This window comes from Tauraco erythrolophus, chromosome 4, assembly GCF_009769465.1.
Source record: "Tauraco erythrolophus isolate bTauEry1 chromosome 4, bTauEry1.pri, whole genome shotgun sequence".
NCBI classification, from domain to species: domain Eukaryota; kingdom Metazoa; phylum Chordata; class Aves; order Musophagiformes; family Musophagidae; genus Tauraco; species Tauraco erythrolophus.
This window is the reverse complement of record NC_141468.1, coordinates 70,283,057-70,557,633: the sequence shown is the minus strand read 5'-3', so window position 1 is coordinate 70,557,633 and position 274,577 is coordinate 70,283,057. Positions and strand designations below refer to the sequence as shown.

The 274,577-nt window shown below is 47.4% G+C and overlaps 4 protein-coding genes across 5 annotated transcripts; 3 read left to right on the top strand and 1 right to left on the bottom strand.

Moving 5' to 3' along the window:
• Window positions 1-6,224: 6,224 nt before the first annotated feature.
• LOC104373831 (sodium- and chloride-dependent GABA transporter 2) lies at window positions 6,225-39,114 on the top strand. Its single transcript, XM_009979810.2, has 16 exons — window positions 6,225-6,261; window positions 6,363-6,428; window positions 8,001-8,216; window positions 12,519-12,653; window positions 13,684-13,824; window positions 14,422-14,506; window positions 17,492-17,624; window positions 21,611-21,745; window positions 30,804-30,907; window positions 33,774-33,898; window positions 34,546-34,658; window positions 34,805-34,942; window positions 36,076-36,178; window positions 36,832-36,932; window positions 37,367-37,537; window positions 38,600-39,114. Exons 1-16 carry the CDS (start codon window positions 6,225-6,227, stop codon window positions 38,717-38,719), a joined length of 1,923 nt encoding a protein of 640 aa, XP_009978112.2. The 3' UTR covers window positions 38,720-39,114.
• A 17,610-nt stretch (window positions 39,115-56,724) lies between these two features.
• On the top strand, window positions 56,725-86,439 carry LOC104377487 (sodium- and chloride-dependent betaine transporter). The gene is made up of 14 exons (XM_009984284.2): window positions 56,725-56,917; window positions 60,433-60,567; window positions 61,755-61,895; window positions 63,501-63,588; window positions 65,207-65,339; window positions 68,223-68,357; window positions 70,595-70,698; window positions 72,233-72,357; window positions 72,649-72,761; window positions 74,080-74,217; window positions 75,490-75,592; window positions 81,655-81,755; window positions 82,863-83,033; window positions 86,296-86,439. Exons 1-14 carry the CDS (start codon window positions 56,725-56,727, stop codon window positions 86,437-86,439), a joined length of 1,824 nt encoding a protein of 607 aa, XP_009982586.2.
• A 13,014-nt stretch (window positions 86,440-99,453) lies between these two features.
• LOC104377488 (sodium- and chloride-dependent GABA transporter 1) lies at window positions 99,454-137,069 on the top strand. The gene is given in 23 exon segments (XM_086610752.1): window positions 99,454-99,616; window positions 100,668-100,745; window positions 101,999-102,061; window positions 109,401-109,613; window positions 109,616-109,656; window positions 109,659-109,695; window positions 114,891-114,899; window positions 114,902-115,000; window positions 115,003-115,020; window positions 115,703-115,761; window positions 115,763-115,804; window positions 118,439-118,548; window positions 118,936-119,068; window positions 120,278-120,412; window positions 122,128-122,240; window positions 122,580-122,665; window positions 124,064-124,135; window positions 124,138-124,175; window positions 130,674-130,805; window positions 132,678-132,780; window positions 133,181-133,281; window positions 134,072-134,239; window positions 136,965-137,069. Coding segments are annotated over 23 exon segments (2,118 nt in total).
• A 16,888-nt stretch (window positions 137,070-153,957) lies between these two features.
• IQSEC3 (IQ motif and Sec7 domain ArfGEF 3) lies at window positions 153,958-254,419 on the bottom strand. Of its 2 annotated transcripts, XM_086610434.1 has the most exons (14): window positions 253,941-254,419; window positions 208,602-208,682; window positions 188,744-189,032; window positions 181,324-182,417; window positions 176,712-176,873; window positions 165,757-165,879; window positions 164,932-165,098; window positions 162,714-162,853; window positions 161,734-161,859; window positions 160,471-160,570; window positions 158,222-158,383; window positions 157,337-157,429; window positions 156,635-156,678; window positions 153,958-154,395 (listed from the first exon to the last, which is right to left on the bottom strand). In XM_086610434.1, the coding sequence occupies exons 1-14, from the start codon at window positions 254,417-254,419 to the stop codon at window positions 153,958-153,960; spliced, it is 3,498 nt and encodes a 1,165-aa protein (XP_086466560.1). The 2 variants fall into 2 exon arrangements, with proteins under 2 accessions (XP_086466560.1, XP_009991018.1); XM_009992716.1 differs by lacking the exons at window positions 153,958-154,395; window positions 188,744-189,032; window positions 208,602-208,682; window positions 253,941-254,419 and adding an exon at window positions 156,477-156,551 and having other exon boundaries at window positions 181,324-182,411.
• Window positions 254,420-274,577: the final 20,158 nt, after the last annotated feature.

Genomic DNA, 274,577 nt, shown 5'->3' with positions numbered 1-274,577 from the left:
GCCGGGGCACTCCTTGTGCAGAGATGGGGGCTGCCTGGGATGTTTTGAAGAGGTAACGCCTCCTAGCAGTGCAGGGGCTTTCTAAAATCTGTCGTATTTCTGAGTTTTGGAAGCTGGGAAAACTGAACCTATGTTTTATTTCTTATTGACCTGTTTTGAAATGCCAAAGTTTTCACTGTGTCATCTCAAACTTATTTCTGAGAAACTTTTAAAACCATTCTTTCATTCTGTCCACCAATGACTGACTACTGGATTTTCTCCCAGAATGGAAACTTTGTATTCCGAGTAGTTACCAGCCCAGTAGGTCTCCGGAATTAAACAGTGTCCTTTTACATTTTTTTTAAGAGCGTGTAAATAAGTCCGAACAGATGCTCTGAGAACACAGCCCAAACGTCACCTGTTTAAAACCAGATTATGGGGTTTCTGGGGAAGCATCAGTTAAGCAGGTGCAACCCTGTCTCACTTCTGAGAAAAGCTTTTCCTTTTTCCTGCCAGAACATCCCCCTTGCAGGCAGGCAGGGTGCAGAGGCATGTAAATCCCAGCCCTATCAATGCTTTGATTTCATTCTTTCTGCAGGCAGTCTGTTTCAGATTTGTATCTTCACCTCAGAGGAGCAGGATGTGCAGAGCATAAGGAAAGCCCATAATCCCGATGGTCCCAATATACACCTCCTTCTCTACCACCCAATTTACCTGTACCTAATCAATCTGCTCATCTTATACAGCTCACTTCTGGGCCACTTAAGCAATACTGCTATCATCACTGAAAATAATAGCCTGAAATTAAGATTTCCTTTGGCATATGGTTCGTGATATGAAAATGCCCTCTAATCAGCTCCTTGGCTGCAAGAGTAAACTGGTGAGTTTTATTTTCTTGATGCAAATTATCAATTTTCACATCAGGAGGTAGATGACTAGTCTTTGGAAGAGCAATGATTCCTGCCCTCTCCCTAAAATGTGCTCAGGCTCTGTTCCTGCAGTTTCTCTGCAAGGGTTTGTTCAGGCTGCCCAGTTGCTGGCAAAGTGGAACTAGGGAAGAGCCCTGAAGAACTGGTGTTATCCAACGGAGCTGGGAGGAAAGTAGAAGGAGATGCTAAAAAGATTGAAGTCTCCAGGCTCAGGAGTCTTTGCTTGCTACTCAACTATTGTTTATATTACATTCTTATAACTGCATAACACTGCTTTCATTTTTGTCCATAAGTGCAGTGGGGATACTTTTGAATTCTGAGCAGAAGGAAACCTGTTCCTTGCTCGTGTGCAAAGGGCCGTAGTGTTTAACAGAGATACGCTACGAAGCAGAAGTCAAAGCGGAGGTGAGATGCGCAGCACTGCAGATCTGCCTGCCTGGGCACTCCTGCTGTGCTTGTGCGTGTGCAACCCAAATGCCAGTGTGTACCCACCTTAATCTTGGGTTTGCTGTTCCGGAAGGGCAAGTGCACACCCGAAGAGCACTGTTGTTTCCATCCTGTTCTGGAGGGGAAAAGCACCGGCACTGGGTGTAGCTGAGACAGTGGTGATGGGAATCAGCAGCTCTGTTGCTCCCGCTCTGTTCTGTGGCTAGAAGTTTGTGTTATGCCCAAAGCAGGTCTGGGGACACAGTCCTTTTGGTCTTGACTTATCTGGCCCTGTGCTTTACCACTTTTGATTAGAGGTGCTTAGAGAGGGACTCGCCAGCACGCTGTCAGCCTATGCACCGAGCGCAGTGCAAGCATCGCCCTTAGCTTCTGCGAGCAGAGCAGCGAGGGGTACGGCAGCGATATCTGCAGGAGAGGGTTCTCCAGCACTGTGCTCGCCGTGAGCCTGCCGTCCTGCCTTCAGGCTGGTCCCTGAGCTCTCGCTAGCATGGGAGTATCACCCGTTTATCTCCTGTGTGCAGAGCACGGTGTCCACAGACCGTCCTATCATGCACCACAAACAGCCTGGGCAAAAAGGTGAGGCCTCTGCCACTCTGCAGGCGTCTGGTGGGGATCGAGTTTCTGTTGCCTCGGGATTCTGGTCTTTCAGGTCGTTATTTGGAAGCAGGTTTTTGCTAGAGAGGCTGCGTCTGAGTGAGGCTGTCCAAATGGCTGCCGTAGGATCTTCTGTCACTGCAGGAACTGCAGGCTCTTGCAATGGCTTTTGGCTCCTGCCATTGTAGATTCAAAATATATGTGCCTTTCTGGGAGGGAGCTTAGTGGCTTGAGCAGGAGTCAATCCTTTGTGCTTACTTTGGCTTCAGTCTCCACTGAGCGGTCTGCAGGTTCCTGTAATGTGCCTGCCAGTATCAGCCTCTATTTATCTCCTTTCTGTGCATGTTTGTGACAACTTCGCTTGCTACAGCCCTGGTCATTTAAGATGAATACTTTTTCAGGCTGAAAAGGCCAGTCGCAGAGTGGTTAATCGGATAGAAGAAATGCATCGTATTTGCTTTGGCCTCTGGTTCCCAGATAATGTAACGGCAAATTGCGTTCCTGGAAGCTGGGAGGTGGCTTGCAAGATTACATGGCCTAGAAATGCATGGAGGCAGTTTGTCATGTGTGACAGAGGAACGGAGGAGGACGTTGAAGTGGGGAGCATAGCTGCTTTCAGAGCTCAGCAAAGGTCAGACGTGGCTGATGGCTTCATCATCTTGGGAACACTGAAGCAGCAGCAATTGTGCCCTGGCTGCTCTCCTAAAAGTGCTTTGGTGGGTTAGGAGTGTAAGTTCATTCGAAAGTTGCTACTACTTGCAGAGAAGTGAGAGATTGTGTATATCTCTCAGTAGTCATTTCCCTTTCCTTTTTTCCCCTCATTATCCCTCTAAGCGAGTGCCTTTGAATCCCTCCTTTTAGGTGTGAACCACCTCTCTAGGTGGCTGGGTGCTTTGGAGGAAAGAAGTCTAATTAACACTTATTCCCTGCTCAGCCGGATGTACATGTGAAGCCAGACTAGACCTTGGAGTAGGTCCTTTGGTTTCTCCTAGAGTGCACAGGGCCAGTGCTCGTGTGTGCCAGCTGTGCAGGATGGGGTGGGCTGGGGCCAGTCCTTGTGCATATCTGACCCAGAAAATGTCAAAGTACCTTGTTACCTCCAAAGGAAGCTTGTTCCAGGCTTGCTTTGTTCAGGCTATGAGCACTTCCCTGGGAGTGCAGCCTCAGCTGTTGGTGGAAGATTGGGATGAAGCTGAAGACAGAAATCTTGGCAAATGTTTTAAGGTAAAGAGAAAGATGAATGAAATACAACATACATTTCAAGAGAGGAATCAATAGCCTTTAGGATCAGGATTTTCCAGCCCTCGTCCTGTCTGAGGTGTGAGGTACATTGACAGAGGTCCCCCTGCCTGGTCCAGGGTTCTTGCTCTCGTGCCCCATGCACCAGCACCATGCTGCTCTGCGCCAGCAAAGGCAGCTTGGCAGCCTGCCTGCGCCTGGAAGCTGCTTCAGGACCTGCTCTGGGAGGCATCGCTCCAGCACAGGCTGTCCCAGCAAATGGTGGGTTATGATGTGGGACGGGGCTGGGAGGTGCGTGGCTGCTCTGGCTGGCACCGTCTGCAGCCCTGTGCTCTGGGGGGTTACTAGGTAGGCAGCCTCCCATTTTGTACCTCCAGCAGGGGAGACCGCCCACAAAATAACCCCCCTTGTGCCCTTCTGGGGGTGTCATGAGAGGGATGCACACGGGACAGGAGCCAGCACTTGTAGCGTAGGGAGGAAGATGCTCTGCAGCCACCCGGTGAGATTCAGCTTGCACAGCTCTGGGTGGCAAATGCTACTGCAAAAGCCCTTCCCTAGTGTTCTCCTTATTCATATAAAGAAAATATATGTATGTGCATCTATCCAAATATTTTTGAATGGCATTGTCTCATTAGATCTCAGGATGAAATTGTTTTCCTGTTACTACAGCGTGCATGTTACCTAGGCTTGTTCCTTTTTTTTTTTAAGAAGAAAGACTCACATTCTTCTATCATCTCTTATTTGTTTCTTGCAAATCTGTTTCTGACTGTCCTCATTCTTCCACTTGGCTTAGACATGGTTACAGACTCAAAATCTTAGACGTTAAGATTTTATCCTTTGCATTTTTCCCTTTAGATTTTCATTGCCTCTGACGGGCCAATTGAAGTCCCTCCCAGTTTCTTCGCCTTCTGCAATTTCAAAACTGTGTATTCAAAACATCTTTTTCTCTAGTCTTAACTGATCCTTTCTGACATTTGTTGGTTCTTTTCTCTTCCTATCTTCATTAAAAAGATTGATTTTTAATTTTTTTTTTAATCTCTCAAGTAACATCTCCCAAAACCACATGGACTTTTTCTTGTTTCACCCCAGAAGATGTGTAAAGTGATGTTTTACTTTAAATATGCTTTGCTTGGGATTTTCTAGCTGGCTTTTGCACTTGTAGATTTAATATTTCCCCTTGCTGCTTATGTTTACACTGAACATTTGTTTTCATTTTCAACTTGGGTTCAGCACAGTCTTATCTCCCTGGGCGGAAGTCAAATAGTTTGTTATTGATTACACGGTTTCCTATCATAATCTATTAGTTCCTGCCAATTAGCTTGTTGTCTTGTTGATAAGATTATTGTCATTGGTGCACTGTAGTGATTGTGGTTATCCAGGGATATTCAAGCAGCGATGCTGGTGCACACGATAGTTTTGAGAATCTCTAGAAATGTTTCCTTATTCCATCTCCTCTCTCTTTACACTAATCTTTTGCACAGGACAAGGTATTATATTTGACTTTGCCGCTGCTTTTTAATCCCTATATCCTTACCCTAACTATTTAACAACTACACTATTCACCGTGAGATGCTTTCTGCACAGGGATGTTCCCTGTTTTTCACCACCTCGCGTAATTCTTCCTCTAGAACATCTTCCCTGGTTTCCAGTGATCACTGATTTGAGGACTGGAGCTGACTGTGCTATTTGGACCACCCTGTTTAATCGCTGCTGCAGGGGAGCAGCCCTTTGTGAATTTGCCTAGTTCCTTTCCAAAAGATATTCTGCGACAATGGCGACAGGTACCACGTTTAGTTAATTATGCCCAGTGGGAGGAAAAAGTGTTTCCTTTGCTTTAAATCTAAATATTTCATCAGATGCCGTTAGTTGTTGCACTATGAGATGTAGTGAATGATACATTCATCTCCTCTGTCTTTTCCTTGTTTCCTAGACCTCTGTTATCACCCTCTTTTTATCCTAGGCATCTCTTCCTGAGACAAGGCGTTGTTGTGTATTTGATCACTCCTTGTTTGAATCTGTTCCTTACTTCTACCTATCCCTCTTCTCTTTCCCTGTTTCTTCTGTAGATTAACATGGTGACACCACAGCGTTTGCTGCTTCATTCCTGATGTTCTAATACCTTCTCAAACTGGCTTTAAACAGCTTAGGTTTTGCTGCTGCTTTGCAGGCCTGATACACTGAACCCAAAAGCGTGATTATTTTTTTCCTGTTCTCTCTTGCCCCAGATATTCATCAACAGATGTAATAAAAATATTTTAAAACCTTGCCTCACTTACATCCTTGGACCATCACAGCTGTAACACATTTACCATGAACAATATTCCATCCTGTTTGCCTTTTTTATGGCCTTGAAACACAGAGCTAATGTAATCAGGTAACTACCTGCAGTAATCCCAAGATCTCCTTCCTGAGGAGCCACAGCTAATTTTGCAGCTCGCTGTTTGGTATGCACAACTGGGGCTGTCTTTTCCTCCCTGCTGCATGATTTTTATTTTTTTTTCATCTGTTGCTTGATTGCCTGCTCCTATTGCAGCTTCTGGTGTGATGGGGCAGTGCTGCTCCTGGGAAAGACCAGTGGCAAAGATCCCTGCGTGTGAGGGAGGAGAGTTGGCACCTGCCAAATTTCTAAATGAGGCTGTTTTGGGCCCGTAGTAAGCAGCAGCAGAGAGTTTAGCAGAGTTTATTTCCAGCTCAGAGCTCTGCTGCTCCCAGACATAGCACAGCCCGGCTGCCCCCCTGGGCATTGCAGGTTGGGCTGCAATGCAGGACCTTGCCTTGTGCCCATGTCCTCCCTGCCGAGGAGAGACCCCGTAATGGGAATTCACTGTGAATTCCTATTTTGCCTCTTACCTCTTCCCAGCAGGTCTCGGGGCTTCGCTCCCTCGGGCAGTGCTCCGGGGGCACCTGTGTGGGGTGGTCTCCCCTTTCTCCCATGCCTCCAGCGACAGTGTTTGGCAGGGAGATGAAGGACAGCGGGAGCCAAGGGAGAGAGAGCAGTGGCAGAGGTGGTGTGAGCCCTTCTTGCAGGCAGGGGGAATGAGCCCCTTTGCACTGGCCATGAAATCAGTCATGTGTAGGTTTTTGTCCAGCCCTGGGGGGTGGGGGAAGGAATGTGGGTTGGGCAAAGTCTAGGATTACACCACCACTGAATTTTTCTTTCCACACTTTCAATAGCCAGCACCTTTCAGTCCTGCCTTCACGTCTCCCGTCGGCTCGCGTCCCGACAGTGCCGTCCGCAAGGTAACACCTCTGCCCCTGTCTTCCTCCGCCCTGCTCCCCCCACGCCCCGCACCCACCCGGGTCTGCCGTGGATGAGAGGTCACCCTGCGCTTTCCGCTCGTTTAATCGTTTCCTAGCGTGGAGGGGTCCTCCCCGTCCTGCCTTGCGGCCGCTGTCAAACGCCTGCCAGTGTTTCTTGCTCCTCTTCACGTCGCAAAGTGTTTTAGAGAGGACTATGTAGGGGGAGGGAAGAGGTTGAAAGTGTTGCTTTGCCTTTTTTTTTTTTTCCCTCCCTTCTCCCCGGATGGAGGAGTGTGTCGTTTACTGCCAGTGCCTTTTCCTGCTCTCCTGGCAAGAGAGTTGCAGGCGGGAATGAATGGCAGCGTTTTGCTGGGGCTGGGAGAACTGCCTCTGCGGGGCACGAGTGGGCTGGAGGGCTGGCACAGCACGGGGGAAGTTGCCTTCTTTGGCACCAGGTACTCGGCGATCCCGGCTTTGGCACCAGGCGTCAGTGGGAACTGCAGTCCTCGCTTTTTGCCCTATGGGGCTCAGTGGCCAGGAGGGCATCCTCCTGCCCATGAGAAACAGGCTCAAACACCCCCTGAGCCTCCTAAATGGCTGCAGCAGAGCTGATGCTGCCTGTGCAGCCCATATCTATCTCCTGGCTGTGCTCTGGGGCACCAGCGGTGCACCAACAGTCACAGATGCTATGCTCTGGCTTTCCTGGAAGGAGAGGTGTCCTCTCGGGGGTTTTTGAGGGAAGATGGGACAGCAGGAGAGGTGCCCGCCTTCTCTGTGCTGCTTTTAGCAGAGATCTGTTTAGAGATGGGAGAAGCTCTTGCGGTGCCAAAGCTTCCTGAGAACAGTAGTGTGGGGAGCCTCTGCAGGCAGCGGGTGTTTGGAGGGGCAGACCCTGGGAGTGGAGAGATCCCAGATGGCCATGGCATCTGCACCCTTTCTTTTTCTGTAATTACAAGGATAGCATGATCCTGAAAAATCACCTTTTCTTGCAGCCTAGTAGATTGCCAGCAACAGTTGCCACCACCGAAAGCAGAAAATAGTTTCCCTCTTATTTCAGTTTGTCCTCTTCCCACATCTAAGGCTTCTGTGTGCTTTGTGGCTTTCACGACATGGTCTGCAAAACCAAACCTTGGTAAGCAGCAACAGGGGAGAAGAGAAACCCTTATAAAATATCTTACCAAGTATTTGATCCCACTCTCACCCCTCTCCAGTCCGAAGTCTCTTCCTTGTACCTGCCGCAGTGGGAGCTCCAGCCTGGCTGAGTCTCTGGGTCTTCTGTGTAACGCTGTGATTAGAGGATGGGCTTCCTGAGGCAGGAGTGTTTTGAGATGAATTAATTAAAAATAATTAAACTGACAGTGGCTTTTAAGGAACAGTTTTGGAATAAGCAATGAAAATGCACGTATGCTCTTAGTGCCTTGCTGCCAGCAGGAATTGGTATAAGAAGCAAGAGAGGAACGGTTCGGCATCTGTGCGTGTGCATGTCCTCTCTTCCCTCTTGCCTCCCTAGCCCAAATTTCTGCCTTGTTACATGGCTTGTGCTGAACATAACGAAGGAAAATCCTTCTGAAGGTGGGATGGATTACAGAGTCCCTGGCGCCGTCAGCAATGGTGAAACGGTGCCTGCACACTCCGGCATGGAAAAGGAGGAGGAGGAGGAGGATGACCAGACCCTGGAGCGAGGGCAGTGGAACAACAAGCTGGAGTACGTCCTGTCTGTGGCTGGGGAGATCATTGGCCTGGGAAATGTCTGGCGCTTCCCCTACCTCTGCTACAAGAATGGCGGAGGTAAGTGCAGCTGCGGCCCTGGCCAGCCCCAGGGGTGCCTGCTCACCGGTGTCCCTCCGCAGTCCCTCCTGCCTCTGCGACATCCGTGTCTGGCCCTGCTCGCCCCTGGCAGCAGCTTCTCAGTAATGCCAGAGCCATAAGTTGGAAGAGAGGATGCTAATCTGCCAGCATGGTGCCATCATATGAGCCATGTGCAGGGGCTGTTTTGACCTGGTGGGATGTGGGTGACCCAGCAGTGACGTCCCAAGATTTCTGGTGGCACTTTTCCCCTGAGGTGTGTGGAGCCCTCGTCCTGCTGGTGAGGTGAGCAGCCATCAGCAAGGGGAGGCAGGAGGACCCGGGTGAGGGGCTTGGCTCCTTGAGCAGTGTGCCTCAACCTAGGCACCTCTTCCTTGAGGAGCACCGGGCGCCCTGTGCAAATGAGGTAGCAGGTCCCAGCAATGCAGCAGGAAGCCGTGCAGGAGGCTGCAGGGCACTGCAGCCCTCGTGGGTGCTGCAAGGAGCTGCAGCATTTCCTGGAGGCTCAAGGAACCTCTGAGGGGCTCTTGACCATAGGTCCAGTGTCCAATCATGGAGGAGTGTCCCTCAGGGACTGATGCTGAAAACAGGTGACAGGGACAGGGCAAAGCACGAGGGTTTTCCTTGTCTTGGTGGAGAAGCGCAGCACCCCATGATGCCCTCACAGCATCCACTGGAGCTGCGAGCACACGGAGCAGAGGACATGTGCCTCTGAGCTACACAGCCAGGCTGTCAGGTGTGCAGAAGGATGTGCTCAAGGGATAGAGAGGGAACAGGGTGCTGCTGTTACCGCCGAGGTGCTGGCACATGGATGCTGCTCAGGCTCTGCCCGGCAGTGACCGTGGCTGATCCCTCTCAAGGCTGGGCTGCCTGGTGGCTTGGTGGCAGAGCTGGGCTCACTTTTACAGGTATTGGTGCCTGCTTTTAGTGTGTTGTTGCCTTTTAAGGGAGAAAACTATTTAAAAAAACAAAAGTCCAAAGCTCTTCTTGAGTTTGGCTCAGTGGCACATAGAGAAGAGGGAGTTGCTCTCCCTGTCTGCTGATTAATTGCTAATTGGGCTCTCCGGAAGGGCAGGGGAGAGGGCAAATGGCACTCGGCTGGGAACTGGCAGGGAGCGAGTGCTGAGGACTCGGGGCTGAAATCCCCTGGCTGGAGCTTGGGGCAGTCTCATGGGCCTCACTAAACTGCTTTCATCCCAGTGGCGTAAAAGAGGATTAACCGCTGTTTAGCTACTTTCACGCCGTGCTTCGCTCAGTGCTTGTTTCTTTTCACCAGGTGGTCAGGCATTTAAAGGAAGGAAAAGGAGGATTTTTCATGTTTTCTTTTTCCATGGGGAACATTTCTTGGCTGCCTGCTGAGCTGTGTCTGCTCCTGCTGCTGCACCTTCCCCTGTGCCATTTGGTCAGGGGGAGCGGGACCCTGTCCTGGCACCCCTTGCCTTGGGTGCCAGGGAAAGCTCAGGGAGGGCTCTGGGGAAAGGGGAGCTGCCATGCATGGTTGGACAGCAGAGGCAAGACACAAAAGGATTTATTTCTCAGCCTTCTCCTCCCCCTCAAAACAGTCCTGAAGCAAAGCCCCATGAAGCGGCAGAGGCTGTGAGGAGTTTGAAGTCTCAGGCAAATTTTTCACCTCCGGCCCCCTTCCCATGGGGTTGGAGCAAGAATGGGGCATGAGGCTCTCATGCAGAGAGGAAAGCGTTTCCCTTAGGACTCCTACTGGGGCAGGGTAGGACACGGGGCTCCCTCCTGCCTCTAGGAGCCCAGCAGCCCCGGCTGCTGCTGTGTCACATCCCCTGTAACACCTCAGGATTAGTTTTAAAAGCTGCCAGAGGTTTTGTCCTGTACTCCCTTGGGAAGGCTGGTCCAGGCACTTGCTTCTTTGGTACTTCAATACAGGTGAGGGACCTTTATTGAATTTCCAGCTCCAGGTTGGTCATGGCCAGCCTACAACCATTTGCTCTTGTGCCAGCATTGCCATCCAGCTGGAGTGGCTCTGCCCCACTGGCTGACTTCCCCCCCCCACTGAATCGTGTGTGGGCAGAGGCGATAACCACTCTCAGCTCTTGCTTTGCTGCACTAAGTCAGTCAGGCCCTTTGCAAAAAATGTATCTGCAAAATCTGAGCTATGCACAGAGGGATAGCCAGTTGCTTTTCCTTTCTTTAGAGGTATTTCCACATAAGTCATCCCTTACATATTTAGTGCTCAGTGTTTGATACCAAGGTCCTATATAGTGGGGAGGAACAAAAAATGTTCTTTTTGCTCTTGTTGGCTCTTGCTTTCACCTCTCTTGGCGGGATCAGGCATGAGGCTGGGGCATGAGGCCGTCCCTGGGCAGGCTGGCCCCTCCAATGGGGAAATACTGGGGAAGTCTGTCTGGTGGTGTGGCTGCCGGTGCTGCGTTCCCTCCCAAGTGCTCCCCAAGCTGGCCGGTCCCGAGGGCCCACCACTGTCCCTGCACGTGCGGAGGAAGAAGCTGCCATGGTGGAGGACATGTGTGGCAGAGTTCCCCCTTCCTCTTTCTCCTGAAACAAGATGGGGAGTGATGGTGGGGCTGGTATGGGAGTTGTCCCAGCCTGCCTGTCCCTTGACCTGGGGGGTGAGGGGAGTGGGGCCGATCACAGCCCCTGGCCCAAACTTGTCTCTGCAAATCCTTCCTTCACCCCACCGTAACTTTGCGTTATGCCAATGTCAGGGCCCTCCAGTCAGACTTCCGAAGCTGAAACCTGCCTGAAATGCGAGATAGCCAGAGGTGCTGAGGGAGGCGACAGGCCAAACTGCAGGTGGCACATAAGGGAAACCCAGGCTGGAGAGCTCGACCTGTCACCTTGGGGACCTTCCCTGAGATCCCCCAGCTGCGGTTTAGTTAAACACAAACTTTCATATGAGAATAATCTCTCTTGGAAATAGGCTCTAGCTTTATGATGATATGATCGCACGCAATTCGCAGTTGAGGGGATGGTGTTGACACAAACATTTCCTCTGCCCTTTGCCCTCACCAACTTCTGTTTGCTGGTAGAGGGAGAGTATGTGGGTAGACACTTGACATTCCAGGGGCTGCCAGGTATCAGCATCCCTTCATCTGCTGTTTGTCCGCAAGGAGGTGCCGAGATGCTCTCTGTGCCTATTTTGTTAATTGCACTTTTTTTACAAGAAGGGGAAGACTGTGGCTCTGTACCCTGCTGGGAGGAGTGTGGGGTGGGACTTCTGGCCAGTCCCCAAAGCCCCCTTTCCCTCTCCATGCCCTTGCATGCTAGCTAAGCTGCTTAATGAAATCTCCTGGTTGTTGGGTTTACTTGTGCACTGGGATTGTTGTTTTCTATATACCCCCACCGACCCGACCCTGGAGCCAGTTAGCACCTCACAGGCACAGAAAAGGCCTATGCAGGGAAAACATGGTTAGTGGTCAGCTGGATTGTCACCTCCGACCCCATGTGCCCCTCCGAGCCCATCGCAGCCCAGCTGTCGCTCTCCTCTTGGGGCTACCCCTCTCCACGCCAGGTTCCTGCCCTGCCCCGCATCCCTGTCTTTGCAGCAGGGCTTGAATGGCTTCGGTGGCACATGAGTGCAGCAGGGAGTGCGGACCATCGTCCAGGGCTGTCAGCTGTGCTCTGTGCGGTGAAAGCCATCACTGTATTAACGTTAGCCTGGGGTAATTAAAAGCCTGATGTGTTTTATCTCTCCCTGCCTGGTTTCATGACAGGACTTGAACAGGAGGGCTGCTGGCGTGAGGTACATACTTTCTTGCACTACTTGCTTTTTGTCTGGGTGTCTGCTGCTTTTCGGTGAGCAAATGACTGAGCAAACCCACGGACTGGGCAAAGGTGTCAGTCTCTATGTGCTCCCTGGTGCCTTGGTGTTGTCATCCATGGGCTTGTCAGCTTATTCAGTCAGAATAATCAATGTGAAAGGAGTCACCAACTTGATTAAAAGTCACAATGGTTTGACAGCAGGATGTTCTCCTGTATTTCTATAGAGCTATTGAGAACTTGTTCCACTCCTTCCAGCACAAAAATCAGTCCTAGAAACTTTCCTTTCCTCTCCTCTCTGTCTTTTCTAAATGTTGAGTTTCTCATGCAATCGCATCACTCTGGGAGATGAAATGTGAGGAAAAGCCCTCTTTCCTGGCACCTGTCCATGTCTGTGGCCTTCCTGCCCCGCAACCCCCATTCCTCTTAGGCTGTCCCTCCCACCAGGAGGGACCTGCTTGGTGCCAGGTTGGAGATGGCCTGACCCTGGTCACCCCACGGGGCTTATTTTTCCTGTTCGCCGCTTGAATCTGCCAGGTGCCTTCTTCATCCCCTACCTCATCTTCCTCTTCACCTGTGGGATCCCCGTCTTCTTCCTGGAGACGGCGCTGGGGCAGTACACCAGCCAGGGAGGGGTGACAGCCTGGCGCAGGATCTGTCCCCTCTTCGAAGGTGAGTGAGGTGAGCCTGGGAGGGCACAGCAAGGTGGGGGGACCGCGGGGTCCTGGGGGGACAAACGGTGAAGCGTTTTCCCACAGCCCAGCTCACTACATACCTCTACGCATCTTCTGCCCACCCCTGGGGATCCCAGCCTGGGGAGGGCCACTGGCTGCCCCCTTTCCAAAAATCATGCTGAAAAATTGATCGTGTTTCTCACTAAACAGTTCCCATTGTTATGTTGCATGCTGACTTCCTTCTTCATGGCCACGGCCCTGGCCGGGAGCTTGTACCCAACCAAGGTTGTCCTCCAAGAGCTAAATGATGAAAAGGCTTCTAGAGGTGTTGAGGAACCTAAAACATACTACTATTTTTTTAAGTTAATGCTATGTCATTTTCCTGAGTTTGTAGATGGCTTAAAACCTTAGTGGTGAAAAATGTCAGGTGTCTTAAGTTGTTAGCAGACAGATTCACTTCTAGCACTATTTTAGGATGGTCATCCAGCCTCAAGCCACTTTCCATGATTTCTCTGGAAGTCTCAGTTACCTCCTCTCCATGTGCTAAAACCTTCAGATGTGGCTGTGGCTCCCAGAGAAGGTGTGTGTTGTTAATACAAAAGCTTCCCAAACAGTGAAAAGGAATGGGTGAACAAAATAAAAAGTGAATTTTGGTAGAAGAGGTGCTATTCAGCAGGTGGAGCACTGTGATATGTTTCTGTCCCTTTGGGTGGCTTTCCAACCGTAATGTACCTATCCCCTGCCCGGACTCCTTCCCCTTGCCACCCTTTCACCAGGGAAGGCTGCTGTGGGGTCATAGGAAGAGGAGGTCCCTAAGGCCCCTTGCTTGGACCCCACCGATGAGGCATGGTGGTCTTCAGTGGGGGGGGATGGTGGCTCTGGCAGCCTCTCTGCCGGCATTCATCCGGCAGCATGGTCAAAATGTGGAGCAGCAGATTGAAAACATTGGGTGAGCACCTCCCTAAGGGGAGTCCTGTTCCTGTCCCCTGGCACGTGGGTCATCTGCCTTCGGGGCTCGCTTTCTACAGGAATTGGCTACGCCTCACAGGTCATCGTTGTACTGCTGAACTTCTACTACATCGTTGTCCTGGCCTGGGCCTTGTTTTATCTCTTCAGTTCATTCACCATCAACCTCCCTTGGGGCAGCTGTGACCACGAGTGGAACACAGGTGGGTGTGGAGCCCTCTCGCAATCCTCCACCAGCTCCTGGCTGAGGGAATGCTCTGCTGCCCAGAGCCAAACCTCAGGAGAGTGGCTTGACCCTGCTTGGGTGGGACTGCTGGTCATAGGGGTGGGGAGTGCTGGGTCACTGCAGTGATGCTGGCACTTCTGGGGAAGAGGCTCTGTAGATCTGGGTCTTTGCTAGAGAGCACCAGTGCTAGTGCTGCCCAACCACTTGCAGCAGCTGGTCATGGCCGTGCAGTCGTGACCTCACTGGCTGCTCGTACTGTGGGCTTCAGCCAGCATGGGCACCTTCCTTCTGGGCATCTTCCAGTCATCCTGTGCTGTGTGTTAGCCACAGGCCCAGTGGTGGTCACGGCTGCTCACTGTGCCCACTGGAAGGAAAAATTAAATGCTGTTGTGTTAATTGTTCTAGGTTTCTTGCCAGCCTTACCCTGTGCATTTTTTTGAACTGTACGAAATTTGTCCCAGAGTCAATGTCAATGAGTTGACACTGTTGATGGAAAGGAAGGGATTTTTCAGATCCTCCGGTACTCCAGTCACTGCTACTTTACGCTCTGTGTCTCTCTGGGCTTCTCTCACAGGGAGCTGCATGGAGCTCCAGAAGGCAAACTCAACGCTCAACGTGACCAGTGAAAATGCCACCTCCCCTGTCATTGAGTTCTGGGAGTAAGTAAAGGAGAGGCCTGTACCCCCTTTTCCTTTGGGACATACCTCCTCTGAGCAAGGAATAAACCCTGCAGCAGCACTTCCCATTAGCTCATCCTTGCCAGAGGACACAAGAGAGAAAGCTGGGCAGGTCAGGGTGAAGGCTCTCAGGGGCAGTGCTGCCAGAGAGGGTAACACCGTTGGGCTCATGATGTTTGTCTGGAGCTGTGCTGGCATGCCTCAGAGCCACCTGACTTTGTCCTTCTCTGATGTCACATTCCTGTCCCTCTGGACCTTTTGGACTTCCCAGTCTCGCTGACCTCAGCGACGGCTAGCTGACTGTGCAAGACCTTACCTCACCAATGCTTTGCCTCCTCTGATCTTTGATGTTTCACTTAGTCTTTTTCTCCCTTATTCTTCCTCTGCTGTTGAACTCCTTTTTTCTCCAACTGTGCTGCTCCTCTCCCTGCCTCCTCCCTTGTTCTTCATTGCTAGTTGTGAACTTCCTTATATAGTTGTTTCCTCCTGCAGCCTGGGTGAATTGCCTGCATGTTCCCCATCTCCTGAAGCTTTGGTTCAGACTTACCCAGGGTGAAAACCTCAACAAAATTAGCGACGCTCCCTCAGGGTATAGTGGCCATTACCCTATGGTTTGGATTACAATTTATAGATCTGATGGACAACAAACTGCTCTTGTTCTCTTCGGAGCAGTCTGCCCTGTGTAGCCCTTGACATGCCTGGTGGCTGCATCCAGTGTAACCATGCTCAGGACACGGACACCAAGACTATAGGTGAGACTATGGGGTGAGATCTGTGGTGATCCACAAAGCAGCTGCTCTGTGATGGGCTTTTGCCTGCATGTTTCGCAAGATGCAGCATGTTCAACTGTTGAAGAGGAGACCTTAAAATCCCTGTGGTGGAGTGTATGAGCTCACGCTGGTGATGCAGTAGGTGAAAGAAAGGTATTCTTTCCTTTGAATATATGCTACCAGCATTTTCCCAGAAGGCTCTGGCATGGTGGGTGGTGACTTTTGTGTGTGGGCTAGTCTTCATCTTAAAAATAGAGAAAGAGGTGTTGTTTTCACTTTAGAGTGACTAATATGCAAGCTATCCTGAGGAGAGAAGCTCTCCAAAATAAAAACGAAGTGCTAGGGCCAACCTATTTTACACTGAAATTTTCTCCCTCATTTTCATTGTTTTCTCCCTTTGTGTTAGTTACCCTGAGGTACAGAGTAGCTTTATTTCTGTCATGAAGGCATGGGCCTGTTGACTTGGGATCTCTGATGATCCTCAGCATCTCCTGGGAGAACAGGCACAGTTAAGCGCTGAGCCCTGGCTAACAGACTGAGTGAGCAGCCCCTCTGCTGCCACCCTGAATTTCCCTTGTGTGTTTAGATGGATGGAGGGCTCTGCCCTTGGCAGCGCTGCCGGGCGCTGTCACCGTGTGGAGCACGCAGCACCTCTGGGGCATCCCTGGCTCAGCACAGGGATGCTGTTTTTAAATTCCAAAGTTTTAAAATTTTCTTTGTCTCCTGTGTGCTCCCTGAGCCTGCATTCTCCCTCTGCCTGCTGCCCATGTGTGATTAGATGGTGGCCTGCCTTGGACTGCTTTTCCTGAGGCTGGCTGCTGGAAAAGCTGATGTACCCATCGCTGCTGTGACCATTCCTGTCTTGTTGGGGAATCAGCACACAGGACTGGAAATTTCCACTGTCCTTTGCTTCCAGTGCAGCACCTGTCTCTACCCTCCCTGGGTGGGGAGGTAGGAGGCCACCATTTCCTCGAGAAGCACTGACCTGTTGGTAGGCTGATGGCTTCTGAGGCCTCTTCTGGCTGCGGTACAGTGCCCAGTTAGTTATGGTCCACTGGTACCCTTTCCCCACTGGTTAGAGTCCATGTCCTTGGAAGCAGGGAAAGAGCAACATGGCAAAAGTATCTGGTGGAGCCGAGTAATCTTTCTGACCTCTCTCTCATTGTCTCAATCTGCCATGAGTCCGTGGGGCAGGAAAGGAGGCAGTGTGTCTTAGGTTGCGGTTCTCCAGGAGCACGACTTTTGTTTTGGGATAATCGTTGTCTTTTGCAGCAAGGCAGGCATTGCTGCTGGGCTCCAGGGTAGTGCATGTCCCTCTCTGCTTGTCTCAAGCTTGGGGTTTTGGGACTGCACTGTGATGTTTCATGCTCAGATCCATCTGCGCAGTGTAAGAGTTGGAGGAAGGCAGTCCATTCTTCTGTAAGTGATGAGGAAGATTTGACATACTCACAACACGGAAAGCTGCTGTAAGGCTAGGGTGAGATCATAAGACCTTAGCTGAACCAAGGTCTATCTAGCCCAGGATCCGATCTCCACACTGGCTGAAAAAGGATGCCCAAGGTCGCCTCTTCTAACTGTGCAATGGAGATTATTGCGATCTTGGTGGAGTCTTGGTCATGGTATGGGATGCTGTGCTGCTCTGGGTTCTGAAGTGAAATATGTAGCTGCTCCTAAAGACAGAAGAAGTGTGCTACGGAGAAGGGGTTGGACAGCACAGCTTCTTGTGTGGTCCTGATGGATTCTGCATGGTAAGTGCAATGTATTATTCACTTTAAGGTTTGAAGCATGTCAGAAAGGTAGGTGAATTTTGTCAAGTGCATGAACACAGCCTGGGCAGAGCTTGCGTGTGAGAAGTGTTGCATGTTCTTGCAGAGAGAGAACTCTTACCATAGAGGACAAGACAGATGAAGAGTGGGAGGAGGACAGGAGATGACATGTCTTGGCCCAACAGGCCAGTACTGAAGTGAGCATAGAACCAAGTGTCCATTCGTGATCTACCAGGCTGGTAGTACCTTTAAAAGGGGAGCTTGGTTCCTCTGAGTCTTGCAGCTCAAACCTGGGCCTTGTTTGTGAGACAGCTCTTCTCCCCAAAGCCATCAAGTGCTGTGGAGGTGTAATGAGAACCAGCGTGGTGGTGGGAATGTCAGTGGCCAACATCAGTGACATCTAGATGTTCCTTTCCTTCCCCCCAATGCAGGAGGAGGGTGCTAAAGATTTCCGATGGCATCCAGCACCTGGGCAGCCTGCGCTGGGAGCTGGCTCTGTGTCTCTTGCTGGCATGGATCATCTGTTATTTCTGCATTTGGAAAGGAGTCAAGTCCACAGGCAAGGTGAGTCCTTAGTTCAGATCAAGCCTCTTCTCTTGATCACAGCTGGAGCGCTTGATCTAAACACCTTTTGTACGTTCAGAGAGGTCCTAGGGATCCCCAGGGAACCACCCTCTGAATAAGCCGACAGGAGCCTGTGAGGCTCAGCTTGCAGCAGGAGTGCGAGCCAGGATCTGTGTTTTGGGTAGGAAAGGATGGGAGAGCTGAGACATGTCAGAGCGCTAACTGCCAAGACGTATATCCCCATCTGGTCTCTCTCCATCCATAGGCCCGGGAGACCCTGCAGTCTTCCTGCTTACAGGGTGCTTGCACGTTCCTTTCCCTCCCACCACAGTGTGAGCACGCAGCATGTTTTTGCCTTTGCTGGCAAGTGCAGCTGGAAAATCTTCAAATTCATTAGACAGTGCAAAGGTAACTCTGATGGCCTCAACGCTCTCTGCCTCATCACCAGGGGGAGCTTCTTTTTTTTTTTTCTTTTTCTTTGTCCCGACTCTTCCTACAGTTGCTCATATTTCCCAGCAATAAAAGTGATCTTTTTTTCCTCCCCACACTGGTCACCACACAGGTATTTCTTTGAATGCTTCTGAGAAGGGTTTGTGTGACCGTCCAGCTCCATCTCATGCTCCCTCTGTTGCAGAGTGTGCCACTGTCATTTGCACTGACCCCATTACTTAGTTTCTGCTACTGCCTCCTGACCCATTCCCAGCCAGCTTTGTCTGGAGCCAGCAAGAACAGATGGAAATGAAAAGGTTTAGTATGTTATCTAAATGGTGTCTTCTCAGCATGCTTTGAACAAGACATCATGTGTGATGGGTGTAAATTTTAGCTGCATCGTTTCTATCAAGTTGATGGCATGGATGTTAGCAGTTACTCCTGCTTCCAGAATGGTCGGGGATTATGAAACATGACGGGGAAATCAAGCAGCTTGCAGAGATGATGTTTTCTGGTTTCCATGGAGTAAAATTAGAAGAAAAGAGCAACTGCTTGCTGTGTTGGCCTGGTAAAAGAAAGCAGAGGCAGTATAATAACAGCAAATATGATACTAAGATACACCAAATGTAGTGTGGGAAGTGCTGAGAACAAATTCAGTCTATTTTAGATACAAGTTCTAGGTTAAATGCAAGTGCTTTTTAACAAAAAGGACTATCGATGGTGAGATCTTATCTCCTTGAAAACAGAAACATTCTTTCAGTAAAGCAACAGTGTCCATAGGTTTATCAGCCCTCTGTTTATTTAATAATCCAGCTAAAATGATGTCTGTGGCAATACAATCCCGTTGGGGGAGAGATATACCTTAGTTCTGGGAATTTGCCTGTGGAGCGGTAAACACCATGAGCTGAAATCACCCTACTCAGAACAGCAGCAGCAGTTTGCATCCCCCAACGTGGGGACTGCCTGTCCCTGAGGAGAGCTCACAGATGCAGGAGGTTGTCACAGATGGAACCACTTTGCCGAGGCATGTGGATCAGATTCAAATAAAACCCTGGATGTTGTTGACCAGCATGTGACAGAACGATCACACTGATCCCGGCAAGGTTCCTAGTGATGTAGTTAGTGCTAACAATGCCCAAGAAATAAAAAGATTGGGTCTGAGCCAAGTACTGAGTAATATCTCATTGGATCCAGATGTTCCTGTTGTTAGATGGAAGTTTGGCACTCTTAATCCAGCAAAACGCTCTCCAAATTCAGACCTCTGGTCTCAGTGCAGATGTGAGTGACTGTTGAGTGAAAAGCTTAACATGTGAGTTCGTGCAGGCTGTAAAGCACATAGGACATTACTAAAAGGTGAATCCAAAGCATATGCCAGACAACTACCAGTTTGTATTCTGAGCTCCTAAAACTGATGCTATTTAGAGATCCAGCCAAGAACGTGTAACCTGGCATCCTGGAAGAACATGCACTAAAGCTCAAAGGCAATGCGTTGTTTTTATGATTTTTGTTTCTAATCTTGCTTTCATGAGCTGAGAAAGATTAGACTTGCATCCTGTCATCTCCTGAAGGAAGAAATTGGTTGTGTGGTAAATACAGGGATGATTGTTAAACTCGCCGGACCTTCAGATTTGATTAACTGTCATAGGAAAGCTCTAAATCAGAGACTCCTTGATGATTTGAGAATGATATGAATGATGGTGTTTGCTTGTGCTGAAGGACACTGTCCCTGGGTTCCTTCAATGTTCGGGATGCAGATTCAGAGGGACAGGGATAGATCTGCTCACACAGACATCTCAGGCAATCATGAGCCCCAGCAAGGAGGTGTTTTTCACCCACCTCTGCCATGATATATAGAGCCGGGCACATGAAATGCATAGAAAACGTGGAGCTGCAGACAGAGATCATAATCTAGTAGTGTGGTTTTTCGAGGACAAGATATCTCGCAAATCCTTCTGTCCCTCTGCGTTACAAAACTGAATCACTGAAGAGTGTTTGTCTTGACTTAGAGGAGGACTCGCATTGCAGGGTCAGGTGCTTTGGACGTTGCTTTATTCAGATGGAGTACATCGGAATGGGTCCAGAAAAAAATCCCTTTTTGAATCACTACTCAGATTGTAAGGATTACCCAGAGACAAAGCAAAAGTGGTCATACTGTCCAGGGAAATCATACGCTTGTTCTTAGTAGGACCTCCTCTAAGGCAGAAACTGCTATAGCAGTGGCAGATCCTGTGACCCCTGCTCAGGGATGGTGGGCTTTAGGTGGATGTTGAAACAACTAATTCTGGATGGATGGGCAGGTGTGAGAAATAGATCATTTCACATCATTATGTTTTGTGGTTCCTCTAGAGAAGAGCTTTAGCTCTCTAGTGGGTAACTGCCAAAGTTGAGAAAAGAACTGTAGGGCAGCGTTCAGGTGAAGCGTGCTGATGCGAATCCTCACTCAGCACATCCACACAGGAAAACCTGAAGGACCAACGTTTCTTTTTCTGTCTAGCATGATACAACAGACTGACAACATTTTTTCAAGATGGTCAATAAGTCTTGAAGGTGTGGGAGCAATGCAAAAGGATTAATGATGCTACTTGAGTTGCTGAGGAGGCTGCATGAGCCCTTGATATCAGCTTGTTTGTGTGGGAAACAGACTACAACGCGTTGTTGTCGTGGCACGTTACAGCAATTGGCCTGAACAGTCCTGAAAGTACCCTGATAATCCCCAAATTGAATGTTACATTTGCCAGACGTGGAGTCCCTGAAAGGATTAGCTGATACTGGTCTGCAGCATTCCCCCAAGGGACGTGGCTCCTTTGCTAGAGGAAGGGATTTCAACCCTGCCTGAGTATGTCTGCATTGCTCAAGGGGTTAGGGGCATAAAAAGCAAGAGGACACAGGTTAAAGGTTCTGTTTGGGTCTGCGTCCTTGGTGGCAAGGGTGAGACGTGCTGCCCTGCTCTACCTGAAATGCCTGTGTTGGGTATTTGAACAGGGGCCAGTCAGAGGCAGTGGCTGTGAGTCACTGTGGTGGGGAGCGGTGGGCACAAGCCAGTTGCCAGTGCCAGCCCTGCGTGGGGAACCCCCAGTGTTGTCCCTGGTGGTTCTTTGGTAGCAATCACGTTTCAGGGTGTATGTCTCATCTGCACACCCCTTCACCCTCGCAACTAAATGCTGCAGAGAAGAGACTCTCTGTGTGTGACTCAGGCTCTATTCAGGGTAGGGATGTGCGAATGGATACTGGGGGCAGCTCCTTCCCTGATGCACGTAGATGTTGCATCGCCGGCTTCAGTAGAGCTACTCTGACTCCAGCCTGGTGACAGCCTGGCTCAGGGTCTGGATTACTCTTCAGACTAGAAAGATTTTTCTCTGGTTCCAGACACGCCATGGCACATCAAAAGTTCCCTGGGCACATTTTAAAATGTGTTTCCTTCTACCGCAGGCAGCCTGACCCGTCCCCTGCCGCTGCCCATCTCCCTCAGCCCGGGGGTCGGTGCTGTGCTGCCAGCTGGCACTGCTTGCTCTGGCCTGCACTGCTCACTCACTCTTGTCCCCTCATTCTCCTCCCAGGTGGTGTATTTCACAGCCACGTTCCCATACGTCATGCTGATTGTTCTGCTGATCAGGGGAGTCTCCCTGCCCGGGGCATCCCAGGGAATCCTGTTTTACCTTTATCCAGACCTCAGCCGCCTCGGGGACCCACAGGTAAGGTGGAATCAGATGGCTGAGCTGTGCTTACATGAATGCCTGTGGCTGTCTTCTTTCCCTCTTTCCCTCTTTTTTCTCACCCTCTTTCTTCTAATTTCTACTTTCTGTGTTCTCTTTTCCCCTCTGTAGGCATAAGGCAGGACTGTTATATCAGTGCATATCCTGGCGGTTCCATGATCTCTCTCACCCTCACGTGTGCTGTTACTGTATTTTCTAGGCTGAGTTGGGACTGAACTGCCTGAGGCTATGGGCAGTGGGATCTAACCCTTCATCATGAGCTGCACCAGCCGTCTCCCAGTTCGTTGGGGAGACTCCTGTGCTGCAGAGGCAGCCTGTGCGTGGGGGGCTGCTCTGCACCGTGCCAGCAGCCCTGCTCCCAACATGCTTGCTCTGGCTTCATTGAGAAGCATGCTGGGTGCATGGATGGCAGAAGCCGTGGCATGCTGCAGCAGTTCTCCGGGACCCAACCACCCTCCTCTCCTCCCTGTCCCCAGTGAGATATTCTCATACATCTGACTGGAGGGTCAGTGCCTGACTGCTGCTTTTAATCTCTTTGGGACAAGTTCTTCCATGTTAAATCCTGGCTCCAGCTGAGCTACTGTACCAGCCTTTGTGTGAAGGTGTTTCCAAAGGAGATTAAAGGGTGCCTGCCTGGAAAATAGGCCAGCAAAACCCTTCTTAACCCCATTAACTCTTTCAGGTCTAGCCCCAGTGCTGCCTTGGTTATTGATTTTGCAAACAGGGGCATAAGTGTTGGGGGAGGAACGGCTCCGGCTGATCCTGCCCTCCATGATAGAGGAGAGATGATCCCTGTGCATGGCAGTAGCAGCATGTCAGGGGCCACTGAGTGGCATCCCCGGGTCCCACCTGTGCCACTGGTGCTGTGTGGCCCTATGCGAGTCAATTTGACTTACAGCTTCCAGTCTGGGAAGCTAAACACAAGTGTCTGGTTTCCAGCTCCAGACGGTCTGGTTTTTATCATGAGAAGGACTCGAGTTCCTGCTCAGTTTTTTGGAAGTTGCTCTCTGGTCAAGGCTGTGCCTGAGGCGGGGGGGGGTGTGAAAACCCTCATTTTACAGTGCCAGCTGCTCTCTCGGTTTGCCTATGGACAGGAGGTGGGTAGGACAGCTGCTCCTAGGTGCCAAGGTGCAGCAAGGCTTGGAATGGGGTGAGGACAGGTCTGTGTTGCAATGTTTGTAACTCCATTCATGCCAATGAGGTGTGAGAGACCTCTGAAATAAAATGTTTTCAAGTGGTGCTCATTCACTTATGAAAAGTCCTGTTGTTACTGTGGCTATGTCGCCCAGGGAACTGAATCAAACCACTCCAAGCATGGCATGCTTTTGCTGGTACTAGCTGTGTCCTCATTAGGCCCATCCTGGCAAACTTTTCCAATTACAGCCTGAGCTTTAGAAGCACAGCTTCCTTCCAGCCTGGAAAATGCTAATGTGCTGGTGGAAAGGCAGAGTAACCCTTCAGAGCATGAGGATGGCTTATCCTCGACCGGGGGAGGAAAACTTGCTCCTCCCTCCCTGCCTCCATCATTCTCTGATGAATGTTTCACTTCTGTGGGAGAAAAGCAGGAGTTGACAGCAGTGGTTGCCTTCCTCTGGCATGTTTTAAGCATCCTATCGAACCAAGCAGCAGGGCTCAGTGTTTCTCTTGCATTTTCCCATCAGAGTGGGAAGGGAAGGGTTAGTGCCCCAAGCCCCACACGTGTGTGGCTGTGCCCCCCTCTCTCTGTGCGGGGACAGCACAGTCCTGCCAGCCCATCGGGGCCAAGTCGATTATAATTGATTGGTGCTCAGAGGACGGCGAGCTGTTACTGTTCACCCGCAATCCTGCACCGCCCGGAAAAACGGAAGATTGTTTAGTGCCTGGGAAGGGATTCTAGAAATTAAAAACCCAAAATATAATTAAAAATACCCTCTCCAGTCTGAGCCTTATGATAAGGCATCTCAAGGGGAAGTTTAACAAAGGGTAAACAATATATAAAGGGACAAAATCAAAACTCCTTTAAAGTATATGAAAAACTAGGTGAAAAGAAGGGATGAATTATTGAACAAATTCTACCAGGGGAGCAGCAGAAGCTGAGATGTGATTAAGTGTCAGAATATCAGACTGGTGTGTGGAAATCATTGCTTTTCACCTGCCAAATGACCTTGGGCAGAACTGGGAAATCCTGCTGACGAGAGCTCAGGCTAGCTGATTGATGGGGGTCTCTTCTGGCTGTGAAGTCCACCATGCCCTAAATCTTCCTGCACCTTTATTTTCTGAATCTATGAAATGCTTATAATTAAAATGGTAAATAAAATGCAGTTGATAGGTAGATCAGACTATGCAGAGAAACTGATAAACAAGAGTTTTGAATAATGAAGTCCAGTTCTGCTCAAATACAACCAGGTGACAGCAAAACTGCCAAAAGGATCATTTATTTCGAGCTGTATGCCCTTGAATTAAAAAATCAAAAAAAGAAACCCCATAGTTTGCTTTTTATTTGTATAATATTTATGGTGTTAGCATGCCCGCGTTTTCCCCCCTATTCTTGATTGCATTTTCTGTGCTTCAGAAGGTTCCTACTTATTTCGTAGCATGAGATGTGTTTTAACGGAAAGAGGGTCTTGGGGTTGTTCAGTAAATAACTCTGGCGATTTACGGATGTGATTAAGCAGAGGGATACACAGTGTGATCCACTAGCTGGAAGTTGAAACGAGAGGAATTCAGAGTAGAAATAAGGTTTCATTGCGGGAAACTTGTCATTAGAACTTTTCTCAGGCACTGGCAGGCTCTCCATTGCTTGATGCTTTCGTACCATGACCAGACATCATTTTAACAGATAGACCTAAAGAGAGGACTGATGGGCTTGGTGCAGAAAATGCTGGCAGTATGTGTGGGTTTGCTCTAAAGAGAAGAAAAGTAATTATCTCCTTTCACTCTGGTATCGAGTTTCAAGCAATTTTAGCTAAATTTCATTAGGTTTAATAAGTAAGAATGGAGGAGGAGTAAATTCAGCAGCCTCTGACCATTTCCCTCTCTGAAAAAGCAGCAAACGTTTCTTAAAACCTCCCACTCTTATTTTCCTCTTGAAATTTCCAGAAAACCCACCACTTTGCTGTACATGCTTGTACTTTATCTAGTCTTTATGTAAAGGAAGAAATTTCTATGACGAACTGATTTCCATCTGTCCTGAAGGCCCCGACAGGGGTTGTGCCCCTGGTCCTGGGGCAGAGAAGCTCCAGCGGTGCCGAGGACCTGCAGAGGACCCACAGCTCTGCAGACACCCCATAAGCAGTCCCTGCCACCACACCAAACACCCCGCCCTGCACAGCACCATGCTGGGATGCCCTGACTAAGCTAAATTCAAAGCATTAACTTCATCCAACCTCCACTTCTCATTGTCTCCCTCTCTCATTTGCACTAGTTTTCAAATAACCTTCCCTATGTGTGTCTCATTTTTTTTTTTCACTCATTTCCCTGGTGTTTGCTTTTTGGAGCAACATTTGCCCCTGCAGAATCCCTACAGCCTCCTGCTTCCTGATGGATGTGGCAGGAAGGGGAGGCAAGAGATGAAGATGCCCCCAGCTCTTTGGGGGGCTGCTCGCTGTGCCTGTGGCCAGAGAGGGAGGTTGCCAGGGTCTGGGTCACGGTTTGCACTGGAGCAATTCTTGCTGCCAAGGCAGCAAGCCCCTTGGGCCACGGAGGGAGGACGGAAGGTGCAAGCATCTTGCAGGGCTGTGACCTGCTGGGTTAACCATGGGCCCCCATAGCCACGTTGGGGAAAGAGTCAGAACCCCCAGATCCTCTCCGAATTTAGACTCCTCCTGCTGCTGCTCCACGGTCAGCGAGAGCTGCTGCTTCCCAGCAAGAGGGGAGGGTGTCTGCGGGTCTGCTAAATGTTATTTGTTCCCCTTATTTATTTTTTTTTCCCAACAAGCCTTTAACTTGACCTCATGGGCTCTGTTTGTGCTGTTGCCGGCCCCCTGCTTCCCCCTTCTGAAGGCAAGCGTGTTTGTTTCCGTGCTGGACGGTGACCCGCTGTGCCCGTGCGCGGCCGCTGTTGGCACGCTGCCGTCCTCCTGCCGTGCGCCCTCGTGCCCTGGCCCCTCCAGTTTGGCCTGGGGGGTCTGCAGAGGGTCTGCAAACCCAGGCACTGCTGCTCTCCTTGCCCTGGGGGCTGAGGGCAGGTGCAGGGCAGCAGGGAGGGAGCGCTGGCAGCTCACGCAGCATGCTGGTGGGGCTCAGGGTCGTCATCCTCTCCACCGCCTTGCTGGAGCAATGCATCCGCATGGGGTCAACCACAGCTGTATTTACCTTGTGGGGCTTCCTTCTCCTCCTCCTCCTCCTCCTCCCGTGCCTCACGCCAGCCCTGCTGACATAGCAGGAAGAAATAAAGGCAACTTTCTCTCCGTCCACAAGCAGCGGGGCAGGGAGGACCATAAAGTCCAGCTCCCCGGGCAGCAAGGAGCATATCTTGGAGCATCCCTCACCCCTCTGCAATGCCCTGGGGCAAGCAGCTGTGCTCTTTGGGATGAACCACAAACCTGTTTGTTTTCTTGCAGTGTTTAAAGAAACCCCAGCAGCCGGAGGGCCCCCGGTGCCCCGAGGTGTGGGGGTTACATGAGGTCGGTGCTCGCTGGTGGGGCATTGTGGGGCCTTGAGTGCGGCGTAGGGAGCTTAATTGGGGAACAAAGCCCCTGTCTCCCACTCCCAAGGAGCCCACGGATGTATTTTCTGAGCAGCTGGGGCTTGGGGCTGGAAATGTGATGCTTGGCTGGATGTAGAGTGGGCAGGAGGACCGCAAACAGTTTACAGAAGTGGCAGTAACTTGTTCCCTCCCTCATCTCTCGTGGGGTGAATGGGGAAGAGGGAAAGCAGTGGCCTGGGCTGTGCAGCACAGCGATGGGCTCTTTGTGGCAAGGCCCCAGGGCTGTGCAGCTCCTGTCGCTGCAGTGCTGCTGGAGGTGGACTGGGTCTTTGGGCAGGGGCTCCATTGGCCACTCCTGAATGAGGGGGGAAAGGCAATAATCTGGAAATAGTGTGCTGGGTGTCTGGAGGTGAAACCTTAGGAAGTATAATTTCCCCTTTAAGGTTGGGCTGAAGCAATGGGTTTGCGTGAAGCAGCAGGTGGCTGGTGGGAAGTGCCGGTGCCACAGGCTGAGACATGAGCCATGATACTGGGAGTGAAGGAAATGCTGCTTGAACTGCAGCTCAAGACACAGGTGGTTTTTGCTCTCTGCTCTGCATTAGGCCGAGTGTGACCCTCCACGCAGCATGTACCCACTCTGTGCTCCATCATCCATCTGCTTGCTGATGGGGACACCTCGGTGCTTCTCAGCAAGGCACCTGTATTTGATGTATGACATACACCGGGGTTCAATAACATTTTGCTTGAAAATGGTCTTTACTGTTATTTGTAAGTGCTTTGAGATCTTCCTAAGGAAGGATCTGTTTCAGTACAGGGGCTATTAAATTCCAGTACATGTAATAAAGTGAATATTGCTGAGAAAATTAAGGGGCAAAGGAATATGTTCTCTTATAGGCCATAACCGTCTTGGATAATTGCAGCTCAGGTGTGAAGGCCTTGGCTAAAAACAGAGAGTAGGAGGTTATTACAAGTTGGAGTAAACAACATGTTCAAGGAAATTGAGTTATGAATTATGAATTAAATAAACTGGATGGCTTAGAAAACTGCAGACAACAATCAAATCAAAATACCCATGCTGCCAATGTGCCAGCAAAATCTGAACAGGATAAATTTTACCAGTCTCTTTGGGAGCAGCAGCCAGAGAACAGCAGCATGCTCTTACCACCAGGGGAAAGTAAGCCCTGCCTGACCCTGGCAAGCCCCATTACTCAGAGTGGAAATATTAAAATAATGGGAGGCTGTTCATCAGCAGCACAGGAGGAAAAGAGGGGAGTTTGGAAGGGCTGAAAAAAAAAAAACATTTCTCTGAGTCACTGCAGGGAGAGAAATGAGCACAGGCAGCAGGTTGGAGAGGGAAGATTTGGGTTGCCATTTTCTGAAGCAAGTGGTCTATGTAGTTCCTGTGAGCCCACAGGGCTGGGTGAGCAGAGATGCTTCTTGTGAGGGGCTTGAGGAGGAGGAGGTTGGACCACAGACTGACTGAGGCCCCTTCCAACCCCAGTGATCCTGCAGTCGTGGGACTTGCTGTCACTGCTTGGCTCCATCACTAGTGAGTCTGGAGCACTCATGGCATCTTTCCTGTTGCAGTCCATTAACCCTCAAGCAATTTGGGAACTGCCAGGGGACTGGGAAGAACACAAAGGTGGCTTGGTCTTTGGCCCAAGGGCTGCAGTAACCTTTTAAAATGGGAAATAAAGTGCATACAGCCCAAGCGGGTGCTCACAGTCATGCTGACTAAGTAGGATCATAAGCTCTGCAAGCCAAGCTTAGCTTTATTTACGCTGTTTCAGCCACAGACTGCCTTGCTTTGAACGGAAGCATATGCTAAGGCAGGTCCTGTATTCCCTAAAGACATCCCTTTGGGGCTGGTCTCCCACACAACCCTATGTGCACCCCATGGTTGTCGAGTTAGGGAGAGTCAGCAGTGGAGCAGGGAGCCCACCGACACCATGCTGGTCCCTGCTACACAGTCAGGGATTTCCACTGGGTTTTAGAAATGAGCCATGGAGCTAATAAAGCTTTGTGTCTTGATATTTGGCTTCTACCATGCCTGGTAAAGCACCAGATCTTTTCCTGCCCTTGGGATATTTCTCATGTCTCTTGCCAATGTGATTTATCTGATGTGTAACACGGGTTGACTGTTCCTCCCTGTAGCTTGTGGGGGACGCTAAGTTCCTGTCTTTTTCCTGTTCCCCGGCTGAGTTCATAAATAGTTGGTATATTTTAGGCTTCTTCCAACTGTTAAATCTGGTTGAAACTTGTCAACTGGGTCCAAGGATATGGCAAGTGTAGGGTAGGCAGTTTGATGGCAAAAGTCTTGTCATCTTGAGAAACTGAAATACGAGGGCTCCAAAAACCGTAAAAAGGTGGGATTTGAACTTGAATTTGATGAAAAAACAGAGCTCTAGCAATGAACAGCAAAATAAAAAGCAACCCTAACAAAACCTTCCACCCTGATCTGTGCGAAGATGCTTAAATTATTGATGTGGAGGTGTCGGCTGGTCCAGCTCACCTCAGTGTCTTGCTGTGCCCAAAAAGCAGCTGAAAAGTGAAGGCTGTGTCCTGACTGCCCACAGGCACAGTGATGCTTTAGGAATCAATTCTAAAAAGGGCTTTGATTTCTTCCAGTCTTTTTGAAATGCAAAAATGGACTAAAACCCTTGGTCTCTAAACCCGCCTCCCCACTGCGCTCCTCCAAAAAGAGTAAAATAAACCAAGGTCAATTACTTTTTCAATTTCCAAGTGCCCAGAGCTAGCTGCCCCAGTCCCACCTCGTTGTCTGTCTCTTCCCATTCTACAAATCGGAGCTTTGATCTGACTCCCTGTGAAATTGTAAGCAGGGTTTCCACAGACCAAACAGAGGTGGCAGGGCTGAACATGAGTCGAGTTCCTTGCAGGAGAGTCAGGGAGAGCAGTTTCACCAAGTCTAGCCCTAGCAGCACTTTGCTTTCTCTCCCTGTAGACTGCACTGCTGAGTCTTGTGGCAGTGGGCAAGGAGAGGATTCATTCTATGCAGCTGTCCCTTGAACTAAAAATATAATTTCCTTCAGAAAATCACAGCTAACGAGATCGTAACATCCCTTTTTAAGGCACATCAGCCTACAAAGGAGAAGAGCTAAAGACTAAACAAAACCTCATGCCACATGATTGCTCTTTGGCCAGTATGGAAGAGGAAAGATAGAACCCTGCATTGGTGAGCCTGAGCAACAGGAGTCGTTGAGCAGGTGCTTCCCAGCTGACCATTGCCTCAGGACATGAGGTCTTAGCCGACAGGTGCAGGTGTGATTTGGAGTAATCAAAACAGCTGTAGTGCTTTCCATTGACTTCTGTTCTTCTCAGAGGGGATCCTAGGGCAAGGCTGGTGTTTGCCTGAGGGCTCATCTGCACTGCCACTTTGGGGAAGGAGGCTATAGCCAAATGGAGACTTTTCTCATTTAAGTTCTCAGTAATACTTTTCTTCTGCTTTTCTTTCCTGACTATCTTGTCTTTTGTCTCTAGAATGTGGCTGCCCTTCAGCATTGGTTGAATGATTGTCTTATCTCTATTTTCTAAACCCCTTAGGAAGAAAGATCTTGGAAAACAGAGGGTTTGATTAATAATCTTTGTCATTGTTTCATTCCTCACTGTTGGTTCCTGCATTTGCTGTTGTCTGCAGAAGGCAGTGGCGCTGGTTGCATTGGTGACTGCACACAGCTAGGCTTTCAGATCAAATTTGGCATTGACAAATGTCAGCCTTGGAGCACTGGGATATGTTATTGACAGTGAGAGCAAAGCAGAGTTCAAAGGCGCCTCGTGGGACTAATGGTGTTCCTGTATTTTCTTTTAGGAGCTGTCTTTTGCAAACAGCTACTGTTTACTTCTAGCACTTGTCTCCTCACCAGTTAATTTTCATTTAAGTTTTGGAGTCTTTAGATTAGGTATTGGAGAGAAGGAGCATCATCAGAAGCTCTATGTACCCATGCCAGCCAGTGAGGGACCAGGCTTCCCCAAATCAAGTCCCCCTCCTCTGCTAGCAGAAGGCTCCTTCAGGTCTTGTGGAAAGCATTCATCCGGTCTCTTGCTGCCAGGAGGCTCTAGAGAGTCACAGGGTTCTACAGGTTTGTCCAAAGAAGAAAGAGATGATGATGATGATGAAGAGCTATTCTTGCTGTGGGTTTGAAAGGCTTTGGTGCATTCCTTCCCTTTGGCACTCTTAGCACCCCCTGGGTGCTTCCCTGGGCAATGTAATTCCTGGCACCGGATAACCTGCCCCTAGAAGACTTGTCTAAACACTGGGTATTGCTGACCTCCAGATCACTGGCCTTTCTGCTGGTTATGACAGCCCCTGGGGCTTTGCCTCTTCACATCCATGCAGTATCTGTGCTCTGTGCTGGCCTTGTCTTCTCACCTGTGCTTGTATCTCCCTTGCAGGTCTGGATGGATGCAGGCACTCAAATCTTCTTTTCGTATGCAATTTGTCTGGGATGCCTGACAGCTCTGGGCAGCTATAACAAATACCATAACAACTGCTACAGGTAACTGGAGCACGGCTCTGCTGCCTAGAGCCTTCCTTTCCCTGAACATCAGTGCATGTAGCCTGGTGAACTGCTGGAGGCTACTGGCCTTTTGAAGTGTTGTGTTTTCTGTTTCTACTCAAGGTGTAAGAAAACTCTTTCCAGATGTTTTTTCCCCAGATTCAGCTCTCTGTGCTTTCTACCCAAGGGAACTTTCTGTCCATGCCATGGATGACAAATCCCCTCTTCCACACCAGCTGAGACCCAGCAAAGGCAGATCCTCTTCACTAGCTTTGTGAGCCCAGCCCAAACCACAAACTCCCCTATTACATGGGTGCATGAGTAGCCATAGGGGAAGCAGAGCTGTGAAATCTAATGGCTGTAGACCAGAGTCCTTTCACCTTGTGATTTATCCTTCCTAGGTTCGTTTGGACCTAATGTCTTGCACAGTTGTCAGTGCTCTGGGTTCCTATGTGCTATCTGTGGTCTACATATAAGACTGTAGATATGACTTCTGCTTCTTGCGTGCTCTCCTGGTGCTGGACTGCCTTTGAACAGAGATGGGTCAGGTTGCCAAATAGAATCAGACTGTCAAGTTGAAGCGGCCAGGTGAAAATAAACTCTTTTTGCTGTAGATGTATCCAGCATCTGGAGCTGCATCCCCAGGGGTAAAAGGCTAGTGTGAGTAGAAGGGGCCACCTCTAAGTAAAACTACCCATCTCCCTTCCCACCCTTTCTCTGCTGACTATGTTTCTCCTGGCACTGAGTTCTCCTCCTGTCCTTTAAACTCAAAATTGTGGTTGTTGCCATGGAAGGTCCAGACTACTGGCAACATGGTCCTCGTTTGACATCTTTCTCTCTCTTCACCTTAGGAGAAGTTCGCTCCTGCTGCAGGGATGCCTCTCCAACAGCAGCTGGGCTGGGACTCCTCTTGCTTTTCATGTTCCTTCTCCCAGATGCAGTTCTGAGAGAAAAAGCTGTAGGAAAAGAAGAGATAATGGATCTGTCCCTGGCCTGCCGCATGTCCTTGGGCATTAGCCCTTTGTATCTCCAGTCTGGATGTGTAGCATGGAGATGATGACAAGGGCTGCTTAGCAGCAAGATTGTAAAGACTTTCTGTAACTACAGCTGGGAGATGCTATAGAAAGGGGAGCGATGTCTGCTTGCACACAGATCCTTTATGCTGTTTGGCTTTGCTAGTGAAATTGTTCTTAGTTGTGGTGTCAAACCTCTGACCAGCCTGTTCCCAGGTATGGACCCAGTTTTAATGAGTTGGTCCTATGCTCTATAGCCTTGGTTTGCACAGGAAGACAGGACCAGACTTGAACAGGGCAGAGGGACACAAGCATGGTGCCCACCCAGTTATTGCAGGTCAGGTGTAACCTTTGGTGACCTGGAAGAGAAAAGAATGCGGGTAAGAGGGGCTGTTGTTCATATGGCAGCAGTCCAACATGGCACCAAACGGCATAGATTGTTTCTCGTTTTCTGGGACAGTAAGGGATATCATCAGGGCTCCCTTTTGAGTGAAGATCTGGAGAGACCTCTTTGCTCTGGCCATTCCCCACATGTTGCCCTCCACCATGACACCCCTTCCCACCTGCCAGGTGACTGGAGAGCACCTTCTAGCCTTTCCAAGGACGGCTAGACCTGTCATGCATACATCCAAGGGAAAGAGGGAGAAACACCGGGAAGGAAGGGCAACTTTTTGAAGTAAATGGGAATTTGTATAAAATGACTGAGAATGTAATTTGAGTGGAGAGCAGGCAGTTTATAGCAACTGGAGAAACAAGATTCTGGCATGGGCTTCCCATTGGGTTAGCTGAGCTTGCTGGAGTCTGATCCTCCTTGCCAGCTGGGAGATTCATGGGGACTCGCTCTATGGGCCTCCTCGGTCTCTCCTGCCTTAGAAACCAAGTGCAAAGGCAGAGCAGCGGTGTTAGGTGCTGTGCAGTCCTTGACAAAGCAGAGGGCTGCGCTTCAGAGGAATAGTCTGAATTTGTACGGCGTAGGGGCTCTGCGTGAACTGTGTTTTCTCTCTAGAAATCATTGCAGGCTGTGGATAGATCTAGTTAACGTTCAGGACCATGAAGCCCCCAAAATGCTAGATACCTAAAAATTGATAGAGAAAATCACACTGGATTTCCAAAGTAGCATTTAATAAAGTCAGAGCAGGCCATGAAATGCTAGAAGGGGTGTGTTCAGCTTGATTCAGAATATCTCGGAAAGATGCTGCAAATGTTACTGTTGTCCCCAGGGTTGCGGTCACAAGAGGACTAGGGAGACTGGAGCGTGAAAAGGAATTGGATAGATAAGAGATGTTTAGTTTAAAGAGTAGATGGATGAGAATGAGATGAAACAGAGACAAAAGAGAATAGATCAGAGAAAATAAATTGGATGGCTCTGTTCATCTTTCTTTCATAATGTGAGGACCTGTAGATATCTAGTAGTGCTGAGAACCAAGAAGATTGTAACTGATCTAAGAAATCTATTAAGGAAAACAAACATGTCCCCTTCTCAGACAAAAATAATCTCTGTTACTGTCTGCTACAGGAGGGACCAGGGGAGAGGGAGGGAAAAAGAAAAAAAAATCAGGCATTTAGATGTGCAGCAAGACTATCTCATGAGTGAGGAGCTTAGGTGAGGAATGCAGCTTTATGTCTGCCTTGGAGAGGGCTTTCCCTGGAGGAGATCCTGCTGGGTTGCCCACCCTGGGACATCCTCCCACAGCGCCTGATGCTGAGCTGACCTGTGGGAGTGCTGGGAGAGAAGCCCTGCTGTGGGCACAGTGGCTGGGGTGGAAGAGCGAGTGCTGCCCCGGTGGGGCTGCCATGGGGTCTGGGTCATACCTGGACCCTCACCTGGCTGATGCTGTGCCCCCTCCTCCCAGGGACTGCGTGGCCCTCTGCTTCCTCAACAGCGGCACCAGCTTTGTGGCCGGCTTTGCCATCTTCTCCATCCTGGGCTTCATGGCAAGGGAGCAGGGAGTACCCATTGCCGAGGTGGCCGAGTCGGGTAAGCAGGGGCTGCGGTGGGATGGGGCTGTGGGGTGCTGCTGCTTGACCCTCCAGTGTCGGGGCCATGCCTGCAAGGTACCCACCTTGGGGCCAGTCGTGTTCCAGCTGCAGGTTCCCATCCTGGTGGGAAGCTCAGCTCTCTGCCTCCTAAAACCAGGGAGAAATGAATGCACAGTCATGAGATATTAAGAAGCAATGGCTGTGTCTTGAGGTCAACATAAGCTGCCTCTAAGGGCAGGGGTTACGATTAGGCAGCTGCTGTCTCTTGGTGGGGGGGTGAGGTGCCTGCATGGCATACACCCAGGCTTCTGCTGTGCTCCCCTGGACTCAGAGGCTTTCCCTGGCCCCCAGCCCTCATGATAGAGATACAGCCGGAGCATGCTGTGTCTCCTTTCCCTCCCTTCCAGCTGGGCTCCTCCACCCGTCAAGGACCCTGGGTTTCACGCCCAGCGCTGGTATAACTGCAGCCCGAAATCCCCCTGCGTGGCTGCAGGCTGTGCCTTGGCTGGGCAGATGCCTCATGCAGGTCAGCACCAGCTGTGCCATGCTGCTGCCATGTGCCATGCTGCTGCCATGTGCCATGCTGCTGCCATGTGCCATGCTGCTGCCATGTGTTGCCTGCTCTGAAAGCCATTCTCCCTGCAGGGCCTGGCCTGGCATTCATCGCCTACCCTCGGGCTGTGGTCATGCTGCCCTTCTCCCCGCTCTGGGCGTGCTTCTTCTTCCTGATGGTTGTTTTGCTGGGACTGGACAGCCAGGTAAAGGTGCAGGTGCAGGGTGATTCCTTGCCAGGAAAAAGCCACCATTTCTTTGGGACAGGCTTGAACTTGGCTGAGGTGGAAGCAGCAGGGCTGAGGAGCTGATCAGGGTGTGCTGATAGAGATGGAATCTCTGCTCTTTGCAGTTTGTCTGCGTGGAGAGCCTGGTCACAGCTCTTGTGGACATGTACCCCACCATCTTCCGCAAGAAGAATCGCCGAGAGACCCTCATCCTGCTGGTCTCTGTCCTCTCCTATCTGGTTGGATTGGTGATGCTCACAGAGGTATTTTGGGCTCAGACCACCTGCGTGGTGCTTGCTGGGTCTGAGTGGCCCTCTGGCAGAGAGGGGCCTGGTGGCTGGTGGGGTCTGTGCTGGGACCGAGAGCTTGCTGGTGAGGCCAGTCCTGCTGCACAGTGCCTGGGGGAGGCTGCCCTTCCTTTCCCTCCCCATGGCATTTGCATTTTGCCTTCCAGCCCTCACTCCTTGTGCCAGTCACAGTCCTGACACTTCTCCTGCCAAGAGTGATAATTGGAGCTCGCGTTTTGATTATAGATTTATCTTTATGTAAGCCAAACCTTTACAGCTGTAGCCTGTTGCATGGGGAGGCAAGTGCCTTTGTCCTTTGCTTTCTTCTTGGATGGAGCTACGTGAACACTTGGTGTAAGGAAACTTGGTGGGCCTGATTGCACCCCATATCTATTACACTGATTTTTTTTTTTTTAATATATTCCTCTTGCTGCAATTAATTGCCTGGGAGTTAAACTGTTCTGGTTTAAAACCTTTAACTCCTCTTAGCAGTATGTGTGTGGAGATTGATGCTGCCATGATGCTCTTTGCATCTTCTCTTTTCATTTGGGCAGAATTTTGAAATAGCTGCCATCAGTGTCACCCCTGCAGCTTCGTGCCTGGGCTCACCTGCTGGCCTGTTTTGTCGGCAGCCTCACAGCCCTGGGTGGTGAAAGGGCTGGGCTGCCAGCCTCTGGGCCCGCAGCAACAGCTGCTTGCACAGCTGCATGCACAGCTATTTCCCTGTGCAAATTAGGAGGCTAAAGTAAATCAGATGCATTGTCTCTTAAGGGGGTTTCCACCCTCGCTACCAGCTACAAGACTTGCTTTGGTTTTGTCTTCTCCTAAAATATGCCCGTGGTCTCTGGCAGTCACTTGACCTCCCCTGATGAAGGGTTGCAGAGACTCCTGAGAGCGGGGTGGCTGCATGTCTCCATCAGGCCTTGAGCACAAGGGACGTGGACTTTGCTGTTGGCCAAAACCCTGCCCCAGAGAGAGGAAGGTACCTCCAGCTCTGGGGAAGATGTTGAGTTTGTTTCCTGCTCTGGCTGGAGCTCTCTGCCTGTGCCTGATTCCTCTCCCCTCTCTCCCTCCCCACCTTGCCTCGCTGCCCACTTGGCCCTTCCCAGGGTGGGATGTATGTCTTCCAGCTCTTTGATTACTATGCTGCCAGTGGCATGTGCCTGCTCTTTGTGGCCATCTTCGAGACTCTCTGCATCGCCTGGGTCTATGGTGAGTATGAACCAGGGGAGGTCCCCAGCTCTGATCTCCCAGGCTCTCGCTTGGTCCATCCTCAAAACACTGGTCTGTAGCTCATCTCGGCAATTGCTTCGCAGTGCAAGGCAGACCTCTAAACCCTTGCTTTGGTGCCCCTGGACTCAGCTGGCAGAGGCTTCCTCACAGCATTGCACTGGGGGTCTACTTGGCAGATATCCCCAGCATGTTCCTATGTGCCCCTGCTTTTGTGGTCCTCCTTCCCTGTGGACTTGGAGTTGTCTGGGAAATCTTTTCCCAACCTGTGTATAGAGGAGTCTGAGACCCTCAAACATTTTTGAGAGCCCTCTCTCAGCCTTGACATTCACAAGGGATGGATAAAACCTGGGTACAGGTCCCAGCCTGGGTTCAGGTCCTAGCCTAGGAGATGCTGAGGGGCTCGCCCTGCTGACCCACTGGGCTGTTCTGGGGCAAGAGGATGTTAGTCCAGGAGAAAGACCAAAGCTGGCTGTGCTGCTGGCGAGCTCCCTGACAGGGCTATTGGCTATGCTGAGGTTACTGCCTCATCTTCTCGGGAGCACCCAAACAGTGGTGAAGCAGGACCCCAGACATGCAGGCCCTGCTGTCCTCCTTCCCTAGTAACAGCAAGGCATCCTTCTCATCCTCCGCAGGCGCTGAGCGTTTCTACGATAACATTGAAGATATGATCGGCTACCGGCCATGGTCCATCATCAAATACTGCTGGCTTTTCATCACCCCGGCAGTTTGCATGGTGAGGGCCTATGGGAAGAGGAGCTATGGGGGGGGAAGATGGGCAGAGCTGGGTGCCTCTGAGATATAGATACCTACGTATATACAGAGGAATGTGCTTATGTAGAGGGGGTTATGTGGCCTTCACTATGGGAGCCTGTTGTTCCCTGTGTTTGTGGCTTTGGAGGCTAGGTGTGGGGCTAAACAACGGGGAGAGGGCCCTGGCTCAGCAGTGACAGAGGTGTCTGCTGGTGGGGTGAGCTCCTTGCTGCCAGCGCTGCACATGAGGGCTGTCCCAGCAAAGCTTGCTTGACTGCTGTCTCTTCTGTTGCTGTCCTGGGGAGCTCTTTGTTACCGTGAGACTCTGTGCAAGTATGGACTCACCAGGAAGATCTTTCTTGGCTAATGGTGTTGATTTCCTTGCTTTTTTTCTCTTGATCTCTTCCACCTTGCCAGGCAACCTTCCTGTTTTCTCTGATCAAATACACTCCGCTGACCTACAACAAGAAGTACGTGTACCCATGGTGGGGAGACACCCTGGGCTGGCTGCTGGCCCTCTCCTCCATGGTGTGCATCCCTCTCTGGATCGTTTACAAACTCTCCACCATCAAAGGCTCCCTCAGAGAGGTGAGGCTGGTGCTCTGGGATCAGGGCATGGACTGTGCTGCTGTGTTGAAGTCCACCCTTGCAGGGGGATCATTTATGCATTGCAGGTTAATTAGCAGGGAGCCTGTAATAAATCAATTGAATGAGTTCATTGCTATAACAAACTTTTTTTTTTTTAACTTCTGCCTGGCTAGGGGACTGCTCCAAGCTGGCTGTTGCCTCTTGGTGCCCTCTGTTTATTGCTTCTGCCTCTTTGCAAGCACTGTTAGGATAAAGTTCCTAAAAAAGTTAAAGATGATCCCCAGTGCCTCGAATTCAGGAGGTTGTCCTTGAATGAGGATTGAGGATTTGCTCTGAGAAAGCTCCAGGTTTATGAGCATCATGGGCAGCTGAGTTCATCAGTCTGTGCTGAGGCCATAGGTATGGAGTAGAGGAGATCACTGTGAGTCTGGAGTTTCCATTGCAGCCTCAGTGCCCTGGGCCTGCCCAGCTCCCAGAGCCGCCGTGATTCCTTGCTGGCTGCCCTAGATGTGCATCGGGAGGGCAACGAGCTGGCGAATTAGACCTTGCTCCAGACAGGCATCCCATCCCTGCCATGGCTCATGGTTTCAGGGAGAGGTTTCATAAACAGTTCTGAACAGGATCCCACCCATTCTCTGTCTCCTGCAAGTGCTCAAGAATGGGTTCTGACAGCAACAGGCCCCTGACCCCTGTGTCCAGCACGGACAGGAAGGAGTGGGCACAGCTGCAGGAGCATGGCAAGAACCACACTGCATGACGCAGAGGGTAGCCCCTTATGCCCTTGCTGTAAGCCAAGCCTGTGTGCACAGGCTCTACCTTTGCAGCCTGTCCTGATGGAGGAGATGACCTGAAGGTACTTGGGCACCAACCTTTCTTTGGACTGCTTTCCAGCATTGGCCTGGAGCAAATGGAGGACAGAGCTCTCCTACTGTGTCTCAGGTCTCTCGTGCTCAGGTCTGCAGCCCTGCCTGGCTGGCTGAATGGTACCTGTGACTGGAAGGGGAGAGCCCAGGTCACCTTTTGTCCTTGTGACTGTGTTCAATGCCTGCCTTTGCCTTTCAGAGGCTTCGCCAACTCACCTGCCCTCTTGAGGACTTGCCTTCCAGGCCGGGCACGGGACAGCCCCTTCCCTCCACCAGAGCTGGCTTCCTGATGCTGACAGAGCTTGAATCTCGTTGCTAGGACCAGCATGACTCTCCCTCCCTCTCCCCAGGACGGTTTCTATACAGCCTTTATCACCCACTGGATAACGCAAGGATTCTTCACTCACCAAGGAGAGAGGGGTTTCTGGGCTGAGGCCCCTTCTCTGGAAGATTTGAAGGGCTGAGGAAGAGACTGCTGTGGAGATGGCCTGTGTGGAGTTAGCAATGCACCTTAATTCTCTCCCTGGAGAGGGCTCTGAAGGGGCAGATCAAGCACTGGTGTTCCTGAGCATCCTCAGCCTTCTGGTGGGCAGAAAGGAAGGACTGATCCTGGAGAGGAGAGTGTCAGCGAGTCTCAGAGGTGTGGCTCCAGTGTGTACTTTGGGAGTTTCTCCATTCATTCCATTAAATCCTTGGTTTTTCCCTCTAGATCTGCTCTGTCTTGGTTTTGTCTCACCAGCATCCCTCACAGCATGTCAGGCAGGATGTGTGTCAGCAGAGCTGTGCTGGGCGTTCAGGTCTGGATCTCCATTGTGCTGGTGCATCGGTATGAGAGGGTGGCCAGAGGAGAATAAGCTCGGCTGGGTTAGGAAGGAAAATAGGGAACACCAGTTCGGAGGCCTCCATAAGTGGTAGGCCTGGCGTACCTAGGAGGAGAGTGTAGTGCCATCTTCTCCTGGAGCCATTGCCAGCTCCCAACCGAAAGAGTCATCTGGCTGCTGAGTCACTGGGCTATTTCTGGGGTCTGAGAGAAGCCATGTGGGTTTGCGTTTTCCTCATGCAAGTGAAGGATCACGGGAAACTCTCCCTTGTCTCTACAGGACTATGCCTTTTTCATGCTGACTGCCTTCCAGGTGCTCTAGAGCCGGTTATTTCGGTTTTCTTGCCTACGGAAGAAGGGCTGCCTGGTTGAAGCAGGATCCGCATGTTACGTCAACAAACAGGGCCCCTCGTTTCCAGGCTGTGTGGGTAAAAAAAAAAATAAAAATAAAAGTCAAAGAGCTTGTGTTCGCAGTGCTGTAGCCCCAGCATCCGAAGAGGGCAGCCAGAGGACACGTAACCCCGGGAAGCTGGATGGCTCCCAGGAAACCCGGAGGACGCTGGAGCCCGGGCAGAGCTGAGCTAGCGGCCGGAGGCGCTCGGCTTCCCGGGGCGCACATGGACACGGGTGGGCACCACGCTCCGGCCAAAGCCTCCGGTGCCGCGGGGAGAGGGAGGCGCAAATCGGAGCACTCGGCGCCGGTAGCCACCAGGTGGCCCCAGGGCTTCACCGACCGCCGCCGGGCCGGGGTCGCGACGGGGCGAGGCGGGCGGGGGGCAGCGGGAAGCCCCGCGGCGGGGCCGGGGTCCCCCGCCCGCCGCCTCCCCCGCTTCGGAAGGTCCTCTCGGCTGGGTGGCTGCTTGGCTCTGCCCGCAGGGTCGGTGGCTGCCCGTTCGCCACCGTAGGGCCAGGGAGGAATTTTCCCCTAGGTCACGATGACTCGGCCGTTTCCCACCCATCCCCCCCACCCTCTTTTGTCTGCCTCCCGCAAGGAACGGCGACCCCAGTTGTGACATACACTGGTTTAGACCTCTAGGCAATGGCAAGTTCTTGGGCTTGGTTTTCCTCACTTTGTGGGTCACCAGGCTCCAACAACCCTAATGAGGGACAGGAAAGGGGTCACAAACTTTCACTCGCAGAGACTGTGAAACTGTGATGACCACCAAGTACCGAGGGGATTGACCACCAAGTACTGGGAGGGTTTGAGATGGTGGGAGAGCTCACTGATCTGTGGTCTTCTGGGGCTTCCTTGTTCCAGAGTGGTTGTGGAAACCCCAGCTCATTTCCATCCTGTTTTCCCTTTTCCCAGCCTATTTTCCACAGGGACTGTGGGCCAAGTGGGTTCCTTTGCTAGACTGCATGTGCAACCATGGGTGAACCCACCGTGGTCAGCCCTGCACCTCTCCTATCAAAATCTAAGCCACTGGGTTTCTGCACACCTCCGTCCCTGCCTCTGGAGAACACTGGGGAGGCTGAAGACATAGGGCTGGGGAGCGGGACGTCAGGGCTGAAGTGGCTGTCACAGCTTTCCTGGGCAGCCTCAAAGTCTGAGCTCCAGATGCCCCAGCTGCCACAGTGCTTCATGGTGCTCGTGTGTGAGCTGAAGGTAGGAAAGAGCTTAGAAGCCCAAGGAAAGCCCCTTTTGGAAGAGACCCACAGTGTGATAGAGGATGGAGCCATCCAGCTGTCCTGCCACTTGGATACAGTGCTGGCTGGTAGAAATTGCTTCTAGAAATGAGTGAAAGGAGTTCAACAGAGAAGTTTTTTTCTTTTGGCTTTTTGTGTGAATCGTATTAGAAGATCCAGCAACAGATATTTTTATTAATGTAATTCTAATCTTAAACAGAATTATACTTTCATTTTCCAGTAATATCTATAAGAGGCTTGGCCCACTGGGAAGATTTTTTTAACCTAATAGGAAATAGTAATTGTCCACAGCTATCTTCAAAATATGGCTGATGTAAAAAGTTTGCTCAGCTGCATGTAGGCAAAGTGGGAGTCTGCTGAAAGGCTTGTGACTTGCTTTGTTTCAAAATCGTCTGGTGTTCAGTGAATTGGGCATGTGGTTTATTGATCTGGTTATATATGAGCCAGGAAACCTCCTAAGCCTGTGTTCCTACATGACCCAATTGCTGTAAAGCTTTGGCTGAGCTAGGCAGGTCAGATGAACAAGAAAACCAAAGGTTTTGTTGGCCATTCTTAAATAAATGTCTTATTTCTGATAGCGCTTTGAGACAAAGTATTGGAACTTGTGAAGCCTGGCTTGAAATACAAATTAAGTATATTCTATATTGCTCATTAAGAAGTTTGACGGACTACATCTGAAACTGATATATTTGAAACTTCCAGGCATGACATTTTTCACAGCACTTTTTAAGACCCCATGGTTAGAGGGAATTTTAGCAAAATTTGGAATATGGTGATTTTGGCATATGGTGACTGTTCGTGACGTGGAATATGGTAAAAAGGGATTTCTGTTGCATTCAAGATCAGCCCGGTACTCCTCTTGTTGGAGTCTGTGGAATTGCCCCTACTCACACCTGCTCCAGCTGGGGAGATGCTAATGTCCTTTTAGACAGGAGATGTGTGGTTGTTGAAAATTCCCCACCTTCAGAATCCAAATTCTGCAACTGAGCGTGAGAATTCCATCCATTATTTTCAGGAAAATGGGGATGAGATTAAAGACCCAGGTTTTTTCATGGGTTGAGGTTTTTTTTTTTTTTTTTTTGCCTTTTTTTTTTTTTTTTTTTTTAGTTTCAAATGGGAAGTCCACATAAAAATGAAGAAGTCCCTGAGATTCTGCCCCAGGTTGTTAGTGCTTGGAACGGATAACTGATATTTCTGTCCAATTTGTCTGTGAAAGCCAGGCTCTGATTTTTCCATAATGTGGTTCTTGTGTCAGTGGTGCCTGGGGAAGAGTCTCAGCCTGCTGATAAGGCAAAGAGAAACTGTTGACCCTGCCATCCTCCTCCATGGATGGAGATGCCCATGTAGGGCAGGGGAGAGACTTCAGATCTTGGGGAAGGACTTGTGGAGCAGGATGCACCTGCTCCTGTGGGGAGCATCCTGAACGCTGAGGTTCCCAGCGTGTTGAAACAGATGCCTTGAGAGGTCCCTCTCCTTTTGCCACTAGTCATACACAAGACAGTTTTCCATGACTATTGAAGAGCTGTATAGTGTGAGTTGTGTTGCATGTTTTGGTGACAAGAAAGGTGAATGTGTTGGGAGAAGAAATGGTGCATAAATGGAGAGAACAGAGTAAGAATAACTTTTTAACACGTGGATTATGTAATCCTGTGAAGCAGAGATCCCCGAATAATGTTAAGTGTGTCCTACAGGCCAGTGCAAATGAGCATATCCCTCAGAGCCAGGTGTTTGGCTGAGCTCTTGTCTGCTAATACAGTTAGTAGCCTGCAGGATGGGGATCTGCACGGTGCAGATAAGGGAAGCGCGAGTTGGGGAGCACAGAGACAGATTCAGGAGGAACTTCTGAGAAGTTACCAGTGACCCTCTTCTCCATCTGACCTGTCTAGAGTCGCATCACTTTGGGCAGCAAGATGCGCTTCTCTGTCCGTGCAGACTGACCTTGTCCTTTGCATCCCTGTGCCTTGTGCATCGGAGGTGTTTGCTGTCACATGTCCCATGGCAACAGGCTCAGCTGCCCTGAGGAAGCAGAAGCAAACAGGCATGAAGCCATGCGTCCTCTGCCTGCCTTTTTTTCTGTGGTCCTCCTTGGTCTCTGATCGACAGTGAGCATTTCTGTTAGGCTCAGAGACGCTGTTAGACCGTAGATGTCTCCCCAGCATCGCTAATCCTCCCTCCTGACCACTTTTATTGCAAGCACTGGGCTCCTAAGCCATTTGCCCTTCCCTCATCCTCTCTCCCACCAAGAATGCTGTGAAATAAGGGATATCTTACCCTGCTGCTTCTTCCAAAGGCTTCTGACAGCCTCCTCTTTTCTGGGAGCCCTGAGCAGGAGTGGTGCTGCGGCTGCCGGAGCCCATCAAGGTTCTGTGGGGTCTTGTTAGTGCTTGTTACTTTGGTTATGTTCACTTGTGACTAGTTGCAGTGAAACTGTTGTAGGAAGTCGCAGGCTTACTTAAGCAGAAATTAGCCATAAACATAAAAAATAAATTGTACAAATGCCTAAGGGAATCTCCTCTGCAAACAGCATTCCATCAGCTAGGCAAGTCCGGACCAAAGAAGCAGCATTGCTGCGCCCACGGGGGAATCAGCGCTTCTGCTGTTTTGTTAGCAAAGGTGTCAAAAGGTGGGATTAGTCTGGACAAGCGGGGACGGTGGTGGCTTGTCCCGCAGGTGGCTCAGCGAGGGGGGCAGCCAGGGCTGCAGGCTCCTCAGTGTCCAACACAAAACCCAGCGCCCGCCTCCCCCAGCCTCTAACATTTGGAAAGCAGGAGCACATTTTGGAAGCACCCATGGGGCGTCACGCTGACAGACTTCTCCTGACGGCTTGGCTGGGGGGAAACAGATTCATTTTGGCTTGAAGCCCCATGTCTCACTGGCTCGTGGAGCATTGTTGGGCCTGGGTCTCGCTGCTGCCAGGGAGCATGGCCCTGGTGTGGGCTGATGTTGGCAGCCTGCTGCTCTGGGCTGGCTCTTCAACAGGCAGGTCAGAGCCGGCTGAAAGGGAGGAAATGGTGGGGAAATCCAACTAATGACAAAAACCAACACTTTTTTGTTGAAAGAAAGGAAAGAAAAGGGAAGGTAAAATAGGAGGCAAGGGTGCACTGCCAGCTGGCAGATGGTGAGCAAGGTGGGTAGGAGAAGACCTTTGTGGAGGTGTGGGACATCTCTGAGGTTGGAGTTAGCCATCTGTCAGGGCAAAGGCAGGTGTGGCAGGCTGAGTCCTGGTCTCCAGCCAACCTGGACCTGGCCGGCTGAGGGAATCAGGTCATTTTGAGGGGAGTTTTCCCCCTCTGCTGATGGGAGAGGATGGAAACCCACGAGGCAGGATCTGGGCTGGCAGCTGCAGTGAAAGCAGGTCCCTCGGTGAGGTGGGACAGCGGTGCTTTCCCATTCCTCCTGTGCACCCTGTGTGTACTCGGGGCAGCCCCCTCCTGCAAGAAGTGCTTGGTCCTGCTGACCTGAGGTGGCTCCCAGGGCGCTCAGCCCATCATCATCAGTTAGATCCTTGGGGCAGCGGGTTCAAAATGTCTGAGAATGGTGAAGGTAGCCAGACTTCAGCCGCTGGGCAGAGTGGGACCAGCCATGTGGTGACCCCATAGACTCCAAGGTAGGGGGTATCCTACAGCTTGAGGCCATGTGCAGGACTTACTGGCAAGAAGGCGGCTGCCCCTCGAGCACAGCAATGGGGTTTCCTCTGGTCTTGGTTTTCCTGCCTGCAAAATTGGATGCTGTTGTCCCTTCCTTTGCAAAGCACCTCGGGATATGCTGTGGGGAGGGCTACAGAGAGCTGGGTGCTGCTGGGATCAGTCGCACATGGCGGGGGGAGGTACCAGCTCAGAGAGGTGTTCACGCTGCCTGGAGAGGAAGGTGCTTTGAACATTTCCAGGATTTATTGCAAACAGCACTTCCCTTTTGGGGATGGAGTGTTTAAAAGCAGCCTCACTCCCACTCTCCCCATCCCTGCTGCCAGCAGGGCTACTTCTTCCCCCTGCCAGCTCCCTCCATATCCCTCTGTCAAGACACCTTTCCTGGGGTCCGCATTTATCAGCTCACAGGGCTCATCACTGCCAGTGTCTGTGCCCTGTGCCAGCTGAGCCTGGGCTGTGTCTCCTCTCATTGGGCTTGCTTGCAAATGTGCATCCTACCACATCATCCCTCTGCCAGCTCCTGTGGGAAGCTGCCTCTGCCCACGGCAATGGTGGAGGAGGAACCCGTGCTTTGGGGAGACCCGCAGTCGGATTGTTGTGTCCTTTAGCAGCTCTGCCCTACCGACACAGCTGTGCAGCCCGGCGTGCCTGCTCAGGGGCTGTCTCTGCCAGTGAAGGTGGCACTTAGTGGTCAGGGAGCGCGTCGGTCCTTCCCTTGCCCTCTCCTGGGACAGGGCTGGGCACAGGCCGTACCCCTACAGCTGAGCTGGTCAGAAGGTGATTTCTGGGTTTTGGTCGGGGCCATCACACTAGTGCAATCTCTCGTGCAGCGCCTGCTGTGGTGAGATAAAGGAGTCCCATGCCCATAGCAGGATTTGAAAACACAGTGAATTACTGCCTGGTAGAAAACTCTAAAGCCTCAGTTTCGGGTACCTTCTGGTCTGGAAAGCAGAAATAGCAGCCTTTTTCCTGCTAGAGAATGATTTTCACATATTGCTGGATAAAGTTTTCATTTAGGTTGACTTTCTTCTTGTTTTACCTTAATGTCACGGGTCATTTCCCATCTACAGTTTTAAGAAACAAACCTGTGATGTTCCTGTTAAACGCTTCAGTGTGGATAAATCAAATTTTTAGGTCAGCTCTGCTTACCTAGGCTTATCTCAATCCCCTTTTTATATCTGGTAACCTCTATTGCACCTTTTCCCTAGCTGCGCTGGGTCACACCAGTCCCCTGTGGCAGGATGGGCAGCGGCACAGTTCTTCATTGGTAGGGATGGAGGCAGTGCAATGCCTGTGTTTGTGTAGCTGGCACATGATGTTCACCTTGCAGTCTTTCAGGACTTCAGAGACAGCCCCTAAAAGGCAGGAGATGGAGCCCAGCCCCTCTAACATTGATCCCAGCCCACACAAGGGAAGAATCAGCCTGTATTTCTTTGGGTATGGGACCAATCTACTTGACCAGCCCAAGGGATAGGTGAAAGCCAGGGCTTTGAAAACTGGCACACTTGGAAAGCTTAATCCTGCAAATAGGGTACTGCACGTTGCCTTTGGCTGCCTATGAAGAGACATCGCCTGCTCCAGCTGCCACCCATCATACCTCTGCCCTTACGGCCCCATTGCGCAACTGGGGCCTTTGGGACAGGACTGGGCTGGCTCAGATCTCCCCAGCCCCGGGGATGTCCCTCAGCGCTCACCTCGAGCTGCTGTGCCCCCTCTCTGCACTGCCCAGCTCAGATGGCTGCCCTGAATGCCAGCTGAGGGAGTAAATAAACACCCCCAAAGTAGAAGGAAGCATTTTCCACCACTGCCTCCAGTGCTGGCCTCTGTGGTTTATCCTGAGGATCCTGCCAGGCACAAGGATGACTCCCTCCACGCATGTCTCCAGCACTGCTTGTCCCCAGGGCAATCCGGCGTGCTCTGATGTGATCTGATTCACTGGCTTCTGGCACCCGTGGAGGATTTTTTTGAGACGACATTATGAACGACCTCTATAGAGCATGCAGGCACGTAAGCCTGCCGCTTCCCTGCTCTGTGGTGGTGGGGGCTTTTGTCAGCCTCCAGGTTTCTCACTGAGGGGTCCAGGAGATGTTCATCTGGCAAGCTCTGACACAGGCGAGCGGATTGGAGCATGTGCTGGATGTGCTTGAGATTCCATCCCACCTGCTGCTGTGCTTCGACCACGGGTACACGAAAAGGTCAATGGGAATTTGGCAGGCACACTAACAGACAAAGCAAAAGACAAAACAGTAATAGCATTAAACATAACATTAAAAAAAAAAAAAATCTGAGCTGAACTATCTTGAGAATTCTGGTTCCTATCTTGAACCAGAATGCCTGCTGCTTGGTGTTGGTCACGAGAAGCCCTGAAAAAGTGTATTGGGTCTGAGATGGATATGAAGAAAACTGCCCGGGCAGAGGTGCAGAGAGAGTGTTTGCTTCCAGTGAGCGCACAGACACTACAAAAATAAAGACTCCTGCAGTATCTCCCTGCTGACAGAGCGCTCTCCTATGAGCTGTTTGCAGTCGCAGTCTATGGCACAGGCATGGAGGGGTTTATGTGAGGCCGGGAAAAATGTCCTCCCTCCATCCCCTCTCTGCCTGATGTGTTGGTGAGCCTTGAGCTTGGATGCTGAAGCAGATTTAGTGCAGTGGTCCCATTCTGTGTAGCTGCAGAAGGATTTTAAGGGATGCCATTATCCCATTAAAGTGCCGGAGCCCCGGAGCAGCAGGGATGTGGCAGCAGCCAGCCTGGGCCATGCCGTGGGGTCTGCAAGGGGAGAACTCCCTCCTGCTGAGGTCGAGAGGACCTGCAGTCGCTCTGCTGACTGCTGTAGTTGAACCTTGCAAACTTTGGGCCTTTACCCTGCCTGACCACGGCTGCTTTCTTTTCTTGTTTTCCTGTCAGGGTCACAATTCAAGGTCTGGAGAGGTGTATGTTGTAAGGGAGCTGGGGAGAAAGTTCTCCCGCCCCGATGCACCTCCCTTTCTGCCATCCCACCACCCACATGTGAACTGGGTGGTAATTGGGTGGGAAGAGCTGGTGGAAGGGGAGGGCCAGGAGGAGGAGGAAAGGGAGTCCTCCCCTTAACATTTGTGTATCTCTTTGGCACTCAGTGGATTCCCTGCCTGGGCTCCGGTGGGACAGGACAGGACGGAACAGTCTTGCCTGGGGGAGACCTGTGCTGAGTTTAGGTGAGTTGAGCATTTGCTTGTTGAGCAGATCTGGCTGGATGTGTGTGCCATGCTGGGAGTACTGGTGTCTCCCATCCTCCCACAGCCAGCTGCTGCACTCCAGCTGCCTGCCGTGCTCTGGGGAGTGGGCCAGCAAATCTGCAAGAGGAAAAGCTTCTCATCGTTAAGCAAAGGAAGAAAGAGCTGGAGGATAGGGAGCAAATAATCAGTTTGGATCGACCCAGGGAAGAAGTTTTTCTTCCCATGGTTCCTATAGGAGAGGACATGTAGCAATGCTTCTGGGGGGCTACCAGGAATCTGCAGAGTAAAGGGATGCCTGGAGGGTGAGTAATTGGTACTGAAGGTTGTGATAGCGAAGAGAGAAAGAAAAGGACTCAGTCAGCAGAAAGATCGAGAAGAGAGGTGAAAGTGGGCCAGTCAGGGATGGGGATGAAGGGCAGGGATGACTAGATGATAATAGGTACAGGAGGAAAGGTGCTAGGAGTGAGATAGGCTGTAGTCATGTCAGCTCCTGCAAACATGAGGCAGTGACGACTCCTCCTGTGCTGCCCTGCAGAGGTGCTGGCCCCGGCACATTGACTTGGGGACTGCAGCTCTAAAAGATGTGCCTGGGAGTCTGCTCCATGTTCTTCTTGCTTCACAGGCTTCATCAAATTTGTTCCCATGTAGGGATGAGGCAGGGAGATGGCACAGTTTGTGCATGTGCTAAACTCTGGGGATCTGTGGGCATATTTGTGAACCAACTCAGGCAGAATACATGGGGGTTTCATAACACTTGATCTGTGTCTCCTTAAGTCAACAGCGCTTTTAAAGTAATCGCTACTAATCAGGGCCATTGGAAATGTCATTGCCCCAGTTTTTCCTCTTTGACAGCTGCTGATATGAGAGGCTGAACCTTGGACCTGCCCTTTGCAGCTCTGCAACAGCCAAACTTTGCTGGATTCATGCAGAGGGCAGGCTAACAAGCCCTGTGCCATATCTCTACCTGCCCGTGCTCCTGGGCAGTGCTATAGGAAAGTTTTGGTGCCCTGGGTTGGAGAACCAGATACCTTGCCTCTTGGAGGGTGCAGGTGGGATGCAGTCCCATCACATTGCAATGCGGCGTTACAGCAGGCACTGCTAGGAAGGGGTTATGGCACTGGTAGAGTTGTAGTCTGCACGTGCTGCCCCTGACATGCTTTGTCCTGTGCACCAACTGGAGATGGCTGAGCCTGCCCAGGATCAGCCAGGTAGAATCCCGACCTGCACCTGAGTAGATCAGAGGAACAGGGAGCCCATGCAGCTCCACTGCTCTGCGATGGCTGCGCGCGCATCTGTGCTGAGGTACTGGGCTCTGCCAAGTAAGCTGTTGGCTCCCCTCATCCTCCTTGCCGGGAGCCATAAGGTAGTGTGTCACGCCATAACCTCACCTGCCTTTTGGAAGAGTTTTGCTTGAGCTCTCTTCCCCCATGCGCCTCGTTTCTTATCACACTGATAGCGCGTGCCCTGAGGCTGTGCTTTTGGGAAGCTAGACAGGATGTGCCTGCCAGGGGGAGTTTAGCCAGAAGTGCCTAGAGCAGCGTGACGCCACATCCCATGCACTGTTCTCCTGCTTCCAAACCGCAGACTTTTGGAGACACTGGCTGCCAGTGGCACTAAGCTCCTCTGCTCTCCTGCCCCAAAGCAGCAGCCCCTGGGAGGTGACTGCAAAGTTCAGGTTTTAGGCACTGCAGAGGATTTTTGTGTGGGCCCATGTGCACCTGCCAAGGGTAGCAGCTTTGCTGCCCACCCTTCCCCAACCCATTGGCCGCCAGCCTTGGGCTGGGCTGGGTCAGCAGCAGGCGGCCACGCCGCGGTGCCAGGGGCTGGCAGCCTCCTTCTCTTCACTGGGCCTGCCCAGGACTGCCGGGGGACACGCCTCGCTCCATGAATTTGCCACCCTGGTGAGGTGGCAGCCCTGTAGCCACCGTGTCCCCTCCGATGGACTCTGTCGTGTCCCCGTGAGGCAGCTTGTGGGGCACCTCCAGGCTGCACCGCAGGTCGCTGCCCTACCGTGCCCCCGCCGTGCCTGTTTGCGGAGCGGGTGCTGGAGCAGCGTGGGGTTTGCCCTCCGTGCCGTTCACCTGCTCCGCTCCTCCAGCCAGCGACAGGAGCCGTGCTGTCCCCACGCGCCGGCCGTGCACAAGGACCTCCAAGCAAGCCTGACACAGCTGCAGGACTGTGGCCTGATGCCTCCGGCCACCAGGCAGGCGGCTGTTGGTGCCTCTGCGTCTGCGGACCTGTCATGGTGGTGGTCTGTAAGAAAGATGGATCCTGACGTGGTTGCGTGCTTCTGGGCCTCCTGCTACGTGGCAGTGGATACAACCAGACTATAGGCTGAGTGGAGGTCTTGAGAGTATCTGGTTTGATGCAAAGACTGATTCCTGATCATTTCTACACCCTGTTTATGGACTTCATCAGTTAGTCTTGATTTTTTTTTTTCTAGGCTGAGGTAAGAAACCACCTCCATGTCTCTGTAGGCCAGAGCAGGGATGGTGAGCCATGGACACTGACAGAGACTGAATCGGCATTGACAACAACAGCCTACCCTGCTTTTAGCAAGGGATTTGCCTCAGGAAAGTCCAGCCACCATCAGGTACTTGGGAGGCTCTCCTGTGGTGGCAGCAGGGGACAGGGCAGGAGCCATTTGGTCCCCTTCTGAGCTGGGGGTGTGTGCTCGGAAGGACGATGCTCTATGATCCTTGCAGCTTGTATCACAGATGTACATGTCATTAGTAAACTCACAGTTTCTTCTTATCTCACTCTTGTTGATGTCAGTAAGTAGCAAACTCACTGACTGCAGACGTGTTGCTCTTATTTCACGTTGGAGAAAATGTGAGCAGGATCTGATCCTTGTGACGACAGTCTCTTGTGCACCATGAACCTTGCTGAACAGATGCTTTGAGAATGCCCTGCAGCCCACACAACCTGGAAGTTAATTAGACGGTGTAAAGAAGCCAACTATCTTTCAACAGCTTGAAATGAAAGGCATTTTAATTTCACCTGCTGTCCTGGAGTTGATCAGTTTTTTCTCTTGCTACATCTTTCCTTGCCTTGCTCCTTTTTGCAGCTGGAGTGAGCCGTTCTCCAGCAGCATTCGGGTTTGGAAGCAGCCGTGGTTGAAGCAGCCGTCCCTGCTCACGTAGCTGCTCTTAGATTGGCTGGAAAGCACTTACTTCTACTGCTAATATTTTCATGTCCATCTTACAGATCCGACCTATTCCAGTAGCAGCCCCCACGCACTAATCTAAGCGGGTTTGTTCCTTAAGCTGTACCTTGGCACTGCTGTTCCTCACTGAGCCCTGATTTTCTGTCTCTGCTCCCACAGCCGCCCCCGCCTCCTGCCATCGAAATGCAAGGCAGCGTTTCGGCTGCCGACTAACTGCTGCCTCGTGTTGTGCAACCAGAGAATTTTCTGTGTCCTCCTGCCCCTCCTTTTGTAACACAGCCCAGCCTGCTTGCTTTCTGATTCCTCCCTCCCCACCTTAAATTGCAGTTTACGTGCTTGGTTGCTGCTTGTTTCAAAATGGAAACAAGAAATATAGATGCTGCACAGCTGTCTGCAGCATCACCTGCGATTCTGCCTTCTGCAGCTCAGTCAGCACCTACTCAGTGTCCAAAGGTGCTTTGAAACCACGTTTCCTCTAGGAAGTGTTAGCGGCTGCTTTTTAATGACATCTCTGTTCGCTGTTCACTCTGTTTCGCTGTTCGCTCTCGAGACTGTCCTCCTCTCATTTGCCTTAAGATGAAGCAGCAGAAGAGGTCAAATGGAGGATGTTAACTTCCCAGCAGCAGGAGCTCCTGTGTGATGGCAGTCAGAACAGGCAGTAAGTGTGCGGGAAGAAAAGCTTTAGGAGAATCTCTAACAGCTTTTTCCTCTGGTGCCAAAACCCCAGGCAGCTTCTCTCTCATCTCTTTCTTGTTCCTTGTCTCACCTGAGCAGCCTTGAATAAGCCCTTTTTGCCCTGGGAGAGGCTGAGGATACCACCACGTTTTGCTTTCGAAGGACACTTTCATTCTCCTCTTTTTCTGGTTCCTGCCTCCCCCCTTTATTTGCAGCTTGTTCCCAAATAAAGCAAATGAACGCTGTTCCCCTGCATCTCTGCATTGTGCCCTTCAGCACATTGGACCAAGTTGCGAGCGTCCACAGCACTTTAGAGGTGTCCTTGGCTTTCCCTGCCTTTTGTGGACATACTTGAAGGATCCCATGGTGACAGGTGTGGGACAAACACAGCCCCAAATTTGTGACCAAGGGGAGACTGGGCTACATCATTCAAATGTCGAAGAAGGGAACTTGTTAGTGTGGTCTCTGTTTATGGTTGCCTATGTGCTGCCTGCTCTCTTTCCAGTGCCTGGAGGAATCTAGGTGTATTGTTATTTTCTCAGCGATATATTTCATGGGGACATACGTGGCTGCCCGCATGCACCAAGGCCAGTACCAAGTCCAGTACCATTTCATACAGACCTGCCTGGTGCACTGAGCACAGAGGAAGCCCCCTCCTCTGTGGGAGGAGGACAGGCTGGGGATCAGGTCTGCAAAGGGCACTCCAGGCCTGGAAAAAGGCACCTCTTCAAAGTGCTGAGGGTTGAAAATACAACAGGGCACCTCTAGAAGAGACTGGTGAGATCAGGGGGAGCTGAGGAGGGAAGGTGGTGGTGGTGGTGGCTGAGTGGGTCCAGGAGAGGGGTGGACTGTGGGCTGTGTCAGGTGGCCTCTTAACAGTGGTAAAAATTTTATGGCAGAGAAAAAAAAGAGGCTGGGAACGAAAGAGTCAGAGGATTTTTCTCCAAACTTTGGTGAAGGAACAGCAGAAAAAGTTCTGGCAGGCAGCAAGGGGCAAAGTCTTTTATCCCAACTTGTGTATTAAGGAGAGGGGCATCCAACGGGAGAAGAAAATGTCTGCCTGTGGGGGAGGATGTAACGCAGTGGGTGGCTGTGGCTGCTGTGGGAGTGCCAAATTGTTCCTAGCTGGAAACAAGAAGTTAATTGAGTCCCCATCTGGCCTGAGAACATATAGGGCAGGGGCACAGTAGGATTAGATGTTCAGGAAGAGAGCCAGGAGGTGTGCGAATAGGCTTTCTTATAGAAACAGCAGGCAGAGGAAAGTAGCGGGGATGTGTAATGCTGTGTGTCGCTTTGGGAAGGGAGAAGCTGAAGCTTGTGGCACGAAGGGCCAAAACTTTGGGCACTGGTTTAATCTACCACCTGTTCCCAGTTGAAAAGTTTTGCCCCTTTTTAAAACAGGAAAATCGAGCCACAAGTGCTACATCTCCCCTGGTCTGTGTTTGTCCCAGCCCTGTTCCCCATTGCAGTGTCCCAGCTTCTGTTCTTCATGTTGGCCTATTCGGAAGACAGAGGACAGGTGCAGAGTCAACGCTGTGGTCCAGGTGTCCCTGAGGTTGAGGCTGGTGACAGGGTTGAGGCTGTGGGCTGGCACTGAGGGCAGTCCCTTCCTGGGGTTAGGTGAGAGGAGGTGACTCCCTCGTGGTGGTCTTCTCCTGCTGTGAAATAAGTCTAACGCAAAAACAGGTAAGACACATGTACTAGTGGAAATAGGCTGGTTCTTGGAGCCACCTTGCATTAAAAGAATAAAAGCAAAGAATTAGCTAAGTCCTCTCCCGTCAGCTTCTCATGACATCCTCAATAAGCCCAGACTTAAGCATCATTGTACTTGATAATGTGCCCTGGACTGCAGCAAATTGGAACGTGCCAAGGACTGTGACAGATCAAACACGTTTCATTAAGTACGTGCTATTTTTTCTCTCTCATTTGACAGTGCGTGGAGCTCTGCGCCTCTCAAAGATGAGGAGGCTGTGCTGCAGCATCTGAATGAACTGATTAGCCAGCTGGCAGCCCTCACTGTGAGCAGGTGGTGGGGAAGGGGCCTTGCCTGGCCATCAGAAGCTGAGAAAAGACTGGCGGGAGGACCTGATGTTTCCACCTCCTGACCCAACTCAGCAGGCGAGATAAGTGAAGGGGGCAAACTTGGGACCGGGAGGACCTCCATCCTGGTGAGCCATTGGTGAGCTGCAGAGGTGCTGGCTCTGTACCAGGCAGCACACAGGGCGCATGCCTCGCCTTCCAGGTTGCAAAACCTTCTTTAAATGTGCGATTAGAGGTTTGTATGAGCCTGTTAGAGGACTGATTCAGCTTCATGCTCAAGTGTAGGTCCACACGTGTTGTAGTACTTGGTGAGTTTGAGCCATACCAGCAAATAGGTGCTTTCCAGCATATGGACTGTAAAAGGCAAGGGCTGGGGAAAAAAAAGTGATGGCTTCTGTAGTGCCCTGGTGCATCTGCTTTTGAGACTGAAAATGGTTGTACCCGCTGCTGTACTACCTATATAAAAGCCTTTATTGGAAATATCTCTTAAAACTCTCAGATTTAATAGGGGACCAGAATCTTTCTGCAATGTTTTTGAAGAGGCAGGTATATAGCCTGGAGGATGGTCTTCACTGGCCCCTGACAGCCCTTCTTCTGTGGTGTATGCTCCCCTGTTCCTGCTGCAACCCCTATTACTGGGGGCAGGGTTAATGCTTTGCATGGGATTCAGTCCTCTGCATTCAGAGTTCCTGGAAATCCACTGCTGATTTCAAAGGGAGTAGGATGGGCACTTCAACACGAAGGCAGATGGGGGAACAAACACCGTTGTGGCCCTGAGAATTTAGAGAGCAATTGGTGTATTACACTGTGAGATCTGGTTTGCTTTCTTTACTTGAATGACAGAGGGAGGAAACGTGTGCCAAAACCTGTTTCCTTTGCTATGGACATTCAGTAAAAGTTGTCTTTTCATGTGCAATCATCTTTCTTTGCCCCAGGGCCTGATATATCCAGAGGGTTAGCATTTAGGAAATAATTTCATTTGCACTGGGCAACTTACAGAAGCAAATGAGACACAGTGGTGATTATGCTGTCTTGTGTGGAGTAAGCACAAGCATGGCCAACCAGTTCCTGCTCCTGCTTCTCCCTTTCCTCATTGAAAACTACACCAAAACAAGTGTCATGGTGTTTCTAGGATACTGGGACAGTTTGATGTTAGGACCACACTTGCTCTTCTTCCCAGTAATCTCAGACTCCCTGGTAGTCCCTGCTCCCCATGAGATGGCTCATACCCTGATGCTAGCCCAGTGGGAGATGACTGGAGAGAGACTAGGCACAGGATGGAGGGAATGCTTTGCCATCCTGGTGCAAAAGGTTGATGAATAGATTTGGTGGTCCTACCAGGTAGAGAGCATCAAGCATGGTGAGGTCTTGCACATTCTGCTGACTGGGAGAGGTCCCTGGACTGTGCCACCTCCAGAGCCGTGCTTGGACTTTGCCTGGGAGAGAGCAAGCCGATGTTGTCCAGAGCAGATCCAGGGGCAGAGGAAGAGTTAAGTAGCATGGATGATGCAGATTGCCGTCCCTGCTGCTCCTTGGAGATGGACATGTCCCCCTAGGAGGCACGAAAGGAATGATAGATGTGCCATTAAAAAACCTATCAAACCACTAGCAAACTTAGTCTGTAAGTTAATGTGAAGGGACAAACCCCTGATTTCTTGGCACTCGCAGCTGGTGGGAATGGAAGCCTTTAGCAGAGATGCTGCTGTTTTGGAGAGGCTTGTTTCCATTGTAGTTTCCTAATCCCAGCAAGGGAATGCATATCCCTTGCTGATGTCAATGACCCCTTCAAAGGCCAACTTCTGCTCAGTAATGCAGTCAGTGAGATGTAGCTACAGTTAGGACTTCCCTGTCGTAGTTCTTCAGCCACTCTGCTCGTGTTAGGTCTGTGCTTTCTACTGGTCTCACATGTGCATCCCTACCTCAGGTAACTCGTTAGCGCAAGCTTTTGAGGAGAAATTTTTTAGCTAAGTCAAAGGGAACTTTCTCTCTTCATGCAATCAAATTACTGTAAAAAAATACAAAAATGTTGTCAACAAGAAGATTCAGTCTGATCTGTGTGAATTTTGGCTAGATTTAAATCAACTAGCCAAAGGACAATTATGATGCTAAACATAATTCAGGATTTAGTACAGACTGGAGGACGTCTTCCTTGTACCACGCTACAGGCCCAGGGTCATTTAATGTGCCTTCTCCAACTGTGACTTCACTCTGTGTTTCCATGGCTGGGATTTTCCTAGTAATATTTTCACCACAATAATTGAGCTTGTCTAGTCTCAGTACTCCCTTGCCCAGACCTGAAACACCTCACAAGCATGCGGTCTTTTTGCTCATCCCAGGGGCTTTGTTTCCTTGCTCTGTATTCTTTGCAGGGTTGGGCATGGAGGTGGAGGTTTGGTGCTCATGTCTGTTTGCCATTGAAGGGACCCTAGGTCAAATAAGCGTGTGGGAGTTTTCCTCAGGTGGCAGTATGGTAGTGTAACCACCAAGACAGTGCTCCTGGCAATGCCTTGAAGTAAGATGATAGATCATCCATTCTTGTTCAGACTATTAGTCCATAACATTTCTATCCTGCCCTCTGAAACCACTCCAGAGGAGATAGTTGCTGTATAAAGCACACAGAGGAGGGAAACTCCTTCTGCTCCCATGCCTCGCTTCAGCTCCAGCTCCTTTTCTCTTCCTCTGAACTTCTGTTTCCAAAATCCTGGCTGAATTTCCAGCAACAATGGAGATGCGGAGCGTTTAGTCGGGGTGAGGAGGGGCAGATGAATGTGCACTAAGGCTAGTGGTCTGGGAAGGATGAAGGGGGCTGTGGTGGGCGAAGGGCGAATTCAGGGGTGAGTCCAGTGAAGGGGTGATGCAAACGAACCCGTCTCACCTGAACAGTGACCTTTCCTCTGTCCGTTCAGCACCAACTTTCTGTCCCACAGACATAACTTGGGGAAAATGCTTTATGCTGGTGATAAATAAGCCATTTTCCAGAGGAAGAGGGGAACCTCATGATGATAGTAGGAACAGCTGTCTTGTAGTGACTGGTCTTCTCCCGCCTCTTCCCACCAGCGTGTCCCCCAGTAGCTCCCTATGTCCCATGCTCTCTTTTTCCTCTGCCCCACAGAGCCATGACAAGAGCTGCAGCTAAGGAAGGAGAGCGCAATGGGGCCATCACATCTCCCGAAGAGATAAAAAAGGAGGGAATGGAGGAGAGAGGCCAGTGGAGCAGCAAAATGGAGTTCGTGCTGTCTGTGGCCGGGGAGATCATCGGTCTGGGTAATGTGTGGAGGTTCCCGTACCTCTGCTACAAGAATGGTGGTGGTAAGTTCATAGCACAGCATAAGGTATGGAGGCATGACAAGAGATACACACATGCCTGCATCCTTTTCTTCTATGCCTCATGTGCTCCTACATGCACTCCGTTATTCTCTTCTCCAGCAAGTTAGCTCCTGCCAAAACCAGCGAATCTGGCTCCCCAGCAGGTATTGTATCTCAAAGCAGCTCTCCCAGGTTTGGATGCTGAATTGAACTTTAGTAACTCTTTAAGGCTCTTAGGTATCTAGAGAGACAGATGGTCTTCTGAAACCATCACAAAGCTGTGGAGCGGCCAGAAGTCCAGCAGCAACCTTCTTCTACATAATTCCCTTTTCCCACCTTGTGTGTGACTCCCACCTCTCTCAAGCCCTTGTTACAGAGGAGGAAAGGCTTCGATGGTGCTGGTATCCTTGCCAAGGCCTGGTACCTCCTAGAAGGACATTGCTGCCTCTTCCCCAGAAACAGTTTTCCCAGTGGTCAACCCACTGCTAGGGAAATCCATCACCAGGAAGAGTCTATTCCCTTTGCCTTTTGTTTCTTTTTTTTGTAGCTCTCTTTTCCAATAACACTGCAATAAGATCATTACATGGTTAAAAATTGAACTTTCTCATAATAATAAAATGAAACTGGGAAAGAGGAAGGGAATAATTGGCTGTCACTAACTTCTCTTGGTGAATCAAAATCTAACTTTATAAAAGAAAAGGAGGAATAATAAATTACATGTCAAATACAGCAATAACTTCTCTTTTGTTCCTGTTCTCTAGAGACACCTTGAAATAATGCTTTGGGACTTGTATGTTCCCTCCACTTTAAACATCCTTTCTCTGCAGACCATTCCACAAAGGCCTTTCTTTGCCAAGGTGCTGTGAGCTTTCACCAATGGATGAGTGATTCAGCTGTAGTTCGTCCCAGGACTACCAAAATCCTGTTCCCTGTGCTGTTACTGGAGTTTATCCAAATCAAGCAGGAGTCAATACAATGTCTCCTCTGAACCAAATGGGGGGTTGAATAAGAAGACGGTTAAAGAAATGGACTTGAGTTTTTCTTGAACCTGGGATGGTTTTCAGCAGATCCTCCAGTCTCCTCCTTTCTGGTTTTGGTGGTAGGCACTGGAGGCACCAAAAGCAAGTCAGACTGGCACGGGTTAGTAAAGACTAGTGGTGCATCTGATTGAACAGCCCATTCCGCCGTCACACTTTGAGAGAGAAGTCATGGTTTTTGCACGGAAAATTCCTTCCTGAGCTCAGATGATATCTTTGCATAGTTTATGCCTATGTTATCTGGTTCTGTAGTCCCTGCAATTTGTATGCTAATTAGTGTAAGTGAAAAGGCTACTTTTGTTCATTTTAGATATCTATTGAATAACTTTTTTTTTTTTTTAATTAAACTACTCTGCAATATCTAAGGCTGTGATTCAGAGGCCAATAAGGCTAGGCTTGGGAAAGATCAGGATGGGAGAGTCCTTCCCTCGCAGCTCACACACTGCCTTTGCAGAAAGTATTCTACTCCTGTAGAAGGTACATTTCTCTCTCTAGTGCTCTAGGGAAGGAGATGGCCAACAAACTGGTATGGGACAAGGCACTGTCTTTCCCATGACACTCAGAGATAGACTCACTGTTGGAAAAGTCTTTGAAATTGAGAAAAAAAAGACATTTTCCACCTATAAATGTCTCATCCTGTCCCCCCCACCTCAAACTGGAGACTACTGTCCTGTTACCTTTCTCCTCCTTTGGATGTACTGAGATGGTTATAAAGCTGTAAAGTCAGATGTCATAAAAGCAATTGGGCTAACCTGCTCTAATCGTTGCAACTCATCTATGGTTGCACTTTCAAATTTGATCGAATTGCTGAACTTGTTATTGACTCGTAAGGAAAGAGGGTCTCTTTCTGGGGGCTCCTCTCAGGGCTGGGTAACTGGTCTGGAAAAGTTAAGAGAGACAAGACAATAGAGTTATAAGAAAGCCCTCATTGCTCAGAGACCAAAATGGATCAACCTCTGGGACAAATGATATCAGAGGAAAGGTTGTGGGACCTGCTGAAAGGCTCCTCTGTGTGAAAGATAACAAAGCTGTCTTGCAGGTTTGGCATACAGATAGGATGTCTTGCAGCGCTGAAAGCAGCAGCTGCCTCTACTTTAGCATGCGCAGTTCCCATTCCTTGCTCTGCAAGCCTGGACCTACGCTGTGAACCAACCTCCCTCCCTCTGGCCCCAGCCCCCCTGCAGCTACGGCACAGCTGCATTTAGGGGAAATGTGGATGTTGCTTGTTGTTATAACATTGTTGGCTTAGAAAGAAGGGGAAGCGTTCCTAATTGCTAATTGCCATGGGAAGGCGTTTCAGTGCGAACGAGAACGCCTGTGCTGGCAGGGGAGGAGAGGGCCTGGGGGACAACGTCTGGCTCTGCTGAGAAAGGGGCCCTCATCTTGGTTGCAAACTGCCAAGATGCTCTCCAGGCACTGGTGGTGGGAGACAAAAGTTTACTGTATGGAGTGGCAAAGCCTTGACAGTTGTTCCAGAGAGAAGGGTGGTCACCTCGGCCTGTTTGGACGGGAGTGAAAGTGCGAACACCTATACTAATGACGGGGAGAAAGACTGTGAGGTGGTAGAAGGGAGGTCAGCAATGAAACTGAGATCTCAGGAGCAGTTTTGAGCAGAAGAATAAAAGTATTGGGTGTTTTGCTTTGGCAGCAGAACTGAAAAGGAGGGGAAAATAGTTCCGATGGCTGAACAGAGCATAAACCTTTGGGTTTTTGTTTGTATGACTTTTCTGGTTTTGCTGGGCATTGTTTCTGGGAAAAAAACATGCTCTCTCTCCACTCCTTTTTCCTTTTCATCAAGGGTTAATCTGAGGGCTATTTTAGGCTGATTTCTCTTAAAACATTTCTCTATAATTTAATGAAAAAATGAATTTGAAGTAAGAAGTTAAACTTTTTAATTTCGAAAATGCTGGAAAGATACCCTAACCCTATTTCCATTCTTTTGGTGCAAACGGCTTTTCAAATGTGATGTGAAATATGTCTCAAGTAAATTTATATCCTGGCAAATTTATTACTTACCAAGAAATGTTACCAGCCTCCAGGTTTGTATCCTCTGGGCAAATGGGAGTTTTGCTGTGACTCCTGGGAAAGGCAGAACAAATGTGGTTATGTGAAACAAGAATTCCTTTTGCTTTGCCTGACTCCTGCTGAAAGCTAGAATGAGGTCAGGAGGATGAAGCAGGGAGAACTTCTCCAGTGCTGTCTTTTTTTTTTACCCCTTGCCCTGCTACTCCTTACTTCTAGATTTTGGCCGAGACCAAACTCAGAAGTACTGCGGTAGCACAAGAGAGACCACGCTTGTATTTTTTTTCCAAGAAATGATGGTGTTGGAGACCTTGGGTTTTTGGCAGAGGTTGCACAGTTAATTCAGAGAAATACTTACGTTTATTTCACCAAGTCCAGCTGTGGTGCCAGGTATCTGGCAAGGGATGATGAGAAGGTTTTAAAGAGGTTCCTGAGGCAGCATCTCGCCCTTCTCTGCAGGAGCCTTCCTCATCCCTTACCTCATCTTCCTCTTCACCTGTGGGATCCCCTTGTTCTTCCTGGAGACAGCACTGGGGCAGTACACCAGCCAGGGAGGGGTGACAGCCTGGGGGAAGATCTGTCCCATTTTTAAAGGTGAGTCAAGTTACGGGAATTGCTGGCAGCACTTTCCAACAATTAATGACTCAGAGCCTCTTTAGAAATGTTATTCCATTTTATTTTTCTTCCATCTCTACTATCCCTCCCTTCCTCTCTCTCTCAGCCTTGTTGCCTCTCCTGGTGACTGCTGTGTGTGCAGGGGCAGTGCCCCAACCCCTCTGTAGGTGACTGAGGCTGTGTGGTGATGGCTGGGGGCCGTGCTGGTCCAGCCCAGCCACCATCCCTGCTTCAAGATGCTCAGAGCCCAGGAGAGAGGAGAAGCAGGATGGCCAGCAAGCAGTAGGGGAAGGATGGAAGTTCCTAGGCACAAAGGGTTGCACATAGCCCAGGGCAAATACTGAAGAGGGAAGAGGATGAGGAAGACTGGCTGGCTTATGGTGTTTTCCCTGCCTGTTGCTGTGCCCAGGGCTGCTGTGGCAGCATCTGCAGGCTGACATCCTGAAAAGCGGGAGGAATCTCACTGCACGCACTGGTCCAACAGCCCTGAGATGGGCTGGGGTTGTGCTTAAGGCACAGATATAAGAACCGGGACTCCTGGAGCCCTGGGGAAGGATGTTTAATGGCATGAATATGTTAATGAAGGTAACATCGACAATTCGCTTGTCCAGAGGAGAGCTTATTACCCTCGTTTTGCAGACAGAGAAACCTGTGCTCAGGCAGATTAAAGGAGTCGTTGGTTTTGTCAAGCAGTGCTATTTGAAACTCGCTGGTGAGTCCAGGGCCTCCTTTGCTGGAGACCTCTGTGGTCTGACACAGAGCCTGGAGAAGGGCAGCTATGTCATTTCTTTTCTTTCAAGGCTAAAACTGGCTTTCCTACAGGACAGGCAGTGTAATGCTGTGGTGTGGTAGTGGTCAGAAAAAGTCTTCCCGTCAGCAAAAGGTTTTCTCTGTCTGTTCCACTGTAGACCTGTCTAGAACCAACAATGTTTGGTTGTGCACAGACTGTGCACGTAGACAGGAACCAACAATGTTTCATGTCTGCGTGCACAGTCACAAAATCCTTTCTCTTTCCCTGAGGTAGGTCTTGCCCTATTCTCTAGTGAGGCATGTGGTTGGCATTGCACCCTTCTTACCATGCCATGGTCTATGTCTTTGAGGTTAAGCCTGATGTGCTGGAAGCTGGTTGGTAGCCCCATTCTTACCATCTTTGCTTTCCTTCATAGGAGTTGGATATGCCTCACAAGTCATTGAGTGCTATCTGAATATCTACTACATCATCGTCCTGTCCTGGGCACTCTTCTACCTCTTCAGCTCCTTCACAGCAGTGCTACCATGGGCCAGCTGCAATAACCCCTGGAACTCAGGTACACGATCTCTTGGTCAGCTCCTAGCTCCTTCCCAATTCCCAGAAATTATTTGGGTTTTGTAGGAAATGTTTTTTATCCAGATATAAAGCATTAGTGAGCTGCAAAGTGGCTAGGGATTTCTGCAAAGTCGACTGCCTTCATTCACCATGGGCAAGTGCCAGGAAGGGTGCGTGGTATGACCTTACACCTAGCAATAGGGGACAGTAAATCTATTTCCACATGGAGATGTTCTGGCTTTCACTGAAAAACATGCATTTTCTGGAAAGTGGGAGAGGTAGGTGTGTTGGGAGAGTTTTCAATCCAATCTAGAGTCCTCCTCACGTGGCAGAATGGTACATTCTGCTCACATGTAGCTCTGGTACAACAATTTATCTTCCAGTTCCCTTACTCTACCCCACTCCTTCAGAGTTACTGGGACAGTTGCTGTCATGTACTGAACAGTTTTCTTTGTGCCCTCAACTTTTGGCTAAATCAGACCAAGCCTGCACTGGAGGATTTTGCCAATGCAGGTCTCCCAAAGCAGTAACCAGTAACACAAAACTCTAAAGGCACTTTTTTTCTGGTCTAATCACATCCATACAAACCTCTATACTATTACATTGGCCAAGGGTCTCATCTCCTCATGCCCACAATTCACATAACAGTGTCCCACCGAGAAGACCTGGCTTTGGTTTTATTCAAGGCACTTGGGCTCTGCCTGGGAAGATGAGGTAGATGTGAAATAATCCTCATGGATCTGATGTCCTTGACAGGCCTTTTTTACCATGTTGAACAGGTTTCGCTTTCAGTGGAAAGCCAGGCTGGAAAGAGCTTTGGCGGCAGCTTGATTCCCTCCCTTTTTCTCTTGGGTCAGATGATTAATTTCTGTGATGTGTTAAATTTCTCCACCCTATGGGCCATTCACTCACAGCTTCCTCTGCCCCTTCATCCCAGCAGAGTTAACCAGACTTTTAAGCAGTGGTTCTGATTCCTTCAGCTCCTGCAACATGGGTTTGTTCATGAGGCAAGCCACAGATGTTCTCTTGACAGGCACAAGCTCCCCAGCCAGAGCTGGGCTTTCTCGGTTTTCCAGTGGATTGTCTTTTGCTTGCCAAATGCAAGATGAGGTGCATTTCTTGGATGCACAGCATCTCCTGTGTTTTTAGTAATTTCATGCTATGTGACAGGGTTGTAGACGGTGGAGTGGAACATGAAGGCATCTATGTTGTGTGTGAACATATGTGTGCATGTATGGACAGGGAATGGTGTGTAGTGTGGGAGGAGAATAGGATTTCCTATCCTGGCTACTCACAGTGGCTATCCCTCAATAATCTATATTTTCCAGCCATCTGGTTTCCATTTGGCAGGGAATTGCTCTCTGCTTCGCCTCCCCCTTCCTGAAGCCCTCTGGCTACCACTGGATTGAGATTTGTAGCTGGGGAGAGACCAAGTTTAATGAGATGCTTAATGAGATGCAAGAGTTTAATGAGATGCTCTATAGCACGGGGTGAAGGGTCTGTGTGCTGCCAGAGTGAGGGTTACAATACAGAGGGGAAGGAGCTTTCCTCATGGAGGAGCCTTGGAGAATTTCTCTGGCTCATCGGCTTCCTTTTCTTTTGGTAGATCTCTGTGTGGACATTCTGAATAGCTCCAGCTTGGACAACAGGACCATGCCTGCGAACGCCACCTCCCCAATGATTGAGTTTTGGGAGTATGTGATCGCTTTCACCCTGTTCAGGCTCCTTTCTCATTCAAAGGCTGCAGCTGTAGGAGATTCCGGGCGGAGGGCTGTGCGGCTCTGTAGGACCAAGTGAGGTGCCACATGTCAGACCCGAAAATGGAGAGCACAGTACACGGAGCTGCCAAGGAGATTGGCAGAGTGCTCAGGAGCATGAGAACTAGATACACCCCGAAGGCTGCTTGCAGTGTGCCTGCCCAGGGGTGCTCATATGCACACACACACAGGCGTGTTCCCTTTCTGGCACTGAGGTTCTTGGGTGAGAGTGGCCATAGAAAGAGGCACCAAAAGAAGATGACGGCTTGCTGTAAACACGGGGTACTTGTATTGGGCGTTGCAGGCTACTGTTGGCAAGCAAGCATGAGACACCAGGGCAGACTGAACAGTCCTCTACAGTGAAACAGAAAGGGACAAAACTGCCTTTTCCGTTCTTCTGACCATATCTTGCTTGGTGCCTAAGGAAAGTGATCCATCAGGCTGCTCAGGCTCATCCCTGGAGAGCAGGGATCTGAGGTGCATGTGTGAGATGTCAGAGAGGAGTTCGGGGAAGTTTGGTCATGGGGCTGGAGGCAATAAAACATCTCTGAGGGAGGGGTCCTGCAGCAGGCCAGACAGTGTCCCAGAGAGGGTCATCACTGCAGCTTGGAGAGGCTGAAACAGCTGCCGAGGCCACACTAGCTCTCCACACTCAACTGAGGAAGGTCTCATAAAGGAGAGGAGTGCCATGGACTCAGCTTCAGCAGTAATTTTTTTTTCCTCATTTATGACCCCTAAAGTTCCTCCAAGAGGGTTGAGTGTCCTTTGTTCCTTGCAGCCACCACAGGGCACGTAGAAGGTGATATGCTCCCATGGATGCAGAAAGAGTCTGCACAGTGCTGGACTCATTCTCCTGCCCTATTCTTTGCACATACTGTTTAACGAGAGCTGTGATCCCTCTGAAATGATTGTTCAGGTTTTCTGCAGAGGCAAGACAAGGCAAGGGGCGAGGATGCTCTGAGGGGACTGGTTTTGAGGAGGGCGTGCAGAGGAATCTTAAGTGTGGGGTTGGACTTCTGGGGACTGCATGAGCTGCAGTGCTGAGCTCTCATGTGACCCACCTTCAAGATGGCAAGTCTTCAAGCAATGAGGCTGAAAGAAGGGCATGGGAATCATAAAGGCCATTTATGCTTATATATGGGTGTACATAATATACAGAGAGGCCAGAGGAAGAGTGGTGGCCATAGGGTGATGATGACATTGGTGGCCTGCTTTGGATTGGGTAGTGTCTGCTGGGCAGCTGCCAGGGTCAGGGAGCAATGGGGAGCAGGTGGTGATTTTGTGTTGCATGGGTCCGATGGGCATGGCGCCATGGGCTTGGAGAGTGGGAGGGCTCAGGCCAGCTACAGGGCTTGGTGAAACAGCAACAGCATCAGCAGGAACAACAGAGAGGGAGCCCTAGGCAGAGCTGGGGTGATTCGAATGGCTGGGAGCTCTGGGTAGATGTGTTGTGGATAGTCTGTTAAGTCTTTGGATGGGTAATATGGGAAAGGTCTGTACGGATGAGTGGGGTCTGGGTGTTAATGCTTCTCTCCCTGTCCCTGGACACCGGCAGGAAGCGAGTCCTGGGGCTCACGGATGGTATTGACAAACTGGGCACTGTGCGCTGGGAGCTGGCTCTGTGTCTCCTGCTGGCGTGGATCATCTGCTACTTCTGCATCTGGAAAGGGGTCAAGTCCACAGGCAAAGTAGGAACAGAGATCATCCTCCTGGTCCATAAGCCTCCTTGTACCCATCTAACATTTCTTTCCCAATCTCTTTTCTCTTTTCATGAAGTAGAGGCAGGAGACACAAAGCACAAAGTCAAACCTAAAAGCTGATGGGGCCGTAGTGATTTACACTGGTTGTTTTTGACCCACAAGAGGAAGAATAAAAGAGCAGGTCAAACAGAGAGAGGAGAACAGGGAAAGAGCTGGGAACTAAGGGGAGTCTTGAGTCGGCTTTTGCCTTGCAGATAACCACAGCAGCTAATGAATACTCTCCAGGTGCCCTTGGGAACCATCCACTCGCTAGTCATGTTGTGGCTTGCCGGCATTTTTAACAAGATCCTCTGCAGTGGCAAACTTCCTATCTCTGGCAATAATTTAACACTTGAGAAAAATAGACAAGCTGCTGCCTGTAACCAGCTCAGTGAATAGATAATGAAGCTCTCCTACTTCTTTATTCTACAAAATACTTGGAGTGGGAGACGTGTCCTTGTGCTCTCCTTTGTACGCTCTCTTGGCTCCGCGGTTTTTAGCTCAGCAGGTCGCTTTCTGCATTTTCCTAGTGAGGCTGGAGCCAATGCTCCCTGCTGAGGCTGGAGCCGATGCTCCCTGCTGACGTTGATCCCATAGATCAGGTGGACTGGTTATCCTTCTGGAGTCAATGAGTGTGTGTTGTCTTGAGGTGAGTGTTAGGGATGTTGCTATGGCCTTGACTTGCTCAGGACCTCCTTCCTTCCTGGAGCTGTGATGAGATGGGTGGATCATTAATGATGGTTGGGTCTTGGGGATGTCCCAATAGCAAAGGGAGGGAAACCAATTTCTGCAACAGACTTCTTCCTTCAAATCACTATCCCTAGTATTGGCAGATGCTCCCTGTAGTACTGGACACCCGTGTTTCATTGTCAAATCCCATCTCCCACCTGGGTATCCATCTTAACAGCGCAAGACAATAGCTTGCTCTGCTCCCTAGGTTTCTCCCAGTCTTTGCTGATGACTCTGGCTCTTGCTGGTGCTGACCTGCTGTCCACCATTTCTCAAGGAGGGAGGGCCAGATGCCACATCTGCAGGGAGAGGGGATGCTCTGCATTTTAAATCTTAAATCTCTGATGCTCTCTGGTTTAAGGACCACAGTGCTATCTTCACAAAAGGTATCACTCCGATCTCAGGAGATTGGGTCTGAGAGGCTGTTTGATCCACATGGAAGTGTAGTTAAGTCATCCCAGGTTGCCTTCAGCTCTCAGCCCTCTCCACTGAGTCTCTCCTTTGCTTGATACTGCCCCGGTGTGCAGAGCTTGCCTGCACAGGGAGAACACTAAAGAAGTTCAGTCAAGCTGGTTGGGCCAATTGGGTTTGACAAAGTCAGACCAGAAAGTAAGAGGAAACAGTGAGTGCAGACACTAGCTGGAATGGTTTTCCTGGGGCCACAGAAGATTTTTTTCCATCACAAGTTTTAGGATACAGGGCTTACTTTTTATCACCCAGATGTTATGGACATGGTGCAGTAACACAGGGTGGGTTTTTCTGTCCTGAGACATACCACAGGTCAGACAGGCCAGTTGTCGTCTCTGCAGGTAGTAATTTTGAGTTTTACAGGGGCACTGTCAAAAAAATCAGCTCCTTCCTTCTTTTCCCTAACCGACTACATATTAGGATAAGCAGTAGGGAGATCCCAGGAGTTCTGAGTAGGTGCATAATTTGGTTTAACAGCTGCAGAGTAAACAGGATGTTGTGCTTGACTGAGAGACTGCTCTAATCGGATAACCCTGCCAGACCCTTCTGTTTATGCTTCTGTGATTTAAGGAGTCCAAACTTAAAAGAAACAATAGCAACCTCAGGAAAATAATTTCAAATAACTCTGTGAAGACTCATTTTCTTTAAGAGCTTTTTTCTTTAATGCATTTTGCCGACTCTTGTGCTCTTTCCATGTTTCCTTTCCTTATGCGTTCAGCTGATGTGTATAAACGTTCCCCAGAAGTGATTTCTGAAGGTAGATTGTAGTACTTGTGCCAAAAGCGCTTGTGTTCTCATTCAATGGGGGAACAGCAAAAGTGCCACGTACTGTGACTTATTCGGCCAATTATCATGAAGCAGAAAAAACATCATTTTAGGCCCCTTGCTATGGATCCATAGAGTAAACAAGCCTTCGCATTACTTGGATGAATTTTAATAATGAATAAATGCTAGGAAGTTGTAACTTGCTCAGGGATATTTTGCAAATAGAAAAAAAAAGTTACGTTAGGCAATGGAGATGATTAATTCTACTGTAATATTTGTTTACGTCACACAGAAGAAAAAGTGAAAAGAAAGTTTTACAAAAATAATGGTCTACATTTTCTTTAAAGGCTTTGAGGTGCCTCCACTTTTTAGCTGTGAGCTCAGAGGCATTGAAGGGATGAGAGAGCTGCATGAGCACCCCTGGATATGAGACCCCTCAGAGGTGTCTCAAATTGGGCAGCAAAAGTTGCTATTTAATTTGGAAAACTCTTGCTGGGAATAGGACCATTTTAATAACTCCTCATTAAAACTCAGTGACAAGACGAAACCTGGGTTTCTTCTGCAGCTCTAGAAAGATGAAGAGAACAGCTTGAGAGCAGGGAAATTACACTGACTGGAAAGAGAAAATAAAGCAAAACAACCAGTGGTAGAGCCTTGAGTGAGGAGCAAAATGTAGATTAACTAAATCACCGGTGAGATGTAACCTTGATTAATTTCTTTCCCACCTCTCTTCTATGCTAGCAGTAGCAGCTATAGCCAACAGCAGAGTCCAGGGATGTTTGCCGGGGTGGGGACCTGCAGATGAGACAAGATGGTTCCTGCACCCTCTCCCCGCTGACCCTCTCTCCTCTTGTTTCTCCGTGCCCGCAGGTTGTTTACTTCACTGCTACCTTCCCGTACCTGATGCTTATCATCCTGCTTGTGCGAGGAGTCACACTGCCGGGTGCTGCCGAGGGGATCATCTTCTACCTGAAGCCAGACATTTCCAGGCTGGCAGACCCACAGGTGGGTGGGGGTCAGGCAAGTCCTGGCCACAGGAAGGTTTCCAGCGCCCTGGCCCTTGGGTCTGCTTCTAGCTGAGGATCTAGCTGTCTTCTCTGAAAGGAGACCAGTGAACCATTGAGATCTCCTTAAAAGAGCTGAGAGGGGTCTAGTCCCCCTGCACAGCACAGCCTTTTTGCTCGTGTATCTGCAACATATGGGCATATTAGGCCATTTCCACTCATGGGCTCAGCAAAATCAGGAGAGTATATGAGACGTTCAGCATGTAACAGATGGTTTTGCTGGGTCTTAAATGCAAATAATTAAGGAAGGGAGGGGAAATGATCTACCACTTTTCGTTTCTTCTGGCCTGGTTAGCACTTTGTTTGGCTCCAACAGGGCCCTCCCAGGGAGTGCAGGGCCCCTGTGCTTGAGGAGACACGGTACATGCAGGTAATGTCGACTGTGCAGCAGGTTTGCCTCACCTGTCCCAGGGTGTCCCCGGTCCTACTCACTTGTGTCAGGGTCTGGCCAAAGGGAGCACGTCAGCCCCTGCCACCACTTGCTGGAGCTCGTGGTAACACTGCCTGGCAGGGAGGATGCTGTGTACCCAGGGAGGGCAAGTCCAATTAAGGCAGGGATTGCAGCCAAACCCAGGACCTGCAAGGTAGCCCAAGTTGGCAGGAGGTGGGCAGCACCCTTGGGGGCTGCATAGGGCAGGTGGCAGGACCACCCTCCTTGAAGCATCACCCCGAGGTGTCTGCTCCGGCATCTTTCTGTAGCAGCAGGTTGCTTCCCTTCCTTCCCCACGTGGGCTCAGCAACACTGTGCAGGCTGCCTCCCTCATCCCAGGGAGGTGCTAATGCAGATACCACCCCCTGCCCCCCCGAAGACCATTTAAATGCACTGCTGCTAATTATTCCACCGCTGAATCTTTTAACGGAGGCAGCCAAGAAATCTGCTTAGCCCACAGTCTCAGCTTACCTCCCGCATCTTCCCAGATGGCCAAAGCCCCAACTGCTCCCAAACCAGCTGCCAAACACGCTGTCTTCCCCCACATGGCTTTCAGATGCAATTATGTGTTGTCAATACAAAATCTGTGGTGCGCTGAACGCAAAGAGCCAGCTGAACGTAAATGGCATTTTAATATCAAAATAAATAACGGGAGTGACTGGAGCTGACTGTGTTTTGTCCATGGTCAGAGCTTATTCACTGAAAACCTCCCTGCCTTCCATGGTTTACCTAAAGCCGACATGGTCTTTCCAGGCTGCTGCAACCCTGCGCAGCAGGAGTGAGAGATCCTGCCGCTGAGTTTAGGCAGACTGTGGGGCTTTGGTGTAAAGCAGGGTGCATGCCCGTGCCCATAGCGCTCCCACGTACGTGCGTATCTGTGAGATCTCCATGTGAATTTAAGCAGCAATGCCTGGGATGGGATTTTTTGAAGGCTCCCAAACTGCAGCTACCTGGATGTCTGCCACTGGGGGCTGCTTAGAGGAAAAAGAGGGTGGGAGGGACGGCACAGCCAAACAGAAAGGTGGGCTGTTTTCCTGCCTGCAGCTCAGGGCTCTCCCTGGAAGGGCAGGGAGCGGTGCTGCAGTTCAGCCCCCAACACACGGAGTGAACAAGGGACTCCTCCGTGGGGGAGAGGGCTGGGGCGGGGGTGAACAAGCCCACTCACTTCTTCCCATGCAATGCCAGAGCAAAGAGGAACCTGGGTCCATGACGCCCCACCGGCTTGAAATCCCTCAGTCTGACAATTTTTCTCCACTTTCATCTGTATTATGGCCTCAGAGCTGTGAAAACCAGATTTCGGAGCAGGTAGCTGCATGCACTGATCATGCAGAGGACTCACTGGTCCTCTCTTGGGAAGCCTCACCAGTGGTTCTGTGAACCCTGAGCCACTTAGGGACCACAGATGCCTGCAGTGCCAACTTCAGCCAGAGCCATGCTAGCAGAGATGCCATCTCCACCCAGAAAGCAAAGGTGGGGGATGGAGAAATGGTGTCAGGCATCAATCAGTGCCCTTTGTCACTTTAAGTGGGATGTGAAAACATGGTCCCCTCGGGAAACTTTTTCTGGAGGACTTTCTGTGCTGTAGCTCAGTTTTTACAGAGAGATATCCCAGTTTCTGCGCCCACTGAGCCCCTCTCTGTCTCATGGGCTTTGTTCTGCACTGAGGGGAGAGGTTGTTGCTAGGCAGGGCATAGCCATTTCTTTATCTTGTTGCCAGGTCTGGAGACCACTGACCTTCTCTGTTCCAGGTCTGGATGGATGCAGGCACTCAGATCCTCTTCTCTTATGCCATTTGCCAGGGATGCCTGACAGCTCTGGGCAGCTACAACAAATATAACAACGACTGTTACAGGTAAGAGGAGCCTGGACTCCACACATCCTTCTGGAAATGTGCTTGGAGACAATGAGCACAGAGCTTCATCTGAGGCAGCCTCCTCTCCCCAGGGGAGACCTTGGGTCATGCTGATTTGGCTAACGAGCTGCTCAGAGTGTGGAAGTTGCAGAGGACTCAGTGTAGTAATGGAGAGTGGCTAAGGGAACACAAGAGCTCCAGAAAATGGTTTTAGTAGTGCTCTCCCATGTGAGTCTACTTGGAAACAGGAGAGATTGCTAGAGGAGGAGAAGGAATGAAAATGTAGAGTGTCTCCAGCCACTGTGGAGGCACCACAGCCTATTTTGACAGAGTGAGCGAGCAGGGGTGGCACAGCTGACCCTGCTGTCACTTTCTAGGCAGGGGAGATGGTTCAAAGATCACGGCTGGCCCCCCTGTCTCCAGTGCTTCACTACCGTCAGGGTAACGTACTGCCAGTGGCATTCTGATCCTCTCAGGAAGATTAATCAAGTCTGTCTGGCCTCCTCCTTGCCCTTGGATTACAAATCTATTTTATCCATGTCTGACACAGAGCTCAGTGAAGTCATCAGGACCATTTCTGACACCTTCCACAGAGCCTGAAGGAGAGGGAGCTTTGTTATTCCTTCATATATTGCTCTGGCATGGATGGGAAAATGTAATGGTACTCTGGAGACATCAATCATCTCTCCTCTCCTTCCGTTCTCCAGTGGGTACTGCCACGGCTGTTGGTCAGGCAATTAATACTTTCCCCTGGCTCTCCTGAAATGTATCTGTCACCAGTAGAACGGTGTGCTGACGCCTTCCTCTAGCACCTTAGGTGCCTTGGACTGGCAGCTTAGCTCTGGATGGCTCTCCAGCCCAAATGAGTTGCCCCATAGCAGCTGATGCTGTGAGCCAGGTCTGGTGGCTGCCCAGGCAGGATTCCAGGGTGTGAGGTTTCCAGCCCAGCCAGCTCAGGCTCCCCATTTTTGCAGGCAGCAAGTGCACAAATGTTTCAGGACAAGTGGCATAGCTCACTCCAGCCTCCATCTGAGCACAGTTAATAAAGACCTTGTTGGGTGAGGATTTTTGTTAACCCATTAGTCCTTGTTTTACCAGACCTGCTGAACCTGTGTGTGTTCATGCCTCCAGATGCTCCTCTTTCTTGACTCTTTACTTTTGCAATCTCTTCCCTTTTCCAATTTACTTTTTTCCTCATTTTCTCTGTTGTTTTTCTTATTCTCTTGACTCCTGTCATTTTTTTTTTTTTGTTGCCATGTCCCTACAGTTACCATTGTGGTGTCCTATTCACCCATTTATCTCTTTTTGTGCCACCTATAGTCTTATAGCTCTTGAACAGTGAGGTACAAGGTAGGTAGGCTGATTTTTGTCTCTGTTCTGTTTTGAGCTTTTTAATTCTGAGGGAGTTCAAGAGCAGCATTGCTGTTCCTTGGTCTATGCTGTCTGACTGGAGCAACAGAGTACAGACATGATCCTGAGTGGACCCATTCTGCAGCTGGAAACGTTTGCTCTCTCTCTGGTCTCTCCCCTGCAGGGACTGCATCATGCTCTGCTTCCTGAACAGCGCCACCAGCTTCGTTGCTGGCTTTGCCATTTTCTCTGTGCTAGGCTTCATGGCTCGAGAGCAGGGTGTACCCATCGCAGATGTGGCTGAATCAGGTAGGTTTATTCCAGGAGACTTCAGAGCCGAGGCAAAACAGAAAACCTGAAGCAAGAGAGGACTTTTCTTACGTGAAGCCTGGGATATTATCTACATTCTCTGTCACTGTGGATGTCTGCAGTGGGGTCTGCAGGACCGGTGGTTCCTGATGTGGCTTTCAGCCCTGTGTGGGCAGGGAGCATGGTGGAGTGAGCTCTGAAGCAGTACATGAGTTCATTCTGTGCTGCAGGGTGGTGGTGGCAGGTGATGGTGTGGGGGACGCTCATGGCCATCCCGCGGTCTGTTGGCAGGTCCTGGCCTGGCTTTCATAGCGTATCCAACGGCGGTAACCATGATGCCTGTGTCTCAGCTCTGGTCCTGCCTCTTCTTCCTCATGCTGATCTTCTTGGGACTGGACAGCCAGGTACAGCAAACACACCCTCCTCATCTAATGCCCAGGTGCTTGTCCCCACTCTGAGCTCTCACCAAGACCATGGGAAAGGATAAGGTGGTTATGTGCTTTGCTGGTACTTCAGATACATTCTCCACATTGTCTGCAGCACTTTCACGGTGTGGGAGCTCAGAGCCAGGGCCGATGGGAGGCCAGTGATTACGTGTGCTGGCATCTCTCTTTGGCATCCTTCTCCCTGTGTGTACGTGAGGGTGTCCCAGCTGCATCCCCTCCCACCTCTGTGCCAGCACCGAAACCCTGCACACTGCGGAGTGAGGCCCGGCAAAGAGCACGGCAGGCTGCGAAGGGGAACAGGGCCATTTTCTCCCAGCTGCATCTCACCAGAGCAATCCCCATGTGCTCTTTTCTCTTTGCTGGTGTGCCCAATCTCTTACCCTCCCATACCCTTGTTACTCCAGGAGCAAAACCCAGCAGAGCACACTGCGGAGTGCAGTGTGCAACTGTGGCAAGCCAGCACGAAGGAGTGGAGGGTGTCCCAACATGGCTGCCAGGCAGCGTGCTCTGCTCAGGCTCTGCTTTGCAGCACCTCAGCCCCTGCACCTCGAGCATGAGGTCTCTTTCCTCTGTTTCTCTGGGTCAAGGTTCCCTCCTTCCTCACCTCGCTTTACAGCTCTGCTTCATGCTGGCTGGGCTGTCCGAGCAGTGGCTGATACTCTCTTATGTCTCCCACGGATGACGTATGCTGCAGGACCAAGAGCTATGGGGTGACAAGCGGGTGTCCTGCCCCACAGTCAGCCCCAAAAGCCAGCAGTTCACCTGCCCACTCCACTGGGTTATCCCATGCAGCCATGGTATATTTTGCATCCAGTCCTGCTGTATGGAGAGGTGTGCTTGATGTTAGGGCTGAGCTGTGCCCTCACAGTCACTTGGGTCCTCTTATCTTCACGGTGGCAGGGAGAGCTTCTCTCTGTCATGAGGGTTTCTTGTGCCATCTCAAGTGCTTCCTCTGCCTGCTTAAGGGGTGCAGTCTGTCCCTTAGCTCTCTATCCCTTGGCTGTTCCTGCTGTGCAGCAGCATGCTCTGTTGGGTTTGAGGCAATTCGTCACACATCTCACAGGTCATCCTTCCAACGTGAGACTGTACTTTTAACCTCTTTAGCCTGCATCTCCAGAGGAGATCTCACTGAGCTGTGTTTGGGTCCCTAGCAGCTGCAGCTAGCCCTTAGTGGAAGCAGACAGATAGAAAACAAAAAGATAAGAATTTGGGTGGCTGGAAGAAAAAGGCTTGGGGAAGGAGAGATGCTTTTTTTCTGACCTCTCTTCCTGTGCAGTTCGTCTGTGTGGAAAGCATGGTGACAGCTGTTATTGACATGTTCCCGGGAGTGTTTCTGAAGAAGGGGCGTCGGGAGCTGCTGATCCTGGCCATTGCAGTCACATGCTACCTGCTGGGCTTATTGCTGGTCACTGAGGTAAGAAAGGAGTAGCTGGGGTACACAGCTGAACACTTGAGACCCTGCCAGACTGCTCCGGAGGAGTGGGCGGAGGCAGCAAGCTCATCTTTGATGTTGTGAATTATCCTTCATTTCCAATGCATTAGCTGGTGTCTCTCACAGCTGGTGCTGCTTTTACCCTGCGTGAGGCTAGTGTGCTTGCTGCACAACTGAGCCTTCCAGAGGGACGGTCCTGCAGCCCATAGAGGCTGCCTGACATACAGCTTTGTGCAAATACCAGAGCTGGTGGCTAAAACAAGCTGAGCTGTACGAGTAGAAGCTCCTCCAAGGGCAGCGATCGTTTGCTGGCTGCTTTCCACAAGAAGCAGAGCAGCAGGAGGGGAGGCCGGGGCTTATGGCTGCACCGTTCTTAGCACTCCTCCGTGTTGGTGTCACGTGCTGTGTAGTGACAGCTAACTCCTGCTAAAACTCTTAGGCACTGACGAATGATCTTCCAACAGGATGCTGGCTAAGGGTTTGCTGAATGCAGCTCCTACAGCAACCAAGAGAGCTTTGAGTGAAACTGCATTAAAGGTTCCCATCACTTTTTTATGCCCCCTTGCATGGAGGCATCTACTCCCCTTGTTGCAGGATGTCACCTCATACGTGGTGGGATGAAGGGGTAACTGCTCTGCTACTCTGGCTGTGTCCAGAGCTCTTCAGCACTATTTGAAGGCATCTGCTTGACTTGTATTGGAGGGGCTTTCTCTTTGAGAAAACATGGGAAAGTGAGAGAGGAGTCATCCACTGACCTGGACAGGTAGTTGATGGCAATCATGCAGGGCTCAGCTCAAAGGTAGAGGCAGCAGGGGAGCCACACACCTCTGCCATTGCAGAGCTTGGACCTTGGGCAATACGTAAAGATGGACGCAGCTAAAATGAGGTATCTGCATGTCCTGATCCTCAGGATCCCAACTTCCTGGATGCAAAGTTCTGTACTGCTACATGGTATTTTGAAATGGTGCTGGAAACTTGCTAAATGATTTAAAACAAGCAAACAAACTGCCTCCTGCTCCTATGGACGTAGAATCAAGCCTATCCCAGCAGTGTCATAAAATGGGCATGAGCTGCTCTCCTGCCACTAGGCCTGACTGTCTTTTTGGGACAGAGTGGAGACAGCCCCAAGAGAAGGCTCTTCTCCCACCTGCTCTAGGTGCAGTGTTTCTGCTGCATTCTTCTACTTGCCTCAGTCATTTTTCCTTCACATGAAATAGTCCTGCCATCACTCTCTCTTCTCTACCTCTTCAACAGGGTGGGATGTACATCTTCCAGCTCTTTGACTACTATGCTGCCAGTGGTACATGCCTGCTCTTCCTGGCCATTTTTGAAGTCATCTGTGTAGGATGGGTATATGGTAAGTGGTGGACAGAAACTTACGTTGCTCTTTCACAAGGCAAGGATTGGATGTTGAAAAGTGGGAGTGGATAGAAGAGATCCTTAGGGGGCAAAGAAATCCTGTTATTAGCCTCTTTCTTGTCTGGTTTCCACTATGTTTCCTCACAACGTTTCTTAATTGCTTCACATTTAGAGTAGGAATGTTTTTTCCCCTCTCTGAATGTTCCTCATGTTGAACTACCTTGCTGCTTTTCCCATCTGTCCTTCGAATTCAAAAATCAGCCATAGAGGAGTCTCTGCTGTTCTTTGGTCTCTGTTACAGTCTACTTACATAGTGCCTTTAGTCCTATCAGTTAATTTAACACAAAATGTTGGGATGCAGACTTGCTATGCTTTACTTCTGTGACAATACATGCATCCTGTTGGCATGGGCTGTGATGGCACTCCTAAAAGAAATGGGAGGCACTGCTTTGGCTCTCGGTGAAGTCTAAACTACTCAGGAGCAGGATTAAACTGAGCTCCATGAACTATCAGAAGGAAACCGACTGTTTGTGCAGTAAGAAGAGTATCCTGTGACATCCTACGGGAGATCTGTTCCCTGCTGAACAGTGCCTGAGCACAGAGACTGCGGTTCATCTCCCTGAAGGTCATGTCGAGTCTGGTGGTTTTCAGGCAAAGGGTCTAGTTGTGTGTGATGCAGAGCAGCTGCTCTCTCTCCTTAGCTTCATGGAGCTACAAGAGCTCAGTACCTGTAGGGGTCATGCAAAGCTACAGTAGATGCCATCTTAGACTAGACCCTCAATATACTACAAAAAAACACCTGCTGGCTCCTAGCTGTGCCAAGCAGTGTGGCTACCTAACCTAAGGAAAAGATTGTGCAAGCATGAGCAATGCTCTTTCAATGGCCAGGAGTGGATGCTCAGGGAAGTGTATATTAGCAGAAAAGTCAGCAATTATACTCTTTTTGAATATTCTTCCAGCTTTTAACGACTTATTATAAAACCATAGGATGGTTTGGGTTGGAAGGGACCTCAAAGATCATCTAGTTCCAACCCCTCTGCCATGGGCAGAGACACCTTCCACTAAATCACATTGCTCAAAGCCCTATCCAACCTGGCCTAGAACACTTCCAGGGATGGAGCATCCATGACTTCTCTGGGCAACCTGTTCCAGTGTATCAGCACACTCACAGTAAAAAATGTCGTCTTTATATCCAATCTAAATCTAACCATTCTTCTGTCCCTACAAGTACTGGTAAAAACTCTCTGTCTTTCTTACAAGCACCCTTTACATATTGAAAGGCCGCAACAATCATAGAATGGTTAGGGTTGGAAGGGACCTCAAAGATCAACAAGGTCTCCCTGGAGCCTTCTCTTCTCCAGGCTGAACAATCCCAACTCTCTTAGCATTTCTTCATAGGAGAGGTGTTCCAGCACTCTGATCCTTTTTTGTGGCCTTTCTCTGGACCCACTCCAATAGGTCTATGTCTTTCTTGTGCTGGGGGTAATGGAGCCAGATGCAATACTCAGCTTGTTGCCTAGCGAGTTCCAGAACCAGAAGTAAAATCTTTTTATTTCTCTTCTGTTAATTTTTCCAGTTGGCTCAGGTAAGCAATTATCATCCACAAAATCTTGCAGCAAGATGCTCCATGACTTGGTCAGGTGTTGTGTGAGGAGTCATTCTCTTTTTCTTATTTTGAATTTGCCACCTGCTAATTTCATTTGGTGCCACCTGTGTCCAATACTAGAAAGGACAGTGAACAGTCAGTCGCTGTGTGCTCTCTTTGGTGCTTACAGTTTTATAGAGGTTGTGTTGGCTGTAGTGTAGTTGCTGATGAAGGGATTCTCAATTCCTCCAAACACTGTACATGTACAGGAGGAACCAATTGCTGGTCTGGATGGATTCCTCTCTTACTAAAATGGGAGCAGGTCCAGCTGCTTGCGCTTAATCTCCGGGGAATGCAAGAGAAGCAGATCTGTAAGACACATTTGTTCTAGAGAGATGTCCTCAAAGGGAAGCTCACCTGAGAGCTTGCAATACCAGACCCTGGCCAGATTTAAATTTAGAGTTACCTTCTACCCAGTCCCCATGGGATTTCCAGGGGGGTGGAGATTCTCATCCATCTGTGACAAGGCTTCATCATCACCATAGTCAGTTACATTAAACTGAATTATGCTACAATGTATAGAACCCCCCTGCCATTTTTCGGTCACACAGGCCACATACCTTTTCTGACAACGCATGGAGCAGCAGGAGAAGTGATGTCCTAGCAGCCTGGAAGTGGGGACAGAACAGCTGGGGACAGAGAAATGGCCCTTTCTCTCACCTCCATGAGTTCATTTGCCCCACTCTACACTGCAGGATTTTACTCACTTGATGTTCTGCAATGCATCCATTGGACTGATTCTGGTCCAAAATGTAGTCAGAGGGTCAAGATGGGACATCTTAGTGGAAAAAAAAGGTGCATGATGCCAATTAATGATTTTTTTTTTCCCCCAGCCTCAGAATTGGCAGGGCTGAGCCTCTTGCTTACACTGTGAAGAATTACAGCATTTTTGCTAACACAAATACGTGTTCTGAGCTTCCCCTCTCCCAGCACATACATCAACCACCCACCACTTGGCAGCTTGCCTCTGCTGCCAGGCAGCCGCTCTCACAAAGATCTGAGGATTTCCTCGCATACTGCGCTCTGCCTGTGAAAGGATCGCCCGGCATTGGACCTGCCAATCATGTTCCCTGGAGCAGAGCGCTGGAGGTTTTAGGGGCGATTTTTTCCCCCCCTTCTCCTTTCTCCCTTCCACGTTGGGACAGGCAGCCCTCATATAAGCAGTCATGGGGTTTTAAACACGGAATTCACAACATGATGCCACCAAAACGTGCTGCAGGGAGGATATTTTCCAAGCAGTCACAGCAAGCACGTTAGGATTAGCTGTTCCAGGAAAAAGCAAGTACCTCCATCGCCACAGGAGAGCCGGGGCTGAAACCATTAGGACTGTTTACAAAGCTAAAGCAAACTGATGCCAGCAGGTACCTGTGGGCGGCCCTAGGGTGAATCTGTGTTGTGCTGGTATAAATATTTCTCTCTCTTTCTCGCTCATGTGCAGCATGGCTACCAGAAACGACAGCCTCCTTCTGCCTGGATCCTCCCCATTGGGCTTGCACCGGCTGTGCGCAAGTGCCTTATCCTCTTGGATGCACTGGCTACAGGCAATCTTACAAGCTTATTTATGGACTAGGAGGGTCCTGGTCTGCACACCTGGTACCCAAAGGGCGTGCAGTTGTCACAGGACCACCTCACCTCTGCTGCTGGTGTTTTGCACAAGTTTGGAGCAGGTGTTGATGCTGCAGGTTTGAGGCAGAGAGGGAGCAGAGACAAGCTTAGTACTATGGCAGAGAGCCAGGGACATCACCTATTGAAATCCTGTGGATGAAATTTGACATAGATGGATGTAAAATAAATACAGCTTGGGAGAAAAGATTTAAAAGGGAGGGCTTTTTCATAGATTGCAAGCCAGTAGATCTGTGAAACTCACTGTTTCTGGATGTTGTTTAAAAAAAAAATATCTTCATCCCTTTCAGTTTGGGTATCAGTTGCAGTTGTTATAAGCTATGTAAAATGAGAAGGGCTCCATAAGGACAAGACATAAGATTGTAAGCAAATCTCTAGTTGGGTTAATGTGAAATTTATTCCCATGAATTTATGTAGCAAAGTTAAATAATTTGTCTGAAAAGCATGCAACAGCTTAGAAGGTATGTGGATTTGATCAACACAAGAGAAGTGGTACCAGCGTGCATGGATAACTGCCCTGTGCCTGCATACTTTCTTCCTTGTCTTGGGATATCAGGGATAACAGTGAACATCTCAGTTCATTCTAAAAAAAAAAATCTCTTTGGGGAAATATAGCTTTCTTTGCAGGAGCTTTATCTAATCCTTCTAACATGTTGAGAAGGAAGGGGGACTGCATGCATCCTCCAGCTTCTAATTTTCTCAAAATGCCAATGTTGAGTGATTGAACTGATGACTTCTTAAGCTTGATTACCTTTTCATCTGCCTGTAAAACATAGAACGTATAAAACCTCCTGTTCATATACTCTCTGAGGATGTTCATGTCAGGTCCCGTTGTGTTTTATCATATCACCTAATGACTGCCACAGTGGTTGTGGAGATGCAGGACCTGATGGTTGTACTACAGAGAATAGAGATAAGGACTGGTGAAGGTACACTGTAACTAGCAACATAAGCTTTGGGTTGTTTTCTTGGTGGAGGATGGATGTCTGTTGTGTCTTTCTTTTTGTTTGGCATCTTTGTATTTCTTTAATTGCTATGTCTCTTCCCCTAGATCCAAATTTGAGGTAAAACTTTGGCTTCTGCAAAGTTGTATTATGAATGAATTTATCTGTCATATATCTGACATCATGATATGTTTCCGTGGAAACATTGTGTGCTATAAGGGACTGCACGATGCTCATATTCTAAACTGCAAGACGTCTCATTTATATCTCTTCTTTTTTTTTCACCATGTGGAAGATTTTGGCTTCTTGGTAAAATAAATTTTTTATGCTATCTCCCTTTCATCCCCAGTATATTTGCAGAAATGCTATCTGAAGCCTCATGATATTTACAGCTTGGAAGTTTTAGGGTTCTGTTCTCTGGTGTAGGCTGGGATCCCACACAAAGCTGCGTGTCCCTTGATATGCCACAGTTTGTTGTCTTTGCTTGAGGCTACTTGTTAACTTGCCAAAGCAAGATGGGAACCATGAGGTATTCAAAGAACCTGCCCCCTGCCAGCCTAAATACTTCAAAAAGCTGGATTTAAAAGAGCTTTCCTGCAAACATTTGTCATGGGATATAGAAAATAATGCAAAGAATTACAAAAAAAAGAAAAGCACACATAATGTGCTTTTGTAGAATTCATATATTTAAAGGAAACATAATATGGGAATTTAATTCTAAGACATAAAAAACACAAACCAAAATTTGTCTAATATTGTTACTCTATTTTACCTGAGTCAGTAACTATATCAGTATAGTACCTCTGGTTAGCTCTAGTTAGGAAGAAGTTAGGGTATCTTATGAATGACTTTTTGATTCTTCTTCATTTTGCATCTCTCTTTGGCCAACATTAGGCTCTTGTTCCTTGAAGGCATCCTAGAGCTTACTACAAGATCTGCTGAAGTCCATCTGCATTATGCCATCTCCTCTGTGTACCATTGAACACATTTTCTCTTTGTACTTTGGGTTGGGAAGAGTCAATGGATAGGGTGTGGCCTATGGCAGGACTTTTAAATGTTCTTCAGAGGTATATCCCACTCTGGTGCATCATGAGATTCAGGTGGGTGCCGCATGCTGTGGACAACATAACCTAGTAAGTGAAACTAATGAGAGGAGAAGGAGATCAGGCACCTGAAGGACAGGTCCCATTGGACAGTACAGCAACACTTGCAGATGGAAGATTTGGTTTCCAGCAGAGTTTGGATGTGCAGATCTTCTGGGTTTATGCCAAAAAAAAACCAAAAAAACAAAACCCAAACGTGGAAAGCGAGCTCTTGATGATAGGGGAAATGGCCAGTTCCCTGGGGATTCTTGACCTGACTTCACTGGTGTGCAGATCTGGTTACAAAGAGACGGTTTTTTTTTGGTGTCTCCCACTCTCTTTGTTCCTTTTAGCACTCTAGGCTCACACAATCCCATGTGCTCAATCTGCAAGAGCTTTCCCTTGCTGACATGTAAACAAGGCACCCCTCCTTGCCTTGTGCTGGTCCTTACCATCTCTTAGTGGCCCAGAGGCTGCATTCTCTCACTTAACAGCTGCTGCTCTCTGAGAGATGGAATTTCTTCTATGTCAAGCTTTCTGATAACTTATGGCTGAAGTTAAAACCTCAGTCTGTATTTAGCCACAGATGGGCCTTTTCTATGCCAGGAAAGCCTGTTGCCTGCTGCTATATTATTAGGATAGCCATGTTTTTGCCAGGAGTAAAACGCTGAGGATAAAGAAGGTTGGGATCTGATGTGAGTAGAGGTTGAAGGAAACGACAATGATCTGACCTCTGACTTTGTCTCTGTGCTGGCGGGTGACCAAGGTGCCAACCGCTTCTACGACAACATTGAGGACATGATTGGTTTCCGGCCATGGCCCTTGATCAAGATCTGCTGGCTGGTGTTCACCCCGGGTCTCTGCTTGGTAAGTGCAATGATTACAACATGGCATATTATTCCGAGTCCCTGGTTTCCCAGTAGAAAATGTTGATTTGTCTTCAAGGTGCTGCTGTAGTTTTTTCAAACTGCTATAGAGAAGCAGAAGCTTGTCCATAGCTGATGCTGAAATTTATTTCCTTTGTAAAAACGTTATCTTTTGCCTGGAAAATTAATTGAGCCTGAAAAGCCACTTGCTTACTGTGAAGGCAAAGGGAAATGTATCCTCAAAGTCTGGAGATGTTTGGTCAAATTATTTTTGAATAGAAGACTGGTGAGAATTACCTTGTTCTGAAATACTTGCTTCAGCCTGTGTTCCTGTGACCTCCCATGGTTCAGAACTATCTTTCCATGGCCATTTGCTTTCTGTTATCAAATCTCTTTCAAAACTCCTTTGACAACTGTGTTTATAGAAAATGCATCCTAAGTCAGGCAAGCTCTTGCCTGTTTTGAGTTTATGTCCAGTCTTGCTCCACTGACTTCCACATGATTTCTGAGCCAAATTCTACTCCTGCATCTGATGTTGAGAGTAGTTTTCTTTGACCTCAGTGGAAACATAGTTGTGATCTATAACTACAGCTTACAAAAGGTTTCCTGTCCTTTGTCCTCGGGCTCTAGCAGGAGTTGAAATTTTCAAAGCAAGCCTGGTCCAGCCCAAATCATTTGAGAGCAATGTGGCTAGAGAGCCACAAGAGGGGTGAATCTATCTGTGCCTGGGTGGTACTTCTGGAGGCCTTCTGCCAGTGACAACAACTCCAACAGAGTTGTTGACAGAACTCCAAAGTTCCTGACTTTGATATGAATAAATTGCTCTCAGTGTTACTGGACTCTCAAAGCTACTGCTAGTGTTGCTTAGGTTGAACCCTTAGGAAGCCTGAAGGCTTTACACTGTGGAGAAGCCTGGCCCTGGCTCTGAGATAACTCCTTGCGCAGTCAGCATGCACCAAGCTCTGCCTTGCTGCAGCTAGCAAGGTCCGTGCCAGCTCATGCAAGACAGCACACTCATTGCCACCCAGCCGGTGCTTGCAGTGTGGCCAGGCTGCCCGGCTTGGCTGCTCCCTTTGCTCTGGCTATGTCTGTGTTTTCTGCTCCTCAGGCTGTCTTCCTGTTTTCCCTGATCAAGTACACACCCTTGAAATACAACAATTCCTACGTGTACCCGCCCTGGGGCTACGTGGTGGGCTGGATGATGGCACTCTCCTCTATGGTCTGCATTCCTCTCTATGCCGTCTTCGTCCTCCTGAAAACCAAAGGACCTCTGAAGCAGGTACTGGGATTGTGGTCACCAGGCGAGTTGCTGCTGCTTCCCCCAGACGGCTCATGAGAAGGGCCTCAGGGAAGATGCACATGGCACATTTCTTCTTTGAGAAGGCAAGGGAGGGTGAGGGTGGCCTTTCCCCAGAATGCTCTGTAGCTGTTGTTGACAATTTGGAGGGCCTGGAGAATCTCAGCACAGCTCCCATGATGGTCACCAAATGTCCAAAGTCTTCCATGAAACGTTGTACCACCGTGCTCGGTGCAACATGTAGACATATGCAGAGCGCCTCTAAAGCTGGCTCCACTGGATGGCAGGGGACACCCTCAGTGTCGGCTACCAAAGGCCACAGGCTGATTGGTTTGGTGTACGGTTTAGGAGATCCCACTGGTCATGTAAGAAAAGATGGCATGCCACCACCTTTGCCTTCTCTTCTGTTATTGACAGTGCAAACCAGGTGCCAAATCACAATTTGTTTTGCCTTTTCTTCTTGCCCCTTGCTCTTGTTTCTCTTTTAGTCCTGGATCAGGACCATGTTATTTTCTCTGAAGAAATTACACATGGTTACTAAAGTGGACATGCTCAGAAAGCTGTGAAGGTCTACCCTGTGCCATACCCAAGCCTGTCCTCTTTCACTGTAGACACCTTATCCTTGTCCTAGGAAGAACTGTGTCTAGGAAGATTTTGTCAGGGAGATGAAACCCCACCTGACCCATGAAGAAAGACCTGAGTGATGTACAGTGCATATAAATTTCTGAACAATTTAGCTTCTGGTCCTTCCCCTCCTTCCCCAGCCTCACTGACTATAGGCTCATCTGTGGCTGGTTGGGAGGGAGCAGGTAAACAGGTGACAGGAACATCCCTGTGGCTGTGGTGTAGGTGTGACTGTCACATTGTAGGGTCATGGGGAGGATTCTGCACTGCCAACACAGCCAGGGATGGCCTGAATGCAGGATGTCCTCATTGCCTCCATTGCCTCGGGGAAGGTGACTGTACCCACAGGGGCTCTTATTTGCCGACTGGGAGATGTGACTTAATAGGGAGTGATAGGAGTTGTGACAGAGCTGGCTAATGCCCATCTCAGGCTCAGGAGAAGATACAGTGCAATGCCCAGATGGGAACGGTAGCGATGAAAGTCTTCAATGACACAGTGAGAGAGGCACAAGCTATGCATGCAGGGAGGTGGAGAAGTACAATGCTATGAAATAGTTCCTATGTAGCTGCCTTCAGCCCTTGGGCCTCTTGGTTGCCGTTGATGACCATGAAGAGATGACAAGATTGGTCGGGAGCTGGGAGCTGGACACCTCCCAGTATGAGGAACTCCAGGTGAATCTTGTGCGAAGGTGCTGTGATATGATTTGCTCCAAGTTTAGATCTTGAGTCCTGCCTCTTACAGCCCTCTCCTGTCCTCCGGGCCATTTAGCAATAACGCATCTGTCCTTTCCCATGGTCGGTTTGAAGAGTTTGACTGAGTGGCTGACAATGTGTCGGACTGCCCACAGCTCAGAGGTTTCATATATTAAAATGAGACTTGGAGCTGTCAGTGAAATAATTGCCTGAATGTCCTGTGGGCTAAACAAGAAATATTTATCACCTGTTGTAAAGTGCTTTGAGCCCTTGGACCAAAAGGCTGCTGTGAGTAGTGTTAATGTCAGTTTCAGATTGAGGGTTTTTCCATTTGATATTCATTGTAATTTCCAGGGGCTTCTCAGTTATATTAGCATGAAGAAACTTTCTAGGATGTGGTCTAGGTGTGTTGGAAGGAACAGGCTCCTAAGCTGAGTTGATTCAGGAGACAATCAAAGCCAACCACACAATACCTCCTGGAATATTTGTTCCTGTTTTGAAAACAGGTTTTCTCAAACTGTATCTGATCCCTTTTTCCAGTCACACCCTAGAAATGTAGTGAATTAATTTCCTAATGCAGATGCTTCCAGGAACAGTGCCTTTCAACTGAATATTGCAAACCATTCACCGAAAGAAAGTTTGTGATTGGTAATTATGATCAGTTATCGCAACAAACCGATTCCTCTTGTTTCATTTGACTGATCAAGAAACACAAATGTCATTTCCTAATACGTCTGATTAAGACAGCTCGAGCTCCAAAGGCTTGCAATGAATTGCTCACAGAGCAGCTACAGGCCAAGGCCTACTTCAGAAATCATGGGGCAAATAGTTTTGAATAAATGAGCAAAATCTGGGATTCTGGCAGGGACTTCACAAGGAGTGGAAGCACTGAAATTAATCTGATGAGTCCTGGATGAATGGCCTGCTCTGCTTGTGCTGCACTCTGCAAGGGAGGAGCATATACTGGCCTGAACTGCTTGTGACGGAGAAAGTTACTAAACTCTGAAAGGAGTTTTTCAGCAGGGAAGTGATACCCTGGCCCATGAAGCTGGGCAGGTGGCTGCAGAACATCACATGTTAATTGGATTTGGGAGGAGATCAGGTGCTCAGGAAGGTGTGTGGCACCAGAGGGCCTTCAAAAATAGGATGAGAAAGACCAGAAAATTCACAGCAGCTGTCTCTGTGGGCCAGCACCTTTTGCCCAAGGAGCTCCAAGTTCTTTGCTTTTTTATAGAATGGACTCTCCAAAGCTGACACAACATTAGTGTATGCGTATGTGGAACACCCTGCAGCACCCCTGTGTTGCAGAGGACTGGGAGCTAAGGGCAGCCAGCTGCCTCACCAGCCTTGCCTGCACCGTCGCAGTCTGGCTGGCTGGAAGAGAGGAGCTGGGATGGCTTGGGGACAGGAATCAGTCTGTGGAGGGACTGTTTTGCCAGGGAAGTGCTGCTGAGATAGGTATCACCTGCCACCATGGTTTGGACCATAGCAGGAGATGCTCAGCACTTTCTGATGGTCAGACTGTTTGGAAGGCTCCACAACTCCCACCAAAGCCAACAGGAAGCATGGCTACTTGACATAGAGGGAAAAAAAAGGCTTTATGGTGTTTTTTCCATAGCCATAGAAAATGTCTGTGGGGCTAATCTCTAGCATCCTTCCTCCCAGAAACAAGTCTGTGAGGAGCCTTGTATGTTGGGTTGTCAGTCCATGGCACAGGTTGGAGCCCAGAGGTGGAATAATTGTCACTGAGAGTGGTTAAAGCAAGCCTGCTCTCCTTCCTCTCCCTCTCACAGCCGTTCGGCAGGAAAGGAGCAGGGAGCTGGGAGCATTAGCTCTCCGGATGCCTTTGCCCCCAGCAATGGTTGTGGATCACTATTGGGTGTCAGTTTATTTATCAGCTTAATTAACAGAGAATTCCTCTCCGCAGCGGCTGACACAGCTGATTTCCGCAGCAGAGGATCTGCCGCAGCCGAAGAAGCACGTGGCGGGGCTGTCTGAACTGAATCCCAAGGGATGGTCCCCTCCGGTCCAGGAGGTGCTCAGCATCATAGAGAGAGAAACCCACTTCTAAGGAACTGGGGATGTCTCCTCCATACTCCAGACCGATTCTCTCTCTCCTTGCCGAAGTGATTTCTTTTCTCTCCTGGGCTCTTCCCTTCTCTCCTTCGTGTCTGAGACAGAAGTGTCTGGGACACCGTTTCCTTCCAGCCAGCTGGTTGCACCCACAGGAGACAGCATTTCTTTTGGCACCTTGGGGACGACTCTCCCTGTCAGCAGCTGAGAAGAGAGCAACACGCTTTTGTCAGAAGCATCCTCCAGAACTGACACTGGTGGGGAAGAGAAAAAACAACCTATTAACAAAAAAAAGAAAGAAAGAAAAAGAAGTGGTCATGTTGGGAGGAGGAAAGGAAACCACAGTGCTGAGAGAGCAGAGAAGAAAGGTGTGCGGGAGCAAAGTTAGGGATGCAAAGGCACAAAACGATGTGCCTTTAGCACAGGGAATAAGTGAGTTGGTTCAGAAGTACATAAGAAGCTGGGGATGAGAAAGGAAAATGTATTGCTAGGTCACGTACATACGAGGGAGAGGGAGCCAGGAACACACCATAGGCAATGATAAAAGGAGGCTGCAGTGTTAGGAGTTACGGCTTCAGTTGTCACTGAAAGAGAAGCGCGTGACAGGGCGCTCAATGCAATCATCCTTATTGATGATGGATCTCAAGGCAGTCTCAGGATAGAAAGGGAGTGAGGGGTAAGTATCCAGGGGACTCAGTCTTGGTCAAAACTACACAGCCCAGTGAAAACACATCTGAGAGTGAAACAACTGAGTATTTGACAATTCTTTAAAAAAAATCCATAGAGTGCAGGAAAAGTCCCAGCGCAGTTGGTAAAAAAAAAAAAAAAAAAAAAAAAAAAAGCTGCAGCACAGCAGGGAGAAATGAGACCTTGGGGACTGCACGCCCACAAATTTAACTGCACTGCTGGGGCATTTTGTAGAGGAATTAATGAAGGAGTTGATGGGCCTGATTCTGTGCTCCAGAGTAGCTTTGAGGCAGGGGTGGGAGAAGGATTGCGCTCCCTCAGCTTTGCTGCAGATGAGCACTCAAGGGATAAGGAAGACATAATTGGGTGCAATAATCATAAGCTCAGGCAAGATAAAACGATAATTAATAGGTAAGATGGGTTCATTGGGAACAGATTGTGTTGAATTAAAGTTCTCTCGTTATCAGGGTAGTCATGAATGTGAGGCGATGGCCAGGAGGGATTGCTCTCGGATGCGGTGTTTGGTGCGGTGCCACATGGCTCTGTCCTGCAGAGGCTGGGGCTGTAAAACTTCCAGCCAAAACCTACTGGAATGCCTATCAGAATTTTACAGTTAAAACCACAGGAAAAGACAGAGGCAAGATCCCCGCAGAAGCTTTGCCACGATCAAGGACACACGCGCCGTCTCACGGCTGTGTTGCAATAGTGGTGCATCAAACCACGCCGGAGAATGGCCATTAAAAAGAATCAGAGAAGCCACAGGCTCCTTTCCCTTGTTCCTTGTTCCAAGTAATTGCTTTTCCCCGTGCTATGTGGAGATAAACCACCAGCACTGAAAGTAAGCGGGAAAATCGGGCCTCATCTGTGCAATGCGGTACCTATTCCAATTGCTACGGGAACCTTATCTTCCGCAGTTTCCTGTGAGTTTAACTGGTGAATTAGCATAGGGCAATCTTTTCCCCATTTAATTTCCTTTCCTTTAAAAACTAAAAACTGTTGGTGGAATGAACACTGAAAGTCAAGTATCAAAATTTGTACCTCTCTGGGACATTATCATTTGATTGGAGATGATTTACTGTGAAAGGCAGAGAGAGCTGGCAAACCTCATTCTTATTCCCCGCAAAGGGCTGCAGCACCACATAAGATACCATTTATTTTATTTTTATTTTTTAAAGAGCTGAATGTCACATTGCAGCAACAGTCACGGGAAGAGCCTAGCATCCAGAGGCTTGCAGTCAGGCCTCATGGTAAGTATTTTGGTGCTTTTTCCTCTCCCTCCCAGCACCGTTGCTCATGATTTGGTGGAGGGAGCAGCTCCCTGCGGCAAATCTCTACATGCACCCGGAGCAAAAGCCGGTGGCTGCCACCGAGGAGCAGCAGTGCCATCAGCTGAAGGAATCACTGGCCCCAGGAGGGTGCTGGGTGTCCACTGGGTGCTTGCTCTGGGACTGCGTCCCCACTCTCGGAGCAGTGGCAGGGCCATGCACAAGAGGTTTGGTTTCAGGCGTGGGCTGCAGCTGCCTTGGCAGTACCTGTGGTCAAAACGGTGCGTTGGTTTTGAGAAGGAAACCTGCCTTCCCTTCTTCAAGCAACAGAAAAGAAAGTTAAAGAACTGGGACTCACCTACAGACTCAGTCTTAGGCATTAGCACAGGTTTCTTGTACAACCCTTGCTAGGACATTTAACCCCTTTGGTGCTGCTGCTGTGCCTTTCAGATGTAAGGTCGTGTCGTACTGCCAGAGAAGTCATGGACGTGAGTTCACTCCGTGTTCTGCAGTAGTCGGATAACACTGCAAAAATCCTAGATAGAAATAAATCACTTTTCAGTTTTGAGCACAAACGTGGGACTGTGTTTTTGAAAATAACTACTACATGAACTTATTCCTCTGTTGCTTATGTATAATCTGATTGTAGCTTCCCACCTCTACCAGGAACCAGCATATTTAATAAAGTCAGAGAGGTATTACTGTCCTCATTGAAAGCAATCGCAAAACTCCCAGGGTCAGGAAATTAATCCAGATGCTTTGGATGGGACTGCCAGAGTCTCAGGAAGTTTAAGGGAAAGCTCAGTGACCCAGGTATACTCAGCCAGGAGAACAGGGGAAAATGCCACCAATGGCTCTTTCGCTATGAGACCCCAGCATGCAGGCTTAGTTAGAGACCAAATAAGGATTTGCTGAACTTATACAAACATCTCAGGCATTGCTGTGTGCATGCAAGAGATCTGACAGATCTCCGCCAGTCCGTGGAAGCCGGCGCCTCTGGAGACCTCTGAATCTGATGGGAAACTGCTCCCTTTCTGCGCAGCACCAGGGTGTAAATACACTATCGAAGGGATGGTACGCAGAGGGAGAGATTTTATTTTTTTTCCCCTGTAGCTATTGATAACATAACAAGACATATGATGCATTTGAAGCTGAAGTCCAAGGGAAGTTACGAGGTGGCCATACTGTGCTGCTTCTCCTGGTTGGAGGAAAAACACTATATATAGAAGAAAGGACAGACATCGTCAAGTGCCTAATTACCACATCTGGGTTTTCAGGATTTTTTCATTAAAAATGCCATTTTCACCCCTCTCTCCAGAAAGGAAAGCCAGGAAAATCATTCATTAAAAAAGAAATCAAGACAAAAGGTCTTGTATTTTCCTTCTCCTTTCTTCATTCTTGGCTTCTTTCCTTCCCGTTTTCCCCATTCCCTCCCCTTCAGCCTTGCCTCCCTTCTTCCTTTGACAGTGGCAGATGAAAAAAAAAAGAGAAGGAAATGATAGTTGAAAATTTGAACTGGACAAAATTTGAAGAAAGAAAGATAAAACAAATGGCAAACAAGCCAAAAAAGTTATTTACTTGCCATGATCCCCCCCACTGCTCATCCACCCTCCCAGCCAGAGGAGTTGTGTCCATCCCTGTGTGCACCCAACAAGACCCTTCCCATGCCCTTCTGGCAAGTTTCTTTTTCCCGAAGAGAAATGTGTCGTTCTTGAGCCTCTTCCCTTAGATCCTCATTTGAATGAAGGTGATTCCTGGTCTGGCTGGACTGCTTGGTCAGGTGGGGAGACACCTTAGTGCCCCTCACATGGCCCCGGGGCTGCAGCTGGCCAGGGAGCCCTTTCCATCCTGGCTCTGGAGGGTGCCTCCAGGCTCTGGAGGACTCTTGTAGCAATTCTTGCACTTCTACCTTTGTCCAGCATGAAGTAACATATATTTCTTCTCATTGTCAAGACATCTTCAATTTTCGTGACTCCAACCCTCAACACAGTGGTTTTTGGGCGAGAGAATAGCAGTGGCATTTCATCTTGGTTGGAGCTCAGCTCTCAAAATTTCTCCTGCCCAGGTGACCATGGTAGCCCTCAGGCAAAGGACAGTCATTTGCTGTACCTCCCGATGAGCTGGAGATGCAGCTGTGCCCTCCCTCCAGCCCTCATGTTAGCTTTTTGGGTGGAGAGAAGCTATGCCCACAATAGCCCCAGTGGAGGGATTAACTGTCAAGGATTGGAGCCACCGCTCCATTCTGAGCAGAGCTCTTGATTTTCCCTTGATCCTGTGCATATATTACACCTTGCCAAGGGGCAGGAGAGGACAAAGGGCAGCAGGGAGGAAATGGGGCATTTTTGTTTGTGAAAACCCTTAGAAAAGCAAGGGAGACTGATTCCTCAGATCTTAGGTCATGTTTTGCATTGTGTGAATTACAGGAACTCTGCAGCGGCTGTGTGGTTTGCACTTGCACCTGGGGACTTTCCTGAGCTTTTGCTTCCCATGTGTGTGGCAGGAGGGATTCGGTGAGGTACTTTCCCTGTCTTGAAAGGAGATGGGCCTTGCCCAGGTAGAAATAAGAGACAGTAGCCAAGTGACTTGGGTGCACAGCAAACAAGGGCCAGGAAAGAGGCAGTCTGCAGTCGTGAGGGTATAGAGAGTGTCAGGTTGTTTTGCTGTTCTTTGCTTCATTAGGTTACGTGCACTTAGTACGATAACCTCTTGCTAGTTAGCTAAGTGGGGTTTGAACGGGGTAAGAGGGGAGTAATGTTCATCAAAGGAGAGGAAAAAATAATCTAAGCTTTCAAAAAGTAAGGATTAAAATTTAAGACCTTAGAGGCTGAGGAGATTGCATACGCTGCTATCCAGTTCCCTCCGCAGGGCTGCAGGGAAGGGCTTAGGCATTAAAGGCAAAGACTTTATTCCTGAATCTCTCACTGGGGCCAAAGAAAGAGGAGAAAAGTGTCTAACAGCACTTGGGGTCATGGTGGGGAATTTGTTTCTCTTTGTTTTGTTTTTAAACCCCAAAAAAGCCCTGCCCCCCTCCACTGCTCTTGGAGCACTATACTGGCTCTGTTTTGAATCCCTGACCCATGACTGTCTCTGCAAAGGAGGACATGTATTTTCAGGGCTGTCTGTTCTGGTTTGTCAAGCCTGTGCTTGGAAAGCTATGTGGAAAGGAAAGGGATTCCCAGGGAGAAACACTTTGAATGGCTGTGCAAAGCCAGTTGCGGGCAGCTCCGTCCTGTCTTGCTTTTGATGACATGCCAAGACCATACTGCGAAATGGCCTCTTGTTTTTTTCTCTCCTTTTTTTTTTACAGGCTGTAGAATAGTTCCCTGCCCAACCTGGGTTACAGCCAGGACAGGGAGCTTTATCCTGCTAGCTGTCTAGGATGGCTGCTCTGGACCAGAGCTGTGCCCGCAGTCATTCATTATTTGCCACTGGCCACTAGACTTTTCCAAAATATGCTTTATTGAGTGTGAGGCTTTTGTTGTGCCATGGTGTAGATAGTGGTCTCTGGAGAAGTATGAGTGATGACAGACAGTTTGCTGCCTTTCTCAACCTTGTATTTCAGCAGGAGAAGAAATGAGCTGCTTTTTCTCAGGGAGGAATAAACTCACCCCCAAACAAAAGAGCGACCTGTCACTTTCCCATATTCTGGAGAAGGGACATCGCCATGTCATGCAACACGAACCTCCCTCCCCACGCACTAGCTTTGGAGTGGGGATGACCTGAGAATTGGATCCCAGTGTTTCTTGACCGGGTTCTCCATGAGCAGAGGACTTTGTGCTGGGATGCTGCAAGCAGTGCATGGGTGGGCCCAGGAGCTGCTGAAAAGAAATCCCACCTATGGCAAGGCACAGCAGTGTAAATCAGAAACCCTGGGTTAGCCTCTTCAGGATGGCGGGAGGCAGCCTGGCAATGGGAACTGGCCCAGTGCTGAGGCTTCATCTCAAAAATTTGGGAAAACATGTCCAGGCATTGTTAGTTTTCTGTATTACGCTATTGGGTGAGGTATGAATTCCCCAGATGGGCCGGGGGACTGTGGCTCCCATTGGCACTGGTGTGATGTGTACATCAGTCATGTAACAGGGAGATTGTGGCAGAGTCCCATCTCCCATGCCCCGTGCAGTCCTGTCCCATGGGTGCCTGTCCCATCACCAACACTGGGCTTTCCCATTCCCGGCTGCTTTTGTAGGGCTCAGCTTTACACCTGCTACTTAGCTAAAGCATAAGCTACCAGCTAAGCAAAACTGGAACCGGGTTAGTTTTTTTCAGAGCCTGTGAGTGGCAGATATTTGAATGCTTTAAGAACATATTGATTTCACAGTGACAAGTTGAGAAAATGCCAGGAATTAATTGCGTTCTTTTTTTTTTTTTTTTAAAATGAGTTACCTGCCCTAGCCAGCCCTTAAAAGATGCAACTTTTAAAAGTTATTTGGGGCCTAAAATTTTACCTAATGTAATTTACAATATGACCCCCACGCTGGCCTCTTTCGCAGTTCAAGAGAGGGGTGGCATTTCCCTTGCATTTGAGGGTGGTTGAGCTCAGTCCCACTTTCCTGCTTCCCTGGTCTCCAGGCAGTTGTAGTTGAGCTTTACTGGGGAGGGGTGAGGGGGGAATGCTGACCTGTGCAGTTACTTCTGGGGAGTCTCTCCAAGCAGCTGTCACAGCCCGTGGTCAGTGGAGGCAGCAGGAAAACCTTTGCTGTTTGGTCCTCAGGCTTCTGTGAGGCTTCAGGTGAAGAGGAGAAAGGCAAAAGAGGGCCAGTCCCTTTCAGAAAGTTAGAGATACTGATCTGAGATGTTGTGCTTCTCCATGTGAGTGCATGTGTGTCAGGATTTTGGTATTTTTTGTGTCTCAGTCACATCACTGTTGTCCAGAGACCAGTGAGTAAATACGTTACTGCCAACATTTCAAGTTTGTGAGCCTCCGGACCTTGACTGTAAGTAGAGGTAATTTGTAATCTTGGTAAAACTTTCCAAAATTTCTCCCCTCTGTACAAGAAAGGGAAGGCTGTTTCACTGACCCTGGGCAGAGGTGTCAGCAGCACCTTCTGGTTGTTCTGGCTAAAGTCCCTTGGATGGGCTGACGTACGGCACATCGAACGATGGCAAAGCAATTTCCCACCATCCGATTCTATTGATAGAAGCAAATCCCCCCCAGGGGGTGAAACACGATTGCTGCAAACAAGGGCTTGTTTTGGTTGTGTGTATCACATGAGCAAGCAGCAGCAAGGCTGTGTTTTCCCTCATGCTGCAGGCACCATCCCTTCCTACATGGTGATAAATGGGATTCCAATTGCGTGGCACTTCACAGAGGAGCAGGGCCTTTGCTCTTCCTCCTCCTCTCATCCCCAAGACCCACGTGCTTATCACTGCAGAGCACCTGTGGTGGGTAGCAGTTAAGCCGCCTCTGTTGTTACCTTGCCCTGGCTTGCATCTCATACCCAAGTCTGTCTCTTTTTTTCACGTTTTCCCCCAAACCCCTGTGCTTTTGAGGTCAAACTCAGCCGCGCAATAAAGTTTCTTCTCCCTGTAGGAGAGCGTTGCCATACAGTTGTACTGGGAGGTGGCATAAGCTCTATCAGTATAGCTGTACTTATGCTGATTTAAAGCATCTACCTCAGAGCTTTTATCAGCATAAGCCTCTTAATAAAGAGGGAAAAAATCATACACTCTCCTGGCAGAGATGTAACTAGACCGAAGGGCACATTTACTTTAAAGTTAGGTCGGTTTAACACAGTATGTGATTTCAGTTAAATCTTCGAAAGTGTGCGAGGACACTTCTATTTATGTTCCATTCACACTGACTTTAATTTATATTAAGTCCATCAGGATCAAGTTTGAGGTAAGTTGAACGCAGCATTACTTTTCACACTGCTTTGGATGGATTAGAAGCAATAGAGCTAAATCATCACAGTCCCCTGTGAAAGCAGTTTCACTGACAGAAATATGCTCAGGTTTTTTAACTACATTTATCAAAGCAACATGCAGACACAGGCACACTTTCACCACCATGACTATGTCCACCTGTCACCCAAATAGAGTGATTCCCTTTAAACTGGAATAATCATGCTCGCAAAGTGAGCTGCTTTAGTTTAATTTAGCCTAAGTGGTTTTGATTTAGATGAGCCACACTGGTTCCTTATGCATATATGAGACCTAAGAGAGGTCCCTGCGGTGGGTAAGTACTGCAACTCTGCTGTTACACAAGTCCTGCCAGAAGTCCTTCTCCCTGCAGAAATCCCACGGCTGGTGTCCATGGTAGCTCTCGCTTCTTGTTGCCCAGAGAAGTTGTGGATAAGTTGTGGATGCCCCATCCCTGGAAGTGTTCAAGGCCAGGCTGGATGAGGCTTTGAGCAACCTGGTGTAGTGGAGGGCACCCCTGCCCATGGCAGGGGAGTTGGAACTAGATGATCTTTGAGGTCCCTTCCAACCCTAACCATTCTATGATTCTATGATGCTGGTTCCCAGGGCCTCGTGCCCTTCATTGGTGTGCTGGCCAGGAGGTGCACATCTCAGGGATGTTGGACACCTGGTTTCACTCGGATACCTCTGTGGCAGATAGGGACTTAGCCAGGAAGATGGGGGCAAGGGGAGACTGCCGTGCTCAGAGTTTGCTCCTGAATCTCACCATGGACACCAGTGGTAGGTGGCCTTCTGGGCCACCCTGGGAACATAGCGTCCCTGTGTCACCTGGACCCAGGCATGCTTGCACTCTGGAGACTTTGGCCTTTGGAGCGTCTCTGGAAAAAGCTGAAAGCCCACAGGCAGGTGCCATATCCTTGCCAGTGGATCCTTAGAGATTAACCAGTGATCCACTCGAGAGCTTTCTGGCAGCTCCTGGGAGGCAGGCACTGGTAATTACATCTCACACTTTGGAAAGGCAGTGCAGGTCTGGCTCTGCCCTGCAGGAAACCGAATCCATATCACAGCAAGGCACTGCAGCTGTCAGCAGGACCAGATAAATGGGCTGGGCTACCCACAGGTATGGGCCATCCTCAAGCACCGCCGCCAGCTTTGCCGCAGCTGGGGAAGGAGATGCAATGGTGCAGAGGTCTCAGCTTTCACTGTGCTTTAGCTGTTAACAAAAGCCATAGGCATGCTACCTTGTGTGAAGCAGTGTGTTTCTCTCCTCTCAGAAACTTCCATATTTACAGCCCTATTTATATCAATCAAATGGCAAAATTGGTCACACACCTAGAAGTACTCTACCCAAACAAACTGGAGGTGAAGGCTCTTTGTTGAAAGAAAGGGTAGGGAAAATGCCACTGTGACCTTTCTGAACGCATGGATTTTATTTTAGTGTACTTTTCTTGCTCTTCTACCTAATATCCCCCCTTCCTACCATAACACATCTCAGGACTTGTCAGATTGATCTTCTTCATTTTGTGCTGGAGGACTCTTGGTCCTTTGGGTCTCACCTGCTGACCAAAAAGCTCAATGCTGATAAATCTTCAGCAGAGAAAGCTTTTCTCCCAGGTGTTTCTCAACCACATGAGTTAAGGTGAAGCACACGGTGCAAACAACAGAAAAAACACTGATTTTAACAGGACTTGGCTGTTTCACAGGTGGTGAAGTCTTACTGCCAGTATCTCCAGTGGCACTATCTCACTAGTTCTCCCTGTTGCCAGAGTATTCCAGAGGGAAAAAAATGACCAGGCAAGTCCTGAACAAGAGTGCTCCAAACCAATCTATTTTTCTTTTGCAGGTCACCTTTAATCTCCCTAGGGTGGAAATTCCTTTTCTTTTCTTGTACTTATTTTCAGTTTTGTTCTTAATATATTTCTATTACGTTTTTTGTTCCTCGACTGTGTTTTGCTTTGTTTGTGCTGCTGGCAGTGGAAGTGATTTAAAAATGCCCAGTCTTCGAAACAAGTGATCTCCAGATGAAATTTCTCCCAAGGGCTCCTAGCAGCTGCAGGGGCAAGTGGCATAAATGTAGATTTAAGACCAGTGGGTGAAGGCAACTGTAAATAAAAGTGCTAGCTGTGGAAAGTATTGGACAGGTTTCTGGGGAAAGCTGTGTGCCCTGGGAGAGTGGCTGGCAGCCTGTGAAGAGCTATAAACGTGTGGGGCAAAATCTGTCTCTATGTCGTAGGGCTGGCCGGTCCCACCTCGACAGGGAGTGATCACACAAGGTGCCCAAGATTGGGAAGAGCCCAGTTTCTGGCAGCTTTCCTGGGGAGAAGAGGCCAGTGAGGCTGGGAGGGGATTATGTTCGTGGGTGTTAACAGCCCAGCCACCACTGATGAAGAGACCCTAGACCCCACAAGGGGAATTTTCAAGAGGCCACCTGGGTTGGGGTCCTCTATAGCATCTGTGAGTGGAAGCTGAGACGATTGAGCACAGGAATTGTCCTGCCTTGCCTACCCTAGTCTTACACATTTTCCCTGACTATATCCTACTGACCATGGGTTGGGGGAGGATGACTTGGGTGGCAGGAGGCAGAACGGAGCTGAGCGCTGAGTCGGCTGGGAGAAGAAGGAGGCAAGACAACTTGGCCCTCACCACAGGCTGGCAGGATGGCTGAGGTTGCGGAGGAGAAGGCCGTGCCTTAGAGTGAGCTCAAAAAAGCTATGCCTACCAGACCTGCCGTGCTGGCCAGCTTCGCTTCCCTTTGGAGGTGGTAGACTTGGTGGGCTGAGTCAGAGCCAGGCCGCCTCACAGCTTGTAGCAGCTCTTTTCATTGAGCGCAGCCCTCTTCCTCTTTGCGAATTATCCTCGAGTGATTATACTTCTGCTTATTTTACAATGATTGTGCTAATGATTTTTGCAAATGAATTTTAAGCCGAGAGATGGCTAGCCTGATTATTTGGCTGCCTTTACTGCTATCATCGCATCCAATAGCTGTTATTCAGAAAACACTCACTGCACTTGTGTTTACTCACCCAGATTATACGGTGGGGTTGGGCTCTTTTGCTGGATACTTCCCAAGCCACCAAAAGCTTTGGAGGTGGCAGCCCAAACGCTTCAAATGCAAATACTCAAGCCAGCGAGTATTTGTCTGAGTATCTGCCAAGATCCTATTTTCTGGGAACACGCTGGTGAATCAAAATTTAGTCTCATGAATATTTATGGACAACAACCAAGAGAACAGCTCCAAACCCCACCCTTCCAAAGAAATTGCGCTTCTCTTCTAAGGCATGGTCCCAAATTAATTTGGGTTTACCAGTCCATGTCTAGTTCCAGCTGAATATGAAATATCCATATCCTCTCTTTTCTGCTTGGTCCCACTTTCCTTTCTTCTGGGAAAGAAAGGGGTTCCTCAGACTGATGCTGAGAGAAATTGTTGCTCCCCAGTGTCTTTGACACTCACTGCCTCCTTCTGCCTCTGACTCGCACAACAAATGTTGTAGAGAAAATACGTGTTGCTTTCAAATGTAGTTTTTATCCCTTCAGTGGAAACAACTGTTTTCTGGCCTGTTTTCTCTCCAGGCTAGTGGTGCATGAGGTGGGGAGATGGTTTGCTGTGCTTCCAGTGAAAGGAGGGAATGTCTTTGCCTACGGCACCTGGTGTTTCCAGACGACCTGCCGCAGTTCTCAGGTGTTTCTCAGCTGGGACTGTGCGGGGAGCTGTGAAAATGCAAATATCGGGCTGATCCCCTCAGGCCCGAGATCTGCACCTGCCCTGCAAGCAAACCGCTGCTGTCTCTCTCTGTCTTTTTATTTTAGGAGGTGTCACATCAGCAACTGGGCTTGAGGACAGATTGAAGACCAAGAGGGAACAGTGATGGATAAGCTAATGCCAGGCACGGCATGCTTGGGGAGAGGTGAGTTATGATGTCTCTGTAGCTGAATTTTCATTCCTTTTGACAAAAGGAGGCCGGGGGCTTTGCTGCTGGCTCCCTAATGAGATTACCATCTGCAGGTACCTGCTCTAATTTGGTTTATTTGGCTGAAGCAAACCTGACCCTGTAACGTGGCGTTACATTCAAAACACCCTCTCCTGGCTTGGGCCCCGCAGCAGCAGCCAAGCAAGCCTGGCAGACGAGCGAGACCTGAGCCTCCTAAATGGTCCAGCACACCCATGGCTGTGCCCGCGCACTCCCCGGCAGACGGGAGAAGCACCTCCGCCAGTCCTGCTCCCACCGAGAGCTGTGACCAAGCGCTGCGAGCCTTGGCTCACCGGGCAGGGGCTCTGCCTCGCTCCTGCGGGACTCAGCCGGCAGCAGTCCCAGCAGAGCTCCGTGGCACGACGGGCGATAGTGACTCCCCTGTTCTGCAACGCACCCTCCCTGCCCTCACCAGTCTGGCCAGGTCAGGCTGCGCTCGCTCGTGGAAGTGCCCAGTGGGTTTTCTGGGGAGTGAGGGCAGCACAAGGTTTTCAATGGCTGGTTTTAATCCCAGACAAGAGCCTAAGGGAAAGATTTCTGCAACAGATGTAGTTTACCTTTCTTTTAACTTCACTAGCTGCTAAATAAAAGATACCCAAGTTCACAGAGTGGCACGGGGAGCACAAGCTCCCCAGCAGAGAGGAACCAGGGTGCTCCATCAGACCCCACAGCTCATTTTCAAAAGAGATTCCTGCTCACAGCGTTTTCTCCAGCTCAGAGAGGATGTCTTTTTGTCAGGATGCCTCCAGCCTGCGTGCGATCCTCCTACTCAGCTCATAAACCCTCCTGGGTTTACCCAGCAAAAATAATTTTCTCTCTCCATTCTCCCTCTTGCCAGCCCGCCTGGAAACACTGTCTTTCTCCTTTGCCTGATGGCCAAAATAACCCAGTGGGAGTCTTGCTGTTTCCTTGACGTTCCTCTAGCACCCACTGAAACCCCATCTTTAAACAGCCCACTGGCAGGATGTGAGCGCAGACTTAGATGGGACCACGAGCAGCAACCTCAGCAAAGACATAAGGCAGCACTTTTTCCCTCCCATCCGTATGGGTTAAGGGCTTTGGCAGATGAGCTGTGTTAGGTTTAGCTGTGATGGGTTATGGGTGCGATTGCCCGCTCTAAGGAGACATGGGGGACCTTTAAAGAAGGGGAGTTTTGCCAACGAGGAATAAAATGTATGGGATCGCCGGGGTGCCCTCAGCCCGCTTGAGCACCTGAGGAGCTGGTGCGGGGTCATGGCTAGGGTGAAGCAAGCCCTTGTGTATAGGCTGGAGGTCACAGTGGGAATCCAGATCACCGGCTGCATTGTCTCTGCAGCGCTGGAAGCTGCTAAGTGTGCTTTTGTCACTGATTTAAGCATACCTAGCTCTGCTTTCATACAAAAAGAGGAGCTGGCAAGTGAGAAGATGTCACTTTTGCCAGTGATCTCTGGACAGAACTATACATTGACTTGCTTGGGCTCCTTCCTGTTTGCCTCTGAAAATGCTGCCACTAACAAGGTGATGCTTGCAGAACCAGCAGCTCCCGCATGCCGCCTTTGAGGGAGACTTCTCAGGGCTCCCCGTGGATGCAAATTGTCTTGTGCCCTCAAGAGAAAAAGAAAAGGGAAATAAAGGCTCCATGCAACTGCTTTTAGAGCCAACGACAGGATTTACCTGCTAAGCAACTGGCCACTCACATGTGGCTCCTTTCCTTGGCTGGTGGTGAGTACCTGACACCTCAAATGAGAAGCACTCCTCTTCCTCGGCCTTTCCCCTCCACCCCAAAAGCCTGACCCACAGCCAGTAGTGCACCTGACCAGTGACACCACAGTGTCCTTTGGGGCGATTCCTCCTGAGCCCTGCCTGTCCGTTCCCCCTTCGCAGGGCTGTGCCGTCGCAAGCCTGGCCCTGTGCAAGGGCTGTGTCGGGCAGGGCGGTGTGAAAGCAGGAGGGGGTCACAGACAGAGACCCAACCTCCCTGATACGCGTGGTGCACCGGACCTCTGCATCCTCTGTGCGGCTGCAGCCAGCCCTGCTTGTGGAGGAGATGTCTGACTGCAAACACGGAGGGTAGGTGATGCGCACAGCACCTTTAGCATGGCCTTTTAGGTACTGCTGCAGCCATCCTCGCAGGAACTGCTGCAGCAACATGGGTGCAGCCAACCCCATGCAACCCACTCACCTGCTGCCTCCCCCATTTTTCGGTGCCAGACCCTTGGCCCACGCTCCTGCCCTCCCTCCTGCCCATGCCCTTGGAACCTCTTCTCTCCCAGCGACGTATGTTTTTCCAGTGGCTCTGGGTACCCCCCCGCCCCACACCCGCGACATGCAGGGTGTTGATTTGACTGGACGTGAGCTCAAAGCTCATTAAGGACTCGTCGATACAGGCAATGAGGAGCTGTGTGGGGTGAGGCAGGGGGAGAGGAGCCCTGCGGCAGGAGGGTCTCATAGCTCCCCTCTGTGTGCAGGAGCAGGTCAGTATGTGCCTCCGCAGGATGGTGTCTCCGTGAGCAGCTCTGCGCACCTCAAGGACCCACAACTGAGAGGTAGGTGCATCCACTGGGACAACAGTGTCTGCTCTTGGGGACATGAGTGCTGGGGTTGGAGAAGGGACCATTGCAGTGGTGGTGTGGAAGAGCCACCTGCCCACATGAACATCCCTGGGGAAGGGCCGCTGCAGGTGATGAGATCTCCTCCATCCACGCTGGGTTGGATGTGAGGCTGAGGGGCTCAGCACCTTGAAGACAAGGTGGGATGACAGATGGTTTCTGTCTCCCAAAAGGTGCCGGAGAGGTGAGCAAATGGAGCAGACCAGCCTGCCTGACACTCCATTGAAGCAGTGTGAAGCAGGCATGCTGCCCAAAGCAGGTTGTCTGTGCTTTACCCTCAGCTGCACCACTGCCATGCCTAATTTTCTTCTTCTGGTTACCATTGCCATTGCCACTGAGATGTCCCCTTGGTCAAGAAAGACATCAGTTGCTGGGAAGGCAACATCTTTCCCATCTGTCACTGCCAGGCAGAAGCTAACTGGATTCCCCTTGGTGTTAACAGGCAGCTGCAGCAGCCAACCTCCACTTCAACACCCCCTCACCCTGAGCAAAAGCCTGGGCTGGGGAGGGTGTTTCTGCTGCAGTGGAGAAGCAGGGCGTGAGCCATCACGCCCTGCACGCTGCAGCAGGGGTGGCTGGGGAGGATGTGTGGGTGCTGGTCCCTGCCCTGCTGAGTAAGCAGCCCTCACTCCCATCTGGGGGCTGGTGCTGCCAGGCAGGGCGAGGGGAAGGATGACAGTTCCAGAGCACCACCCAAAAGTGGTATTTGGGGCCCAAAAAGGAGAAAGCTTCTTGCACTGTCTGTGGGCTGGGAGGAGATGTAGTGAGCTTAAATGATGGCTCAGTAAAGATGCTGTAACATCACTTAGGTGAAACCCTTGACAAGTTTCCCTGAGGAGGGTCTCTAGTGGGTAGGGCTCAGGGGATGGGCTAGGTGACATCCATAGAAGAGGGATCGGTACAACTGCCCCTCCATGGGGCTGGGGTAACTCTTCCCAGCCTTGTGCACAGCAGTCCCAAGGATCAACCCAAAACACAGTGTTTCAGGCACTTGATGGCCCTTCGCAGAGGTCCTGCAAGCTCTGGTGGTCTCTGACACTGGAGTCAAGCTTCCCTGCCCGTACAGCTGCTGCAGTGTTTGAGGGGGCTATGTCTGTGCCCTTCCTTCCTATCTCAAAGAGACTCTGACCCTGAAGGAGGTGCCTCACTCCCTAGGTGAAGCCCTCCACATCCCTCCTCTGTCTCCGCAGCACTGGAGAAATGGCCAAACTCATCCAACCCCTCCCTCCTCTCCTACCTGCTCCCCATCTCCCGTGAGTGCTGCTTGGAGGACGAGACAGCCACAGCCTAGCTACCAAAGGCTCCTCAGTTTGCTGGTGACCTCACTGTGATTCTGCCAGCACCTGATGGAGACCTCCAGCACATTTAATTTCAGTTCTCCTCCCTCCAAGAGAAGATCTGCAACAGTTTGGGATTTTTTTTCTGAGGAGAACAAAAATCAGGCCAAAGACACACAGCTGCAAGTGTCTTGTGGAGAAGTTTAATGGGCATGAGGAACAAACGATGAAGGTCCTTAGCAGTATAATGATGGACCTCCCCATGGCACTGGGTCCTGTTTGCCAGGAGTGAGCAAGTGAGTGCCATGTCTGGCCCCTGTGGAGATGCTCATCCAGTAAAGGATGTGCCTGGCCCTGGAGTGTTGGTGTGCAGCCTGGTATGGACTGGGTGTTCAAGCTGTGGCTCGGGTCTCTAGCCAAGGCAGCAGGGACAACAACCTTTCCTTCATCTGCCTTATCTCCTGATATCAACAGCCTCAGGGGAAGAGCTGCTCCTTCTGCACTGCTGTATTGTGTTTGGCACAAGAAGTAGGGAGAGGAGAAAGAAGCTCTGAGCATTAAAGTAGTAGGGATAATAATGCCCAGCTAGTTGCAGGCTGATCCTAGACGGCAGGAGATGACGCCCTTGCTGTGTAATGAGCACGTTTTCAGGGCTATTTCAAAGAAACCTCAGCAAGGGGCTGCTGGCTAACAATGATCATGTGTGGTTCCTGCGGGGGGAGCTGGATCTGCCATTCTCTATTTTCCACCAAAAAAAGCATATGAACAAGTGGAGCCTCGCAGCAGCCTCAGGGCTCTGGGGCATGATTATCTCTCCATTTTCATGGAGAAGGAGAACAAAGAGTTTGGCATTTGAAATGGGACACAGATTTCCTTGGCTTGGCTGTGCTGCAGCAGAAAAACAGTGTTGCCCTCTATGTGGTGAGGCTCTGGCCTTTCTCGGAACTGAATACATGTGCCAGAGTGGTGCCAGGCAGTTTCACAGGTGCCTGGGTTTTGGATGAGCTCTCGATGACTTGATGCAGTGCTCAGTAGCTGCTGTGACTCTGCCCGGAAGCAGCAGGGGAAGGTCTGTGTCTTATCTCCTCCTCCCATCTATCTTCCCCTTTGTGCTTTCAGCTGAATGCAGTAGCAGATTTTGAGGCAGCACAGGGGTTTTTACCTGCTCATCTTACTCACTCCAAGAGCAGCAGGTGCTGACTGGTATGGAACGGGCTGGACTCGTCTGTGCCCTGCCCACAGTGGGCACACAGTGACCAGTCCTTTGCTCCTCCGCTATGTGAGGTGAGGAGAGATGGCTCCCCTGCCATGCTGAACACTTCAGAGGAGTCTCTGGATCATTCTCCCACTTGTTTCTGCTCTTCCTTGCAAATGTTTGTTTTTTTTTTCTTATTCACTTTTTCTTTATTAAATTGTGGCAACAAAGCCAAGGTGACCTTCTCAGGTGAAGGTCATCACTTTCCATTGCAAGACCAGTTTCGCCCAATTCGCTCTGTTCAATGACTCATTAAAAAAAGAAAAAACTAAAAACCCTCCAAACACATCAAGCCCAATGCAACAAATAACCACTGACATTACCTGCAACGTCTCTGGAGGTGCATCAAGTCTAGCTCTCCGTGTATGAAGTTACCATTTCCCCCTCACACGTAGACAGCCATGTGTTTGCACAGCAGTTGTGACTCCCGGTGAGAAGGGTGGTATTACCTCTGTGAAGACCACGGTCCCACTGAGGATGTTGCTGCAGCTCAGGGTTTGAGCTTTGGGGCGCAGTTTAGTAAGGTAGTGGCCGACAGGAGCAGTAACTTGCGTTGCATTGGCTGAGCTGCGACACGCAGCTGCTCTGCAGGACAGAGTGAAGGGGCCAGTGGGGATGGCTGCCCGCACTGCGGTGACACTGCCTGGACACCATGCTGGGCTGCAGGGAAAGAGAGCAGGAGGTATAAAGCAAGTGAGAAATTTCAGCTAGAAATGCCCTCTGTGTTCATTTCAGGCCCTTCTGTCCCAGTAATGTTCTCGCTGAAGTCACTGGAAGTTTTTTTCCATTAGCCTCCCTGGAGAGGGATCGCCCCTTGGCAAGGAACAAGGCAGGCAGAGGAGGCCAGTGAATGTTATTCAGGTTTGTGCATACAAAAATGTGGAGAAATATATGCAAAACAGCAGCTTCTGTCCTAAAGGAGGAAAAGTGAGTTGTGTTTTTTTTTTTCTCGGCAGAACTAATGATGCCTGCTTTTCTCTTCATAACGCCTTTTATCCTCCACCTCTCATGACAGGTCCTTATGGCACTGTTTACTGTCTCTCTAGTACCTCACACCACCCCATCCTCAGTTCTCCTGCCTGTCTCCCGTGTCTCCAGGCTGTGTCCTGAGGATCACTCTACAGCCTTTCCTTGGGAGAAGGACTAACCCAAGTCTCTTCCCTCTCTCCATTCCCTACTTGCTCAAGGAACTGGATGTATTTGAGGGCTGTGTTCCCTTTTAAATATAGGTGAAACTCGCCAGTGAGCTCAAAAAGTAACTGGGGTTGGGAATAGGCAGACGCGTCTTTGCACAAGAAAGCTGGATTAAAAATGTCTGCATTGCTTCAGGCAGGGCAAAAGGATAACATAGCAAAAACTATAAACTCCCAGAATGGCGAAACTGGCACCCCCAGCATGCCAGCTTGCACTATATAAGAAAAGGAAAATGCTTGTTAATTTAATCAGCACATTTGAAACGGGCAGAAATAGGCCTTTAATCTTTTTTAATGCGGTAGTTGTGCTGAGGAGGATGGAGACAGGGATGCCTTTCAGCTACTCGTCTCTCTTCTCCAAGCTGAAAGCTGTCGGGGCTCAGGGAGGTGCCCGTATCCTACCAGGAGGCTGTCCGGAGGGCAGCGGCACCCAGCCCGGCCTCTGTCCTCATGCCACGGTGGCCACTCGGGCTGGGGCTGGGCGCCGGTGGAAGCCACGGGAGAGGCCTGCTGGCTCTCTGCTCCCTGAGGAAGCTTCTCCGGTGCCACGATGAGCTTTAAATGCTCCTCTGTCTGCCTGACCCAGCCAGGCAGGCGAGCAATGCTCCAGCCCCGCACAGGTTCCACGTGGGGCTGGCATCCACATCCACATCCACAGGTTCCACCAGCATCCTTGGGCTCCCACGGGGGGCTTTGCCTCAGCCCCTCCAGCTTCACCAGTGCGGGAAGCTCGAGCATATGCTGGTGCTGCAGCAAGCAGAAAATCGTCCGAGAGTCTGCTGTGCCCTGATCAGACGGTCACGGCTCTAAACAAGATGCGAGAGCCTTGGGGCTACTCGGCGTCATTAAATGGTGTGGACGGAGGGAAAAGTCTAATTGACTGAACAACAGCCTGCGCGTGTCATTAAACTAATTGTGGCTCTACCTGCGTGGGTCAGAAGTGATTGTATGGCTGTTACAGCACTGACAAATAAGAGGTGGGGAGGTGTGAAAGTATTTCTTGCACGTGTTTCCACAGGTAATTTTGCTGTTTCATTTCGGGCAATTTTATGCCCTTGAAATTTTTGGTTTCCGTCAAATTTGAAGAGACTCTTAATATTTCACACTGAAGCAGGGGAAAGCAAAAAGGTCCACTGTTGTTAGCAGTTTCAGGCGGCAGCGTTTCAAGTGAAGGTAACACTTTTTCAGGGCTATTTCTTACTTGAAGTTAAATTCCTCATAAAAAAGCAAGGGAAGGACCATTTTCCGGTATGCATTTCAGCCTGGCTCTGCACCCGCTGGGGACCACGCCGTTGTTTTTATTGACTTGAGCAGCAGAAGACCAGGCCTTCTGCACGACTCGGTGAAATGCAGGTCACTACTTTACTGCCAGGGATTTATGACCCTAGCTTTTAGTGATTGTTCTGAAATCTTGGCTTCAGAATATGATGTATTTAGAAGAAGCCGAATGAGAAACTGCTATAGTGTCATGCTAAACTCTTTGACTTGTTTTTAAGTCCTTGCGAAGCAGAGCCCACCTCCAGCTTGTAGCTCTGCTCCTATTGATTATCATTTTGAGTCCTTCGGGCATTTTGCTGTGCCCAAAGCGCCGTGTGTGCTTTCAGAACAAATAATGTGACATGACAGAGAGCTGCTGAACGACCCTGCTCTCTCTAGGCTGTCAGCACAGGGCAGAGCCCTGCACTCATGCTGGAGGAGACCCATGTGGGTAAGTGGAGGGGCTAGTGTGTTTCGTCCAGCAGGACACTTTTCCAGCGTGTGAGCTGATGTCTAAACAGAGGAGTCAAACACTTAGCCTGGAGCAACCGATGCCTGTATTTTTCCTGGTCAGAGCTGCGTGTCTGGGGAAGCACATGGCACAGCTGGGCTGCGGGACATGCGTGAGCCCTTCTGCCCTAATCATCCATCACTAAAGGAGACAGGACAGTAGGTGGGATGAACCTTCAGTGGGTCCTCTTGATTGTTTTTCTATTTCTTAACTGTGGATAAACCTCTATAAATCTAGTTTATTCTTCCTGAGCTGGAGATGAAGGACCACATTTCTCAGGTAAGAAGAAACTGCCAGTACAGTCTGCTGCTCCTCTATCATCTTACCTCAAGTATATGAAATATGAGTTGTGATCATCTAGCTGCAGTATTGCTCCAGAACTGTGGCAGCAAGAACGGGGAAAGAGCACAGGGAGAGCAGGATATATGCATACTTTTTAAAGATAGCAGCTTACTTACTGGTTTTTGTCACAGAAAAAAATGTCTGAGTCAAAAGGGCTTCTGCTGAGCCTAATTTGTTATGTCTCCAGGCATAGCTAATTATCCTGACTTAGCCCAGCTCTGAATTCTTCCCAGGGGTTTCAGTGCTATTTCTTCTGTTTTGATATATAAATTGTCTTTATTTCACTTTCCTCCTACACGTTCTGCATAATCTTTTTCCTCCTTGCCGTACTGAGGACCCAGAAGCTGGTGTGACAGTGCTATCACAAGGTGTAGGACAGAAAGGGGATGCCTTAACTAAAGCCTTTGCTTTGGGTGTCCAGCAAGGCTTTCTTCTGGCACCTGCCTCATGGGCTATGTGGAATGGTCCCTTCTTCCCAGGAGGCTTTTGTGCTGCTACTTACTTCTGGGCTTACCTGCAACCATCCTTGGTCTAGAGTAGTTGCGAGGCTCAGGGCTGGCTCCATAGCTCAGAGGGCTTTGGTTACAGCCTTCATCCCTCAGCAAGGAGCTTTCTGGCTTCTCCACTGATTTACTGGAATGAATTACAGTTATTTTCTGGTTCAGCCATTCCCTTCACAGTTGACACAGTTTTTCTAATCTCAGTGACAAATTCTATGAGGGAAGGAAATTCGTCTGCTGTAACCATGGGGTGTCAATTGTAGTAAGCAGGAGCTGATACTACAGTTGAGCCTGGGCTTGGGAGACCTTCTCTGTCCAGGATGCTTTAGAAACGCTAGTTAATGAGTCCCCCAAGCATCCCATGAGGCAGACGGGTACTGTTTGCTTAGGTGACAAGACTGACAAGTGTAAACAGCTCAAGCAAGGGCAGCTTTGACTGCTAGAGCATGCCACCTCTTCACAGCATTGCTTTGTTTCCTCATATACCCACTAGGTTTTCTTTTCTTTTTTTTTTTTTTTTTTGATACATACATCTGGGAGTGTTTTGTCAACAGACTTCTCTGGGAGATTGTAGCACTTGTCCTTACCACCCCTGGTTGAGGCTTAAATTAGACTGTGTAAAATGAGCTGAGAGCTGCATGAGAGCCAACACCATGCCAGCCCCAGATCTGTCTTCTGCACTGGCCGAGGGCAGATGTTGAGGGCAGAGGATAAAACCAGGAAAAGCAGGAAGTGATACTTCCTTGGAAGAGTCCCTCAACCTCCAGCGACTTGTGGCTCAGGGATTTCCTGAACCACAATGAGATCCTGATGGATTCTCCTTCCATTGTTTTTCCTCTTAATTTCCTTTTTGAAGTCATGTAAACACTTAGCATTCAGCATGTTCTGGGGTGGGGAGTCTCACTCCATAGCTGTGCATTTTGGGCAATATCACCTTTCGCTCTTTTTGAACCTACCACCTGCTGTCTTGATTTAATCCCGGGTAGTTCTTGCATCAGAAGTGGTGAATACTCATATTTTATGACACAGATACATTTATAGGCCCCTGTCAGTCACCTCTTCCACAGGACAATGAATTATTGTTCATTTATCCTTTCCTCACATGGAAGACGTTCCACACTTTTGAGCATACTTTTGGCTGTCCTCCATGCCTTTTTCTGACTTTTCAATAGCTTCTGTAAGGGGAAGGGAGAACTGCACTTAAGTTTTCAAGATGTGTGCAATATTGTTTTAGACACTGGTATAAACGCAGCCTATTCTCGCTTGCTGTCTGAATTTTTTGGTGTGCTGGTTGTCCATGTTAGAGCCTAAATATAATACATTTTTATATATATTTCTCTATATATTATATATATAATAGAATTTCCTAATATAATGGAAATATTCATTAAATATTTTAGTCAGATTCATCCAATTAATCCTCAGGACTTTGGAGTTCTGACTTAGTGGGGTTTCAGTAATTCACAGGCTGCCTATAGCTGCTAACGAGCATCACCTGAATACACCTGCCAAATACAATGTCACACACTATGTGGTGTACAAGGAGGTGCTGAGCAGATTAGCAATTTCTCTGCCAGGGGCTGCAGGTGCACAGCTGTGATCACGGCTGTGTCACTGCCACGACAGGGGATTAGGGCACGGGATTGCAACGTGGGGCATGTCCATATTGGAGGTGCTGCTGCAAAGCTATGCTGTCACAGCCATGCCTGGGTGACTGGTCCACACCATCTCTCAGGTGGCTCCATGGCTGGTGCACTCAGTTTTGGGCTCACACCTGGGGGATGTGGCACCTCCATCATGTCCTTCTTCACCTTCGGTCAGATACACTAGATATATTTGTCTGCCTGGACTGCTCTGTGGTGGGTGACCCACAGGTTGTGACTTCCCTGCATACACACTGATCCTGGAGCTTTTCTTGCAGAGCAGGTGTTAGGATGAGGAGGAGATAAGAAACGAAGTGAGAGGTTTGCTATGTACTGGTGACAATCAGGTCTAAGCCTGTTAGCAGCCTGCATGACCATGGCTCCTTAGGAGGGCAGCTGTAGAGCAAGGGAAAATTATCCTCCTTTTAATCTCTGGGGAAGGCAGGGAGGCATGAAGAGGCTGCCCTGGTGTGCACCAGTATATCCAGTGAGCCCACCTCAGCCCCAGCAAGATTCTCCCCTAAGCCCCTTACATTAACATAGGATAACATCTTTCTCTACTTTCTCATCAGGAGCTTTGACTTGCGCATCCCATTTCATCCGTGCTCAGACAGGGTGGAGCCTGCCCTTCCTGTTCCTTCAGCCCCTGAGCAAGAGCGGCCATACATCTGACAATGGGCAAGATGGAAACACCTCCGTGGAGCTGAGCTCTCCCTCTGAGGTGAAGCAGGCAGCCCTGGAGGAGTCGGAGCCCATCACCCCCAAGGCTGTGAGCACTAAGAAGAAGGAGATCCCAGACAGAGGCTCCTGGAAGGGAAAATTTGACTTCTGCTGTCCTGCGTGGGCTATGCCATTGGGCTGGGCAACGTCTGCTGCGCTTTCCCTATCTCTGTGGCAAGAACGGAGGAGGTGAGAGAAACGCACAGCACCTGCATTCATCACTGAGCACACTTGTCCTCTGAATGGGCTTTGGTTTGGCGTGGGTCTGGGCAAGCAGCTGGTCCCCTGGCTGAGAGCTCTCCCTCACCGTATGAGTTATTAAGCTGTTGGGAGACTCGTTCCCGCAGCCTGTGGGCTTCACTAGCAAACGCAGGTTGGGAAGAAGCAACCCAAAGAAATATAACAAGAAGTTTGAGTTTTGTCAAGCTTCTGTGGTCCAAATTCACAGGGCTACAACAAGAGTGTTTGAGCATCTCATTATTTACAAGAAGGGCTATGTGTATAGGCACCCAGCTGGATGCTGGGACGTTCCTAGGGAAATCACTTTATATCGGCTAATGGTGGGTTTCTCCCTCAGTCTAGTGTATTCTCAAGTGGTTAACAGTTTGCATCGGAGTTTGGGTCACATGTCTGAGGATTTTTAATTAGAAGCTTTGCATGGACCATATCAGAGCTGTGTAGACATATGTACAAGCATGCATACATACGTACATGCACACAGGCGCACGTAAGTGTCATCATCTATGAAACAAAATGAGCTTTGACTTAGCACGTGCTGTGACAATGTTCACAGTTACCATCTCCATTCTAATGCCTGGAAAACACAGGCAGTGAGAGAAGGCAGCAGCTGGCAAAGATCTCACAGTAATAGTGATGCAGCTGGTAGCAGTGTGCTCCTCTGCAGACAGCTAACACCAGCTTTATTTATTTTTTTTAATTTTGTTCCCCTACATCCTTTCCTTACCAGTCCTCAGCTGAGACTTTGTCAAACCATTGCAAGGCTAGAGAAAGGCAGGCAGATGGGGAAACAGTGCTGGGTAGAAATCAAGAGATCTGGGAGGTCAGCTCCCTGCTCAGCTACAGACTTTCTGTGTGTCTTGGACCAAGTCAGAAAATACACCCTTGTGCCTCAGCTCCCCTCTAAAATGGTTATTTTCTTCAGACTTGGAGAGAGATGCTTTTGTGGAGGGAAATATGGGCTGCTCTGGTGTCAGTAGAGCAGAGGCTCTTCTCTCCTCCCTTGACCAGTTCTCCCGTTGTTGTGCCTGTTACTAAAACAACCTTCCCTCCCCGTGGAAGTGCTGCTCACCTTCTTGAATCATTCTCTCAGGCTTCCCACACAAGTCCAAACCCCTTCACCTCACCTTTAAAGCTGTATTATAATTTTAGTATTGTCTGTTAGTTTTCCCATGTTGCTCTTTGCTTCCCTCTTAGCTCTTCATTGCTCAGAGTCCCTGTCCCCAGTGCCACATTCACTCGTGCTGCTCTGAGAGTCTTTTCTCAAGCTTCTTCTCCACATCATTTTCTTCTTTTGCCTTGAATTCCCTTTTCAAAACCCACTTTGTCTTTGGTTCTCATGACTTTTCCTCATACCACCAGCCCACTTCTATTGTCCATGCTGTAGATGGTGTAGGATTGCTCTTCTTCTCCCACCCCAGTAAAAAGCAGAGGAGTCTAGCTCCCTGCAGCAGTCCAACCGTGTAGCTCCAAGGCATTTAGGGGGATCTTGGCCCTTCCTCGGCCTCTTCTCCCAGTGGGAGACTAGACAGTTACTCATTTTGACAAGTTACTCATTTTGACAAGAAGATTTCGATTCAGTATGTTGTTTTGTGCGGAGGTGGGAGGTGCGCATCTGAGCCAGGTGAGGTTTACGGGAATTGGGCAGGTCTACCTAGGGGAGCCTGTGCCACCATTGCTGAAGCTGCAGTGCAGGTCTGCCAGTTTTATTTAGCCCCACTCTGGCACCTGACTGCACTAGCCCTGCTCATACAACATTAGCCCCGTGGCTAAGTCCCAGCACTGGCTTTTAACCAGTCTCTGCCCTATGGACTGCTGCACCATCTCAAACACACCGCATCCGCGCTGCTGTGCCTCTGTCTCCTGACACGTAAAGGTGTGGATGACGACATCTATAATTGGATGAGGATGTTTCGAAGCTAAAATCAGTCCTATTTATAAGTCAGCTGAGATCCTAGGATGGAGGGCGCTGTGGAGGTGCGGAGCACTATATTAGCACCAGTGATGGCACACGAGTTGATCTCTGCCCCGGCAGCTGCAGGTACACAGATCAGCCAGCAGTGAGCAAAAATGCCGGATGGATGAGAGGTGGGAATCAGTGCCTGCCTCCTCTCAAACACTCTGCCTCGCTGTCTGGTTTCTGCCATTGTGGCAGCCTGTGTCGCTCGTTCCTCTCACCCCTATCCAGTCGGGCTGTTTGCAGGCACAACTGTTCCCCGCAGCCGGCAATAACGAGCGGCAAGTGGAGGCTGCTGATGGCAGAGACAGGCAGGAGAGCTGACGCACGACAGCGTCACCGGGAGCCGATGCGGAGCAGCGAGGAAGGGTCGCGCGCATCTGATTGGCAATCGGGTGGGCACCGTCTTGGCTCTGCCCCGACGGAGGCGCCTCCGGAGCAGAGCAGACTGTGGGTGGGACTCTAATTTTAGCGTCCTGCATGCGCGCTGCTCCGAGCACAGTCGTGTGGGCTGCTTCCATTACGCACAGGCGAATGGAACTGAATGGAAATATTGTCATCTCGTTTACCGCTGTCACATTGGTATCAGCTCACGGCCGATTTGCTCAGCGATGTAATCGGGCAAGTAATTAGGGGATACTCACCCGGAGTGCGGCAGCCCAGTGCAAGCCCGTCTGCTGCAGGGAGCAGGCTTTACCCAAAGTGATGGCCGGGCTCCCCGCTGGCTCTGCACGCAGCTGAATGTGCCAGCTATGACTAACGCTCCAGCCTCTACGCTAATTTCTAACCTCATGCAGTTCTTCTGATGTCAACAGGATTTTACCGGACTCTAAATTGACTCTAAATGTGGCTCAGTAGGTGCTAAAATTGTCTGTGAGATCCTGAGCTTGAATAACTTGAGAGAAGAACGTTTCTTTAAACAAGCATCATGCATTTCTCATTGACACGTTGAGACTCCAAGCAACGGCATGTAACAGCTTGTAATGCTCAACTTTTGATTCGCGGGCGGTGTTCGCCGTTTTAAGAATTAATTATTATTCCTTGCTTTACGACATTAGGAGCTGGAGACAGCAAGCAGATCTGGGGCTGCACAGTGAGTGCCAGGCGCTGTGTGATCCTTCCCCTCCTCCAAGAGCCGGTGCCCTGAGCAGGCAGGGCAGGACCAGCTCCGTCACCCTTTTGACCCATGAACTTTGGAGACAGTTTTATGCTCTCCTGAGGTCATACACAGTCATTTGTAGTGGGCCCAGGAACTGAAACAGACCTTTCAGCAGCCTAGCCAGGGCCAGAGATTAAAGACTACCCCTTTCTCTCTGTGCTAAGGATTTAGGCACAGGCATGCAAATTTTAGGTGCAAATTTTCAAATTGATTTCACCTCTGATCGTACAGCAGCCGAGGATGTTATCTGTGCCTGCTTGGGGACCTGACCCTCCAGAGCGGCAGTGTCATCACCAACAGCCCTCACTTTAAGGCTGCGGTCTAGTTTGTAGCTTTTGCCCTATTCTAGAGGATTTTTGTCAACCCAGGATAAATGACCTAGGTCCAAAGGTTATCTTTTTTTCTCATAGTCCTAGTAAAATCTTTCACCTACAAACCTTCCTGGCCTGCTGTAGATGAAAAATACGGGATGGTCAGGGCTGTGGCCAAATTTCTTTAGCTGCTTGCACAGAAGCGAGCCAGGCGCTGTGAACTGCTGATAAGCTCAGTCTCCGCACTCTACAATGAGGCACAAAAGTCGCAAGGCAGTATCCGTGTCCTCGAAGTGGGCCCTGGCTTCCCTCAGGGCTCCTGGGAGCTGGACCTGTCCTGTCCTCGCAGGCTGCGTCAGCTAGCGAGAGCGCAGGGGAGGATGCCGAGTGGAAGCGCTCCTCCCACAGTGATGCTCCAAGCTGTTCGCTCCTCCATGCCAGGCTGCTGGTGAAGCCGAGAGCCTCTGCTTTCATGCCAGCTTGCGATTTAGGGTCATGGTCATCGAGCCGCTGGCCTGGAGCGTGTTTTCTCCCCACCACCCGCTGCCAGCTCCTCTTGCACGCTGCCTCTTGCAGACTCCCATGCTGGGTGCTGGCGCCTGCCTCTCCCAGCTGGGCTCAGCTCCCTGCTTGGCAGGCGGGTGTCCCCAGCTGGGTGTCCCCTGAGCCAGCATCCCTGGCTGTGCCTTGCTGCTTCTCTGCCCTCAGAAAGCAGCTGCTGGAGCCTGGCTCTGCCAGGTGCAAGCTGAGCTGCAGCTCTCCAGAGTGGCTTTGCTTGTTGGCTCTGCGTTTGCTTTCCCACTAATATGTGGAGAGGAAGACGTAGACTGACAGTTCAACCCTTCGGCTAGTGCAGAAACCAGTGCCATCCTGGACATGGCCAGCTGCTTCTGAGCAAACTAAGTGTCCCCTCTCCCTACCAAGCCATCATCTTCTGCGAGAGTTTATCCTCCTCAGGAACGATGGCATGCTCCGACATATGCATGAGGAAGCTGGAAAATGGGCTTTGTCCCAAGTCCTAGAAGTCAGAAGACCTGAACACCTACAGCCTTCAAATCATACGGCGAGGCTTTCTTATTGTATTTGCTCTTCTGATAATGAGATGCAAGTAATACCTCTACTGAATGGCTGCTCTACCTCATTTCTAGTGATGAGATGATTTCCATAGGGTCCATAGACAGAAATAATGTTTTCACCAGTAATTTTCAATGTAAACCTAGGGGAAGGATGGGGAAGTGTATAGGGCTGTTAAAAGAGCAAATACAGTCTTAGCTCATTTCCTTAAGAGACTGAATAGCTATAAGAAAATTAAGTAGTGACCAATCTAGATATTCCTGTGCCCTTTTCCCTCAAGGTAAAGAACTGGGGCTGCTGCAGGTAAGACAGAAAACGTCGACAAGAACAAGTTACTGATGTCAGTATCTGGGCTTCTGGGTTCATTGTCAGACTGGGCTTCGCGTTGCCTAAATAGCTAACAACTAAACTAGACTGATATCCCATAGCTAGTGATGCCAGTATATATGATACATATACATCCATAGTGATAGGAAGAGGTAAAGGGAAGTCAGTGGTGATCTCAATGGGAGACCTACTAAACACACCAACTCCAGCTGCAAACTGTCGCCTCCGAGCAAGTCTGAAGTGTGTGAGAAACTGCAGCTGGAGTCATTTACTTCTTGGTGAAAGGGAGAGCCAACTGATACATTGCTTATTCTTTCAGGGGCCTTTCTCATCCTTATTTCCTGACACTGGTGTTTGCTGGGATTCCGCTCTTCCTGCTGGAAACCGCTCTGGGCCAGTACACCTCCGTGGGCGGACTGGGAGTCTGGAATTAGCACCCATGTTTAAAGGTACTGTACTATAAGTTTGTGAGGGCAATGACACATAACTAAAAACAAAAACCCTTTAATGGTTTGGGAAGTAAATCAGCAAATCCCTGGGGACTGGGATGGGGTGGCAGGTGAGGGAAGTTTTTTCCCCTCTTTCTCAAGCTGTCCTGACCCTGATGCCACTAAAATCACTATGCTCTGCTCAAGCAGTCTGCTCAGCAGACAAGGCAATTTATGAGGAGCAGGGACTGGGATGGAGGGGTTCTGGTTGCAGAAGACTTGTCCCAAGCCTCCCTACGTAGGGTTACTTTAGTTGCATGGGAAATCTGTAGATAGGGGACGTGAACCTGTTGCTGTGTCTGGAGTAACTGCATTCTAGAAACCAGTGGTGATTCAGAAATGCCTTGGATGTAGGAAGAACAATTCTGCCAGGGAAGTGACTGGATCCTGTTTTCATGGAGGTCTGTCCCTAAGTACCTGTAGCATACTGGAAGGTAGCACTGCTCACCCAGTGGAAACTGGTGGGTGAGATGTGAAGGAATGAGCCTCCCTTGCTGACCACGTCACAGTACAACCGTAGCACATCCTGCGCTGATGAGCTGATATGCTTTTCTCACTCTGCCACAAAACTTGTCGTGGTGTCTATGAGCTCACTTGGATGCCAGAGACCTGGATTGATGCTGCTCTCTGCCTTCATTTGCAGGAGTGGGGCTGGCAGCTGTGGTTCTCTCCTTCTGGCTGAACATCTACTACATTGTCATCAATCGCCTGGGCTCTCTACTATCTCTTCAACTCTTTCACCTCGGTGAGTCACAGACATGTCTACAGCATGGCATTGGCTGTGTTCTGGGTCCTTACTCCCTGCTTTATGAGGGGTCGGTTGTTTATGCTACAAAACACGTGCTAGCTGCTTGCAGTTTGTGCAAAGAGCCTTTGTCTGCACCATCTTGGGCCCTTCCCAAAGAGGTTCATCTGCCCTGGAGGCAGTCCTGATAGTGCTGATGGGTACTGATGCTTGTGCTCTGGAGAGGGTGGTCCTCTGGAGGGGCTGATCTCATCCCCTCTCTGGAAGCTGTTTCCCACTCACATCAGTCTTTAATACTCACCGTGTGTCTCTGTTGTATTTCTAGATTTGTGAAAATCTAAGATCTGCACATTTCCACAACTGGTTTTGTCACAACATGTCCTTATTACCCAGCACTTAGTCCTGACCTTAATTAATCCTCATTTATGCTCCTCTTGATAAATGAAATCCCAGAGATTTTTTTGCTGGGAAAATGATTCAGAAAGCATTTAGACATCTGCTTGTGACTGTCCCTTAATATGTACTTTGGCATTGTGGTTTATAGTGGTTTCTTTTCCCATAGCATAGTCTTCTACTGTACAAGGTTAGAATCAAGCCCCACATTAACTTCTTGGTAGCTGAATGATTCATTTCAGCCCAGCAGCTGGGAAGAGCTCCCTTAACTCTCTGAGCAACCTGGAGCCTTAAAGACATCAAGCCTGTGGGTCAAATGAAGTCTTTTATAATTTCATTTAGATATAACCATGAAATGCTGTTATGAACATTGTACATCCAATTTCACTTTTTATTTGATCCAAAATATCAAGTATCTATCAAGACTTTTGCTAAATATTCTGTTGATATTCCCAGCAGTGCTTCTACCACCAATACCCACTGTAGACTCCTGGGTTCAGAACAAAACTGTCAGTCGTGGATGATTAGGTGCATCCTCGGGAGACTCCCAAATGAACAAAAGTCTGCCCCAAAGAAACTCATCCCAGTTACATCCTGGGCAGGACACATCTTAGGATGTCACAGACCCAACAGATGACAGTGCTCCTACCTAGGCAGACAGCTCCAGATGTTCGTCTCAAGGCCTGATCTTTTACCAGAGAGGATTCCAGATTCTCAAAAGGAGCCAAGATGCAAATAAAAAAGCTAGGCTGATACCTGTCCCCTGTCCCTCCTAAATTTTACTAGGAGTATTTTGAACCTGAATAAGAGCCCAGCTTGCCTTCTGCAGTTTCTGACCTCTGAAATGGAGCAGCAACAAACTGTCTCCCTGCCTGCCCCTCCTTATAAGAGCTGTGCAGCCTCTCTGATGTGCAAACCACTTGGTCGAAGGGCTGCTGTGCAATGCTGCTTGAGCCGTTGCATTTGCATCAGTGCAATTAGCAAGTCCACAATGAAATCACTGAGTGGGTGCAAACAGCCTGGGTGGCCACTGGCATGTCCCTGTCTGCCCCTCCATAGCCCTTCTTCTGTCAAGCCAGTGTGCATGTTAGGAGGTATCACAGAGTCATAGGATGGTTTGGGTTGAAAGGAACTTAAAGATCATCTAGTTCCAACTCCCCTGCCATGGACAGGGACACCATCCTCTAGATCATCTGCTGGAGTGAACTGGTTTAGATGGTGGGTGAACGCAGCTCATAAAGGCACTGACGCCACAAAGCATTTAAAACACAGACGATATTTCTAGAAGGGTCTGCGTTCATGGAGGAATAGGAGCGGATACAAATGTCTTCTTAAAGCTTTATTGAACTGGAGCCTGAGGTCTTATCTGCAGAGGGAAATCATCCAGAATAGCTGCTCTGTATTCACCTACATGTGCTGCACTCGGGAAATGAGATTGCTGGATGTGGAGATGTATCTGAGCTGCTCTCGTTGGGCTGCCTTGGCTGTGGCACTGCACGGCATGGCTGAGTTTGCCCTGCGCTCTCGCACGGCCCCTGATGCTGCGGTTTCATGCTCACAGCGCCGGAGCTGATTGTATTAAATCTGTAGTGGTGTGCTGTCGTCACACAGCTACCTACGGTGTAAACATCTCCCAGGAATCCCTTTGTGCTGCTTATAATCAGGGCAGGGGACAGCATGACATAGCTACGATGCTTTAAATCTACTCCTGGGCTTATATTACAGTAGTTTACTTGTGTAGACAAACCATTAGCTCCCATTCTCAATGCCACGTGCTTTTTAAGCACTGAAGCTTGCTATAAATGAGACACGAAACAAATCAGTGTTTATGCTTTGTGCAGAAATTCCAACCACTTGTTGAGTGAAGCTAGCCAAAAGCTGTAGTGATTATAAACGCAATATCCCCCAGTAGCTGTTTTAATTAGTAGCTATTAATTACCAACAGTTAATTGGAAATGGCTTTCTATCCGGGGAATTGCTATCATTTTATTAGAACTACAGCATTGCCCTAATCACGTCGTGATGTTGTTTCCTAGAAAGTCTTTGTCACAATTTACCATTATTTTGGAAAATCATTTCATGCTTTTTGGCTGCAAGGTTCTTGCCCATCCAGAGGAGCTGCCCAACCTCTTTGCAAAGAAAAAGGGGTTTTGGTTTAAAAGAAGGCAAATTTCACTTCTCACTGCTGCCCCTGAGAGATGTCACATTAATGATAACTCTGCTGTCCCTGTGCCGGTACAGGACCTGCCGTGGCAGAGCTGTGGGAATGCCTGGAACACCGACCGCTGCTTCTCCAACTACTCCCTCAGTGATACCACCAACCTCACCAGCGCTGTCACCGAGTTCTGGGAGTACGTCCACAGCCTGCCTGCAACAGGTTTCTCCCCCTCACCGCGGCCGTGGTGCCTGCTCGCCGGGGCTGCAGCTGTGCCTGCTGGCACCTTTCCTTGGACAGCCTTGGCAGGAGGGCATCAGAGATGGCCATCAGCCGGGGTGGGCATGGGCATGGGGTGCGCTGTAAAGCTGCAGGTTAGATGGATAGAGAAGATAACAGCTTCTCCAATTCTCCTTCCTTTATCCTATCACGATCAGCCTCAAGTCCCTTTAGGGTTTTGCAGGCTCTCGTGCTTATCTGCACCTGACCCTTTTCCCTTCAGCCACCTCTGGGATCTCTGATCCCTCTGCCCCCAAGGGTCAGGCTTCCCCTTAACACAACCTTGCAACCTCTCTCACCCCAGGAGGAACATGCACCAGATGTCTGAGGGCCTGGGGGAGCCCGGCACCGTGCGTTGGCCCCTGGCTGGCACGCTGGCCCTGGCCTGGCTGCTGGTCTACTTCTCCATCTGGAAGGGCGTGGAGTGGACGGGCAAGGTATGGTGTGAGGACCGGGTGTTTCGGTGCTGCTTCTCATTGCTGTGTTTGGGTCTCAGCTGCCAAATGTCCTCTGGACTCAATTTTGTTTGAGTGCCTATAACTAAGGTTATGATGTTATCAGGCAGAATCGCGGTAGATGCTATTAAATTTCTGACATTTACCTTTCGTGGTTATAAAATTTGCTACTGTGTTTATGGTAATTGTCATTGTAAGCACAGAGAATAACTCTTGCCTATAAAGTCATGGGTCTGAGCCCTCAGTCTCTCTGAAGGACTCCAAAGAGATTTTTGGAGATTACTTATGTTTCCTGCCTCTGGACAGCCCTTTGAGAGAGTGAGGCCTCTTCTGGGCTCCTCCTTTTGAAAATCATGTCCTCTTAAAATGCTGCTGGTGGAAAAAAACCCTCGCCACCTCCTTTGAAAATTTTCTTGCTGCCCTTTAAATACAGGTGGGACACCTTCAGATCAGAAGCACGTTGTTATTTACTGTGTAGCATTTCAGGCTAGCATAGCGGAAAGGTAATTGCTTAGTTTAGTGAAACAGCAATGCTGAGATGCTGACATGTGTTATTTAGAGCACAGCGTGGTGTAGCGCGACAATATTATGAAAGGAATAATCTAGAGGAGAGATCAGAAAGAAGCCTTCAGGCGTAGGTCACCTAAGCTGTTAACTTCCCCAGTGGCTCTCAAACAGGTTTTAGCTATGCAGCTGCAGTGAAGCCCTGGTGATTACTGGTACCGGCCCGTGATGAGGGATGGCAGTTTCCTGCGAGTCCCTGAAATGGTGCTGAGAAGAAAGCAGTGGAGTGAAGACGACTCATGTTGCTGGATGCATTGGACTAGAGAAACATCAGCTTTAGCTCTGCAAAATAAGGATGTGATGACTTAAAGGGATTACTTCTGTGGACTAAATTTATCCCTGTGCAATTCCCTTGTCTTTGGGCAATTCATTCAGACTTCAGCCTGCTACTTTTGTGATTAGTGCGTCCTTGTGTGCCATTGGCAGAGAGAAATCTCAAACAACCAGAAACATTACTAGCATGGGAATGGGAAACAGAAAACACAAGGAAATTCTGCCAAAAGTGGCAGTGCGTGGGAATCACATCCCCTCTTGCAGGGACATGCACTGGACACAACGTCACTGCTGGCAGGAAAGCTCCTGGGCACTGGTGGGCTGACGGCTTCTCTCTTATGGTGTCTTTTGCAGGTGGTGTATTTCTCGGCCACCTACCCCTACTTCATGCTCTTCATCCTCTTCTTCCGAGGAGTGACACTGCCGGGAGCTAAGGAGGGGATCCTCTTCTACCTCACTCCTGACTTCAGAAAGCTGTCCGACTCTGAGGTTCGTAGCCTCGTGAGGAAAGCTCTTACCTCCCGGTTGTCTCCACATTACACTTCCCTGGACATCTTGATTTAATATTTTAAATATTAAAAATAAACTGGAATAGCTCCCTGTCCAAGCAGTCATGACCCTCACACGCTGAGACAACACTGAAGGGCAGGCCCTTCGTGGGTGGAAATCCGTGCAGCAGCTCTGTTGTACTCAAGCAGTGTTATCCATAGGGCGAGGGAGGATCAGAAATTACCCCAACAAAGAAACCTTCCCTCTGGGCTCGGAATGCCTCATTTCACTGACTATCCCAGGGCTGGCGATTTGGCCTTGATCTGGTGGTCCCAGAGAAAGGATGATGAGATAGCACTGGCATGGAGCGCTCAGAAGCAGCACAAGCACAACAGTACACATGGCAGCAGTTTCTGGAAGTGCTTAAATGATGAGTGGTGACCAGTAATGTTGCTTTGGTCAGAGGAAGCACTGAGGGAACCCAGGAGAAGCATGGAGGCTTGCAAAGGCAAAGTTTTTCAGGTGACACGGACTTTGCCTTTTGCAGCAGCGATGCTCCTGTGGCTCCAGAGTCACCAGTCACCTGTGAGTGGGAACAACTAGACAACCAGAATTTCCCAAGGGGTTCCAATGATTCCTTTTGCAGGATACTCACTGTAACTGTACTGTACTGCCAGCTGCATTGGCTCTAATACTGGAAATCAGTCTCTCAAGACCAGAAAAGTTGTTTAAATACTACACAATTAAGAAATGAATAGTCTGCCCCCTTTTCATATGCCTTCTAAGCTTTGAGCCCTTAAGGCACTGGAACCAGCTTTGCAAACCGTCCTCTGCAGTTGTTTGTACAAGAAACTCCATACTGGATAATCAAAGACACGCTAGTGGAAGAGGAATGGAGGGGCTGAGCATGTAACATGGGATTCCAAGGGGAGCAGCACCCCTTGGGGAGTAGCTCTGAGGAAGCAAGCAAGCACACATACAAATTCAGACAATGCACAAGTCCTTTCCAAACTGCACAGGTGGCTGAGAGACAGTTCAGAAAATGAGATGCATGACCCTTCCTCAATCCCTATCCATCCCTGGAAGCAGCCTCGAGCCATGGGTTTTGGAGTGCTGGGGATGTGCATCTGGTGCTGGGCCAGGCAACACTCTCAATGCACTGGCCATGTGGGAAGGATGCAGACCCCTGCTCCTCCTCCTCCTCCTCCTTGGGGAGACATTGCTTGCTAGCAGGCTCCCTCTTGACACTGCAAGCAGGAGAGGCACATGCCACATCCCCAACCCTGTGCCCTGTGTTAAAGGCTCCTGGCAGACTCCTTGCCCTGGGGGAAAGTGCAGAGTCCCTGCTGACCCCACGTAGCTGTGAGACACACAGTGGCTCCAGGAGACAGCATGCTCCAATCACATCTGCGAAACAAACGCACACCATCACCACCACGCAGGCAAAATGGGGCTGCACCAGCCATCTGCGTTACTCTACTCTCTGCCTTGGAGCTCCTTTCCTTGGAGCTTGGGTCAGCAGCCAGCATTGCAGGTGCCTGTGGCCCTAGTGACAGAGTGCCCTCAGGTCCTGACAGTGGGCTGTACAGCCAAGTCCACAGCCCCATGGTCTGCATCCAGCCCCCTTGCCAGCCCTGCTCTGAGCTGCTGCAGGAGACGCGCCTGCAGCACAGAGTCCCTCCTGCTGCACTCCTCTCCTGGCTCCTTCTCCACAGGTCTGGATGGACGCAGCCACACAGATCTTCTTCTCTTACGGCCTGGGGCTGGGGTCCCTGATCGCTCTGGGCAGCTACAACACTTTCCACAACAATGTCTACAGGTCTGTTGGGTTTTTTCAGCCTCCTGCATGGCAGGGAGTGCTCACGGGTAAGGGAGGGGGTCCCAGTGAGTCTGGGGTGCCTGATGTCTGACGTCCCCTCACTGGCAATATGCAGCCTAGGGGACACGCTGCGATCATCGTAGCGAGGCTCCCCTGCCTGCAGAACACTTAACACGTCATCTGCACTACCTCTCCAAGGCACAGGACCTGCTCTCAGCAGGGCTTGGTCTGTTGTTTACCCTAGCCTTCACTTGTGGCCTCTTGATAGGGACCTGCAAGTGGTTTCTTCCCTTTCTTTCCCTCTTCCAGAGACTCCATTATTGTCTGCTGTATAAACTCCACCACAAGCATATTTGCTGGATTTGTTATTTTCTCAATTGTTGGCTTCATGTCACACATCACGAAGAAGTCGATCTCAGAGCTGGCCTCCTCAGGTAAGAAGAAACCCAGGTTCAAATGCAGCAGCAACCTTTGAGAGCAGTTTGTTGATGAGTGCAGGATACTCCAGGCCTTTCCTGACTGCGACCCAAGCGTGCAACCCTTCTTGCACACCCTCCCACCCAGATGGGTCTCAGGCACCTGTGGCTGATGTTCATCACGCTTGGGCTGCAAGGGGCATCTCTGCCTGCTTTAGTGCTCACCTTCTTTTAGTGATGAAGTTTTATCTTTTGCTGCAGTGAAGTATTTAGGCTGTTTCCTTTTTGAAACCTTCCTATGGAGAATAGATACTGCCTATGTTTTCAGTAGACGTGATCGAAATTTGAGTCCCTTTTCCAGGCAAAATTTTGAAAATGTAATCTCAGAATATTTTTTAACCAAGATGGGACAGTGTCTTTTTGCACAAAGATATTATTTTGAAATTGCTGTCTTCCCAGAGAAAGCTTTATTTCAAGAAACAACATTTTGTGATGAGAAAGAAAAAGATATCAGTTTATTTTTCTAGCAAAGTGCTCCAGCTCCGTTTGGTAGCAGTAATTCGATTACTTTCTTGTTTGCAAGAAGAGAAAAGGCAAAGTGTTACTCCAGTCATTCCTGTCTCCCCATCCTACCCCTGTGCACCCCACTGGGTTGGTGTGTCACGCGTGAAGGTTCAGGTTTTTCTAGCTCCTATATTAAATACCTGCAATTCTTGACTGTGGTGTGGTTTAACCCCAGCTGGCAACTAAGCACCATGCAGCTGCTCGCTTATTCTCCTCCAGTGCGATGAGGGAGAGAATCGAAAGAGTAAAAATGAGAAAATCTGTGGATTGAGATAAAGACAGTTTAATATGTAAAGCAAAAGCTTTGCATGCAAGCAATCAAAACAAGGAATTCATTCACTACTTCCCATCAGCAAGCAGGTGTTCAGTCATCTGCAGGAAAGCAGGGCACTGTCACATGTAACAGTTACTTGGGAAGACAAATGCCATCACTCCGAACATTCCCCCTTCCTTCTTCTTTCCCCAACTTTATATGCTGAGCATGATGTCATATGGTATGAAATATCCCTTTGATCTTTGGGGTCAGCTGTTCCAGCTGTGTGCCCTCCCAACTTCTTGTGTGTCCCCAGCCTACTCACTGGTGGGGTGGGGTGAGGTGAGAAGCAGCAAAGGCCTTGACTCTCTGTAAGCACTGCTCAGCAATAACTAAAACACACCTGTATTATCAACACTGTTTCCAGTACAAATCCAGAACACAGCCCCATACCAGCTACTATGAAGAAAATTAACTCTATCCCAGCCCAAAGCAGTGCAACTGTGATTGTTGTCTCTCTGTTCAACTGTTGCCCTTAGCCCAGACTTCCCATCAAATGCTTTATAAACATGGGTGCATCCCTCTTTTCGTTACCACAGGCCCCGGACTGGCTTTCCTCGCCTACCCACAGGTCGTCACACAGCTGCCTCTGTCCCCGCTCTGGTCAATTCTCTATTCTCCATGCTAATGATGTTGGGTCTGGATAGTCAGGTGAGACAACCCAGGGACAAGTGGGGTAAGATACAAAGATATCTTCAGATATGATGGTGCTGTCCCCTTCTGTACCTTGGGACAGTGCTGAGGAGGGTCTTTTCTTACTCTCAAGGGTGAGATACAAACTCCATGAATCAAAGCTTCTGGTGCGGGCCATTGCCTCTGTGCTCTCCCTAAGGTCGGCACATACTGCAAGTGTGGCGGTATCTGACTGTTGTGGTTTAGCCTGGTGGGCACTAAGGCCCACAGCCACTTGCTCACCCTCTCCCCACCCCCAGAAATGGGGAAAACAATTAAAAAGGGAAAAGGGAAGAAGACTCATAGGTTGAGATAAGAACAATTTAATATAATAATAATAAATAATAATAATAATATAATAATAATAATAATAATAATAACAACATATAATAAGTAATAATAATATGATATGTAATAATATATAACATGAATGTATATATGATGATAATAGTACAGCTAGTGATGCACAGTGTAGTTGCTTACCACCCGTCACCAACACCTGTCCTGTCCCAGCAAAACAATCCTGAAACAGGTAATCCTGACACAGCAATCCCAGATGAGCAAGAGGTCCAAAAAGAGAACCAGAGAGAGACAGCACTCCAAAAAACCAAGAGTCTGAGATCCCTTGGAAGAGCATTCCCTGAAGAGCAAAAGCCCTTCTTCCCAGTCAACCCTCATTGTTATATTAGGCATGATGTTGCATGATATGGAATGCTTCATTGGCCAGTTTGGCCCTTAATCCTAAATCTAAATTCAAATCATAAACTAGAAGTTGTGAACCCTTTGTCCCAGCCATACTCTCCCCCAGCCCATTGTGCTCCTGCCCACTGGCAAGACCATGGGAAGCTGAAAAGTCCTTGAGGTCTCAGTGCCAACTATAAACAACAGTGCTCTATCACATTCTTCTCATAGCAAATCCCAGACTAAAACCAAAACACAGAGCTCTTCTAGCTGCTGAAAAGAAAAACTAACTTGACCCAGTCAAAACCAGAACACTGACCAATGCACTAGTCCTTGTCCTGCTGAGAATTAAAATGAGAGTAATGACCAGCTTCCAGCGCCCAGCAGAACAAGTCAGCCTCGTAAGAAGATCACCACTTCCCTGTAGGAGGAGAGGATCTTTGGAAAGCTTTGTCCATTCAGATCAGTTTGTTGGCCCTAGTGGAGTACCAGTTCTTCTGTGTGGGCACAGCATGTCTTCATCTTGCCGAGTGACCCTGGCAGCTCAGCGCACAGGCTTTAAATAGAACTAGTGGGAAACGATCCCTGCCAAAATACCTTGGGGCAAGGGAAAAAGGAAAAATATTTCTTTCAAGTAATAGTTGCTTTGTTCTTGCAAGATGAGAGTAGTGAAACACTGGAACAGGTTGCCCAGAGAAGTTGTGGATGCCCCATCCCGGAAGTGTTCAAGGCCAGGTTGGATGAGGCTTCGGGCAACCTGATCTAGATGGAAGGTGTCCCTGCCCACGGCAGGGGCTTGGACTAGATTATCTTTAAGGTCCCTTCCATCCAAACCATTCTATGGTTCTACCATTCTATGTGATTTTTTTTTCCTCAAAAAATTGGTATGTGAATAAGGGAAATCAGTATTAACTGTTTCATTTTGTGTTCTGCATGATAATAGTTGTGGCCATCACAGCTCGCTTGGGATTTTGTGAGCAGCTCAGTGTGAATGCTTAGGATTTCCTTTACGGTGTTATGGAGCACCTTGACCAAAACTGCATTTAGTGTGAGGTACTATCAAGAAAATGTCATTACTTTGGTCTACTTTCTTAGGTTAGGGTGGGAAGTCTTCATCTTCTCTACTCCCAGGAGATGGGAGAAGCATCTCTACACAGACCACAGCGTTCTGATGCAGCATCGATAAATTGCACAGAGAAAAGCTGAGACGCAACATTTGAATTAGGGCTCTGCTGTGGTGTAGGAATGGTGTTTTGATGCAGTGTTTTGACACTGTTGTTGACAACAAAAGTGGCCCCCACGCTGAGCGAAAGCACCCTGGCCTGGTTGTAGGTGAGCAGGGATAGATGCCAGCAGAAGGAAGGAGCCATGCTTTGGGAAAGGCTGGAGCCTGGGTACCCTGACTGCTTTGCTGTTAGCTAATCTTGCAAGGTACTTGAGGAGGAGGCAGCTGGATGTAGCAAGAGGTCCCTACCCTGCTCCCCTCAGAGCCCTCATAAAACAAAAACCATCATACTCCCTGTATTTTTACAAGCAGTGATACTTCTTTCCCTGATAATTCAGCAAAAAAGTAGCTGCCCAGCGAAGCAGTGAATTGCAACATGCCTCCCTTTTGAGTGCATCAAATGAAAGGCTTCTGCAAAAGCCTGTGCTTGGTCCGTCACATCCTCCCCTGTGCCCGCGTGCTCTTTCCTTGCAGTGCAAACCACCGGTACAAAATGGATGCTCTCTTGGATTACAGGTAGTGTTCAAAAACCCAAATCTAGTTCATAATCAGATTTAGACCTATTCCTAAACGTCACAACCAGGTTTCCAGGAAAATCTAATCAACCAAATCTTGGTTTCAATTATGGCACATTCCCATAAACACATCCTAAATCTAACGTCTGCATTATCGCAGACATTATTTGGCAAATAATTTCAAATAATGACTAAATGTTCCAAAAGAAGCTACACATGCAGAAAAAAAAATTATTCTCCATGGATTATTCATTCAGAGGCTGGTAAATAGTTCGAGACATGACATAAGCCCTCTAAGCACTGTGTGGAATTTATTTGCTGCATTTGCTTCTGAAATACCATTTTGAAATTCTCCGAGTCCCTTCTGACAGCCAGTCTCAGAGGGCAGGCAGCCCATGGGGGGCTATCATTGCCTGGAGGAGGACAAGGAAGGGGCGGGGAACAAAGAAGCATCAAAAGGAAAACAAGCTTTTAAAAAGCACAGATAAATACATGTGAAGAAGCTTTCTGTCGGCATGCTGGAGCTCTGATTCAATCAACACACTATTAACAGCATGGAAGCTTATGCACATAAGTCAGACAACACAGGCTGCAACAACAGCTGCAACTGCATGTGAATTTTGAAGTGTCGAGTTAAAAAAAAAAAAAAAAAAGCAGATGGTTTCGCTACGTGCTGATTAAATATCATTTGTGGTATTTGCAGCCATTTTTCATTCAGGTCAGCAGCCCAGTCCATGAGGCACGGCAGGGCCATAGGGCATTTCTTGTACCCTGCGCCCCCAGGGCTACGGGACTGGGGCTGCCCCTTGCCACCAGCTGGGCATGGGGCTGCAGGCACAGCGGAGATGCTCAGAAGCCTGGCTGGTGAAGGAAGGTAGGGCTGAGATCTGGTTTGTGATGCAGCAAGAAACCCCAGCCCTAATGATGGTGGGAGTAGGTCCACCCATGTCCATTATCTTCAATAGCGAGTCTTCTGCAGAGGCAGCACAGCTACATCTGCCTCCTTCTGCCCATCTCGTCCACAGTTACTTGAAGGGCACGAATGACCTATATTGATAACACGCGTCCCCCTCCTGTGCCCCCACTTGCTGCTCGTGTGCCTTCATGTTCTCTCTGCCTCTGATCCATCCGGGCTTTAGCTGTCTTGCGTCTAGACCCTCTTTCGTAATATGCTAATGCTTTCTTTTAACCTACCAGTTTCCAGGTCAGGCGTTTTCCTCCCCAGCGAGCTAGCAAGCCTTGTGACTGCAAGCCTGCGTCTGTCCCATGTGAGGCTGCCTCTCACAGGCTATTCATGAGGAATTCCAGCTGCCAGCAGTGAGACCTGCTCTCGTGGCTCTCTGCTGCACATCTGGCAGCTGCAGTTGAACTCCCTGTGGGCTCACGGGTCCCCCTGGTCAGGGTGCTCTGCGTGACTGAGGAGGGGACAGGAAGCCTCTGATACTGGGAGAGGACAGGAGGAGACAGACTTTCATTCAGGCAAAAGTGCCACCTATATTGACTACCAAGCCCAGATTATCAGGCCCAGCAGCTTGTGTAATGATTAAGACCCTGAAGAGGAGAACAAGCAGAAGCGAAAAGTGAATGGAAATGAAATCTTTATGAGAGGAACAATATAAATTGTGAGGCATGAGCATGAAGAGAATATTTGCTAAAAATTGTGAGTAGAGACAGTTGGTGAGAAAAATGGAGCTTTTTGGTAGCAGACTGAAGTGTGCATGCATGTGTGTGTGTGTATCCACCCCATGCACAAGTGCTCATACAGGGCAAGGGTGAGACCAGGAAACATGACAATGACCAGATCCTCATCACTCCTGAAAGCCGCATGCTTTCACTCAGCTGCCTACTTATCTTGTGTGAGCATCTGAGGTTGGGTATGCGGGCTGGGAAATTTGGACCCCAGGCCAGCTAGGGAGCCACAGTCCCCAGGTTTGGAAAGGTGAGCCTCCTCCAGGCTGCATCACTGCTGAAGAATGAGGCTGACATGAAGCAATTTTCAGTAAATGGTACAAAGGCCATTGTCCTGCTTTATGGCTAGAAAAAGCAGTGTACTGCCATTTGGTTTCTCACTTTGTCCATTACACACCAGCTTAATTTTAATAGAGGCAAAGAGATTTGAACTCACTTTGTAGCCCTCTTCCCCATCACTCATCTCCGATCTTTCCCTCTGTGCTTTCTCTGATTTTGATTCCTCTTCCTGCACCAAAGGGCCACTGGTTTTACTCCCTCCCCTTATCTGAGGCATCTTTTCTTTGCTGGACACCCCTCACATCCAACCTCTGCCCCACATCCACCCTGGACCCCTTCCAAAGCCTTTTCCCTCTCTACCTTACCTGATGCCAGACCGCGTGGCCCTGCCCATGGCTCCAGCAGTGCCGACCATGCATCCACGTGGAAGGAATAGCTTTTGACAGTGTTCTTTTTGTCACACTGTCTCTTCACACTGTAGTGCCAGCTCAGTCCTGACTCTTCCAGACAATGAGCCGGTGGGATGGGGTGAAGAGCTCGCTGTCAGTGAGTATAAAGGCAGCTGAACCCATGCCTGAACAGCAAAAGATGCTTTAATAGCACTTGTGTCCAACATAAAAGGTTTAGCTCATTAAAAATTCAAGTTGAAACAGTTGAGCTTTGACGCTCTGGGAATACTGGCTTTCTGCACTGCACCATGTGGAGATAAAACCTTGGGCAAAAATATCACCCTTTGCCTCAGGTGGAAGCCAGCCTCAGCAGTCAGGGATGTGCAAGCTCTTCCACTGTTCCTGCCCAGCTATAGGCATGGCTCAGACGTCTCGCTTTTCTTCCATATGTCTTTCCAGCCCTCTGCTGCTCTTTTTAGTCTGTGCACCTCTACCTCCGTCTCCAATCCAGGTTTTTTTCCTTCTCGTCTCCCTATTCAAAGCTGATTCTAAAAATGGCAGCACTTCTGGAGTGCTCTCCCAGGGACAGGTAGGTCCCTGACATCCAAGAGCAATGAAATCTCTTTCATTTTCATTGCACTGGCTTGTATATTTCCTGAGGGTGACTGGGGAAGCTAGGAGCTTGCTGCCCTCATAAACTTCCCATGACTTTTGCTAGAGGCATGATGTGCTCTCTGAGATCTCTATGTTACCAGTGATTTCTAGGAGTGAGATATAAAGTGAATCGCACAATTTATCAAGAAATAGGAAGAAAGGACATACTTCACATATATTCAGTCAAACTGTCCTCATGCCATAGGGCAGAACTAGTAGGAAACCTAATTTGAAGGTAACACTCATGGGGACTTCTTTATGTGTTAAGGGTGCAGACAGCATTAATATACTGTGCCTGGTATAGCACTGCACAAGCCATCCAAGTATTTTCAGCTCTAGAAAGACAATGTGCTGTGATGGGCACCTCATGTGCTACATGCAATTAACGTAGTGTTCTTGAAAAAGTGAAATAAAGTCAAGAACTGGGTGGTCAGAGATGTTGTTATTATCCACATGCATGTGAGACTGGGCAGTGGGTAATGCAACTCCTTAATGAGTGCTTTAGATCATTGAGCAGCACAAGTACTGTTGCAATAGGCTGAGAAGAGCACACATGGAAAATAAAGAGCAGCAGGTCCTACATGTGTCCCAGCAGCAGACAGATACCAGCTGTGACAGAGAGCCTGACAGCGTGGGGGAGCAGGGCAGAGGCAGGACAGTCCTCGAGAGTTCAGAGGGAGAATAATAGAACGGTTTAGGTTGGAAGGCATCTTAAAGATCATTTAATTCCATCCCTCCTGCCATGGCAGGTTGGAAAGAGAGGAAAGAAAGAGAAGGATTTCCACAGGAAGCAAAAAGCAGACATTAATCTCAGCTAATTTAGATATTTAACCCCTGTGCTTTAGCTCCCTCTATATGCAGTGGAGGGAGAGAGGCATTTTCAGAAGATGGTTTGGACCAACTTTGTGCGGAGGTGCCTCCTTTCTATTATCTGCAGAGAGCACTTAGAGCAATGAGGCTCTCGACTTTAGAATTAAATTTAGGTGGGGATGATGTCAGGCTAAGATACTTATATATGGTCCTTGGTGTATACCTTTTCCCATAGTTCTGCACTGTGGAAGGGTTCATTACAGCCCTGATGGATGAGTATCCTCATCTCCTGAGAGCCAGGAAGAAGATCTTCATCGCGATAGTCTGTTTCATCTCTTATCTCATTGGATTCTCCAACATCACCCAGGTACAGATAGCCGTGTTTGCACCTCCATTCATGGCACCCTTCTAGTCACTCTGGCATAGCACAGTGTCGTGGTTTTCGACTGAGGGTCGAGACGAGGTCGAGACAAGAACCGAGAGGGAGCACCCACCAACCATGGTCCCGGGCAAAACATTACTCGAGCTTTTTCTTAAAACAAAACAATTTATTAACAGTTACTTAACAAGAGACAAAGGGAACAAAACCAGTTACTTGAGAGGAGAAAGAGAAAACAAGGCCAGATCTTAAACACAACAACCTCCCCACCCACCCTTTCCTTCTGTTCCTGGCTCTACCTCCCCAGGGAGCAGCGCAGGGGGGCAGGGAATGGGGGAGTGCAGGTCAGTTCATCCATGATGTTAACTGCCGCTCCTTTCTTAAAGGAGGAGGAGATCCTTACACCATTTTTTCCCTTGATTCAGTGATCCCCTACTCACGAGGAAAAAAACCCCTAACTTTTCCAGCGTAAGTCCTACCCGCAGGACTGCAATCCTTCCCCATGGATCGCACCAGTTCGGGCTTTACCAGTCTCGGCCTCTTAGGGAGCTGCTGCCACTCGCAGCGGCGTGGGTCGTCCCACGGACTCCAGATGCCTCCACGACCTCATCATGCATTCCATGCCCATTATTAACAGTACCTCGTCGTGCATCCCCTGCTCCACGACCTCTCCTGGGCTCAGGCATCTCTTCCCCGACGTGGGTTTCTCCACGGGCTGCAAGTGGGTCTCTGCTCCGCCGAGTACACCCTGGCTGCAGGGGGGCCCGCCTGCCATCTTCACACCGATTGCAAGGGAAAACTTCAGCTCCAGCACACCTCCTCCTGCTCCATCTTGACTGACCTGGTCATTGTGGTTGTCTTCTCTTAGATCTTAATCCTCTCAGGGGGAGCTCGGCCCGGTGGGCACCCCGGGAGCGAAGCGCTTCCCGAGTCCCCCATGCGGCTCCCCCGGCGCCATCTTGAGCACGTGGCGCCGGCCCGGGCCCGAGCGGCCGCCCGGCCGGGAGCCGGGAGCGAGGGCAGCGCCCTCCTGCTGTCTCCTCGCTCCTCAGCAAAAAGCCCTTTCCCGCCCCTTTGTCCCAACTTAAATAGGGCAATTCGCAGAGGCGCCAATTTGGCTCAACCTCCCCCGGGGGGGATGGGACTCAGATCTGGTGGCACAGGGAGCAAATCCCCTCTCCTGCCACCAGAACACCCCCCCACATCAAACTATCACACACAGCAGCACTGAAAGCTTTGGCAGAGCGACAGCATCCCTAGGAGCCATCCTAATGCCGGATAAATAGACTTGCTCATCATCGCCATATCTCAGAGTGACTTAGGATGCCACCATAATTTTTACCACCATCCTGCTGTCAGTCTTGCAATAAGGGCTCAAGCCAACAAAGCCTGAGCAGAGGGAATGCTTAATGCAAGGGCTGAAGATAATATAAAGAAGACCAGTCTATTTGGCCTTGAACCTCTGGCTGAAGCCAAGGTTCACATGTGTGGAGGTCAGGATTGTTTGTGGAGCACTGTAGGTTTCTGAGGAGGCAAGGCAGTAAAATTCCTGGGAGGGGCAGAGCAGACTAAATTCAGTGACTCCATCTAAAACAGAGAAAAGTAAGAAATTCTAGTGAATCCCTGCTTTTCTGCTCACTGTTGGCCATGCCTGAACAGGCTGGCTAATTGTCTGCAAAAGCACATCAGTTTTGCTGCTGAGAACCAGACTCCAGTACAAACATTGCATCACCAGTTGCACTGTCCAAGGAAATTAACATTAAAGCTAGCAGACACAGATAGTAGCAATTCAAGCACCCAGCTGATATTATTGACCATAATCGATAGCTAAACTCCTTGATCCTGATTTTGTCTCCTCAGGGTGGCATTTATGTCTTCAAGCTGTTTGATTACTACTCAGCCAGTGGCATGTGTCTTCTCTTTCTTGTCTTCTTTGAGACCATCTCAATTTCTTGGTGTTATGGTAAGCACAAAAGATGTTGCTCCTTTGCTTTCAGTTATTTCAGAAGCCTACCTCAGTAAAGCCGATGAAAATTTTGCAACTGAAAATAACTTAGGCTGATAACTCCAGAAGATCAGGAGCAGAAGGCTGTCATCTCAGTTCTGCAGGCCACCACAAAGACCTCTGCACAAACTGTCAGATGCCTGGGGTCCTGCCCTCTGGTCCTTCAAGAGGACACCAGGAACATGGAAGCTGCTAGCACGAATTTGCTTTTGTGTCCCCGTGCCACATCCCCTCCAGATAATGCTTCTTATGCCACAGCATTGTCACCCTCTTGCTGTGGCTGGCCTGCACTGTGAGGTGAGAAGAGGTGATGACCTGAGATGGGATGGTTTTTTTCAATGCTCATTACTTCTTGTAGGTGTGAACAGATTTTACAGGAACATCGAAGAAATGATTGGCTACAAACCTTGCATCTGGTGGAAGATCTGCTGGGCCTTCTTCACTCCTCTTGTCTGCCTGGTAAGAACAGAGGCATCCTACCTGCAGGAGTGGATCCAGAAGGGCCTCTTAGTTTGGATGGGCTGTAGGGGAAACATTATGTTCTTGGTCCAGTACAGGTCTGGTGCAAGGCTGTCCTAGGCAGGCCTGAGATGGCTAAAGTAATACAGGAGCCTCTTTCACTCTGCCTACTGGAAATCACCCATAAGAAAAGCCCTGGATGATTGTTTCAATCTAAATGCTGCCGTCAGTTCTTCGTTCTTCTTTCTGAGATGCCAAAAGATAAGCAAATAATTCATGGTTTTAAAAAGCTATTGTTGGTCTGATAAAGACTGTCGGCTGCTCCAGCTCCAGCCTCAGCCCCTGATAGGTTTGTCAGAGTAAAAGACATCAGCAAAAGCATCATAGCCAACTGCAAAGCAATTTTGCCTTTGCTGGTTCCTGTGCATCCAGCATGAGTAGTACAGGGAATGGTGTCAGAAGGCCAGTGACAAGAAGGTGAAGACTCCTGAGGCCAGCTGTGAGGATACTGTTAACTTGCTCAGGAGCTGTTGTGGTGGCACTGCTTGTCTGAGAATCTGTTGAAGAAGGAGAATAGAGGTATTCCAGTTCCAGCTTTCCGCATAGGATAATCAGGGGAGAAATTATATGAAATTACCAGTTGGTAGGCTGAGAGCATCTAGACTAGCTTAAGGAGCTGTTGAGTTGCTGTAAGACTGTTGAGAGCTAAGAGGATGATGAAGGCAATAATGGATGGATGGTCCCTGATTTTCCACACTTTCACTTGCAATGGCTAATGCTCTTTTCCCAGGGCGTGTTCTTCTTCAGTGTGGTGGAAATGACTCCTCTGACACTGGGAAAATACATCTATCCCGCATGGGGACAAGGCATTGGTTGGCTTATGGCTCTGTCCTCCATGGTACTGATTCCAGGATACATGATGTACTGTTTCTTCACCTCAAAGGGGACTCTTCAGCAGGTACGAACATCTTCACCACTCCCCTTCTGCTCTCTGCTTAGACTAAGCCCCACACTGAACTAAGTCTAAGGAGAACCAAGCAGACTCTGCACTGACAAAGTTGTCAGAGTGCTTCAGGTGGGTGCTGCAAGAGCTCTGCACACCGTCTCTTCCAGGAGGGTTCGAGTCAGTCCCATTGCACGGAACAGCCTCCAGCGACACGGGCTCGCTGGAGAGGAGTCACTAGCACAACTGAGAGCTGACATGTCTAAACATCTGGGAGCACTGTCAGGCAGCACAGGGCTGGCTGCATCTGGACAAGTGGGTAGAGTTTCAGGTAGTCTCTCCTTAGGTCGATTCATTGTCCTTTATTGATCTTTGTGTTGTCACCACCACAAAAAGGGTAGCCCTCTTCCCCTGAGTATTTCTTTGGTCCAAGGGACTGGAGCCCTGGAAGAGACTGGGAAGAAACTCTTGAGGTTTCTTAACCCAAGTTAAGAAACTGGTTCCTGGCAGTCCCTGGCTATGAGCATGATTGCCTGGCACTTCTCAGCAGAGAGACTGGCTTCCCTCCGAGGATGCAGCCTGAAATATCTCAGGGGTAGGACCTGCTAGTGGCAGAGACATGAGGGGTAGTTTGTCATATGCTGTCCAAAGGACACTCAGTGAACGAGGGGTTAAGAAGCAAGGCAGACTTTTATGCAGGACCCACAATACCCACAACTCTGATCTTGTTGAAAACATTTTTTTTTAGTTTGAGCAGGGGATTATGTTGCAGTGAATCATGAGTCTCTGCATGTCATATCTAGGAATACCTGTTAAGATTTTATTTACAGTGTTGGCATACAGTCTTGAGAGCGCTGTATGCAAAGTCCCTGGCTCAATGTTGTCTGCTGCAAGCTACAGGTGTAAGAAGTCACCACAGAAGTCTTGATTTATCTCTTTCCCAGCCCAGTTGCAACAGCCACCAGATGCCATCTAAATCCCATGAGTTTACTTCATGGATGCTGTATTTTAAATAATGCAGAAATGTTTTAACTGGAATTGCTGGGCTGAGGTCAGCTTCAGGCTCTCTACCTCCGAGGTCAAGCTGCAGGTGAATTTGACTTTCCTTCCTCCCAGCTCTCCATTTGGATGGGCTCTGATGTGGGAACTGGGTGAGTTTGGTGTCTCAGATCTGCTTTCAGTTTCTGGTCTCTCACCTGAGGTCAGTTTAGGTTCTTGCTATTGCTGTTGAGATTTGCATTGATGTTCCTGCAGGATTCAAGACGAGATGTTAAGGTGTCAAGTCACTTTGGTGATTTTAGGTTGAAGGCTAGCAGCAATTCCAATAGTAGGTCCTTTCTCAGATGATTTGAGGGCTCCTTATCACCTCATCATATGAACTGGAAAAGGGAGAGAAGGGAAGACTGCGAATATAAATAATGGTTCAGCCCATTGCTTAGTCTCGATCCTGTTTCTACTAGGGATGTTGAAAGCACATCCTGGCATCTGAGAGCAGCTCACGATGTGTTTCCACCCATCCCCTCAGCATCTCTTGCAAAACAGCGGTGCCAGTCAGCAGCGTGAGTGGCTGACATGCACCCTCCTCGTCCTGCTCTCCCTCTAACAGCACCCACACACATCAGGAGACCCAGACCTCCTCCCAGCTGTTCATCAACCCATGAGTGAGCAGCAGATGGCAGCAGGAAGAACGTAGGCTGCTCTGTGTGTGTGTGTATTGGTATCAGAGAGACAGAGAGAATTTTTGGCCTTTTACATGCAGAGATCCTGGATTAGTTTGTAATAGAGCTGGAGGGAAATTAGATGCCAATGCTGAATAAAGTGGTTTTGACAGACAGGAAAGATTACAAGTAATTTTGATCCTACTGAGCATGAATGTGAGGGGGGAAAAAAAGAAGACCATGAATGGCAGAAGCAGCTCAGTGAACATTTCAGGGAGTTCACCCAGCAACAGCCACTTCAGCAGTATTGGAGAAGAGGAGCTTGTTTCCCTTTGCTGGAAAGAGCTTCTTTCTGACTTAGTGATGTCTATTCAGGTCAGGCTCAATCCTCCTCTGCCTTCTCTTCTGCAACTTATGGCATCAGTCCCTCCCTGACAGGCAAAAGTGATTCATTCTTCATCACTCCTGATGCTCAGTCCACACGCCTCCAGTAATGACTTGCCCCTCCATATTTTCCTGGGTTCTTGCTTCACTGTGCTTGGTTCCGCAGTTTTCATTTGATCAGCCCAGGGTGACAGGAATCGCTGCTGGTGCAAAGGTTTATGCAGGTGAACCGGTCTGATCTGCGTCAGCAGCGCACACTGTAACCTTGTCAGCATGCTGTAGCTAGTTAGCAATGCTTTATAATAAATCCTACTTGAAAAATTACAGAAAATGGGAAAATAGGTCTGCTCTGAAGCCTGTGACATTGGAGCTCTCGTGCCTCCTTGCAGCTGGTATTGCCTGGTAACTGTTTGCCCACGTTATAAGGGTGATCCCTGTATTTCAGATAAAAGGAGGAGCTGCCGTTCTGTGCACGGCACCAAAGCAAAGGTGACTTGCAGAGGCTTGTGGCGGTTTGCTGAACAGGGCTGGAGGAGGAACTCCTGCCGCATGCACCATCCCCTTGCCCGTAACTAGGGCCACTTCTGAGGGTTGGGGTGAGGGGTCCCAACCCTTGGTCACTGCTGTGCCCCAGCTGTCTTACCACCGTTGCCCCCAGTGCCCCAGCTGACATGCTCTCTCCCTTCATTCCTTGGCAGCGTTTGCAGCAGATGACACAGCCCAGGCCAGAGGTGCATGCTCAGAACAATGGTCTCCAGCCGAAGACGTCCTTGAATGGGAGGGTCTCGGATGCCGCCGTCTAGAAGGAGAGCCTGGACCTCCTTGCCCTGTCCTGTAGCTGCTCGCATCACGTTATCCCTCAAGCTCTTCCAGCACAGCTCGCTGTCCCCAGCTCCACAGTGGCTTTCACTTCTCAAAGAGAGGACCTGGTGGAGGAACCCTCTCTCACCGGCTTGCCAAGGCTCTGCCTGAGCTGCCACCAGGGCATTGTGCGGTGACCGTCTTCATCATGCAACATCCTGGTCCAGGCTCTCAGAGAGGAGTGGCCGGTGCCCAGGTCTTCCTCCTGCTGACGAGAGGTGATGTTTCTAGAGAGCTTAGGCTGATTGATGACCACTTCTCTGTTCTTCTTCTTGCCTTTTCACATGAACCTCTGCAGAGCATCCTGTAGCACACAGCTGTGCTGTCACCCCAGAGAGCCAGCTGCCACCAGGTTCGAATCCCAGATGGTTGTGAATTGATCTAGCATAAACCAACACTAGCAAATGCATAACAGGAGGGGATGTGGCAGAAGATAGGATTCCAGTGAGGAGTCCAGCATACTGGTAGCTGTAGAACACCACCCCGAAACTGGAGAAGGGCATCAGGACACTGTGCACTGCTCACAGGTGCCGTGTTTCAGACCTACGCAGTCTCCAGCCATTTTGACTGCATCCACTAGGATTGGCACTGTGAGCCAGAGCCTGGCAGAATAGGCAGCCTTTTATTCTGGAGCGTCCTGCCCTCTGCAGCTGTGTGCAGTAGCCGCTTCCTGACCCTAAAATGCAGTTAAGAGAGTAAGTGGAGGGCTCTTTGCTAGAGGCTGTCCCAGTCTCTTACACCAGCCGTGCTCTGCTGCAATCATCTTTGTGTGGAGGCAAAAGGTCTGCTGTGTGATGGGAAGACTTTTCATCATGGTGCAAATCTCCCCATCAGCTGGAAGAGGGCAGTTCCTGCCAAATACCCTCCCTGGCTGAGTCCCTGGGTGGGAAGCAGTAAGATGCAGCATAGTGCCCATGGGTGGTTTAGCTTATACCTTTTTTGTGAAGTGCCAACAGGCAAATCCCGACCAGTGGAAGGCAGGAGCTGGTAGGACATAGCCACCGTGCTTAAACTCAGCTTCACGAGCCAGTGCTGACTTCCCTTGGGAAGTGTCTGTACAGCCAGCCTCTGGTGCTGGGACATCCCAAGTTCCAGCACACACAGCATGGGGGGCTGTGAGATCTTGTAGACGATTCTGGAGGAGCGTATAACACCTTGGAGAAGGCTGGGAAGTGTTTCAGAGCACTCCTAAAGCCACAGCATGTTTCTGGTTTATTATGCCTTGAGAAAGGAGGTGGCTCATGATAGCATCATGAGAAGGTGTGACAGTGATGCTCCCGTTTGTGACAGTCTCCCAATGACCCCATGCGGAGAAGCCCATATACTCAGAGCATTTGATGAGCACTCATCGTACATGTGCACACACTGTGTGTGTCAGTGCAGATTAGTCTGGCCCGTCCCTTGGCACCCTGACAGCATCACCAGGTCTGCTGGCCTGCCTTCCCGCCGGCTTGCACTCCCAGGCTCAGCTCAGAGTTAATGAATTCATAAATGAGTGTCCGAGGAAAAGTACATCCCGCTCACACTGTGGAGCTGTGACAAGGTGCAGGTTGGCCCTACACTGCCCATCCCTGGGACCAGCTGGTGCACGGGGCCAACCTGCTCTTCTGCTGGTGAAGAAGTCATCTAGTGGTTAAAGCTGAAGTCGGTCACCTTTGGGGTTGGGTCCCCTGCCAGCTTACCAATGCATCTCGATTAACGTTGCTTTAGATGTGTAACCAATTTGTGTTTGTACCCGTGGCACGTGCCGTGTCCTGGCTCTTAGTGGTTGCAGCTGCCAGGCCTTGAGTGCACGTTTTGGAGTCTCCAACACCATGAGCCAAACCACGCCCTGTCCCGCATCTGATCGTTAGGGTGTTTATGTCAAAAAAATCACAGCTGTTAAACAGACATGAGGAAACGCTGAATTCACAGGCTTGATCTTGTAAAGCTGAAAGCCAAACACTGAAAGCTGCAATCATAGTTCATCACAATTAACCTCAGCCAGTCACAGACGTGTCATCTTTCCTTGTCCCATAACTGCAAGCGCTAGCATAGCTGAAATTTTCTATTCCACTTTCACCTATTTTTATAAACTGGAGGATAAGGGAAACCAATCCTCATATACATGTACGTCCTTTGAAAGGGACATCTGCGTTGAAATCAGATGTTAACCTCTGATCTTTGCAGTAATGACCTTTACTAGAGCCCTGCTTTTGCCTGTGCATCCAGGTCACGTAACCTCCTTCCCCTTAAATGCAGACTGAGAGTTGTGCAGGTGGGTGACGGGCAAAGCAGACTCTTAGCCAAAGAGCTTGGTCTCTAGGAGAGCTGTTCAAAGGGTTGTACCATCCATCCAGGTGTTCCTCCAGGGCAGTGAAGGAAGGGTTCAGAACACAAAGTCCCTTCACTGGTGGCTGAGGAAATCCCTAAATCTCCAGTTCTCTTTTGCTGGGATTTTAGTCCCAACATCTCTCTGACTTGTGGCTTTGAGTGTGGCAGGTGCAGAACGTCACTCCAGGTGTAGCACCGGGAGCATGGCACATGGGCTGCTCATCATAACAATATTTGATGAGATTTAACCTTTTGCTCAACTTTCTGCCTGTGACCTTCTCCTTTGCTTTCACTCCTGCCCTGCTTCTTTTAATTCACTTACCTCACTGCTTCCCCACTATCATACATCCAGTGGAAATTATCTACCTCATCTTACTTCTTCCTGCTATTTTGCTTCCGGTACTGCCAAATTACAGCTTTACCTCCCTTCCCTTCTCCTTTCTATTCTTTCCTCATTTCTCTCTCTATGTATATATTATTACCAGCTTCACTTGCCTGCTTCTCTCATGCACTCTCCTTCCAGCACTATTACTTATTCCTGCGTGCCTGTGGCTCAGCCGCTCACTCTGTGCACTCTCAACCCTTCTGCCTACTGAAAGCTGGAGCTTAGCACTCCACGGAGGAGCTCAGCTTTTTGCAGGATCCAGTCCCTAACAAGCAATTTCCATCCCAATATCAAAATTATAATGAAGTTCCAGCTATCTTCTCTTCCTCTTTGCACCAGAATGCATTGTGCCAAGCAGTGCTATCTCTTGGTATTACTCAAAGAGGCACTTCAACCCATATTCCACCAGTCTTTGCATAGCTGTGCCTGTTCCAAAATATTTTTGTGGCCTTTCCTGATTTTGCACTGTTTTATTTCCACCGTGAATGTTTGCATCTGCAAAGTCTGGCATTTGTAGCCTTGCAGGGAGGAATTTGCCCTTAGTCAAGCTCTGTCTGATTGACTGATCCCCTTCTCCAGCATTTCAAACTCATCCCATCCTTAGTGCTAGAAGGCCCTTCCCACCTCCATCACAGGCAGGTTTCCCATCTACTGAGAAGGCAAGGGTGGGAACGGCCCCTTGAGCTCACCCCACGCCTCAGAAATGCCACTCTGGACAGGGCCAGCTAAGCAGCCATATCTGCGTGTTGACTTCGTGACTTCATGCTTTGGATATCAGCTGAAAGGCATGTGCCATGCTCGGTGCCAGGGACTCCTTTGTAAGAGCTGCTTTTGTGCTGTTCCCATGGGGTGTCACTTTTGGTGATCACCTGTCCCCTCCCCGTTCCTTTTGGCTCACCCAGCGGAGAGGATATGTGTACAGCCAGGGGCTGGGATGCTCCCCTCTCCCCCACACTGCCATTCAGAAGCAGATCCCTCTCCCCCAGCACCCCTGGGCTCCCCTGTCCTGTTCCTGCCTTTCCTCTGCCCCCTTGTCTCCTCAGCACCTCCTGGCCTCTCCCTCCTGCCACGGGCAGCCGCTTGAAATAATCCCCTATGAAACCTCTTAATTCTAAGGAGCTATTTAGGGAGCTGTGCTCAAATCTCTCTGAAATCCTCTTTTTTCCTGAGGGCTGCGAAAAAGAAAATAAATGCCACTGCCCTGCCCCGCCCCCCCCCCCCCCCCCCCCGGCCCCTGCTGCAGCAGTGGGGGCTGAGGGGGCTGATGCCAAAGGCAGGATTGCTTCGTTGCTGCTCAAGTGCTGCTTCCCCCGGAGATGGGGTGCGATCCTCTCCCGTGGGAGAGGGGAGCTCCTCCTGCTGCCATTCTCCCAGATGTGCTCCAACAGCTGGCAGCTGATTGTACAAACACGTGTGCAATGTCCACAACAGGATACCGATGCCGTGAGGCGCTGTAAGGCTTCGGCCAGCCGGCTGCCGCGTAGCTTGTAGTATCTCCACAACTCTATTAAATGATGTGTTGGGTGCAGGTGTGCTGTGCGTCGGGACATGTGCTTAAAGCCAGCATCATTCTGGATGAGCAACTTGTCCTTATCCCTCTCCTGTCCCAGGGGGATTCTCTCTGCATTGGGGGTCTCTGATTGTGTTTGGTGGTGATGGCCAAATGGGGAGAGGGTCTGCGCTGCTAAGGGGCACATCTGCTGTGGTTTTGCTTCTCTGGACGGCTGCCAGCCCACCCACAGTGATGGAGCTTGCACCAAGCACGCTGCCTTTCCTCAGGAGCTGAGCTCCTGAAACACGGTGCTGGGCATTGGATGCCGATGCTGGCACTGGAGGCCACTCAGTGAGCCCATACAGCAAGGTTTTCCTCTCCTGATGTCTGATCCTGTCTCTGTACAGCTCCAGCTATTGGTCAGAGTCTGCCTGAGCAGCTCAAGGGCAGGAAGAAGCAGCCTGGAAATTCTGAAACCTACTGATGACATCTGGGAGCTAGCTCTTAAAAATGAGTGCAAAGACTATTCTGATCATTTCAAAGCCCTTTGGAAAGGGGAGAGAAGGGATGTCAAGGGAGGGTTGAAAGATGAGGTCTCCTGTGGAGGCTGGCTATCATCTCCTCCTCCACCATCTTGGCCACTGCAGCAGCCCTTGGCTCAGGTACCTGTCACTTCTTGCTCCCTTCTCTGCTTTGCATCCTCTTGCTCGCCTGTCTCACCTCTTCCCTCTTTGCCAGCTTTTCTCCCCTCCTCAGCCCTGCTTGGTGCCAGTGACCCACGAGCCCCAAATCACCACACAGGTGTGCCTGTTTCCTCCTTCCTTCCCTGGAGCTTCCCACCACCCCTGCTAGCAGTGCTTCTGCCTGGTGCAGGAAGCCAGTGCTGTTTCATCAACATCTAACAGAGGTGTCAGATGTTTTCCTCTCCCCTACTGACAGCCCTCCATAGCCTCCCTTGGAGGGGAACAAGAGCACTGTGAAAGCAAAATCCACAGTGCTGTACACCCCATGCATTTTAACAGCTGTCCTCTGCTTTCTGCATCTTTAATAGTATGTTCAAGTGGTGCTTGTGGTCAGAGGTCCAGGCAGGTGTCGGACCTGCTCAGAGCTGCGTGGCAGCAGTGGCATTACCACCCTGGCCCTCCAGGTTTGTTCACCCCATGAAGAGCAACCTCCTGGGCTGGCGTCCCTTCCCCCAGCATGTCGAGTGCTCTCTCCAGCAAAGGTCTCTATGTGTCCCCTCCTGTGCCCCGGCAGTGAGTGTTTGGAGGGCTGCCTGTGGGCAGTGCAGTTTCTCTCAGCTATATCACTTACCCTGGCACATCCTGAGGGGATGGGACCCACGTGCAGCTGTTAACTACTGGATAAAGGGTTTTGAGCCCCAGGGCTGTGCCAATTGATTGGGGAGCCCAGGTGGTGGCCCCAGAGCAGAGGGCACAGAGTTGGCATCCTGGGGTTCCCACCACAGCGCTGGCTGAGGCAGCACCGCCCAGGGCAGCGCAGGGCTCCTGCCAAGCACGCGTCCATCATCCCCACGATGCTGTCAGCCAGGAAGTGTCCGTGTCTGGAGACGCTCAGGAGAGGTTAGTGCTCCCCGCGCCGATACCTGACAGCCATGACGCTGATGGAGATGCCTCCCGACAGCCCGGCATGATGCTGTTGCGCTGCCAAGAAAAGGGCACCAGCCTTTGCTGAGGCCCCAGGGACCAGCCCTGGCTCCTTGGCTCGCTGCAGCCGTGGGGAAAAGCCATGGCCCCTCGCAGGGTGGCACGCGTCCCCTCTGCGGCCCCTGCGGACCAGCAGCCCTCACCCCATGGCTGCGGCCCTGCGTGGAGCAGATGTCCAGGGGTTCATCTTGGCCGTATTCATGCACCACAGGAGCTTTCTCCAGGGGACCCCAGGGCATAGGTCTGGGTGTTTCTGCTTCCAGACAAGGAAACTCAGCCCAGCAGAAGGAACTTGCCCAAGTCACTGCTGCAATGACAGCAGAGGGGAACTGGCCTCAGAGGGCCCCACAGCCACAGTGTGGGGCAGGTAATGTGCCTGGGGGGCACCACATCCTTGTCTTCATATCTCCCACCGGCACGCGCCAGAGCCGACTGACATGCCTTTAAAAATAACTCCTCAGTGGGGACGAGAACAAGAGACATAGAGGGACAAGTGCTCTTGATGGAAGGGGGACAACACCCTCCTCTGCCTCTTCCTGCCCTCCTGATGGTGCCACAACATCCTGGCCGAGCAGGGGCTCTGGGTCACCGCCTGCCCAGGCCATGGCACAAATGCTACAACGTGTTTTTGAAATGTGTTTGGTTCTGCAGGAAGGAGAGGAAGAGAGCTGGCATCTCTGTCCCCTCTCTGCGTCTACTGCAGATGAAGGGATTAGGAATTATAATCCGAGATTCTTATTTTAGCGCGGCTTTTCAGCTCTGTGAGGGGAACTTCAGAGTGATGCTCCTAGGCAAGCAGGGTGACAGAGCAGCTGTCACGGCTCCAGCCACCGCAGGAGCTTGGGCAGCGGCAGTCGAGGCTCGGCAGTGCCCTCGGGGCTCCGGCAGCAGCTGTGAGGGGTGACACTTGGGAAGGGAGCAGGATGGGAGGTGGCGGGGTGCTCTGCAGCCCCAGGGAACAGGGGGTGTCCCATGGCTGGGCACCTGCCTTGGCACCATGAAGGGTGTCTGTGCGCTGGGCAGGTGCTGCACTTGGGCTGCACCAATGGATTTTCAGGGGTTCCTGGATGCTTTGAGCTTTGAAAGGAAAGAAGGGTCTCTTTCTTTGGGGGTGGAGGGTGTCTGTTAGTCATTACCGTTTAAACGGGAGCGAGCCGGGTGAGTGGCACAGCCACGGTGGGAGGTGTGTGGCAGCACAGCGACCATGGCAGCATCCCAGCCACTGCCCAGTGAGATGTCACGTGCACCCAGCCCCACCGGGCCTGCCCCCATCCCTGGTGGCACCACAGCCCCCAGGATGCCTCCCCGGCTGTGGGGACTCCTCCACAGGGCAGAGCCCTGGGATCCGAGACAGAGAAGCTGCTGCTGGTCCCCCATGGCAGCATCTGCTCTGGGATGCCAAGTACCAAACTGTACCAGCCCAAAGTGTCCTGTGGCCCCTGGGAAGTTTCTGCCCCAGCGAGGCAACGTGATCTTTCTTCCTTTGCACCTTTTCCCCCTGCTCCTTCCTCCCACTGCATTCACAGCAGACCTGTGCAAAATGTTATCAACCTGCTGTTTTTTTTTTCTCTGGCATCTCTGCCACCTTTCCCTTTGCTAATTGTTATAGCAGTGTGTCTGCTAGGTCAAGTCGACAGATGGCCAGGGTTTTATCTTTGAACAAGCTATTTAATAAGGGCTCCTGCTTTTCCCTTGCCCATTTGTTTCCTGGCCGCTTGTCCTGAGCTGCTGGATGTGCTGTCCTTTTCACTCGGGATGCCAGAAGATGTGAGCTGAGGCTGAAGACTGAGGCCACATCCCAAGGGATGGATTTTTTTCTTTCCCTTCAGAAAAAGTAAATAATTCTGCCTGGGTTCATGTGGCCCTTACTGAGCAACATTCTCCCTACCTACAAAAAGATGTGATGGAGAAGTGGCCCCCACTGGAAGGTGAGAAGGGCTGTGTCAAACGGTGGGTCCTACGAGGCAGATCCTAAGTGTGCAGAAAGCTGATGTAAGTGCTCAAACCAGCACGTTGCCCGCTCACACCAGCTGAAATCTGTCTCACAGGGTCTGCCTTGTGCTTTGGCTCATGGTCCCATCAGCTGTGTGGCTTTGCTGTGGCCCACTGGGTGCAAAGGAGGTAATTCCTTCTGTGGGCGGAGGGTCAGAGGCTGTGACTGGGAAGATAAAGGAGAACTAAGGTGGCAGGGATCGGCCAGCCAGTAAGGGGGACAGAAAGCTCAGCTTCAGGAAGCTCAAACTGGGATTTCTTCCCATCGTTGCTGACTCCTGGGCTCTGAAGGGGACGTACAAGGACCAAAACCCTTCTGGACCTGCTCCAGGAGCAAGAGGAAAGCTTCCCTTTGCATGAGAGGGAAGACCAGGGAAACAGGAGGAGGCTTTGGGCACCAGCCGCTTTGTGGCAATGCCTCAGTGGAGATACCCGCACCAGGCACCAGGCCCTGGTATGGCCAGCCTCACTTTAGTAGACTATTTTCCCTGGTTTTAGCAAACTTTATCTGTACTGGGTTTTCCTAAAGACTTTTCAAAGCCAAGTGTCCTGGGGACTTGGTACCATTAGCACCGAGCTGTTTGGCGATGCCTGCCCCAGTGAGAGGGTTACCATGGGTGTGGGCTCCCTGCACGGCAGGGCTGCAGCACCGCTCGCTGTTTTGCTTTCCCCCACCTTTATTCCCCCTGCTTAGGAAGCTGAAGAGGGTTTTGGTGGCTTTTCTTGCCTTTTGCTTGGATAGTTACAACAGTTGTAACGTCAACTGTTCCAGGTCACTCCTATTCCTGCCAGAGCTGCTTGTCCTGGTGGGGAAAAAGCCCTGCCCATAGCATCCCAGCAGGGCTGGCGTCCAGCTCGCTGCAGTCAGAGCCTGGCTGGCAGCCCCCCCGCACTATGCCTTCGTGTTGGCATGGCCTGCCTGCACCGGGCTTAGCTGTTTCGGGCTCAGCCAGAGCCAGCACAGAGATGTCTACTCAGAATATATGGGTTTGTGTTGTCTTTCTTCTCCTGTGCTGCCCAAATACTTTCCTCCAAGTTTTTTATGAAATGTAACGAATAGCTTATTTCAAAAAGGCAGCGAGGGGAGGAAGAAGGAAGTGCTTCTCCTGTTGCAGACAGCAGTGGGAGGCAGGAGGGTGCGGAGGCAGCTGTGGCAGGGGTGTATCCAGCAGCGAGATGGTGGCTGTGGGAGGAGTGAGCATCCCCAGTTGCTGGGCTGCACATGGTGCAGAGGAGCACCAGGGCACCCGTGGCTGCTGCCAGAGCAGAGCCCTGCGAAGCCATTGCCTTTCAGCCCATGTCGCCCTGGACTGACCCAGCTGTTTGCCAGCCGGCTGTGCAAACAGCACGGGGTGTCAATGGAAGGGCACGGATGACTTTAGTGCCCCGTGGGTGGACACCAGTTTGCAGAAGGATGGCCTGTTCCCTCTGATTTAGCGATGGGGAATTCATGAGAGCAGTGAAGAGGGGCCACTGGCTCAGAGAAATCCTGAGCATGCGGCTGGGCAAGTGGAGGAGAGGGGCAATTTCTCCTGCTGCTGGCACTGTGTGAGTCCTGTTTGATCAGCAAGCCTACTAGTAGTCAGCATGAGGCTTCTGCACATTCGAGATGAAGAGCTGAAATGCACTGAAAAGTCAAGCCTTCCATAATGGGAGGGAACAGGAAGGTGTACATGGAATATGAGGATGGACACACTTCACTTGAAGCGTTTTTGCTGCTACAGCCTTGGCCCTACAGTCCTGTAGAGGAAGATCCTTCCCTCTCCCTCTCCACTCCCTTTTTGTGTTTTTGTTTTGTTTTTTTTTTTAATTACCTTGATATTGTTTGGGACACCCTACCCTTCATGAGGAGGAAGGCTTAGGAAGAAAAGACTCTTGTTTTCAAGAAGTCGCTGATTACTGTGCCACCCTGTCAGACCCCAGGGCTGGAGCATGGGTGTTGCATAAAATAAGATCCTACCTACATGCTTGAGAACAATCCCAGCTCATGGATTGTATGGATTAAGGCAGAAAACACAGCTCCTCAGCAAGTTTTTAACCTCAGTTGAACTCATTAGATGCAGGAAAGATGCTCCAAGACCGGTCAAGTGTGACAGAACTCCTAAACTGGCTAAATCCCGCAGCTCTGCTCACCAATCCTCCTCGTCTTTGAGAGACCTGCTTATTGCCAGCCACCTTTCTTAAGTAAGGCAGGAGTAGGTGCATGACTCCGGGCTGCTGGACTCAGGATCTGGGCGGTGACTTTCAGAGGGCACCTCTTCCCCTGCAGCTGGCAATGACAGAAAGCCTGATCTGTGGGGAACAGTGGAGCCCGACTCTGTGATCAGCTGCGCCCCAGGCATCCCCGAGGCACTAGCACAATTCCAGAGTCCCCCAGCTGAGGTGGAACGGGGCCCATCGCGCCCTGCGCACAGCAGTGACATTGCAGGTACTATCTCCTCGCTGTCCCCCATGACGGACTGTAACGTGGCAGCTTTGGGTTTGTGGTAACCTTCGTACCACCACACTGCTTCCCGAGGGCTCCACTCTTTGCCTTGGCCTCGGGATGGGTATCTGACCCCAGGGACAATGCCAGTGAAGACGGAGACAGAAGGCTGTGCAGCGCTGAGTTCAGCAGCAAGTCTCCTGTGTCTTGCTTGACAAGGGGTAGGTGGAACCCAGTTACAGCAAAGCACTTGAGGGATGTGCTTAATTTAAAGTCCATCTTCAAAGTTTCCGAGAAAAATCACATCTCAAAACTCTCTGTGGAAGAGTGGCATATTTTGATTAACTCTGAACGTACTGTATATATGTTATTGCACATTATGTGTACTGTAGAGATGTAACAGTGTACAGATGCAATATGACAGTCATGGTATATGCTTTTTGGATTATCATCTCTTTGCACCCGCACTACCTATACGTGTCTACACATCTATTCATCCCAAAAGGACCTGCCATCTTCTCATTAATAATAGTATCTGCACATCGGAGCAAGTTAGGAGTATTTCACATATAGACAATCTGTTTTTATTGCTTTCATCTTTACAGCCAGGTGTGTGATCTAAACATCAGGCAGAAACTTCTCCAATAATCTCCTGTTTCAAAACATCTTAGAAAATGACTGTTTGGGATGGGCTGATTTATAATATATCCGTGGCACACAAAAACATAAACGTAAGCCTCTGAATCCCTGGGAAATTTCTTGTCTGTATCTTGGAGGGATTTCTGTCCTCCCAAGTGTTTCATCGTGGTCCTGGGGACCTAAGGGATTCTTTGAAGCCAGCAAAGAATTTGCAACCTATAGAAGGGGGGGGGGGAGCAGGTGCAGTCTGAACCCAGCAACTATTTGACTCAGCTGCAAAGATGTAGGTTGCCTTCCCCCACCCATTGCAGAGGAGAGCTTGCTTTGTGTGCACGTGTGCATCTCTGATCATCACTCTCATTGCTGTGCAGAACTTCACAAAGGTCAGTTTCATTAACCTTGGGGTTATGCTTTGTGTAAATATACATGTATATCTGATTTGCATGGGAAATGTCGTTTTCCTTACGTGCTTCCCATCCAAATGTTAACTAAGCCTGAGCCTACATTGCTTGTGAGATGTGCTGCACTGGTGAGTGCAGCCAGCACAGCTGTCCTGCTCAAGCAGTGCATAGCAGCACGCGCCTGATATTTTTGCACAGCGTGTTCAGCTGCGTAGACAGCAGAGGTACCTACGTGTTATGAGCCATACAGTCCTACAAGTTGGCAGATGGTGTGTGCATTAACACACAGTATGTGCTGACGTTTCTGGGTGCATGAGTTTCTCCGTGGCCAGCTGGCATCCAACACATGCATTGGCACACGCGGCTTCCGAAGGTGCTCTCCTTGCGGCGGCGCGCACACACCGCAGCGTGCGCTTTGCACGGATGCGCGGGCCTCCTTCCCCAGAGGTGCAGAGCTGCACAGAGGTGTGCAGAGGGCTTGGGGCTGGCTCTGCTGTGTGCCAGCAAGATGGAAAGAAATGAGCGGCAGCACGGAAGGGCTTTGCCTTCCCCCTGCCCTGTTTTCCTCTCTGCCTCACTGCAGGGGTGAATTTCACATTGAGTTGCCGTCTCTTGGACAAGATTATTTCTTCCTGGTTTCCTCTGGATCTGATCCTCACAGAGCCTGAGCATTGAGCTAGCTGCTGCTGCATTCGACAAAAAATCAGCAGCAACCGCAGTGGGCTGCTCCCGAGGACAGAGAGAAGCCATGATGCTCAGCACTCCTTGGGAGCACACCTTTGGTGGGTCGGCCGTGCGCCTGCGCACACCGATGGAGCCCAGGGACACAGGACGGGGTGCTGAGGCAAAGAAGACATTAGCGCACAAGTGACATATCTCAATATAATTTCTAAAACTCTATTAATTGAACAGATAAAATACCTCTGATCTATTTTTGTTATTTTGTTACAAAATATTAGCCGTTTGGACTCTTTGCTAGGTGTGACCACACCACTTTTCCCAAAGGAAGCTTTTCTTGGTGATATTTACAGCAGGAAACAGGTACAGACAGACAGGTGCTTTCAAAAACCTACACACAGGTAACACTTCTGTTGTTAGTTTAAAAAGACACATTCAGATAGGGTTGTGACTAGTGTTGAAGAGCTGGGTGACTTCAAAGCTGCTGTCCCAGGCATGGCTGTGAAAGAGCGGGCAGGACAAGGACAGCTCTAGCTCACGAAACACGGCTGGCAGTCCCCGGAGCCTACACTAGCACAGTGAGGCGGCCGGTGGAGCAGGAGATGGGGGATCTTGCTCAGCAACTCGCATTTCAAAGCAGAGACTCTGCCAAGCAGCAGCTTCCTTGATATTACAGCTCGGATTTGTTTTGGAAACCTCACAAACACTTGCAGATAGTTGCAGGTTGAGCCTTCTGGAAAACATGTAACAAAACTCAAACTCTCACAGCTCAGAGGCCCTCAAATATTTCCAAATCTGGTGGTAGCTTTTTGTGAAGAAGTCTGAGTATTGATTCTGTGTGGACCATATCCACACCTTTCGTCTACAGGGAGCTGATAAAACAGTAGGATGCTTTGAAGGTCTTGCAGAAATCACTAAGTGTTGCTACCACAGTGGCCCAGATTATGGCATTAAAAGTACTGCAGCAGTGGACAAACACTGCATTAAACCCAAATTGTTTGCGCTAAGCTTGATTCTGCTGTCACATTTTTCCATCCCTTTGCTACTGGTGTAAACAAACCAATTTCACTGAACCTGCACCAGCATGAGCAAGAGAGAGTCAGGACAATGCAGCTCTGTAGACCTCAGTAACACCTTGCTCTCTTCCACCTTCCAGCAGAGCCACCTTCTTCTTTGGTCACTGAGTACACGACACTCACTGCAGCGTGTTCTTTACTGGGGTTCTCTTTTCTCTCTCACCCCTCCTTTTTTAATATAGAAGGATATGAATTTGGCAGCGAAAAGCCACTGGTTCGTTTGGGTCAGTCTAATTTCTGTAGCAGCTTCCTGTCTGATCCCACCACCTGAAAGATTGTGCTAGGTTCATGATCAGAATCACTGCTGTCAAGAGCTGGTGATTTTTCTTTGGGCTGGTCCCTCTGGATGAGCTGTGGTACACACTTTGTCCTTCATTAGGTTGTCACTGACATGCTCCTTCTAGCCTGCACCCTGTCAACCACCCGTCTGTGTGCAAGGGTGTCTATTCACAGTACTACAGCTACACCGAGTCTGTGTGTCTTGCTTGCGTGTGGGAGGGCTGTGGGAGCAGACAATACGATAGATCAGATGAGGTGTAGACATGCTTTAAAGTGCTTGTCATACTTCGAGACCAATCTTCAAAGGAAAAAAAATTCCATATTTTGAAGTGAAGTCCGAAGGGCTCAGCTACACAGTAGAATTAAGAGCAACCTGTTCCATGACAACCTGGAATAGAGTGGTTTGGTGTCTCTCCAGCTAAACGTGATGGAAGATGTTGTAGCCAGCAGGCTAGAAGACAGCAACGGTTACCTATGTTTGCTTCTCTGCCCAAAGCTCAAGGCCAGCAGTAGGCTTTGCAAGGTCAAGGAAAGGAAGCCAACTAGCCCTGAGAGACTGCTGTGTCTCAGGTACCTCGGCACTTCACTTAACTCGCTTCCATCCTTCATCCAGCACGAAGAAGGGAATCTTATGGAAGCTTCCTTATTTCTTCTTAACATTCTTGTAGCTCTCCCAATCAATTATTAAAGAAGCAAACCTCTCTTGTAGGAACTTCATAGGCATTTTTATAAATATTTTATCTCAAAAAATTATTTCATCGAGTACCTTAAGGTTTTCGTTGTTGTCACTTTGTGTTAAACGTCAAGTAAAATCTAACTTATTTATTTTAACACACACAGAGACCTTCAGTGGCTCACTGCACTCTGGGAGAAAAACAAACGAGTACTGCCATTCCTCTCAGACAGTGAAGTAACTGCTGAGAAGGGAGGGCAGCGCCAGTGCTCCCTGGATACCACCCACCCCTTTCACCGCAGCAGGGAGTAAAACTAAAATGGCAGCCACACGCTACATTGACTGGACAATGGCAGATGCCACCCATACGCTTTCCCAGGAAGCCACAGGTAGGTCGGATGAGATCTCGGCTGCCAGCAGGCAGTGGAGTGTCACCCTGGAGGGAGCCAGCAGCAGATCAGGCCAGCTGCGCCTCACAGCTGGCTGGAGGGTGCGGGGCTGAGGGGTGAGGACCTCTCCCTGGGCCTAGCTTTGAGAAGTGGAGCATCCTCACTGCTCTGGAGGGCTGGCTAAAAGAAAGCTTCTCGGGTCTGAAGGGAGGCTGGGCTTCTAATCACGTTTTTCTTACCATCTTTTCTGTCTTCTGCTTCCACAGTGCTCCCTGAGGCTGTGCCCGTTGGCTTCTGGTCAGTACATCTGCTATTGCGTATAAAAGCGGCAGCCTCGTGCCCTGCCCCAGACAGCTAAGTAAACAACTCAGATAGACCTGCTGGCACACCTGAGTACATGGGTCAGACTCAGAAATTAGGAGACCTGGAAGTAAGCAGGCTCCTGCCTTGGAGGGCTTCACCCCAGCCCCTGTCTGCTTCCCTAACCCCAGCTGGGCTTACGTCCAGGTCACATATGTGAACTCTTTCATCTGAACATGTCAGCAGAGCCAGCAGACATCCAAAGGGCACTGAGGGGAGCCAGTCCCTGATGCACTGTGGGTTTTGTCATTGGCAATAGCCCCAGAGATGAGCATACTGGCATAATCCCTAAAGAAATTAAGCTGTGTGGCTTTTACCCCACAAGGTAAAAAAGTTTCCTGCATCTGTCTCCACTGCCTCTCTTTCCCTGACATTTTGCACATCCTCACCACTGCCAACCACTCTTGTCACTCCTCACCCAATGGCTGTGTCATCAGCACCCAGAGCTCATGTCTCAGCCTCACATGGGAAGGAAGAGCATTTCTTTCTTTCCTTCTTAAAATAAAAATTTTAAAAAAGGCCCTAAAAGGCATCCTGTCCTATTTTAAAATCCTAAAGTTGATCTTCTTAAGCCTCGAAGGGAGATAGAGTGAGCGAGACCAAAGCCTTTAAGCTAATTAATACCTTCCCCTCCCTTCTACTCAAAGAGATTTTTTTTTTTTCTAAAAATACATCCATAGCCCATTTTTTAATTCTGTCTTCCTTCACAACAATGTCCCCAGTAAAGCAGAGGAGCCGAGCTGTCATCTCTATCTCAGGATCTTCCCCTCCTCTCACTTTGAAGCTGGGATAGGGAGGGAGAGAGGAAAAGAGGCCTTGGAGTCGACTGGTATCTGGGCAGCTGTCCTATAGGAAGGGCTGATGGAGGCAAGAGTATAGCCAGGCAAGAGATACAGATGGCACCTCACATGGGTGGTCTCCAAAAAGCCCCATCCCTCTAACACAGGAGGAAGAGCCTAGTGAAGGGATCATCCACCCTAGAAGGTGAATGTAACACTTGGCTTTGCTTTCAGAATGTAAAAAAGCAGGTGGGCAGAAAACACAAAACCAGCTAGAAAGACAGTAGAAGTGGGTCTGTTTTATGCTAGAGAAGACGATCTTCATGTGTGTGTGTGTGCATGTATGTATTGAGGTGGGAGGGCACCTCTTGGTGCCATCTCTTTGGAAAAGTACTCATCCGTTCCAGGAAGATCCTTGGGCTTAATCCCTCCCTTCTGCTCCCTCAGAACTGCTAGGTGTTTCCTTTAGTAAGCATGCACCATACATACGCTACCATACAGGTGTATTTACATGTGACGAGGTCTGCTAGGTCTCAGCAGAGGTCTCTGGTACAATGCTCCAATATAACAACAGAAAGAGTTTTGGTGTTCAGAGTGAGGCCATCTTTGCATTGTACTGCAGCTCAGGACAGTCTCTCCTCCTCTCAAGCTCTCTTTCACTCGTGGACTCCCTCGCTTGGAACTGGCTGCTGCAAGGAGATAATACTTGAAGAACGATGAGGAGAAAGCATGGCAAGTGGTACAAGTTCTCAGCTCCAGCTTAGCAGGCAGCAGCAGCGGTGGCAAGGGGAACTCCACCCCCGGGAGTGTCCCAAGGTCGGTCCTTGGCATGGGTGAGTCCATTTCTCTCTGAGGCTGGCAAAGTTTTGGGGTGGGTACAAACCTATAGCCAGGTAAATGCAAGGTGGGGAAGGAGTCGAGGAGTAGCAAACGGAAGACACAGTGCCTACAAAGCAGCAGGTCATCAAGCCTCTCAGGAACAGGGCAGCAAAGTGCTACATGGGGACGGCACGAGCACGGGAGGCCAGCTGGGCTGGCAGGGTGTGAGGATGTGTGAGCACGTAGGTTGGCGGTTTCTATAGATGACTCCTCACAATTAGCATCATCTTGAGAGGAGACAGGGTAAGAGTTAGGTCAGTCAGCTTTTTTTTTTCTTTTCTTTTCTTCTTCTTTTACTAAAAAATAAATCACAAACTAGATCTCTGTAGGCAGAAAGGGCTCCCGGGAGGTGGTGGGGAAGGGACGCGGGGAAGTCTGTGCTGTTTTGGTGCTGGTGTTGTGGCTACACGAGGCTGCGTGAGCCACTGGAGTACCTGCGCCTCTGAAGCAGGGAGCTGGGGGGGCAATACTGGTGGGGGTGGTTGTAGGGAGGTGGTGGAGGTGGGAGGGGAGGCTGATGGACCAGCTTCATGGGGGTCCCGGGGAGCCCACTGCCCACACCGCGCCAGGGGGTGGAGGTGCAGGAATCGGAGGTGACGTAGCGCGTCAGAGTCTGGTTGAGGGCCGGCTCCATCCGAGCGAGGCACGGCTTGTCCAAGACAATGACTTTGACAATCTGCTGGCACTGTACAAGTGTCCCCGCCGAGGCGGGGTGCGAGGGCACCAGTGCTGTCTCCAGCCGCTCCCGTGGCATGTTAAGACGCGTGCTGGGCTGCATTCCACTCTCGGGCCCCAGGGCGGAGTTGTGCTGGTACGTTTGAAGCCTGTTGTGAATTGACACCTAGTTTAGAAACAGCCAAAGAAGCATTAAATGTTACAAGACTTTTCCCATCTGCTGCTACTGGCTGCCCTGCACTCCCACCACCAGCCGGCCTCACGTGCATTAAACCCTCCATCCCTCAAAAAAACACAACAGGCACAACCCCTGGCTACACAGCTCCCTCCAGTAGCCCCATTGTCCCCATCTAGGCCTAAGTGCCCCTGTCCTTTCCATCACGTCAAAGGCGGCAGGGCTGGCATTCCCAAATGCAGTGTGACTTTGATTATCCAAACGGCACAGGGAACGCAAGTCAACTCTAGGAGTGGAGCCACCCGTGAGTTCTCATGGTAATGAACAGACCTCAGAGGTCATGCCCTTGTCCCCACCAGCAAAAAGGAGAGGGGAACCAGACAGCAAGGTTTCAGCTAATCAAGGTTGTACGTTTCAGCAAAATGATGGCAGCTGAATCTGAGATAGAGAGAGACAGAGAGACTCAAGCCTTTCCCAGCTCCCTGCCTTTCTGAGTAGGAAGGTACACCACATGACTGGCTAATCTGTTTACAAAGGAAAAAGCAGAAATCTGACATAGTCTAGCAAAAAGCAGCTCTCTCTGATCCATTTGATGGTTTGTCAGTGAAAGGAAATGATTTTCAAAAAAAAAAGAAAAAAGAAAGAAAAAATGCCCATCTAGCTCATACAATGATAAAAGAAATTCATGATGAAATGGCAGCAGATTAGATAATCTCAAAGAAATGGAAATGCTTCTCTGCTGGCAGAGTATTACTTGGGCAGCTGAAAGGGGGAAGGGAAGCAGGAGGTCATCAGGGTCCCCATAGAGAGAATGCTGATAATGGAGTCAAAAAAGGGAGCTCACTGAGTCCAGTTTGAAAAGGAGGAGCTGGCCTGGACTGGAGGTCCCTAGGAGGGAAAGCAGAGCAGGAAAACGGTGCTTCCCAAATGCTGGATGAAGTTATAGTTTCTCCTGGCAAGGACATGGGCTGATGGAGATCCCAAACCAGAGCAAAGTTGCCAGCTCAAAACAGAATGTCAGTCAAGCACAAAACCCTGGGTAGGAAACAAGTGCTTGCAGGTTGGCATGGCACTTCCAGCTAGGCAGGGGTACAGATGGGCACATAGGACAGTGGGAGGCCCTGATGGTCTGGCATGGTTGGCAGCAGCGCAAACGACTGGGAAGGAGAAGCTGCGGAGTGGTCAAGCTTCCCACCATGCTGGAACAAGGATGAGCTGTCTGTCCCTACTCAAGCATGGAGGTTGCTCACTCACTGTACAGCAGGACATAGTATTGTGTCAATATTTATTCAGGCAGTGGAACGTCCCGTAGGAAAAACTGATTGCTGGGCCATGAAGTGCTAATGACATTAGGATACATGGAAGCTGTTCTCCACAAGGAAACATCTCTCCCAATAGGAATAAGAAATTGGCTGGGAGAGGCATCTTCCCCAGGAAGGGGGTGTCTGCAGGGAAATTGGTTGCTCTTCAGGGAAAAGAAGCAGCATCCACTCCTCACAGAGAAGCTGAACTTTTTAAGTAAATATACTATGACAAGAGGGGAAAGAACTACCCTGGAAAAGGGCAAATTCAGGACAATGGAAATATTCCATACAGGGAGAGAGTAGGAAGTAGTAGATAAGATTTTTCAGTGTGAAGATCGCATTTTCCTGTTTCCTCACAGGCAGTGGGAGTATGGGTGCCTGTGAAGAAACAGGCAACCCACTAGATGCTAGACATCCCTGCAAAGATAGATGTAGACAGGACAGCCAAGCTCCCTACCTAGGAAGGTGAAGCTCTAGGGAAAGTCTCTGCTATACAAAGGCCATGCTTAATCCCCTTCAATGGGGGATGGAGAGACACAGCTGCAGAGATTGTGCAGGAAAGCTGGGCTGCGGGGAATTTGCATGTGATGCTGCATGGAGTTAGCATGTCAGGGAAGTCTTTAGTGGGGTTCTGAGTCGCCCCATAAGCAGTGGGGTGGGTTAGTCTACAGCGTTTGGGAGCTTGGTCCATGAGGGATGTTACAGTTATAAAAACGGATTGAAAATGCTTTGAAGTTTAGTTTGGATTTGAAAGTTGTATTACCCGTCCTAGCAGTAACTTTTAATTGTATCTCTGGAAATTGGTAAAATTGTCAGTCTGGCTGGGGAGGCATTGATTAAAACCTGAGAAAAGAAACAACAGAGAATGTGAGAAGAGCTGAAGTGAGAGAGAATTACTTACCTCAGCTGCTCTGCACTCTACTTACCTCCACTGTGCTGTCCGAGACCTTCTCCCCCAAATCCTTCTTGCCTTTGAAATAAAACAAAAGATCTCACTCATGAGGCACGTACCTCTAGTCAAGAGCTGGCCCTCATACTGTGGACTGGAAAGATAAAGGAGAGGTGCAGGGCCAAACAAGACTCTTGACTGCAAGAACAAATCCAGACCCTCTTGCAACCTGATAGCTGCTTAGTGGAGTAGGGGGAGGCCCCATCGGGATCCTATCCTTAGCTCCTGATCTCAGCGCCATGCTAGTGAGTTGGTATCCACTCACCTCCGCATTTGATTTTTGCTGGCATAAAAGCCAAGGCATGAAAGGACACAAAGCCTTTGATACAAAGAGCCTGGTACAAAGTGGTGGTGAAGAGGCTGGAGGAAGTTGATAGTGCAGTTACTGTGCTGCATCAGTTCAGGGAAGAAAAAGTGGGCCAGGTTCTCCAGCAGTTACCTGTGCTCCATCAGTAATGCCTCTTTGCTAGATGTTACAGCTACAGACTGAGTAATGAGACTTTAATGGCTTTTCTAGGGTATTTGAAGAATGCATATATTCTCAGATTTCCACTATTCGCCCAAGGCTAAAGGATACAAAACTGAACATTTCTTTTTGCAGTTATTCTCGCAGGAATCAACGAGAACACATTTGCAAAGGCAGCACTGCTTAACCAAGAGAAGCTGGGTGTCCTCTCACCTGTTGGAGAGCCTTGCTTAGACTGCAGCTCCATCTGGGCTCCGTTGGTCCTTAACGAGAGAGTTTTTGCCCCTTGCTGTTTCTCTAGCTCCCCTGCAAGACAGACATATGGAAGCGAATGAGGAGAGGGATGGAGAGAAGGACACTGGCCTATTGAAGGAGCAATATGGGAATTCAGCAAGAATCGAGGCAAAAAAATGACAAGGGAGTGTCAAGAAGGTAGGGAGAGAGGAACAGCCGAGGAAAAAACAGAAATGGGAGAGGAGCTGACACGTGGAGGAACTTCTATATCTCCACATGACCTTCTATGTATGACCTGCATTTATACAGAATAGGTTATTGCTGCACAGGAGGGGACCACTGATGCTGAGCTACTTTGGTTTATTAGTTTATACATGGGAAGGCCATCAAAGGCTACACGGACATTTAGTTTGTGTAAGAGAAACCACGGAGGGACATGGTACCGACTGGTTGTCCCCTAGACATTCCTGGAATGAAGGACGATTCTGCTAAGGCTATCAGACTTGTCCTGTACTTCCCAGCTACCTACAGATCATATTTGCACAGTCAAAGGAGTATGAGACAGAGAAGAGTCTTCTGGGTCTGACAGTCTAAGCTTCACTATTCCAGGCCACTGTATCATACACCCTGTTTCATAGGCATCATAAGTAGTTAAGTTCTTCCATTTCTCCTGCTGGTGAGTGGTCACAGAGCCTGACTGCTTTTTCACCCTAATGCTGAACGCAAGAACAATCCTGTGAAGACTTGTGCTACTCATCCTCTTTCCCCCTGCTCCCCCAAAACCCCATTTCCTTTATCCTTTCTCCCTTGTAGACACATGCAGTGTGATGACATTGGAGTGTGAATAGTATCAGAGGTCCTTACATTCAATTCGTATCTGCTCCAGCTCTGTCACTTCTGCTATTGACTCTTTCAGATCTTCCACAAACTTCTGCATTTCCTCAGCACCCAGAGCACAGAAGTGTAGTACCTGTTTCTTCTCTGAGCCAGAAACTGGAGTCACCAGTGTGATGCCATGGGGGTAATCTGTAAAGAAGGCATATCAACAAAACAAAGAGATGTTAGGCATTCTTGCTGGAGTAGGTGGCTGCTTTGGTACCTCTGCAGGACAGAGTTTCCAACATGAGTCCAAAGGAATGGCACACCTAGAGTTTGTCACACTGCAGACTGTGGGCACCTGCAGCATTGCAGCCCTCCAAGGGTACAGAATGGCCAAGCTGCAGCAGCAAGTCAAGTCCCACCAGCACCACAACACTGCCAAAACCTGGAAACCCTAGCTCTTTGTTACATTTACTGCAACACTGGCTCTTGGAACCTGAGCACAAGGTAGGACTGTAAAGCCCTTCTGAATCTGTGGAGGAGTAAAAAGTATATATAAAAGGCCAATAACACTTTTTCTCCTGTGGAAGAAGCAGCAGGAGAGGTTGGCTCCTGGAGTCAAAGCCAGAACAGCCATCAACATCCACAGCAGCAGGACTTCTCCCCAGTCTCTATTTCCATCAGCAAAGAACATGGCAGAGGTCTTAGCACAGCAGGAGTGGAGAGCTCATTGTTCTGTGCAGAGAGAATAGTAAAGAGAAAGATGTGGACTTGTAGGTCTCCACTTAGTACTCCCCAACAGGCAAAACACACGGGAATGTAAATGAAAGGACATGCCCAGAGAGTGAAAATATCATGACAAAAGGCCTTATGTTTTAAAGATCAGGTTGGGTGCAAGGAAGTGAGGGCTGGAGATTCAGCCAACAGAAGCAGGAGAAGGAAAGCGTGCAGAGAACTTGCTATACTTGTGACTGGTCTTTCTCTACCTTTTGCTCAATGGCCAGTGTTTTCAATCTCCTTTCTTCTTTCCTCTCACTTTTCTCTACATCTAATTTCTCTCTTCCCCTGTCTCGCTTCCTCTTCTCCTCCACTGCTCCTGCATCTGCCTGCTTTCCTCACCAGCTTCCTTTTTCAGTTTTTACCAAACAAGTAAAAGGACCAACCTGCTATTTGCTGCCAGCCCTCAGGTCCCCCAGTTAGTGTCCCAGGCCCTTTTTCCTACCCTGTGTCTGTCTCATCTGTTCAGATCACAAGCTCCTTAGGACATGTGCTTTCTGTCTCTTCAGAGGATCCACAACAGGACGCCTTTGCCAGAAGATCCTTGGGCACTCTCAGGATAGTCACGATACCCCTGAAAGCTGATCCCAGCTCTGATAATGCCTCCTGGGGTTGCTCAGTTATGAATGACACTTTTGTACATACACGGATATGAAAGTCTCTGCATGCTGCAGAGGGTAGGGTGTTGAGATAGTGACTCATGTGGCCAATAGGGTAGAAGGAGAATGTAAAGAACTTGGTATAGCCACAGTGCTGCTACAGTCTTCCTTCCTTGCAGCATGTTCAGCAGGTGCTCACAAAAACCCCAGTGGACATCAGCTATGCTTGCCTGGGACTGCTGTGCAGCCTCTCTGCCTGCGCCAGCAGGAATCCAGTTTCTGGAAATCCTCCACTGCACAACCAGCCTCAATCATGACACATCATGGCTCTATTCCCAGACCATCAAGGTCAGGCTGACTAGGGCTGGCCTCTCGCCATGCTTTGGTGGGTGCTGTTCCAAGGGCTCTGCTTCTGTCTTGGGAAGCTTTCAGCACCGCACAGCATGGCACAGTGCAGGGACGCAGCAGCAGCACCTGAGCCTTTATCAATGTCAAAGGCAGAGGTGGGAGTTATGACTTTGGGCATGAGGGGAGAGGGGCTAAAGCTGGCAACAGTTTTGTCAACAAGGTTCTCCACCTACAGTTGGATCCTGAGAGCTCAGTAAGATGTATTTGGGAATTGGTTCCTTCATTCCTCCCCATGATCTCTCCCTGCCACCATGACAAGCCAGATCCTTCAATGAGCTTATTTTCAGCCCTTCTGCAGGTACTCAGACCTAGTGAGAGGTACCAGAAGCCTCTTCTCATCACACTGTACCTGCACAGGGATCTCCTCAGGCTCAGTTTTCTCCCCTCCACTTTTAACCCTGATGGAATTTCTCTTCTGATGCAAATTCACACTGGGTGACACAGCCCCCTCTCTCCCTCTCCTTTTCCCTGCCAAACCCCCTTCAGGCAACCAAGGAACAATGGACTTACATTCATTCTCAAAGAGATGGAACTGCATCCCTAGCAGGCCGACTGACTTGCAAAATGTGTAGGTTGAGGAGCTTTTCTTCTTGGGGCAAAGCTTGAGGATCTGTTGGAGGGAGAGATGCATCACTGGGCAGGGTGCTGGGGAACAGTGAGGCAAGAACAATGCAAACTTCTCAAAAAAGCTTTTTGCAAGCTCTGTTAACTGTACATGGGAATAACACTTGGTGACTGACAGGCTCTTTGCCCAGGAAGCTGACTGGCATGCTGCACTAGTAACACCACTTCTGAAATTCTGTATGCATAGCCCTGGGGCCTGCTCAGCTCTCTGTCTCCCAGGGGTGCTGGCTTTTTATGCCCACATTTCTGACTTTGCAAGGGTAATTCTCTTCACCCAGGGCCAGATCAAAAGGTGAAGGGAAGTCTGTCAGAAATACCTTAGAGCTGGGAACAAGAGCATATGTGAATGCTGCGCTGCCCTCACTCCCTCAGCACTAGTTCTTATGGATCTGATTCATCCCATGGAGTAAAGGGATGGCAAGGAGCAGACCCTCTCCTCAGGTCCACAACTGTACAAATGGGTACAGAGGAATAGGTGGGGAAACCTCTCTTGTCCTCTGCTCCTACAAAAGAGTTTGGTTTTAGCCTTGCACTTGCAACATCCAGAGTTTCGTTTTGCCATTAAATTCAGCAGAACTTCCATCTTGTTTGGTCCCCTCCCAGTCTCATAGTACCTCTGCCCTCCCTTGTACCTGTCGGAACTCAGTTGCGAGGCTGCTGAAGCAGGACACTTTTAAAAGCACTACACACATTTGGGGCTCCAGTAAGTAATATGTACTCTCCTACAGCCTTTGCAATGTTAGAAGGCAGTGGTTTTAAAGTGTCTGGCAGGAAAGATTTAAAGTGCATGGGAGGGCTCCGTCTACTATAGTACAAACAGACAAAGAAATGAACCTCCCTTTCATGAAATGAACCTCCTTTTCACGAAATGAAACTCCCTGCTGGCAAAGGCATGAGAGAGAGCAATGGCATCGCTTGGATGGCTGTGGGATGTGGCAGTTTGTTTTTTCAACTGTTAGAGGAGTTTTAGATTTGGTAGGCTTTTAACAGTGAAAGATCCAGAAATGTGTCTCACAATGTTGATGGACCAGGAGATGATCTGTCCTTAGAACAGGGGGGAAAAGGATACTATGGACTGGTTTTAGATTTCTTTATAGAAATCAAGGCAAGTTTTTTCACGGCAGTGTCTAATTGCCAGAGCACACTCACCACCAGCAGGTCATTGAAGAGAAAAACTTCCCTCTGGTGAGCTGCCTGCTTCTGCACTTTGTTCACATCAGTCACTTCGTACAAGCGGCTGCAGCAGACCAGCCGGCGATGGGGTACAGACAGAACCTGCAGAAGACCCACAAGAGCATGCAGAGGCTGAGGGAAGTACCACTGCGGATCTCTCCCACCCTCAGCCTGCACAAGCCTGCCCAGTGACAGTAGCATAAGCCAATTCTGCCCACTCTGCCTACTCAGATTGTCTCCTCACCACCACTCCTCACCACCACTTTTCCTGCTGGTGCAATAACAGAGAGCACTATGCCTTTGTGATCTGCATAAATCAGAGGAGTGGGACAGGCAACACTCTTGCTCACACATGCTATCTTCATATAACTCTGGCTTCCAGTCACTATGTGACTGCTCATCCTCTCTCACTGCACTGGACATCTGCAGGTTTCCTGAGCTTTGAGAAATTATTCTGGGTAAACAGCATGCATGTTTTTGCATTACAGATCGGTTAATACTAAAGAAGCTGTCTCTACATATGTAGGTCTCTTAACTCCAACAATCCTTAAGGAACTCATTAGAGACAGATGGGTGAAATTACTTTCTCTCACTTTGCCTTCCACTTCCTACACTCTCTCAAGGCTTGAAAGTTTGAAACACTGCAGAGCTATCACTGGAGCATTGGCAGGCAGGACCTGCATTGGCAGGCAGGACCTGAAATGAAATTCTTGGGCAAACAATTACCACACCGGATACTGTAAACTCTGGCCAAGGAGATCCCCCAAAATTATGAAAGAATAAGATAGCAAGGAAGAAGGTGTTTGGAGAAAAAGGAGTTAATTCATTGAGACAAGTCAGGAAAGAATTACAGAAGAGGAGTAGGGGCATAGAGGAAAAAAGCAGAAAAGAGGGCCAGTTGAGGAATGTGGGGGTGAGAGGGGTGAGTGGGTGCCAGCGGGGTTATAGGTGCTCACCGTTTTCATTCCAACTATGGACTTCTCCACTTTGGTGACATAAGTCACGTGGTCCTCATTGGATTTTAGCTCCTTCTGCTGGATCCTCTCATATATCCCCACCACCAGCTCCCGTGGGATGTCAGCACCATCATCCACCCCTGCCAAACACAGAAAATGTTGGGCAGGCTAGGTAGGGAGAAAAGGAAAGGGAAGAACCAGTGGTCCCTGACAGGCAACTACTGCCTCTGCACTGTGAAGTGCTGAGAAGGCTGAAGGGAAAGAGCAGTATTTCGCTTTAGGCTGTCTTCTTTCTTGCTTTAGCACACCTAACGCATCAGCAGGAGAGACTGACATCTCTAAGGCCAATGCAGAAGATTTCATTATTCCATTGCTCTGCATGATGGCTCCTTTCCATGTGTTCCCTAAGGTTTTATAGCCACAATTTCACATTCATATATCTCGAGGCACTCAGCAGCAACCACTGCATTGATTTCATATCATCAGAAGTGCTAGATGTGGAGAAGATGTATGATGGGATCCAGCTGCTCCTCCTGCCAATGCAAGTGTCAACTCTCCTTTTTGCCTGGTGGCCTCCACCATCTTCTTTCTGTTATGTCTCCTAAAAGTCATACTTTCCTGTTACTGTGATATCTCTGTCTTGGCCCTGTCCCTTTCCTCTTTTACATCTCCATAGATGACTCTCCAAATTTTACTGTCTGACCCTTGCAGAGCCGAGCATAAAAGTTTTCTTTCGTCCTTCCCTGAGCCTAACACCACAAATTAAACTGCCAGTCTTTCCTCTGAACTTAATTCCTTCAGTCATTTTATATTGATTTTCTTTGCTTTCCCTCCAGCTCCCTGGTCTGAGATGTACTACCCTGAATGATGCAGGTGAGGAACTACTGAGGAATGGAGAGGCATTGTCATCTCCTGGCTCCCACATCCACGTCCTTGTCAATGTAGACTGAATATTCTCTTTTTTCAAACAGACTGGTGAAGTTACTGACCTGGGCATTGGCCTGCAGGTGAGTCTGGAATGAACTGTCTCCCCTTGTCTGTAATGGGGTGACATTCACTTGCTCTAGTGAGTTGTGGTGTGTTACACACTGGAAATGAGTGGTTCTCATGTTGGCTGAATTCATTGTGATGTGAACTGGCAGATTTTCAAGCAACTCTAAGCATTAAGTTAACATAAAATCCCTTTTCAGTTGGTGCTATCAATCAGCTGTGATACCAAAAGGGATGATGGCAGGTATCAGCCCCATTCGGTATCTCAGGAAATAACTTGAAAGAGGGCCTCAGTGTCACGTTATAACAGTCTGAAGCAGATGACAAATTGGGGAAGGTGTAGGAGGCTGAGATGACACTTTCTGAACAGCAGTCAGGACAAAGAAACAAGTCAAAAGAACCCACAGAAGTTCAAAATCTAGACAGGGATTTACACTGGAAAAACTTTGAGGGAGCTTCATCTGAATTGCAGATGTGCAGTAAGAGACTCTTGGAAGATGGCTGACCTAGGAGTGAACATGGCTGGGAAATTAGACAAGAAATTGTCTAGACATGATGTCAAAAAGGCCAAACAATACTAAGCTGCATTAGCAGATCTGAAAATAAGGAGGAGGCACTGATTCTATATACGAGTATGTTGTGACCACATCTGAGAAAGTGCTTTTAGCAACCTATTACCAAGATGGGAAAGACCGACCTTGAAAAACAGAAGAAAATTGATTCGGGGAACTGATGTATCAGAAATTGCGAAGAGGTAATGTATGCATGAACTCTGTCAAGCCTACAGTTACTATAAGTAATTGCAAGCAATTAAGAAGGGGAAGATTTAGCCTGAATAGAAGGAAAATGTGTTCATATATTCAAAGCAGCAAGGAGGGGAAGGGCTTGTTTAGCACAATCCAGCAGGGTCTGTGAAGGATGGAACTGAACAACAGGATAATGTAATACAATTGATTGCTTCCAAGCAGTGAGATCTATTAAAAGATGAAACCATCTCTCAAGGAAAATAGTTGGGTTTTGAAAAGGTTGGACAGCTTTCTGCAGAAGACAAAGCTTAGATTTTTCCCTTCCACAGCATCCTAGAAGACATCTCCAAGGGCCCTCCGTGTCTGGCTCACAGGGAGCAGCAGCCCTGGCGAAAGGCAGCTCCACTAGTTTTTTGCTGTCTTCACCTAGGCAGAATTTAGAGCAGCAAGAGTGCAAAAAATAATCAAAGTAGGACCCTCACCTCTCAGATTGCGAATGAAGTCCTCCAGCATCATCTTCCTGTCAGGCTTGATGTTGGGGCTGTACATGTCCGTATTGAGGAGGATGATTGCAAAGGCCAAGATGAAGATGGTGTCCGGGTTGTGAAACTGCTGGACCACATCTGGGTTACACATGCAGTACCTTTGGCTGCAGTAGGAGGGATGCACACACTTAACATGGACCATGGGAGTCCTCTGTTCCAGGGTGGCAACGGCTTCATCACAAATGGATCAAATTCCTCCTTTCACTCCACCTCTTACACAAATGAGAAGGAACTGACTGTTCTCTGAAGGCAAATTTACCCACCAATGGCTGAAGTAAGTCACTGAAACTTCAGCCTTCTTGTCCTCAGGAATCAAAAGAGCAAGTGAGACTAGAGAGGACTACTCAGGCTGGTGTCACTATGTAAGGGTAATATAGGAGGTGTCTACTCCAGCCTGGCTTGCTAAGGGCAAAGCACTCCTCTGGACACACTGAGGGAGCAACCCAGCACTCCTGCAAGCCCCAGTGCTGCTCTTCCTGTGAGCCACCAATGAAGAGGGAGTCCCTTGCTGGAAGGCATGTCAGGACTGGCCTCACTCTGGCCCTTTGTGCCCTTCATGCCACTGAACATCTGACAAGGACATGGCTCTGCCGCAGCAGTGACACATACTGCTCTGTGCTTCAGAAGCCCCTCCATGATCACTTTCTTTGGAAGGGAGCTCCCTGGCCATTCATTCCATGGATGCTGCATGTTTTCTGCCTTGGGTGTGCTCTCTGCTTCCACCTGGTTGCAGCAGTGGGGCTACAGGGTGAGCCCTCTTACCTGAAAGCCTCAATTAGCCGCTCCACTTTCTGTGCCTCCCCCTGCACACGGATGTGGGCCTGGAATTTCCGTAGCGCTTCGTCCAGCTCCATGCCTGAGAAGTCCATCTCGTCCACCACACAGCTGTGGAAGGGGAAAGCGGCATTCATCAGCAGCTCCTCCCGTGGAGGACGCCAGGCAGGCTCCTTCACTGCGGTGCCAAGGCTCAGTGCCCAAGGGAAATACCACAGGAGAGGCCCTGAGACATCGCCACAGCTGCCCAGATCATACTTAAAATGGGCAGTAATCTCAGACAAGTGCTTCCTGCATTCTATAGCAGGTGAGCAATTCTTGCGCCTAACCATATACACATATGCATGTGTGTGTATATACAACATGAGATATACATATCACATCATACCATATACAGCATATATGTATATATACACATATACAGAGAAAGCATATATATGCATTGATATTTATCTGTATCTAGATAGAGGTATCTAGACATCTATATTTACACAGATATTTAGACATCTGTATCAATATTAGTATCAATATAGATATAAATCCGTCTATTTCTGCCTCCCCTATCACCTGGTAATCCTTCACACATTGTTCATTCCTCCCTCCCTCTCAGCACACGCAGTTGTTCACTACCCGCTTACCCATCCTTCTTTTACCTCTATTCACTGGGCTGTTTCTGCACTTGTCCTCTCCTCACCTTCCATTCTGTCAAGTATGCATCCCCATTTGCAACCTGTACCTTCTTCACCACTCTTCACTCCCACTCAACCGCTGCAGCAACAACGTTCATTATGTATTTAAAGACCAGAGCCAGTGCAGAGAAAATAGGAAATGGAAGCTTTTGTACAGAAATAACATTGGAACATCATTTGGCTTGTATCATCAAGGCTGGGTAAAACTCTGCCCATGTAGTCAAACACCAGGAGTCCCCAACAATTCATTCCATCCAAACCCCTATGCATATTATACATTTCTACCCATTCCACACAATCTTTTCCATTTCTACCATACTTCAGTGCCATGTTTCCCTATTATCTGCTGGAAATCCTTCACCTCATACATCTGGTATCACTTTTCCTTTCATAGTGATACACTACACACTGGTAATTCATAGCCAATTTAGATACCCAAAGAAAGGGATGCCACCTCTCGTTTCCTACTAAAGCATTCTCATTTTACAAAAGTCCTACTGTTAGTCTCCAAAACCTACTACTACAGTTCTTGCTGCCTGTATTAGTCAAATAATCTAGTTCTTCTTATTCTTACTGCATGATATTTCCATCATTTGCAATGACACCACCTTCCCTCTGTGGCTTCAGCACATTTCGTTAGCATATTCCTACCTTCTGTGTCCAGGTCATTACTGCAAGCATTAATCAAAAGACTAGACTCAGAAAACTCTGCTCATGACCTCCCTTAGGCCCAGCTTCCCCTTTCAGCAGAGTATGTAGGCACTAACGTCTGCATCAGCCAATTCTCTCTCGTTTATGATTCCTCTGCTAATTTCTCTCTCTTCCACTCTCAACTAACAATTTCTCATGTCAAATGCTTTGCTGAAGTCTAGAATTACTTTCTGCATGTCCCTTGTCTAGAAAATCAGTTATTTTTAACAAAGAAAGACATTGAATTAATCTACTCTCCACTGACTTTGGTATATACCATTTACCTTTCTGTCTGCTACTATTCTTTCCCACAAATAAAATCTCAAAGCTGACATTCTATCTGATAGACCAAGAAATTCACAGGTGTCAAAATCCCATCTTCCTTAAATACAAGTTACTAATTTTCTAATCTTCAGGCATATGGCACCACCTTGACATTACAAGTATATTAAAAATCCAAGGACTTCACATTTTTTGCGCCTATATACCTTGGATGGTAATTCTATCTCCCCCTCCTCCCCCTTTATTACATCCTCTGTATTGTGTTTGGTTTGCTTTCTCATGTTGTAAAGGATAAACTGACTCAAAATTTAAGGTCAGGAGGAAATGTTCACCAAGACAGGTTGACTGGGACTGTATGAGGAGTGGTACAGGGAAAATTAAGGGGGGAATTAGCTCTCTTCTGGATCCTTCCATTTCCTAGGATTCTCTGGAAATTTTACCAAACAAATCTCTGCTAATAAAGGAATGTGCTATCATCAGCTTCTTCTTCTTTCTGTGATGAACTGGAGACGTGTCTGTTGGTCTTTTCTAGAATGCTGCAGTTTGCTGTAGGCTGTTGGGAAGTGTTTTGTGAACTAGGCTGTTGAATGCCATGTGCAGCCTTGCTACAACAAAAATCTGTTCCACGATGTCTCAAATGGGTGAAGGACAAGGTTCAAATGCTCTGAGACATCTCTCTATTCCTCCATTCCCCTACTGATTCAAGAGTTGAGATATCGCTTAACTGAAGTGACACCCACAGAATAACTGACCAAGAGTTATGGCTGAACACAGAGTGTTCAGTATCTTCTAAGGTTGGAGTGGTTACAGCCTCAACCAGGAAACATGGGCTCTTTCCCTGCACAAACTCCATATAGTCAAAATGTAGGAACAACTGATGAGGAGCAAGGGTTGAGAATCCATGGGGCAGTTCTCACAGGAAATCTTACATGAAATCTTTTTCTCTCTCCAAGAGGTGGACTGCAGAAACACTCACAAATGGTTTCTGGCAACAGCAAAAACTTCCTCCACTGCATCTTTCCTTTGTTATTCTTATTTTTCTCATACTTGTACTCACATGTCCCTTGGGCTGACATCAAGGCATTCTGCTTCTTGGAATTTATCTTTGATAGTAAGAAAAGTTTTTCTCTGGTTAGTCATTATTGTGTTCACGGCTGCAACCACCTCTGCAGTTGGACTTTTGTTATTATTTTGTAATCCTTTCCAATGCGTGATGTTTCTCAGCATTGACCCCGATGACTTTGCTGTTATTGTCTGCTTCCAGACATGTGAAAGCAGAGTCCTTGCACACATCAGTGAGACCTGCTGATGTTACCCTAGTAACCCCAATCCACCAGCACTAAATCCTGTATCTTTCGCTCCCTCCCTCATTGATCAGTCCTTCCCCCTCCACACAGGCTGCTCTAACACATCTTCCCCTTTGTGCACAAATCTCAAAGAATAAAGTCAGTGCTCTTGACATAGAAAGCATCAAGCCTTTGTCAGGACAAGTAGGACAAGACAGCTGTTTATAGCTCTTTTCAAACTCAAACAGGCATCGCCACATGAGTTATGCTCAGCTTCTCGTTTGAGAGTTTATTCCACGGACTGACAGATGCAGGTTTACTTTGTAAATTCTAAGATGAACTCCTGGGAGTCCCTTCCATTTGTCTCTCAGCCCAAAGAAGGGTGCTCCCCGTCCTGCTTCTTGAGAAAACTTGACCAGGCAGAAAGGACAGGTGAGGAAGAAAGTTTGACTCAAACAAAATCAGCTTGAGCTTGCATTTAATTTATCTGACAAAGCCGGTGCCAAAGGCCTGAGGGATAGCTCCTAGAGGAGCCATCAGGTATGCTGCTACTTTCTGCTGCTAGACAGACAGAAAGAATGGTGGATCACAGTTGTCTGCTCTGTGTCAGAGGTCCCCTGAAATGCAGTGCAACCTTTCTTTGTGAAACCAGAGCAAGGAGGTCTTTTCTTTCCAAGGTAGAGACCCTGGAAGCCGACAGGATATCTCGGCAAGTATAGTGCACAAAGTACTTTGAACTCGTCAGCCTCCAGAGCCGCAATGTAAAAGGCAGTGCACCCACATGCACGAGGTGGGTGTCTCTCCCCAGAGCTGGATTTGCCAATGTAAGAAACAAAGGTTGAACTGAGAGTGGATGGCTCTCTGTATCCAAGGAATAAACCAGCAGCTTATGTGCACGCGCCAAAACCAGTGCTGAGTTCATTTTTCCACAAACAGCAGAACGCCTGTGAGATGCCTATTCCAGGACCACCAGGAGGCCTGAAGGATAACGAAGCAGAGGCAGAGTAATCACCTTACAAAATCTCCTTCTGTTTCAACTCCTTCCTCCCCACAGACTGGCAACGAGCCACGTGAATTGAGCTCACAGTGCATCCAGAGATGCATTTAGCCCAGTACCTGCAGGGACAGGACTTTGGGTGTTTGGACCACGTTGCTGAAGTGAGCAGGAGAAATGCTGACACCCTGCCTCATAAACAAGGTGGTGGAGTTTGAGAGCTCTCGTGCCACCTGTATACATGGGGAGCTTGGTCTGTCCTGGGGCACTTGGCAGACAGGCACCTCAAAACTGCAGAGAATTGCACGCCAGATGCCAGGACCAAAGGGTGGGCTCCTAGTTGGATCATTTTGCTCAGTTATTACATCTGTGGCAGCCATGCTGCCTCCTAGGCTGCAGGACACAGAACCCCCCAAAACGGAGGGGACATAGTTGCATCAGAGCTGTGAGGATTTAGCACAGGGCTAGACTAGGCATGGCAAAAAGCCTTGTGGCAAAAGGGTTCAGTGAAGGCAGGAAGCAGCTGTATCGTGTGGGGATGGGATCTGCTCGCCCAAGCATAATGACCTATTTTCCAGCTTTTCCGCTCAGGTGACAGTGCTGCAGGAGCTGGGCTGCAACTGAAAGCGTCTGTGATGAACCTGTAGCCCAAGCTCAGGGAGGGAGCAAGGGGGGAGGCAGCCAGGTGAAAAGTTTAAAACAAGGCACAAAGATATTAATAAAAAACATCCCTCTTCTCAGCTTCCCTAACTCTACGAGCTTTCTGAAGATGAACCAGGCTTAGGGTGGAGTGCAAAGGAAGAGCTCAGCTCCCTGGGAGAAGGCTGCCCTGCATGTGTTAACTGAGACTCACAAAGTGAGCAGGACTCACTGATTCCTTGCACCAGCAGGCACAGGCGTGTGTCCCAGTCCTGCCTTCCATGCTCTCCTTGTACAAGGATAGTCCCTGCAATGGAGACCATGGCACACACCAGTCTTCCCTTTCTGACAGCTGCTGCACTACACACATTGCTTTTTTTTTTCTGGAGCTGAGTCATGCCTACTTGCCCTCCCAGGGCTGTTGGTAGCTCACATGGCTACTCACTTCGGCATCCACTCCTTCCTAAGCAAGAAGTTGTCTAAGGTACCATGCCTTGCACCAGAGCTGCCTCACAAGGTGGAGAGCTGTCCCTACTCTAGGCACGTTGGCCACGCAGGGCAGGGTTCTTCTCAGCCTTCATCTTCCCCTCCAAGGGACACTGGGAACCCTTTTCCCCCAACGGACAAGGGAAACCACTGTTTCCCTGGGCACCTAGGCAAGTTCAAGCTGCACCTTCAGCCTTTGCAAGCCTGGCATTGGAAAGCTGCTCTTGTTCACAGGTTTGATCTATGCCACAGCTCTGCTTGCAGCAGGAGGTCAGAACTGCCTAACACATTCTTCCCTCTGTTCTGTTTCCATCACATCATTATCTATTGCTCCACAGCACAAGCTGCAGCACTGTGCTGCTCAAACCTTTCTGTAATGCAAGTCCCCTGTTGATCCTCTGTAACGCCCTGAGTGAGAAGGGGAAAGGAGGGTAGTTTGGGCTAACCTGTCAAGTTCACTCTGCCAGTCCAAGAGGAATCTAACACTTCTTTGAGAGGCAGCCTCTTTGCTGGCTTCCCAGCTCTGCACTTACCCTCCTAAGAGCAGTTTTCCTCTCCCGTGAATTTCCCATGAGAGAAAGAGAAGACACTACATGCTTGACAGAAAGGAGAGACGCTCACCCACAGGGAGAGAGTCTCTAACAGCGACTCACAAGCTAACACTAACCAGCCCCTGACTCAGCACAATGTCTCGCCTGCTTGAATCCCTGCCCCTTTCTCCTCTGACAGCAAATGTGCCAGGAAAGCCACTTAGCATCATAGAATCATAGAATGGTTAGAGTTGGAAGGGACCTCAAAGATCATCTAGTTCCAACCCCCCTGCCATGGGCAGGGAAACCCTCCACTACACCAGGTTGCCCAAAGCCTCATCCAGCCTGGCCTTGAACACTTCCAGGGATGGGGCATCCACAACATCTCTGGGCAACCTGTTCCACTGCCTCGTCACCCTCATAGTGAAAAATTTCTTCCTTATATCTAATCTAATTCTGCCCTCTTTCAGTTTAAAGCCATTACCCCTTGTCCTGTCACTACACGCCCTTGTAAAAAGTCCCTCTCCAGCTTTCCTGTAGGCCCCCTTTAAGTACTGGAAGATCACCCCAGAGCCTTCTCTTCTCCAGGCTCTGGGATGATCTGCACTTCTGCACTTCCAAGTCCCACGACCTGGACACAAACCATCCAGTACAAGCAGCACAGCTGACTCCATTCATGGCATCACTCACGTTATCCTGTTCGTGAATGAATATAAATGGAAGAAATTCCTGAGTCAGAAACAGGTGGAGAGGAAGAATGAACTAAAGTGAAGTATGAATGAAGAACAAAAGCAATAAATAAACACAGAATGAAGAGTGCACAAAAAGAAATAAACAACACACCTGAGCTGTAATACAAAAGAAAAGAATGAAGAAAGGATGCAAGAATGATGATGAGTCTCATTAAAAATGTGTTAATGCCTTAGGCCTGACTTTTTCAAAGTAAAAAAATTATTTTTCTGCAGTACTTGCCAAGTAGATTTGATAAAAACTGCTCAATACCAGATCAGTTCTCTAATGGCCCAGACTAACTCTCTGCAGCTGTATTCCCTGGACTGGTAGACACGAAACCCTGGGGTAGGTCCCCAGTGACTCCTCCCACCTGGCTGCAGGGCAGGTTGTGGAAGCAGATTCCCAGGAGAAGAGGCTGGATCTTATTGTGGGATGCTGGATCACGGTGAGCGCTTGTTACTGTGGGATACTCAAAATTGGTTATAGACGAGATTTATCCCCTGTAACATAAAGTGCCTAAAAGCTAGATGCCCAGCCTAAACTAGCACATTGAGAAAAACAGCTCTCTTGAGGGACCTGTGTCTCTCCACTGACTAAAGGAATTCATAAATTGATAGAAGACACTAAACTTGGTGGTGGATAACAATAGGTGAGATAAACCCTACTTTTAAAGATTGAAGCCTTTTCTGCAAGAGAAAATGACATACTGCATCTCCCTAAACAGACAGGCTTGAGCAGTTTAGTGTTATCACAGGATGTGTGCCAATTACAGTCAGATACTGTTGAAAATCCCCTGCTCTCTCCCTTGTTCCTCTGGCTAGCGTGTATAATTACTTGTGAGTTATCCAGACACCTTTTCTGGGTTCCAAGAAAATCACTTAAAGGTTGAAAGATAGAGTAGGAGGACGGAAAAGAGAGTATAATTTCAGGGCTTTTAGGTGCTGGGCATGCAGGTGTGGGAAGGCAAAATAGTGTATCAAAATGCTCAAGTCTCATGCTATGCTTACCCTCACTCACCACCCCCTGCCCAGGTACATAAGGAGCTTTGCAACCAGCACAGCACTTCTCTGCAGTTTTGCAGAGTTTCTCCGGTGGGCACTAAAGAGGGAACATCCTCACAGTGCCAAATGCCACTGTGCACTCCTGAGCTCTGTCGCTTGACTCCAGGAAGAGGCAGTGGTTGGCTTGTTTGCCTGCCAGCACAGCTCCAATACCTACGGAAGCCAAGAGAAGTTTGCAGAGTACAGACTTGTGGCTGAGTCTTGAGTTTGTAACCTGGGCAGCTCTGCCCCGCCTCCAAATGCTCAAGGGAGGCTGACACTTTTGCAGATGTTTTAAAAGCTGTCCTATTATTTATTCATGCAGTTGGTTTAATTCAACCTGGCTGCAATAGAAACAATGCTTACAATACACAATTCTAACACAAGTTCTCATATCGAGCGAAAGCTAAACTAACACAGAAAGCGGCATCAATAATTGAAATTGCTTTTGGGAAGGAGAGGATGGGCCAGGAAGGCTCCTGGGCCAAGTCTGGGATGTGAAAGAGCAGAGGCATCTCCCCCTGCACACAGACTTGCTCACTGCAGGCAGTCAGTGCCTGTCCAACAACTACTGCCTGCTCATGGCCACCCTGCCTGGGCATTTGAGCTTGCCAGCACCAGCAGTGCCTGTTCTTCTGCCCACTGGGGCCACAAAAATGACCGTGGCATTGGGTAAATTGTGCAGAAGCTACCGTAGGAGCTATCCTGCCTGCCACATGCTCTTCAGGGAATACCACATATCCCAACACTGGCTTGCTAAGCAAGGGTAGATGTGGGGACTGTAAGGCAGCCCTTGCAGAGTCCATTCTCCCAGTCTCTTCCAGTGTTTCTGATCTGATTTGATTGGAATTGGATGGGGAATGAGAACCAAACAAGATTTTAGACAGTTCTAGAATACCAAAAGGTTCTTTGAGCTGCTTCTTGCTCCCACACAAACAGCTCAGAAGTTGTGACTAGCCCTTGAGCTAAAGTGCACTGGAAATGCCAGCACACTGTACTACACTGCACTACACTGCCAGCCCTCTCCTTCCCGCAGCATGGACAGGAAAGATATCCAAGATGATAATCCTGGGTCAGAATTTCTCCTGGCAATGCCTTGTTTCCATGCATGTCACACCTCTGGGTATGCTGTCATTGCCCTGCCAGCTCAGAACTGACACAAGAAGAGAGAGAAAGTACTTGCAAACAGCACAGCTACGACCAGCTGAATGTGTGTGTTTTTCCTTCCTGTTTTAGAACATTTTGTGTATATTTTATGCCTACTTTTATTTTTGCCTTTAAGGAAGATGAATCAGCAATTTATTGTGAAGAGGAGATGGCAGCACAGTGCAAGAACATCATCTGTTGCCTGGAGAGATCAGACACAGGTTTGAACCCTGAACTCAGACTCAGTTGTTTGATATATGTTCATGTACACACAGTCCATGTCCAGGATATGTCCGTGTACACTCAGCCTCAACAGCTCAGTTCCCATCTCTGAGCCTTGCTTGCTACATCTGTAAATATGATGGCAGGGTCACTCTTTCATCGAACATTTGGAGTGCTACATCGAGAGGTGCAGTGGAAACTTAGAGTAGTGAGCGTGACGGAGTAGGGTCACCTGCTTTAAGGGATCTTCTGCAAAACAGACAGACAAGACAGACAACCACAACATAGCAGCTCCTGCGCATTGAGGCTGGAAGGCGGACACCAAGCTTTGCAACAGGAATTGTTCCCAGCAGCTACTGACAGAGTTGGTAGTCACATGTGAGGCAGAACACGGTCATTTGCAGGGATGATGCCAAATTTAGGACTCCAAGGAAGTGCCCGCCTATTGCTATTGCAATATTTCCCTGCCTGTGCAGAGGCTAGGTTTGGACTTCAGCAGAGTATCTGTCAGGGGGATGAGCCCACACGTTGCTTGCTGGAGAAAAAGAGGCAATTACTTTTAATTATAGCTCTCCGTATGAAAAGAATGAGAGAACATGTGTCTCATTGCTGGCCAAATCAATAACCATACAGTATATTAAAAAAAAGAACTGAACCAAAGGTCAGCTACCTGCAGCAATAAGCAGCAGCAATTGCAGCAGGAATGAATATTGAAATTTGGGCCCAGAATTGGCTCTTGAACTGGCATCCTCCAGTCTTTCCCTGGTGTAGAAGTAGTGTATGTATTGGATTTAGGATTTCCATTTGGCTTGGTTCGAGAGAAACCACTGAAAAATTAATTTTGGAGAATGGGAGAACATAATAAAGGATCCAGTGAAAAGGACTTCCTGCCTAATGGAAAGGCAGCTCTCACTAAGAACTGTGCTTCTGCTTAATAAAAGAAAGACCCAGCTGAGTGCTGGTCATTCCTTGAAACAGGTCTCTGAACCAGCTTGTTGCCCCCTGACTACACAGGTCACATCACCCAGCACGGCAGCCCTCACATTCACACTCTGGTGCAAACTCACCCTGCTCTCACTGTAGCAGTTCTCAGGGTGGGACAGGTGGTGTCTCCTGTTCCTAATGTCCACTTTTTATCATACAGAAACCTGTGCTTTCTGCTCTCTCTCGTCTGAAGTAGATAGGACCAAGCAGGAAACAAAGGTTCATCTCAGTTCCTCAGGTCTGTCTTTGCAAGAAAGCCTATATCTTGGACAACAATCGTAACAATAGGGAAGATGCTTTCTTCCCGACACTTCAGACCTTGCTCCTGCAACGTTGGGGGCTGACAAGTTAGCAATGGTTACAATGTGGAAGGCAGAGGAACAGGCAGGCACTGAGGTAGTATAGGTCTCAATATTCACAGGATTTTGCAGCCCAAATTGCAAGACTTGAAAGAGGAGAGGGGTGTAGGCCTGTGTGACCAGGAGAGGGTCACGGTGAGAGAATTAAAAGCAACAATCCAGCAAAGGCAGTCACTGAACAGAAGCAAGGAGGAAACCTGAGATCTTATTCAGAAAAGGCACAGCTCAGCCCATTGGAGTTTTTGGAGTGGTGATGTTCCTCAGTGCTCTGTGACTGCAGTGGTAATGATAAACCATCAGCAGCATGTTTCCTCATGCAGGCCTCTTCATTCCCACAAACAGCAACAAATCCCCTCTTATTATCCCTGTAGTGCAGTTGGCCAAACTCAAAAGGCCACCCATTTTGAAACTGGACAGAAAGAGAACCAGGTGTGGAGCCAGCATTCACTGGCTCCTCCACAGAGAGGAGCAGATATTTTTCCTCCTCTGCCTCTCTCAGTACTTGCCAGAAAGCATCAGAGGTGCTTTATCTGGATGGGATGAGGTCCCAGTCAGAGAGTTTCACAGCCACAAAACCCCCCAGCTATCACTATTCCTGCCACCCAATGGTGCTGAGCTTCTGCTAGATGATCGCAGGCCCTCTGCTGAGAGACTGACATGAAAGGGCTGCTGATATTAAGGCAGAAACACATTGGTGGGAAATGCATTGAGAGGTGTCAGATAGGGAGTGGGAATGGTGAGGTTCCTGCAGAGTGGGGGCAGAGGGGCATGGAGGACGGGGTGCTTGCTGGTGCACCCAGGGGCAGAGTGGGCTGGCACCTCCTTTACAGTGCAGGGAGGAGGGGAAGAAGTTTCCACACTTACTCCAGGACGTCCCTGTTGAACTGTTTCTTGCTGTTGCCCAGGAACTCCCCAATCATCTGGCGGCTGAGTCCCTTCCGCTGCAGTAGGAAATGTGCCACCCCAATGGGGGTGTCTGGGATGAAGCCTCGGGAGATCAGGAACTGGATCCCTTTGTCTGGGTTTCTGAAAGGGAAGGACAAAGACATGGTGAGTTTGCATCATCTTTTTGAGGTATTATTGCCTCTGGCTCACTGCACGACTTGCAGCAAGGCAGCCCTCAGTATGGGCATGGGCTCCCGTGAGTTCGCGTGTGCAGCAGGGACTGGACTGGTGGGGGCAAGGAAAAGTGACTTGTGGAAGTGTTCCTCAGTTGCCGCTGAGGACAAGCAGATGCCATGGGATCTGTTGTGTCACTTGTAGCACCTGCTGTCACCTGGGCACTTTTCTGTTAAAAAAAAAAAAATCATTCTTTTTCATACATTTTTAGTGCTCAGTGTTGAGTGACACTTTCTACCTTCCTCACCAGACCCTGGTGCTGGCTGCCTGAACAGAAATCCCATGCTCAGATTTGCTTCTCTCCTCTTCCTCCACTTCCCCCACCCTTAGCTGTGTTGTTCTTCCCTTCTCTACTGATTTACCCCCTCCGGCAGAAATCTCTGTGTGTGGGTGGATGAGAGCACACACCTGGAGAATGCCTTGTCAGAGCTGGGAGAGGGCTGCGCGCAGCTCCCAGACAGAGGGCTCTTCTCCTCCGTGGCTGTGAGTGCCTCTCTGAGAACAGGCTGGTGCTGAGTGTGCCCGACTGCCTGCTCGTGGGAGTGATTTTCTGCTTGTTAGTGTGCCGGTGCCTGTGCCCGCGCACGCAGCTCTCGTGTTTGTGTGTCTATGCACGTGCAGGTTTCTCTTGCACCAGACGTGTTCATCCACATCACATATGCGTGTCTACATATTTTGGCTTTCTCCTCATGTCTTCTATGAGCACGCATGTTTCCATGTATCCTGGGAGTGGCTGTGAGCCTGTGTGGTGCCTGTCCCACAGTACAGACAGGAATAAGCATGTATGTGTCTATTGTGCAGGAGATTTTCTTTCTGTATTTCAGGCTGCCCCACTGAAGGGTGTCTGTCATGATGCACTTTTGCTGAAGGAAATTAGTGCAATGCCTGGAAGATTTCCACATTCCTTTGGTTCTCTGAGCTGGTGAGTGGGGGGAGGTAAGAGGGTAGATACTTCCACCATTAACCCAAATTCAGGGATCTTTGTCAAGGCTCAAGGAATGAGTTTGTTCAGGCAGTTTCCTGGGGTGAGGAAAGGATAGGATGAGATCTCAGAGCACGCGAATGCATGATATGCATAGGCACAGACTGTGACACTGTCAGGTGGTGAATGATGTGGGTGAGGAACATATGTCTAGCTATAAAGGGATCAGCATTCAGGAGAATGGCCTGTTCCTTACAGGGGCCTCATGGGTACACAAAAATTAGATGGGTTTGAAATAGTCTGCTTACTCTGTAATATCACAAAGAAAATATCCTGGGCAGTGTGGTATCCCTGGGGAGAGTGGCTGGGAGAACAAGTCAGCCCCTTAAATTTATGAACAGAAGAGCTGCAAGATTTGATATTGAAAAGCCCAAGCCTTCTTTAGGGAAAAGTAACAGTGCACCTTCTGTATTATCACACAGATCTCCTGGTTCACCTTTGAAGAACACAGGCAAAGTTCTCTGCTAAGTGCAAAGGTCATACAATCAGGGCTAAAGTCAAGCTAAGCAACAGAGCTTTATAGAGCGCATCTCCACCTGCACACTTTGGTATTTGGCAAGGGATAGTACAGTGTTTACAGCACGAGGATGATCTCAGCCACACTGCTGTAACTCCAAAGCCACTGGACCAACTTTGGATTCACTCCAGAGGAGCTGGGAGCTGAATGTGGCCAGAAAAATGCAGCTCACACACTGGCATGGATGTGCAGATTCCAGTAGAGATAGCAAACGCAATGCAAGAGGATGTAGGATAAAACAGTCCATCTGTGACAGCCCTCCTGCACTGCCTAAACTATAGCTCAAAAATACAAGCACACAGTATTCCTCCACTAACAGCAGCCTTTCATCAGTTTTTCCCTGGATTCAATATGTTCTCCACAAAATCTTGATAGCAATACAGCATCTCTGCCACTGAACACCTGCAGATGTATCCCATGTACTGCAGCATACAGCTTTTACCCAGATGTGCAGACAACTCCCCTTCCACCTCTCCTGAGCCTGGTCCCTGCTATTTTCTTTACTGTTGCAGCGGTGTTAAGCACGGCCAGCAAATGCTGCGGGATTCCTCACGTCCTGCTGGCTTTCCCTCTGCCCACGCAGCCAGCTGCCCACACACACTGAGTTATTACAGCAGCGCTGCATAATGAAGCACTCTCCGTTCCAGGAATTCCACCCCCTCACTGGGGAGTGGGGATGGGGAAAGTGCCACAGCAGCGCAGCATCGATGTGTTCCCAGGGGTCTGCTCCGAGCCAGAGCGCTGCTTTCTGAAAATGCAGCGCAAGGCCAGATAGACTATGGCAGATGGTCCTAGGAACTGGGGGCTTTCAGTTCTTTGATCCAGGCGAGCGGTCAGCAAAAAGGATGTGTGCACACACACACATGGCCTCAACTCCATGCCCTGTGGGCTGGTGCCCACCTTGCAAACCCTACAGTGGTAAACTGGCCCCTTGCTAGAAATAGACATGGAAACCAACAAACAAATAACTGCAGAAAGCTGAATGACCTTCCAAGCCCCTTGGATGGAGGTGCACTACAGTGTCACAAGGTGAGCCATGTGTCCCTTAGATCCCACTCAGAGGATAAAAAAATGGCTTCGCTCCCCAGAGCTAACAGGTCAGTTCCCTCCCTCCCTGTCCTTCAAAGTTTTGTCAAGAAAACTGAGCCTTACAGTTACTGCACATTATTTCAGCAGCTATTACAGGGGAGGCCGGGCTAGGAAGTTGTGTTTCAGAGCTCCAGAGTCTTCTGTTCCGCAGGGACCCACACGATGCAGTGAACCCAGGTCACTGAATGAAGAAGGGCAGAGCTGCTTCCCCAAAACAGACCTGGCGCTGCTAATCTGTCACATGAATATGTGCCAGGCAGACTGGGGGAGGAGAGGAGGCTGTGAAAAAGCATTTTCACTCCTGCTTTATCTTCACATCAGTGCTCATGTCAACTGTGCAGGAACCGAAGGAAAATACATCGGGTGGAGGGACCCCTGCCAAGCATGACTGAGAATACTGGAACACTTAGTAGCAGAGACATGAAGCCCATATCCCCCTCCAGAAGTACACCTATCCCAGCACAAACACCAGAACATCTGTGTGGACCTGGAACTATCTCTATTATAATCAACCCCCACCTGTGCCTGGTGCTTACCTTCTCTGGTTCCAGCCTGCTTGCGTTCATCAGGAAAATCTCTGTGTGCCTGACTTTGATATACACACATGGACCCACCTGTTCACAACCTGATCCCAGAGCTAGTAAAATGTCCTCCTCAGTTCTGTAAGAGTCCCAAATCTGTCTGCTCTAACATCAGTTCAGTTCTGGATATGCTCTGAGCCCAGCCCTAAAAACCTCTCTTCCAGGTTCCTGCCTCCTGGAGTCCACAGCCTCTGTAATACACATGTACAAATCCTGTGCATTGACCCCGTGTCTGTGCAAAACGTCTGCCTACGACTGCGCAGTCTTTAGTCCTCGCTCTGACCAAAAGGCCCACGCCAATGTGTGGCAAAACATTCTTCTCATATGGGTGCATTACATCCCCAGTACCTTTATCAGGGGACTCAAATGGAAACCAAGACAGCGTAAGATGAGACTGTGATGATGGAGCAAAACCCAGGATTTCTCATGGCTTGCTTTGATGAGAAAAGTCTCATCTAAAGGCTATGAGCAAATCTAAAGCTCCTTACAGAAGCTCATCTGCTTTCTGCCAATCCAAAATAGACTATGTGTGACCCCTCCAGTTAACCTCTTCTGACGGTAATCTCTGGGCTGCTCTGCTTTTGCTTTCACACCTACAGCCTTTTCGTAGGATATCAGACTCAGATGTGTGAGAGACTGAGATAACTAAACCTAGTCTGTTAGGTGAAAAGCTACCCAAATACCAGAAGGAAAATGACAGCGAGAGCACTCATACTGGGCCAGCTAAGCTCAGCTGTACCTCTGTCTCTCTCTCTGTACTTGGAAATGCCCCATGTTAAGTAACCAGGGCTGGGTTTACATCCCCAGCTATGCTTGCTCCTTTGCAACAGAGTGGAGCAGGAGCCTAGATCCCAGGCTCAGCTGGTGGATGCCAAATAGACAGCAACTGGAACCGAAGGTACAGGATTCAGGAGAGCACGGGCACTACTCACAGGGCACTGGGCCTGTTGCTCTGTTGGGCAGGAGACTGGGACAGCACTTGGGGCAGTTTAGGGAAAAAGCTTCTGGGCAGCCAACTCGTGGTCTGCACTGAATACCCAGATGGTCATGCCCTTGAATATGGGCAGGGGAAGCCCTTGAACACAAAAGAACTTCCCTGGAGATGGATCTAGACCTAGAGCCTGCCATCACCTGTTCTTCTGAGGCATGAAATAGGCTGAGAAACATGAAAGAGGAAGAGTCACTTACATGTTAAAGAGGTTCAGCCCGATGCGGTAAAGGCGCTTCCTCATGGTGTCCGTGGAAAGTGTGGGGGACTTGCAGCTAGCTGGGTTCTCGCAGTGGTACCTTGGGAGACTGAGGATCATGGCCTGCAGTGCTTCTTTCGAGGACACCTCAGAGGCTGACTTGGCTGAAGTGGAGGTGCTGCTGCTGCTCAGCTGCTCCGAGTTGTCAGCATTCTCAGACTCGGAGCCTTTGCTTTGCCCTGTCTCGTTGCTAGCATCAAACTGGAGCTTCTGCACTGCCATCTGCTCAGGCTCAGCACTGCTGTCTCCTGTGCCATTAGTACTGACATTCGCCTCGGTGAAAGTGTGGTTGTTCTGGAGAGCTTTGGACTCAGGTAAGCTATCTGGGGCAGCCGGTGGTTCACTGGCTTCTCCCTCCCCCTCTCCTGGGCTTTCTTCAGCCTTGGTAGCTTGAGAGAGCCCAGCCTGGGCATTGTTGCTGAGGCAATTTGCCATGGATACCGAGGTAGACGATGAGACAGAGATGTTCTTGTTGTCGATCTGGACCGTGACATCTCGAAAAGCCATCATGAGAGTGCTGCTGCTCTTGGGTAGGGTATCTGGCAGGAGCCCTTCCTCCTTCTCCTTGTCCTGCAGCTCAGCTTCTAAGTCTTGGTTTGGCTGCATTGAGCTGGCACTGAAGGTCTCCCTTATCTGGTATGAGCCCCCATCTTGCAGTGAGCACATGGTCTTCAGGCTCCAGGTGCTGAGGGCATCATCAATAGATTTGGCCAAGGACTGAACTTGTTCTGTGAAGGAGTCCTCCAGCTCGGTCAGTGCCCCACTGATGGTGGCTGGCAAAGATGGGGACCTCACCAATGGGATGCCCACAAAGTTGTACCCCTCCACCAGGGCTTTCTCAGTGGAAAAGCTCTCTGAGTTCTGGACCCGGACTTTTCTCAGAGAGATGCGGCGTGGCATGCGGCTCTCCAGCAGTGAGTTGCGGATCTTCTCAAAGTTCTTGCTGAGCTGATACTGCCGGAAAGCAGTCTGGATGGTGCAGGCTGCCCTGCGAGACACCAGGTGACCTCCGTATTTGTGCTCTAGCATTTCGATCTGAAAGACATGCAAACGGGAGAGGTTATTTTTTGTTAATTGACTTCTGATGGCTTTATGTTACCCTAATTCCTACACCAATTGGTATGTAATCACTGTCAGAGGAACTTCTAACACTGAATTAGCTTTATCCCGCACTGATGTGCCCCTGATTTCAACAGAAGGCCCCCCCTTTGCACATGGCTGGCTAAAGCACCAGTACGGTGAAGTTTCTCACCACTGTAACGTGACCATGCCTCTTCTTAGAGCACCAGCCGTACAAGCTGGAGCCTGGAGCTGCCCTTCCCTTGCAGACTCACTTCTGATGGTCTTTAGGGCAAGCTCATCACTGCAAATACAGTGTTCTAGCAATGAGTCTTCCCATTCAGCAGTGCTCTGGTGATGTCAAGCATCATCCTTTGTCTCAGAGTGTTACTAATCTCCTCCCCTTCTTAATCACCTTAGGAAATACTCTCAGGGGAAGGAGAAACCATTCAGAAAATGGAAAGATAAGTTAATTTTTAAAGGCAGAAAGTACTGACTTGATCACAGGAGCTAGGGAGAGACATCGGCTCCCATAGAAGTTAGTGGAGGCTAGGTTTGTTCAGCGTCTTTTAAAAAGCGCTCTGAATCCCAAAATGTCTTCCTTATCTGAGTTTTTCAGGTGTCAGCCAGCAATGAAATGAAAACTACCCAATAAAAGAAAGACTCTCAGTTCTGAAAGGTAAAAAATTCTGATTTTAAATGTTGAGTCAAGATATCAAGAACAAGTAGAAGGAGGATTTACTCCTTCCTGAGCTGGTAACAACACACACACACATGTAAATACATACACACACACAGCTAAAAGGCATGTCAACAGTCTTCAACAAAGCAAGTATGTATGGTAATTTCTCCTCTGTAGCCTCGTATTTATAATTCCTGGTAATCTCACTCTTCCTCTGCAGCTGGGCCTTCATTAACATGCTGCAGGAGAATGTTAGATGACTTGGTTCCAGTGAGTGGCTGATGGAGGACAAGTGGGACAGTGTGAAGATGACGGTGGATGATGCGATTGAAGGAAAAACAAGGATTAACTCAAATTACCTTCACTGAGGTTTTAGTTGAACTATAAGCTAAACTCTACATTGTTGGCACTTCACGGGGCAGAGCGCAGGTGCAGACTGCAGTCTTTATATGTGTGTGTGTGTGCACATGTGGAAAAGCCAAAAATCGGTAAGTGCAGGATTGGGAGTGCTGGTAAAATCAGTCCTGAATTAACAGAGGGTTCACTACATCATTCATGTGGTGAGTATGAGCTCGTTAGCAGATCCAAAGGATGAGTTTTACTGACTGCACCCTTATCTGCAGACAGATACCACTTGCCCCTCACCATGCCCTGCTGGCCCAGTACTCACAGGATGAAGGACTGAGCTCACAGAAGATCTGATCTTAAGTGCAAACTGTTTTTGTAGTCAAAGTGAGATTGAGGCATGAGCCTCAGCTCACAGAGTCATGTCATGTCATCGGTTTCCTTCTTCTTTTCCTTTTTTTGTAACACTCTGTAAGTTGCAGATAAAACCATCAGTGAGTGATCTAGGTACAAATGAAGGTCTGGAAAGACAGCGGTGAGAAGTGTAAATCACCTCTGGCATCTTTCCAATACTAACTCCTCTGGAAGCAGAGGAATGCGATATGACCTTGGGAGATGACAAGAAGCGAGGAACAACATAACGCCAGCCATTCTGTCCCTGCACTGGAATACTGGCTGCTGGAGTAAATACTGAAGGCCTTGCCCACTGGCACCCCATCACCCCAGGCAGCAACAGGTCCAAGGATCCTGCTGGACTGCATGTGAGGCTGCTGTTTCTGAAAGGAATCAGAGCAGGGACACATCCTTTCATATTTCTCTCACTGGAAATGAAGCAGAAGCTCTTTGCCTTGTGCCCAAATGTAAGATATGCTTCTGTTTCCTGTTTGCCCGAGAATTCATATCTGTCCAAAGCAAGCATCAAAAGCCAGCACTGAGAAATACTAGCAATTTGTGTAGCAATGGGGTTGGCCACTGCAGTTGTAGAGGCAGCTGGCTCAGAGTTCTGCTTACCCCTAAGTTAAAAAAACATTGGCCTAATACTTGCCCTGCTGTCCTCCCAGAAAGGGTCTTTAGAACTGGTGTTAAAAATCACCCACACGATGATCATGGATTCAGGTTCATTTACCATGAGACCTCTCAGTAGGCTTTTTGGATAAACAAGGTTTCTGCTTATCCCCAGAGTCTGATGTGGCAGGAAAGAGGAATACAGACAAGAAGAGATTCTGGATAGCAAGCAGAAGAGTTTTGTTGGGGTTCTTTGTCCTTCTTTCCAAACCAACAATCTTAAATCCCACCATAAAACCAGCACTCTTGCCACATCCCTTCAAAGTTTGCCTCCCTGGAAAGAGACTGAGTTATCCCTTGGCTCTCCCCTTCAGGAGGGAGGCTCATGTAGATAAATGCAAATTCAACCAATAACCTGCACAGGCCCAATCCAGACAGTTATTACTGACAACTGACCATGTGCACTTAGAATAATGGTCTGGTTAATCAAAACGTAGACCTAATTGTATTGGGACGAAAAGAGGAAAAAATGGGAGAGACAGACACAGCTATCTGAGGGACAGAATAATAGTAAAATGCAAAATAAGGCAGAAGCAAGAGCCTTATAATTATCTGAGATTTCCAAGGAGGTGACAGCCATTCTGAAAACACGAAATTCATATGCTCTGATCTTATTAGAGGCCAAGACAAGATGTCATTGCTGATTTGAAGTAAAAGGCCAGTTTATCTCATGCAAGGACAGCTCCCGAAAAGGCAGACTTTAATAAATACAAAGAGGAAAGATCATCTTGAAAGTCTAAAGGAATGGTGCAAGCTGTCAGTACCTTGAACATCACGAGCTTTTTGCAGTACATTATCTCAGTCCTCCCAAAGGACTAAGGCATTAAGGAGCAAAACTTGATACAAAGTGAGAGATTCCCAATCTAGTCCATTCTCCAGTTCATACTAGGTGTGCAAGGATGGGTTTTGCATGTGGTCCACAGCTATCCATGTCTTGTGGCTGTCATAACAAGGACCAGGGACTCGTCCAAAGGATGCTTGAGAAGACTGGCAGTCAGAAGCAGCACCCCATAGAGAAGTACCCTCCCCACCCTTGTTTGGTAGGAGCAGGTCCCTGTCTCTCTCTCCTTGATGTAGACCAGTCATTTACTGTTTACTGATGTCTGAGATATTCACATTTGCTATTGGGTCAAGCTAACTGACACTCCAGAGGAATTAAGATTTCACACAGCTGTTGGCCTGTTTTCTTCCTCTCGAGAGGAAGAAAGGGCATCCATTAGCACCACAGCAGTCACAGGTAATGGAGATGTATGTCTGGCTTGCTGGAGGAACCTTCTTTTCCCATTTGAGAGGTGAGAAAGGACAGATATGATTGACCTTCTCTCACTCCTAATAAACCCTATGAATCACAAGTAATTGCCTACTTAAAGCTACTCTTCTCTGGGGAATTATCCGACAGCCGGCGCCAAAGGAAGGGAAAAGCAGGAGGGGGTCGGGGGGATTTCAAAGAATAATTAGCTTAATACATTTCTGGGCCTCAATATGAACACTCACTCTGAGTAATTCAGGCCTTGTGGCTGAATTAGAAATGGCTGGGAAATATCCATTGCCATGAGGGATTGCACATGAAGGCAGCTTTAACACGGTCAGCCTAAGGCAAGTCAAAACTCCAGGCCTGGATATGGCCAAACATTTGAGGTGCACACCCCATGGCTTTGTTGCCCATAGGCACAAATTCATAAATCTGCCAGGAGAGAACAGGCCTGATCTTATTCTCAATTAGCACTAGTTTTCCACACAGGTTGCCACTGAGCATGGATGGCATCATGCCACCATGTCTGCAAGAAGAGAATCAGGCTCAGTGACAGAATTGAGTCACTCCAGTCAATGCATGCACTACAAAAAATTTTAAAAAGACATACAGAGCATACATGTTCTCTGTTGCCCATTCTTAATGACTCCTCACCAGCCTTTCACAATGGAAAGATATTGCTATTAGGGCCAAATGTTAATGGGACGTTTTCCTTCATGCATGGGACATCTGCCACCCCACAGCAGAAAAGTATGTACCACTGAAAGCATGCTCCTCTCTTCTGTGATCTCCTCCATTTTCCCAACATTATAATAGAGTCTAAACTTAGAGGAACTTTAGCACTTGAGTTTTCTTTCCAGCCTCCTAGCATAGTGTACTTCTGCTCTGCACACTGTAAGCATGCTCTGTTTCATGGGATAGAGTGCAAGGAGAGCCACGACCCCACTCACCAGCCCTCTAGTATGATGCTAAGGGGCAATGACTGGTAGATGACCTGTACCTTCAAGGCCTGCAGAGGAGGCTGTATGCTGCCCTCCTTCCTCACTAGCACTCAGTCCTCTCCCAAAAGCTAAATGTGACTTCAACTGCACTGTGAGACTAAAAAAATGCCTCCTTCCACCCGTTTTTCTTACTCTATTAATGTATTACAATTTGTGCTATGACTAGGAAACTACTGGGACAGTGCTGTCAGAGTTCTATCACCCTTATCCCCAGTCAAGAGAACTACCCGACAACGAGTTGATTGGAAAACCTATGAAAACACATACTAGAGTGCAAGACTGGAAAAATTAATACTCATCACTCCCTGAAAATCTACCCTTCCAGAGTCGGAGGCAATCCACTGAGGACATTCATCAGGCTGGAGGAGCACACATACTGTAAGCCCCCTTTGCTGTGAGAAAAGTGGTTTCACCTATGAGAGAGGCTAGGTCTCTGCAAGGTCAGTACTGCAAGGCACCAGAATTTAATGAACGAGCAGCTAACATGTCTCTCTATCTCACATGCATCCAGGGCAGGTCTGGCCTCTGCTGCAAGAACAGTGATAGGACAATATGACCTTAAAGCTAAAATAGCACAGGACAGACACTCCCCAGGACAAATCAGAGCAGCTCTCGGACATCGAGGAGGCTAAGCCCATATATAGCAGCCAAGATCTGGCCCACCCTGAGGATATGTCACGTTAGTTTGTGAAGCCATTTAATTAGTCTCTTGTTTCTTGTCCTGGTGTGAAGCAAGAATTTTGTCTGAGTTGACAATGCAGTATTTTGAGAAAGAGCTGAAGTGCCAAGGTCTCTTTTCTGCTCAGGAATTTATTGGGCCATTGATCTGATATGTATGTTACGGACACCAGCAATGCCTTGAGGGAAGTGGCAGAGAGATGTCCCAGGAGCATCAGCTTCTTCTGTGGAAACCTCATTAACTGAGACCCTCCATCTGCAATAGCACAGCTCCCACTAAGTTCTCCCACTGAACATAATCTGGACACTGTCACTAGCCCTTGCTTGTCCTCCTCATCTGATATATTGCAGGGTCTGCATATCAGACAGCCTCTGGCTGAGCTGCCATCCCAGGGAAACAATTCTTTAGGTTTTGCTTTGCACAACAGCTCTCCTGGGCTGTAATCTGCAGAGACGAAGGGTGAAGGGGACATGTTCCACCTCATTGTCTTTGAGTAAGCAGACTAGCTGCTATTAGCCCCTATCCTGCTATCCCCTGCTGGGAGCCCATCGGGAGATGCAGATAGAGATGGGTATGCTTGTGCTCTGGAGCTAGGCTGTAGCCTCAGGCACAGGAGGCAAGGCTTGTAGCTTCAAGAACTGAATCATTGTCTCTCAGCTTGGTAAACCTGCCTGTCTCTTCAGCATTCATCGCTAGATTGAAGGCAGTGATGGCAGCAATATGCAAACATGGTGGTAGACACTGTGCAGGACACTGACTGAATAAACCCCACTTACCCTGAAAGCTCACGCTTTGAAGACGCTAATGTGGAAGTGTACTGGGGGCCTGTCCAGCGTGATCCAAGAGGGCAAGACGGCTCTTGAAGACCTGTCCCATAAGGGAGGTCTTTTGGGACAACCAGTTGCTGGGAGCCCTACAGGCACTGTACGCTTGTGAGCAAGGCAGTATCTCTGGATGCCACAGTTCTTAGCTGCCTGCAGCCCATCTCTAAGCCTACAGTCACAACCGAGTATCTGGGTCCATGTTGGACCACAGAACCCAGGCAACGAGGAGCAGAGCCCAGCAAGTCTGGGCGAAAGGGTGCAGCAGTCAGAGGTGGGCAAGCTACTTCCTCCATCAGCCCCACGTAGCCAAAGGGCCAGCCCTGTCCAGGTAGGAAAAAAGCTCAAGGTGAACAAAAGGCTAAAGTACTTGCTGAAAGACGTCCCACCATGGTGTGAATGCAGTCCCACCCACCCCATCCCCTTCTCCCACAGCCTGAGGAGGAAGCCTCTGTACCTGTTTATTCTTTAGGTCAAGGGAGAGCTCATAATCGGAGGCAGCTGCATGGGAACACGAGGCCGTCCCTTTGCTGCGCTGCACTCTCACTGGGGAGCCCGTGTGGTGGAGGCTCGCCTTCTGCACCAGCGCGGAACACCCCGCTGCCGGCTCTTCTTGGAGCTCCGCACGCTGGGCTTTTAGCGTCAGGGTGTCGGACCTGCCTTCCTGGCCACTCTGTCTGCCGGCCTCCTTCGGATCCTCCGTTTCACACCCGGCTTTCTTGCTTGTGGAACCGCTGGGATCGTCACTGTGAACAAAACGCAACGTTTCGCTTTTTTTATTTGTTTTTATTATATTTTATTTATTATTATGTTTATTGCTGTTCACTGTACTCATTCACTGAACTGCATTTTAGATGTTCAGGGAGCCTGGGCTGTGAGGGGTCTCTCTCAGTGATGGATCAGGACTTCAGGTTGATGCAGCTGATCCCTCCCTTCCTGGGAGCAGGCACCTGTGCTGCACACACTGTATGAACCGGTCTTGTGACTCCTGGAGCTGCCCAGCTGCCTCTGCTCGAGGTGCTGCAGTTGGAGGCGAGGGGCCAAAGAGGGTGTCATGGCTTATGGACATCTCTCCTGCTCCCTGGAGCCGCTAGTAGCTGACAGTCACCCTTGTGCCCTTGCTGCCTATTGCTCAGCATCTTCCTGTGCATCCCAGAGTCCCATCTGGCACAGAGCCTGGATCCCAAAGACCCAATTTTCTCCTGGAGTTTCTAAGGGCATGTGGGAAATGGTGCAGGGGTAACTGAATGTTGCAGTTTCCAGAGGAACTCTTGGAGAGCTGAGAGTATAAAGATGGAAGAGAGCCAGCCAGCCCTGAGATCCTGACTCTTTAAAGTGTGTCTGCAATACAGCCATAGCAGACTGCAGAGCCTCCATGAAAGAAGCTGTTTCTGACCCACAGGACAGATTGCTGTGTCACTGAGATCTTGTGGAGAAAGGAAAACACCGTTTTCTCCTGTCAGCCACAGCAGTAATTGTGTGAAACCAGGGCCTGACAAAAGTGCACTCTAAGAAAGCTGACATGTTGCTCCAGACAGGATGGGATTAGCATATGTCTGATCCATTGAAGTGCTGAGCAAGTTTGTTGTCAACCTCTCTGGCCGAATATTTCCAAAAATCACCCAATTTCAAACAAGACTTTGGTATTCTGTGAGACTGTTTGAACCATAACAGTGTTTGGTGGTTGTTACATTAGTCTCCTTCCAGTGGCTACAAAGGAATTTATGATTTCTAAGAGTGTGCAGGCCAATTCGCAAGGAATCTGAGTTCTACGGCACCATCTACATCAGGTACAGCTCCACTGGTTTCCAGGGGATGAGTATTTAGCTGAGGGCAACATCTAGTTTGGAAATAATTATATTGCATATAGAACCAATGAATTTAATTCTATTGAAACCAAGGATGTGTACTGCCTCCCATATTTAAACACCGTTAAACTATTTAATTCTCTTCTGAATCAGATATCTTTCTCTTGGATTTGCTCTACATATGACCAGTTCCGCTGTCATCTAGATAACAAATCATTTTATGATTGGTGTTGATGTCAGAGCAAAATCAGGGACATTAGATATGATTTTCTGTAGTGTCCAAATTACTTAGAAGCATTTAAGTCTCATTTTCAAAAGTGCTCTAAGCACTTAAGAGCCCAAGTCTTCTAACTGTAAACAGACTTTGCCTCCTAAGCCTCAGAGCACTTTCGAATACTTACTGGTACTTTAAAAGGAAGTTTATTCTCTCCAATGGCAGCTCTTCTGTTCAGTAGTTTTATCAATCAAATTTAGAAATATTCCTACAGTTTCTAAAAGGGCTCTGAATCTGATGAGCCAAAGACAGTACCACAGCTTCAGAACTATGAAGGATGAAGAACTTAAAGGTAGAAAGCTTCTTCTTTTATACACTTCTTTTAGTCACCCGTTAGACTAAAAATAAATTCACATAAGAAACCAGCCTCTTACATAAATGCTATATAACCAACTTTGTCAAAGCATATTAAAATGACATATCTGCATACTCATCAATCAGGAAATACCAGCACTAAAATGAGGTATAAAACTGTCCTTTTAGGTTGTACATCTTATAAAATATTTCCTTGTTCTATTCCTGATGCTATATAATTGAACACTCTTTGAGCCTTGAGTAGCCTGGTCTAGTTGAGAGGCATCCCTGCCCGTGACAGGGAGGTTGGATTAGATGATCTCTGAGGTCCCTTCCAGCCTATGCCATTCTATGATTCTATGAAAGATGTATATGTAAAGTATGCACCCATTTTTAACTCCTTCTGTTCCATGACCACCCACGTTGCGGGAAACATTAATAAAAGACTTCAGCTCTCACCGTAACATTTTTATTGGCAGCTTCTGTTCGACCCATTCTCGTTTTAACCAGCAGAGCAGTAATTTTTATTCTCAGCTCAAGGGATGACCAGGCGAACATAGATTTGATCATGTTTTCATTGAAGTGCGTGCCAAAAGCCTCACAAGTATTTCAGTGGGAGGTGGACTGTGCCCTGCAAAGCAATTTCAGCCAGACACATAAGCTCTGATTCAGCAAGCCACATACCCCAAATTTCTCTGCTGAGTCAAGGCCACAGCGCACAGTGTGCTATGCAGACTTTCTTTAGGGCAGATCAGGGCCTGAGGCAGCAGACTAGAGAGCCAGCTGACTTCCCTTGGGGCACGAATGGACTCTAAATGCCAGCAAACATTCCCTGACATGATGGTCCTCTAAACACTCGCACATATGCTTCACTCTATTTTTCCGAGGGCCTCCACTGACTGCTCGTGATGGAACGTGAAGTGCGTGCGTAACAGTCCCCAGCATTCCGGCCCATTGCTCTGTAAGGCTCTGCACATCACCTCTAGTGTTTTGGCGACCTATTTGGTTCTCTGTCGCACACAATTTCGGGTCTGAGTGAGTAATACTTGTAGTGACAGGATATCCTGCATGCACTGCTAATACAGAAGAAAACCAGCAGGCTTTGTAGAATCACAGAATAACCTAGGCTGGGAGGGAAGGCTGGAGATCTCTATTCCAACTCTCTGCTCAAAGCAGAGCCATTTTCAAAGACAGATAAGGCTGATCAGGGCCTTTTCCAGTCCACTCTTGAATACCTACAGACATGAAGATTCCCCAGGCTCTCTGGAAAGCCTTGTCAGGGCCTTTAGTGCACTAATAGACCTTAATGGCCAGACCAGCCTCACCTAGGGCCCCCACAAATATCCCACACACAGTTCCCCCTTTTCAGCCCAGCCCAGAGCAGTCAGTTCCTGCCCCAGCAATACCATAAGGGTGCTGCTCTCCAGCTCTGCCACAGCCTTCCCCTTTCCATGACCATGGACCCACTTGATCTGGAGTCTGATCTGCAGACTGGCTCCTCAGCTTGACCTTGGACCTGCCTCATCACCATGGACCATCGATCACTAGGCTGTGTCTGGTCCTCTCTACTCTCACTGGACCTCATTCTTTCCCTGGCCAATGAGGCATGGGGCATTGGACCAACCCAAAATGCATAGAAGCCCCCTTTAACATCATTAGGTATTTAGGATACTCCTCAAGACGCAGTAGAGCCTTGAGACTTCAAGCACTAAGTTCACACATTCGGTCACAGTTGTGTGAGAAGCACCACCAAGCTCAGTGCTCCTGCTCACAGTGCATAACTGAAGCCCCTAAAGACACTGTGCTAGGATAAGGACGTAAGCTAACCACACATACGCATATAACCTTGCCTTCCTCCTCCATGCTCGCTCTGAGCTCAGTAAATACACCCATGCAGAATGTATTGTGCTTATGCGTGGAATTTTCTGAGGGTCAAAACTTGGTCAAATCAAAATCAGATTCCACTGAAGCACTCAAAGGCATTTTTCAGCTAGATGTTTTTAAGCTAAATATAAACTTTTTAACCCCCTGCTGTTTTGGCTGTTGTGCTGTTCAGAAAGCAATAGCAAATACTCTTGCTGAAGTGGGAATAGTTTCTACATGCTCTTTTGTGAAAAAAAAAAATAAAAAATTGCTGAGCCAATTTTATTTAGTGGGAAGAAATCTCAAAAAAAAGGAGAAAAACCTACTTCACCTTTGGTCAAGAGATTAAACCCAGGAAATTTCAGCTTCAGCTGGTAAACTTCAGCGACTGTAAGCAATGGAAAAAAGGGATAAAGACGGAGTTTGTTTAACAGCCTGAATGTTAGCATTGCAGCCCTATGGTTCTACTTACCACCCTGCATTCCTCCTAGGTTTAGTCTCATCTTGAACTTGTTTCTGAGGAAGTGTTGTGGGGAGGCCTGCTCTGTTGTCCAGTACCAGTAATGGATGAAGCCCCCATACGAGAAACAAAACACACTGCTAAAGATCAAAACCGATGCTGCAGGGAAATATAGGCTAAAACCGTAACGATCCTGATTTTTTCACTCTGTCTAGAATAACACAGTTGATTTGCATTGGTAGAGCACAGTTTTGTTAATAAGTGAAGGCTCAGGAGCTACTGTAATCATAGTAACAAAAAAATCCAACAGTAAGAAAAGTAAGTAGGGCAAGGATAGACACTATAGCATGGAAGATCTCCGGAAAAATACGTTATTAAGTAAGTTGTGGAGATCCACTTGCTCTCCCTTCTCCAGTGAGCAATCAGCCTCCCTGGCTGTGGGTTGAAGGAAGGGAATGGAGCTATTGCCCATTCTGTTTCTTGGATGAGAAATTTTTTCTAACCGCTTGTAATAATTAAAAGTCCCATGCAGAGTCTAAGGTGTGAATCCCAATGTCCTGGCCAAACCCCAACTAGGTTAATTTAGCTCTGTATCCCAGCATCTCCCCTGCAGTTTCAACCGTAATCAGTGTTCTTTACTTGCTGTCCTAAAGTATCACATACTACCATCTTTCACAGTTTTTACAGCTACTCTTGCATGATAAATGAAGCAATTTTCCGCTAGTCATGCAATCAGGTAGGGAAGGTTTGTAATGTCTTTGAATTCTGTTTGATTGAAAGTTGTAATATTAATGTAAATCACTTGCAATCAGATAAAAAAGGAAGACTACAAATTCAGTTGTTCTGTTCTTCCTAGGTGTTCCTACATGACTTTTATGACCCGTAGCAACTAGCTTAGTCATTATTACAAATAGATTTCATCTGCTGCAGAAAACCTCTCTCATGTTTCAGGTGTCTCCTGCCACTTTTGCACTGCTGACTTGTATACAACTGCTGCAGACAGAAACCAGTTTTGTTAACAAAGACAGTGACTACAGACAATCTGACTCGGGGCTTATATGAAATACTATTGTTAGTCTAGTAATTTCAAAACAGAGATATCGGGGTTCTAGGCTGAATCCTAGTGTTTGTTTCAAGAAAGCACGATGGTGAAAGAGCTCTCACTGAGACAATTCAGCTGGGCACCCATATTCAGCTGATATACAGCTTCTATATGCAGATTTCGCAGGAAGATTTTCTATAAGGAGTACAGTGAGGGAAGGACTTAGGGAGATGACAGAGGAAAAATGGTATTATGCAGAGGGTTTTTTTATGACTTCCTTTTTTCTCTCTTCCTGGTATTTTGGAAACTTAAAGACCAAATCAGTGATACTAAACCATGAAACCAGAGAAGCCCATTCACCCATTCCTGGTAGTATCAGCTCGCCATGTCTCTACAGAGCTGTCGTATAATACTCTGTCCTGGGAGAGATTTGATTGCTTTTCAGTTTCTACAGCATCTGGATGGTGCACTTCCTTGCATACACTTCACCACCTCCTTGCTGCATGCATCTGTGCTTCTAACCGCCATCTGTGGAGCTGAACCATGGTTATCTGCTGGATCTTGACTGTCAGGCTTAAACATTCCCGTACCTGATGACTTGAGAAAGAACGTGCAGCCCTTCCCCCCAGGTATTTCAAGATCACTTCAAACTAGACCTGTAGGCAGAAACACAGAAGTTGGATGCTCCAGACATTACATTCCATTGCCTCACTGTCAAATATCAGTTCACGATCTGAGAGCAATTTTCAGAGCTCCCAGAAAGGTGTTTACAGGGTAGCTGAGTGACTAAACAGGGCTCTAAGGCCAGGAGAGCTACTCTTCTCAAGGACAGCAATGTTAGTCCTATAAGAAATTAAAACTGAGCTTTCTCACTGATCAGTCCATAACTACACAGCTCCCATGTGGTGAAGACACAAAACTCACCTCTTTGCTCCTTCTCTCCTACAAGAAGAAAAACTATTGCAGATAAATAAGAGTAATAACAGAGTAACAAAAATAGCAATGGCTTTTCTGGACTTGGTCAGCAGTGTAAGAAACCTGCCACTCAAGAAGAGGATGCTCAGATGCCCAGTTGACAGGTATAGTGGTTATGCAAAAAGATCTAGCTAATTGGATAGGAGGAAACTATGGATGTGAGGTTTTACAGAAATACTACAGAGGCTGATTTCACCTCCTCTTTATGTCTTCTCCAGGAGAAGACTACCTTGCTGTTTCTTGTGTATAACTTACCAAGTGCCTTCTTCATGGTTTTGAAGATCAATGTGCAGGATTGTAAATGTAACTGAGGCAAAGACTACATGGACTTTTTTTTTCACAAAAATTTATGAATCCATTTCACAGAGCTCCTTATGAGGATCAGTTGGTTACTGTATATACGCTGCTCTAAAGTGCTGTAAGCGATTAGTATTATCATGGCCTGAGAGCCATATGAGAATTCAAAGCTTCAGAGATGTCAGAATAAAAAACCCTTAGAAAGTGCCATATGGAGAATTAGAAAAAGAGGTGAATAGCTAACGCGAAGAGAACAGAGCCCAGGCCCCAAGTTTGCAAGAACCTGTGCTCCCTCTGTCTTAAGACATTTCAGCATTTCCACTGTCCTCTTTCCTCTCTCTGCTCAGGAAAAAAAAACACAACTCAATCGCTGAGTTAGCAGGGTCCAAAGTGCCTTTTCAGTTTATTTTATTTCAGTGTTCCCTGAGGACACCGATAACATATGGTGAATGGGTTGATCTGAATTCAATGAAAAAAAACGGCTGAGACAAGCTTGGTAATATATTATGGGATCTTTTCAAGTTTCAGAGATTTCTGACGTGCTGGGGGTCTCAGTGCGAAAGAATTGTTTCTGATTTGCTTTTAAGTTCAGGTTTTAGGGTGGCTTGGAGGCAATGCTCTCTGGGAGCATGCTGAAAATGATGGAAGGCAAAAGTCTCTCCTGCCAGAGAGGCAGGGAATTTGGAACTTGATCTTGGCAAATCATCCCCTGCCAGCCGAGCTGCAGCTTTCTCAGTCTCCCCCAACACAGACAAATATAGGAACAAGATTCTGATTTTGTCTACATTCACGTAACACCTTGCAAAGCAGTGGCACCAAGCCATCTTCTCACACTAGTTTTACCCAAGGGGAATTAATGATAATTAGCCAAGCTCATTACCCATCCCAGAATATATTACTTGTTTCATAAAAAGGCTGGCACACACACCTGTAAAATAGATTTGACAGTACAGCATGGTAAATATATTGGAAATCAATTAAATTTAACTTCCTTTAGCACAGACTGAACCAGGCGACATCTTTTCAACATTGCTTAAAGTGGTTTCAGTGACACGTATATTAAGCAGACAGAAAATGTAACAATACTAGCAAACGCCGCATGTCCCACAGGGTCCAACATGCCAAAGTCAGGGCCTCCATTTCGGACTTGGTGTTTAAACATGATCCCCATGTGCTGTGTAATTCCCACATTGTCGTGTTGTTGTGCCTTTTGCTACAGAACAATACTATAGGAGCTAAACTTTGCTGATGCGCTCCATGTCCTCGTGGTGCAAAGATGATTGTCCAGGTGTCAGTCTGGGCTGGCTGCCTGTCTGAGGGCCAGGCTCTCCACGACTAACTTCAGCCACTTGAGGACTAAGATCTCTGCTTTTTCATGGAGACAGACAGGCTCCTCCAGAGGGTGACTTGGAGCAGCTAAGGCAGCACCCACTGAATAAGAAGTGGTGTTTATGGTGCAAGGCTGGCAGTGCCAGGTGGTGTGGCTGTCACACATTTTTTTCTTACAGTTCCCATAAGTGTCTGGTGACACCTCGAACTGACACTTGGGCCACATCCCTGGCATATCTCTCTTTCCTTCTCCATTCCCAACCATCCCTCCTGTTTCACCAGAGGCAGGAGCACAGGGCTCAGTGTAGGGAAGTACAGCCCCTTTCTTTCTCAGCTGCCCACCACACCTCGGTGCTTGATGCCCCAGGCTGGTTGCTGTGTTATCTCTGCAGGTTAGACAAGGAAGAGGTCTCACTGCCTGTCACAGCAGAGGGTTACTTGTGGCTGTGTCAAAAGGGGCACCTGTGCTTATCACTGAGGTGTGAAAAGCACCAAGTGGACAGGGAAGGCATAGGGGGCCCTGCTCTGCAGGGTTTAATTACTTTTACTTTAACCCCAGACCTCTCTTGCCTCTGCGATGTTTGGTAAACATGACCTTTTAGAGAAGGAAAAAACAGATGGCATCCTGCATTAGTGTAACTGCCCGCTCAGCACCCCGGGAAAGAGAAACTTGGCTTCTCAGCAGCAGTCTTTCTGCCACTTCGACTCAGATCTCTTGGCTCCTCATCCCTGAGGCAGGTTTGAACATCACCGAATTAGCTGACAAAAGCCTGCCGGTGCAATCATGCAGAAGATAGAATTTCACTGCTAAAATGAGATGAATTCAGGGCTGGGAGGCAGTAGAACCTCTACAAAGCAAGGAAACCTTGCACATCCCCTCAGCCCATCGCTCTCCTATTCCAGCTGCCTGTGAGCTGAGTGAGGGACACAACTCTTGGCATTTATAGATCTAGGCAAGGGTTTTTGTGGTCTTCTTTTCCCACCTGTTGTGACAGACTCTGGGTTGGACTGCACCTCTAAGTTCCCTCCTAAGGGATCAGGGTAGTTGATTACTGAAGGCAGTGAGTGAGCAGCTTCACAGAAAGATCTTTGTGTAACCCAGATAAATTTTCTTTCTGTTCTCAAGTGTCTCAGCTATTTCATCTCTTGGATCACTGCAGCCGAGTAGAAGGCCACTGCTTCTATCAAACCAAGGAGAAGGAAGCCTGGTCCTTCTCAACATAAAGAGTAACATAGTCTCAAATCACCATCCTCGATACAGACAATTCTAACACCATTCACCAGCTTTAGGAAAGCAAATATGATGCAGATTTTACCTTTGACAGTGTGTTCAGATCTAGGGTTTTGAGTTGGCCTATGGCTGAAGATCAAGACAGAAACAGCATGGTTAGCATTCCTTCCTCCTTTCCCCTATCCAGTTAATGTCCTCACAGCCTTGCATGGCTGGCATAAAACTCTACTTTTCCAAGTTCTAACCTATTTTGTCGCTGCTGCTTCACTCACACTTTAAGCTAGCAGTGTGGACAGGTGGCCAGGAAGGCCAATAGCATGCTGGCTTGTATCAGAAATACTGTGGCCAGCAGGACTAGGGGAGTGCGATCACTTCCTGTAGTCGGCACTAGTGAGACTGCACCTTGAACATTGTGTTCAGTTTTGGGCCCCTCTCTACAAAAAGGACACTGAGGTGCTGGAGCATGTCCAAGGAAGGCCAACAAAACTGGTGAAGGGTCAAGAGGACAAGTCTTACGAGGAGCAGCTGAGGGAACTGGGGTTGTTTAGTCTGGAGAAAAGGAGGCTCAAGGGACACCTAATCACTCTCTACAACTACCTGAAAGGAGGTTGTAGTAAGGTAGGTATTGGGTCTCTTCTCCCAAGTAACGAGTGACAGGACAAGAGAAAATGGCCTCAAGTTGCATCAGAGGAGTTTTAGATTGGTTATTAGGAAAAATTTCTTCACCGAAAGGATTGTCAAGCATTGGAAGAGGCCGCCCAGGCAAGTGGTGGAGTCATCATCCCTGGAGTTGTTTAAAAGACGTGTAGATGTGGTGCTCAGGGACATGGTTTAGTAGCGGACTTGACAGTATTAGGTTAATGGTTGGACTCAATGGTCTTAAAGGTCGTTTCCAACCTAAATTATTCTATGATTCTATGATCCACTTCACGTCATTTCTCTTCCCTGAGGTCTTATTCCCTTTTCTATCTTTCTTCATTCTCATTTGGAAAACAGGATGACTTAGCAGTTTACACATTTGGTCATGCAGTCTCAGATTCCCCTAGAGCCACTTAAACTTTTCTTCCCTATGAGGAATGAAAATAATTCCCTTCCCTGTACTTCATACTCAGACATGGACCTTTTGAGGCAAGATCATTAAGAAAAATAGGAGTTTACTTTAACACATCCAATCCTACTGTGTTGTTGAGCAGAACTATGGCTAGTGCTAAACAGCACTATGTCAGTGGACTTCACCAAAGTCAATGGAGGATCTAGCCCAATATGCTACATTTTAAGACAATGTCTAACATGCTTATCAGATCCGGTTGTGCTGTAACATCACAGCAATACTTTTCACAATGCAATTCTGCACCATCCATTTTGTGCATCTTGACCTACCACTCTCACATTAGTGTATTCTAGGAAATTACAAGCATCTGTTGTATTTTGCCAGTCACCCCAGCAGACATGTGCAAAAGAGTACCGGCAATGTGTACATAGGGCAGCTTAACCCCATCTTCCCTCTTTCCCAAAAGCTGGAATGAGAGAGACTGCAGTCAACCCAGATATGCAGGCAAGAATAACAGCATCATAACTTGTTTACAGGAAAGCAGCAACATACCAGTGCAGGACATGACAAAGGTGACACATGGCTCTAGTCACTAGGCAAATACAGTTTCTGGTGGGATGATGGTACAATCTGTGTGTGAAAAGAATCAAGGTGCCAATCAGAGATGGCTAAAAGTTGCTAGAACACACTTCCAAATGGTGTGGCCAGAGTTAAGTTCTTCAGTCTCAAAAGAAAAATGTCACCGAACTCAGCTCTTGGTTATGTCTTGACATTTTTCTTCAGGATGATGTTTTCTCACAGAAGACGGAGTGGTCTCCAGCTCTTCTGCAGTTTTTGAACAGGTCAGGTGACATTCCCAAAAAACTCTTAACTTCTTTCACACTCTCTTCCTCAGCTATCTAGCTGTTTGCAGAGCCCAAATAGAATGGCCTGAACAGCTGTACCGTATGCCTCTCTTCAGCATCTCAGATTCTTCACTTCTTCCTAGGACATATGAAAGCCTGCCAGGGCTACATGCAGAAGAAGGAACACTGGAGCACAGACATGTTTTTCCAAAAGGAGAGCTTGTTGTATTTGAATACAGATCCTGCCCCATGGGGATGGTCAGAAGATGAACCTATGTAGGAGCGAGTTAGTGTAGCAGAGCACAGAAAAGACAAAAGGCCTTTGGATTGACATCACACTGCAAGAAAACGTGTAATAAAATGCCACAGCCTCACTGCTGTCACTGCCATAGAATGCTGGCATGAACAGCAATATTCCAGCAGAAGGACCTGCTCATTTATCTCCTGTTCATATGTTCTTGTTCCCTCCAGTTTCTTCTTTCGATTACACTAATTTTTAACTTCCTGCTTTTCCTGTGACTTCTCTCTTGTCATTCTCCTTCTCTGTATAGCATGTTTGCCATCCATTTTCCTTACAGTAGCACTGTTATCTTTGTTGGGGTGAGTCTCTCTCACTTTCCTTTCTTATTGGCTCTTTTGCCATCTCTTTGCCTTATCTCTCTCTACCTTGTAAGCCACGAACAAGTGTGTGGACACCGGGTCCACAAAACCCACCTGTTGAGTTAAACAGAATACCCTTTAGTGTACAAAAGATCTGGAATGGCCCAATTTTGGGGGTGGGTGCATCTTGACTGATGCAGATTAGGTCAGATGATATCAGCAGAGGATTAGAATGAACGGTGTGAGCTCCACCACAGTCCATCTGCTATTACTTTATCAACCGTCTGTGCCTATTTTCCGGTGCTAGATATAGGACTATTTCCAAAGCTGTCATAGCCTCTTCTCATGTATATCTGTGGCGTTACGACACAGAAAACACAGCGTACAGCAGGTGTTTATTTTGAATTCCACTGGTACCAAGAAGTTGACATGTTACAGGCAGGGAATTCTTTGCAATACAGGAGAGAGGACATGAGGATCATCTGCAAGTCAGGAGCGAGTCACTTAGTATTGAAGAAACTAACTGATCTCAACAGCTGTTGAAATTGGCTCCTGTAACTGTAAGGTTGGCTGTGATCGATTTTCTTTCACTGACATTACTGCTGTTGTGGCCCAAGAAATGGCAAGTGCTGTCACATGTGGCAGAAGAGTACCTGAATTCCAAAATTCCAAATTCATCTAGGACAGGACCCATGTAAGTAACAGAAGCAACAGCGGAAAAGGAAGGACTGGAAGAACATGTGGCCAGGCAGTGGCTGGATACAGCTTCAGGCTCTCAGAAAACATGTGTCTTTGCAGTTTCAAAAAAGAATACTTCAGATGGGTTTTCTTTGGCCTCTCTCTGCTGCCATCTTCCTCCTTCCTGAAGGTGTTGATAGAGGCAAAGAGAGCAATCAAGGTGACAGGGAGACTCCAGTTTCTGCCAGAGTTTTTTTTTCCTGTTGAAGAGCCCATCTATTTCTCACTCTACTTCCCTATCCTCATGTTCTCCAAACTTGCCTGAAAATGGCTGCACCAGCTGTCGGAGAGAAGAAGCAGAGAAATGCCTGTGTGGGAGATGGTGCCAAAATGTCCTGATGGATCTCCTTTACAGGACTGAGATGCTGCATCTGAAACTCACCTCCTGGTTCTTTGGTTGCTTCCAAAAAGAGCCATTCCTCCCAGGTCATAGTACCAGAAGAATTGCCAACTACACCTCCCCTCCCTCCAAGAGATTCTCAAGGTTGTTGGTAACTATGACGTTAAGGATGTTTTCTAAAACATTTTTTGCTTGTAATTGTAAGCATTTCCATATTTCTCCTAAATCTACATACACTAAATACCTTTGTAGTTCTGGACCTAGGCTCCTGCAAAGCAGTTAAAGCTGCTAGTCCTGACTGTACAGAACACCCATTAAAAGCGAGGAATATACTCACTCCCAAGTTTAGGAAGAGTTCAAATCTGGGTCTAGACATTACTCTTTGCCCACATCTCTGTATCAGACTAAAATCAAAACTCTGACAACTGTGAGCCTGGGGGGTATTTATGTGAACTTTGCTGACCCATCCCTGTCTGTTTGCAGCATCCCCACAACCTCCAATCGTAATATCTTGAACAGGATTATTAAGTCTACAGGGAGGAAAGAATAAGAAGTAGATGAGCTGTTAAGAAGCAGAAAAAATCCTCTCTTCAAGCCTGTGACCTCAATAAGGAAAAGAAATTAGAAAAGAAGCACGAACAGGATGTGCTAACAAAGCAGAAATGTTGCTCATACTTCTCCTGTGTGTTTTCAAAAGCAGTACTGTGGAGGACTAGCACGAATGAAAGAAGTCAGATTGAAGAGCTTTGTATATGAAGCTGTTTGTCCTCAGAGCACACAAGGCACAGATGATGGGCAGAGAGGCTTGCTTTGCATTGGCATGTCCAGGTGCTGTAAGGCTGACCTGGAGTGTTCTCCATTAAGAATCAGAGGAGAATTCAGCCTCCATGGTTCACTAATTGTAGAACCTTGCACTTGACACTGCCAGCTGGGGGCCAATTATTCAGAGTTGTTACACTGTTTTGTGTGGTAGGTTATAGATCTGATTTGATACAGACTGGAATCATTATCATGTTTCACACCTGGGCCAGAACCACTGAGCACCTCTGAGCTGAAAGGAAGCACGGACCTCCAGATTATATATCCAATATACTGCCAGCAATCCTAAGCCAGAAAGGCTAATTTCCCATTCCATCAACTGGATTTGTATTCTTTCTGTCAGGCAAGATCAATCTTTTATAAGGCCAGACAAAATGTTGGGTAGCTCAGTTGTTTTTCTCTAATGCTTAGAGAGTGATGGATACTGGTGGAAAATCGTCATTCCCTACCTGTTTTTTATCAAGATGCTTCAGTGGTATCTAAAAGGAGAATCAACTTGGAGAGTGGTTCAGTTTTCATCAACTTCATGAGCCTCAGCCTTAAGGGATATTGCATACACAATTCAAACAAAGTCTTGTGGATTTCTCAGGAGGATCTAACTGTTAGAGGACCTAGAGTGACCCAAGAGCAAAGCAAGAGCTGTACAGGGAAGAGAGATGCTCCTGGGCTACAGCAGCGAGGAGCCAAAGAGGGTTATGATGCAGTGACTGTGCAGTGAATAATACTCCTGACTCTTTTGCGCGAATGCCTTCCAGCGTGGCTTCATAAGACAAAAACCAAATGCATGTTCAACGGAAACAGAGAGTTCAGGTAAAGAGACAAGAAGAGTCAGAGACAGCAGACCTCCAGAAGTAAATGAAATCGGATTTTGTTTTGTAACCATGTGCTCCTTAGGATATAGCATACTCTTAACACAGCCCAGAAACCTGGGAAGAAAGATGTTTGAAGGTTTGATTTCAAAGAACTGTCCAAAATCTGTCCATGCACTTTTCACCCTCCCACAAGCAAAAACAGCAACAAGCACAAAGGACCTCTTCCAGCATGGACACATATTTCCATTTGAGTACTTTGATAATTCAGAAGCAGGGCAAGAGGGAATTTCACCAGAACTTTCACCTTCAGCAGAGAAGGCTGGCTTGGAGATGTAGCCAATGGCTTACATGTCTTCTCACCACTAATTGGTGCTGTGATGCCAGGCAGTAACCAATCTGTGATGGTGACTAATCCAGCAAGCACTTTAGAAATGAGTACACAGCTGTTTGAAGTCTAAACTATATTGAGTTACAATTTAATTGGTCCATAATCATGAAGTAAACACTTGCCAGTTGCACTAATTGTGTTTCAACCCTGATCTAAGCAGCTGTCTCCCTGCTGGGAAGTGTGGAGATATTATGGGCAAATATGAGCAGAGCTTGCCCAACTTTTCCACAGATGTTTCCATAGATGTTTCAGACCCTAGCCCTTCTGCTCAGTACCCATCCACACCCTTCCAGAAGACTCTGCTCAGATCCTCAATCTCTCCTCTTCCTGGGAGGAGATATTTCCTCTTCCTCTTTGTCTCCGTTGCCTTAAAAGCAGGTCAGGTCTCATCTGCACTTCTTCCAAATAGGAAGGACCTTCTCTCTCCCACAAATGCAGGTGGAACTTTCCCCTCTCAAAGAGCTATCTGGCATCTGATCCTGCGTTTCACACAAATGTACCCAGATCCCATCCGATCCCGTTTGTGGCATGATCCTTCGGCCCTCCAGTGCCACGCCCATGCCGATTGCCAAAGTGGACCTGCCCCACGTGCTTGAAATTTTATGTAGAACTTTTCCCATCACTGGAGCAGAGGTGATTTTCTGCTGATTTCCTATTCAGCACTGCAGGCAACCCAGAGGCAGGCTCCGAAAAGCCTATGAAAGGCAACTGAATGAATATACTGTTCCCTCCAATTGTGACTCCATCATTTCCTCTCATTACTCTAATAGAAACAAATCTTTCTCATCTCAGCCCTATTACCTCACACAAAGGAAAATGGTATGTAATCCTGTTAGAGCTGGGCTGCTGCTGGACACATTTTAAGGTCATTGTTCTGGGATGCCAGTCTCCACTGTGTGAGACTGGGAGAAGTGGGAAACGCAATTACTAGGCTATTCAAATCCCTAGAATGAAACCCTGCCGTTAACAGGCAGAAGCCAGCAAGAAAAAGAGCAGTTGCTTTATGAAATTATAGGGTTTGGCTAAATTAGAGTCTAATCAGCACCTCAGTAAAGGAGCAGGGTTAGCCCCTACTACCATCCATGGAGCCTCCTCATTCCCCTCAACCTGATCTTTTGCATCCCCAGTGGAAGCCCAACCTGCAAGATGGGTTATGGTCATGAAGCTAGTGGTGTACAAGTCCAATGGAGAAAATGGTGGTCCATGTCCAGGATTTACACTGTATTTTGAAATGGGGAAGCCCTAAGAGTGCAGCAACAGGCACCTGCCTGCTGGTGCCATCACCTCTGACTGTACTTTGGCGCTGAGCTTCTTGGGAGCAGATTCTGGGATCAAATCTGTCTCCTAATGTTCATGGCCTATAGCACCAGTCTTGCTGATTGCTGTTGCAACTCAGCTAAGCAGCCAGGTGGGAAATTCTCATTGCTAAACTGATGGAGCTTAACTCCCTCACAAGGAATTCACATGCTGGAGGAGGGAAGGGGGCTAGCTCTGCTTGTGGAAGTCAGTGAAGCAAAGTAGAACAATATGAGTGGGAATGATCGCCACCACCCCATTGAGTTGGCTTCTATTGAGCGGTTAGAAACTGACATGTTCCGAATCATTCCCACCCAGGTGAAGCTAAGGCATTTTTAGCTGGATAGGTAGCAAAGAAAGAGTCAGAAATCTTGCAGGACGAATGTTAGAGAAGACGACACAAGAACAACAATGACTATCATAAACCACAAGCAGAGACAAACTTTCGTCCCAGACTGTTCCTGACAGCCAGCTCTCCTACCGTTATGCCCTTCTCCTTCTGCCCCACACTTGAGCTGCATGGCTGCTCTCGCTGGTCACTCCTGCAGTCAGGCAGTCACTCTTCTTACTGCCTTGATAACTCTCTTTATCTTCACCTTCACTGCTGTGTTACCCTCCTGCTGCCCATGTTCCCCCAGTCTCCCAAAGGATTTCTGTCCCACAAGATAAGGCTGGGTTCCTGGTGGAAGCAGGACCATTCTTGCAGGTCCCAGAGGGAAGAGAGGGGGGCTGAGGTAAGGTTCCTGGTAGAGGAGGAGAAAGCAGCCAATTGTCACTGGAGTCTCCGAGTCCCTTGAAGAGACGAGAGTCACTTCCCTGTTTATGCTCTTTATTAGTCCCTATTCTCTTTAATCGGCTTAGACTGATGAGCCGAGGCAGCGGTAGGGATCAGCCGGGCTGTTTAATTAGAGGATTGCAGCTCAGCCCTGCAGTTTGGGGGCTTGTGTAAATGAGCTGCAAGTACATTATTTAATCTGCTGCGCAGAGAGGAGTTGGGGCATTAATGAAGCAAACTCTAATTAAAACTAGACGGCTGATGGTTATTAGTGGCATCAGTTCTGACAGGATTTATCTCATTTAGAGAAACGTCTGGTTATGGAGGGGGAAAAGAAAGAATAAACCCGAGCTGGTTTATCAAATTCACTACAGCACCACTTGTGACTGTCTGTCCATTCAGCAAGGCTCAGGAGAGCTGTGCAGGGAGTCCCTGCGTCCCAGGCTCTCCCATCAGAAGCCCTGATGAGCTTATTTACGGATATGCCTGGCTCACCCAGGAACTGATTGCCTATTCAGGCTGTCTGACCCATATATTTCACTCTTGATTGACTTTTGTTCTGCCTTGGTTCAACTGGAAACCTGTTGATGATTTGAGCAGGGTGACAGGCTCAGTAAATGATCTGATGAGCTTCTCCCAGCAGCATATTGAGCCATTCTAGAGCAGCATAGCTATTAGCCATGGACATCAGCTCCATGATGACCCAGTGTTTTTCCCTCTCTGTCATTTTTTTTCTCTGCTCACTGCATTGTATATGTAACTTCTGATAGGAAGGAAGCTTCTGGCTGACTGCAGGACTTGGCAGAGGCTAGGAGGTGTTTTCTGGCCAGCATAAAGCTGACTGGTGAGTTTAACAGTCCTGCATGTGCTCCGCCTTTCTTCTGGTACAGTGTGGGAAGTAAGAACGCTCTTCTCACCTGAGACAGTCACATAGAGAGATTATATATAAAAGCTGTTTTGTTTCAAAAGTAAAAATCCTTTACTGTGCATGTTCCTCACCTTCAAATAGCCATGGTGGCTTCAACCATCTCTATCTCTACATAGAATATTGTGTCACACACAGACAGATTCAGGACTGCTGTTGGGGTCAGGGGCAATAGAAATGGAGAGGACACGAGAAAGTCTTGGGAAAAAAGAAAGAAAAGCAGGAGGTCCGCAGCGTGGGCCAAGCTACAAAAGACATAAAACAGACAGGCATAGATCAGCATGAGAAACTTCTTAACTGGAAGCCCAGATGCAACGTGCTGTAGGGGCCATTGTCATTCATCCCCACTTCTGACTTTCCTGGCTCAGACTCATTATTGAATGCAACTTGCCAAAGCTGTTAAATTACTGAAATAAATGATTGCTTCCTCTTCAATTTACCTGCCAAACCCCAGATGAGAAATTTGGTGGTTCCCAGCACAAGGAGGGCAGGCATATGCAGGCTCAAGGGATGGGTAGAGCCTTTGGGAGTCACTGGGACAAAAGGAAGGCCTGAAGCATGAGCATGACAAAAATGACCCTAGAGCTTAAGGGTCACTGTAGGAGTGACAGACTTGTAGGACAAGAAAATGCTAGAAACTGAGGAAACTGATAAGACGGAGTCTGGGACAAGAATGGGGCAGGGTCAAAGATCAGGATAAAAAGATAGAACACTATGGCAAAATTGAGCCTCAGTTCAGACAAAATAGAGCACACAAATAAAACTTTCTCCAGAAGTGCAAGAGTGATGTGGCTGTGGCTACTACAGAAACTTATGCTGTCTCCTACTCTTCTTTGCCAGTATCTCCCCATCTGCCACAGAGGTGCAGCTGCAGATGTCCCACAGGGCTGTCATGCAAACTACCAATGCTTGAAAGCCATGAGCACAGATAGCATGGGGGTTAATTCTTCCATTTTCATACACAAATGGGCAGGAAGGGTCCTGCTTCTTTACCCTGTCTCCAAGTGTAGCTGAATCCTACTTTTGAAGGTATACACACACACACCCCCCTACACCCACACCCTACTGTTCTCTTCACAGTTGTCCAGCACTCACACTTTCCCTTGGAAGGAAATCAGAAACCACAGTCTGCTTCAGTGAGCAGAACAAACAAGAGAAATATAATTTTAAAAATGCTATAGCCTTACTACTGCAATTCAGCTGCCCAATTCTGTCCAGGGCCCTCCCTAGTAACTCGGGCTTCTTATACAGATGCCACAGGTCAGATGTAAAAGTCTAGCAGTGTGATGAGGGAAATCTTTAAAGAGAAACCTGTTTGCTGGTGACAGAACACTGATGAGGCAGAAGAAAAAGGAGTAGGTCTGTGAGATGGAGGTGTAAAAAGTTGTGAGAGGAGAAAGAGATGGCAAGAACAGAGGGACAGGGCCAAGCATGGAAACTATACGCAGTATGTGCATCTCAAGTATTTTTGAAGCTCCTTGGACTCCTTAGTCTTGGCACTGATGTCATTCACTGATGAGGCAAAGCCATGACAATTGCTGGTGTACCCACACCTGGCTGCAATGTTTGCAAGTTGGTAACAGTTTGTAGTACCTGTCTATAACCGTCCTTCATTGGTAAACTCAGATCATTTCAACATGGGTAAAACTGCATCCCCCACACTCTCTCAAGGTGTGAGACAGAACCCTAAGTTTGTTTGGTGACTTTTGCTGTAGCTTAAATGTTATGGGTCTATACTGGTGTGTGTCCAGGCACCTTATAATGAGGGATAACTAATTTGAAGGAGAAAAGTGAAGTGGGTGTATCTCTGTGTCAAAGTGATGCAGAAGAAGGGTAAGAAAAGGTACAAGCATAAATGTGGCTTGATGGAAGTAGATGTTTGAAGGGAGGCTGAAAGTATGTTTTTGGAGGTGCATGAGAGTGAGTGAATAGAGGCCCGAGGGGGTTTGTGAGCACTTACACAACAGTATGAACAGTAGTCTCTGGGAGGGAAAAGAGAGGAATAGCAGTGCTGGGACGTGGAACATAAGGGAGGATGAAGGACGATGGGCATGTATAATACGTGAGTTTTGTCTGAGGCAGGAAAATTAGTGATGGATGATAAGGAAGTATGGGATGGAAAAGAAAAGGTCTTACTGGCAGCAATTTCCCACCTTGGTGAGGAGTCCGGAGATGAAGGCTTCTGCTCTGCATCAGCTGCTGGGCAACAGAACTGGTGTAAAACAGTTTCATTCCTGTAAGAAAAAACAAACCGTAGCAGGTCAGTGTTCAGCTCACTCAGCAGAAAACTCATGGGGCAATGTCTTTCTCAGGGCTGTTCCAAGGGGACAGTGACTCCCAGTGATGCTGAAAGAGAAATTTGATTATATGAACGTTTTGCACTCTGAGGCTGCAGGGATTGGGACAGAAGGGGGCTGACAATTCTGTTCCCCTACTTTACCTGTCCCAGGGTTGATGTCAAACTGTAGAGAATGGGGTAAAAGCACCCAAATAAAAAGTTTTCCTTCTATCAGGATCTGTCTCATCATCCCACACATCTCATTAAAACCAGTTTTGACTGTCTCTAACTTTAATTTCTTTTGGTACAGAAATGTTTCCTTGGATGTGTTTTCTTAGGTACGTTTACTATACATTGTAATGCAAAGAAGTTGATATTTTTTTGATAGTGGCTAAATTAACTCTGCAGACACTTCTGAAACCTCTCTAGAGCACAGAAATGGCCTCAGCAAATTAACATGGGGCATTACCAGAAATAGTAGTGGAATACTGGCAGGACAAGCATAAGTAGTAGGGCTGAGATAATAATGAGAGGAAGAGATCACAGGAAAGAAAAGCAAAACCATAAGAAATAATAAACTTGAGCAAAATAGGAAAACAAAAGGCTAAAAATGGCTAGAAATTCATTAGACAAGAAACACAAAAGAATTCATCCAAAGGAAAAAATCCTATACCAAACTTCCAAAACTGCTCACTAATCTTGAGTGAATCGTTCTTGGGTCCCTTGCCTGGCAACGTTTGTGAGGAGTCTGGTTTTCAGGGGTGTTGTGCACTTATCACAGCACTGGAACTCAGTAAGAGCTGCTGAGCACCTCTGAAAATGAGATCCTTTTAAGATACCTCCAGGGAGGCCCTTGAAGTGTCATAGGCTGCACAAATCAACAGCCAATTTTGAACACACTGACATTCATCAGTGAAAAAGAGCCACTAAAAAGAGACAGTGTCAAAGGGGGAAAGTACCACATGAATGGAAAAGAAAAAGAAAAGAGGAGAAGAAAAGCAGAGATGATAAAGCAGGCTGAATCTTCAGGCAGCATAAAATCACCCTGTCTCCAAGTCAGTGGAACAGCACTTAGAGCTCTGTTCTCAGTGCTGCTGCAGGGACTCAGGGCTCAAATGGGGTCATCTCCTTTTAAAAATATTTTTGCAGCTTCTAACCCAGACATAAGCAGTAAAGATAAATCTCTTGGCTCGTTATGGGGTCTCAGCGTCTTCCAAAGGCCCTACCACACTTTCTGTCACTCTGAAATGTGAAGCTTTTCACCTTTGTCTTTCTCAGAACCTGATAGACATGGCCACAAAGATAGCTAAACTGTAGACAAGGATGATGCTGTTCCCAGCCACCTCCTTCTGGTCTCCCAGCTAGCTTAATACAACAAACTGCTTAGTTCTTCCACTTCCTTGGCTTCCAATGCATTCTCAAAAGGAATCTCTCCTTAGAAACAACAGGATTTGCAGAGGCAACACAGCAGGGGAAAACGAAAGCATTAGCTTTACCTCACTGACCTCTCCCCATGCCCTTGGTCCCTGCCCGTGACATGCAACCTGCTGGAAAAGAGAGGACACGTTTGTGTGATATATCAAATTCATCTCCTGGTCTTCCATTTCTGTAACTACCGAGCTCACATCTCTCCTCTCCTGCCATCCTGTTTATTGCTGGTTCTCACTGTGTTGTTTCTAATTTAAACTTCTTGGGTGGCAAGTACCTATCTGGCTGGTGTGTCCATAAATTACTTGTGTTGTCCTTCCACTGAAGCAAGTGGTGGGATCATATTTGAGCCTATGTTCAAGCAGGCTCACACAAATACTCCAGTTCCTACTTCTTGTCACTCTGCTTTCAGGTAGAATCTATCAGGAATTTTCTGATAAAATTTTGGTTTTGCATAAAACCACTGAATCATCAAATTTAAACTCTCTGGTGAAAACATCTTGGGTTTGACAAAGATTCCTCAAATTACAGGGCTTCACCTGGATTTCCTGGCAGGCTGTTGGAGGGCCAAGCCTACATATTCCACACCTCTAGTGCAGCCATGCCATACCAGTAGTCCCTTGGAGAGAGGCCATCAGGTTTTCCACCCAGCTTTGTTCTGCCCAACCCCCAGAGCAGCAATTCTGGGACCTGGCTAGCCCAAGAGGTGTGGAGCACCTGCGTCAAGGCAGTCGGCTCTGCAGAGCAGCCCTGGAGTCACAGACATCGTCAACTGCATGTGGGAATGCACAAGGCTCTCAGCTGATTCAGCAACAGCCGGCATTCATTCTGAGGAGCAGGCTTGGTTTCAGAAGTATTATATACTGGCATTTCCTACTGAATTTCATCTCTACAGGAACTGCTGGGAAAAAAAGAGCCTACTTACAGACGAAAGTTACAACATATTTTGAAATCATAGAATCATTTAGGTTGTTAGAGAATCTTATGATAATCTAGTCCAAGCGTAAACCTAACACTGCCAAGTCCACCACTAAACCATGTTCCCAAGCACCACATCTACACGTCTTTTAAATACCTCCAGGGATGGTGACTCCACCACTTCCCTGGGCAGCCTGTTCCAGTGCTTGACAACCCTTTCAGTGAAGAAATTTTTTCTAACATCCAATCTAAATCTCACCTGGTGCAACTTGAGGCCGTTTCCTCTTGTCCTATCACTATTACTTAGGAGAAGAGATCAACACCCACCTTGCTCCAACATCCTTTCAGGTAGTTGTAGAGAGCGATAAGGTCTCCCTTGAGCCTTCTTTTCTCCAGACTAAACCCCATTTCTCTCAGCTGCTCCTCATAAGACTTATTCTGCTGATCCTTCACCAGCTTCTAAATGGAATCTTCCAGACAATAGACACCTCATCAGCCATTTCTAATCTCAACGCTTCCCTAAATGAACTACATGGTTCTCTGCTTTTATTCAAACAGCAGATACACCACTCCAATTCCTACTCACACACGAAGAAAGCAAACAACAGGGAGGGAAAACAGAAGGAAAAAGAGGAAGGAACAAGGACAGACAGAACCTGAGAAGTAGACGCCTGTATATAGATGAAATTCTTTGCAAGATAATTATCAGGATAGAAATGCAGGTAAAAGTAGGGGGGAAACAGAGAAAGGAAGAGTGATGTGAAGCTACAGGACTTTATGCTCAGTCTCCTGTGACCATTTTAAGAAAAAACATCTCACAGATACTCTTCAGAGAATCAGTATGCTCTGAGCACTGCAGCTGCCCAGTCAGCTGTTGACTCTGGTTCTCAGGATTTCTCATGTGTGTTTAACCCTAACCTTGGATATTTTCTGCCCAAACCAGAGTCCTCTTGAACCTTTGAGATCCCAAAATCTTTGGAGTAGTTGTGCACCTTAAGTACCACTACCAGATGTTCATCCTGCCCACAGGCAGAAATCCGTCTCCAGGCCATTTGGGATCCTTGAGTCACCCTCTGGGGGCCATGACTCCCATGGAGAAGCCACCAGGAAGGTGGTGAGGAGTAGACATTGCCTGATAGAGGGAAATACATAAGGTGTAAATGGGTATCCCGAGACTGTGCTGAAACCTCTTCCCTTGACTGGGAGCAGGGAATGATATCTTATTACTCCTACTAAATCTGAGTACCCCAAATGCCCAAGAGCAGTTGGAGCTCTGGGTCTATTTACATTCTTCTTTTACAGCTTGCTTCTCTTCCTCTTTTGAGCTACCCAGGCATACACTCCAGGGACTGGGTTCCACCTTGGAGACTATCCCTGTTCCTTGTCTTCTTTCTTTCCATTTCTTGATCCTGCATATATCTGATATTTTGTAAATCCATGCCCTGGCCTTTGCAGCATAGCACGCATAGCTCAGACACGAGCTGGGTGCGGGTTAACTTGCTATGGAAGAAGTGGACCTGTTCCCACCCTGTGGGAACAGGGAATCCTGAGGCTGTACTAATTGCTATGTGGACAAAGCAGCTCTTATCTGGATGCAAAAGGCAAGTGTCCTAGGGCCTTACTATCACTTCTAACCTAAAGTAAGTGGTTTAGGAAAGCAGCTGTCATCTTAACTGTGTGAAGTCTTCAGGTAAGATGTTACTTTTGTTGTTCTGATTCAAGAGGGCCTGGCAGGGTTGTAATGGCTGGTGGCTACCTGGATTTCAATCCCCTGCGGTGTTGTCAACCTTTGCAGCTTTAACGTGAGTCTTGAGATATTTAGTATCTGTCTGAAGTCAGTGTCAGATATCTGACGGTGGATTTGTTTTCCTTTCTGTGCTTTCTTTTCATTTTGTTTTTAAACAAATCTCACTTCATAAGTCAGAAGGGTTACATAAAACTTGAACATGCAGCCTCTGATGCGTTAAACACCAGAAAGCATAAGGTTTGTTTTGCCTTTGAAAAACAGAGAAGAAGGTAATGTCTTCAAACTAGTGACAGTTGATTCAGTTTCATTACTTTGGGGTGCTGATCTGTATTTTTTTTTATTTTAAATACTCCAGGTAGGTGGCTATGGTCTACTAGTCAAAAGGGTAGGTCCAGGGCTTGCTTTTTGCCCTTCTGTCTCTTCCTCTACATTCTCTGCCTTGCTTTCCTCAGACTTGCAAACCATCACAGAGACTACAGCTAAACAAACACTGTTGTGGGCAGATTAGGCAGGTGATTGGGAAGAGAGATGATTTCTCCTGTCCATCACAACACTGTTGAACTGTTCTTCTTTCCAATTTGTTGCTTTAAAACCAAACAAATTATTCTCTTGGGCTGCACCCTGATGAAAGCTTGTAAGGGAAAAGCCAGCAAGAAGAAAAGATGTTCTGGGTGAGTGAAGACGAGTTGGGTGGCACAAAAGAGGAAGAGGCTAACAGGGGGGAGGCATGCTGAAGGGCCTATTGAGGTGAATGTTGCCAGCAGTACGTGGGCTGTGTGTGAAGAAGCAGCACAGGACAAGCGCAAGCCTAGATGCAAAAAGAGGACTGGGAATAGCTTGAGCCTGTCAGTGCCTTGCTTTGTCTAGCTGGGACGTATGCTCCGGAGGCAAAGATTTGACAGTCCAGACCTATCTGAAATGCAGAGAAAGCTGTGCTTGGCCCAGTAGTAACCCATACTGTCACTTGAAACGTTAGCCCCCTCTCCTCTGAGAGAAAACAACTGACTGGATTTTATTCAGTTGTCTTTAACATTGCTCCTGACAAGAGGTATCCTCCAGCCAGCTGCCTGCAGCCTCAACGGGGTATCCGTGAATAAACTATCTGGCCACAGACATTTCTGCTCTGTGATGAACTTTAGAGAGGCCCGTGCCAAACCTCCTGGCTAGCACAAGCTGTCTAGCCAGCTCAGGAGTTAGCTCTACTTTTCTGGCTTCTTCAAAAGTTGGACTGTGCTGCAAAGGGGCACCCTGACTCATACTGCCTTGGTCTTTACAGCTATCCCAAAAAGCCAAGTCTCTTGTCTCTTAAAAACTGGTGCTGTAGAGGGTACAGAAGTTGAGCTCCAAAAATTTAAAGTCTCTGTAGCTACCTAGATAGCACATCAGAGGGCCAAAGGAGTGCAAACTTTCCTAAAATTGCCTTAATGCTGTATCTTCCCTTAGGACAAGTGCCTGAGGCTTTATGTTCATTCAGTGTTGTTGCCCATCCTAAGCATCAGTGCCCACCACTTTAGCACTGATGATAGATGTCCTGAAATAGAGATGCCTGCCTGCTGAGAGCTGTATTACGGTAAACAACTCTAACCCCTTTTTCTTCTTCTCCTGCCCCTGCAAAAGCAAACCCTCAACCCAGACAGCATATGGAAAACAGTGGTGCTCCCTGCTCTCCAGCAGTCAGCTTTAATTAAACAAATATCCAGTGTGGTCTGTTCCCATAGATAAAAAGCAGCTCTGTGTTTTTCTGCATGAATGATTCTAGACTACAAGAAATGCCAAAACAAGACAGAATGAAAATTGCTCTCACTCTGAGTACACAGAGCATGCTTCTCTCTAACATGCTGCATCACCCCTGCATCCCACCGTGACTGCTGCCCTGCTCAGTTATGTAGGGTAGCTGTTATGGCCCCTACTGCAAGAATAATGAAGATCACTGGGTTCTCCAACTGCCAGTACTTGCTTAACCTCTGAAGCCTGGTACTTGGGCCCTACTGGCCTGCATATTCAGTAGCCTTGCCCTTGGCCCAAGTACACGTTAGTGCTTAAGAAAACTCACAATGCTGAAAGGCAAAGGTGCTACCTCAAGCAATGTTTTATCAGTAAATAACTAGACCAACTCACATAGCCTTTCTGGTTTCCCCTTAAAACTCCACCTTTTGAAGAAATGCTAGAGGTTTTGACCAAAAGTCATTGTTTGTAGTGCTGGATATCTCAGCTTTCCTGGAGTCTTTTGCTACTTGTCTCTATCTTGCATTTTTTTGGATAGCTGCCAAGAGAACAGATGGAGTCACAGAAAATCATGGCCTAGAAGGGGAAGAGTAAAGGCAGAAAGAGTCAAAGGAGAACTGAATTAATCTCAGATGAAGTTTTACTAGTTATTTTTCCTAAGATGACAACTGGAGAACCACAAACAGGAACTATTTAGCAATGCTAACTTTAAGATTGCTAACTTTATGAAAGGCTGGTTGCATGGTCTTCTGACTCCCCCAAAATGTATAGCTCAATGCTACCTCTACCTACCAACAGAGCTGTGACCCAATCTAGCTAAGGTTAGCTGCAGGCCTTTGATCCTTCTATCATCTCCCTCCTGTGCTAGATCTGTTTCTGACTCCATTCAACATGGAACTGAGAGTTGAAGTGAGATCTGAAAGAGGCAGTGTTTCCAAAAGAGTACCTTCTAGTAAACAGCTGTTTCTCTCTCGGTTCTTCACTCTTCACTCCAAAATACCCTCACTAAAACTTTCTGGCTGTCTTAATTACTCATCTCAATTGCAGGTCATTAGACTGGTGTTTTGGAGGGAGTTGAGTATGGGCAGAGTTTATGTTGCAGGGAAACCATACACGATTAAAAATAAATACAAGGTAATTTCTGGAATTTAAGTTCTTTAACTCTTTATAAGTCTGATGGCCTCCTGATTGTTATGGCATACTGTTGATGGCAAGAATTCGACAAGATTCAGAAAGGAACTGGACATTTTAAAGACTATCCTATAAGACTACTTAACGCAGATCCTTCCCAAAGCCAAAGTATAGGATTCAAACATTTCAGCCTTAGAAGAATGTTTTTAGGGATGCCCCATGGCTATCTACTGTGACTCTCCTTGCTCTTGCCTCTTGAACATCTGATGTTGACTATCTCTGAAAAACAGCTACATAAACCAGATTCACAAATCTGACTGCCTGAGAAACCCTATGTTAAAAGGCAAGGGGCGTAGTAGCCAAGATACTGAAGTGTAGGAGTGTAACAAGACTGAAACTGTCATTTTATCTTATGTTCCCAGTAACTACAAAAAATCCCAACTTGAGTGTCCCAGGATGCATCTTAGGAATAGACTGATTTGGTAATCTTCACTAAATTGTCAAAAACTTCTGTATTCAGTCAAAAAATGTTCCATTATTAATCCCCAAAGAGGAGAACGAGACTGAAGCAGTCTGGAGTCAAATTTGCACAGTAGATTGCTGAGGATGAAACTAAAACAAATGAAACAGAGGGAGAAGTTGAAAAAAAGATTAGAAGATGATTTGGAATTTGTGTATGTTGCCCCAGCAAGCCCTTATCGACACCTTTAGGCTACTTTGGGTTTATTTCCCCTTCCCTAACTTCTTAGCTTCTGCCTCTTCCTATACTCCACATCTGTTGGTTTTATGGCTATAGATTTACTTTGCTCTCCAAGTCATCACTGCCTTGACTCCCTCATCAGAAACATCCTCTCAAGTGGCAGTGACCGCCCTTAGTCCTTTAGCTGTCTGGAAGGTTAGTGCCATACTTGTAAAGGGCTGGCATATGTCGCTGTAGTCTACGCAGAACCACTTCATATCTGTTCCACATACTTGTCACTGACGCTCTGGTCTGCTGCCTACAGGGGTAGATGTTCGTGATGTTTCTATGTGCAGAGTGCCAGTTACATCATCCAGATCTAGGATTTTCTTAACTTACTTCAGACCAAGGTTTGTCTAGCTCTGCTTGTAACCTTTCACAGGCTTAAATATCTAATTAATTGTATGAAAAAAAATGAATATGTGTCTAGATGATGTCTAGATGCCAGCGCGTAACTATTGCCTACAAAATCAAATCGCTAAAGAAACCCCCTGGTAGCACCAGCATGATGGATGAATGTATAACATACACATACATGCCTAGCCTTGCCAGGATGCATGATAGCTCTTCTTTCAGTCCACTTGAGTGCCTATCATTCCACAGCTCTTTCTTTAGCATTCTCAAAGCTGTTCTTCCTTCTTCGCTCCTCTGTCCCTCAAAGTCGTGCTGAGAGTGGTGAAGAGCAGGGTACTTAACAGGAGCGTCTATTCTCTCTGCTTGCCTGCCAAAAATGAAAAATAAAATATGTTTTGTAGTCTGGAACTTGGCCTGCCTTGAATACCTCATGAGTGTTGGAGAGAATGTCTTCTTCCACGACGCTTCTTGAGCAATAGATCAGAGCTCATCCTCTAAAACCTACTTAGCACCTGCTTAATCATCACATTGTTTCTTGGTACAAATTCATTTTAAGTCATACATCCTTTGTATAGCATGACATCCTTTGTATACATCCTTTGTATAGCATCAGGGTGAATGTTTGGACTCGATGATCTTGAAGGTCTCTTCCAACCAGCCGATTCTATGATTCTATGATTCTATGACTAAAAATTTCAGCAGTTTTTAGCAGTTTTCTACTGCTAGGGGATGGGATGAAGATGGGATTCTCATTGACAGAGTATTTCCAGTTTCTCACAAGAATATGTTCATTTCAGAGACCCTACAACACATCTTAAAACAAATTCACCTCAGTAGTATAAAATACCATGTGCATACACTACTGTTTGGAAAGCGAAAATTCAATGTGACACACTGACGCAAATATGTGTCTTTGAGCTATTGTGGGTTCTTCAGAACAGCACAGCTTGGGAGGATACGCACAAGGCATCGTGCTGAGGAAATGGAATTTCCTGTGTTGGAGGAGGAAGATCTGAGCCAATGCTGCTGTGATTTGATCTTTTTTTGGTTAACTAGTTGGGTGACTATAACAGATATGTCAAATATGCCATTCATTTATCACCATCTGCTTCTAGGGATGGATATATTAATGCCATATCTTCCTGAACGGTTGGTTTCTCAGCTTACTTTAGTCCATATACGTGGAAGGCATTTCTCCTGTATATCCTCACTCTTACCTTGAAGAAATTCTTGTGGAAAATGTGGGCATGACTGGCAGATTTCAGAAAGAATTTCGGGTGTTTTGCACCAACTTCAGTGTGAAGAACATGACCGTTGGGCAAATGCGTGTAGATGTGTACTAAAGAGGGTGTGAGCATGAAGGGATAGTTTGAGCTGGCATACATGGGCTTAGGGTCAGAGTCAGCAATGTGTTTGGGAGATGGTGAAAATGAGCTGTGGCCTCTTGTGTTCTGGCTCAGTGCAGTCTGCTCCTCTGCCATAGACCTAGACACTCTCTTTTCTCTTGTTGGTGACAGGCTGCTTGACAGAAATTTCCTTATTCAAGGACCTAGGCTCCAGACATCACTAGCAAGAGTCAGGAAGATTAGAAAGATGTCACCTGTGGATTCACTGTATTCAGTGAAAATTGCTGCTGACAAGTCCACTTTGTTACCCAGAAACACTTGAAGGAAATCTAATCCATTTGTTAAGCCTACAAGGACCAGTTGGGCTAACTGCCAGGTTTCCCCTATGTGCTAGAAATGGGCAAGTGCAGAAAAAGGAATGGAAGGAGTAGTTGGTATTCATACATGCCCCAGGAAGGAAATGGAGGGGGAGAGTCCAGATTGGCCTCCGGGTCCAGTCCGCCAGACAATCTCCTTGTGACAACCAGAAGCAAAGTCTGGGGCCAGCTTTTAGAGCCATTTCCAGCACTTCTGATGCTCGGTGGTGCATTACTTTGTGCAGTTTTGTGGCTCTTGGTGCTTCAGCTACAGTGGGATGAAATAACTTAAGGTGAACTAAGGATGATACACTCACTCTCAGTTATCTGTGGACTGACTTCATTATAACCAGTCAGTCTAGGTGACAGAAACCATCCACAGGAGGAAACTTAAGATCAAGTATCTACTGTACAAAGAAAGTCTGATTCTTAAGCAGTAAACATAATATATTGCATACACTTGCAGTGCCTTAATAAAAGGCAGCAGCTTGAAGAGATTTGGAAATAGAACTCAACTTGGACAGAGGAAAACATTCAGATTTGGGACGCGTGGATGGCCTGGGAGAAGCTAGCATTGCTGAAAGCTCTCTGTAGAGGGGTACTTGTATGTTTGATGCACCTATGTTGGTGTCTCTTATAGAATTACTAGCTGAGAAAATACTCTTTGTGTTCATGGAGGATGCTTCTCATGCTCTTTTATTTGCCCAGTGGAAGTGATTCACTCAGAAGCTTCTCCTCTTGTTATTAATTTCTTTCCTAAGGCACAGTGGGAACAGGGATGAGGGAAATGATTGGACTTGCTAAGTGACTCCCAGGAAGAAACTTCCTGGGTGGAAGAGAGTTTGTCATCAGCTGCTAGAGGGGTTGGAGGGGCTGCCTCTCCTGAAATATCTTTGAATCACATGTCAATGGGGAGTTCATTCACTCCATTTAAATTGGATTTCTCTCTTCCAGAGGAACATCAGTCACATACAGCATGGCTGTCCGCTAATTGGATTGGTGCTTTGCAAGCACTAAGAGGAAGAAGGCAAAGCAGCCACGATGGGAGCAAATGCGGTATGTTGGACTATGCAGTAGCCCAATGAGCACCACCAGTCTCGTTTAAATCCTCTGTCAATGATGGAAACAGTGATGACTTATTGTGTCACAACACCATTTGCTCTGACTTACTAACAGGGTGAATAGTAGTACTCAGGAGAAACAGCTACTGTATGAAAGAGCAATCTGATATTCTAAGTGCTGGTGCACAGCTAATAATGCAGAGGGGATCCTCTAGTGACACATGCAACACTCACTGGGAGTGAGCAGAAGCTTAACAAGTCGTGGCCAAAACTACACTTCAGATATCACAACTAGGAAACTGTAATGTAAATCTAAAGCATGTGTGAGGGGGAGTTTGTTTAAGTTCTTGAAATCATTTCAATTAAATAATTACCATAAACAGAAGTTGTATCAATTAATTTCTTAATGGAAAGATGGTATATGCATATAAAAATACTTTTCTAAGACATCATGTGACCTTTTCCAAGACAGCATCCCTCACTTCCAGCTATCTTCAATATCATAATTTCTTTTAAAGGTTATATATGTAATGGAATAATTACATTTCTGCAAATGCATGCTGATAGTGACCTTCTGTAGCTTTGAAACATCTTTTCATACCTCTTCTGTTTGTACTATACAAAGGCTCTTTCTTCTTTGTTCAAATAATAGATTTATAACTACATAAAATGGAAATAGCTGGCAAAGCTCACTTTTAATTATACTGATGAGCATTCTCCAGATCTCCCCCAGTTCTTCATACAATAATTATAGTTTGTCAGCCTAATACCAGTGAGTACGTGGTCCTCCTAAAGAGATCCAGAACTAGCACTCTGAATGCTCTGCTAGCAGAGTAAACACCTTTTTTCTTCCCTCCTATTTTGGTCTAATATGTATGAACACTATAAGAAAAGTTAAGGCTTGTGTTAGTGGAATTGGTAACCCTTTTGGTAATTACTGCGACTATGAGATATAAATGGAATTTGAGTCTCTACCTCAGTAAGAATAAATTATTTTTACTTTTCAATAAGTGTCAGAATTGGACTCAGTAAAAGGATTTTTGTTATGACTATTAGATCTGGTTTTAATCACGCTTAGACTTCGTCCTGGCTTCTCACTCATGTGGCTCATGTTTAACCCCTTAGTACAGGAAGAAATCTCTGGAATTTTCCAGAGGCTAAAATCAAACTGTCCCTCAGCACTGGAGAATGACACAAAGCTACATGAAGGAGTTCTGTTCAATAATTCAGAATCCCATAAACATGCAAATTAGCTGCATACATAGAAACGGCTCACCACTGAGCTCTTCATGCACCTTGGCAACACTATCTCCTGTAGACTTGTCCCGGCATGGAAATGCATGGCCAGATTTGCTGCTCGTATCACTGCAGTTTTGTGCCCTTGCAGGCAGCTCTTTATTCAATGCTGGATATCAGAGTAACATGAGAGTGAATTGCACCAGCTACTAAAGACAAGCTTAAAAGCTTGTTACTATCACATTGGGCTGATGCACTAAATTTAAGTAGAGGTTTTATTCTGTGTACTCACCACAGATTAACAAGATTGTTCTGTGAGGTAGGTCCTGCTGCCTAGTGCTGAGCTGCTCAGACTCTGCTATATATTGAGGCTTGACATAAAACAGTATAACAAGAGGAGTGCAGTTGAATGCAGTGATAAAGATCATGGCTTGGCTTGGCTTGGCTTGGCTTGCAGAAGGCAGCCTCAGGCCCTTGGTTTGGGGCCTTGGCTATGGAAACCCAGTCACTGCCAGACCTGCAAGTATCTGGGGCTGTTACATCAATGACAGCTACAATTGAAAGTGGAGTGGTTTCCTAACTGAGAAGGACAACAAAGAGAATTAGGAATGCAGAATTGGACATAGGCTGCTTGATGGCATACACAAGACTAAATTTTGCTGTTCTCTGATACTTCAGAGCTCTGCTGCTTCTGCTGTAGGAAAGGGAAGAGCCAAGGAAAAGCATAGGACCAGTGGCAGAGCTGGCTCTAATGCTTCAGGTGACAGCTAGTAATAATGACCATTGTTTCAGGGGAAATTTAATTTCCCCATTTCCCTTCCATACACCTCCATATTCTTCCACCAGGGCCTTGACATATGGAAAGTAGGCGGTGTTCAAGACTCCTTGTGGACACAGCAGCTGGTTGACACCAAGAGCAGCTGAATTTGCATATGCAAATACCCTGGAAGGAAAGTATCACTTGGCACTAATGCAAGTGGGGAGAGGATGCAACTTGTATACTCGGGACTTGACCATCATGGATACTTGGTTTGGGGTTAAGAGGAGATTTCACAGTTTCTTGAGGTTTCATAAACTCCTTTATCTTGTTAAGGTAGCAGAAGAGCAGGTGAAATTCGTGAGGTATCCTAAGATTTGGAAAAGCTACAAAAGTTGTTCCCTTTCCCCCTCTTAACTGCTCAATAATTCCTGGGATTTAAAACCAGTAGGACATACAACATACTGTCTAGTCAATTCATCAAGACAATGACAGTTCAGGTTAGTCTTAGTCCCAGGAGTTGGATTATTTTATATTCCCTCTCTGATGTGGCAGTACTGGAAAAAATCACCATGAAAATGAAGAGGGCATCACTTCTTAACCCGATGCCTTGCATATACTCATTGTTCATCCATGTCCTATCTCAGAACTGAGATACAAACGTCAGCTTACACTCATATACCTGGCCCAAAGAACAGTGCTTCAGTCAGTGATGACTACAGGAACCTATATAGCCTGCATCTGCAACCAAATGTACAGATCATCTTGAATTAAATGAGCTGCTTTTGTCTATCTATCTTACCAGATCTCTCCATAGTGCCTTATTGCAGCCAGCTTGTGCCTTGTGGAGAGTCTTAACTTGCTAAAGCATCTGACTTACAAATACATTACTGTTCTCCGCTTAATAAAGCTTTGAGCCTCCCACCATGTGCTGGAGTTCTTTGTTTCCTTTCCTTTATTTGGAAAAAAAAAATACATAAGTTGTGGTTCTGGAAACATAATCATAAGAGATTTTCCTGTACTACAGGAGCCTGACTTCTGCAGAGATACTTCAGGAAAGTTGCAAAAACAATTACTAGAAATCAGAGTGAGGAGCTGTGGAACTGATGATGTTTCTGCTCCTGAAGCAACATGGCTGATGCAGACCTTCTGAACCTTGTGGTACTTACAGCTGGACAATGTCCGCTAACAACTGAGACTTAACAGGATTGCTTCATTACCCCGTTGCCAGCAGGGCTGTAGCATAAGATGACACCATGTGGCTCAGCATAAGCTGGCAGTGCTATTCGTGCTTTCGCACTTCAGCTGTGAAGATACAGCAGTGATGGTTCCAGATCCTAGATGCTAGGATGTGACAATACTTCCCATCTTGGGAAGAGGCAACAGCAGCAGCAGTATCTGCATCTGTGGTTACCTTAGCAATAGGATCTGTTGCAATCTTGATTCTTGCGATGAACAGATTCTGCCTAGACTCTAGTTTAGCCTTGGAAGCTGTATGGTGGGGGAAATTCCACTTTTGGCAGCTGCTGTTTTGTGTAAAAAATGTGTACTGCGTTAAGAGATCCCAGAGTTGTAGAAAAGGTGTCGGGAAGAGACAGTGAAGCCTCTCACAGGAAAAACAACCTAGTGAAAACAAGATTTTAATCAAACAAGTGTCAAACAGTGCGAGGAACAGAGGAAGAACTCAGGATTAGAAAAGACAGCCATCTTCCTTCCTATTCTCTAAGCACAGGTATGAATAGGCAAGAGCAATTATTGCACTCCAGGGGATAGGAGAGTCAGACTTGCTTGTAGCTGAAACACAGCCCCCTGCACCCAGGGAGCAACTACACATACTAGTTGTTCTCTTGGTGACTCCAGAGCAAACAAATTGTGACAGAGATTCATTAGTCACTGGATTTCTTTCATGGCAATGAAATAGAGCTCACTTAATATGCCATGGAGACTAAATACCCTCCCTCCTGTGCTAGGAGGGGTACTCTGTCTCTAGAACTGTCGTCTAGTTCTGTGCTTTATACATGAGGCTCTGCTGCTCAACCCCAGTCCTACCTTACAGGGAGATATGATTCTTTGTGCCTTGTGTCTGGATTCTGGATTGCCAGAGTTCCTGTCTTCCTACAGCTGCTACTTCCTCTTCTAAAGGATTAGTACCTGATTTCCCACACAGTTAGCCAAGATCAGCATGCCCACACAGCAGAAATACTCTTGAAATGTATGAAGAAGCAGGAATGCTGTCCTGGGATCCTGCCTTTGTGCCCTTGAGAAAGGCAGAATTTGAGTTGCTGCTGCAGACCACTATTTAATTTCTACAGGCTGAGGCTTCCAAGGTCATTTTGAACAGTGATCTGGAGACCATCTGTAAAGTGAAATTCTTGCTAGACAGTCAGCAGTCACCCGATTAAAAAAAAAAAATTAGAAGTGATTCATAGTGGAGGGCAAGTAATACTGAATAACATCCATCCTTGCAGCAAACTAACAAAAACACCTACATGGGGTGAGAAAGGGGCATCCTCTTTATTTTTGAGATAAAAGTTGTTCTGCCTTGTTTGCAAAACCAACAAGTAAATAACAGTGAGAGGCAAACCTACCTTTTATACACTTGCCTTCTATTTCAACCAGAAAGGCATCTCCTCAGGACTTTCCTTATCCCTGCCTCCTCCCTGGTCATGATTACTTCAATACAATGGCCAACATCAAATCCAGACTCGATGAGAATAGTTGTATTGCTATAGAATAGCTCCATGTTTCTCAGCTGATCTCTCCATGAAATTGCAGATCTCCCAGCTCAGTCCAAACTTAACTCTCACTGCATGTTATTCCCCTTCTCATTGTACCTCTTCTAACAGTTGCTTCTCAGCTGAATGTTGCTTGCTTTTACCACCACTCTCGTCAGTGCTTACTCAAGCCATATAAACTCATATTTCATTGATGTGTTTGTTTCTCTTCCTACTCACCATATTTTCAAATTAAGCTTGATGCTAACAGATTCATCTCTCTAGTCTGCATGGCAGCAGTTATGTCCACAACACAACTGGGATGGGGCTCAGCACAGTGGTCCTTGCTGGCATCTGAATCATCATAAGCAAGTCCTTTTGGCAAAAGGACAATAACAGTGGTCACTACAGATTGTGTGGTGGGGTACTCTGACAGGCAGTTTCTATCAGGAAGAACTTTGCTTTTGCAAGAAAGGATGTGTTACGTGATAATTACAAAATTATCAAAGAGATGTCATCGAAAGTACTGGTGTGTGTCTGTATGTGGTAGAAAGAAGCAGTGTATTACAGTACTGAGATATAGGCATTTTGTATAAAGCTGCATACTGGAAACAAAGTTGATTCTTGCAAGCCAGAAATTGTTCACATTGATGGCATTTTTTAATTGTGCTGCTGTGGAATTGCCTTTGGTGGTGTCAGGCTCTCTTCTTTAAGGAAGCACAGAAGAGTAGGGGGGTGGGGGTAGAAAGTACATAAAAAGCTTTAGGTTTGTCTCTTTAAGGAAAGGGCAGATTCTAAAGCCTCTTCTATTTATAAAATTATCCTCTGGTTAACTGCAGTATCAACTGCTTCGCTACTTCATGACACTGTCTGTAAAGGGCAATGTCGTACTTGGCTGTGTTTTATTTATTCTGTTTCTGCTTTACTCCATAATTTGAAGTATATCTTCTAAATTCCCAAGCTTAGAGTAATTGATGCCACTGTGAATTTGAGGGCATTTGCTTGGGTTTTGCACCTTTGTGCAGAACAAGTGAATTCTTCCACCCTTTTGAGCATGTTGAAGACCATAATCTTTTTTTTTCCAAAGTAAATTAAGAGAATAACTGGAATACGTAAGACATTTCAGACCCTATTTCTGTGTCCTCGGTTACTAGGCACTTTAATTCCTCTGTCTCTAGGAACAACCACTGTCTTAACAATTTTCTTCTTGTGTACCACTTGTCTCTGCACTATACAGTACTAAGACAGTGAAGATCATATTGCTAGAGTTTTGACCCAGCACAGACAAGGCTCACTGGAAGAGTATGTTGAGATGTTCCAGAGCGATGTTATTTTGGAATCTGCAATGTCTTAGAATAGCAATAATGTTCTTTTCTTGCCAAAGTAATGTTCTTCAAACAACTTAAGTGGAAGAGACTGTCTTTCTCTTCAGTTTTTATGATAGCAGGACTTGGATTCTATTCCCACGTTCACTTCCAAACAGTGACCCATTCTTAGATGGAGAGAGACAGAATTTCCCATCTTGAAAAACAGGTTGCATTACAGATTAGAGTCTCATGGTTAGGCTGCACTTGGAATGGACCACGCTTTTCTAGCATTTACTGAGATTTCATAACGATTACTGTCATAGGACAGCTCAAGCCTCTTTGCAAAACAATGCTGAATTGTATAATAGGCATTAGTAGAGAAAAAATTAGGGTTTTTTTCTGCTTCAGCCATGTGGTATAACTGTTTGCCATGATTCAATTGCATGTTTCAGGTACCATTGTTAAGATGTTGTCTGGAGTAGTCAGCTTTCACTGCTTACATAGCTGAAAATGTCCAGCTGATTTGTGTGTTTTGAAGATGTAAGGCTATCTAAAAAAAATCAATAGTCAAACCCAGGGTGAATTTGTGTTACAGTGAAATTAAAGTACCGATGGGAGACTGGATTTTGTGGAGAAAAATCATCTAAAAGGACACTTAAGGCAAAATACAACCCTACTGTAAATTTATTGGCATCAATGGCATTTACATAGCATACGCACCGATGGATCTGGTTTGGAGACTTGTAGTTCCTACCTAATCAACAAGTTAATGGTAATGTCAGCCCTTGAAGTCAGGAGAAGTAGAATTCTCTTCTTATACAGTAGCTAGGTAAATGATATTAATTGAGTAATTTTATAATTTGTTTTTATTCACTCTGTAGCTATGTGAATAAAGTGAAAATCAATTAATAATATATTCAGTGAACTTTGTGATATTTCTTACTCTAGAATCAGTTTGTTCAGCTCTACTGGAGAACTTTGTAGGTGCCATGGTAATGTTTCCATGCAATCAACTCATCAACAGTTCTGACACAGGATCAGAGCTTCTTGCAAAGGTAAACCATTTTAGCAGATATCCCATAAATAAAACATAGGCAAAGCATAAACATTCTAGGAGATTCCCCATAAGCAAAAAGACTGGAAGGATTCCAGAAGACTGAAAGTTTTCCAATGATGCACCAGGAGTCCAAGGTACAGAACATAAGGGAGGAGTTTGGAGGCCTCTATGTAATTCTTACTCTTTTCAGAGGAAACGTATGATAGCCGCTATCAATATGCTACCCAGAAAAGGATAAATAAAGCTTGCAATGTCTTTGACCACCTACTTGCTTGTGTAGGCATCAATTCTACATCTAATCATCCTTCGTTGTTGAAGTTTTCTCAAGGCAGAATGGGGTGATTGAGACAGAAAGTACCCTGGCTGGCTAAATACGATCCTTTACTATCACAGTCTTAAACCGCAAACCCTGGTCTCATTAAACTGTTCGCACTTCTGCTACAGTGAGAGAGACACAGAATGCCCCAGAACTGCAATAAGGCGCCACATGAATATTGTTTCCAAACTTTTTAATCTTTCCCAGCACATACAAAAGAAGCAGCTAGCCAACAGTTAAGGGTTGAAATGGAATCTGATTGTTATTCATCTGGGATCTCCTCCAACTCCCACTAAAACACTGTTTCCACTGAGTTTGTATATGATCTGATTTCAAGTCCCATGCAGTGAATTCCTAGCCAATTCAGCTCTTAAGGGTTGTCCTGACTCAAATGCCAACTATCTGCATTTAAATGAAGGCTCTTCCTACTTATGAACAGATCTTATTCTCGTGTCTACCGCATGAGAAATGTCATTTATTGCCATTTCAAGCAGGAGAATCAGTAAACAATTTGGCTTCTTAGACAGCAGCCTCCTCTAGCAATGCCTATGTTGTCTTCTCTGTCTTCAGTCTTCTTACATTTGTAACTAAACATTTTCAAATCGGAATATTTTTCTATGGGTAGCAGAATTAACAGCCTGATCTTAAAAACTCCTAACGATTTCATGCTGAATACTTCCTGAACATGGGTATAGAAAGAGATAATGTGTGCAGGCATGCAGTTCTGAAAAATCTATGGCTCACATATAATCCACAACATATGATCCAGCACGAGCCACAGAAAGACTGAAGGCAACAGCAAAAGAGGTGTGAACTGTCCCACTTATCTGTACAGAGTCTGCATGCCAGTATTACAAAGTTCTACATGTGTCCCACTAAGTGGATGCTGAGAGCAGACACAGCTTGCAGTAGAAGGCGGTGCGTGCTTCACTTTTAGGAAAAAAAAAGAAGTAGTTCTTAGCTGCCCCATCTCCTCACTGAGATCAGTGAACCTCTTACGGGTGCTAGGCACATCATTTAGGAATGCCTGGAAAGACCTTTGTTCCTTGGGCTGAAGACACTTTTGAAAGGGTGAAGTGGTGGTAGCTGCAAGGATACTACCCCTGCGCTTCTGTGGCGCATCCCCTTGGGCGAGGGGTGACGATGATTTGTTGAGGCACTCTGTGGAAGTCTGAGCTACCACGGCCTCTGCTCTGCATGTTTTCTGAGGTAAACAGGAAATCTCAGACCTTAGTAACGTCAATTCTGAACTTCTCACCAAGGCTAAATTCCGTTTGAAGGGAAAAGAGCAGCAGGAATGATATCTGTGTTTAGTTATCTCATATCTTGTCTTACATCATCCTTTCATGAGTGTGCCAGAAGGCCAAAAGGAGACCTCTGACTGTCATGTACAACCTGCATAATGGGCTTTTCCGGTTGTTGATATGGCATGTGGAAGACTGAGTGAGCTGTGTTCCTCTCCTGCCTAATTCAGAGTGACTGGAGAGGAAAACCTTTGCTCTGAATCTGCAGGGACTTGAACCTATGACTCTCTACCTTTCCAATGAGCTCTGAATTCAAAAACCTTACCTGCAAAAATGCTAAGCTGGATCTGAATTTCAGCCTCCAAATTTTTTTCTTAGTCTTCTCACTGACAAATTGTACCAATGCATTTGGAATGCCACACCCATCTACAGATTTAATTGTCAAAACATATTTAAATATCAAAAAATTTATTAATCTCTGTCAGAGCCTAGCAGAACATTCTCACTAGTTTTGTTTTCCTTGAGCTTTCCGAGGCAACTCTTGCCTCTTTTCAGGGTCCATCTTCCACATGTTGGTATGGGAAGTTGTATTGTCACCCATATGTCTTAATCATTATGCTTGCTTTGTGGTGCTGGAAAAATAGGAATGTGGGTAAGCAATTTAAAACTGCCATCCTGAGAGCTTTCTCACCAAATAGTGTTTGTACCTCAAACTGCTCAACCTAACCAGACTCGAAGAGAAACTGGAGTTTTTAAGCATAGTATGTGGCTCCGTCCATCAGAGGCTCTCAAGACCCAAAGCTCAGTGCTGGCTCCGGGGCAGCGCTAGGAATGTCACAGTACAGCTGCCTGATTCAGCCTCTACTCCAATTTTTGAAGTGGTGGCGCTTGGTATTGTGTCTAAATTAAAATATGTTCTTGCATTAAAATGATATATAGAATTCAACTTCAAAAGCTGTCTCAGAAACTGTCTCCCCTTTGTGACAATAATGCACAGTCCCACTCATTTCTTTGCTCCACAAAGTGCTGTCAAACATGTCCAGTCATCCAGCGCTCACTGCAGCAAAACTGTTCATCTTTCAAAGGCAACATTTTCAAAGCTCTTTACAAACTCCACTGGCAGATACCTCGTGCTACCCCCTGCAAGGGAAATGAGTAACACTCCTGTAGTCACACAGGGGGATGCTAAAGTAAAGCAAGGCAATACAATTTGCCCACTGTCACACAGCAAGGTTGTCTGTAGCATGAAGCTCCTACCTTTATAACACCTCAATCCTGGTTTCTAAGCAATAGCCTAAGCTTCCTCTCTATTCAGCAGCTCAAACTACTGCAAGGGATTAAGTAGGTACTTAACACTATATTGAACAGGAGCCAGAAGAATTCATTTCACAGGAGAGGAAGAAACCAGCTCAAAGAATTCAACAAGTTAGGGGGTGAAGAACATGTGTACTGATTAAGAGACAGAAACAACCTTTGCTTAACTGCTAAAGCTTGTAGTTGTCAAATCTAGCCCTCCCATACTGCTTCCTCCTGCCCTGACTTACGGTAATTTTCAGAGCAAAAAGCCTCTTTAAATGAGGGAGAAACTTTCTAGAGAACAGAGTGCAAGTCACTTCTGCCCAGTAGCTCACCTGGCCAGCTGCATTCCTAAAGGTCACCGTAAGTTTCTTTTCTGGATAGCAGCCCAAGGAACAGAACTGGGCACCTTGCCTTGAAAAGAATGGCATCTGAGTCCTGGTACTCTTCTACATAGCCTCAACTGTGGTCCCAGAAGAGTACGTCTGTGTCAGATGCACTATGCTGTGTCTATCTGAATTAAGCATTATCCTCGGTCCGACAGGGCTGCAGATGCTATGTAACCTATCACTAGAATAGCAAATGAGCTCACATTACCAGAAAAAGGCCTTGAACTTAAGCAGTATAAACCTGGTCCTTCCAGGCTTAGTAAACCAATCCATTCATTACAGGTAGCAAAGGTAACACAAAATGAACTGGAATGAAACGGTTCACATCACTAATAAACCACAGGAACAGGAATTAAGCTGACCTGTACTGCTCAGTTTTTACCAACAGGCTAGCTTCACAGGTGTTTTAACCCGTCTCCTCCTCTCCAGAAGAGAACATAGAGCCTCAATAACACAGTGAGAACCTCCAGTCATTTGTCAGCACACCAAATAAGCAACACCTTTCCGCCAAAATCACCACTAAAGCTCACAAAAGTCTTGCAGCAGCGTACAAATGGGCACAGCAGCATCTGGCTAAACATCCGCTTCTATGTTGAGAGTAGAGAAATGGAGCCCTCGATGTCTTCTTATGCAGAAAGAACCTCTTCCTGCTTGAGCTAAAAGAGGATCTCTGTAAGAATGTGTAGGTGTCATTGGGATTATTTCCTCCGGTCTCTAGGCTTACTTAAACTGAATGTTCTTCATCTCTCCTACTACATTGCAAAAAGCAGATGCACATATGCAGGATAGAAAACCAGAGCTAAAGAGTATGTCTAGAACTTGGGTCTATTACATGGGCTCATTAAAAATGTTAACTTTCCCCAAGGCACACATAAACAATCTACTTGAGTCCTCATACCTTGGCTGCTTCCATTCAAGCAGAAGGTATATCAGGAGGTGGGAAATGCAGCATAAGCAAGATACTTAATTTGGGTGTATATGATAAAAAAATCAGACTGAAAAGTTGTAACATGCCCTAACAGGCAACAATAAATCTCTTTTACTAACTGACTGTCACTAATAGCTACTGCAAGCAAAGGAGAAAATAAAATGGAGAGCCAGCGAAATGGATGCCCCAGCCAGCCAACAGGAACAAATACCAACAAACTTTCAGATAAGTGTTTGAGACATTCTCTCATCAAACAACACAGACAAACAAAATGCAGCCCCCACATAACGAGGTTTATCCCCTTCTGTGACTGATCCCAACACATACTCCTTTATGCGGAATTTCCAGTATGAGGAAAGAACATGAAAGCAACAGGCCATACGATGCACACAGGATGGAAAGCAGCCTTTTTCCCCCTTCCATGTTACTCTAGCATTGTGCCTTGGTTTTAGGTTCAAGAAGGTTGTTAGCCTTTGCGGATTTCCACAGGTGTGAGTTCTCCTGCTGAGCCTGCCAGTAGGAAAGCCGTCCTGCGATAACTGTGCTTACTCATATGGAATAGCTGGGAGTTTTCATCACCTTGCAACTTATGACATCGATCCTGAACACTACATGACTGCTGTGCAGGCTCCCTCCTCCTGCAGACTAATCTTGCTGCTTGGCGTCAATGGAAGAGCTTTCAGAGTTGAGGAGTACTGGCACACTTGAAATTTCAGCTAATCCCCTTTCAAAAGGCATTGTTGCTATTCTTGGAATAATGAGTAGGAAGTTTCCTTGCTCTGTTAATGGGTACAATTAGAGGTAAAATTGTTGAGTCGTTTTCTAACAGCTTGCTCCAAAGATGCCATGGCCCATATCATTTCTGGTTGAAGTAAAAGAAGACAAAGCATTCAAGTTTTTGTCTGAATGACAATTAATTAAACAACTGGTCAAAAATTGCTAGAGTCCAAACACTCTCCTGACAAGAAGTGCTTTTTTGGCCCAGAAAGAACACTTAAAAATTTTTAAATGTTGATTACCTTTTTGAAATGATCTTCCCATAGAAAATCTAGGAACAAAAAACAGTTTGCTGATTCTTAAGCGTCACATTTTATTGAAAGATACGGGTTCTCATAAGACCTTATCATACACCGAAAATGTGTGGGTTGTTTCTTAGCCAGTTTTAGTGTTCATAAACATTCTTGAATGGTGCCAGAGAGTGATTACAAGAACTCCTTATGCTTATGCTCAATCGAAAGGGCTTCTGAATTCTAACTAATCTGTGTTACTTCTTAACATGGAGAACCTATCCTCTTGGAGACTAGCCACTAGATGCTGTTATTCTGGTAGCACAATTCTCTCATCATGGACTAAGTGCAGTGTTTTCTCCCTCATTTGGTAGCATGATCCATCTCAACTCAGGGTGGCTGAATTTCACCTGAGATATGAAGTTTACCTCCGTATAAAATGGTGTTAGTACACTTCAAAACTACCTGTGAAGACACACCCGCCTCCTCTCCCCAGTCCACCTCATCTATGGGCATTATGATGTCTGTTTTCATGCTCATAGCTGTGAGAAAGACATTGCAACGCTATTCATTGATCTGGGACATATCATGTGCTCTTTCTCACACAGTAGTGCTGACCATGGATACATATGTGATGGCATTCGTGTTGGGGAGGGGAAAATATTACAAACCTGATTGCTGTAGAAGATGTGAAAGAGATAAAAATTAATGTCTTGATCCTAAATTTAAGTGTCCTGAGTCCCCAGCTTGTGCGAGGGGCATAGCTGGGCAAAGGAGACAGCGAAGATACCTTGCCCTCTGTGGTACTACTGATACCTTTTGTAAAATTAAGGTAGAGCAGCTGTTTGGAATAAGAACAATAAGCAACTTTTTCAACTTCCATTAATCCCCTAAGTGCTTTATAAGGGGTGTAGGAGGGAGAAAGAAACAGGGAGTGCCACTGATGTCTAGTCATCTCTTAGGTGGCATCTGGCAGTCAGTATGTTGCAGAGCTGTGTAGGGGGAGCTTTGAGCCAGGGACACCTAAACAAACCCTTTCTCTTGCAAAATATACTGGAATGTCGTTCAGGGATTTAAGTCTGCCTAGGAGAATCTAACTGCTCCTTTTCCATGAGTGCTAGCGGAAACTAAGCACTTGAAATCTCTCAGTGACTTTGGAAGACAGCCTTCTTAACTCATTCAGAGCAGATGGGAATGCTGCCATTCAGATTTCAAATCTGAGATTTGCTGCTCCACCGTGACCTCCCGAGAAGCCAGTTTCTTTGCCTTTGAACTGAGCGCCTTTTGAAAATAAATGCTGATATCACTAAGTCACTTTGGATAGGAACTAAGAGCTGTCCTGCTTGACTAGAGATTGCAGGTAAGCTGAAGATCCCACATATGACTGCAGCATATCCTCAGAAACCAACATGCCTTGAAATATGACTATTTCCTTAAGCTTATTCTTCTGTCCTAGAGCAAGTGTACAGGCTGGATTATGTGAGTTCCCAAAAAAAGTATGTCATTCTACTGCTTTTAGACCCTCTGTAAGCTTCTATGTGTTTCTTTATCACTTTGCACTAGTCTTTCTGCACTTCTGACTAAATTGTTGCAGTTGATTGGACTAGAAAAAGGGAAATTACACTTTCACTTGTGTTTGATAGCTTAGTTTCCTCTCACTAGTAGAAACTGCAGCATGAGGAGTTTTATATAAGAAAAAAATGTGAAAATACTGAGAATAGGCACTAATTGAGGCTAATCTAGTTCAAGACTGGCAGTTAGAAATGTTTTAGGAATAAGACTGGGCATTGCTTGTGTTGTATTCTTGCCACCTGCAAGGCTATGTTTCTCTCCTTTAAAAAGAATTGGAGTGAGATCCTTGTGTTTAGGATGACAAAACTGATAGTAAACTTAGATTCTGGGTGACTCCAAAGCAGACAGACTGTGACAAGTTTTCGCAGCAGTTGCTAGACCTCCTTCACTGAGTTGAAAAAGTCTGTTTAGCAATGCTCAGTGGCCTACAGCTATGCTTCCTCAGGCTCATGTCAGCTATTATAAGCTAAGTGAGTCAGTCCAGGTGTGCAGTTGGATTGAAGACTTCCAGTAAAAAACTGAAGGGGGTACTGCAGTAAGTGGTGGTCTTCCTTCTAAGTCATCACTGCCCCAGTGCCATGGCATGGTGCTGCAACGTTCTGTGACCCCAGCAAGATGTAACACCAAAGTAACTCGAACTCCCAGTAAGATTAAATGGATTTGTTGTTATTGTTGTTCCACGTTTGCATGTTTAAACTTGGAGTCTTCCGTTAAACTCCATTTGTTTAACAGAAATCACTGGGGCTACGGTCATATGCACCAGTTAACAGCCTGGTCTCAGTTGGTTAGAACTAATACCCGCACAACATATTTTGTGGAAATGGCAATTCTGACCACAGGAGACTGCTGCCTTCTATCCCAGAGGCAGCTGTGTCTCAGTGGCAGGTAATGGTCAGTTTGAATGCTCAGAAAGAAGGGTTCTGTCAATGAAAATTAGTATTTTTCTGGCTTGGAAACAATGTCCCTCAGGGCAAGAAGGGAATTCCAGTCTACAGCCATTATTTGATGGGACTGTTTCCAATTATGTATCCTCGGAACTCCTTAATTCACAAACTTTTTTCCTAAGGGAATAATGCTTCTGAAAAGCCTCGTTAAGGCTGTGTATGGAGGGAGAAATTTTAACTGCTTCAGCTAGTGCTTCAGTGCTGGGTATGAACACCAAGAACCCCTATAAAGTTCATGCAACTGTCAGAAATTAATAGAAATTTAATCGCACTGCTGTGTAAGAGCCCCTGTGAAGTGCACACCAAAGCCTCTAGCAGACCACAGAACTGGGATCATAGAGTAGGAGAAATGGAATCCATTGGGATGGTCATGGGCACCTTGAGAGCATGTTTGGAAAGGAAGGTGTAGCATGGTTATGTCAAAAGGATGCTCTGTGGATGACCTGTGGGGCCAGGCACTGCTGAGGGCCATGCACAAAAGGGAAGTGTGTGGCAGACCTCTCATAGGAAAACTAAATAGCAAAGAGACTAAGGGATGACCTGAACTTTAACATATGTGTACAGTTCCACATTACATTTACTCTTAAACCTCTGAAAGTATGTCTGTAACTAGACTGACTTATCAACTTTCAGAAGCTAAAACGCACCTGAGGGCAGGAAGTGCTAATGGGATGCTAGCAAGCAGAGAAGGAGTGCTAGTGTTTTGAATCTCTATAGGGTTGGTTTTTCTCCTCTACACAGTACTCAAAGTTTCATAGTCTCTATGTAGACACGAAAGACGCAGGCCATCTTAGTCCAATGCAAGAGGTTGGTCTTTTCATGTGCTAAGGGCTCCGAGCAAAGTTCTGTGAATGCCTAGAAATAGACTTAGGTTCCTTAATTGTAGGTTCCTGAGGTGTTTTGACTGGGGAGGAAGGAGTTTGATTTTGCATATATAAGTCTGTGCCACTCTTCAATTTTTTTCTGGGAGATTCTAAACCCAAAGCATTTGTCATATTCTTCGTGCTGTTCCTCAGCCTATCACTATTTTCTAGTCGTCCCTCTATCCAGTGGACAACATGGCTTGCTTTCTGGGGTCATTGAGTTTGACTTACCACACCTTACTTCTCGAGTAATTAAGACTTGTGTAGTATTCTTGATTTCCTTTGCTGTCTTTCTAGGTCGTTTTCTAGTTCTGGCTTTCATTTTCTTCTCTTCTGATAGAGGCTGCAAGTTTGCTGGAAAGTGTTTTTCTGCCTGCAGTGCACATAGGAAAAGGGGCTGTGGATTTTTGTTACTAGATATCTGCTGCATGCCTGCTTTCATCTGCAAGGAACTAGAATCACTTTAGATTCAGAACTAGAATCAGAACTAGACTTTCTAACAGCTGGTACTGAGAGCTCCAAGTGTCAGGATGAAAGGAAAGTAAGTACAAGAGGTGGATGTAGAGTGTTATCATGGGGTTTGGGCATCCTAATTCTGCCTTGGCGACTAATTAAATTAGGGCTTTTACATCAATCCAAGGAGTGCTCCAAGGAAAGATAAAATGAGGAATTGTTAATACTGGAAGGAGATGGAGGATGCAGTCAGGAAGAAAGAAAAAAGGGAATTGTACCACCTTACAGAATTGAAATTCGGATGCATGGAGGTTGGTCCTCAAAGATGAATCTGCAGGTTCCTCCACTGATGGGCTCCATATGAAATACAATAAGCTGTGAGGTAATCGTGAACCTCTGCTATCAAGCAATACTAGCACATTTGAGAATGGGAAACTTGCCACATCACCCTAAGCTCTCCACAAAACAACAATGCTGACATCTGAGAACAGACTCTCAACATGCAACAGCAATAAGGCCATCTGGCCCAGGAACAGAAACTTTCGATGACCAAACACCATCTTGCAGATTGTGCTGAGGCTTTGTGACTCCTGGATGGCATCTGCCTCTGAAACACAGCAGGTCTTATCAGCTGATAACATTAGCCACTACCTCGTCTCCTTCCACCTGTTTGGTGGTTTGGTTTGCTTTGTTTAATTAACCCAGGTTCTGAAGCAGAGGGCTATGAAGCAGTCATTCTTGTGTTTAACTTCCTTCATAAAAACAGCTGCTGTCAGACAGTGTTGGGGTTGAAGTGATTACAATATCTTTTGCATAAATCACTCTCCGGAAACTCACTTGTCTTAACAAGTTCTGGTATCAAGATTGTCTTTATTATCTCTCCTAGGGAAGGTTTGCAGTCTATCTCAAGACCCTCAGTCTGTTAAAGGAGAAGGCAAAATGAAGGCAACTGAGTAAGTATGCTAAAAGCTGCACATGTAATACAACAGACTGGCTGTTGCATTTGTGTGCCCCTGTAAATTCTTTCCAGGGAAATGCAAGGCAAAGTAAAGTGTTTTGCTTTTTGCTTCTTTGGCATTTATAAAGGCTGCCTTCATAGGACATTGTATTTTTAATTTCAGATCTCCTTTTCTCTCCTAGTTTTTATTCAACCTTACCTCCTTTTTCTTTTGTGTCAGATCCTTACTGGAAGGAATGCGGGGCTTTTAGTCTTGACAGTGCACGTCAAGGAAGAAGTAGGGGATGAGGGATAAAGGTAAGGTAACTTTTTTTCCAGTTTGGGAGGGTTTCGATGATGATGATTTTCTCTGAGTTTCTGCTTAAATACTGGAGCGTGGAAGGAAAGCAGTACTGTCAGTATTGGCTTCATGTGACATTCCTATTTGTGATTCTCCAATATCCTTGACTGAACTCAACAAGAAGAAGGAAATAGGGAAACGAAGACTTCATGCTTTGAGTGTCTGGAAAATAAAAATTTGTTGGGGCTAAACCAAGCAAGTTAAAAGAAAAAACCGTTTCTAGATGCATCTTTGGTCTCACTCACGATAGAATCAGAATGGGCATGGACTTTGAGATATGCAGCAGCGCACAGAACAGTTGCTGTGGCATTGGGACCCATGCCATGACCATTGCTACAGCCAATTGTTTTCCTACAGCCACTGTTGACTGCAGTGCTACCCTTCTTCTTGTTTGCTTATTCAAGATATTTTTTTAGTTAGCAATGCAGCCTGTATTTCTACCAAGGCTGAAATAGCCTTCTCAATTAACTGTTCAATCCAGCTACTAAAAGTTTAATTAAATCTGCATCTGTTGCCTGTGGGCCCATTAGAACTCCAAGGGCCTCCGCTCTCTCTCACTTATGTCTGCTCATGGCTGTGGGCTTCCACTGGATTGGTTTCACTGCCTTCAATGGTTACTCTCCATTGTGCCAAGGTAAACAAAACAGGAATTAAATGCTAAGCGTCTAGAAGACATTGGCAACAGACAAAATATGTGAGTAATTTTCTTGTTTAGATCTATAGTTCATTCTGTAGAAAATCTGTTTTGGAGACTGGTTTGAATGCTGTTTGGGAGATAGCTTGCTCTATCTTTTCTTGAAAACCTATTCTTATGTAATTAATAATTAAAACAACAACATCAAAAGCCTGATTGAGAAAATTGGTTTAGATTCTTCATAGTCAAATCCCCAAACAGCTAATGAACGCATACCCAGAAACCCTGTGCCATGGAAATTCAGCAAGTCTTTCTACCCAGGAGATTTTCAGCTATCTATGGAATCGTTACACTCTCTCCACCACCGTAATTATGGTTTGGTGAGTGTCATGGGGTATCACAAGTTCTCAGGGGTGCATAGACTGTGTGCAACATGCAGTTACACAAATGGGTGCAAGCATTCCAACTCATGTGCCAGTATTGTGCCATTAAAACAGCATTCCTGTCTTGCAAAGCAGGCCAGAAATATCCTCAGTGGATGGATTTGCTATTATTAACTAGAATACCTATTAGCAAATGAGGCGATTTCTGGCTTGGTGCTAGTGGAAATCACAAGGCTGAAAGGACAAAGAACAACCTGAACTATTCGGTGAAGAAGAGTTCCCTGAGAAACAGGACTTTACAAAGGAGGAGGGAAAAGGAGGGGTCAGTAGCAGGTAACCAACCCCCACGTGCACTCATCATCATGATGGGCAGAATAAAACTGAGATGTCACTTTTCCAGATTAATATCAAGTTCTCTTTTATCTAAGTTCATAAATATGAAGCCTTTCCTGCTGCATTTGAGGAACTTTTTTTCTTCATAATTTGTATGAATATCAGTGCTTGGGGAAGTGAAAGATTAATAGCACCTGCTTGGTGCCAAGCAGAGTGCAGGCAGGCTTCCTTTGCGCAGCTCTGCAGTTTCTCCTTACCTGCAGCACCTTCCCTAGCTTAGTTCTGAGCACCCGTGCAGCTGCCAGTACACCCAAACTCTGCTAGCCCAGACCTATTCATCTGCATAGCTCTGCTGCTGATGCAGAAAGCTGCCTACGTTATCACTCGTCGTTACAGCATGGATTGTCCACGCAGCTCTGCTGATGCATTAGAATCCTGTCTTACTCTTTCTCATGCTATTCCAGCACTGCTCCTTCATCTGTCTCACCACGTGCGGCATTTGCTAGTCCTTTGAACAACACTCAAGTCTTCATCTTAGTCCTGCAGCATCGCTTCCTCCAGTTCTCCATGTCTCTTCCTCAAATTGCATACTTTTGAATTCATCTCAATTCTGCCCAGCAGCTCCTACCTCACAAATGCAGTTCTGGACTTGCACAGCAGCTCTGCTGAGCCAACTTGTGTTTGCCACATGGGGAAATAACCACATAGAGGGTAGAAAAACGTCACTAAGCTCACTCTAGTTTAACTTAAGGTAGACCCATGGTAGCTTACTGGCATGATAGCCACTCTACGGACTTTGGGCCATCAGAGCTCTCCCCACCTAGCAGAGGGTAGTAGTAGTAGACAAAATGTGCTGTTTACATTTAAATAGGAGCATCCCCTATTATCGTGTCAGTCTCAAAAAATACATCTCTAAAGGTTGTATCAAAACAAAGCTGTGACTGTTGATGATCTTACAGCACCTGTCACACTGTCTGCTACAACAGCTCAGAGTGTTGTAAGTGGTAAGAAAGGTTGATACATCTTTTAGCTCCACGGACTGTGGTCTGACGGTTGATATTGATGAAGGCTATGCTTGATTTTAGTAGTACATGTAACTATGGCTCTTTGTTTCAGTGTATGGCAGGAACTGGATAACAGGTAGACAGCATTTTGCTTGCCTCCTGAGCACTCCCACCTATATTTTTTTGTGCAGTGTCACAAGTTTCCCAAGCTCATCATCCTCTTGCTTAGAAGCCTCTACTTAGTTCTCTCCTTCTTGTAGCATAACTTATTTTTTGCTTACTCAGAGCTTCTTCTAATCTATCTCTGGAGCCTTCTTAGTCCCAGGTTCAGAATGTGATCACTTACTCTTTGAAGCACAAAATACAGGTCAAGAGAGGTTTGTTGTTTTGGTTTTTTTTCTGTAGTCACCACCATACCACTGAACAAAACAATTAAATGTAAGTTCTTTTTAAAAAATATTGGGCAAATCTTCCCTTCCCTCTTTCCTTATTGATGATTTTGCTAATTCAGTGGGTTCCTGAAACCCATGTAAGTCACCAGATGTAGAAACTGGATATATGTGACGTAAAGCACAGCTCACTTAAGCTGTTCACCTAGCCAGTTGCGAGTAGTTATATACTTCTGAATCCCTCGTTCCTTCACACTTCACTTCTCCACATAGAGATGTGTATCTAGAGCAAAAGGAAGACATACTCGCATGGGGTTACAGATGTTTCATTCTCATGCCACTTCACCCTACCCATTCACTGTTCAGTACCTGCAGACATGCCATGCTCCTTGTCCTCCCAACAGCTAGCTGGGAATTCAGCAACAGAAACCTTCACCACAGCCTGGTTCTCAGCAGTGCTGTATTCATACGCTGCCATTGTGGTGTAGCTGCCACCTACACTATTCTCACAGCAGAGCTGTAGAATGGAGATTTTGGAGGAAAGAGAGGGTGTAACTTCCAATGAGAAAGAGGAACATGGGTGAACTAAGTAAGGGTGAACAGGAGATGCTGCCTAGAAGGAGCCAATGAAATTTGGAGAGGGGCTCCAAGCTATTTTCCTGAAGGCCAATTTTATTCTTGCTGGTATCTTTGTAAATGCTGCTGTGCTATCAGGAGCCACTAGGGTCTTCACTTTTCTTCATGACTTTAATAAAAGGAGTAGTAATACAGAAATGTCATTAAATTGGTCATATATTAGCTATTTTTTGTGACATATTTCCAACTAGTGTCATACTGAGTCCCCAGGGAACAGTTACTAATTGTGCCTCCGGTTAGTGTTCACCTCAGAGAATTCAAAACAGTAGCAAATAACCAGAATGCAGAAATAAAAAATAGAGCTGGAAGATTAAGGAGAGAGAGTGAGGTCCTAATCCTCAGAGGTGCTGAGTCCTTTCAAATTGAGGAAATCAGTATACTCCTACAGTATTAGCTGAGAGGAAAAAGTAACCAACAAAAATAGCTGGCAAGAGAAAGGAATTCCAGAAACATCCAAGGCACATTCACATCCTGAAGGCATTCTTGCCCTTGTTCCAGATCTCCCTTGTCATCTCTGTCATTACCAAATGCAGCCTAGGTCTACCTGGAATGCACCCCTTGACTGTGGCAAATGCATTCCAGTTGTATTGGACCTCCCAGAGCGTGCCCCCCTCTCCTATATGCACGAGAGTGTGCCAAAGAGTGCCCTACAAAGGGTTTGTAAAACACTGGGGCCTGCCCCAATACTGAACGGAAAGCTCGGCAGGATGGAGGATGCCTATGGAAGCCATGTCCCCAGGTAACAGCTAATCAGACTGAGCTAATGAAACAGTGTTAACCGTCAAGCCCTGTATCACAAACAAGAGGGATGGGGCAATGCAAGTGCTCTTCTTATTACTGGAAATTAAAATCTCAGCCCAGAATCCATTAAGCCACATATATCAGTTGTACAAGAGTTCTCCTTGGGTGAGGCAGGAAAAATCTGACAAGAGCAAGACTTTGAGACTGTCTGTATGACTTGGTGATTGCACGTACTGCTGTGATTGTGTCAGGGGAGGAAGGGATGGAAGCAGCGGACCCCAGTATGGCTCTGTATTTAATACAACAACGGGAGGGAAAATATAGCTGTGGGAAGAAGAAACTGCGGCTTTCTAGGCAGTGGTTTTTGGAGAAGGTACTCTGACAACTTATTCACATGCACAGATGTGATAATTACTTTCCGCTTCCCTAGCTCACATGCAGTGCCTACCTCTGTGGGAGGCTTTTCCTTTTGCTCCCACAAGAGGAATATTTTTCATGTCTTCCACATGCTTGCTAAGTTTTCTCCCATCAAACCAGACTGAAACAGCAGAGACTCTAGGCTCTTAACCTACCTTCTCTCACTACTCCTACCCTTCATCATTCCGTGCAACACATAACTCTTCCATTGCTGCAAAACCCAGCAGCCTCCAGCATATGTGCGTGGTTTCTTGCACTTTTTTACTTTGACACATTTACACCACTGTTTTACTCCGACACATTTTCTTGCTGGACTAGCTGCTTTTGTAAACTTTGCTGGACTTTCACGCAATACATGTTCAGTGCCCTGCCAGTCTGAAACCACGTGTCTCGATTCCTCCTCAAATTCAATACTCAATTTTATCTCCAGCTTCCACCACTCTTTCTTTCTAGTGTATGTAACTGACACCAATCATGAACAGCTGTTAAGGATTTTTGGCCAAGGTATAGATCTTTAATTGGCCAAAACTCTTCCTGACATCAAGCTGTCCAGGCAGTGAATCAGATTTCAGGATTTAGAGCAATGTTATTTATACCATAGAAGTGACCTTATAACATTTAACACTTCTTGTCCTGTTTGTCTCCTTCTTTCAAGGCACTGTAGCCTACTTGACAGGTCAGAGCCCTGGGACACAGATTTTACTCTAAGCTTTGACTAGCTGGGTGAACTCAAGCAAAACATTTTCCATGTTTTCATCCCCTTTTGCAACACGAGAACTACCTTTGTAAGCACTGAAGGGTCTACTGATAAAGAGTAATGCAGAAGAGATGATATTATTATTATTACCTATTTTTGCATAGTATTTCTGTCATTCATCCTGCAGCAAGATCTTGCCATGGTTAGAGGTGTATGACAGGAAAAGATTACATACTTGCTCCTTGCTGCACTTTTAGATATTGGTAGGGACATACACTAACAACATTCCACCCGTGAATAAGTGCATTACTTCCCAAAGCACTTTAGAAAACATAACATTACTGTCTACATGTGCTTATCGCTGAAATGCAGCTGTTTCTGGTGTGAGATATGAGAGTTGGCCATAGCAGCCTGCAATGAAGCCTTGTAAAAAACTGCAGCAGAAGAAGGACCCTGATTCCTTATGCTTTAAAAGTTGTATTATCATTTGTGCTTGAGGTAGTGGGATGTAAATTGCTCCGTGAGGATTTGCTAGCATCTCAAACCCATGTCACACAAAAGAAAATAACTTCACAAAAGGGAGATAATGAAGAATGGGGACTGTTGTCACTTAAGCAAAACAGTGAGAGAGACATGATGACAAATTTACACCAGCACATGAACAGGGATAACACCTTTGCTCTCTGTGTGTTTATATCCTGTGAAGGGACGCAGGTGGTGAAGGTCCCTAACATCTAATCTGGAAAAAGAGGTGCTAATGCCAGGCAGAGTCATCCTGAAAATGATGCTATCTGCAGATATACTCCACCGTCCTCTCCTAGAACTCCGGGTATTTCTTGCAGATCTCCCATACACTGTCTGACCAGGCTAAACTGCATTGCTTTATGAGATCTGATAAGCCCCCCATCTCATAGTGATGAGAACTAGTCATATACACTCTGGGCATACAGTAGCAGCCTCCTTCCTTAAGCCTGGGAGTTGCCTACTGGGAAGGTGGCTTCAACCAGTCAGTATCTGTTAAAAATAATGTTCAGTGTGTGCTGTTTATTATTAATTTATCCTGAGTAAGAAGCTTCATAAATCATAGAATCATAGAATCATAGAATCATAGAATGGTTAGGGCTGGAAGGGACCTTCAAAGGTCATCTAGTCCAACCCCCCTGCAAGGAACAGGGATATCTCCAACTAGATCAGGTTGCTCAGGGCCTCATCCAACATAAAACCCTGTCATTCCTTCCCTCACCCCAGCTACACCGAAACATCAGTACAGTCACACCCGTAAAAGAACCAGCCTTCAGAAACTTTACAGCCTCTGCAGGATAAGGTTACGGGGCTGCTGGCTCTCCTGCATTCTATAGTTTCCATGGAGGCCTTTCCCCTTGTCCTTGTAACTCCTTCCCACTGCTGTCTACTTGTCCACCAGCTTGTATCTCCCTGCACAGACAACCTCTGCAGAACCCAGAAGTATGGTATACTCTATCTTATGACAGCTGCAGAGGCTCTGGAGAGCATGCAGATGTGCACACCGCTGGGATGTAGTCCTGAGGCAATGCTCCGGCCATGCTTTCAGGCTTGGGATTTGAAGAGTAGGTTAGTATAGACTTAAAACCAGCCTGAAGGTTGCCCATAGTAGAGAGTAGATACACGCTGTAGATGCCTCTCATCCTCTTCTTCCCCTCTTCCCCTGTCACTAGTATTTCCTTTCTTCTGCCTACCAATAAAATAACTTGCTGAAAGCAAATGGAGTTTGGCAGAAGTCTGATCCCTCCTTTAAAAATGAGTAGATTCTTTCTTCCACCTTTGGGAGGCTCAATACCTTCACATGTCTGAGACTGAAACTCTTCGCCAACGCTTTTCATCCATCAAGGATACAATGTGGAATTCCCTATCTGCTTGGCTGTGTAAGAGCCACAGTAAATGAGGTGATAAAGGTAGTATAATAGTTCCAGCCAGAGTATATCTAGTGAAGTCAATATTTATGTATTTACCTTGACAAAGAGAAGAAATTCACTCCTTTCTTGGCAGAAACAAGGGACCAGCAGTGAATGTTGCTGCAGCTAACATGGGGATCGGTATTTTCCCAAATGAGTAATAAAGAATTCTTGGGGGAAACATTACAGCAGTTGGCTGTGCCATCCCAAATGATTGCCATGGCAAGTATGCACAGAATCTAATAGGCTAATAGCTAACTCAAACTAACTAGCTTCAGTGGTGGGACAGAAGTCAGTTCAAGATCCATAACATCAGAAGTTATATATGAGTGTTACCTCACATCTCTTCAAATTTGAAGCCACTTAGTTAAATGGGTTCAGCCACTCAGATTTACAGTTAAGTGGTAACAGAATCCGGCTCTTAGAATTACCTGGATTGTAAAAATAGTGCAAATTACAGATGAGAGCTGTGCAGTCTATCTACATCAGGAGTTTGACTGGGTATAGACTTATTGGCACAAAACACTATAAAAGAAAACTGCTTCAAGAGAGGTCTTCGGCATGAGAACCAGGGAATGCCCAGGGAAAAGGGAGAAGATTCCTCAGATTCTTTGAATGTTCAGGTGAAAGATAGTGGTCCAGTGTGCACAGATATCAGCATGGGCCCTCAGGACAAATCCAGATACTCAGTTACTATGGTGAAGGGGGCCATGTGAATACCTAGGCAGACACGGGCAATTTACTGGTGTCCTACTGGGAATGGATTTGCAAATTAAAAACCAGCAAATGAAAGACAAGGACATTTGTGAGAATTCTGAACTGACTGCAGAGCTGAAACTTTTCCTGGAACAGCCCAACAGAGGCAGAAACACTATTCCTCACTGAGGTGAAAAAGCAAGGAAAGATAGGTCTGAGCTTGGTTCCGTAACTGAAGTAGAAAGAAAGGTAATAATCTCTCTAAATCTAGAGAGGTACCCACTCTTTTGGAAAATGCTATCATGTATGAAGTCCGGTAAGAACTTCAGGGTCAAAACCACACTGCTCCGGAAGGCAGATCCAAGGATGTCCCATGGAGGCAGTGCCTACCCAGGCACAGCAACACCAAGATGCTGGATGTTGAGGCTGAAGGAGGTGCTGTCAGGGCAACTCTCCCACTGGAGCAGGATAGTGTGAACCACTTTGGAGGACTGCCTGGAAATTGATGTCACAGAGACAAACAGATTGACAGCAAGGCCCTGAATTTTAATAGAAAGGTCAGAATTTGAACAAACATCCAAAGTACAGCAAAACCTGAAGAAAATCCCAAACCTCCCTAAGATCTGTAATAATTTCAGTGTCAATTTTCTACTGTTCTTGAGAATGACATAGATGCTTTAGTGTGTTTCAGCAAATAGAAATTAACCTCTCTAGTAGTAACCGTCTCAGCAGCAGCCCATGCCCACGCAAATGTTGGCAGGCGGATTAAGATGATCCACCAACTTCATATGCAAAGCCAGGAGGAGCAACAGACTCCATTTGCCAACAGTAAACCTCCATCTAGGTGCCCTCTGAACTCCTACGGTAATTTCCCAATTCTTTATAACTTTAACATTCCAAGACTTTTAAGAGGCTATTACACACAGAACACTAGCTCCAAGAAAGGGTCACAAATTTAGAGCGGACTGTTCAGCCATTTTGATGCACTGGTGAGCTAAATCAAAAAATTATTTAGGCCTTTATTACCTGGATTCCTAAGCAAAATATGTTTTCTGTGACCATATAATCTTCTCCTTGTTCCTTCTATGCATGTGTGTCTCTTTCTCTATGTGGGTGTGTGTGTCTATGTTGGTTCCTACTTTGCAACTGCAGACCCCACTGTGAGCTTCAACCAAGTTTGAGTGAGTAACAGTGATCTCAGAGATACCAACCTCTTATGAGTTTCATGAAAATAGCTGGTGGGATGTAACAGAGAGAACTTTGTAGGTTCTCCACTGAGGGAAAGGCTACCAAGTGAACTGAAGCCATTACTCCACACGGAAGTCTCCATGTTGGAGAGAGATGTTATAAAAGCCTCAACATCAGGAGAAGCTTAGATCAGAAGTTACATCTTGTTAGGCATCAGAAAACATAACCGTGACACAAACCTTCTGGAAACCAAGCTTCAGCTCACAGACCCTCTTGTTTTCAGCTAGAAAAGGGCAGGAAGGAGAGTGTTTGCCATTTTTAATTTCTTATTCAAAATCACTTCAATTTCACCAAAATGTCCCCTCTTAGATGTGACTAATCATGGAAAATATTGATCCCCTTCTATCCTCCTCAGAAAGTGCAACTTCAGAGCACATGAAAATAACAGCAGATCAATGAGCATAATCTTAGCAAAAGCAATAAAAATAATACCTGTGTGAGAAGCAGACTGAGGGTGCACGCACAGGGTAGAGAAAAGAAAAAACATTATCAAACAGAGCAAATATATCTTTATAACCCTGCAGCAACAGGATTCCTTCCACCTTCTATTAAAATACCATAACGAAACATTACAGACCTATTAAATGAAGAATCAGAATGTTTGTTAATGGTTTTCTCATTGTTCACTGCCATTTCTGTGATGAGTTGCTATCCGTTGCTATTGTCAACACTCATTTACACTAGTGGATGTATGTGTGTTTGTGTGTAAGGACAGACAGACAAAATCCGGTACAGATCCTCAGGTGATGTAAATTGTCACAGCTGTATTGATGTCAGTAAAGATACACCGATTTCCTCCAGCAGATGATTTGTTTTTCTTTATGTAAAAAGCACAGAAACTAGGTGCTGTGTTAACTTTGCTCTTAAGACACTTACAGTAGACAAATGCTCAAGCATTCTCTCCCCTATGTGCAAATAATACATATATTGTCCTGCAGTACACATTGCAAATAATGGCAGGGGCTTTATGCTGCTTTCTATGCTGAAATTTATTAAAAGGATCATTCCTGATCTATCTGCCCACTCTTATCTGTAACAATAGATCTCCAACTGCTTTGCTACAGATCTTAAAATACACAGAGATGAAAGGGACTGTCCAGCACCACTACTCTGTTAAAAATACATTTAAGAGGAATTAAACTTTGATGTTAAGACTGCTAGTCCAATGCTCTACCTAAGAGATCTTAAACAGAGCCAGTGGGCAGAACAAGTCCAATAGTCAAGACTCTCATTTTCTCTTCTGGGGCTCAGCTAAATGAAATTACAAACTCCAGAATGGATGAATACAAGCATATTACTAGTTTGTTCCAAGATACACCTCTTTGAGGGAAAAAAATGTATATATAATTTAAAAAAAAAAAAAAAGTATTAAAAAGAAAGGCAAAACGGTCATATTTCAGGCTCTGTCTTCATAAATGACTCTTTTCTTTTCTCCTTATTTGCTCTTATATGGTTCCATGGAATGTGGACCAAGTAATGATCACAGACTACAGGTAATTTTATAACAAATGAAATATTTTCCATCTGTTAAACAGAGAAATATTTCTGGCTTTCAATAATGCTTTCCTAAGGGAGAAACAACAAAAGGTTTCATAACCGACAATGGAAAAAGAGAAACAAACCACTGCTGAACTAGGAAAGAAAGGAGAAAACAAGCAACCTAACAAGGAAAATAACAGAAAAGCAGAAGATGAATAAACCCTACATACAGAAAGATTAAGGTAGAGAGACAGTAGCTCTTTTTTTCTGTTGCTGCTTGGATTCTGAGGCAGAAGGAAAAAAAAAAAACTGGGAAATTTCTACAATCTAATACATGTGTTCGTTCAGAGGTATTTTTGCTTGCAGAAGCATACTTCATTTTATCACATGAACACTTTTTTGGCATAAGTAGGTAGAAGCCGTAATTAATAGAAGACCAGACTTCTAGCTGACAGGCTCTGGTCTGGTACCATCTAAGGACTAGAAGAGCATCCCAAGGCTAGATTTCTCTGTCTTACTCTGACTAAAAGTGCAAACAATTTCAAGTATGGTGTAGGTGGGAACGTGTACAGTCTACGCCTCATATCAGTAACCACTTGCTGCATGCATAAACTGTATGAACCATGCCTAAATTGTATATTCCTGTATGTGCATCATTTTATGGAGGATGTGGAAGCATCAGTCGCTTGTTGCAATCTCAGAACAACGGGTGCCCTTCCACACTGTACATGCTGCAAAGAATGGGACAGCCAGCCCAAGAGTCACCTGGCACTCAGTCCCTGGCAGGAATTCTCAAAGGCGTTGTTAACACCTATTCTTTTAGGACATTGTTCCATTTATACCTCTTCCAAACAGCCATGAGTGAATTCTTCTGAATGCCAACACTGTTGCCATGTGAGCCCATTGCTCCTGAAGTCTTCTCATAGAGCCTTACCTTGGATCTGCCAGGGAAGTGACACCAAATGGGCCAACAGAAAGCTTATGGAAGAAAGGTACCCTTGCCACCAGAGAAGAGCAGCCTGGCTGCAACAGAACATAGAGCTGAGTGACATAAGAATATCATCTTATCAGAAAAACAGAATAATGCATTTGCATCCTTCCTCATTTAAGCATTAAAAAAAAATCACCTTTTTTGCTGTAGCTTTCAGCCCTTGGCTTCTCTTGTTAAAAGACTAGCATGAGTCTTTGTGACTCCAGGTACTGCTCTAACTGAGCTCAGGACACAGATACATGGGTAGTATCTGTCCAAAGCACTGCTAGGCAGTATTTCACTCAGATTCCCTCCTTGTTATTATTTCTTGATGCTCTGATCCCCACAGTGAGATTTCCCACAATAGTGTTTCAGCCTTGACACTGTGTGCTCAGGCCGGGACTTTGTACAGCATCACACTGAGGTGCTATCCCTGTGGGTGGAATTCCCCATGCCGTCTTTACTCAACAATTTTATACCTAGAACTTCATCCTGAATCCTTCCTAAGCTGAGACCTTTTCCTTCTCTTATTTCACCTGTTATTTCTTAAATATTGTTGTGAATCATTAATTCTATATTCCTCTGCCTGGAATTTTACAGGCCCTGATGCAGATATGACGCAGGTGTGTCTTGGGCTGATTACAACACGAATGGAACCAGTATGGATAGATCTTTAAATGAGGCGCAGTCACGGAGAGCTGACTTTCTTTTTTCTTCTCATTATGCTCTTTATTTCAAAACCGTCTAAGCAGGGCTTTAGCATCTGTGTAGCTATGCCAATGCGGACCTCTGTCATTTGAAACCAGCTTACAGCACTTGACTCCAAATAACTTTTGATGCCGAAATGGCACACTGCTGGCAGGGATTTGCAGAACCCAGGGCAGCACCAATGCAGCTACTTGTGGTGTCTGAAGGCTCAAGGGAGTTAAACCCTGAAATAGGCTGGGGGAAATCTTAAGGTGAAAGAATGAAAGCAGAGGGCAAACGTAGCATTCCTGGTGCACCCAAAGGGAAAGGAATGGGTATCTGGGGTACACAACCCATTCAGAGTTGCTCTGGTTTGTTTTGTTTTTTTTTTTTTATGCTGGTGCAATGCGCAAATATAGCAAAATATGTTAATAGTAAGCCATAATATTTACAGTTATTGTTAGTATCCATTGAAATCAGTGGGATTTTCTCTAATGTCTTTACCCTGGAGATAATCCATAGAATAGAACATTAATGCATAGTTAAAAAGAAAAATTATGGAAAACAGCACCTCTGCATATGCAATATCTTCATTTTAAAGTTACATAATTGAGCTTTTGAAATTAAACAAAAATATAGCAAACAGCCTCAGACCACAGCAGCAACTAAGTGACTCTAACATTATCTTCTAAAACTTGCCTCTTTACTAACAAAAAATACTATCCTAAACCAATACAAAATAAAATAAAATAATTTTCAGCCCAATGCAAATCCAAATGAGCTTTAAGACCTCTGGGAAAACGTGATTTTAGAAAATTTCTTCCAAGAGTTCTAAGAGTTTGTTTTGCATGAAGAGATATCTTGTAGAGCAAACATAGGGTACCAATTTAAAGGCAATACTTAGATTCTTTCTGTCATGCTAGACAAATACTGTTTCCAAATACTGTTGGTGACATGGTTAAAAGAAGACTTTAATGCCGCTTTAATGCAGAATGTTTGTAAACTGCACCCATATCTTTTGATGGAAGGAACTATAACAGATTATTAGCTAATACTCTAATTGTATTTATCAAAGTGAGTTTTCCAGCTAATGCATGGGCTCAAAATCTGAAGTCCTTCCACAAGCAGAGCTCCTACTGAGAGTTTCACTGATAAAAACCAGCAGGATTTGGGTCATTTAGACTTAATCTCCTAAATTCAACCCTGTGGCATTTCCCTGATACTCCATGAAGGGTACTGGGGATTGGCAAGGAAGGTAGTATTCCGATGAAGAAGGGAACGAAAATTTCTACTCACAGGATTTGACAATACTTTGGGATGGTCCCTTAAGACAAGAGGCTGCCTAGTAAGGGTGATCTAAGCTATGCTAATTTGGCAACCTGTATTTTTGAAGCAAAACATTCCATGACGAATGACCTTATTTCTTTGTTTTTAAAGCTGTGAGGCACTTATGCAATAGACTCCTCAGGTAGAAAGAGACAGATGCCACAGAATAATAATCAGCCTAATTCTTGCTGAGAGTCTCTGCAAAAATCTTTCTCCTTTCATAGGTAAGCTCAGTGCTATCTTTCTCACACAATGACATGCAGCAACAATTAGTGGGCCTCTGCATAACTCAGGATTTCTTCCCTTTCTACAAACGGGCTTGGTTTTGTTCCCTTTTAAAATGTAGTTGGTTTTTTTTTTAAAAAAAAAAAAAAGTGTTTTAAAAAAAAGAAAACTTATCTGTTGTAAAAAAAGCTAACAAGAAGAATAAGACTGAACTCTTCTTTAAAATAATAGAGATGCTTCAGTTATTTTTTCTTCCAAGCCCATCAGAGTGGTTCCAAAGAATGTTATCAATATGGTGATAGGCGCTTTATATATATAAATATAAATATAAACATATATATATATGTATAAAAAGAAGACTGCCCCAACTGACATGAATAGCCACACGTGTCCAGAAGCTCAGGTCTTCACTTCTACCCAGGGCTTGAGGTGAGCTGAGCTACAGAAAAACTCAATTCTACTCAAAATGAGAAAACCCCTGGTCTGTGTCTGAGGTGAGAAGGGCCAGCACAAGTACACTTAAACATGCTGCCAGAACCTCCTGGTTTGTGAGAGGCGGAGGAAGTTCCATTACTGGGCAGCGACAGCCGGGCACTGACCGGGTGCTGCTTTAACCCTTGCTTTCAGCCACCGCATCCTGACACGCTGAAGTATCATTTCTGTTCTGTTTAGAGTGGCCATTTTCTGTAGTGAACAGTCAGTTCCTACGCTCTTGGCTAAGATTAAAAAACATAGATAACATTGAATTTCAGGGTTTGCAATAGAGGGAAAAACATGTTCAGATGCGGGGAGGAAGGAAGAGAGTGCAGATGCCTAATTTTTGTAGATATTAAAGTATACGTCCCCTACTGTCACTTAAAAGCAAAAATACAACTCTCAGGTTGGCCAGCTGGATCATGAGGGATATTGGGCACGCTTTCAATAGTGAAAGATTCCCCCCCTCCATCCAAGTTGCCTTTAAGTTAGATTTTGCAGTCTCTTTGATTTCCTTCTAACGGTCCGAGATGAGAGAGGATGAAACCCAGTATATACGATCAATGGGGTAAAAAAAAGAACCTGCAGGAGTAAGAAACGTAGACTGTTTTGCACCTCTCATATTTCCTTTTCTATACAAAGATTTTGGTTTGCCTATGCTATAGAAGGAAACAGAAGCAGTCTATTTTAATCTTCCTGAGTGAAGAGCGCTGCAGGGATTGCTCCGTTATCCCCAGCAGCAGCCCTGACTTTCCACAAAAAGGCTACATCCGTCCATCCATTCATCCATCTATCCATCTATCTGAAATATAAAGGTTATCGTATGATATACCAGCGAACAGCCGTGTTCTTAATGCACTTCTCTTTGTGCATTTTGGTGTGAAGAAAAAATCTACAATTCTTCCCCCAAACCTCACCGCAAAAAAAAAGCTCAGATAAGAAGGAGGCATTTAGACTTATGCATAGAAATTGATCCTTCAATCTGTGTAATGACGTATTACAGAAACTCTGTTCAGAAGAAAGGAAAGCCCCTGCCAATACGATGTTTCTAAGAGAGCCTTCGCTGCAGGGATTCACTCTTGAAAAAACAATGAGGTTGATTACGCGTTTTTATATGGGTTTCTTACTGTTCTGACTTCAGTGACCTAAACTATGCTATTCTGGATTCAAACCAATCGGCACGAGCTCAGGATCTGGCCCCACGTCTTTTTTAAATCCATCTATTGCATGATGAATAAGGGCCTGATCCTGCAAATGCTTACTACCTGTATTAATATTCTGAGTAGCCCACTCACTTCCTTTAAGTTGTGATTGCAAAACTGAGTCTTACAGTGCAGTATTTTAGAAGTATGGATCTGCCTTTTGGGATTCAAGTGTGCCTTGGACCGTACATATTCCTTTAATGGTATTTCTTTCAACAGTAATTTATCCACTGATTTTCATAGAATCACGTGATAGAAGCTTAGCTGTTATCAAGTGGTGTAACTCTACTTACACCAGCTGAAAATGTAGCTCCATGTTGTAGCTGTGCTTGTGTATTCAAAACAAACATGAGAGAGAAGGGTCCCTTTTATTTAAAGTGTCAAAAAGAGACAAGGAAGACGTATTGGGCTATACAGTGTGCTATGTCCTTCATTTGTTTTGACATTATAATAGCCAAAACAATAGAGTTCATTCTAGGAAAGAAATTCCGATCTAGTTTTACTACTTATATTAGCTTCTTTCTTACATAAAAAAAAAGCCATATCGGAAGCTATGCTCCTTCTCTTCCTAACTTCACTAACTCTGGCTTTCAACCAGAAAACATTCCCCTGCTTTCAAAGTGCCTAAACAAAGGCAATTACAATCCTGAGTGGAGTTGTAATTAGCAGCTGGTGAACTGATGGCATATACTGGATACGTAATCCAAGAAAACGTGAGTCTTCAATAGTACGTAGCCTCGTCCACCACCTATAATGCTGGAATGCTCATACTTGTTTACTACACATGCATGCACATAGACCATTATCAGCATTCAGTACTAGTAGTCCTGCTTTCTTCACTGAAGAGGAAAGACGAGCAAAAAATACTTTGTCCTTTTGAAGAGCTGGATCAGTGTCAGGTGCCACTCACAAAAAAAAAAAAAAAAGACAACCTACACACAAGCGCAATAAGCATCCTAAATGTCAAACATACATACAGCATCTGTATCTTTTATGAACATACATACATCACGTGCAACATAACGCATACCCTAGACCCCTTACAGCAGCGAGGGCAGGAAAATCCCGGCTCATTCCAGGGATGATGGGGTTTTTTTGACAGATACCAGTGCCTTGAGGCAAACAGAAGCTGCCACAATGCTGGTGTCCTTTGCAAAGCTTCTCACTGCCTGGGCGAAACCCCACTCATCTTCGACCAAAGACTTATTAATTTATGACAGACAACGAGGGCACGATGCTGTGTGCGAGCACCTCGGCTGAGCAGCTCAAGCAGGTCCAAACGGGCCACAGACACTTGTGCATCAAAATAAACGCGGCGAACGGGGAGGCGAACGCCTCTTGGAAGCAGCATCCTGGCTCCCCTTCGCACTCTGCCCGCTCTCCCCGCGAACGCACCGAGGGAGGGATTCCCCACCCACCCACACGCTGCCTCCCTCTGTGCAAGGCTGCAGGGGGTACAACCCAGTTCCCTCTTGGATCCGGGCCCGGAAAGAGCCCGTTACGCTCCTGTCCCCGCACCGCCACCCCTGCCCGCCCCCTTTCCCCTTCTCACTCACTCCGGTCTCCTGCTCAGGACGCCTTTGCCGATGGCCTGGGGGGTCTTGTGCTGGAGCAGAGCGGCGCAGCAGCCCTTCTCCCGGCCGTCCTTCTCCGCGGGGTGCTGGTGGGGCTGGACAGCGGGGTGCTGGTGCCCGGCAGCCCGGCCGCCGCCGCCGGGGCCCGCCGGTGCCTGCTTGCCCGCCGGCGGCGGCGGCGGCGGCGGCTGCGCCGGGAGCTGTTGGTGGTGCTGGACCGGCTCGGGCTGGCCCGGCGGCGGCGGGGGCTGCTCGGACGCCGGCCCCTGGGGCGGCTCAGCGGGGGCCGGCCGCTGCCCGCGGAGGCTGCGGTTCTCGGTGCTCAGCTCGTCCAGTCGCCGCTCCAGCTCGTCGATGCGCTGGCGCTGGGTGTGGATGAGGCTCTGCTGGTTCTGCACGATGGCGGTGAGCTCCTTCAGGTAGAGCACGGCGCGCACCGGGTTCTCCAGCAGGCTCTCCATGCCCCGGCTGCCCGGGCCCCCCTGCCCGGCCGCCGGCGCTCCGCCGAGAGCGGCGCGGGCTGCGGGGAGGCGCCTCGCCGCCCCACGCGCACACACACACGCACGCACACGTACCGCGCGCGCGCCCGCGCCACCGACGGCCGCCCGCCCGCTCGCTCGCGCGCGCGCGTGCCCGCCCGCCCCTGCCCCCGCGCGCCACGCACGGCGAGGCCGCGGAGAGGGGAGCGGGGCGGGGCCCGCCGCAGAGGCCCCGCCTCCCGCCGGGCCGCGCAGGCGCGGGGGGGGCCGCGGGCGGGGGGTGGGTCGGGTCCGGCGCTGAGGCGGGGAGTGGAGCGCGGCGGAGCGGTGTCCCGCCGTCGGTGTCCCTTACCTCCCCTCCCCTCCGCTCGGCGAGGCGAGCGGCGCCGCTCCGGCCACGTCCGCGTGGTGCTGCGGCTTCGCTCCGCTGCGGAGCGGCCGGCGCCGAGGGGAGCCCGCGGCGAGAGGCGGGAGCGGGCAGCGCCCGCGGGGCCCAGCCGTGCCCGCCGCCGAGCCCTTCGCAGCCTCTCCAGCACCCACTCGTCCTCGTCGCGCCTCCCTGGATGGCGTTTCTAGGTGTTGCTGTTCTTTTTTTTTCCCCAGGGTGACTTAGTGATTTCTTTTTTTTTTTTTTTTTAGAGTGACTTTAATAATCGTGGCTGGGTTTGGCTGCCCTGTTGATAACGGCCCTACGTTGCGCTTACCTTGTCAGCATGCAGAAGGCAGGGCTACGTCTGAACCCAAGGGAAGGAGTTACTGAGGGAAATGGATGTTAGAGGAATGTGCTGCTTCCTTGCACGTTTGTCACTTGACTTCGAGTCTTTGGTGCGCTTTAGATTCTTAGGAAGAAAACTAACTGTGGGTTTTGCTGGGGGCGTGGGAGCTGTGGATGTGGTACCAGAGAAGTGACAGGCAGGGCCTTTGCAGTTAGACTCCACGCAGATTTTGCTCATTTCTCAAGAAATACCTTCCCTTGCCCTTCCTCATCCACAGCCTTAAGAGTCCACAAACTCCCAACTTAACTTGCGTCTGAGAAACTCTCTCTGTGCTTTCTGTTATACGAATCGATAAGTAACCTGGCTAAGCGTAATAAACTTACTTTCAGGAGCTCCTCAGTAGATCCGTGAACAATTTTGGTGATTTCTGTAAAGGGTAAAAAAGTGGCATCCCTTCCAATCACTGTGGGCACTGATGGTCCAGGAGGTTTAATGAGCAGCCAGACCTCACTTCAGGCAAGCATGTTGGTAGGTTCAACTGAGTGTACAAAAGGTGCAAGGCCACAGAACAAAAAGCAACTGTTTTTAAGTAGGTGATTTTGAGTGCAGAACTACTTGGTTTGCCTTTTCAGATCAACAAAACCTGCACTGTAGCAAGGATTTTCTGGAGTGAGGAACTGAGCCATGTAAAGGAGAAGCTGTTTCGGGTGAGCTGAAAGGTGTATTTCCAGTCTTTTCACAGATAGCCCTGAGAATGTAAACTGATGCAAACAGGATCAGCAGGTTTAGAAGTTGTTCACAGACTTCTAAAAGTGAACTGCTGTTCACAGTTCTCTTCCAAGCACTTAGAGATGGCTTTGGGGATTGTAAAACTTTGCCGTACGTCCCCTGTGCGTTGGGAGAAGACCCCTGAGTGAACTCTAATGAGTAAGAGCATTCAAATCCCACACACTTACAATTTTACTGGAAAGTTTTAGGGGAGACCTTCCTCCATCTCATTTCCTAGTGTGGACTGACTGAGCAGGAACTGGCGTTATTTAGCCAGGCGAGAGATGGTTATAGGGGAATGTGAAAAAAAGGCACACAGAAAGGCAGGGGAGGTGAAAACACCTAAGCTATATTTGGGGAAGAGTGGAAGTGATCATTCGGGAAATTGTGCTGTTATTTATGCTGTCTCCTTTCAGAGACACTACTGAGCAGCATCATTTCAGTCTCGCCTTACAGGAGCACAGTCCAGGGACACAAATGGAAATAACTTGCTTTTGGCATTGACACATTCTGGGAAACAACCAGGGATAGCTATGGGTATGCTCACATATGTACATACACACACACACACAGAGCCACCTTGTCCTTGTTAGGAGCAACTTCAAGCAGACATTGTTTATCCTGCAGAGTAGAGGAGGCTGGTTTAACTCCTAAGGCAAACCCTGTGCAGAGTTCTGTCTTTGCAGTGGACATAATGTTCCTTTGCAGCTCAGCTGGATAAAAGCAATGAAGAAATAAGGGTCATAGACGTCATACTGGCCTATCCAGGTGTAGTCTGCCACATCATGGCATGTATTCTTAAGGCAATACTACCTAAAAGGAAAAAAATCATCCTGGTTTGGATGATTGGGGCTGGGGCAAAACAGCTCGGAAGTCTTGTGTCGTGGTGCTTGAATGCCTATCAGAAGATGTGACTTTTGCTGCGTGGAGTGGACCCGATGTATTCATTCACTTTTTCTGCACCTCTAATTTGCTTGACCAGCCTCATTAGCCTAGTTTCTACTCATAAATCTTCACCATAAATTAATCAGAGACCTACAGCCGTGGACTGGTAAGCTAAAAACAAGCAGGCTAGAAGAATCAGAAAGAAGCCCGTTTTCTGTGTAGGTGTGGTGACTGGTGGACAAAACCAGTAAGACCAGCCCTGACTTTGCAGGTTTCTACAGAGAACATGTGCCAAAGTAAAACGCAGCAGAATGCTTTTGTGCCTAATATGAAAGACTATGCACGGATCTCCTTACAAAACTTCAAGAGGTAATAGAGTTGCATAATCCTCTGTAATAAGAGAATTCAATGAAGACAGGGTGTTCATTCAGGAGGAATCTGCAAGGATATCAGAAGAAACTGAATGTCTTCTTTCACTTGGTAAGCAAGAATCCTGCATAGCTAGGAAACGCCTTCTCTCTTATCCAGCCATCATAGTGTCCCTTTGATTATGGTGCCACAATACCCGGCATACATCATTTGCAAAGCTCTGCACATTAGTGAAGTAAGCTCTACTGTTCTGTAGAAGGTGAATGGTAGGATTGTAGCCATCAGAAGTAGGGAAATAACGACACAGAGTGGTTAAGGACACGTCCAAGGCCATGCTGGAAGCCAGGGGGACAGATCTGTGATTTCAAACGTCTTTGGTATTTAGCCCAATCTTCAGGTCTTTGAACGCTGCTGCTTCTCTCTTTAGGAGAGATGTCTAGAGGAAAACAATGGTGAAGATAAGGAAAGTATGAATTCTGTTCAAATTATTTTTGTCATAGATAATTTGCTGGTATTGTATTTTTCAAAGTCCTGATTCTTTTCAGTCCATTCCAGCAAAAATAATAATGAATAATAATGGATTAATGATGTTATTACGGAATAAAATGCTTCCCTTATCCACTTAGCAAGGTGCTTGGGCATTGCACAGACAATTACAAATAAAGTGCAGCAGTAGTAATTAAAATAAGCATGCATTATAAAAACAAAACAGAATGCAAATGAGTCAAGCCCCAGGATTTACTGGAAAGGTCTAATACTACATTATTTAATTTTATATTTATCTAGCTATTTAATTCAGTCGGAGGAGAGTGAATCCATAAATAAGGGTATACTAATAAGCATACACAATGGGGAAGGTAGTAACATCTTCTGGTGTTTCATCTGCAGAAAAATTTTCACTGCAGAGTGTTCTTGTAACATTTTCTGAGAGGTCCTAATCCTGCTTTAATTTGCAACAGTTCACTGAAACTTGATGCAAAACAAATCTCTCCAGCCTTTTGACAGGTAGAGACTTCCTGTGTTTTTCCATTTGAAATTCTGTTCAATGCATTTCCCTCCTCTCGTCTCCTTCTCCTGGACAGGAACTCCTCACTGCAAAGCCAGGCAGTCTTCTCCCCATTTCTTGCATTTGACCCCATTCCCCTCCACCTTCCACGCCCAGGCCTTGCAAGGTAACAGCTTTCTCCTGGTAATTCAGTATCCAAAGTGCTTCCAGTTTGAGATGCAGGGCTTAGGTTTCCAGCTATGATTTTATGGTCTTACTATCATGAGCTTATGATAAGTTTTTTCATATTTAGATGTGTATTTCTGTTGTCTTTCTTTTAGGAGAAAGAGAATTGTATACAAGCACACTCAAACACAACAGAGATTATTGGTGTTCAAGGTCGAGTCCTTAGTACTCAAGGAAAGGCAGATTTAATGTTGGCCAACCCACCTTAATTAACCTAACATATTCTGCCCTTCTTCCTGTCTCTTTCAAAACCATGGCAGAACCTCGAGTGAAATCCCCACAGCCAGTGTTTCTCACCGGATCCATTCTCATCCAGTTCTTAAGAAGTACGCACAAGGAAGTGACGTGCGGAAACAGACTCCACAACTTGGAAAGCTGTGAAGTAGGTGTGTTTATTGCAGCGCTGGGTGCACGGGGGATCGCTCCACCACAAACGTGCACACCCGCCGTAGCAGTTTTCTTGTATTTATACAGACATACTCATCACCCCCTCCCCAAAAGGGCAGTCTCTCCCAGGAGATCATTTCCATAGCCCCCACCTCAGGATCCGCCTCAGGCTCCTCTTCGACACGCCTCCTGGTGGTCATGGGCAGGGTTCTTCAGGATGAAGGCCGTAGGTCTTCCTCACTGTGTATTTTTCACTTCTTCCCTAGAGTTCCTGTTTTGGCTGAGCTTGCAGAGCCAAACCAGTTCCAGCCTGGCCTGTCCTTGAGTGGACATCTGGTTGTCTCTTGTTATTGTTTGAAGACAAATGTTAGTTCTTGTTAGTCCTTAACTCTCCTATTAGTCTTTTCTTTCTCCCTACGGGTCACGAGTTATGACCTTGCTAGCATTTATTTTGTCTCTCTTACCAGCCTTCTTTTCAGGTAGTTAGTATTTCGAAGCAGGGATTAGTATTCGATAACTTCTAACATTTCACAGAGCTATTTCACAGAGCTATGTATTTCACAGAGTCTTATGTAGTCTGATGCCTATTCTTATACCTATCCATAGAAATAATAGCTAATATAGTCTTACGTAGTCTTATGCCTACTCCTATACCTATCCCCCTATCAGGAGCGTAACACAAATCATATAAAAACAACAGAATTATAGTAAAAGATGGGAGGGAAGAGATGCAAGAGTCACAGTTTTGTGTTACCACCTTCCATTCTGATTTCGGGGGGAAGGCAAGGCATTTTCAGCCCCACCTGGAAGTTAGCAGCTGCTTGAATAGAGATTCTCAGAACTGCTTGCAAACAGCCTACAGACCAAAAAATTTCTGCAGGAATTAGATGAATAATTTCAAAACAGAGGATAGAATCAAGACAATCACAATGTACTCATGCATAATTCATGGCGGGGAAAAAAAATCTGCATCTCCTGAATGCTTCTTTCACTCAGGCTTCTTTCACTTGAGGCCTCATCCAAAACTATTCAGATCAATGAGAGATGTTTCACCATCTGCAGTCTAAGCCAAGTCACTATCTGCTTACACCTGTTAAACAGATGGATAAAACGAAGCTAAGACCAAGTAAAGCATGTTGCCCACGATCACATAGGACGCCACTGAGGGTCTGTAATTAGAAAGCGTTGGAGTCGACAGCAGTGCTTCCTCTGCTTCACATAAGCATTGAGTGAAGACAGGACAAGTCCTCTGGCATCTTCTACCTCAGCCCAGCACCTAAAAGCCAGGTGGCATGGTCTGCAGTCCTACTTACCTTCTTTAAACTGAAATCTGCAACAAGGCAAACTCTTTCTCTCACTCTGGGGCTGTCAAATTGTTAATTCATACTGATATCACAAAATCAGAAGCAAAGGGGAAACACCTTGTTCTATAAATCAAAAGTAAAGACCTGAGATGTGGTAAGGACAAATACCTCAGTTTCTTTCAATGAGGTTTTTTTTTTCCTCTTCAGTGGAACACAGCTAAGCTGACATATAAATATTTTAAACAGCTGCTCATCAGAAAAATGGTATATTGTAGCCTTAGCTGCAATGTATACTGTTCTTGCATGTTTTTTCCTTTCTTGACAGTATTTGATCTCTGCCACTGCAGAAAAAGCTTCTAGTTGGAGTATGAATTAAGACTTAACATTATTCCATTTCTTCTTTTTTTTGTTTTCTTTTTTTTTTTTCTGTGTCTCTTATGCAAGGTCAGATCACACAAACTTGTCCCATCTGAAAATCTCCATGTAATTCGGTGGGACTAGTCAGATAAGATTTGGAGCATCGAGCTCATATTCCATTTTTTCATTTTACTGCAGTATTTATAAAAGACTGAACAACTGTCAGTTCAAACAAAGACCTGACTGACTCTGAAGAAAATGTCTCTGTGTAGCTTTTGCTCTCTAGAATTAATCAATTAAGTGGTCAAAGCTTAATTTAATGAAAAAGACAGGAGATAATCCAACATTTAGCAACATTAAAAGGGAAAGTGTATTCTAAAGAGGGACCTTGATTCCTTTTAATTTGCAGTAAATAATGCAAGGCTGCAATAGCGCAGTTCAAATACAGTCAAGATTTTAAAATGTGTCAAAACTACACGTCTCAGCTAAGGCTACAATACAGAATTGGTACCTTTTACCTGATGAGCAGCTGTTTTAAAATATTTATATGTCAGCTTAGCTGTGTTACACTGAAGAGAAAAAAAAAGAACATTGAAGGAATCTGAAGTATTTGTTCTTATCGCATCTCAGCTCTTTACGTTTGATTTATAGAACAAGGTATTTCCCCTTTGCTTCTGATTTTGTGGTATCAGTATGAATTAACAATTCGACAGCTCCAGAGCGAGAGAGAGAGTTTGCCTTGTTGCAGATTTCAGTTTAAAGAAGGTAGGTAGGACTGCAGACCATGCCACCTGGCTTTTAGGTGCTGGGCTGAGGTAGAAGATGCCAGAGGACTCGTCCTGTCTTCGCTCAATGCTCATCTGAAGCAGAGGGAGCACTTTCTGATAACAGACCCTCCATGGCGTCCTGTGTTTCACCTTGAAAGCGTGGCTTGTTTGGTCTGTGCTCCTCTTACGTAACAGGGGTAAGCAGATGCTGACTTCTCAGGGAAATTAAGGCCAGGACAAATCAATAACGCATCTGGCCTGACGTGCTACATGCCGTATAATCTCATGCAGCTACTGAACCTGGAACATGAGTTTAAGAAAAATGCATCTCCAGAAATGCCTCTGGTACCACTGTGAAGATAGTAAAAGGTACAGCATTTGTCTCATTCCTTGATATTTTGTCACTATAGTTAATCTCTGTCATTGTTGGCAAGTTGGAATATTTTTATCATTTGAATTTATCCTTGTTGCTTTCCAGCCGTGAGTATTTATGCCATTCTCCACTAGGGCAAAGAGCTCTTCAGCCCTAAAGCTTTTCTCTCCTTGAAGGTGACTGATCAGATCACCTGATGATATTATTTTTAGCAAGCTAAACAGACTGAACTCTTCAAATGATGCATTTTTAAAAAAACTTTAGTCTTTTTTCTTGGCTTTTGAGGTAATCCTTCAGACTTGCTGATACACAGTGTGGTCCAACTAGAGGCAGGCCAAATATTTGCTGAAGAGGTCACTGCTCAGGTGTGTTCCTATCTCTTGTTGCTCATTATTTATGGGGTCAGGCTTCTGCTCAGGTTAACCTTTGCCTTCAAATCTGCTTACAGACGTGCTGACTTGTGCTAAATATTTCTGTGTTCTCTTTTGGTGACTGAAAGAATTTCAAGGAGCAAATGAAGAGACAAAAAAGACCCTGTGACTCAAAACCAACAGAACTTGTTCCAGACTCTTCTTTGAGGAACACAGCAGAATTCCTTCAGCTACCACCGTCCACATTCCTGCAACTGACTCCATACGGTAGGATACTCTGTCTACACAGCCTCTTGAAAAGGATAGAAAAGACGACTCTGTTTTGGGAGGTCCAGATGTAAAAAGCAGGAGATAGATCAAATGGTGGCAGATCACAGGTCTAGTTTTTGTGTTGCACGCGTTAGCCTAACATAAGGTTAAGCTCTGGGTGCAAACCATTCTGTCTTGTGAATTTCTTCACAACTGATAGGATTTTGGCAATGGTTGAAGCCAGTCTAGTGACAAGGCAAGCAGCTGAAACCTTGCAATATTTAACTTGGCCAGAGAGAAATTCCCCACTGATTTGCTGACTATTATATTTGCCCATCTCCCAAGTGAAAGCAGTCTAGCAGACCTTTTCAGATAGTGAGCAGAAGTATCTTCTTAAACAAAACTACACTCATTTTTAAAAGAGGGAAAAAAGGGAAAAAAACCCTCCCAAAAGCTCACAGCAGCACTGCTGCTTCTTTCCATCCCATGCAGAGATGACAGTTTAGTTACTCCTTCCCTCTGCAGCACTCTCTGCGGTGCTCACCTTGGGAAAGTGGAGAGAGAAATGGCAAAGGATAACGGGTCCTGTCCCTGGAGAGAGGGAGGGAGGGAGGGCTTAGGAGCCAGAGGCAGTAAGAGTGGCTGGATGGTGGGGAGGGAAAACCAATGTGAATTGGGAAGCATGACACATAGGGAGACTGTTGAGAATTGACAGGGGACAGGGGACTGAGGATGCCTAGGCTGTTAGTCGTTAGGGTGGGCAGAACCGAAGCAGGAGGCTGATGTTTGGTCGGCAGGCAAGACTGACTTGGAAGATATGGAAGAGAAGTGAATGTGCAGAAAGAAGCAGAAAGGCGTGAGGACAGGAGGTATCTGAAGTACTTCTCAGTAAACTGAAGAGAATGGCTGAATATTTGTTATAAAGGCATACTGAGTATGGTTAAAGGGAAGATTCGAAACTTGAAAGTTAGGTTGAAGTCCACTGTGTAAGACTTTAAGAGCATATAAATAACAAAAATCAGATGCCTAGGAAAGAAAATTACAGTGGGAGCAGCACAAAGTGATACTTTCCCAAAATATACTTCCAACCAGACTTCCCGAGCCAGAGGTGATACCCTTGCATTAAAAAAAACCCTCACGGTGTTCTTTTCCATCAGTTTGGCTGATTACACCTTGAACCTGTCTGAATTTTTAGCATTCACATTGTCCTGTAGCAGAGAGCACCAGATCTTTGCTCCAGCCGTACTTACCGAACACTCTTTCTGTGCACTGCTGAGGAACAAGGACACCATCACGTACCTGATCAAGGGATCAAGGCCCCGTGAGCAAACAGAATCTTCTCTCCAAAGATGTCACCACGCATGTAGGTACCTGGGGCTTTGTCAAAAGACACCACCAGTCTTTCCTCTGACTCTTAGTTTCAGATCTGGATTCTAAAGCAGCCAGAGTTATTTGCTGCTGTCTTAAGTTATGATTTTGTTTAAAAGCTTTCCATCTGTTCAGGTTTGTACTCTGTTTCATACACATTTAAATTACTGCTGGATGGATGTGGTAGAGTGATGATTTTGGAAACATTCTCATTGTTTTTTAATTTCTTATGTGCTGTGTTTTTTACAGAGATCAGCAAAAAGGCAAAACACAACCAACTGTGACAGAATATATAAAACAGCATGAGCTGCCTACAGATAAATGAAAACAGTCCAAAATAATAGAGACCAATGTGAATCATGACCAATAAGCATATTTGTAATAATAAACATATCATCTGTGTCAGATAAACAATTCGCAAATATTTATTAGGATAACAAACAGATTATTAATAGAGAGACATCCCAAATTCAGATCATGTCTTTCAGTCATAGTAGATATGAATTAGCAGCCAAATCTGCCAGAATAAATCTGCCAATCTCACAGAGGTCATCATACCTATTTTTTTTTTTTTTTTAAAAAAAAGGAGAGTACAAAGAAGGAAAGAGCAGACAAGCATTTTTTTTTTTTCCTTCTACTATTATGACATAGTTCAGAGAGAACAGGCTGCATTAGTGCCACTAAAGATGATATAAGCATGGCAATGATAAGAAAAAACTGGAAGCAGGGTTGAGGGAGAGGCTTCCCCTGGTAGCTGCAGTTGTGACCCCAATCCTATAAGCTGCTCCAGGCAAGCAGGTGCATGAGGCCTCATTTTTAAATCAACGGGTTCAAGCCAAGCACAAAAATCTGTCTAGCCAGAGCATCAGCCTGCAGTTACCATTTACCTCCTTTGGCCAGTCTTTCAGATGCAGATAACACTTTGTTGATACGGCATGAGTTCTGATGTCATGAAAAAATGTGACAGAGCATTTATTCTTTGACACTCTGGTGGTTGTAGAATGAAGCCAGTCAGTTTAAAACATGAACCAAAGTTAATTTTCAGAAGGAGCTAAGTAAAAACAGTTGTTTCTTAATGCAAACCTGGCACTAGTGCATCATGCAGGTGATGGAGGTACGTACACCCCTGAGCTTCTGGAAACAGAGCGGCTGAGGTTGTAGCAGCAGTGGGAATTCTTCTGTAACATACATTCTGCATGTTTCACAGCATAGATTTCAGGACATAAACAGTATTCTACCAAACTGAACAAATCAGGCCTATAAAATACCAAACGTGACTGAAATAATGTTGGTTTTGGTATTAATTTGTTGTATTTCTCTCCCTTCTCTGAAGGTAATGGTGCATACTCAAGGCCAAGCTCCTGCTGCCTCCACATGGATATATTCAAAAAGGGAAAGGAGGAGCTCATAATGTGACAGTCTGCCTGTCCTGGATGGGTCTCCAAAGAGGAGTAGGAGCAAAAACTACCTCATCACTGCTAGTGCTGGTTCAGACAAACCCAGGGAGTTACTGTGATGGCAGCCCAAGTGGAGATGATGTTCTGGAAATTGCTTGCATTTTTACCACCCACCATGCTAATTAACCCGCTTCATCCTTGCTGGCACTTCCAGTGATGTCACTGCTGCTTCAGCTGAACTGGTAGGTAGCCCTGATTGGAACTTGTCCTGCTTAAACAGCTATGCTGTAGGTGACTGTTCAGTGGGCTCCTGGAAAATTAAAACCCTCTCTTACGGGTAAGAGTCGAACTATATGGAGCTAAAGGCAAGAGATCACTACATGTTTTCAAAATCAGAGAGTAAAACTCCTATTGACTTCAGCGGCAGCCAAGATTTCACCCTGTGTGATGTCTACGTTTGGTTTCTAGTGGTTCTGGGGTAGTGGTGAATATGAAGTACTTTGCAGTGATAGAGACGAGGTGGAGAAGTATTGTGCCACAGTTTGCATGACTATAGGGAATAAAGCCCAAAACAAAATCAGGAGCTTTCAGCTATAAATAGCAGTCAGCACAATAAGAGGTGGATGCTGCCCCTACTCCTCACTACAATTAGTGTCATCATTGCCAGGCCAGTCTGAATTTTAAGGAATATTCTTGTAGCTGGTTTCTATTTTCATTTGCCTTCTGGGAAGTCCTACTTACTCACTTTGAGGTACCCTAAAAAATTCCTCCTCATCCTTTATGTTTATGTATTTGGATCCTTTCAGATATTTTTTCTTACCTGCGGCAGCTTTGTGAAGGTCCCTGAGTCCTTTGACTCTTTTTCCTTACAAGCCAGCTCCTTGCTCCTAATGCTGTTTGACTTGCCTGTCCTGGCCATCTTTGTGCTTAATCTACTTCCCTGCATGCCATAAAGGTCAGCTCTGTAAATCCTCCGCACCATCCACGGACACATCCACAGCCACCCACTTCAAAGGCAGGAGTACCCCGAGGCTTGGCAGGCAGAGGAGACCTGTGCTGTCTCACCATTCAGAGCAGGATGCAGCTTGTCTTCAGCAAGCCAGCTCAGCACCTCTGCCTGGCAGCCGAATACTTGGACAGAAATAGAGAAGCCCCCTCAAATAAACTTATAGGTTTTCTTGGCTCAACCCTGATTCTCTGCATTCAGCAGAAAATTCAAGGACATATTCATGATCCATATAGATTTGAGAACACGTCTTTTGTTGTTGATTGAAGCTCAGCCTGAGCTGAAAGGTTAGGAGCTTGGCTGTAGTCCTGTCTTCCTTTCTGCTGAAAATTCCTGGTTCCTGGCTCATCTTAGTGGATGTGCTCACCTACTACCAAAAGGCCACGTTGAAATGAATATAGTGAATTGTTTTTCATAAATTGCTTATTTACCAAAATAAACATTCAGTTAAAGCAAAATTATTTGTGAATTTGAAATGCACTCGTTGAACATTTTGGACATTTAAAACAATGAGGACAACATTAGCCCATATCCCGGGCTGCATCCAAAGAAGCCTGGCCAGCAGGTCTCGGGAGGTGATTCTGCCCCTCTGCTCTGCTCTCATGAGACCCTACCTGGAATACTGCATTCAGCTCTGGGGTCTCCAACATAAAAAGGACATGGAGCTGTTGGAGCGGGTCCAGAAGAGGGCCACGAAGATGATCTGAGGGCTGGAGCACCTCTCCTATGAAGACAGGCTGAGAGAGTTGGGGCTGTTCAGCCTGGAGAAGAGAAGGCTCCGGGGTGATCTTATTGCAGCCTTCCAGTACCGAAAGGGGGCCTACAGGAAAGCTGGAGAGGGACTTTTTACAAGGACATGTAGTGATAGGACAAGGGGTAATGGCTTTACATTGAATGAGGGCAGATTTAGATTTACATGAGATATAAGGAAGACATTTTTCACTCAGAGGGTGGTGAGGCACTGGAACAGGTTGCCCAGAGAAGTTGTGGCTGCCCCATCCCTGGAAGTGTTCAAGGCCAGGTTGGATGAGGCTTTGAGCAACCTGATCTAGGGGAAGGTGTCCCTGCCTGTGGCAGGGGGGATGGAACTAGATGATCTTTGAGGTCCCTTCCAACCCAAACCATTCTGTGATTAGAGGAATGACGAAATGCTGCTTCTTGATGTGTTTTTAAACAAATTGTCTGGATGTCCCAGATGAAGTCATAAGATGGTAGGGACAGAGGAGAGTCCTACACCATCATCCAGCTACTGTCCTCCTGTTCAGCAGTGGTCTGGACCATGACAGAACGATGTCACATGCCACAGATGTGGACAAAGGTAGTCCGTTTCTCAGGGAAGAGGCTTTAACTTCGGAGCATAAGGCGCACCCCCATCCTGCTCTCCAGTTCGTATGAAACTCCCCAGACTTGTGAGTTTTGAGGGTGGGGTTTTTTTCTAAGCCCTTTGTCTTCTCCCAAGAACAGGGAAAAAATTAAAACCTGGAGTAGTTATTCATTAATGTTTAGCTTCACTATTTTTTTAAAAAATGAGCTATGCGCTTTAGGTAACACATAGAAGCACTATTAGAAATATTTATTAAATAAATGCACTGGTTTTATTATTAAACAATCGCAAAAATACTGTTAAAATGGATGTTGTGTTGTGCACAATATTATTTTTGCCTGTTGACATCTCTTTAAAACGGAGGGGGGAATTAAAGGAGAGATATATCCTACTGCTTTGTAAATGAAAAGGAAGATTGTATCTGCAGGTCTTAGAAACAGAATTAAGTAGGGAATTGATATTATAACACAGATGCAAAATGCAGTCATGTTTCTAGAGAAAAACCTTGTGAAATTAACATGGCACCTTAGTATACTGTTATTAGAAGGCAGTTAATACAGCATAATTTTACGGACCACCAGGAAATTTGGCCTGCAGCACAGAGGAATTATAACAGCCTTATACGGAAAGCTTTGAAACGAAATAACTTCACGTGAATACTTAACAGCCATAGAAAGCCTTTGAAAGATTGAAATGCCAGAGTAATAACGTCACTGGAAATATTTAACATGTATTTCACTGTTCATTCAGAAAGAAAATATTTCAGGTATGAATTCCAAGTTTTCACTAGATTTCCAGTTGAGCAGAAATTGGAAAAACCTCTCTGAAGGTGATGCCTAGACTCTTCTATGAATCTAGTCCTTTGCTTTTATTGCACATACTTGAAAAAAAAATGGCAGAACTAAAGTTGGTCCCAACCAAACAAATAGCAAATAACTTACTCTAAAAGTATGGAGTTTTTATTATTTACCAAATACACTGAAAACAGAAAAAAGCAGGGTTTAATTTTTTGGTTCAACAGCTGAGTCAAATAATCAATTATTAACACAACCCAGCCACTTCAACACCCACTTAAATCCTAAAATAGGAGCTTGCCATTGACAGCAAAGAGTTTGGATGAACTTCTCACAGGGGTGAGTCTCATTCCAAGGGAATATTGACTTCATTATTTCAGTTTTATATTTGAAATGATGAAAAATTTTTTCCTGCTCGAAACTAACTCTGCAGAAACAAGCTTTTACTAAAGGATTTTTTTGAGTGCAAATTTTTCTTTACCACGTATTACTTAATTTTCTGAAATATGCTTCTAGGAGGCAATGTCAAAAGTACAATTAAATGGTGCAGGACTGAGTCCTAATTGATGGTGAAAATAATTTAAATTAATTATTTCATGAAAGCTGCTTTTTTTTTTCCCCTGATTTCACCCTTCATTATTCTGTTTGGTAACAGACTGTCCTAAAATGTCTGTCACTATTTAGACAAGCATTTGTCAGTGGGCTCTTAATACACACTAATATTTTCAGTAGGCTTTTAATAGAACATCTTTCTCTCTCCCCAGTTATATTTAACACTAATCTTTAATGTAGGGTCTTGCATCTCTTTTCATGCTTCTCTTTTTATTAACTTTCTAGATATATTCAGAAATCCTCTAATTTGCATCCAGCAATGACTTATGTCTTGAAGCATTAAAATGTACATTTAAAAACACTGATGCTAATGTAGGAAACTGATAAAATACTATTAAATGTTCTGGATTAAATAGACGTGATTTGAAAAATATGAATTTTTAAAAGAGCTGGTTTTAAAAAAGGAAGAAATGTTCTTGAAAATTCCATCTCTTTTTTTTTTTCCTTCATTGAGGAATTAAAAGACCAGAAGATTAAAAAAAAAGGCATGTCCAAAGCTGGGTAGAGAGTGCAGTGAATTTTCATCAGAATGCTGACATCTATTTGAACCTTTCAGAATGGGACAAAACCCCTAAACTTCTTTTTTTTTTTTTTTTTTTAAACAGGATCTAATATTTAGCACCCATGTTCTTCTAAATGAACTTATTGGACGTGATCAGAATCAAAAGAAGAACGATGTTCTGTTGACAGGCTAAGACACTAGCTGGTAGTTGTAGCTGGCTTCTTCATCCTTGGGTTAATGTCCTCTTCATGTGGCAGAGGGGGATTAGTCATTTCATGACAACTCCTGACTTCATTACAGCAACGGAAGAATGGCTCAGCCATGGGGTTCATGTCTGAAACAAAGTGGAGAAGGTTTGGATGGCTGGGTTTTGGGTTGAATACACAATGGTAACTGGGATTGTACAGCCAGTAGCTGGATGTTTGAAAGTGTTGCAGATTCTGTGAGTCTTGTATGTGTTGACCTTAAAATTAAACAAGTAGTTTGTGCCTGTTGGGGGCATGGTTAAGGGGACACCTTAGAAAACTTGTTGCTTTTCTCTATGGCCATGGCTGTTCTTAATATTTCTTCCTTTCCTTTATTTTTTTTTAAAGGCCTGGTATGGGATGGTTGATCTCTTGCCAGGTAGCCTGGCAGGAATAGTCTGTTCAGTTATGTAAGAAGCACGGATTTGATCCCTAACTCCTGTTACCATGCTCTTAGGAATATATGGTTACAAAAATAAAAGCATTAGCCTGCAGCCATACTGCTGTGTGCTGTGCTCTCTCTCGTCAGATCTCACGCGTTCAGTGAGGTCAGCCCTGCTCAGGACTCAGAGCTGGGGGTGCTGTAGGCATGTGGGAAGGAGCCACAGAATAAAAGGATGTGCATGAAATGCCATCCTCGTCTGTGCTCCACTCTAGGGGGTTTCTACTCTCTTGTTGTCTACTTTTTGTTACCTTTTTTCCCCTCATATGTACCATTATTTCATAAACATGCATTTTTCTAATTTTTTTTTTAAAGTCAACAAAGGCAATTACTGTGAGTATGCAGAACCGTGTGGATGCAATGCTAAGAAGGGTATTTTGGAATTCATAGCTAAGAGTCTTCCCAGTGAAACTAAAGATGGAGATTTTTGCAATCCAGCCTTCCCTTACAGACCAGTTCAAGATGCATCAATATGAGACACTAGTGCGGTGCAGCTGTACAAAAAGTATCATTTTAACTGATGACAGTAATAAACAGGTCATTTGATACTCATGTGCACATTGAAGTGTTCAGGGCCAGGTTGGATGAGGCTTTGGGCAACCTGGTGTAGTGGAGGGTTTCCCTGCGCATGGCAGGGGGGTTGGAACTAGACGATCTTTGAGGTCCCTTCCAACCCCAACCATTCTATGATTCTATGATTGAAGAAGTTGCATTATTCTTGTTAATTGTGGCTTTTTTTTTTCCCAGCCACGGCCTGAGAACCAGCCACGGCCTGAGAACCAGCCACGGCCTGAGAACCAGCCACAGCCTGAGCCCTACGCAAAACACTGCAGCACGTTGCGCCCTGGAGAACTTACAGCCTGATGGGCAGTGCCGGCACAGGATGTCAGAAGGGCTCTGGCACTCATGGAGAATAAGTAATGTGATGCTGGTGAATGACGTTTAAAGCCATGAGTCCAGGGCTGAGGAGGAGGCTTGGATGACAGGGAAGAAAGTGTAGACGCAGAAGGGGTTGAGGAGATGACTTTGACAAGAGTGGCAGAGGAGAAGGCAGAGGGGGACAGATATGGCACTTCTGTCAACTTCAGGCTCTAGTTTGTTCCACTCTGCTGCCTGTTCTTCTAAGGCAACGCTGTAAGAAAACATGAGAGTCAGACCTGAAGCAAAACCTGAGGTCCAGACACTTCTAAGTGTTAAGTGAGCTCAGTCCTACGTCCAACTGCAATGGCAAAACATTCCTTAGACTTGAAAAACTGCAAAACGTGAGGGAAGTCTGGAGTAAGATCTGATCCGTTTTCTGGCCCTCTCCTGACCTTGTCCAAAGGCAACTCAGCCAGCTCTGCCTGAATGTTTGACAAACGCTATTCAACAGCCTACAAGAAATTTCCAGCATCTTCAAAACACACAACCACAGCAGCACTCTGTATTCTCCTCACCTTCGCTTTTTACATTTTCCCTTCAGGTTCTGAGTTTTGTGTTATTGCATTTTGGTGTAAAACATTATAATAAATAATAAGTAGCAACATTTTCCGTCCTAAAGATATCAAATACAGAAAAATATTATTGTTTCCATTTTTCTAGTAAGGAAAGTGAGGCACTAATTACTTGCCCAAGGTGACTTTGCTCAGTAAAAGATACTGCAGCAAGAGAAAGAGCAAATTAATTTAATGTTTTGAAGGCTGGGTTTGTTGGTTTGCTTTTTTTAACTTGAGAAAAAGCACTCTGATGGGAAAATGCAGTTTCAGAAAAGTGAAAATGAGTTCAAATATAATGTGAATCTTAAAGGGTTGGCTCTTGCACATGAATTTGTGGCTGTGACACAACAGAGTGATCCGTTTGTGTATAGATAATTGCAATGAGTCTAGCCTGCAGGAGAAAAAATGTCTTTATGCAAGAGCTCTGGACACGGTGGAAGCGCTTGAATATTGCGGTGATGGAAATGCTGACAGAATAAGCAGGCTAGACAGCCAGAGAGCGGCACAGAAAGGCACGGAAAACCTGATGTGCCCTGAGCTGCTCTGGATCAGCCAGTTGCTCGCAGTGAGGATCGCGCCGGTCACTGACAGCACGGCAGAGCGTGCAAAGCCTCCGTGCAGCTCCCAAGACAATCAGTGAAAACACTTGGCTTCATTTATTCAGCTGGCCAAGGGCAAAAGCAGGTTCTGACTGAGGGGGGGTCCCGGTCACTATCTTGCCACTGCAGAACGAAGTGACTAAAAGTGGCAGTGCCCCCGTGCATAAACAGGATGTCTCTGCAGCCCCCCCCCCCCCCAACTAGTGTTTCCTGTTGGTATCAACTTGGGCAATGGCTCTGGGAAAGCCAGAAGGCATTTTCCAAACCAGCAGTTAGAGCATTTCCTAACTGCAAAGGCTCTGCCACACTGTCATGCATGACTTGGCACAGCATGAGGTGCTGCTTTTTGCACCCTAGGCAAGATCATGTCTTACTGACTGCCTGACTTCCACCTAAATCTTCCCATACCTGGGCAACAGTGGATAGTAGTACTCCTGTTACTAGGGGGGAAAAATGCTCTGCGTGATTTTGGTTTTGTTGGCTGGAACTTGCCCCAATGCCAAGCAGTGGCAGGGCGAGCCTGATGGCCACAGGTGCCAGTTGGCTCCCTGAGAGCAGCTCTTGCTTAAGTAAGAGGATCCTGTCCTCAGGAGCACTGAAAAGGAGCCAGTGAAAGGTTATGAGACGTAGCCAGTAGATATTGCTCTGGAGAGAGAAGAAATAGTGTTTATTCCACTGGCATGGAGAGAGAAGAGACTGTGTCCATTATTTCACTGACTGGGAATGGTGTTGCTCCGTCTCCACCAGCCAGTTGTGTGGGTCGAGACATGCAGCTGGCCAGAGACTAGTGCCTCTGCGGTTGAATTAAACACTGTGTTCAGCAGCTGCTCTCCTGATCTGCCTCCGGACTCTTTCTGTGCTGTTATTAGCACCTGCTTGTGCCCACTAGGATAGGTCTGGTCTGCACAGGAAAGACGTTTGATGTATGACAAGGTTACACGGGAGTTCACGACGATTTACAGCCTCTCACCCACTAACAGGGTCTTCCTGGTGCTTTGTCCAGTCCACGGCTCCCCTGCTATCGCATCTCACATGGGGCTCGCGGCATCCCTGCTGCTCCATCACCTCTCTGCCTGCCTGGCCCAAGATTCACCGTCTTCCCTTTCTCTCTCTGTGCGTTAGCTCTGTTTTTGCCTTTTCATGATGGATTTTGCAAACCCACGGGCTTCTCTTGCGGGGTGGCTGGGAGGGGAACATGGGAAGAGGCTGTGTCAGTCTGCCATCACCTCTTGGTTTCTCTTGAATTTTATAAATGCCTTGAATTGGATTTTTATCCAAGCAGCGGAAAGCATTTGGAGGGCTTTCCGTCAGCAATATATAAATAAAATTGGATCAGAATAGATTGGATTGTTGCTTCTTACATCCGCTTCCCTATTTTGTTTTTGACAGGTCCTGACACCCACACACACACGCTCCTTGCTCAGATTCGGCTAGATCTGCTTTTTTGTCTGCTTTGAGTTTTTGGCAGGATTTTCCAATCCTCATAACCTTCTTCCCTTACAGGGATTTTCAGTAGCTCTTGCTCTGATCCTTAGCTCTTAGGCCTTGCACTCCTACACTCTCCGTACTGACGGGTCTTACCAAGCCCATCATTAAAACATCACAGGGGCAATCACTGCACTCTCCTGCAGGCTCTGAAACAGAGAAGCTGCTGCTGCCGGCTCCTGATCTCCTTTGCAACTCCATCAGGTCTAACATCACTCCCCCGCTTCAGTCCACGCTTCCCACTGGAAAGGACTGGAAACTGAGCAAAGAATCTGCAACAGGTAATTTATGTAACGGGTTTACCCTTTTTCCCTGAGTTGAATATGCATGAGCGGGTCCTTACGTCTTCAAGTGCATTCACTGCTCGAAGAGGCTTGGCTCATTTTTCTCCTTGTGCACTGTTTTTAATGCTACATATCAATCACAGATGTTCCCTGTGTGCATTCCAAAACTGGTATTTCCTATTCAAATAGTGTTAAGTTCTAACTGCTTAAATGTCTTGAGGAATTGTTTCTGATGCTGAAGTGGACGAACATGTGAATACCTCTGTCAGGTGTAGCACGTACCCCTTTAAAATGTTGGTTTAATATTTACAGATGCACTCCTGAAATTCACCTTTCATGAACATTTGTTCTGGAATAACTTGGTTGCTTGAATGTATGTATAAAGGGAGTATAAAAAGGACAAAAGAAAACTAGGAGAACGTACTTTAAAAAAAAATCAGTATTTTATAGTCTATTTTTAAATTGCCCTACTCTAAACACGAGCACTGGAAAGAAAACAAGCAAGCGTATGAGTCATAGATTCCCCTTTTGCTTGCCATGCTCTGTACCAGATACATGGAAGCAAAAAAGCAGCCAGGCACAGAGGCAGGGCTGAACATGGCAACGAAAAAAACAACATCTCTGGGATTTTCTCTCAAGCCGTGATTCTGCAACATATGGGCAGGGACCAGGCCGAGAGCTGTGCCAACAGCCCCTCCTCTTCGTGGCAGGGTACTGCTCACAGAACTGCTGTGCTCTGCCGGGCCAGCGGAGGGGTACTGGAGGCCCATCACCTCCCTTGCGAGGCACCCAGCCGTGCTCTGACGGGCCTCGGTGGGGGCCTTGAGCCG

Bases quoted from the DNA above. Each gene is read 5' to 3' on its own strand.
- LOC104373831 (XM_009979810.2), top strand. From the start codon at position 6,225: ATGAGCCCCTTTGCACTGGCCATGAAATCAGTCATGT. The intron at 33,899-34,545 runs GTAAGCAGGGGC...TTCTCCCTGCAG, and splicing joins TGCCGAGGTGGCCGAGTCGG to GGCCTGGCCTGGCATTCATC. The intron at 34,659-34,804 runs GTAAAGGTGCAG...TGCTCTTTGCAG, and splicing joins TGCTGGGACTGGACAGCCAG to TTTGTCTGCGTGGAGAGCCT.
- IQSEC3 (XM_086610434.1), bottom strand. From the start codon at position 254,419: ATGGAGAGCCTGCTGGAGAACCCGGTGCGCGCCGTGCTCTACCTGAAG. The intron at 165,880-176,711 runs GTAAGTGTGGAA...CCCCTTCCACAG, and splicing joins TTCAACAGGGACGTCCTGGA to CTGTGTGGTGGACGAGATGG. The intron at 162,854-164,931 runs GTGAGGGTCCTA...TGTGTTTGGCAG, and splicing joins CTTCATTCGCAATCTGAGAG to GGGTGGATGATGGTGCTGAC.
- LOC104377487 (XM_009984284.2), top strand. From the start codon at position 56,725: ATGACAAGAGCTGCAGCTAAGGAAGGAGAGCGCAATGGGGCCATCACA. The intron at 63,589-65,206 runs GTATGTGATCGC...GGACACCGGCAG, and splicing joins CCAATGATTGAGTTTTGGGA to GAAGCGAGTCCTGGGGCTCA. The intron at 75,593-81,654 runs GTAAGTGGTGGA...CGGGTGACCAAG, and splicing joins CTGTGTAGGATGGGTATATG to GTGCCAACCGCTTCTACGAC.